The 286,792-nt window shown below is 42.5% G+C and overlaps 13 protein-coding genes across 17 annotated transcripts; 7 read left to right on the forward strand and 6 right to left on the reverse strand.

Moving 5' to 3' along the window:
* Window positions 1–4,879: 4,879 nt before the first annotated feature.
* On the reverse strand, window positions 4,880–12,254 carry LOC135933272 (zinc finger protein 391-like). The gene is made up of 2 exons (XM_065471341.1): window positions 10,771–12,254; window positions 4,880–8,213 (listed from the first exon to the last, which is right to left on the reverse strand). Exons 1-2 carry the CDS (start codon window positions 11,054–11,056, stop codon window positions 7,015–7,017), a joined length of 1,485 nt encoding a protein of 494 aa, XP_065327413.1. The 5' UTR covers window positions 11,057–12,254; the 3' UTR covers window positions 4,880–7,014.
* A 674-nt stretch (window positions 12,255–12,928) lies between these two features.
* LOC135933271 (gastrula zinc finger protein XlCGF57.1-like) lies at window positions 12,929–20,236 on the reverse strand. Its single transcript, XM_065471339.1, has 2 exons — window positions 19,650–20,236; window positions 12,929–17,119 (listed from the first exon to the last, which is right to left on the reverse strand). Exons 1-2 carry the CDS (start codon window positions 19,882–19,884, stop codon window positions 15,483–15,485), a joined length of 1,872 nt encoding a protein of 623 aa, XP_065327411.1. The 5' UTR covers window positions 19,885–20,236; the 3' UTR covers window positions 12,929–15,482.
* A 19,384-nt stretch (window positions 20,237–39,620) lies between these two features.
* On the reverse strand, window positions 39,621–56,763 carry ints3 (integrator complex subunit 3). The gene is made up of 28 exons (XM_065471336.1): window positions 56,424–56,763; window positions 55,781–55,864; window positions 52,802–52,885; window positions 52,612–52,725; window positions 52,270–52,354; window positions 52,115–52,181; window positions 50,077–50,218; window positions 49,763–49,990; window positions 47,363–47,554; window positions 47,190–47,277; window positions 47,005–47,084; window positions 46,814–46,905; window positions 46,623–46,729; window positions 46,342–46,461; window positions 44,956–45,085; window positions 44,813–44,867; window positions 44,595–44,698; window positions 44,343–44,507; window positions 44,105–44,258; window positions 43,508–43,576; window positions 43,351–43,426; window positions 43,150–43,263; window positions 43,027–43,075; window positions 42,758–42,925; window positions 40,577–40,677; window positions 40,422–40,494; window positions 40,190–40,346; window positions 39,621–40,114 (listed from the first exon to the last, which is right to left on the reverse strand). Exons 1-28 carry the CDS (start codon window positions 56,505–56,507, stop codon window positions 40,037–40,039), a joined length of 3,060 nt encoding a protein of 1,019 aa, XP_065327408.1. The 5' UTR covers window positions 56,508–56,763; the 3' UTR covers window positions 39,621–40,036.
* A 2,681-nt stretch (window positions 56,764–59,444) lies between these two features.
* Window positions 59,445–96,573, reverse strand: npr1a (natriuretic peptide receptor 1a). The gene is made up of 22 exons (XM_065471335.1): window positions 96,302–96,573; window positions 92,339–93,079; window positions 84,203–84,393; window positions 83,993–84,106; window positions 83,717–83,882; window positions 73,203–73,297; window positions 69,868–70,003; window positions 68,316–68,400; window positions 66,943–67,063; window positions 66,288–66,362; window positions 66,125–66,202; window positions 65,367–65,471; window positions 64,494–64,565; window positions 64,166–64,325; window positions 63,925–64,080; window positions 61,852–62,020; window positions 61,338–61,484; window positions 61,130–61,253; window positions 60,710–60,778; window positions 60,461–60,635; window positions 60,248–60,346; window positions 59,445–59,771 (listed from the first exon to the last, which is right to left on the reverse strand). The coding sequence occupies exons 2-22, from the start codon at window positions 93,045–93,047 to the stop codon at window positions 59,626–59,628; spliced, it is 3,192 nt and encodes a 1,063-aa protein (XP_065327407.1). The 5' UTR covers window positions 93,048–93,079; window positions 96,302–96,573; the 3' UTR covers window positions 59,445–59,625.
* Window positions 96,574–102,430: 5,857 nt separating this feature from the next.
* On the reverse strand, window positions 102,431–108,279 carry LOC135933270 (zinc finger protein ZFP2-like). Of its 2 annotated transcripts, none has more exons than XM_065471337.1 (2): window positions 107,970–108,279; window positions 102,431–104,862 (listed from the first exon to the last, which is right to left on the reverse strand). In XM_065471337.1, exons 1-2 carry the CDS (start codon window positions 108,253–108,255, stop codon window positions 102,755–102,757), a joined length of 2,394 nt encoding a protein of 797 aa, XP_065327409.1. In that variant the 5' UTR covers window positions 108,256–108,279; the 3' UTR covers window positions 102,431–102,754. The 2 variants fall into 2 exon arrangements, with proteins under 2 accessions (XP_065327409.1, XP_065327410.1); XM_065471338.1 differs by having other exon boundaries at window positions 102,431–104,812; window positions 107,970–108,069.
* A 4,407-nt stretch (window positions 108,280–112,686) lies between these two features.
* On the forward strand, window positions 112,687–135,118 carry dnai2b (dynein, axonemal, intermediate chain 2b). Its single transcript, XM_065471374.1, has 13 exons — window positions 112,687–112,833; window positions 124,759–125,014; window positions 126,070–126,231; window positions 129,295–129,416; window positions 131,170–131,312; window positions 131,391–131,504; window positions 131,588–131,727; window positions 131,795–131,917; window positions 133,761–133,984; window positions 134,269–134,404; window positions 134,484–134,630; window positions 134,710–134,931; window positions 135,010–135,118. Exons 2-13 carry the CDS (start codon window positions 124,832–124,834, stop codon window positions 135,070–135,072), a joined length of 1,779 nt encoding a protein of 592 aa, XP_065327446.1. The 5' UTR covers window positions 112,687–112,833; window positions 124,759–124,831; the 3' UTR covers window positions 135,073–135,118.
* Window positions 114,250–122,320, reverse strand: LOC135933278 (gastrula zinc finger protein XlCGF57.1-like). Its single transcript, XM_065471367.1, has 3 exons — window positions 121,863–122,320; window positions 120,857–120,925; window positions 114,250–118,197 (listed from the first exon to the last, which is right to left on the reverse strand). Exons 1-3 carry the CDS (start codon window positions 122,146–122,148, stop codon window positions 116,729–116,731), a joined length of 1,824 nt encoding a protein of 607 aa, XP_065327439.1. The 5' UTR covers window positions 122,149–122,320; the 3' UTR covers window positions 114,250–116,728.
* Window positions 135,119–140,668: 5,550 nt separating the features above from the next.
* gon4la (gon-4 like a) lies at window positions 140,669–157,325 on the forward strand. Of its 3 annotated transcripts, none has more exons than XM_065471362.1 (26): window positions 140,669–140,919; window positions 141,284–141,479; window positions 141,555–141,769; window positions 142,106–142,180; window positions 142,267–142,317; window positions 142,397–142,450; window positions 144,615–144,710; window positions 144,793–144,885; window positions 145,504–145,665; window positions 145,763–145,973; window positions 146,047–146,148; window positions 146,569–146,609; window positions 146,696–146,811; window positions 147,132–147,312; window positions 147,407–147,493; window positions 147,569–147,746; window positions 147,824–147,974; window positions 148,122–148,269; window positions 150,279–150,395; window positions 153,898–154,581; window positions 154,666–154,743; window positions 154,826–155,011; window positions 155,089–155,232; window positions 155,423–155,634; window positions 156,229–156,331; window positions 156,420–157,325. In XM_065471362.1, the coding sequence occupies exons 2-26, from the start codon at window positions 141,302–141,304 to the stop codon at window positions 156,522–156,524; spliced, it is 3,768 nt and encodes a 1,255-aa protein (XP_065327434.1). In that variant the 5' UTR covers window positions 140,669–140,919; window positions 141,284–141,301; the 3' UTR covers window positions 156,525–157,325. The 3 variants fall into 3 exon arrangements, with proteins under 3 accessions (XP_065327434.1, XP_065327435.1, XP_065327433.1); XM_065471363.1 differs by having other exon boundaries at window positions 140,670–140,919; window positions 141,348–141,479; XM_065471361.1 differs by lacking the exon at window positions 140,669–140,919 and having other exon boundaries at window positions 140,940–141,479.
* Window positions 157,326–177,966: 20,641 nt separating this feature from the next.
* pdia8 (protein disulfide isomerase family A, member 8) lies at window positions 177,967–189,498 on the forward strand. The gene is made up of 13 exons (XM_065471373.1): window positions 177,967–178,317; window positions 178,713–178,791; window positions 178,875–178,992; window positions 179,082–179,189; window positions 181,115–181,244; window positions 181,353–181,466; window positions 181,545–181,670; window positions 181,768–181,950; window positions 182,139–182,247; window positions 182,335–182,463; window positions 185,275–185,354; window positions 185,430–185,487; window positions 189,158–189,498. Exons 1-13 carry the CDS (start codon window positions 178,154–178,156, stop codon window positions 189,245–189,247), a joined length of 1,488 nt encoding a protein of 495 aa, XP_065327445.1. The 5' UTR covers window positions 177,967–178,153; the 3' UTR covers window positions 189,248–189,498.
* Window positions 189,499–201,311: 11,813 nt separating this feature from the next.
* Window positions 201,312–206,696, forward strand: cct3 (chaperonin containing TCP1, subunit 3 (gamma)). The gene is made up of 14 exons (XM_065471368.1): window positions 201,312–201,401; window positions 201,925–201,986; window positions 203,882–203,932; window positions 204,029–204,091; window positions 204,173–204,269; window positions 204,384–204,501; window positions 204,575–204,761; window positions 204,877–205,026; window positions 205,145–205,277; window positions 205,458–205,539; window positions 205,617–205,797; window positions 205,883–206,128; window positions 206,218–206,349; window positions 206,451–206,696. Exons 1-14 carry the CDS (start codon window positions 201,374–201,376, stop codon window positions 206,541–206,543), a joined length of 1,623 nt encoding a protein of 540 aa, XP_065327440.1. The 5' UTR covers window positions 201,312–201,373; the 3' UTR covers window positions 206,544–206,696.
* A 2,179-nt stretch (window positions 206,697–208,875) lies between these two features.
* glmp (glycosylated lysosomal membrane protein) lies at window positions 208,876–216,708 on the forward strand. Its single transcript, XM_065471376.1, has 7 exons — window positions 208,876–209,006; window positions 212,948–213,112; window positions 214,192–214,290; window positions 214,371–214,535; window positions 214,609–214,827; window positions 215,572–215,840; window positions 215,920–216,708. The coding sequence occupies exons 1-7, from the start codon at window positions 208,911–208,913 to the stop codon at window positions 216,092–216,094; spliced, it is 1,188 nt and encodes a 395-aa protein (XP_065327448.1). The 5' UTR covers window positions 208,876–208,910; the 3' UTR covers window positions 216,095–216,708.
* A 6,491-nt stretch (window positions 216,709–223,199) lies between these two features.
* rnmt (RNA (guanine-7-) methyltransferase) lies at window positions 223,200–232,925 on the forward strand. 2 transcript variants are annotated; one of them, XM_065471377.1, is made up of 11 exons: window positions 223,200–223,264; window positions 224,766–224,903; window positions 225,920–226,049; window positions 228,368–228,493; window positions 230,180–230,295; window positions 230,441–230,622; window positions 231,159–231,323; window positions 231,415–231,532; window positions 232,103–232,201; window positions 232,549–232,582; window positions 232,758–232,925. In XM_065471377.1, exons 2-11 carry the CDS (start codon window positions 224,766–224,768, stop codon window positions 232,793–232,795), a joined length of 1,146 nt encoding a protein of 381 aa, XP_065327449.1. In that variant the 5' UTR covers window positions 223,200–223,264; the 3' UTR covers window positions 232,796–232,925. The 2 variants fall into 2 exon arrangements, with proteins under 2 accessions (XP_065327449.1, XP_065327450.1); XM_065471378.1 differs by lacking the exon at window positions 223,200–223,264 and adding an exon at window positions 223,287–223,474.
* Window positions 232,926–268,903: 35,978 nt separating this feature from the next.
* On the forward strand, window positions 268,904–279,214 carry LOC135933283 (cilia- and flagella-associated protein 251-like). Its single transcript, XM_065471375.1, has 16 exons — window positions 268,904–268,967; window positions 269,745–269,803; window positions 270,027–270,044; window positions 270,221–270,253; window positions 270,337–270,372; window positions 270,482–270,511; window positions 270,606–270,635; window positions 270,775–270,816; window positions 272,274–272,303; window positions 272,410–272,460; window positions 272,552–272,584; window positions 272,768–272,788; window positions 275,126–275,881; window positions 277,403–277,459; window positions 277,599–277,648; window positions 278,842–279,214. The coding sequence occupies exons 1-15, from the start codon at window positions 268,957–268,959 to the stop codon at window positions 277,607–277,609; spliced, it is 1,218 nt and encodes a 405-aa protein (XP_065327447.1). The 5' UTR covers window positions 268,904–268,956; the 3' UTR covers window positions 277,610–277,648; window positions 278,842–279,214.
* The last annotated feature ends 7,578 nt before the right edge of the window (window positions 279,215–286,792 follow it).

The following is a 286,792-nucleotide window of genomic DNA, read 5'->3' on the forward strand; positions in this document are numbered from 1 at the left end:
TGTCGTGTGAATTCCTGAGGTCAGATGGCCCAGGATGTGAGTGGGCATTAAGGCGTCTGGGGAGGGAACTCAAAACTGGATTATAGATGGCAGACAGTTGGTGTCGTAACCACTTCACAAGCGCATGGCACAACATAGAAGAGCCACCTCCACAGGACAAGACTCAGCAGTCCATCTGCATCTTAAGGATAAAGGTCACTCTTTCGAGGATGCCAATGTTCACATTTTGGACAGAGAGGACAGATGGTTTGAAAGAGGAGTGAAAGAGGCCATCTATGTCCACTGTGAGCGACCATCTTTGAACAGAGGCGGTGGTTTACGACACCAACTGTCTGCCATCTATAATCCAGTTTTGAGTTCCCTCCCCAGACGCCTTAATGCCCACTCACATCCTGGGCCATCTGACCTCAGGAATTCACACGACAAGGTGGGGCCAGGTTTCACAATGAGCACACCCGAAACCCTGGCTGATTAGGTCCCACACCCGCTTTCACACCTTGGCTCATGTGATTAGAGGATCACCAGGGGGTCCTTTGTCCCTCTTTGGGGGGATACTCCCACTGGGTTTAAATCTGGGACTCTCGGCCATTTGACCTTAGAACTGAAGAAGCTTCTTGGATGAGAGGTGAAACGTCTTCAAGCAACTTTAAGAAGTCCAGATGCTTTTCTTTGCTAACTCCTTTGAATAATCCATACACAACAGCAAAAAAAAAAAGAAAAGTCTGATGGCAGAGCAATATTTGGGTATTTCAGTTGGATCCAGAAGTATATGGACAATGTAAAATTTTTGTTATTTTGCCAATGAACATCATCACAGTAAATTTAAAATTAATTTAAAATAAAATAATCAAGATGTGATTAACGTGCAGATTTCATCTCTAATTCAAGGGACAAAAATACCACAAAAAAATATATAACAGTCTAGAAATTACACCATTTATTATATATAGTTCCTCATTTTCAGAGGCTAAAATGTTATTGGACAAACTAATAAAGCAGAGACCAGGTATGCTTGGAACATGGCAAGAGTTTTAACGCCCCAAATCCCACCAATCTGACTTTGTCTGGGGTATTAGGCTCCTGGGAAGCTCTAACAAGCCTATCTCTAATATTTTTTCATCTCCTACAGGTTATCATTGGTGGTTCTTTAAAGGTCCCCAATAAGTTTGAGTCATTTTGAAGGATATATCAATGTTTTAAAATTATTTCTTTAATGTTCCTGGTTTTTGCCACCATGCTGCCCTCTATGAAAAATGCCATCAAGATGAAGAGTTGTGGTGAATTGACTGACTGTATTCCCAAGACTTATTACTCCACAGTAATATCACATTAATCTGCAATAATGTTTTTTTATACAAACATTGGGTTGAATTGAAACCATCCTAAATACTACAGAGTCAAATATTAAGGTTAAAAGTATTAGAGTCAAAATAGTAATGTGTTTGTACTTACAGTATGTAAATGGACAAGGAAGATTATGATTATATGTGCCTGATTAATTATGGTGTCACCACCACTGTATCCACTCAGTCATAAAAGAACTTTTGCATATTTCAGACATCAGGAAGAAGAAGCACCAGACAGGTTTGATGTTCACAGAAACCTACAATTATTTCTGTGTTTGAGTCATGACTGCACCTAAACAGGTACTGATTATTATGTTGTGTGTGTTCTCATAGGGAGAACATGCAAACTCCACACAGAAAGACCCCAGCCTGATGGTAGAATTGAACTCAGGACCTTCTTGCTGTGCGGCAACAGTGCTAACTACTGTGCCACCGTGCTGCCTTTGTTGACTATGGCACCTCCTTTGTCGGCAGGTTTGATGACAATGGATTTATTCTGTTCGAGTTCTGTCAGTTCTTGTTGTTAGTCATCTGTTAGGTTGTGTGAAGTAAAGGTTTTCTGTTTAATATATTTTTCGAGTTCAAGTTCTGTGAGTCTACAGTGTGTATCTATCAAGTGGTTTATGTTGATAGGACAAAAGCTGCTTTTAATGTAAAAGGTACTTTTGTGTACATTATTGTGGGAAGGTTCATTGTTCATTAAAAAAAACACTTTTGCATCTAACATCTCTAAAAACTTTATGTAAATCTCAAAAGAGTTCAAATTGACCTACAGAAGGAGTTAGTACAAAAGAACGACCAAGTTCAAGCACTGATAGCTGAGCAGGGGTCAAAGCAGTGTTACTCAGGTTAACAACAGCTGACTTCTTCCCAGGAATTGGGATCGGGTCCGTGGACGGCTCAGTGAGTCTTTTCATTTTTCCCCGCCGTGTGCGTTTGGATTTGGGCCTCTTCTGGGCGGTGGTTCCGGGGGGGAACTCCGTTTGGTCCAAAAAAGGATATGTGGAGTGGTTGGGTAATTTGTGCTGTGACTTTTTCTTATTTGTGGTAGTTAAAGGAAGCCTTGGATGTGTTTTCTTAAACCAAACTTTCTGTTGCGTTTGGTGTGGTTCAATGATCGTGGCAGCATTCGTAGTTGAATTGAGTATCTTTGGACCACAGGTATGTGAATCCCTTTTTGCAGTCTCTCTCATCTCTTAGGAATTTGGCTCTTTTGAGGTCCTTTGTTTCATTTTCATATTCCATTAGTCTTAAATCAATTTAAGAAAGTAGGTGAAGTTGTGCCAGAAATTTTTGTTGCTATCTGGAGTTATGGAAAGACTGCACTTACCTCAAACAGTTCCTGATCACAGGATAGCGCACTTTGAATTGCCGATTTATTTATTTTTTATTACATTTAACATCCATGGTTTTGAAAGGGGAAAAACTATTTCAAACAACCTGGAACTTCAAAGTGAAGGAATGAAACATATCTTTGTTAAGCATTCCATATTTGTTAAAGTGCTTGTGGTTTTGTACTCTTTCATGAAAACTGCAATGCAAGGATTTACAGAACTCACAAGGTGATGTCATAATTTTGATTAAAATTGCTTTAACAAGTGGAGAAAAGCTTGTTTAATAGCCTCTAGCTTCTATGGTAGGGCTGGGCAATATGAGGAAAATCTAATATTGCAATATTTTTTGGCTATATCGCAATACACAATACATGTTTTCACAATATGTCTTGACCCCAGCTCCCCCGGTACCAGGAGCTGCAGTTTAACGCTCCATGAAATCAGGTTTTATATGTAAATACCAGCATATACTGGAAACACTCTCCAAAGTGTAGCTAAACCCATTTTCGGTTAGTATGTTATCTTATTTTAAAATATATATTAAAACCATTGTTGGTTTTAATATCTAGTTTAAACCAAACCACTCCACTGGATTTAGCTACACTTTGGACAGTGTTTCTGGAATGCAGAAGCTAGCAAGCTGATTGGAGACCAAAACAGTGAATCAGAATTTTTGCATCCAAGTCTGTGATTGGTTGGTTTTGTGGCACATTTATAACAGTGTACAGAAAGAGCTGAGTGCAGGGTGCAGAGATGTTGAGAACAGGAGCGACACACTGAGAGCAGGTCCGCAGATGTCTGTGAGCACACAGAGCAGAGATCTGAGCAAGAGCAAATGCCAACAACTGAGCAAGAGGGGCTGTTATTGTGTGTGTATATGGATAATAGCAAACACTGAAATACATTTCTTGCATGCAGTAATGAATTTTGTTCACTTAAATTAAACTTTTCTTCGCTCAAAATAATTTTCTCCTCAAATGCAACATTTGCACTAGCAAAATTTTTTTTACGTGCGCTCAGAATAGAGGCACAAAAATAACGCCATAAGAACCCTACCAATCAAGCAACCCTTGTCAGCAAGCACCATTTTAACAGGAGGAAAACTCAAAGTTTGAGGTGAATGAACATATGCAACAGTTATAACTGTTAAAAAGGCAAAGGCAAAGTTAAAGGCAAAGGTATATAATTCAAGATCATTTGAGTGGACTAGTTTGGACTCAATGGTGCATGCTTCATTGCCAATGTAAGCTCTAAAGTGGAACCATTAACAGTTCCTGATATCCTGTTCACCAAGAACCTGAGGGTCAAACAGAGAACACTGACTCTTGACCAGTCTGGTTGTGGACATGTGACATCTGTGACTGTAGACTCCTGATTTAAGCCAGAGTGTCTCAGAATCCAGGTGGAAAACTTACAACCACAGAACCCTTTAAAGGACTTGACATGGCAGAAATTTAAGACACTCCTCCTTTTCTTCCTCTTTTTTTATCTTTAAATGGTTTGGAATATTATGCTTTTTTCTTTTTCTGTGAATTGGAATAGCACTTTGAGAATACATGATTTGAGAAGCTTGAAAAATCAGTTGTTTGTAAGCTAAGTGTGTCTGATACAGCATAAGATACAGAGTGTGAGATGATAATAAGGGGGTGTTAGGATACTAAAATGAACATAAGGAGGCTTGATAAATCATAAAGTCAAGACTGATCAAAACAATAATCAATCAAAGCTATAAAGAGGAGCAGTGCATATACAGTGGTGAAGAGAGCATATATTTTATTCTGCTACCCTCATAAAAGTCAGCCTGTGTGTATCTGTCTAAATGTATTTATTGTGTACTTTCACACTAAGAAACTCTCATTATGACATCATTGCAAATTATGATGCATTGCAATGCTGAAACTGTATTTCCTGCTTGTCTCCAAGTGTTCAGTCAATACTGGCTAGACAAACCAGATCAGATGTAATAAATAACTCCATTTGAAATGACGTAAGACTGAGCTCGATATATAATTAGATTATAAACAACTTTGTGTAACTAATACATTTGCTCTTAATAATAAAGTACTATAGAGTAAAATAGTGTTTTATTTAAAATTAAATTATTCAATAATAAATTACTTTAGTAATGTCTGAATAAATAAAATGATTTTTTTTTTTTAAATGCAGAATTTATTCTACAACATTATTTAAGCACAGAATTCTTTATTTCGATGTGTGTGGCTCTTGTGGTCCTCCATTGACCTTTGACTGAGCTCTGACCAGAAATCTCCCACTGATTTGATTCTCAGCTCAGTGACACCAGACAGAACAAATTCCATGGAAAAAGTCCACAGCTGAGTCAGTGATACAATAAAGGAAAACACAGCAGGAATTATCATTTAACTATTTTTAATTTTCTGTTAAAGGTTTTCACATAAAAGATTTTTTACATTTACTCTAGTGTTACATCGTATTAAATTAATATATATATATATATATATATATGAATTTAACTGTAAAAAAAACAAATGAAAACTGCTGCAAATATTTTTCTGGCAAAGTAATTTAAGAAAACCAGGTTAGTGTTTCTTAGAGACACACGGGTGTTTTATCATTTTTACAGTGTGCAGCTCCTCGCAGGTTCATTGAAAAAAGTTGTTCTGTAAGAGATCACTGATGGGATAATAAAGCTGAATCCATTTGTTTCTCAGTGAAATCAGCTCTAAACGTTGATTTATACAGCTGTGGATATAAAATGAGCTGGAGACCTGATTCTTCCAGAATCCTTTTCAAACTCAAACTTATGTTTCCATAAATCTGACAGAAAGTCAGTCTGAGCCTCAGAGACAGTAAATACGATTATCGTTAGATCTTCATCTTATAATATAAAGCACCTTGATGCGACTGCTGTTGTGATTTGTTGTTGTGGGTCCACAGAGGTTGAAACACATATTTAATTTTTACGATTTTGATGGATAAAAAAAGTTGGGTATCATCTGCATAGCAGTGAAAATATGTGCTATCCCAGGGGCAGTATCATAATTAATGAGGAACTCCATAATTAGCCTTAGTGTGTGAAGAGAACTCCCATTTACAGTCTATTAGATAGATATGATTCAAACCGCTGCAGCGCCGCATACAGCATGCTCTAATCGCTCTAATAGAATATTATAGTCAACAGTATCAAACGCTGCACTGAGGTCTAGCAGGACAAGCACAGAGATAAGTCCACTGTCAGAGGGCATGAGAAGATAATGTATAACCTTCACTAAAGCGGTTTCTGTAGCAGGACAGCAGAGTGAAGACTTTTTCAAAGTACATGATATGTCATTTATATCACTTGAGTCATGAATCTACTGATGATTCCTACCAAACTCTTCATTAAGTGGTTTGCGGGACGTTCTTCAGTACAAACTCAACTGATAATTTTGCGACTAAACGTTAAAACCACAAATTTTCTCTTTGGACTTCAGTGCCCTTTCATTTGAGTCAGATGTTGTGCCTCTCCAACACAAACCAAACAACTAGGTTCTCATTTATAAACAGGATTTATGGCACTTTCCACTCCCATTTCTAAAATCTTGATGTGATTGTGATGTGACCTTTCTACAAAACCTGACTTTTCTTCTCCACATCTGGATGCCTACAATTTAGCACATCCTTGTTCTGATCATAAAGGGCCATGTTCACGATATTAAAAAAAAAAAAAAAAAAAAAAAAATTAAACCAGATTCATCAAAGCTTCAATTTCAAACAATATCGCAACATTCATTTGGAAAGCTGCAGATTTGCTGAGTTTAATTTTAATTAAATAATAGCAAGTTCACAACAACAGTCAACCAAAGGTGCTTTGACCCTACAATAATAAATCTGATTGTTGCAAACGTACAAATACTGCAGTAACACTTGTGCATGCAGACCTTTTTCTTGAACATTTAAAGTTGAATGTGAGAGTTTGCCGGTGAATACCAGGGTGATCCATATAAATGCCCTTCCTGGTGGTTTATTAAAAGGAACACTGCATCTGGAAAAAAGTGCATATGAGGATGTACTTTTTTTTCAAACTTGTCAGATTCCTGTGAAACATATTTTCCCCTGCACTTTTTAATAAATAGGACATCAAGCTTTGTAGGAGATGCATTCACAGCTCCTGGTAAAAAGACAAACTATTACGCTCCTATCAAAACTCGCCACTTTTTATAAGCCTGTTTTGATTTGGTTGTAGAACAAAGAAACATTCTCGTTCATTGTATCCTCTTCATTGTAAATGATTGTATGTTTTATCAGTTCCATCTCCAGCAACAGCTGATCAGTCTGAGAAGGCCGTTTTGCAATACAATGTGTTTGCTGACTCATCATTTTCTACTTTTGCCTGAATGTGACTCTGCAGACCCAGGCGGATGACTCTCTGCTGTGTGCAGCTTCATGTGTCTCTTTAGATGTCCCGTAACAGTGAAACGTTTCTCACAAACAGAGCAGCTGAACGGTTTTTCTCCTGTGTGAACCCTCATGTGGATCTTCAGGCTCCCCTTTTGGGCACAGCTTTTCCCACAGATATTACAGCTGAATGGTTTCTCTCCTGTGTGGACTCTCATGTGTTTGGTTAGGTCTCCTTTTTCTGCGCAGCACTTTCCACAGAAAGGACAGCTGAAGGGTTTCTCTCCTGTGTGAACTCTCATGTGCTTCTTTAGGTCTGTTTTCTGAGCACAGCCTTTCCCACAGACGGAGCAGCTGAAAGGTTTCTCCCCTGTGTGGTACTTCATGTGTCTATTGAGATGTTCTTTAACATGAAAACTTTTATTGCACACTGAGCAGGTGAACGGTTTCTCTCCCGTGTGGATCCTCATGTGTCTGGTCATGTTTCCCCTCCCACTGAAATTTTTCCCACAGAACAAGCAGCTGTATGGTTGCTCCCCAGTGTGACATCGCATGTGTGCTGTTAAGGAGCCACTGTCTTTAAATGACTTATCACAGTCTGTGCAGGGAAATGGTCTCTCTCCTGTGTGGTCTCTTATGTGTCTGTTCAAATTTCCCTTAAGGCTAAATCTTTTCCCACAATATGAGCAGGGAAATGGTCTCTCCTTGACTGCAGTGCCAACATCACTGTCAGGATTTTTAACATCTCTACCTGACTGGGCTTCCTTTGTTTGTGTCCAGTCACAGTCACTGTCATCAGTTTCAGTCGAGTCCAGAGAGTTGTCTTCGCTAACAGGCTGTAACAGTGGATCTGGATCTGAGTTCCTGTCTGCTTCTGGTCCTCCCTCAGAGCCTCTGCTCTCCTCAGTCCAGCAGTGATGAAGTTGTGAGGACTCAGGCTTCTCCTCATCATCTTCACTCTTCACGTGCACAGGGCTGAATGTGAACGTGGTGATTTCAGCCACCTGCAGGTCCTGAAGCTGTTCTCCTGTCTGACTGGCCCAGGCTTCTTCCTCTTCCTCTTTAATCTGTGGGGGCACTGGGTCTTCCCCCGGGTCCAGACTGGAGCTCTTCTCCTGGTGTTCACGGGAAACTTCATCTTTGCTCCCCAACGGCTGCTGAACATCTGAAGGAAACACTGAAACAGACACAAAATGTGATCTCAGTTCTCTTTCAATCCTAGCAGAAATATGTTGTACCATCATATATGTTATGATGTCCACTACAGATTACAGATTGTTATGCAGAAGAAGCAGCTCGGGGTCAATTTGTGACACCATCATAGGCACTTGACTAATTTGGATGCCAAGAGCCAGAAGCACACTTTCTTAACCCTGTGACACTTAAGCCTATCTCTGTTTTGGAGAAAGTAAGAGAGCAGAGGGAACAGAATGAGAATATTTTTGATCTGTGTGATTATTTAACTTTACAATGTGGTGCCAAATCACAAAAGGTTGACTCAAAGTGCTTTATTTTACAAAAGGTAAAGATCCTACAATGTTAAAGAGGAAATCAGGGGCTCAGGGAGGGGCGGACATCTGCCATGACCAGCTGGGTGTGAGGAGAAATCAGAATCAGAAAGACTTTATTTATCCCCAAGGGGCAATTAAGATACAACAGAGCAGCATGACATTGAAGATAAAACAAGAAAGAGAAAAGATGTGAGCACAGCCAGTGAGGACTTCGACCTTTCTGGGGCAAATAACTAAATATGTAATTTGTGGCATATGTGAAATTGGATTAATAATCAGCTGCCTTTCTCAGAGGCTTTCCTTCATGTTGTTCTGGTCCTGCTCAGTGCAGCAGCTTATGAACCAGGTCCTCGCCTGCTGCAGATTCTGGTCTAATGGAACTATCACCAGATGTGGTCCATCACAGAGAAGAACATCTAACTAGCCGATAGCAGGACCACAGACACTCTGGAGGCGCCTAGTTTATGCTCATGACCAGAGGTGTGCACCAAAAGTCAGCACTGATTCTGAAGAAAGTTTTTTTTAAATATATTTTTTTGGCTTTATTAGATGCACAGTGAAAACTGACATAAAAGCAGAGGGAAAGACATGCGGCAAAGGGCTGCAGGTCGGACTCAAACCCGGGCCAGCCACACTCAGCCATGCGGCATATGGTTGCCTGCTCATCCAACCGAGCTAAACTGGCATCACCTTCTGAAGGAAGTTGAAGAAAAAAATTGCAAAGAGCCAGTATAAACATAGGGCTTTGATGATGTCACAGTTGGAGTGTGACAAAATAAGTGTTGACGGTACACACGACTGGACCAGAATTATAGATAATTAAATGTTGCTGGGTTTAACATTTGGTGCATCTATTTATCCCTGTTCTGTCTACTCTCCTGCCGTGATGTGAATTTCCCAACTCTGGGACTAATAAAGGCTCTGTGATCTTATCTCATTTTATCTTGCCTCCTTTTTTTTCCTCCTGAAATGAAAACATTATGAAGTGTCTTGATGCATTCTCAACATTATGAACTAAAAACTTTCCATGCTCGATCAGTTTATTGCTGATAACAGCTCAGAAAGACAAGAGACGCCTGTTAATCTGTATAAGCATTTAAACATGTTGCAGTTTGAGTGATGTACAGTCAGGTCTGTGATTTGTGGCACTCTGACACAGTTTCACCTCTGTGTACGACCAAAGCGGATGTTAAATTAGTGAAGATGTGAATAAAGTGTAAACCTTCTGCTTGAGTTCAGGATTTTATCTGACCTGGTGCATTATCTGTGGACTAACTGAATTACAGCCATTGTCAGAAGCTCAAAATTAAATGGCAAAGTTAGGTATGTTCTTGGGCCAGTAACAATAAGAAGTCTCACAATTTATCATTATCAGTCATGTGGTTGGATGTAGAGTTGGAGTCACATTAGGTGGCTCTAGAGGATTTACAACAAGGTGCAAACCAGTGGTTACACTCGAGAACAGGAAGGTCAGATTAGACTTTACCAGAAAACATCAATCAAAGACGGCAGTTCTGGAAAACAAATATAAGACAGGAGTGAATTTTATATTTCATATCTTGTCAGAGTCGGATTCACAGTGACTTTCCTGTTGCTGCACTACAGCGTTTACTCTCTGAAAACTGGAAAATCTCACTTTTGCTGATTATCATTAGAGCACAACACTAAAGTGTGACAAAATACTGAAGTCATAGAGACAAATTTGGATTCATTTTTCTTAAATTTACCATAGTTTTGCAGAACATGAGAAAAACTGATAATTTCTTTCTCTCATCAATAATTTTACTTTGAATCTGCTGGGATGCACGCAATCAGTGAGATGATAACCGCCCGCCTGCATGTTCGATCATTTACCGGCAGCTGGGTTCCTGTCATGTGACCTTGTGGGGAAGTTAGCTGCAGCGTGAGTGGACACCAGTGTGTGTCATGTCACAGTGAGCCGGACAGAAACAACAGCGGCGCAGAGAGAGCAATTCACAGGTGCGGTTTCCTCAACCGCTTCTCTTGCAGGCTCTACACTACACCTCCCGTCAGGCTGTGCTGCGCTGCCTCCCGGGAGTTGTGGTTACAGCCTGCTAATAGCCTCCTGTTGCTTTTCTCTCAGTGTGTTTCTTCTTCGTTTTTCCTCTTAAAATACCGCTTCACCTCTCAACTCTTGCGTGCGGATATCAGCCGACAACGCGAGCTCGGTTCGGCTGCGCTCGGCTGTTTCCGGACACTGACCTGCCGCGTGCAGCCGGACTTCGGGCTTGAGCACGGCATCGAGCAGCCTCCTCTGGCGGCAGATCTCCCGCTCTGAGCGTTCCACTCTGTCCTGGTACCTCGCCACGGTCTCCTCCAACAGAGCGACGATCTCCTCCGCTGCCGCTGTCAGCCGCTCGGTCAGCAGCGCTCTCAGCGCCGGGAGCTCGGCTGCATCTTCTCCCTTCTCCAGCCGCAGCAGGAAATCTTCGGCGGCGGCGCTAATCCGCTCGTGGACCGACACCCGCAGCAGCTGCACGGCGCACATTCTGCGGCTTCTCCCCACCGGGAGCCTCCGGGACAAAGAGAGCCAGTGGGAAAGTAAACACGCTGCGAGTTCCGCGTCGAGGAGCGCGGAGCGGGGAGAGCGAACAGCGCCCCTGCTGAAGCGGAGGCTGTCGGAGTCAGAGGAGAGTTGTGAGCGTGCGCCGTCGTCTCCTTGCTACTTTCTGGTTGTGAGGGACATTTTTAGCCAGAAGTAAACCGCCTGTGAGCCAGCAGATCAACTGATCAGAAAGCCATGAGAAAAAGGTTGCGCATTCAATGATGAGCAGGTGAGGCTGAGGAGCATCACATGTGGTGGAGTTTATTTATTTTTAAACTACTTAATAATTTTAGTCACACGTTTAGGTATTGTAGAATAGAGCATTGAAAGTAGACTGGTACATACTGATACTAACAGACACAAACAAATAGAAGACACCGCCCCAAGGAATGTGTGGGGGTTGTGATAGGATGCTGTTCTGTATGGCACAGCAAAGCACAGAAACTATAAGATATAAAGTCTGGCGGAGCTCTCCCGCTCCTCTTCTTTCTTGCTCTCTACAGGGCTGACCAGAGAACAAGAGGCAGTTGCCATGGTGAAGTGGGGAGAGTTTTCTTCCTATCACAGGGAGAAGCTCGCTGCATAAAGTGTAAGATGACCTAAGGGCCATCCCTTAGGTCCCCACACCAGGGGGACCAAGTTTAAACTGCAGTCTTCCCCCAAACTCCCCCAAACTCTCAACCAGTGATATGAATATTCTCTTTCTGTGTCTCATAATAAAAGTGTGTTCTGCTTGGGTTCGGAGCGCTTTGTCTGTTTTGGCACACGGACCAGAAGAAGAGACATGGCACAGTTAGTAACTTGAAATTTCAACTGCTTAATAATAAATTTTGAATTATACTTGGATTATATACTTTGACTTTATCCTTATTGTCCTTTTGTTTGTTGAATAATTGCAACTTTATTAATAAAGTTTAAAGAAATAGGGATGGGGTTCAGATTGAGTCCACAGTAATCCATAGTCCTCATGTGGTCCAGCAGCTGCCTTGTTGGCTCTGTCATGAGCAGCAGCCAGATGGAGCAAGAGTCTGTCCTCCTGGTTTACTGTCAGAGGACTAGGTCATCACTGAGCTGCTGTTTGTCACTCAGCTTGGACTTACCTGACACAGGTGCCGCTGTTAGCTAGAGCTCATTGGATGCAGCCAGGTTGTTAATAAAGTTTGTCAGTAATATCAATTCTTGATATTTTTAGTTTTCTTTTCTCTTTTTTCTGGTCCTGCAGCAAGTCTTTTGGCCTTTGTTGAATCACCTGTTTCCTCCTCTGGTGAGACATGACAATCCCTATAAATAAGACAAGTACCCCATTAAAAAAAAACAAAAAAAAAAACAGGATCTTAATCAAATGAAAGGATAATTATTCATAAAGACACTGGTGACACACACAGTAGCTCCAAATTTCCTGAACATCTCTACACGACAAGCAGCAGGTGAAGTGAGGACCTGGTCATGGACTAGCAGTTTCTAATAACATACTGTGCCTTTATGGTGACTGAGCATGGGAACATATCTTTATCCTATATAAAACTGCTGATCTTGTCAGTTGCTTGCTGTATAAGCTTCCATTTGGCCTTAAAGTGACCAAGCTATTTAAATTATAGACAGAAATTTAATTTTATTTAATTCCTGCTGCTGCTGGTATCCTCAACCCATGTAGTCATATCTGAGGATAAAACTCACTTCTGTCTACACCACATCCCTGCAGACCTTTCTCCAATCCACCTGTCAGTTTCCCACTCCACTCTCCCCAAGGTGGGGCTTCAGGGGGTACATCCATAGACTGATATGACTCTTTCAAGCTCATTATGATGCTAATGCATCCTTGTATGAAACTGCAAAATAGCACAAAAAATCACAAGACTCAGTGCCTCCCACTGGCTTCATCCTAGGGAGAAGCAGTTTGTCAGCTTCTGTTGTTGGTTCAGTTTCTTTTCTTTTGGGTAGTTTCCATCATATTCATACCAATTCTTTGTAGCGACTTACAACAAGACATTCTAGCCTCTAAGTTAGCATGACGAAAGCATTGCCATGTCTGAACCTGTGAGATACAAAAAAAAAAAATGCAGGACAATCAAAATGTGGAACACTGTCTGAATGTGTGGGATGTAGAAAGGGACACCTGGTCAGGTATGAATCCAGTCACTGGGCTACAAACATTTTATAAATAGCAGTGAGTTTGCCCAATGCCTGCCTGCCTGTTCAAACCTCTGGACTTCACAACACACTCTGAAGCTGCTCAGCTCAGCTAGCTACAGTTCACTGCAAAATAACACAATCTGCTCATTATGTTCACGAACATGCACATATTTCCCACAACCTTCCATTGTATTCACTCCACCAATGGAATAATTCCTGTAAAAATCTAAAAATAATACGACCAGTTACAGAAGCAGATTCAAATTAATGGTAGGAAATATTTGTATGAATAAAAAGGTCACAACAGTACATGAATACATACTTGTATGTATTCATGTTAGGGCTGCCACAACGATTATTTTGATAGTCGACTAGTCACCGATTATTTTTGCGATTAGTCGACTAATCAGATCATGCATCCATTGAACGTAAAACTTACAGCTTATTGCACCAGCATGCATCTGCTCTTATATAACTATCATTAGCTTACAGCTTAAAGTGTTTAAGTGCTAACTAAAAATAAAGACAAGATGATAGTTTTTTAAATTTTAATGAAATTTGCAATAGTTTCGGTGGAGTTTAATAAACTCAGCCGTCTGCTCCTTGCTATCTAAATTATAACAGGACACCGGAGTATATTCTCGAGCATCTCACACTTGTGATAATCAGTTGTCTGATTGACGTTTATTCTGCTGTGTAAAAACTAGAACTTTAATCTCAGCCAAACCGATTTACTCAGGAACAAATAAAATACTGAAAAAAGCGAAACAATAACATTTTTAAGTTATCTAAGTGACTTATATATCATGTTTAACCTGAGTAGCGAAAGACAGCGGTGGGGTTTGAAAACGATTTGCCGGGAGTCCGGTGTTCTCACCGGCTCTAGTGAGCCTTGAACCCCGCTAGCTATCGAGCTGGTGGGTAACAGACGTCTCCGAAAACCTCGGAGCGCTTTTGAAAATATGTGGTGTCTTGATAAACTGAGCAGATATTTGAAGTATACACAGCTACATTCTCGCCTGAAAATATGTTAAAAGTTTATTTTGTGACCCAAAAAGAATAATAAGAGTAATATTAAAACTAACTAGCTGCCGCCATTGTTGGAAACTGAGCAGAGCCGCGCTATGAATTCTGGGATAGGTTGGGCCACAAAGTATACACCCGACCCATCCTTCAAATCTGGGGAAATGAAGGGCGCATTTGTCGGCCACATTTGTCGGAGTCTTTGAATTTGGACAGTCTTCGTCGTGTCGCTGTAACGTAATCAGCCTACAAATGCGGGCACAGGAGGATGCGGTTCCTGAATTTGGACACAGCTACGATACCGGACACTGCTTCTTCTTCGGGGTTTAACGGCAGCTGGCATCCTTGTACATGCAGTGCTGCCATCTTCTGTTTCAGTCCATTATTACACTCTTAAATCCTACTACTTGTTCCCGCATCTTTTGGGATCTTACAAAGCTTCAAACGACGCGTCGACTATTAAATTAGTCGTCGACAATTTTGATAGTCGACGTAATCGTGACTAGTCGACTAATCGTGGCAGCCCTAATTCATGTACTGTATTCACTTGAAACTTAAACACAACCTAAAATTCAAAATAGACTTTTTTATTTCATTTTTAAGATTTGTAGCTGTGGACAATCAACCTGTCTACCAGCATCCTTATATGTTTATTATGTTGCTCCATAAACACCAAGAAATAATATGAGAAAAACTCAGTTGTTAAAAACACTGAAAACTAGAAACTATTTCTATCTGTGGAGCTCCCAGAATATTTCATTTGTAAAAATTACAGATTGTTAACTAATTTCTTAATGCATGAACTCTGTTTCAAAGTTTTAGCTCGAAGGTTTTGAGCCTCCACCCTTGCTGTTCCTAGACTATCAGAAAGTGCCGCCCCCTGAGGAATACTTCTTTTAGGCCGCCTGTCTCTTGTTAAGCTTCCTTGTCCTGAGTTTTACACATTTCATTCAGCTGATTTAAAAGTGATAGACTGGAATCTAAAAACTTGACTGTTGTAGTTTTAATTTTTAAAAAAAACCTCAAATATTTCTGCATAGAAGCAGCCACACTGTCTGACAGGAAGCTCAGATCTTTATGGTAATTTCAATTCTGTCCAGCTGACACTCTGTCTATATTATCTCTGAAGATATGGGAACATAAATATATTTCAACATGTTCATGAAGCAACAGCTTCTCAAACTGAGGTCTTAACAGGAGCTGTGTCTGCAGCTCACAGCTGGATGAAGTCAGGCTGAACTTCCTGTCTTTGACAGTCTTTGACAGGCTGCTCTCCCCTGTGGACCTTCATGTGTGACTCCACTGAGCGTTTCTCCTGGTACCTCTTCCCACACTCCTGGCAGCTGTAGGGTTTTTCCCCTGTGTGCGTTAGCATGTGTCTCTTCAGGTCGATCTTCTGTACGAAGCCCTTATTGCAGAGCTGGCAGCTGTAGGGTTTCTCCTTCTTGTGGAACCTCTCGTGTGTCTCCAGTGAGATTTTCTGGCGAAACCTCTTCCCACAGAGGCTACAGATAAATGGCTTCTCACCCGTGTGGATCCTCATGTGAGAGTCCAGGTTTCCAATCTGCCTGAAGTTCTTCCCGCACACCCTACAGGTGTATGGCTTCTCCCCAGTGTGGATCCTCTTGTGAACATCCAGGTGTTGGCTCATGGTGAACTTCTTGCCACAGACCTCACAGGAGTATATTCGTGGTTTCCCTCCCATGTGGCTCTTGATGTGCCTCTTTAGGACTGTGTTTTCTATGAAAGTCTTCCCACAGAACTCGCAGATGAATGGCCGCTCACCAGCATGCAACTTCATGTGTCTCTCCAGCGATCCCTTTCTGGGGAAGTCCTTCCCGCAGTCTTTGCACCTGAATGGTTTCTGGCCCGTGTGTGTCCTCATGTGGATCTCCATGTCTCTGAAGCTTATGCCACAAATGTCGCAGATCCGGCTTGTTTCTCTGTGACTCTGGATGTGCAGCTGCAAACTCTCAGAGGACTCTGCATGCTCTCCACAGATGCCACAGAGACAATCAGGGTGGTTTAGATGCGTCTCTGCATGCCTCACAAAGTTTCCTTTGTTGTGAAACGCATTGCTGCAGACCTTGCAGCAGTGAGAAGGGGTCAGGCTGGGTTTTCTGTGCCGACTACTGATGGCCGTTTGCTCATCTGATCCATGGCACCGGATATGTCGTCTCAGCTCAGCACTCTTTGCAAATTCTTTTCCGCAAAAGCTGCAGCTGAACGGTGTCTGTCCGTCGTGAGCTTTCATGTGTCGTTCAAGCGAGCTGCCTTGACTGAACTCTTTGTGGCAGATGTTGCAGGTGAATGGCTTCTCTGCCGTGTGGATTCTCATGTGGGTTACCATGTTGCCCTTCTGATTGAAGCCTTTCCCACAGACAACGCAGCTAAAAGGTTTCTCTCCAGTGTGCATCCTCATGTGCATCTCCTGAGCTCGGATTGAGGGAAACTTCTTGCCGCAGACATCGCATGTCTTGGTGCTGTCACGGTGCATCTGGAGATGCAGCATTAGACCATCACTGGACTCAAAACGCTCACCACACAGACCACACAGACAGTCGGCCTCTTTCGAGTGCTTCTCCACATGCTTCATCAGAAAGCCTTTCCTGTCGAAGGACTTCCCACACACTCTGCAAAGGTGAGACACCAACTGCTTGTCGTTCTCACATTGTTCTTCGTCTCCCGTTAGATCACCTGGAGAGCCCAGCTGGCGATCCAGTTCAGAGATGGTCTGTGGTCTGGAGGATGTGCCAGGCAGAGTCTCCTTCAGCTGGTTGTCTATTGAGTTGCTTGGCTTCAGACGTTTCTCGTCAGAGAGACTCGTGACGCCAACTGACAAACACAACTCTGGAGAGAAAATACATGACATGTGATTATTTAAATCATGTGACTCTATCACTTTTAGTAATAGATTTTTTTTTTTTAAGGTTGATGTTTTACCTAAACACTAGTCCCACCCATACTCTCCCTCTGATGCCCTTCCTGCTCGGTCCACACCAGAAGCCTGATTTGTTTTGCACACACTTTTGCTTCTTCTGTTTCCTGTCATTGCTGTAGTTTAAAATGAATCATTTTCTTGCTGTCGTGGGATTAAATTTACTGAACTACTGATACCTGAAGTTTGTATATTACATTAACGTTTATATCAGTGTTTGCTTCAGTAATGTTGAGGCGCAGGATTTGGGGAGACCAGTTCATGACTGATAGTGTTCCAGTACATGTTTTTCCATCCAAGTATGTTTTTACTGCATTGGTGGTGTTTTTGAGATCATTGTCATACTGAAAATAAAACTCCTGTTTTTATTTGAATCTGCAGTAATGCTTAAACTTCCATCTGTTAATGCATTCAGTTGCTTTTTTACCAAAGGAACAATAGTGCAGGAACCACAAGTAAAGCCTCACATTAATTTGATAATTTTTATCCTGCAAACAAAGCTTTTACCACCACTCACATTTAATTATTAGTTATTATTAATCTGTGGCTCTCTTCCAGTGGGTCTTTGTCCTGTCTTCCTCACCTCACCCCCCCACCAGTCGTAGCAGATGGCTACCCCTCCCTGAGCCTGATCCTGCCACAGGTTTCTTCCTGTTAAAAGAGTGTTTTTCCTTTTCACTGTGGCCAAGTGCTTACTCATAGGGGGTCATCTGATTGAGTCAAAGTCAGCTTTATTGTCAAATGCCATATGTACAGTCATACACAGGAATTTAAAATTGAAATGCTCCCATGGCCTTCATTGTAAACTAAAACAATATAGAGATAAAACTAAAATAGCAATCTTATATACGACACAATACAATACAATACAATCTTTTATAAACAACAGTGTCCAACACAATCCAAGTGTTCGTGGGCAAGAGTTTGTGTGCAAGTGGGGTGGAGGAATCAGTGAAAAGGTGGCGATGCTACGTTACAGGTTTGCCCTTGCTGTTCTTAGGCTCACCTCATCCCCCACTCTGAAGGCCGCATTACATGTTTCCCCGTATAGGAATTTTCACGTGTTTCTGCAGTTTGGGCAGTCTTTTGGTCTGCATGATTCAAATCACCCACCAGGATGAGAAAAGCATCTGGGTGGGCCTTCTGCTGCTCACTGACATGCTGATGCATTTCATTCAGTGTCTCACTCCAATTGTTGTTAATGGAGCAGGGAGGGATATAAACAGCAACAAACAGTATGGCTGAAAATTCTCTCAGTAAGTAGAACGGTCTGCAATTGATGATCATAGCAGCAGAGGTGAACAGTGTTTCCAAGCCACAACAGGGTCACAGCACCAGGCATCGTTAATGTAAACACAGAGTTCCCCTCCACGAGCCTTACCCCCTACCCCATTCCAAAAGCACTTGAATGGCGCTTTTGGGAATGTTATTGTTAAGCCATGTTTCCACAAACACGAAGACACAACACTCCCTCACTGACTTCAAAGTGGCCCAAAGTAAGCGTGCCTGATCCAGCTTGCTGTCCAGGGGAGTCCACGTTGGACAGTTCAATGGTGGGAATAGCGGGTTTGTGTGGATTAGCTGCTAACCTACTCCGGATGCCTCCGCGCTTACCCCTCTTCTGTTTCCTCTCGCACCGCCTGAGACATTTCCACTGTGGGCGAGATCTAGTAGCAAGGGTCGGTGATAAATGCCTCCGAAGCAGTCCGCAGTGCTCTAGTGTAATTCGTAGCTCTTCCATGTATGAAAAGTTCGTGAATTTGCTTCTGTTGATTTTGAGCATGCGCTCACGACTGTACCTTATAACAATATAAAGCACCCTGAGGTGACTGCTGTTGTGATTCCGTTCTTTATAAATACAACTGAATTGAATTGAACTGAATTAAACATTTTTTAAAGCCCTTACGAATAAGAACTATTTTGCTCTAGAAGTACAGAAAGGACCACATAGCATCTCTTTGTCTCGGACCATCTCCAGCATCTCTTTCATCTTCATGCATCTGGTCTCCTTCTGTCATTGCACAGTTTCTCATGTCTGCTCCTTTATTCCAGTATCATCACATCAACACTGTTTCAGCTCGGTCTGTATTTTAATCCTAAATTTGAAACGAAGTCTCAAGCATTCTTGAGCCTCGTGTTAGTTTAGTACTTATTTATGTGAAACTAATAAATGTGATGTGTTTACTGGGTAAACTCCCACACTGATAGGTAATGTTTCCTGATAGCACTTTGTGCAAATACTTCATTAAATCCATGTAGTATTCGGAGTATTTAAATGCAGAAAGGAGATAAAGTTATCATTAAAAATCTGTTTATACATGCAGATCTGTCGTATATAAACAGAAGAATGAGCACTAAAAGATCTGGGGGAGGACCGTGAGCGCGCCAGTAGTAAATGGGACTAGTTGAGGCTGCAGTGTGGTGCTGAATGTGGACAATGACCTTTGCGCTCCCCACCGGGATCCTCCGCGCCTCTCTCGGCCGCTCTGCTCGCTTCGAACGCGTTGAGGATGAGCTCGATGGCCGCCGACAGCCGCTCCGCCAGCAGCTCCCGTAGCTCCGGCAGCTCGGCTCGGCTGCGTTCATGCAGCAGCCGGAAGATCTCCTGAGCGGCCGCCGCCATCCGCTGCTCGATGGTGGCCTTCAGCCTGCGGCTCTCGGACCGCTTTTTCGACATTTTGCAGCGAACAAAGAGCAGAATGTAAACAGGACGAGACACTTCCGGGATCGCCGGGCAAGCGTCACTGGAGGCGGACGCTCATTTCCTGCGTGAACCGGAATGTGACTCTACAGTTGCTATTATGCTACCAGCTAAAATCCGACGGAAACGTCCGGCAGAGAAATAAGGTTTAAAAGTATTCAGGTTTCAGTTTAAAGTGTCCAGCTTTCACTTCTCTTCCAGTGTCGTGTAAACGCTTCAAATGTCAACGCATCACGTGATACGAACTGTTCACGAAATTTGTCAAAAACACCTCAATTTTAAATGTCTTCAGTAATTCACAGAGATCTACAGCTTCAATAATAAAGCTTTAGTTATATTGTCAATTAACGTCTCCTGTTCATTTCTGCATGTACCAGAACCATTAACAAACAGATACTGAGTTTAAATATAGAGATTAGCGAAGACACCATCCAACCTGTCGCATAGTGTTAACGTCTGTCGAACTGACCGTTACTCTTTAATAAATTAAAATAAAATAAAAAATCTTTAATAAAGATTATTAAAGAATCTTTAATAAAATAATTCAGACATTTCACACGCACATCACGACCAGATTCTGGAGCTGGATTTATAATAATAAAAACTGTAATATCGTATTAGTATTAGTAGGAATTATATGGGAACAGAAACCTCTGGACTCGTTTTTTATGTTTGGAGAGCTGACCATTATTTGCGAAGGACATTATGGGCTGGTGGAGTGGATATTATGCTACTGTCCTTAGCATTGCTTTTTCGGGTTTACCTCTGACATGAGACAGAAAGCAGGTGATCTGATCTTATAATGTTCCCAATGATGCTGCATGATGCTCACACTATATGAATGTTAAAACTGCACTTTCATTCAAAGCAGTGTTGGGGTTTTTTTTTTTATTTAATTTTATTTAGGGGAGCTAATGAGACAGATTTCAGGTCTAAAAGCTTCAGATGGGAGTATAAACCTCATAGCTACGCAGATGTCCCATTTGAAAAAGAAGAAGGATATGCCAGACAAGTGGCTGGTCAGAGGATCCCTGGGACTTGATTCAGAATCAGAATCAGAATCAGAATCGTGTTTATTGGCCAAGTATATGTGCAGACAAATACAAGGAATTTGGTTCCGGTAGATGGTGGCTCTCAAGCACAGCAATGTAAAAACACACACACACACACACACGCACGCACGCACACACACACACACACACACACACACACACACACACACACACACACACACACACACACCTATATGTACATTACGCATGCATACACATACATACACAAAGCTGTGTAAACCAACTATAAATAACTAAACTTATGTACATAAAATACAGAAATGAAATGAGGTGGAATGAATACTACAGAATGTACATAAGGTGCAGTTGCAGTCTGGCAGTGGGAAGCAGTGTGACAGGTCAACTGTTTAGGAGGGAGATGGCGAGGGGAAAGAAAGTGTTCCTGTGTCGGGTGGTCTTGGTTTGCAGGCTTCTGTACCGTCTGCCAGAGGGCAGCAGGTCAAAAAGTCTGTGTCCAGGGTGTGAGGGGTCTGTGACGATTTTCCCTGCCCGTTTCCTGGTTCTTGAGAGGTACAGATCCTGGATGGAGGGCAGGGGGGCACCGATGATCCTTTCTGCTGCCCGTACAGTCCGCTGCAGTCTGCTCCTGTCCTGTTTAGTGGCTGCACCATACCAGACTGTGATGGAGGAGCACAGGACAGACTCAATGACTGCAGTGTAGAACTGGATCAGCAGCTCCTGTGGAAGACTGTACTTTCCCAGTTGTCTCAGGAAGTACATCCTCTGCTGGGTCTTTTTGAGGATGGAGTTGATGTTGGTCTCCCACTTCAGGTCCTGGGAGATGGTGGTACCCAGGAACTTGAAGATCTCCACAGTCGACACAGGGCTGTCTGATATGATGAGGGGGGGCAGAGTTGGGGGGTGTCTCCTGAAGTCCACTGTCATCTCTACAGTTTTAAGAGTGTTCAGCTCCAGATTGTGCTGACTGCACCAGAGTACCAGCCGCTCAACTTCCTGCCGGTATGCAGACTCATCACCATCCTGAATGAGGCCAATGACGGTGGTGTCATCTGCAAACTTTAGGAGTTTAACAGCCGAGTTCTTGGAGGTGCAGTCATTAGTGTAGAGGGAGAACAGTAGTGGTGAGAGGACACATCCTTGAGGGGCACCAGTACTGAGGGACCGAGTTTCAGAGGTGATCTCCCCCAGCCTCACTTGTTGCTTTCTGTCTGTCAGGAAGCTGGTGATCCACTGACAGGTAGCTGGAGACACGCTGAGCTGGGAGAGTTTGGAAGAGAGAAGTTCAGGCACGATGGTGTTAAAAGCCGAACTAAAGTCCACAAACAGGATCCTGGCATAGGTTCCCGGGCGGTCGAGGTGTTGCAGGATGTAATGCAGCCCCATATTCACTGCATCATCCACCGACCTGTTTGCCCGGTAGGCAAACTGCAGAGGGTCCAGCTGGTGGCCTGTAATGTCCTTCAGATGGGCTAACACCAGTCGTTCGAAGGATTTCATGACCACAGACGTCAAGGCGATAGGTCTGTAGTTGTTCAGTCCTGTGATGGTAGGTTTCTTGGGAACAGGGATGATGGTGGAGCGTTTGAAGCAGGATGGAACTTCACACAGCTCCAGGGATCTGTTGAAGATGTGAGTGAAGATGGGAGCCAGCTGTTCAGCACAGGTCTTGAGGCAGGAGGGTGAAACACCGTCTGGTCCGGGGGCTTTCCTGGGCTTCTGTTTCTGAAATAGTCGGCTCACATCCTCAGTGTGTATTCTGAGTTCCAGGGAGGAGGAAAGGGGGGTGGGAGGTGTGATGGAGGTCGTTGAGTCTGGATTGGAGAGGGTGGTGGCGGTCGTTGAGTCTGAAATGGGAAGGGTGGTGGTGGTCGTTGGGTCTGGATTGGGGAGGGTGGGGGTTGTCGTTGAGACTGGATTGGGGAGGGGGAGGGTGAAGGGGGGAGAAGTGGAAGGTGTGTTGGGGGTCATTGTCTGAAGCAGTGTCTCTGGGGAGGGGAGGATGAGGCGTGGGAGTCTGTCCGTCTCAAACCTGCAGTAGAATGTATTTAGCTCGTTGGCCAGGTCTTTGTTTGCTTCAACAGTGGGTGGGGGGCGTCTGTAGCTGGTGATTTCCTGCAGGCCCCTCCACACTGACGCAGGGTCATTGGCTGAGAGCCGTTCTTCCAGCTTCTGGGAGTAGATCCTTTTAGCTGCTTTGATCTCCTTGGTCAGTGTGTTCCTGGCTTGCTTGTACAGGGCCCTGTCACCACTTCTGTAGGCGTCCTCCTTAGCTTTACGAAGATGTTGGAGTTTAGGAGTGAACCATGGTTTATTGTTGTTGTATGTGCAAAAGGTCTTTGTTGGCACACACACGTCTTCACAAAAACTGATGTATGATGTCACAGTGTCCGTGAGCTCATCCAGGTTATCAGATGCAGCTTCAAAAACAGTCCAATCAGTGCATGCCTTTAAAGTGCCTTTTAAACAGTCTGTGACCTGGAGAGTCAGGACCTTCACTATAGGTACTACAAACTGATTGACATCCCGCAGTCCTGCTTTTACATCAAGATCTTCATCAAAGACCACCATGTTCCCTCTGATGCCTCCATCCTGAGCTTCAAATGGGAAGCAAGGCACTTCCTGAATGAGAGCCAGGACAATGACAAGCTGATTTAAGTCCACTGCACCTATGGCGTGAACCACATTGGGTACGTGGTCTGTAAGTACCTAATTGACGTGGATGGGCTGGATCCACCAGCAGAGCTGGAGCTCTTTAACTCCTCCTGCAGAGGTCATTGCTTCAAGAGGCAGAACTACCTGAATGACCTGCAGAGCTCCACCAAGAGGAGCAAATAAGGCATGGAGGACCCTAAAGAGTTCAAAAGCAGAGGGCTCCAACAGGTGTCTGCTCACCTTTCAGTTATTTATGATGATGAGTGAATGAACAGCGTTCCAAGGGTCCTCCAAGGTCCCGCTGAAAATCTCCAGTTGCGAATCTTATCCAATTCTTTCTCTTTTCCCAGATATCACATCGGGGTCACCACAATTTGTAGCGCATTCTTTTTATCTAAGGTGAAAGAGGGTTTCAGTCGCAATCCAAGTTTTCACTCATTTATTGCCTCAAGCAGCAAAATAATTCATGCTCTCCAGTTAGAAAGCCACAGTCTGCAGTAGTTTTCTGTAACCAACTTCTGGAAGAGAGATGCCCCTAACTTAGAGGTACACATATTTATAAAAGAGATGTGCTTCTACCCGATTGGTCAAAAACCATTGAGAAGGGCCGTGGTTTAGATTTTAGACCCCCTTATTAGCTCTCTTCTTCTCCTCCATCAAGTGCAGCTTCACCTAGGGATGGACACACACCCCCACACAGTCCTGCCTTCCCTAACCTGTTACACAGTTTGATGACCCTAAGCCAGAATCTGTGAGAGCTTGTTTCTTGACCTTGCTCTAGTTCACTCCCGCATTCCTGCACACAGCTTTTTTTTTTTTGTCAAAAGTATAATCATGATTTTTTTTTTTTTTTTTTTTTTTTTTTTTTTTTAATTAAAGTTGATTCATCCTGATCATTTTCAGCCTTGTCTTTTAATTTTTGGACTCTCTAGAGGAGCTTTAAAAGGAGGCTCATCTGAAACAAGAATTTTCTTCTTGGCTGCCCCTCTCAAAGGTTTGTGTTTATTATCCATTTGACATCTTCTGATCCAAGAGTAGGAGAAACTGTGGTAAACTAAACGGTTCAGGGCAGACTGAAAATTTGGCTCACACACTGACCTCATTGAGACTGTGCTCATGTTTGATATCAACATCCCTTATTTGCCCTCACCCAGAGGTGGGTAATGGCAAATACGGAGAACCAGAACTGGTCCAATTTAATACTTCTCTATCATCAAGGTCATGTGATGTGACCAAAAGCTCCAGAACAGCAGCAGTTTTCTGACTACTGAAAACAAACCCTTTCTCCTGTAGATGTCAGAAAGTCAGCAGCTAATGCACATTGATCAAAAGCAGCATGAATAGAATCGCGTTGAGCTTAACAAAATGGAAAACAAAAAAAAAAAAAAAAAAAAAAAAATCAAATCAATCTACCCCTTACTGGAGTTAAAGCCATCTTTAATCTATCTGGCGAAAATAATGATATAGTATTCCTCCAACAGTTTTTTCTTTTTTTTTCTTTTTTTTTTTTTTCTTTTTTTTTTTTTTAAACCTGTCCCGTTTGGTTCTTTTGCCATCAGAATTATTGTCTAAAGGCGAAGAAAGATGCCCAACGGATTTACTTTACCAAATGGACCATCCCAGCCTTGCCGTAATGGTCCATTTGATTCAACTTTTTATTGTTTATTTTATTTTCACTTGCTGAATACGGGACAGACTTGACTGGAGGAGAGAATGTGGAGAAAGAAAGAGGGAAAGAAAAAAACCTGAGAAGAGGGACGGGGAAAAAGGGCAAAAAACAAAAACCAACAGAATAAGCAGACAAAAAATACATATATCGATCACCTGGATCACCTGTTGAGAAAGAAAAAAGAAAGCAAGCAGAAGAAAACGAGAGTAATAAACAAGATCACAATGATATATGAGAATATGACAGTAAATACTAAATATTAAACATTATTGTGCAGCACGTGAGATCGACAGCGCACAGTGTGCTTTGAGGTAGGAGCCAAAAAGGGTGTAATTTGTGTGTGTGATCACCCGTGTGTACACCTGTGAGCATGAACGCGCTTGTTTTTAAAAGGTTCCTTCATGTAATGATCTGCTAGAGGGTGTGGGGGGCCACTGCCCCGACCTCCAGGGCATGAAGCAGGTATGGAGGAGATCAAGACTCCAGACATCCAAAGGCCCCCAGAACACAAGAGACCAAGGAAGACCAACAGAGGGGCAGCCGCGCCACTATCCCAGAAAGAGCTGAGGAGAGTCCCAGATGAGGGATCACTCAGCAGCCGCGGAGCAGAAGCCAGGGGGGGTTGCAGTGACGTGCCCGTGAGCTCCGCCGGCAGCCAGCTGTGCCTGAGTGGCCGAGCCCCGGGCCGTGAGGCCGAGGGCACCCCATCCCCAAAGTGGCCCGAGCGAGCCCCAGGCTCCAGGCCCCAATAAGCAGCCGCCAAGGAGTGAGCCGGTGGGTACCTGGGCGCCCACCCCCGGAGGCAGAGAACCACCAACGCACCGATGTCTGAGGGCGTCCGCCACCGGCAGGGGAAGTGGTGGGGGGAGATGGGCCTCCAAACCTTGGAGGGCCTGAGATGTCCTCAGAGAGGTGGCGTCTGATACCCAACCTGACATATAGACACAGACAAACAGGCACACACAGATACAAACATCTATTCCCACCCTCATGCTCTCATATACAATTGCTCAACACTCACCCAACGTGGAGACAGACATAGAGAGACGCTGTACACACAATCACACTCCCCAAGCGTACTCTAAGCCCCGAGTCTAGGTACCCTTGCCCCTGGAGGGGGAAACTGCACCCAGACTCAGGTGGTGTAACCCTTTTCCCTGCGGTGGGGAGAAGCAGACCGCCCCGACTCCGCAGCAGCAGGGAGGCCCCATACACCAGACCCCAGTCGGACGGCCAACTCCTCCTCCTAGCCCCCCTGCTCCAGCAGGCCGCAGAGAACGGGGGTGTAGGAAGACTCCAAACCTCCCTCCACCCGCTCATATGTACTGTTGATGTATGTGTGTTCTAAGGTGCATTTAAAACCCAGGAGGGCATGGAGCCACCTGCCAGAGCAGCAGGTAAGCATATAGCCCCTCCTGCTAGCCCTCAATGTCTACATGTATTTAAAATTGAGAGGTGGGCAACGACGCCAGGGGTGAGGTGTACACCCTGATGGTAGTTTGGAATCCGTGTAGCGTGCCCACCTCCAAGATCCTATATGTATGTGTAATGAGAGTGTGAGTAATGTGAATGTCTAAGTTGTGGGATAAAATTGAGGCAGAGGCAGCCAGAAGGGGACAGAGGGGGGGGATGTCTCCTCTGCACCCTGGTGACACACCCCTACCCCAAGGCCCTGCATGTGTGGGTGATTGTGGTGGAGCGGGAAGAGGGAGGCCGCTGGAGATGGGGAGGGAAGGAAGGGAGGGGCAAGTGACCCCTCCCTGGGGCCAGCTCCCCCGCTGACCCCAGTAGGCACCCCCATGCTGTGCAACCCGCCAGGGAAAGGGGGCCCAGGCCCATCCGGACCGGGGCCCAGTGCAGCAGCGCCCCCCGGCCCCACAGAGCCCGGGACAATTCACCCGACCCCACCACAGAGAAAACTGCACCCACCCCATCATCCACTCATCTTCCAGACTACACAAGACAATAGACGCCCAGGCTGAGATCTTCCTCCACCACTCCTGTATCTCCCCCTCCTGCAGAGAGAGTTCCTGAAGAGAGGAAAGCTCCTGCAAGATGTGACAACCTCCCCCACCAGTTGAAGAGCCCCCCAGGTGGCTCGATGCACCGGCGGCACCCCGCGCCAGGGCCGGGCCCCCATACACCCACCCGCCCACAACCTCGGCAACACACCAACCAGGACCCAAGCCCCTGAGGCCCGGCCAGGGCCCCAGCCCAGAGACGGAGCGCCCCCAGAACCTCACGCCCATCCCGGACCCACCCAGGGGCAGCCAGGCTACCAGGTCAGTAACCCACGTCCGTCAGCACAGACCCTCCCCTAGCCCCGCTGCACGCAGCCACGAGGAAACCGTCACCTAAGAGCCAACAGAGCCCCTAATTGGCCATGACCGCTACCCCGGGTTGAGCCCCCCAAGGAAGATGCTCCTGGGGAACCCCCCGACGCCCTAAGCCTGTCCCTACCCCCACACCAATCACAACAGTGAAGGTGGGACCAAACTATGGCCCCCCACCCCCACTAGGTGATGGAGCTGATCAAAGGAGCCCAGAGCAATTGATCTGATGTGGTGGCAGAAGCTGTATCAAGACTAATGTAATCTAATAGATAATTTCTATATTGGTTAGAATTAAGATTATTTTTATTTTTCCAGTTCATGAGGACTGTTTTCTTGGCTATGCATAGGGCAGTGAAAACCATATGGGCTATATTCTTTTCCGTCGTGACATTATCTAAGCTGCCCAACAAACATACTAAAGGAGAAGTTGGAATGTTACATTTCAGACACTTTGATAAGTCTTCACATATCTCACGCCAAAACTTCTGAACTGGTGGACAGAACCAAAGAGCGTGGATATAATTGTCCGGTGAATTGGTTTGGCAGTGTGAGCAGTTGTTGGTAGACGTAAAGCCCATCTTGAACATCCGATGACCTGTATAGTGCACTCTATGTAGTATTTTGTATTGAATTAATTGAAGACTGGGATTTCTTTTTTTTTTTTTTTTTTTTTTTTTTAACCTGTCCCGTTTGGTTCTTTTGCCATCAGAATTATTGTCTAAAGGCGAAGAAAGATGCCCAACGGATTTACTTTACCAAATGGACCATCCCAGCCTTGCCGTAATGGTCCATTTGATTCAACTTTTTATTGTTTATTTTATTTTCACTTGCTGAATACGGGACAGACTTGACTGGAGGAGAGAATGTGGAGAAAGAAAGAGGGAAAGAAAAAAACCTGAGAAGAGGGACGGGGAAAAAGGGCAAAAAACAAAAACCAACAGAATAAGCAGACAAAAAATACATATATCGATCACCTGGATCACCTGTTGAGAAAGAAAAAAGAAAGCAAGCAGAAGAAAACGAGAGTAATAAACAAGATCACAATGATATATGAGAATATGACAGTAAATACTAAATATTAAACATTATTGTGCAGCACGTGAGATCGACAGCGCACAGTGTGCTTTGAGGTAGGAGCCAAAAAGGGTGTAATTTGTGTGTGTGATCACCCGTGTGTACACCTGTGAGCATGAACGCGCTTGTTTTTAAAAGGTTCCTTCATGTAATGATCTGCTAGAGGGTGTGGGGGGCCACTGCCCCGACCTCCAGGGCATGAAGCAGGTATGGAGGAGATCAAGACTCCAGACATCCAAAGGCCCCCAGAACACAAGAGACCAAGGAAGACCAACAGAGGGGCAGCCGCGCCACTATCCCAGAAAGAGCTGAGGAGAGTCCCAGATGAGGGGTCACTCAGCAGCCGCGGAGCAGAAGCCAGGGGGGGTTGCAGTGACGTGCCCGTGAGCTCCGCCGGCAGCCAGCTGTGCCTGAGTGGCCGAGCCCCGGGCCGTGAGGCCGAGGGCACCCCATCCCCAAAGTGGCCCGAGCGAGCCCCAGGCTCCAGGCCCCAATAAGCAGCCGCCAAGGAGTGAGCCGGTGGGTACCTGGGCGCCCACCCCCGGAGACAGAGAACCACCAACGCACCGATGTCTGAGGGCGTCCGCCACCGGCAGGGGAAGTGGTGGGGGGAGATGGGCCTCCAAACCTTGGAGGGCCTGAGATGTCCTCAGAGAGGTGGCGTCTGATACCCAACCTGACATATAGACACAGAAACAGGCACACACAGATACAAACATCTATTCCCACCCTCATGCTCTCATATACAATTGCTCAACACTCACCCAACGTGGAGACAGACATAGAGAGACGCTGTACACACAATCACACTCCCCAAGCGTACTCTAAGCCCCGAGTCTAGGTAGACTGGGATTTCTAATTAAATGAAAGGTTTTTAAGCAAATCTGAGACCAGAAGTTTTGGTCTAAGTTAACTGATAAATCCGCTTCCCATTTTGCAATAGGAAGTGATATTGATTCATCTGTTTTAGAAAGCATTCTGTATATTTTGGATAGTAATTTGGGGGTTTTAAGAGTAAGAAATTGAACCACACTTGGTGGTGTTTGTAGTTCAACTTGACCCGGTTTAAATCTCTTTTTTACTATGGATTTAATTTGTTGATATTCTAAAAATCTTTTCTTGTTGATCCCATATTGTGTAACTAGTCTGTCAAATGAAATAAATTCTGTTCCTTCTAGTATATGTTCTAAATATTTGATTCCTTTACTACTCCAATCTGAAAAGTTTATCATATTATTGTTTTGTAATATGTCAGGGTTGTTCCAGATAGGTGTACGTTTGCATGGGATTAATGGAGACTCTGTCAACTTCAGAAACTCCCACCACGCTGTCAGAGAGGAGCTGATGTTGACGCTTTTGAAGCATTCATGTCGTTGGATGTTTGAGCTGATAAACGGTAGATCTGAAATCTCTAGATTATTGCAAAGTGCTTGTTCTACATCTAGCCAAGGTTCATCTAAGAGGGTATGTTTTTGCCATCCTGAGATAAACTGAAGCCTGTTGGCCAAGAAGTAGTGCTGAAAGTTAGGTAGTTCTAATCCTCCTTTATCCTTGGTCTTTTGTAGTGTTTTTAAGCTTATACGTGGGGGCTTATTTTTCCAAAGGAATTTGGACATATATGAATCTAGAGATCTGAACCAATCTTGCGGCGGTTTAGTTGGGATCATTGAGAATAAATAATTTATTTTTGGTAATACCATCATTTTTATAGCGGCAACCCTTCCCATGAGTGATATGGGTAGACATTTCCACCTAGCCAGATCACCTTCTACTTTCTTTAAAAGTGGGATATGGTTTAATTTAGTTAGATCTGCAAGCTTGGGAGAAACATTAATACCTAAATATTTTATATTTCCCGATTGCAGTGGAGTAGAAGAGGAATTATGGAAGGAGCAATTAATCGGAAGGACTGTAGATTTTGACCAGTTAATTGAGTAATCTGATATTCTTGCAAAAGAGTTTATCAGTTCAATCACCCCAGAGATATTGGTTTGTGAATTTTGGAGAAAGAGTAACACATCATCCGCATAAAGGCTGATTTTATGTTCCACGTTCTTGCATTTTATGCCCTTAATTACTGAATTCTGTCTAATTGCTGCTGCTAGTGGTTCGATAAAAATTGCAAACAGTGAAGGGGAGAGTGGGCATCCCTGCCTGGTGCCCCTCAGGAGACAGAAGCTGGAGGATGTCTGGTCATTTGTTCTGACACAAGCTGTTGGGGAATTATATAATATTTTTAACCAGTTGATGAAAGAAGATCCAAAACCAAATTTGTGTAAAGTTGCAAATAGAAATTTCCAGTTAACTCTGTCAAACGCTTTTTCTGCATCTAGAGAAAATATTGTAGTTTCAAGGTTTTTACTGTATGAGTAGTCTATCAAATTAAGTAATCTACGAAGGAATCTACGAGGAATTAGAAAAAACCATCAAATCACTAGAAGAAGCCTACGCGTCCCACCAAGATCAGGAAACATTGAACAAAATACGCAAAACAAAACTAGAATTAAATGAGATAATTGATAAAAAAACAAAATTCTTAGTACAAAGACTACGCTTACAAAATTATGAACATAGTAATAAATCCGGTCAATTTCTAGCAAACCAGCTAAAAATAAATAAAGAAAAAACAACTATATGTGCTGTTCAAGATTCATCTGGGAACACAATATATGAACCGAAACAAATAAACAACATTTTCAGGGATTTCTATAAAACGTTGTATTCACCACAAATAAACCCATCTAAAAAGGAAATTGATCAGTTTTTAGACAACATAACTCTCCCAAAATTATTAGACTCTCAAGCAATGGCACTGGATTCGCCACTGACGCCAGGTGAACTCCAGGAAGCCCTGATAAATATGCCCAATAATAAGGCTCCAGGTCCAGACGGCTTTCCTGCAGAATTCTACAAAGAATTCTGGACGATTCTAGCACCAGTTTTTTACAGAACGTTGTTGGAAATCAAAGAAAATGGCAGACTTCCACCAAATATGAATTCTGCAAACATTAATCTCCTGCTAAAACCAGGCAAAGACCCTGTATATCCCTCAAGCTATCGTCCAATATCCCTTATAAATGTAGACCTTAAAATAATTTGCAAAGCTCTCTCAAAGAGACTAGAGAAAATAACCCCCCTCTTAATTCATCCTGACCAAACTGGTTTCATAAAAGGTAGGCACTCATCAACAAATACACGTAGATTACTTAATTTGATAGACCAACAGTTTTTTCTAGTCACAGAATTTAGGATTACCTTTGACAGTAAATGTTTTGTAACTGGTAGTCTGGGATTTTATTACTCTTCCTGTTAAAAGAAAAATCGTACTTGGAGAGAGAAAAGAGAAGGTGTGGAAGCTATCAAAGTTCAAACCAAATCTGTCCTTTCCTTTATTACCTCCAAATGAAGTTTAAATTTAAGGCAACAATATTCATCTGTGTGCTGATTTGACGTTGAAGCTGAACAGTAAAGTCTGCACTTTTAACGAAGGGCTTCTTTACATACTTCGGGGCTTGTTCGTTTTTTGTTTTAAAGGAATTAGTTAGAATATGATGATATGGATGTTTGGGTTTTCATACAGAAAAAAAAAAAATCAAGAGTTTCTGTAGAAATATTTTGATTATTGTTCAAGTCTGGTTGTTGAATTAGAAGAAAAGGAAATGTTTTCAATTTTTTTTTTCATAAGTACCAGCAGTCCATTTGGAATGAGCCCCAGTAATGTCATTCAGGTTCAATTTAGACACTTTTTGGTGGGTTTTTGTAATTTATCATTATCCTTTGCTGCTTGGATCATTTCATGTACACATTGAACAAATAAGGCTTGTGTACTCCAAGACAATTCAATTCCTCCACAGGAAGAGGAAATATTTCTCCCTGCTGAGAATTGTGGCAATAAAAGCAAAGAACAGTCTTTAGTAATCTTGTTCAGACACACAGGAAACTGTAAAGTGTAATTCAAACATTTTATTAAAACAGCTTAAAACCAGCAGCAGTTTCAGATCTGCTCCACCTGTTGGATGGGTGTGGTTGTATGTGACATCACTTGGGGGTAGTCCTTTGGATTGCAGGACTCACAGCTTTTAGAGTAGCTGCAGGTCTCTGGAGTGCCTTAATGACCTGCAGACCCAGAGTCCTCATGGGATGCAAGGATGCAGTCCTAGCACGTCTGCTAGGACTGGGACCAGGACCAAGGTCTGCTGGGTCAGATACAGTGAGGGGGTCTCCTTTGTTCCGATGAAACAGGGACTCCCGTCGTCGTGTGCAGGGGCTCACAGCCAACACATTGCGGAAACCGTAGGGCGTGGTCACCTTCGGCACGTGACACAGCGACATGGCTGCACGCGTGGTCAGGTCCATGTCTATGTCTGCAGATTCTGCAGCGGCGGCAGTGTGAGGGTGAATGACTGGTAGGGGTGTGTTGAATCTGGGAGAGGGCGCAGGGCTAGGTGGGTTCTCAGGGGGGCTCTCACCATCATGATGAGAAAGTAGTCTTGTCCGCTCCGGGGACACCGGATAAGGCCGCGGACTGCAGGGTAGGAGAAAGAAACTCGGGATCTGCTCCGGGGTCAGAACCAGAGTCTGCAAAGATCTAGGCTTAAAGGCCGACATGGTGCTTTCCTTCCAAAAATGTTGTTATCGGTGGTCTCTTTGGTATTTCTGCAAAGATATAATCATGTTCAGGTGTGTGTTCTGTCACATCTCCTTGAGGCTGTGGGACAGGAAACTAATGTATGCATGCATCCAGTTTAAAGTTTCACAGCTCTAATGTGCAGCCATCACATTAGAAACAAATGGCAGCACTGAGCATGCTTAGATAAAATCCATTTACTGCAATTCAGGTATTCTGTTTTACCACTCTGGGTCATTTCCACTATTGGTGCCATTTTACAAAAAAATAAATAAGATTACAGTCATTTCTGTAGTTTTATCATTCATCAGAATGAGTGCTTGTCAAATTACTAAAAAAAAAAAAAAAACAATTCTGGTCAAGCAGAGGACTTTATGCTATAGTAATCCTGTCCAAATTCTCCACGTGGGATGTGTGCCAAATATCATCTAAGCCTTTTGAACGTACACATTTGGAAAATATTTTTATTTTCCAAGAACTAAACTGTATTTTAAGCAAGTGTTAGCAAGCGTCATCTTAAAAAGGAATGCTTTATTTTGAAGTACAATGTAATCTCTATGTCTCATAACAGTGGTAACATCACATTAAAATCACTGGCTTTTAACATTTCATGTTTGGGAAAATAACCCTTTCATAATTTTGTCCCTTCAATCTCATCCCATCATCCATTCACCCCATTTGAGAAAATTATAATCCTGTAAAAGGTTTAAAAGTTTCAACCTATTAAATAAAATCACTATCAATTTTAGAAATATGTATACTCAGAGCTCCAAACATTAATTTCTTGCAGCAATTTTTAAGTGTTCAGTTACATGGACGGTTTTGCTGACCTTACATGTTTGGTGTACAATATATTGATTTATGAATGCAGTAAAAAAAGATTCACGCTTCATGCAATTCACATGAAGAACAGAAAATAATTTAACACGTTTATCAGCCATATGATCAATTTTATGATAGAAAGAAGAAGAGTAGAGCCCAGCTTAACAGAGTTGATAACTGCTTTCACAATACTGTTATTGTCACCTGTAGTTTGGGTTTGTTTAAGCTGCCAACACAAGGCAAAGCTGCCTGTGTTAAACTTTGTAGTCACAACCTTCTGATGAACATGTTACTGGGAAAAATCTTAACCAATTCTTGGTCAGAACCATTTCATCTACAGCACTTGTGTCCAACTCCAGTCCTCGAGAGCTACTGTTCTGCAGCTTTTAGATGCATCCCTACTCCAACACAGCTGAATCAAATGGTTGGATTACCTCCTCAGCATGCCATCAAGTTTGGCTTGTTACCGGGCCTTTGCCAAACTTGATGGCATGCTGAGGAGGTAATCCAACCATTTGATTCAGCTGTGTTGGAGTAGGGATGCATCTAAAAGCTGCAGAACAGTAGCTCTCAAGGACTCGAGTTGGACACCCCAATCTACAGCAATTCTGAAGCTGCAGGGATGCTGAAAAAAAGCAGATGTCTTAGCAAGCCTCTCCCAATCTTTGGAACCACTGAACTGGACCTGACTGGGTTCACTCACCAAGGATTAAGCACACAAAGTTGATGAAAGCAATTAAACTTTGATTACAAATCATGTGCGTTTTCTAGAGTGACTGAGAAGGTTTTAGAGGCACTCAAGGACTAGAATTTAGTTAGCTGTGTGCACCAAGTGTCTCAAACAGTTTATTGAAAGTATTTTACTGAGGAACTATTTAGAGGCTGTACGTCACAAAACGTGGGTGTAGAAGTCCTGCAGTCAAACATTTAACAGCCTTGTAAATACTAAAGAGGTTTGAAGACTCTATATACACATAAAGTAGCTGAAGTCAAAGTTCTCACTAAGCAGAAACAGTCACATCAGAAGATCTCTGTATTACTCTACCTGTTGCTGCTCACCTCATGGACAATATAACATTCAGGTGGGGACAGCACGTCCTCACATCCACACCTTCAGGCTTCCAGAACAACCTGATAGTTTGTCTGCACACGCTCAACTTATCACACAGGCTTCACCCTCAGGTGTATTTGAGCAGCAGCCAATGACACCACACACCTGTTAAAGGTGTAGTCCACCTTAATTACAGTGGAATCATCTGATTTACGGGCCTCTCAGTTTATTTATTTTTTCTACTTTGTTTTCTTTTGGATGTCTGATGCTTTTAAAAAATACATTTTATTTTGTATCTTTTCTTTCTCACATTTTAGGAACATTTACATGTTTATAATCTGTTTTCTCCTTCACTGATCTAAGAATTTGATTTAAGGAACAATCTTTTTCACTTTTTTGTATCAATGAATCTTTTAATATATCACAGACCATTATAACCCTGTGACTTTTTGTTGTTTTAAGGAGCTTTTTCCAACATTGATCCCATGCTTATGTTTCATTTTTTAAATTTCTTTCTGATAACACAGGATTTATGTTACATGGTAAACAACCGCTCAGATATCACAAAAGGGGTGGGGCCATGCTGACTTAACCAGACTACATTCATATTCTTCAGGTTTCCAGATGAAGACCACCTCCATACTCCTCCTGCTTCATTTCATGTTTTTAAAGACATCTGGACATTTTCACTGACTTTTCCTTTATACAGGGTATATCAAAAGATTTACAATGTTCACAAGTGCTAAATGTGTCCCCTCCAGACACACAGCGTATGTCAATATCACAGTCAAACTCAGCCCATATGGTGAGCAGATCTGCAGGTTTTTTGGCAAATAAGAAATCACTTTTTAGCGCAACACCAGGAACCATGTGGAACTCAATAATATGTTCTTTCAAGCTGTATGTGTTTTAATGGTTACCGGTGAACAGTTGCAGAATTCAAGTACGTTGAAATCTGATGATTCTTTATGATACACCCTGTATTTTTTTTTTCAGAGGTCACATAACTTAAAAACCGCTTTAAAGTTTAAAGTAAAAACTTTGAACACTGGAGAATTCATGAAATGTAATGATCAGCTGACCACACCAGGCTTCATATTTAACCTACTCAGGGCAGTTTGTGATATGATGTTTAACCCTCATAATGTCCTCCTGATTTCCATACACCTGTGGTCCTCAGGGGACAAAAATGTCCCCATTTCATTTGAGTGTTTTTTAAAGTATAAAGTATAAATTGTCAATCAATTCAGTGTTACACCTTAGTTTTATTAAGACTAACACATTACCATAAAATGTACCTTTTATTTTACAATTTAGGGCCACCAGACCTTGTTTACATAAAGCAGGGGTAGGGAACGTTAGTCCTCGAGAGCCGGTGTCCTGCAGGTTTTAGATATCACCCAGGGTTACCAAACCAGAATCAAATGATTAGTTCATTACCAAGCCTCTGGAGAACTTCAAGACATGTTGAGGAGGTAATTTAGCCATTTAAATCAGCTGTGTTGGATCAAGGACACATCTAAAACCTGCAGGACACCGGCTCTCGAGGCCTGGAGATGGACACCCCTGACATAAAGTATACTCTGTTTTTGAGTAAAAATAAAACGAGACAATAAAATATTTAATTGTTTAGATAATTTTGACTATTTGACTAACTACAGAGTGCTGTATGTTGATTTTTAGTGAAAATGTTTTTTTTGAATCATTTACAAATTTTAAATGACAGCACATAATAACACCTGTGGTCCTCAGGGGTCAAAAATGTCCCCATCTGGTTTGATTGATACTTAATTAATATGAAGTGGATTTTTCCCCCACTTTTAGTTAAAATTTAATTCAAACATTTTGACACTATTTCTTTATTCCATTTCAAATTTATGTCTGATAAAACCTCATTTATACGAAATGTTTCTTTGTTTTCGGGTAAAAAAATAAAATAAAATCATGAGTTATTGTGATTATCGTTTCACAACCAGAGTTGGTTGCTTTAACAGATTATCACAGACGGGTATATGTCAAAGTTAATTTAGGAAGCTGTTTTTAAACTACTTCAAGTTTTTTACTGGCAGCAAATAATCACATCTGTTGTCCTTTGGACTCAAAAATGACCTCGTCTGGTTTGACTATTTATAAAGCAATAAGTATAAAATATCATTCATCTCTGTGTTTCAAGGTTTTATTCAACTTTATTTCAACTCATTACATGGCATTTTTCTATATTTTGGCATGGTAGGAACACCAGGGCATGGGTCTTAGTGAAGGCAAACTTTCATGAGAACAAAGGCGTGTCCATATTTGACACAAGTGCAGGAGGAAGCTCAGGTTTATCCCTCTGTACTGGTCCCATCATGGACAGCTTTCTTTTTCTGCAGTTGCAGGCCAAGGGCATATGAAGTAAACAAGTTGTTACTGGTGATTGTTTTCTTTTGGAAACCTTCTGCAACGTTAGGGACAACTCGCATGCCTTGACTGCAGGCCAGACGGTTTGCCATCGTACACATGTTCCATGTACAGCGGTACCTGGCATCACATACTACCCATGCTTTTATCTCATAGTTCCCCGGTTTACTTGGGATGTTCTGTTGGAATGGACAGAGGGGGACTTGGTGCTCATGCACAGTCATATCAGTGCCTGGATCTTACAACAACAGCAGGAGAAACACCCACTTGTTACATACACCTCAATAATTGTGTCATGAACGACGATCATCTATAGTGTCTTCATCATGAAATGATATCCTTTATGCGATTCTATGATTAATCTTGTGTCAGTCACGGTAGCATGAAAACTTCCCTAGACTCAGGATGTCATAAACTGGCCGTAGCAACTTTACTGGATAGATGCACGGCAGTAAGAATCAACATACCCACATATGCCTACAGCTTCATTCGATCCATTTTTCTTCCTCTCTTGTTGTCCCTCCTTGTTTGTCATCGAGTTGGCTGTAGAGCAGGTCATGTACTAATTGGATGGTTGTTGGTTCAATCTCTGTGTGCTCTAGTCTGGAGTTCTTACCAAGGTGTCCTTGGGCAAGTTACTGAACCCCAACTTGGTCTCTGATGCATCAATTGGCATTTGAAAGTTAAAAAACAGAATACAAGCAGAATACATTGTGTATAATGCTTTCAGTACTCGAGTAGAAAAGCCACTGAAGGAGTATGGGACCTGGCATATGTGCTTGGACTGTGGTAGATTGTCTTTCTCTGTGATGCACAAGAGAGTCATGCATCGTCTGTCACTGGGAAGGATAGAAGACCAGATCAATGTTTCCTCACATTACTGCAAATATTCCTCTGTCTCAGCTGACTCCTCTTTCTTGCTTGATCTTCATCATAATTGAAATGGAAGATGTGTAGTCCTCTGACACATCTATTTCAGCTTCACATTCTGAAACTTCAAGAAGCCCAGTCACTTTCTTTCCAAGCTCCTTAGACTACCATGTCCTGGATTCCTGAGAACCTACTTGAACATAGTTCAGATTCCTCATCACTTTCCTTCACTTCATAGCCTTCTTCCACTTCTGCAGGTGGGTGATGTGCTTTTTCTGAGAAAGGGTAGCATGTGATCTAAATGTTGGCAATATTTTCTTTATCTTCTAACCCTGGATCTTCCTGAACGTTGATTCTTCCTCCTCATTATACTAGAGGACAATATTTGCATTGTTCTACTGGTCATTCCTTTGCACAACATGGTAAAAAAAAAAAGTATGCTCACAAGCCTCCGGTGCAATGGAGGCTTGTGAGCATACTTTGTTTATGTATTATTGTAGGGTCTACCTTATAGTATGAAGCACCTTGATGCATCTGTTGTTGTGATTTGGCGCTGTAAAAATACAATTGAATTGAATGTAGAGCACCTGCCTCCTCATTGTGCTGCCTGTTGTTGTTGTTGTGGTTGTTATGACTATTGCTTGTCCCCACACATCAGTGATCCAAGATCAAAGATGTTTGAAAGCAGTATGGTGTGAAAATATGGCCCTTTGGGGACATTTTCAGGTGTTATAAAATCCAATAAAAACCCCATAAATAAATCAAATTACTTAAAACTTATTCCAATCATGCACAGTATAGTACTGAATAACTTCTGTTATTTTCAGACCATTTCATGAATAAAAAACACATTTTTGATAGCAAAAGACTTCTTCAGAGGACAAAAATGTCCCAAGGACAACACAAGGGTTAATTCTGAAACTGTCCTGCTATTGGTTGAGTCCAGCTAGAACAGAGATGCAATGACATCACTGCTCCTCACTGGCTGCTCGGTGCTCTCACCGTTTTATTATTCAGCTTTAAGTCAGTTCACTTCTGAGCTGCTTCATCTGTTCTGTTTTTTTACCCTCCTGCATCTGATGAACGCCACGGAAAGATGTTAAAAGGACCTTTGCTGCACACCCCATTCCCCTCCACCCTCTCCACCCCCATCGAACTCCCAATAACAGACAGCTGAGTCTGAAACCAACCATCAGTTTTTATACAAAGAACTCATTGACATGACGGAGCTTTTACTGCAGGGAGTCAAACAGGAAGGAGTCGCTAAAAACAGCAAAAAGTGAGGATTTTCCAAAAAAAGTACAACCCATCCCCACAAAAAAGGAAAAAAAATCATCATCATCATGTCTGCTGTTAAAATCAGTCTGAGTTCCTCCTTCCCCCAGTGCATTGTGGGAGATCAGCCACACACAGTGACCTTCGACTGCTGGTCTCCATGGAAACAGCACATTAAAAGTCAGTTCATCACATGGAGTTAAAGTTGGCAGCATCTCAGAGCTCCACCTCCCAGCAGCAGTCAGTGCATGTCATCAGGAAGAGACATGGTCTCTCCCAGTACGTGGAGCAGCTGGCATGTGATTTTGTTTGGAGGTTCCTTCAGTCACTGTCAGAGCCAACAGCTGATGAGCCTTTCCGTTTCCTCTTTGGAGCTTTGGGCTTTGAGTCCTCCTCCTCCTGCAACAACATAACAAGATCAGAAACAGACCTGAACCAAAACAAGACTTGAACCTGTATAGAGGGGGTACATACAGAGCCGCTGCTGGATGCACTTTCTTCCTCGTTGTTGGTGGGTGGAGCAACTCCCTTCCTGGAACGAGGTGACGAGGCTGGAGCTTTACGGCGCGACTTTGGCGGCTTCGACTGAGAGTCCTCGTATTCCTCCGCCAGGGCGAACAGATCGCTGAACCTGGCAGGGAAGATGTGACGTAAACAGCAGTGTTGTGATGTAATCGTTTGTGTGTGTCTGTGGGAGTAAATGTACCTCATCTTATGGGCCTCATCACAGCTTGCTTGGACGTGCTGCAGAGCCTGAAGTATCGGAGTCTGAGTGAAGACTGACAGAGACATACAGACATTAGCACATTCAGGTCATCAGTAATTGGTTGACAACCGAGAACTGTGTGTGAGGGTACTGACAGTTGTTCTTGGTGTTGCTCAGACTCAGTCTGAGGTTGTCCATGTGCTCCAAGATCTGTTCCAGGGTCAGCTGAGCCAGTTTACTGCTCGAACTGCGAAGACTGAAGACAGAATAAAGTTAACAAAACTGACACTACAGACATAGAAATGAGCCTGAGAAGTACAGATGCACAGAGGAGGGGCGTGTCCCAATTCAGGAGCTACATCCTTTAAAGCAGGGGTGGGCAATTCCAGGCCCCGAGGGCTGGTGTCCTGCAGGTTTTATATCTCACTTTGGGTCAACACACCTGAATCACATGATTAGTTCGTTACCAGGCCTCTGGAGAACTTCAGGACATGTTGAGTAGCTAATTTAGCCATTTAAATCAGCTGTGTTGGTTCAAGGACACATCTAAAACCTGCAGGGACACCGGCCCTCGAGGCCTGGAGTTGCCCACCCCTGCTTTAAAGGCTGCATCTGAAGGCGTACAAGGCTGTCCCAATTCAAAGGTTTCAACAAATGTGTTCTCCTTTTACCTGAATTTGAAAACAAGTTGGGTGTATCCTTCGAGGACATATATATATATAAAACATTAAATTTCACCACATGTTGCAAAGTTATGCAACATTAGTAATCTGAGTCAGTACTTAATGCAGCTCAGGTTCCAGTTGCTTACAGATACAAAGTATGTACATGTATTTATTTTAATTTGTGTTTTAATCCTGCAACTTACCACACATTTGATTTCCTTTGTCTGAAAACGTTTTATATATTTTGAAGTAAGTTCATCAACAGTGGGGGTGTCCAACTCCAGGGCTCAAGGGCCGGTGTCCTGCAGGTTTTAGATCTCACTTTGGGTCAACACACCTGAATCACATGATTAGTTCATTACCAGGGCTCTGGAGAACTTCAAGACATGTTGAGGAGGTAATTTAGCCATTTAAATCAGCTGTGTTGGATCAAGGACACATCTGAAACCTGCAGCACACCGGCCCTCGAGGCCTGGAGATGGACACCACTGATCTACAGCATTATATCATATTTTATAAGGATGCTATGTTTTTGTATCATCACTGCCCTGTTAGACCCATTTATCAAATATCAGCCTGGTCAAGGCTCTGATATCTTTTCCATCTGACTTAAAACAGTTATGATATGGTCTGATTTTCTCACACTACAGAGAAAGTTTGAATATGTCAGCCTACAGAAACATGCAATTAATCACAGCTTGTTAATGTTCTTTTTACCTATTTCAGAATCAGCATACTTCTATTAATCCCTAAGTAAATTATGTAAGTAAGAAATTATGTATGTAATTATATAACTATTTAAATAAGCTTTCAGATAAATATAGTGGTGCCAATATATTAAAGAAATGATATTTGTCTCTTTTACATGCAATACATATAATGAAAATAAATACAACTTGAATTTTTACTGAAGCCGACTGTTTGAAACTGAGTTCAGATGTCTGTTCTTAATGAATGTATTTTATATGTCATTACATTTTAAATTGCATTATATTACCAAAGTGTAATGACTCTAGTCATCAGCTAACTGTTGTTTACTAGTCATATTAAAGTTTCTGTTAGACAACGCAGTCTAAGAATGGTTTTGTTTTTTACAGTTGTGTGGTCTGTCAGCCTCAGATACATCATATACCAATCTCAGTAAAAGTAAGGCAGATTAGAGAAAATGAAGATTTCCACCTTATTTCTGTCAAACAATGTTCCACAAAACATTTCAACCATGGCAATGCTGTGTCATGGTTGCTAGGCAACCTGAGCAGTTGCTGTAAGCTTAAGAGCCGCTTACTTGTGGCCTTGTGGTCTTGTGGTCTTTGAAGAACCCACTCTGCATGGGCCGAGTCCTGCAAGTGTGAAGTCCCTGATATGGGACACAGCTGAGGAGAGCCCCAAGAAGTACAGATGCACAGAGGGGAGAGCCCCAGGCAGAACTCACAGTCCTCACCTGTTTTTTTTTTTTTTAATGTCCTTATGTTGTCGCCTTCAAATTGTCTTTTTTATCGTAATTTCTGTCTTTACGTTATCCTAACCTCTTCTCTTTCTTTTTTTCTCTTTTATCTATTTGCGCCCTCATCTGTTTTTCTTTTCTTACCTGTCTTTTTAGAGTTTTTCCCTCAACTCAGTCTCTTTCTACGTTCGTCACTTATCTTTTGGTGGTCAACTCTCTGTGCTTACCTCTGTCTCTTGCGGGGTTGGTTGTTGTTCTTGATCAGCTGGGCCTTTATGTTTTCTGCCAGAGTGTCGTCGTATTTGGTAGCCCAGTGTCTCAGGATGCTAGTGGTGAACTGGTCCTCTGGGTGACAGGGACGACTCAGGACCATCTTCACCATCTCTTCGCTGGGCCTGTCACAAAAACATGAAGGGATGTTAACAGGGACACAGAAACGCAGCTCAAATGTGGAACAGCAACACATGTGAAATGGGGTGTCTGCTATGTGTCATACTTTTCTCTGCGAAGCTGCAGCAGCAGGCAGGACAAGGCCTCAGGGTGCTCTGAACCATAAACAGAAAGGAGGGTTACAATCTTTCCTTTGCTTTGTGTCCCTGTCTATTGAGGATTTATTCACCTTTGTATTTGAGGTGCTGCAAGATGGGAATGATAGTTTCCAGGGGAATGCTGTGGGCCAGAAACAGCTGCCAGGTGCTATATTGCTCGAAGGTCTCCCAGTCGAGTGACTGAACTGTGGAGATCGAGGATAAACAAGCAAATGAAGATGGACCATGGCCCGAAAAACTGAAGAGTCAAACTTTTAATCCGAGTTTCTCACTGAGGATGTTGAGCACAGAATCTTTCCGGAACATCACCAGGTTCCCCATCATCACATGACACATCAGCTCCTGTAACTGCGCACACACACAAACACGCGCAGATGAGACATGGTTTCCCAGCCAGAGCAGCGGGGACACACCGATCAGGTTTATTACCTGTGTGGAGTCGATAACGGCAACGATCATGTTGAGAAGCTCGCCACTCCGCAGCGTCTCATCTGGAAACTGAACAAGAGCAGGGACTTTCATCAGAGTACTACATTTTCACGTCACATAAAAATGTCATATTGTGATAACATTTCTATAGCGATGCCATACTTTTATGTTCCCTTGTCCCGAGACAAGCCCGGGCATGTCTGAGAACGAGTGACCCAAGACATGATGTTCCAGTTTGATGATGTTTAAGAGTTAAGTTAGTTTAATTATTGTTAAGCTTTTATGTTGTACTTTTACTTACTAGGCTACTTTTGTACTTATGTTTGTCTTATGCTGAGTCACTACTATTGCACTCCTCTGTATCAGTACAGTCAAACGTTAAATCATACAGTGTGTGTCCCCAGTGACAGCAGTTCATTGGAAAAGAAGGATGGAAGTTAGTTGTGTAGATTCAGGAGCATTGTAAAGGACAAGAAGGGAAAAAATAAGTCCCTGGAAGGATGCTCTTAAATCAGCACTTCTACTGTGTGAAGATTTTCTGGCTGGTCTCTTTTTTAGAGACTTTTTGTGGTGCAGGTAAGACTCGGGTGAGCCTACCTCAGAGTAAATCGAGGGTGTGAGGTAGCAGAGTAGCCGGACGTCGTCCTCCTGACAAGCTTTCATGTCCATCATCAGACAAGTGTGGAGGTCACCAAGTGCCGTCGCCTGAGCAAATGACTCGTACAACATCATCTTCCCATTTGCTGCTTTACTGTTGACAGACACAAACATGGAGTTTAACCACATTTCTCCTATCAACATCTGTGACAGCACCTTTTTTGTCACACCTGCTCACCTAGCCTTCAGGTAGTACAGCAGGTGATATCCGATCTTTGGCTGCTTCTGGTAAAGTTCAGCAAGCATGTCGAGCAGAACTGAGAAACCGCTGTTGTCCTCTTGCATGGTGACGAGGTTCCTGAAGATCAGACAAACGGGTTTACACACCGACTCCTCCAGGGACCTACAGAGAGATATAGACGGGTCATCAGAGAGAGCCAGACATGAGTCAATAAAGAGAGAGAGGGGGACATAGTCAGTCTGATCTTACTCCTCCGTGATCTCCTCCGGCAGGACTTCTCCTCTGAAATGATCTTTGAACAATTCGGCCAAACAGGAAGCCAGAGCTGACATCTGCTCTGTGTCAAAGTCCTCCTGTAGGACAGAACAGCATTGTACCAACATGGCTTAACACTGAAGCCCTGCAGCTGGCCTCACTCTTTTCTGATAAGCCACGAATGACTCATATAACTCAACAAGATAGCTCACCTCCAGGATGAGATCCACAATCTCCTGCATCACCTCACACTGAGTCTCTGTGTCACTGCAGAGGAAGTGTTGCTGTCAGTTAACAGGAAATGACCTTGATGTAACATCTAACCTGAGGATCTGAAAAAAGACTGGACTTTCACCTGGTCTTCTGAATCTGCTGCACCTTCTCCTTCATGGTGTCATCTAGTTGGTCAAGCCAGGGTGTGATATCAGCAGGCTCCTCCATCACAGCCTCTTTGATTGGATGAAATCTGAACTCCCTCTTTTTTCCTGAATAGCAATGGGAGGACAGGTAGTCAAATACTCTACTTCCTGTTTTGTGGTGAATTGTTAGAAATTTATAGTAAAACTTCCAAATTATAAATTGGAAATTGAATTTATATTTATGAACCCCAGGAATTTAACAGCTCAGATTTCGTCCTCAAACTGGAATACCACACCAGTTAAATCCAAGATAAAACAGGTTATTCTGGTTTAAAGTAGTTTCTAAACCATTCTTAACTGTTTTATTCCAGGATACAATTTATTTCATTTAAACTTGTTTCATTGGTCCAACTTGTATTATTTTGTGTTTACTCCACTTTAAAATGATTTCATTCAGTTTTGTTTAGTCATTTTGACTTATTTGCATAGAAAAATATAACTGTTAAATTTAAACCCCATCATCTCTATTTCATGACTTAGTGTAGCTAGGTGGGGCTGCCATGGCAGTCCCAATCACCCCTTCACTGCAAACCGCCTCTCAATTTTACATACATCTTAGACACTGAGGGTTTTGCATGGTGCAAGCATTGATGGAAACTGCTGACAGTCTCTTGCTTGTGTTGCATTTCTCTTATTGCTTCACTTTAATAGTGAGAAACATCTTAAAAACTGTAGAATTCTAGGGCACATTTCAAAACACTCCCATCCAGTCATGTATGTGCAGTTACACGTTCGCTGCAGACTGAGCAACTTCTTGTTGGCAGTTTTCAATGTCTGTATTTTGGACAAAGCTATAATTACCAGATTCAGATCCACATTTACTTTCCTGATTCTCGTTATGAGTTTTTTGTTTTTTGAATTACTTAAATCATAGAAAGTATGCAATACTGTACAACAAATTAATGGGACAGCAGTGGAGACGCTTCAGAACTTGCCTTAGAATCCTCTGGTTTAAAATATGTCTTCAACATTAAAGTAATCTAGTGACAGTTGTCAGTATTTCTGCTGCACAACAAACAATAACTGTTAATAATTAATTCAGCAAACGTTATTTTTCAAATTGTAAACAAACACAGTTTAAAACAGCATTTCTGTCGTTGCCACAGTGTAACTCAGTTTAACGCAATAACCTGAAGTGTCCATCAAAGTGACCAATCCCATTAGGACCCCGTCCTCATTTGAGCTCTGCCTACAAACTGTCAAAAGTAAATTTACTCGCGTGAGCAGGATTTCTCTCTGAACGCAGAGAGCTACCAGCGAGAGGGTGAAACTGTAACAGCGCGTGCAATCAAGTCATCTAAAGTTGTTTCTCCAGGTGTTACCTTTGTTGTTGACTTCCTCCTCATCGTCACTGAAAGTTGCTTCTGTGTTGTCGTAGCAACTCTCCTCCTTGTCCAACACATGATTGTCCATCTCCATGGAAACAGACTCCTCCATCTTCACTGCATAATTGAAAAAAATAAAGTGAAAGAGAGGGAAGAGGTTAATGTTTCTGTCTACTTACCTGTCTGTGTGTGTGTGTGTGTGTGTGTGTGTGTGTGTGTGTGTGTGTGTGTGTGTGTGTGTGTGTGTGTGTGTGTGTGTGTGTGTGTTTATTTGTTACCTTCAGTAGGAGGTGATGGCGGGCTGCAGAACTCGGGGAATCTTTCTCTGAGCATTGACCGGAGTTCTCGGTCCAGCTTTGGGTTATCAAACAGTGGAGCGAGGTGACTGAAAGAGAGATCAATAACCAATAATCAAAAATGATCCCTGTGATAGAGTGGTCAATGATCAATAAATATTGATGCCTCTTACGCCAGGACCCTCTTTTCCATAATGAAGTTTAGCGAGTTGAAGACACCCTGACGGACCTGAGACTCCAAAGGAGGGAAGAAATGAGGGATGATCTGAAGAGGGGAGGAAGCAGACCAGCAATAAGAGGAGAGACATTAAAACCTGGTAAAGTCTGTCATGTGTGTGTGTGTGTGTGTGTCTGTGTGTGTTACCCTGCACATGAAGTCCAACAGCGTTGCAGTGATGGCAGGATGAGGTTTCATGGAGTGATGCATCACCAGAATGGCTGGCTCTGAAACACATCATCACAGGTGAGTGCTGTTTTACCTTTCTGCCTAATGACATGATGACATCATCTCTGACCAACACCGCTCTGGTGTAGCCTAAATTGTGTTACCTATGTTCATGATGCTGTCCTTCTCAGGGTTGAAGAACAGCCAATCATAAAAGAGAGCCAGCTTAGCATTGGAGGCCGCCACGTTTGACTGCAGTCACACAAATCAATTGATTATTTGTTATTGACCTTTAATAATTCCTGCAGATTGACAGCCTGAAACCAGATCCCCTTACCGTGCACGTGGTAAGCAGCCAGCCAATAATAGCCCAGCGTGGCAGGATATCAGAACTCAGGACCTCATTGGATGGATGTACTACCCCGCAGATGTAGCGAATCAGATCACAGCGTAGTGACTGGCTCTCTGCTGTGGACAGGTACTGTCTCTGAAACCAGTCCTGGTACCGTTTCTGCTGCCCAAAACGCACCTGAGCAGAGGTGGAAAAAGAGTCAAAATCAACTGAGTCACAGGTGGAGAAACACCCAAATCACAGCATTAATTAACGCGGTTGAGGTGAGAGTGCGGATGGCACCTTTGCCTGACCCGTTTACCTGCTGTATTTGTTTTGTTGGAGGCTTTTGCGCTGGTGAGTATGACTGTCAGGCTCTACTACACATCTGAGCTTTTAAGAAAAATCACAGCTCTTCTTTTGTGTAACCTGGTGAGCCACTCTCTCAGGGCCCTACATATGCCCTTTAGCTGACCTCCTGAGAACGCAGATGTAGGAGGGGGAAAAAAGCTGGAGTCCAGGTGATATTGGTGATGATGATTTGTTGCAATTGCCAGTAGGGCTGTTCGATATAACGATATATATCGGATGACAATATAAAAACGTCTATCGTTTCATTTTACGCTATCGTTTGTTTCGTGATGTCGCAAAATAAACTGTTTACGGCAATATTTTTTCATCGTTTTGACGGTCACTGTAGTGGCTATATTAATTTCTTAAAGTTCTCTCTTTCTCTTATATTTTATATAACCACACTATGGACGGACAAGCGTTGTGGTTAGCAACAACGACGGTAACAGCATCGCGTGTCCACTTGTTTATGTTCCACATAAACCTTTCACAATAAAGCTCAAGATCCTTTTGAGACTTTTCAAAATAAACTGAATCACGTGAAAGAGCAGATTATTTACGGATGAGAAGTAAAAAAGAGCCGCCAGGTGTTAAAAAATAAACCTTAGACTAAAATGTTAGAACAGGCTTTTCCCCGCAGCACGCCGTGTAATAAATACAAAGAAAACGGCGGCCGTTACAACTTATGTCTAAAAATTTATAGTTTCATGCATCGGTTAAAACACTCGACTCCAGCTACATGACGCGCAGCTGGAAACACTTCCGGCAAGACGAGCTGCCCGAGATTCACAGAATTTACAGAAAATGTTACATTTTTGGATATGAGATTTTGGTCATATCGCACAGCCCTAATTGCCACTGCTATTTGATCAGCATGGTGTTCCCTGATTCATCAGGATACGACATGTTTTCCTCCCTGGATGCTTTTGCAGGACCTGCTGTCTCTGTCAGGTGCTGACAGCCACAAGCCAGGAGGTGAAACTCATATAAGCAGTGGATACACTCTGTGTGCCTTGCACACCATCCCCTGGCTCCTCGTAGGACAGCTCTGATAAATGCATGGTCCATCTCATCTTGAATGATCTAAATCAGACCAGAGACTTGGTTTTCTTGTCTCTCACAGAAACAGATGCTACAGATAAACCTGCAGCTAAATTCATCACTGTAATGGACTCTTAACTTAACTCAGCATGTGTTCAGGTCCCACTCACAGCAAGGGGCTAGTACTGTTGGATCTTGCAGCTGCCTTTGACACAGTAGATTGTGGTATCCTGAGTAACAGCCTGCAATGGGGCGACCGTGGCTCAGGGGGTTGGGAAGGGCACCTGTAACCGGAAGGTCGCCGGTTCGATCCCCGGCCTCTCTGTCCTGGTCGTTGTGTCCTTGGGCAAGACACTTTACCCTACCGCCTACTGGTGTTAGCCAGAGGGGCCGATGGCGCGATATGGCAGCCTCGCTTCTGTCAGTCTGCCCCAGGGCAGAGCTTGCCTCCACCAGTGTATGAATGTGAGCGTGAATGAATAATGGCATTGTAAAGCGCTTTGGGTGCCTTGAAAAGCGCTATATAAATCCAATGCATTATTATTATTAATTGTGGGTGGACATCTCTGAGCCAGCTCTGGGCTTCTTCTCTTTCTGTCTCTCTCACAGGAGTTTATTTTCCTAATTTTCCCACTTTACCTTGTGATGTGTCCCAAGGTTTGATCCTCATTACATAACTACTACACCTCTGAGGTCACCTGATCAGTGCTTGTCCAGTTTAAAGCCAAAATGAGACTGAGTTTTTCAGATTTTGAAATCCAAGTTGTGGTACTAAAAGATCTGGTGGTGATAATTTCAGTCATTGTGTACTACTTATAAGGTTGGGGAATCCTCGGTCAGCTGAGACTTGAGGATGAGTGAAGAAACATTTCTCCCACTGAAAACGTTATGCCCAGATGAACAGAATCGACTTCTGGAAATTAGTTATGTGGAGAACCACTCTAACATAATTAAATACAGAGCGGTACCCTCTTCTTAAAGATCATTACATTTATGAGCTAAAAGAGGCTTTACCCTGGAGGTCATGAACAGTAGCTTGGTCTCCATGTCTGGTGTGAGTCGACAGGCCAGAAACTTCCTGGAGGTCCGAGCCGTCAGTAGTTGGAGGACACCCGTAAACTGAGGGCTCAGGACTTGAGGATTGTGCAGCAGGTCTCTCCACAGCAGCTCCATCTCTGGGATCCGAGCAACATTTTGCAGCAGACGAACCAGATCTCTGCCGATGATTAGACAATCCATGAACTACAGACAGAGAGAGGTCATCAGTGTAAAGAGAAGGGGTTAAATACATAACAGACCACACCATACTTCCTTCCTCTCCTTATTACCTTCTCCCTCAGCATGCTGATGCAGAAGTCCACTTCTTTCTGGCGCAGAGGCAGCAAGTTCGGAGCTCCGTGGTCCACAATCAGGCGGAGGTAAGTGTAGACTGACATCGCTATGAGCATCCCACTCTTCAATACCCACTCTCTGCAGAGACACAAATATTCAGCTGCTGCACTATAAAGGCCCACTCTGGGCTCTAACAGAGACAGAAAAAAAGAGCTGATACTACAGTCTAGGGCTGCACGATTTTGCATAAAATGAGAATCACGATTTTTTTGCTTAGAAATGAGATCACGATTCTCTCACGATTTTCTTTTCCAATATAAATATTTATTGCACTTATTAACTGCACATCAACTTCGTAACAGTTGAAACTGAATATAAAAACAATAAATAAACATAAAAACAATAAATGCCTCACATTTTGTTGTTGCCGCAAAATGTTGTACTGCTTGAAATTCCGTCTCCACCGTTGCTCGACAGTGCGTGCATAGAGCAGGTAGTGCAACAATAGAAAAATAGTTGCGGGAGGGCACTGTGTAGCGTTTGTCTAGGGCAGGGGTCAGCAACCTTTAACACCCAAAGAGCCATTTGGACGCGATTTCCACGCAAAAGAAAACTCTGGGAGCCGCAAATACTTTTTGACATCTAAAATGAACATAACACTGTATATATTGTTTTTTTTTACCTTTATGCTTTGTGTGAACAACTAAGGTGTGTTGCCTAAATGCATGAAGTGCTACAGAGAAAATTACATTTTATTTATGTAATTAACACATTTTGAACTTTGCAAAATTCCGCCTAAGTATGTATTTTACCTGGTTAATGTGTGTGGCGGGGCGTGGACTGCAGCGCCGCTGCAGGGGAGGCGGACGCACCTTAGCGGTACCCGCAATCACGCCTCGCCGCCTTAACATCTGTGCCACCTATGCTGTTGTGTTGGTGTGTGTCGGGCTGCGAGCTTTAACACCGGCTGTATGCGTAAAGCAACCGTGTGTGAAAAGTGGTCAATAAAAAAATGCTGAAAAGCGTGTTCATGGAAACATAGTCGGGTCTCCCGTGATATGTTTACAATGGGACTTCCGCTCCTGAACCTCTGCGCACAGCGTCTGCTGTACGATCGGGGTCACTTTCATCTTTACGCACGACTGTAAGCTGTCGTCTGTGAGGCGTGAACGTGTTTGTTTTTGGAGAACAGCTGCTGACATAATGTGGATCCGAAGATCCATAATTGGCCTTCCTGGGGTTGAAAGTCTCGCACGGCGTTTCGGCAGGTATATCGGCTTCCGCAAGTGTGACGCTTATTTTGATCGATCAAAAACTAATACAATATAATTTTATATTTATATTTCAATATCACAATAATCTTCCAATTTAGAACTACGAGTTAAAAAAGAACTAACATAAATAAAGTAGACTTTAGCTAATTACTTACAAAAAATTATTTATTTCCCCAAACCACGCGGAGCCGTAGAAGGACTAAAGATCCGCATGCGGCTCCGGAGCCGCAGGTTGCCGACCCCTGGTCTAGGGTGTTGATCATTTTCCTAAATCCCTCGTTTTGCACAGTGTTGATGGGAGCCATATCTTTGGTCAGGTGATAAGTAAGTAATTTCTTTGTGCCTGCGGGAGTTCGACGTGTATAGGGAAGCGCTGTATAAGGTTCCCGTTATTGATGTTTGGGTGGTTGACCGGGACAAATTTTCTCCTGTCACTTTCTCGTCACCCCTGACGTGTTCTCTGTTGTTTCTTTCCTGCCAATTTGAGCATCACGGCACAGCTTCTGTATCACGTGGTATAAGGCTCCGCCCTTGTCATTTGTTGAGCAGGAAGAGTGAGCGCTTGTTTTCATGCAGATTATGTCCCGGATCAAAATGCGGTACAATCGTCGTCGTCTTTCTTTCTTTTTTTTTTTTAGATCATTGTCATTTGGAAATGAGATCGCACATAAGTATGAATCGAGATCGCGATTTTCTAACGATTAATCGTGCAGCCCTACTACAGTCTGGAAAAAAAAACCAAAAAACCAGTGAATCATACTTCTGCTCAAGCAGGATGTCCAGGACACTCTCAGCCAGCCACAGGTTTTTGGTGGAGATGTCTCCGCCTGTGCAGAGAGAACAGTGACATTACAGTCAGAGCGAGTGCTGACGGGATTCGTGGTTTCAGCTCAGGTAAAAATCCGAGTGTCTCACCTGCAATCTGTTTCAGCAGTGTCATGATGACGCCATCAGCTCCCATCACACCACTCTTCACCAGCTCTCTGACCAGCCACACTAGCTGCACACACACCAGCACGTCATTAGTAACCACCATAGTCATGTTGAGGTGAGATCCCACATATAAGAGGAGGACCTGAGGAGGGACGCTGCTGTCCTGTCCTCTCAGGACCTAACCTGGTCTGCCTCTGTTTCTTCACAAAGGTAAACACAGGTCCCTGCTACCCAGAAAGCTTGTATATAACTGTGTGCAGCTATCTTTGTGTGTGTGCAGCTATCTTTGTGTGTGTGTGTGTGTGTGCACCTGTGTTGGTTTACCTGTGTTCGGGGGACGTCCTGCAGTTTCAGGAACTTCTCCATCAAGATCTGGTTGATTTTAACCAGCACAACGTTCATCCCATCTCTGTTGACCAGCGTCAGGTCCCTGTAACACTATCACCACACATAGTGATGTTATAGTAATGTCAGAGTCACATCAGACATTACCCACAATGCTGCAGAAACTCACCCTCTGGGCCTGAGCCGGCTCTGTGAGGACCAGTGTGAACAGACCCAAACACACCTCCTCATGCTGTTGCTGACCTTTACATGCCTACAGAACAGGTAAACAGGAAGTTAGACACAAATTACAAAAATAAAGTCTTTTCAGGTCTCAGAAAATCAGGAAGGTGTCTGGTTCCAGCTGTTAAACACAGAGTAGACTGGATGAAGTGATTTAAAATTGGAGCACATCAGAGAGACTAGAGATTAGATGTTTCCAGCTCTGACCACCTACCTCCAGAAGTATTTGGACAGGGACACATTTTTGTAGTTTAGTCTCTGCACACTACCACACTGAATTTCAAATTAAACTCTCTGCTTTAATTAAAGGAGTATAATAAAAAATACTGCAATAAGGAATTCCAGAAATTTTTATTCACAGTGCCCTATTTTCAGTTTCATGGAGAGACCTGTTCTTTTGTTATTCCATTAAGTTAATATAGATCTGGAGTTGATTACAAGGATTGTATTTGTATTTTATGGTCACTGAAATTTTCCATATAAGGGTCAAAGAGATGTCAGTGTAAGTGAAGGAGGTCATTTTTAGGCTGAAATACCCAAATGAACCAATCAGAGAGAGCTAAATCTTTAAATTTATCCAACAATCTGGTTCATTCTTAAAAAGACTGAATGCACCAAGCAGAAACAACAAACCAAGACCACAGATACACTAAAGAGCATGATGACAGAATTATTTCCACAGTTCAGAAAAACCACCATCTAACTAAGTCAGGAATAGTTTTAAGAAGGCAGAAGCATCATCAAGCATCAAGAGACAATCAAGAAACCATTCCATGAAAAGAAACAAGGTTTGCACCTTGCTGTAAATCAAGAAGGTGCAAACCACTGGTCATCTGACTAGACTTTACCAAATAGCATCAAACACAGCCAGCACAGTTCTGGAAAAAAAAAATCTTTGAACAGATGAAACCAAGATGAACCTGTACCAAAACAATGGAAGAGAGAAGTTTGAAGAAGGAAAGGAACAGTTGATCTAAAGCATCCACACAATCTTTGTGGACCGCTGATAGAAGCAGTAGGATAACGTGTGGAGTGTGCAGTGCTGTACTCCCTCACATTCTCACTGATGCTGCAGAACTGATCACACTTAGCTTCACAGAGGAGCTACAACTTACAATACAATTTTATTTATATAGCACATTTAAAAAACCAGCGGTACACCAAAGTGCTTTACAATAGAAATAGGGAAATTAACACATGATTAAATAAAAAACCATTAACAAAGTACCACATATGTCAGCAGGTTGAAGGCACCTAATTATACAGGAATAAAAGCGAATATAAGAACAAACTTACTAAGAACAGATATAACTAAAAGATAAAGTACATAGATAAAAATGGAGCCAAATGTAAAATAGGGACACTAACTAGATGGAAAAGCTAGGTTAAATTAGTGAGTTTTTAAATGAGATTTAAAAGATAGAATGGAGTCTGACGCACGGATAGCGATGGGAAGGTTGTTCCACAGGTTAGGTGCAATCAGGGCAAAAGCATGGTCACCCCTAGATTTAAGTCTAGATCTAGGTACAGCCTAGATTATAGTAGATCTAGATCTAGACCAAGAGTAATTGGGCTGAAGACCTGAGGGCTCGCCCAGGGGCATATAGACTAAGGAGATCGACAAGATAGCTAGGGGCTAAATTATTTATAATTTTAAAGGTGAGCAACAATATTTTAAATTCGGTACGATATGATGATGAGCCAAAGAAAACTCCAAAACAAGCCAAGAATCGTGACATTCTTCAAGTCAGGCCATCACAAAGCAGCAGCTTTTCTGTGATTAAATACAAACTTCAAGGCAGAGAGCTGAACCAGCAGCAGCAGCTGAAGGAGTTGCATGTTACAGCAGCAGGGAAACAGCACATTACTTCTGAACACCACTGAGTACCGTCAGTCAGACTCTTTTCCACTAGTACCTTCTCTGCTCAACTCAATTCTACTTTAGTCACTACAACTGATTACCACCCCAATGTGCATGGGGTCATTATAGCAACAGAGTCGTGTCATCAATTGTATGTGACACAAATGCAACACCACAATGGAGGACATCGAGTTGATGGTGTAACTGCTGCTCTGTCTGTAGCTTTGTGTCAGACTTAAAGACCATGGTGTTGGTTTTTATATGCAGCCATTTCCCTCTTTGCCGGGTTTAAAAAAAATGACACTTTTGATTTTTGAGAAATCTCCCTCATGACTCACTGAGTGACACCACTGACTGGCCAGTTGTTAGCATGCAATCTGTAGACATCATAGTTTCGGATCAGCGGCACATCATAACATAACTAATCCACAGATTACATATCCTGCACATAACCCTAATGAGAGTCTTCAGTTGTTCTTTAGTACAAACTCTGGGTTTTCAGATACTGCAGTATTGTTAGGTTTCGCCTACAAACACAACATGCCTAAATACAAGCATAGTCGTTTGATTCGGTGATTGCAGTGAGTATTAAATGTAATAGTACTGAGAGGTGTGCTACGAATTGTAAAGATAAAGGCATTAGTGAGCTGTGAGCCTAAAGTCAGAGTTTTCTGTGTCATGAAGGACCTACTCTTTTTACTTGCTAAATCACCATGGTAACTGATGCTCAACACATCACCTGCTGGAGATCAGGTTATGTTCAGAGTCTGAGCTAAAAATGAGGTGGATGTGCCATATTTTCACTAATTCTTTTATTTACAGTTGGCTTTAAAGCGTGATTTAGATTCTTTCCTGGGAAGTAAGTTTATAAATGACACCTGCTGAGTTGTACCTTACAAACTTGCCAAATGCAGCCTGTCTGTAAAAGTTCCTGCAGCTCAGACTGTGCCCCAGGAAGGCTGAATGCACAAAATGTGTTTATGTTTGCTCCAAATGCTACTCCATTTCTTCACATGGGTGGAAGTCATTAGTAGTATCAGCAGTAGTAGTACTGATGTTTCTTACGTTGGCCGTGAGCGCGTCATTGGCCTCCCTCTCTGACAGTCCATTGGTCAGTGCCTGGACGATTCCAACACAGCGCTCCAATCTCTGCACGCAAACACAAAAATCAGTGTAAACAAGACAAACACTAAACATACCGACAACACAAGCACAACAAGAATCAATGCAAATATGAGAAACACAAACAGAAAATAGTAAAAACCATAAACAGAAATATAGCATCAACTAGTCGATCAGCTGACGGCGCCCCACAGAAAAACTGAACTTTATCAAACAGCACTCACAGTTAGCTTCTGACATGTGAGACACTGCGCATGTCACTTTTCATATGTTCGTATGTTTACGTAGAGTTAGCATGCTAAGCTAACTGCTTTGGTTTTAATGAGCCCCGCGGTTCGGTCCGCAGCCCCCCACACCGTAAACGAACACAACAGCAGAGACACAAATTCCACACCTCCGGTAGCAGTTCCGAGTCCCGCAACGTACCCTTCTGCTGAGCTAACGCTATTAGCCTGCTGCTAGCCGTGCTAACCGTCTAATAAAATGGTTCCGCGGAGTCTTTATACCAAGGCTGCGCTGTCTGCCCATAAGTCCGCTCTGTCCTGGTTTAGTCTGCCTTGAGACCAGCTAAACAGCGTCAACCTACCTCCTCCAGCTCGTCTTTGGCGTCCAGTGGGGTGGACACCAGGAGCCGGCCCTGCGGCTTCGCTTTCGCCGGTGCAGGCTCCATCTGCTCCCACTGCGCCTCGCCGGGCCCCGCGGAGTTGAGACGGACTGGGACTACCTGTGCTGGGGGGCGTGATGGGTGTCTGTGTCAGTATAACGGAGGATGTAGGGTCGGTGCCTTGCGGTGAGCCGCTTCGGACCTTTAATGTGTGTTTTCAGAACTTTTTCGGGGTCAGTTCGGACCGTGAGTCCCACTCTGTCCGACACTGTAACATAACGGACGTCCGCACTGAGCCAGCAGGGGGAAGAGGCGGGACCGCACACCCCGCCGACCAATCACTTCACTTACACCACAGACTGAAGTGAGCGTGGACCAATAACAGGAGCGAGAACCTGGAGCCAATCCTCGATCGCCTGTACTGAAGGCCAGCAGCATGGAAAGGGCTTCAGCGTGTTTATAAAGTGTTGTAGAGCAAATATTGAAGAAGTGTAAAGTACGCAGTACTTGTCTGCTTACTGCACTTATACTGCTGCTATACATAAAAAATATTGACTCATTCCATCTTTTGATTATTTTGTACAAAATAATAAAATAAAGAAAAACTGGTTTTATTCATCCATCCCAAATGTCAACAGCTAACAAGTAACAACCAGTAACAACATAAACTCAAAAAGAGGAATGTGAAATGGAATGTTTAAAAGATGGTAGTGAGACCTGCTGTGATGGAAGGTTTGGAGACGTTGGCACTGACAAAAAGACAGTCAAACTGAAGATGATCTAACTTCTGTTCACAAACAAATGAGCTGCATGGATGACATTAATTCATCAATGTCTCAAAACTTTTTAGAATCAAGCAGAGAAAAGATAGAAATAGTTGTTGTTGGTCCAAAAAGTCAGAGATAGAAAATTAGTTCATATTTATCATCCATTGTTGTCTGTTGGTACAACTGAGGAGGATAGTGGGATAGGAGGAAATGGAGATGATGATCCACTGTGGAGGCCAGCAATGAGAACAGTGGGAAGAAGAATAATCCAGATTTTTAACCACATGTGACTACTCTGCAATGGGCTATTTGGAACTATATGTGCTTTAAAATAAGGAAAACTCTTTGGTTCCTATTAGTTTTATTATGGACAAAACAGGGCAATATAAAGTAAAAAAAAAATCTGCACACTCTAGGAGAAAGAACTGGACCACCTGCACATTCCACTTCCAGGGTCTACTTGGCCATGAAGCTCCTGGTGCAGTTTTTGAGCAGATGTTAATAACAGAGGAGATTTGGAGCACTGCAGTTACTGAGTCGGCAGAGTGTTGGTGATCTTTACACACTTAAACCTCACCACTCAGTGACCCACTATGTAACTATGTCTGACACTTCATGGCTGAGTTGCTGTGGTTCCTAAATGCTTCCATTTTGTAATAACAGCACTTACAGCTGATCCCAGAACATCTAGGAAGGAAGAAAGTGTATAAAATAATTTGTTACAACAGTGGTCAATTTCAAAATACTTTAGGTTTAGAAAAACTGCTGCATTGTCTAAAGTGGACTGTATTGTTTTCATAGACAAATTCAGGTTAATTGATGTGGACTTGAATACATGTTACTGACATAAAAAAAAATGATAGAACTATCTGAGTAGCTGCTTTCCTTTAAAAATCATGTTTAGGAATTAATGAAGACATTGAAACCTGGGGCTCTCTTTTAGAGGCTCTCTCTTATATGTTTAGATCATTAAACACATTTTTGTACACCCACATTAGACAAAGATAACCTAAGTAAATACAAAATAAAGTTACTAACTGATGATTTCATTTATAAAGGGAAAAAATCTTTCACTATCTGACAAAGAGAAAAGCTAAAAGATCTCAAAAAACAAGACATCATGCCACAAACAGCTGAGAAACAAAGTCACTGACATCTATCAATCTGGAAAGGTTTAGACAGCTGTATCTAAGGCTTTATAACTCGAGTGAACCACAGTGAGAGCCATTATCCAGCTTGGAACAGTGGAAACCTTCACAGGAGTGCCTGGCTTACCAAATTTACTCCAAGAGTGGATTGACAACTCATCCAGGAGGTCACAGAAGAACCCCTAACAACACCTAAAGAACTGCAGTCTTCAGTTGTCTTGTTAAGGTCAGAGTTCATGATTCAACAATCTGTTACATCTGACATCAAACTAGCATCATAGTAACTTTAAAATATGGTGGTGTGATGGTCTGGGCTGCTTTGCTGCTTCAGGATGTGGATTACATGCTGTAATTGATGGAACCATGAATTCTGTAAATACAGAAAGAAAAAAGTCCTTGCATGTATGTGTGTGAGATGTAGTATAAAGCACTTTGAGTGCTCAATTTGAGTAGAAAAGGGCTATATTAAAAACCAGTCCTTCTACCATGTATCTAGCAAAACACCATCTTTCACAACAGCAGCTTAAATTTACAAATAACCCTTTATAGCTTATTATATATTCACATGAGTGACCATTCATAGCCACTGGTAATGGCATCAACGCTAGAAACTGTAGTACTGAGAATCATTTTTGTGCTGAAATCACAGTGAACATAAAGTTTTGACATGGTACAATTAAATCCTGAAAAACTGAAATAAATCGCACATTTTTAGGGCCTTTTGCGGCCTCAGTAACCCTCATCTTTCAGGCCACTCACACATGGACTCTATTCTCAGACCAAGTCCTTTGCACTCTGTCCAAGCACTTGATCCTCTAATGTGTGCCTTTGTCTTGTTTTGTATATATCCCTCTTGATAATATATATTTCTCCTGTTTGTTATTTATTCCTGCTATCTACTATTTATATTTAATTTATATTTAATCTGGCACAGTTGGTGTGGAGAACCCATAATTTCATTGTGCAATGACAATAAAAGACTATTCTATAAACTTAAAACATCCAAAAAAAAATCACCTGATGTGGCAAATATGACAATGGATTTATTCACAATAAAGACACACAGGTAGCAAACACAGTTTATTGTTGTATTTACACATTTTCTTCCTCGTGATTAATTTATCTTACAGTAAAACATTTGCCTATCTTTGTTTTTCTCTACAGTTTTTGGTGAAAGTTCACTCAGTCTTTTATCTGTCATCCTAAACAATGTCCTGTCCAATTAGATAGGAAGATGAGGAGGCGGGTTCTTGATGTCGTCCTGATCTTTTAGTTAGTGGCGTTCTCTCCCAGCAGCCAGTATGTCCTCATGCGTCCTTTCCCTTTCACTTCAATCTCTCCTCTGAGCTGCAGCTGGAAACAGCTGAACTCCTGCAGAACCTGACGAGTCGCCTCCGACACGTGAATCTTCAGAGCTGCAAAGACACAACAACGCATGACGTCACACCTGGCCGAGCAGGGGATAAAGTGCTCAAGTACAACCACAGCATGACAAATATGTAAGGTCCCAAAACCTGCAGTTCCTCTAATGTCCACCAAAGGCTCCAACAGCAAATCAGTCAGCATAGACTCCCATGTTAAAACTTTAGCAGAAATAAACATGTTTACAGCCTGACACACAAACTGGTTTGGCCTGTGTAAATAATTTCTCCCTTCATAACAACTGTAAGAGGGGTGGCTGAAAGTCACCTCTGGCTTTATAAAAATCAAATAGGCAGCAGGTGCAACAAACCAGTATGTGGATCTTTTAGATTCACTTTATTCCTAGAACATACATTAAATGATGTTTTTGTCTTTCGCCATCAGAGTTGATTAGACTAAAGAACCAATCAAGTTAGACCTGTCCTGGTGGACACAGACATGTGATTACTTAGCAGGAAGCAGGTCTTACCCTCCCCGGTTGACTCCATGCGTGACGCTGTATTGACCGTGTCTCCAAACAGACAGTACCTCGGCATCTTCAACCCAACCACACCAGCACATACCGGACCTGGTGACACACACACCAACACTAAGTCTGCACTGTTCTCTTACTGTAGTGTAATGATACTAGTGATAGTAATGCCGTGTATTGTAGTATTTCTGGCTGCGGTGTATGTAGTACCGCTGTGGATGCCGATGCGGAGCCGTAGCTGCTGATTGGGTCGGTGTCGGATCCGGAAGCTCTTGACGGCTTCCAGCAGGGCGAGGGACATGCGGGCGACCTCTCGACCGTGAAGTTTACCATTCCTGGCAGGTAGACCGGAGACCACCATGTAGGCATCACCGATTGTTTCTACCTGAAAGGTGAAGGTGTACACGGTAAACTGATCTGACTCACAGGTGGAATGTAGCTTAGTTTAGCAAATTTTACCTTGTATACATCAAAGTTGTCTATAATGGCATCAAAACAGGTGTACAAGTCGTTTAATAACGTCACAACCTGCAGGAGGAAAACACAGACACAGAAGGTGAGTGAGATTTCACACCAAAACAATCAGAAATGTACTGCAATAATAGCTCAAACCATCAGATGGCAGCCTTATGTTTGCACGTTGTGATCTGAATGTATAGATCAGGCGTCTCCAACTCCAGTCATCGCGAGCTACTGTCCTGCAGCTTCTTCAACATGCCATCAAGTTTGGCAAAGGCCTGGTCACAAGCCACTCATTTGATTCAGGTGTGTTGGAACAAGGATGCATCTAAAAGCTGCAGGACAGTAGCTCTCTCCAGGACCTGAGTTGGAGAACCCTCATGTGGATGGTTTCCCTTTAGCTTCTCCCGGGTTAACAACCTGCAGTGGCGTGCTCTCTGCAGACAGAGTGGTGAAGCCAACGATGTCGCTGAAGTAGATGGTGACAGAGTCAAACGCTTCAGCCTGAACTGTCTCTCCTCGTTTTAACTGCTCTGCTACAGAACTGACACATAAATAGGATGTTATAGTACTGCAGTACCCAGTATTTAGTGCAGTATTCAGGGCAGTAGTACTGAAGTATAGTTACTGTGGGAGTATCTGGTACAGCAGGGCCTCCGCCTTTCTCTTTTCCTCATGATAGGCCTGCGTTCGTTCCTCCACCAGCTCCTCCAGGTTATTAGCATACTGCTCCATCCGGGACAGCAGATTGTCCAGGATGTTAGAGCCATATCCTCTGAAGAGACACATGATTGGACAGAGACATGCAGACAGGGAGACAGACAGGGTGACAGGTGTTTAGCTTTCTGTTTTGTGAGTGACAATTTTTCTACATATTTCTCTCATTTCTCAGCCTCTATTTTAGTGAAAGAACAACATGAATATTTATATTTCAATATTTCTTTCTTTACTGGCTGATTTTACAGAGTTTGTCCACAGGGGGCGCTCTCTGCCAGCTCTGTTTAGTGTCCAAACAGGGAGCTGAATTAAAGTTTTGGACAGGTAAGAGCATACTCAGAGATTTTTTGCTCAGAGATCAGAGATCAGAGCATCATAAAAAACTGTCTCAGAGTAAATGTGGGTCCGTTGCCTCTCTCCCTCACCTGTGCTGCTTCCTGAGCAGGATCTTGATGGTGTTGAAGTCGGGACGCTCGCTTGGCTCTTCACTCCAGCAGCGCTGCATCAGGACACCAAGCTCCTCACTGTGACTGTGGAAGCAGAGGGAGGGGCGGAGGGGTGGGGTGCCACCATGAATCACTGCCTGCACGATCTCTGTTGGAGGGAGGGCATAGGTTGCAAAAGCAAACACATTCAGCAGTAAGAGGTAAGTAGAAATACAAACACTTAAAAAAGTTGATGCTCTAATTCTAGAAGAGTCAATCCTGTGAATCCTCTTTTGTCTGATCATTTCTTAACACATACATTTACAATAATGGATTACACAGCATTAATACATTATTGGATGTATTATTGGGAATACATTTAATTACAGCAGATGTCTTTCTGAAAGGGTTGTAACTAAGTTTAAGGATATAATTCCTCCACTGTTATCTTCTTCAATACCATGTGCCAATAGAGTGCAGAGTAGCTATGTGAACTCTACCCCCACAATGGTCGATTATCTTTGAACTTGAAGATGTAAAATTATTAAATTTGACAACATCCATCCATCACCATTCACAAACCTCATGTCATTGAAGTAAGTCTGAAAGAAATCAGCTGATAAACAAATCTACAGAAGCTCCAAACACAGGCTCAGATCTCTTTCATCCTCACGAGGCTGGTTCAGGGTGCTCAGAAAGTCCTAGATGGATTTCCATGAAACGGGATGAACTTTTGGAGTCAATCCTAATGTGGATCCAGGAAATTTTGGAGTGATAATTTAACATTGTGAGATAGGTAGACCTGAGTGTACACAGCAGTGTTCACCTGGAAGTGCTGAAGCATCAAAACAAAGAAACTGTCTTTCTGCTAATTAGACTGGTTCTTATACTTGAGTATGCAAAGCACTTTATACAATATAACTTATTCCCATCTGCTTTTTTGTACACCCAAGTGCTTTCCAACATTCACACTCCGATTAAAACATCATAGAGCAACTCGGGGGGTTGTATCTTGCTCAAGGGCAAGTTGTCATGCAGATCAAGCAGTTAGGGATCAAATCACCAATGTTCCAATTAGCAGATGACCTGCTCTACAGCCAGTCTGAAAGTGAGCACAAGTAAGAAACTGATGTTTTTAGAACTTCAGCTGTCAGAACAGAGCTTAGGTGAAGCTAAAAACTGGGGTGAAAAAAATCAAAAGTGTATTTTATTAGCAGAAACAGGAGGGAATATAGCAGTTAAAACGATTATTTCAAACTGTCTCCATTCAAAAACTTTAATTTTTGTTTCCACATGGTGAAGTGAAATAAAAGAACTCTTCTGTCCTTCAGTTGTTCTTACAGTGAAAAAACACTAGCATTGTTAATGCATGCTAATTGGTTTGGGACTTGGGAGAGGTCATTGCCGATGGCACCAATTTAGAGATGATAACTCCATTAGGATTGTAGTTGAACGCGAGCAGAAATATCCATGTGAGTAAAGAAACTGGTTGTGGTGCCTGAAGCTGATGCTATTATGAGGTTGCTGCTCGATTCATGCCTCAAATTAAAGTGGAAGATGCTGTAAAACGGTTTTTGGTGCTGCGACATCGCTACAAAAGAAAGCTACCAAGCATCTAAAAATGGAGCTGCATCTATCAACTCCTCCCTTATATATTAGAAGCTCAGCATGCGGACAATTGGTGTGAATGTCAAGTCTCGTTTATTTGTCCTACAGCAGTGACTCAGGTCAGAAGAGCATCTCCAGCCCACTGACAGACTTGGGTCTGTTCCAGGCTTCATGTAAATGTGACACGTGATGACCGAGGCAGGACAGGTCCTGTGTGAACCATTCACCTGTTAATGTGTGTGCGCCCTGAGCAGCATCTCAGGAATGTAAATAAAACTGTCTTCACACACACACACACACACACACACACACACACACACACACACACACACACACACACACACACATTAATCTATTGACCTATTATCGTAGGGTCTTTACCTTACAATATAAAGCACCTTGAGGTGACTGCTGTATAAATAAGGTTGAACTGAATTAATTTAACCCTGAGAAACACACATTCACCTTTAGGGGAGAGAGAGTGTGAGTCGAGGTAGAAGACTCCTCTGAGCAGAGCCACCTCCTGCAGGATCACCCCAAAACTGTACACATCCCCCTTTTGTGTCCCACAGTTCGGAGGACAATCTATCCTCAGCAGCTCTGGAGCTGTCCACAGCTTCCCTGCCAAGTGATCAATAACTGATATCAGTGATAACAACATCCTCATAGACAGTCTTTAATGTAGAGCGTCAGCTTCAATACATACGTGCATAGTAAGCATGTGTGTCCTCGGGGCAGTTTCTGGGCCTAAGACTCTGCAGGCCATAGTCAGTGATTTTCAGGACAAAGCGGCTGTCCACCACACAGTTGGATGATTTAAGGTTACCATGGGAGATGATGACGCTGTTGTGGAGAAATGCCATCCCCTGGAGGCAAACAGACAGACAGACAGACAGCTGATTCAGGTGAAAAGTCTGAAGCTCTTTAGAATCGAAACATGAGTCCAACATTGATGTCAGAGACCTCGTTCATACTTTTTCATTTACATGTGTTTTCTGTAACCCCACCCCCAAGCCACAGAGACAAGTTTTTACCTTGACAATGTCATTAATGAGAGAGTATCTGAACATCCAGTCCAGAGTGATGCTGTCACTCTCCATCAGGTCCTGAGGGACAGACACACACACACGCATGTTGGCCATTCAGTCCAAGTGAGGTCCTCAGTGACAGACACTGAAGACACTTCTGCTCTGCGAGGACATTTCTGTGCATGGTTAAAATTGTGTACTGAATACTGAATCACTCAGCAGAGTAATGGTGTCTTTGTTTGTGACTATCTGCATGCAGCAGCTTCAGCTGATATTTGATATTCATTCTTCCTCCCCACACTAAAAGCATCATCCTCATCTCAGAGCACAAACTCAAAATAACTCAAACCGCCTGAGTTGCTCTGTGTTAGGATGACAGCCGTGACATCCAGCGGTCATCTGACAACAACCTAAACCCCCACACGGCCCACATCAACCTTTGCATGTTGCTAGGTTACTGTGCTGGGAGGTTGCTATGCTACAGTGCTGACAGATAACTGTAGCTGAGAGGAGAGAGAACATCTGAACACAAAAAACATCTCATGTGAAAAAATGTAAGGAATGAACGAGCAGAGGATGGCTGCAGTGCAACCTCCTGACTGTAGAAACCACTGCATCATTTAGGTATCTTAAAGCCTAACCAGCTTTCAGCTGCTCCCATATTAACACAAGCTCCACACAGCAGGCATCTCCATGTTTGATGGCAGAGTTTGCATCCAAAGAGCTGTCACGATCTAACCAAAGTAAACTGAGGATGTGGACAAGGTGTGCAGTTATATTATTTGGAAATATTGTTCTGACTCTTTGCAATATTTCTAATCTGTACAAAGTAAAAGTGGACCAGGCTTTTGACATCAACATTAGCTGGGTGTGACGTACCTGAAGGCTGCCTCTTGGACAGTACTCTGTGATGATGCACATGTTCGGCGGGTCGATACAGGCGCCAATGAAGCGGGTCAGGTGTTCATTTTGGACATCTCGCATCTACAAAAACACAGAGGCTGCTACTTTAAATCCTATCATGCTCTACAAACAAAATGGGTAGACGTCTGCACTGTGTGGGATTCAGGGAGAATCGCCACGGGACCACAGTGCCGGGATTTTGTATATAGTTGTGTGTTTTCCACCCCCTGTCAATAAATCCACTGTCCTTCACTAAAAGTCTCGCGTTTGGGCCATACTTTCACTGCAACTCCACGGTCTGCCATCGCAGCCCGTGACACTCCCAAGCTAGGCGAGTGGCTCCAGCAGATCCCGGGAACAACATCGGAGATCTCTGTCCAGAAGAGCGCAGTCCTAGGAACAGCTAAGATACTGCGCAGGACCCTCAAGCTCCCAGGCCTCTGGTAGAGGACCCGAGCTTGAAGGATTAACCGCCCACAGGGGCGAGTGGGGAATTTTTTTTTTTTTATGCAGGTAGGTAAGTAGGTAGGTAGGTAAGGTAGTTAAGGTTTTCAGTCTATAGCAAGAAGGATGGTCCATTGTTAAGTGGGTTAGTAAGTTTGTCAGTCTCTAGGCTATTATTTCATTTGCTACAAATACAAAAGCTCAACATCCTGCAAGAAGACCTATAAGCTAGGTCAGTCAGTTACAGTGTTGGCTGGTAGGTTAGTGGGCAGATAGCCTGAAGTTCTTACATGCTTCAGTTCAAACAGAACCTTCCGGGTCAGTTCGATGCGTTTCTTGTTGATGTATTTGATAGCTGCCAAGTTTCCCTGCAGGAGACACAGTGAACCACATTACCACTTGACACCATCTTGTTAGAGGAACATGTGATGGGACTGTCAGCGTCTGTCAGACCTTGTAGTATCCGGTTTTAGTGTAGATCTGAAAGTTTCCCTCCATGGTCATCAGAGAACCATAGTTGGATCCTTTCTGCAGACAAGCACAAACAATCGAGACACTCAGCTTTTTTTCAATGAAGAGTGTAGGTCCTGGATAACATGCAGCACTACCATACGGAGGAAACTTTTTTCCTCATGTTTTGCATGAGTGGTCCAGCCCAGTAGTTTCTAATTAATAGAGTAATCAGCATCACAGTTGGTGCACTTATGAATAATTATATAATATATAACATAATATATATTATATAAAGAAAAGAAAACCAGGTTTATGGTTTAAAGGAGACTTCAATTATCTTTTTTTTTGCACAACTCTACTATACGATGAAGAATTTAGGAAAATGATTTAATTCAATCTGAATGAATCAGTCAGTCAGCTGATCCAGGCCCAGAGAGCTTCCGGTGTAGCCGGGAATTCCAGAAAGGGAAAAATAGAAATCCAGTTGAAGGCTTCCTGTTCCATCTGTTAGTCATTGTTTACAAATGCAAACATATTTCAGACTACAAACAGAAACTGGAAAATTTCAGGAAGTAAAGGCAGGCACTGTATTAGGTATAATATGTTTCCAGTGAGTACGGATGATTTATTTATAGTATAATAACAGCTGTGTTACCAGAGACATGGTGAGCCTGCTGCACGCTCTCCTCAGGACTTTATCCAGGTTGCTCATCTGGACGTCATCCCAGGAAACTCTCCACAGCTGAGCTGCAAGCTCGCTCTCCAGCTTCAGCTTCCTGTTCAGCAGACAGGAAGAGAGTGTGTATGTGTGCATATGTGCGAGTGTGTGTGTTGAAATTTGAGGGGAAGGAAAATGGAGAGAAAGCTGATGGAAAGGATAAACAGGCTGAATGAGTTACACAGAGATCTGGTGGGGCAGCTGTGGCTCTGGTGTTAGAACCACTGGAGCACTGGCGTGTGAGTGAGTGTGAAAGTATTAGGTATGGATAAAAGCATTGGATGAATGTCTGCGATTGGGCGGATGAAATTTGTAGTAGAAAGTGCTTTGAGGATCTCAGTCAGAGATGCTTGGCTTTACACTAGCGTTTGTTCCAGTTAGGATTATGCTCTATAAGTGGGAAAGCAGCCAGACAACAAGGGAATGACTTCAGCTTATGAACTGATGATAACAAACCTCCGTAACAGTAGAGTCTCACCTGCCTGTATGGAGTCAGTTTTTGAATTTGAGTGCATGAGTGAGCTTCTTGTCAGTTTTATGCTTTGTTCATTTTCACTTTCAATGACTCAAAACGTAAAGAAATCAGGGTTTTCTTTGTTGAAGTCAGATGAGGATTTCTCCTTCGAGCCTTTCTTTCTGGGCCTGATGTGCAGCATGAGTGTAATGATTTAAACTGAGATCTGCCGGGGTGGCAATGGAAAGAGGGGCCATATGTACTTGCTGTAACCTTGGTCCGTCTGTGTATTTGGACTCGTGTTTTGGTAACAGCTCTATTCTGTCTGGTGTCCTGTTTGGTTTGTTTTTTCGTGTATTTAAAAAAAAAGTTAATTTTTTTTTGAGAACTCAATAAAAACATTTGATGAAAAGCAAAAAAGAATTTAAGAATCAGCATTCAGAAACAGAAGAGAGATTGAAGGATACTCCGAGATAATGCAAAGACCATAAGGGTTTCAAATAAGGTGTATTTACTTTTTATTTTTATTTCAGATAAATGAAGATTTCCTTACATTTACTGTTTATTTTAGTTTGGCTGTAGTTGACTAGAATAACCTACTCGTTAGTGTTTTGTGCATGCGCACACAGTCACTGTTTTTTATTAGAAGGAAAAAACAACAACAGTCAGAGCTGTATATATGGTTTTTAATCTAAATTCAATCTTCATCATTCACTCTAGGCCTGGCTGTGACCTCTCTATGAAAGGAAAGAGGAGGGAAGAGGAATAAAACAGAAAGAGAGCTCAGACTGCCAAGAGTCTCCTCATACGTCCAGTTTTCATACTCAGTACAGAGATACAAACATGTTTGGCTCACCTGTAGATGAAGATGGTGACAGTAACGATGATGACAAAGACAAAGCAGATCACCATTGCAACCATCTGATGCATAGCAACTGTACCTAAAAGATGAGACAGGAAGAAAATCCATTACTGTTTGCACGAGTGAGGACCAGTTTGAGCTCTTTTGCTCTAGGTGAAGCAGTTTTCAGTCCATGGGGCTTAACATGTGTTATAAGCAAAGATGGGCAGTAAGGCATACTTTTTTAAAGTAACAAGTAAAGTAAGGAATTACTATTGCAAAAAAGTAATTAGATTACTCTTACTTCTTTCCCATAAGCATGCTGCATTACTGCATTACTAAACAGTGATTTTGTTTGTGAGAGTGTCTCATGACAATGACGTACAAGGTGTAGATCAACAATGGATAATATGGAATGTGGGAGAGAGTATGTGCAGCGTTTAAAGCTTGGAAGTACTGACATTACTTTGAGTTTGATTCCATAAAAAGTGACCAAAACATTAGCGTCTGCTGTACACTCTGCATGGGAATAAAACTTCTTTCTACAGTGAAAAATTAAACTTCAAAATTTCAGCAAGCACCTAGCATGCTGCCACAGAGAAACCCCCAGATCCCCCCACTGACATGACCGCTGTGGCACCAGGCAAACCTCCACCGGCCCATGCTCCTGCTAATCAGGTGAAAATAGATTTAGTGCTGCTGAATCTTAGATTTCATTTATTTTTTGCTGTGTTTTACTTGCATCTATTTGAAAGAGCAAGTGTAATATGCTGGAATACGCAGAAAACACGTTTAAATGTTAAACAAATTTCTTCAAGTCAAAGACTGTTGCATATAATTTCATTTTTAACTTTATGCACATTGCATCAAGCAAAAGATAAATACTAACAAAACAAGTTTTTAAAAGAGACTTTTTCATTTGATTCAATCGTATATGATGGATTATGCAGAAAAAAATAGAACTGGGCTGAAAGTTCTATTGATTTATTACGTATTCAGGTTTTGTATGTATAACTAAGCGACCTTTGCAGCTGATAACTCCAACCTCACTTCAAAATATGGTCACTAATGGTTTCAAAAACCCAATACGGCCATAATGCTGATAATGTTTAGGCTTCAAAATGTGACGTTTTTGTGACGTAGCCCGTGATCTGTAGTTTAGCAATGTCACAATACCAGAAATGTCAGTACGAATCATCAAAATTATATGATTATCAATAGGAAAAAATATTATCATCCCATGTACTTAAAGATAAACTACTTTAATAAATCAATGGCATCCTGGCAGCAAGCTGTTTCTTTAAAATGTTAACTTTATATTTTTTGACAGCACAGAGGCTGAAATGACTGAGTATCCTGTTAGTGTTACTTTAAAGTTTGTTAGTTCCATTAAGTTACCTTAAGGATGTATAACGTTAGCCATTGCAAAGACTTTACACTTTGGAACATATCAAACTTCACTATAAGCACTATATACAAATGCACTATATAAGAACCAGTCCATGCATTGGTTCTCGTGACATCCTTTGTGCAGTTTGCTCTGTAGTCTGTAGTTGTGCGTTCGTACTTGTGAGACATGCTGGGTTGTTGTTCTTGAAGCCACACTTGGGGATGTCTGGTGGCGGAGATCCTTTGGGCCACTGGAAGTTTAGACCATTTTGCAGGATGAGCTGCTTTATGCTGCTGTTATACACACACACCACCTGAGAACATACACACACCACAACTCTTTGGTTTCTTCAATTTGTTCAAAACCTGCAATCTCACTTACTCCCTAACAGTATCGAATAGGGCAGGGGTGGCCAACTCCAGGCCTCGAGGGCCGGTGTCCTGCAGGTTTCAGATGTGTCCTTGATGCATCACAGCTGATTTAAATGGCTAAATTACCTCCTCAACATTTCTTGAAGTTCTGGTAATGAACTAATCATTTGATTCAGTTGTGTTGACCCAGAGTGATATCTAAAACCTGCAGGACACTGGCTCTCAAGGCCTGGAGTTGGCCACCCCTGGAATAGGGTTTATGGGTGTGTCAGGGTCCTGGGTTGGGGACGCAGGGTTTAGAATTTGAACTCTGGTTTGGGGTTAAAGGATGTTCTAAGTTTAATTCTCTGGTGCTGCTACACCAGGCCTGGAGAGTTTTCCTGCCTTGGAGCCAGTGACACCTGGAGTAATTACACTCACCTGCTGCTGATCAGCCTCGTCAAGTGAGTACTACTAACTGGGCGACAGTCAGCACAGGATCGTTGTACGATCAGTTCTCCTGCTAGTGAGGTGAAAGTGTTTCTGTCGGCCAGTTGTTTGGAATGTACTTACAGCAGTGTCTCTTGTTTCCAGGTGGATTGAGGAAATGGGTGGAGGGTGCTGGGCACAAGTGTACATAGACACCGAAGAGGGCGGAACATTCACCACGGACCACGGAGACAAGTCCAGCGTATTCCAGCATGGGAGCTGGGAACTGACACACGAAGAGAACACCCACTGGGGATTATTGGCACTTTTGTTTTTATTTTGCTGTAAATAAATGCACCGTCTTCATACAGAATGTCCTGCATTTGGGTCCTCCTTGTGCCAAACTCTGACAGAAAGATCCCGCCAGAAATGGGCCCAGTGGCCAAGTAGTTTTGCCTCGGAGGAGGAGATGCTCGCTCAGCTCCATGATTATGGTAGATCAACCATGCCACGGATCAGTCCCTGAGACATTTACAAGTTGTTGTTTTTTTTTTTTTTTTTTTGGGGGGGGGGATGACTTCCTGTCAACCAAAATCTTTCCCCTTGGTTGTCCTGACACTAGCAAACCGGCACGCATTATAACCCATCTTAGAGCGACTCTTCAATTCGAGCTCTTGGGCATGGGCAGCTCAGTGGGAGAGAGTTCTGCCTCTCTTCTGGAGACCCTTGCCACTTAGTTTGCTCAGCAGTGGAGGGGTTCCCCTTCGTCAGTTGTCATAGCGCCTTCTGTCCCTCCTTTGCTGGGGAGACAGAGCCATCGCTGTCATCGCACCACATCCCAGCTTGTTGCTGTGGCTGCATCAGGGTCAGCTGACATCGGGTTGGCAACCCTGGACTCAGCAGTGAGTAAAATGGACTCAGTCATTTTGGTGAATTCTGTCACAAAGGACTCGAGGTTAGTTACTGTTTCTTCCAAGTCAGCTGTGGTGTTTGTTTCCGGGGCCAGTGTTCAAAGCCGGGTCATTGTGGTGTCACAGAAACAGTGCTTTGTTGTGAGGCCGCTACACACGAGTCTGCCCATATTCAAACTGTTTTGCCAGTTAATAAATCCAAATCCAAATCTGTGTTTTCGTTCAAGGGGGAGAGGTTTGTGTCTGAGCCCGGAAATAAGGGCAAATTCTCAGGAGGGAATGGTAAAGAAACATGTTTAGTTCCTGAGTCTGAGCTGAGGTCGGTGCATAAGAACAAGAGTGTTTCTCAGGAGGTAAACAGTGGTATGGCTGCCCCTAAGGCAACTACTCTCAACCCTCAATATGTCACTGCATTCTCTGTTCATGAACCATCAAAAATTAGCCCAACTCTTCGTGTTAAGAGTCCGTTGTCTCTAAGGACTGTTTTGCTACCTCTTAGGACTGTTTTGCTACCCGTTCGTCAGGTTTTGAGACCGCAGCATCACCCATGGAAACTCCTGAGTCGTCTCCTCTGCTTATTTCTGTTCCTGCTCTCAGGGCAGCAGTGCTCCGCCCTTTCCTTGCACCTGTACCAGTCCCTCAGGTGGGAGCGGCTTGGGTTTAGCGGGTGCCAGCACCCATTCCTCCATCATCTGCTGGAAGCTCAGGTGAGCTTACCTAGTCGGCTATGGACACCACATTGCCACATCATGAGCCGGCTGTGTGCCACGTGCACCGCCAGTTAGCTGTCTCAGCCAGAGGTTTCTCCCTTGCACTTAGAAACAGCGTAGAAAAACAGTGCTTGGGTGAATGTACAAGTTGTGTAAAGTGCTTCGAGTGCTCAGATTGAGTAGAAAAGCGCTATATAAGAACCAGTTTATTTACCATTTACTACGAGAACCCACTTCACCCGAGCCCAAGTTGCACCAAGCTGTGAGCCCCGCACAGCTCCAGCCAGAGTAACCAGAGCTTGGTGTAAGCCCTGCACAGCCCCAGCCGCTTCTCAGACAGAGGTCGTCACGCTATCTGGTCCAGCCACATCTCAGCCCAAGCCAGAAGTCAGCGCGCCGGTGAGACCTTCTCAGTCTGAGCCGCAGTTCAGCACAATGTTGCAGCCTGCATGTCCACATCTGGCCAAGCCGCGTCCTGCACTGCGTACAAATAATGCGTCTACTGAGCCACGTCTCGCAGGGCCAGCACCTCGTTGGTCACTTGCTATGCCACACTGTCGCTGCTCCCCTGGTTGGCCACCAGAACTGTTTCGTCACTGCCGCTGGATTCGTGGTCGGCCACCTCACATGTTCCGTCGCCACCACTGGAATTGTGGTCTGCCTCCTGAACTGCTACGTCACCGCTGCTGGACCTGTGGCGGGCTCCCCGAATGACTGTTTTGGGACTTGGCCATCTTGTATTGCTACATTATGTATAACTGCAGTAATTACAATAAAAGTTTGCTATATTTTCTTGAGGAGGACCCTTAGATTTACAATCACCATCACTCTCCAATCAAACTCTAAGCAGCAGGTAGAAAGGTGTCATTTCTAAGCTGTTGATAAAACTGGGAGCTGCACCTGTATGATAGACAGTTAGTTTGGGAATTAACAGTTTGCACATTAGGGGGTGCTGCAGCACAGATGGGTCATAGACTCCTTCTTGTACAGGGTGTAACGTTACGTTCTCCCCTGACACACTGAACTTTACTCCAGTCGGTTTTACGGTAGCTCTGCAGCCTTTATCGTACCTCTAAGGTGTTACATGACAATGATGACATCAATAGTCTTACCTGAAATTCTCCAGACTCAACATCGGTCATGTCCCACACAGCGAAGTCCATCTCTCTGTCCCCGAACTCGTCCATCTCCACAGGGCCCATCACGCCTGCAGAGACGCCACAGAGCAGATGTTATCTGTTTGTGATCTTGGAGAACACTGGCTCTTTTCTCTGTTATTTCTGAGTGTTTGCTTTGCAGCGATGGGGAAATATTTTCAATCAGCTCGGGCACAGTTTGAACTGACGTGAGGTCATGTTAATCTTTTTTACCATGTTCTGAGAAATGTTTTCTTTCACATTCAAATTTATTTATTTGACATATTTTATTGGCACCCTGAATGATGGAAGTCTTTAACTCGCATACCCAAAAGGTCAAAGGTCAAGCTTAGACAAACACAAATGTGAACTGCAGCCTGACGGGTTGGTGATGTAATTCTCACATTTCTGCTCCAACATGGAAAAATACTGCGACCACTCTGCAGTCTTCTCAGATCCCTTGACAAACACCAACAACAATTAAAAAAAAAAAAAAAGGTGGAATGATCACTGACAGAGTGGCTTATTTACAGGAATAATTCTCCACACTGATTTTGGCTGCTTAAATCACAACTCCTCAGTCAGTCAAACATCTGTCACTTTCTATTATGCCTGTAGTAATATGTATAAATGCACACAATTGTGTGGAAATCAATCTGCACATTGAAGCATGGCCTCCTCGGGCTCATGGCTAGTGACGCAGCTCGTGGCTAGTGAAGTCTCTGAGCCAATTAAACTGCATACAGCTCAACAGCCTGCAGGATTTAAACTCGGGTTCACCTTCAATTTAAGGAATCAGTGAAACAGGAGCTTGTTTTCTTCCTGACCATTATCAGGAATGGAGACACTGTGTCACAGCAAACAACAGCAATATACAAGCTCGAGGGGGGAGGGACCTCAAAGAATCAGCCGACCGACCAACCTTTATCAAATAAAAGCTGTCAGATTTTCTGGTTTTACAGTGGTATCGTCATGGTTACTGCAGCCTGCCCCACCCCACTGTTCTGTATGGACATGGAGGGACAAATGAGGGTTTTCAGCTGAAATGGTTCCTCATTTAAAGCCCTGTGGTTCTCCACCCTGTTTGTAATACCACCAAGCAGAGAGAAGAGAGTATTGTAAATAAATGTCATTGTCAACTTTTTTTTCTTTTAGTCAACAGTTTTGTAATAACTGAATATTTTCTGATTAGCTAGAAACAACAATGCTTCTAGTGAAGCACAACAAAGTTAAACACAGTGAAGCTAGACTCCAGCACAGCCTCATTTAATGAGTAACTGAGACACAACAAATTTCCATCAGAATTCCCTCATACTCGCTGCATTTTGGCAAAGCTCAGTTACCTGAGACTGTCCTTTAGTGGGCGCGTTATGGTGAAATGCTCTGAAATTTAAAGAAATGTGAATAAACTCACTGAGATGTAATCGTGAGCACCTTTGAGTGCTTTTATGTCTTTCCGTCTGCAAACATGAGGAAGGTTAATTTAATGTTTTCTTGGTTCACAATTGACAAAAAGCCTTAGAACTTATAAACTGCACAATGGAAACTCCAAACAGAAAATCCAACTAAATACAACACATGAGACAAGAGACAAACAAAATAAAACAGGAAGTAACTAAAAGGGGCTATTTCATGCAGCAAAGAGGACTTAACAAGATACAAGGAACACAGGAGGCAGGATAGAATAGCCCTTTATTGTCATTGAAAATGTACAATGAAATTGTGGGTGCTCCACATCAACCGTGCTGGAGTAAAATATGAATAGTATACAGCAGGAATAAATAGCAAACAGCTTAAATACATACAATCATGAGGGCTATACACAAAAGGCACACATTACAGAAGAAATTGCAAAAGGCAGTGCAATGATGCAAATTACTTGGTCTGAAAAGAGTCCATGTGCGAGTGGTCTGAGTGGTGATGGTTACTCAGATGAAGGCTCCGATTGGTGAGGTGGGTGGGCAGGGGTGTAATGTGGGGGATAGTGTTTGTTGACAGTCTGAACAGCCCAGGGGAATACGCTGTTTTTAAGTCTGGAGGTGTGGGACCTGAATGACCTGAAGCACCAACCAGAGGGCAGCAGGTCAAACATGTGGTGGGTGGGATGCAAGGCAAGCCATCGTGGCCCTGGTTTTTCTGAGACAGGAGGATCTGGCGATGACCTCCAGGGGTGGCAGAAGGTAGCCAATGATTTTTTTGAGCGGTGTTCATTACCTTCTGCGCAGCCTTACTGTTCTCAGTAGTGGCCCAAGCATACCAAACACCCAGGCATCAGGCGAGCACGCTCTCCAGTGAGGCGTGCTAGGCTAGCAGCAGTTTCTGGTCCAGCTTTTTCTTCCTCAGGACACAGATGAAGTGCAGTTGCTGTTGGGCCTTCTTTACCAGGGTGTTGGTGTTGTGGGTCCAGGTGAAATCGGCGGAGATGTGGGTGCCCAGAAACCTGAAGGTGAGAAAGATTCCACCCGTTCTTCATTTATAATGAGAGGGGAGTAGACCTGTCTGATCCTCCTTGAGCCCATTATGACTTCTTTGGGATATTCAGCTTCAAGGTATTTTGTGAGCACCAGCGCAAAAAAAGGACAGGGGGATATAGAGGTGGTCCAGTTTGTTGGTAAGGATGTCTGGAATTATGGTGAGCTGTAGTCCATGAAAAGTCCTCATGTAGTCCTCGGGTAGTTCTTACTATTCCTAGATGTTTCAGTGCTCTTTGAAAAGTGATGGTTAACGATAACTGATAACTATTAGGGTTATGCGCAACTAGTCAACTAATAGTTGCTACTGTTACTAGTCGGTACCAGACATACTAGTCGTTTAATCTAATTGTTTACATTTTCTTTGATGCTGAATGCCAGTAAACTGTTGTATCTTAATGTTATGCAGCCATCTGCAACCAGATGAAAATTTGTTGGTGAGAAACACCAAAACTCCGTTAATCTCGGCTTGATGTTTTTCTTAACATTATTATTAGAATGAGATCACGGATCAAAACGGCGGAAACTAGCTTTCTGTGGGGTGGAAGGGTTCTCCCTCGGTACAGAGTGAAGAATTCAGTCATTCAGGAGGGACTACGGGTGCTGCTCCTCCACATTGAAAGGAGCCAGCTGAGACAGGCATCTCCAGGACAAGGTGTTGTAGGCAGAAATGTCCTGCCATAAGGAGGCGCCAGCATAGACCTGGGACATGCTGGAGAGATTACATCTAGGCTGGCCTGAGAAAGGCTCAATGTTTCCCAGGAGGAAGGGGTGGCGACGAAGAGGTCTGGGCTTCCCTGCTGCCCTAACGTAAAGGCTAAACTCAAGGTACAATGTACAGAAGTATCAGTTTCTGGAAAACAAATTTGAGATCAAAAACCTCTTTTCAACTTGATATTTTTTACTAAACGTTTGGAAGAATTTTATTAAACAATGAAATGAATGTTACATGTACTATATGCGCATAAATAAAAAATAATAATATTATATCTGTAGTCAAAATGAAGTCAGTTAAATTAAAATGAATTCCAGCCAGCAAGTATCAAAAGACTGCACTTACTGCACTACAAACCTCTTGAAGTGTCTTTCAAGAGAAAAAAAATTAATCGAATATATAGAAAATACAATATTATTCTTTTAACAGCAAACACTACATAGGCTTGGTGAAGGTTTGCTTTTTGTTAAAGGTTTACATTCATTTCTACTGTTGTCCTCCTTTCATCTATTAGGATTGTTTACTACCACCCCCTCATTTCCCCTCCCCTTCTCCTGTACCCCCATCCACCATCTCACACACCTCTGACGCAAATGCCCACTGATTGATGGCCGCTGACGGTGTTTCAGTGTATGTTGTGGATAAAAGCTGTTCAATCTAATAAAGAGCACACAGAGCAGCCTGTTTATCAGCACCATCAACACACTCGCATACACACTGAAGAAACACACAACGAAATCACAGTGGGACCTGGGCGTCCCGGTCCTGAGTCTGACTCTGGTTTTGATTATATTAGTGCTGGTTGACATATACGTGATAAATATAAGGACATATCTGTTTCTAATGTACAGCCCTGTTTCCAAAAATGCTCATTCCAAACATTAATAAAGCAGATGGTGATCCTTACACATTATTTATAGTCCACACAAAGCACGAGATTAACAGGCCCAGAAAAATAAAACACCACCCAGATTTGGCCGTTTAGTTCCTTAAAAAATGTTTATCCTGTGGTTACAGATGTATGTGTTGGATTCCACTGGGGTTTTTTTTTGTGTTTTGTTTTGTTTTTTTTTTTTGGGGGGGGGGATAAGTGTTTTTATTTTGATTTATTTATTTACTTACTCTGAACAATCTTTTTAATGTTTTTATTATTCTATGTATATATGTATCATTTTTGTGATTGTGTGGAGGAGTGCAAAGGGTCTGTGTGGTGTAACTGAAAAAAATATCTCCCAAGGGAGACAAATAGAGAGACTTTGACTTGTAACTGAAAACAGCACATGGCCGAAGTTTAGCTCGTTTCTCTCTGAGCTGTATCAGCTCATCTTTACCTCTCTGAAGAGACAGACTGTTGCAGAGTAAAGCGAGGGATTTTTATTGTCTTGAAGTCAGATTAAAACTTTTCTTTTTGATAAAGCATATTGTTATGGTTGGATCACGTGACCCATTAGTTATGCTGCTGGTGCCTTCCCCTGTGTGTCTACGTCAGTCACCTTTTTCCACTCACTGTGTTTTTATACACCTCTCTGCATTTAATCATTAGTTATTAATCAGTCTCTGGCTGTCTTCCACAGCATGTCTTGTCCTGTCTTCTGGTTTCTGCCTGTTAAAAGGGAGTTTTTCCTTCCCACTGTTTCGTGTTCTTTGCATGAAAGAGTCTGGGCTTCCTGTGTGGATGTACTGACTTCGACCAAAGAATCAGGTCTAAGGGTGCTCTCTGTGTGCTCACATTTCTCCCAATCTTTGTCATGTTATGCCAGTCAAGGTTCTGCTTAACCTCCTAAAACCCAAACTCTTTCATGGCATACATTTTTTAATTTCTTTTTGCTATTTGGGCTGATTGTTTTTACATTCATCAGGTCCTAAAGAATTACATGATTTTTTTTTTTTACCTGATTTTTGTTTCTGAGAAAAGGAGATTCACATATGAGGACATTCGCTTAAAATTTTGACAGAACAGTGGCAGTATAATGTCCTCGTAAGTGGATATCGGGCCCTTGTAGAGCAAAGTTTAGCATTTTGGTCTCGACAACCGAAAACGTGATGTCCACATATGTGGACGCCAGGTCCTAGGAGGTTAAACCATTAAACTGTTTTATATGCTCACACAACCTTTTAGAGTGTAGAACCTCTCAACATCTTCTGAAACTCTCTGCATCTCTGGGGGCATCTTTTTACACCGAGTCATGTCGTTGATTAAGTTTGTTAGATCTTCCTTCAGATTTTTTTATTTTGCTTTTGGCATTAAAACTTTCCGTCTTTTATTAAAATTCAACATAATAAGTATTTGGACTTGTTTCAATTAAATTTGAGACCTGACAGAGTGTAAATGATTACATTGTTTTTAGCAGTTGGCCAAGTCTTTTGGAAACAGGGTTACAAAAATACTACAACAGAAATAGCACTGTGAGGAAACCAGGCTCGAGCTGGTCCATTTTGAGAATGCAGCTGTAATTTATCCCAGTTTAGACTAATTTTCAGGACTGACCCAACTGGTTCTTCGTGGCAATTAGGAAATGCATAGAAAAATATTTAATTCTACTCCCTCCAACAGTAAAACTCTCCATTTCACATGCAGTCCACTGCTATACAATCCATGCAAAACACTGTTTACTGTTTCTGCAGACGTTAGTGCTGAAGAGGTGCTGCAGCAACAAAAAACTTAGTGTCAAGACCAAGTTCAAGCAGACCAAACTACGGAGTAAAACAGATATGGAAACTTTATGAAAAAACTGATAAATTCAGCAGATGAAACAACAGGTGAACACATCAAAAGGCAACAAAAATCACAGAAGAGGAACAGGAAAACAAGTAGAACGACAGACAGAGGAAGAGGAAGACAGGACCATATATTCTGAGAACAGAGGGTTTTTGAAACGAGCTAAATGGACCAGTTCTTATAAAACACATTTCTACTCTAACTGAGCACTGAGAGCTCTTTAAACAGCACGCCTCATTCACGTAAGCACAAGTGTTTTCTATCTGACATTCACACTCCATAAATGCATCAGAGAACAACTTGAGGTTCAGTATCTTACCTGGAGGATGAAAGCACAAACACAGGAATGAGACAAAAGGAAACATCACAACGACACAAAAACAACAATGAACTCGAAATCAGAATCTGAGCTCACGGGAAAACCCCAGATCACAAAACCCAGGACCAGAACACTTAATCTGCAGAGATGGACCAATAAGCAAGCCGCTGGCTCGTTCAGATGACCAGTGACACTGCTCTAGGTTTGGTTTAGTTCAAGTATCATTTTTTTTGGCACTATCCAACCATCTGTAACATTATTGATGCAGTCTGTGTGAGAGGGGCTAGCTGCGGCTGGTGGTGTCAGGCAGTTCAATAAAACTTGTTCATTTAACATGACTTTCAGTCATATGATCACAGTTTCCTGAGAGTTCAGAGGTCACCGAGGTCATGGGAGTGAGCATATCAAACTAATATCAGATTACTGTAAGTGGTGGACGCTCTGACAGCCGAGTCATTATGGGACATGAAAGCTTGATCCTAAACTGGCTGGACCATCAATGGATGTCCTTCCCTGATCCACACCAATTGGCACCACAGGATGGTAACCCAGTCCCCTCTGGAGAGTTTACGCTGCACATGGACCAACGTGTGTGTGTGTGTGTGTGGTTTTGGGTCAGAGTGCACCAGTGACATGGAAAGAGAACACTGGAGATCAGTGTGTTCACACTGTATATTAAAATAGGATCTAACCATGTTAGCTGATGAAGTGCTAATCTGCTGTGTTCCTTTAAGTAGTTTTATTGTTTTTATGTAATTTTTTTAAAATCAATGTCATGTTCGGTGTGTGCTGTAAATGAATGATAAACCAGGTGGAAATTTTTCCTGCTACCATGTTTGCTTGCTTAAAAAAGTCACCCTGAGAGATTCACGTGTAGCGTTGTCTGTACCAGTCAGCAGGTTCACACTGTGCTCCACATCTGACTCACAGCTGCAGACAGTGTTGGGGAGTAACGGAATACATGTACCGCCATTACGTATTTAAAATACAAAATAGGAGTAACTGCATTCCGTTACAGTTACCGTTTAATAAGGTGGTATTCAGAATACAGTTACTTTGCTGAAATAAATGGATTACACGGCGGTCTTTTCCTGTTTCATATGTTAGGCTGTCCCCTCTCTATTTTTGGTAATTCCACGCTGGGGGAAACCCAAACAAAACACACATTAAGAGGCTCTAATGTCTGTGTCTCAATCTTGCGTCTCATAATGACGTGAGGAAATATTTTTTAAAATGATTTAATATGTAGGCAATAAGAGAGTGTTACAGGCCCTAAAGAATGTTGCCTCATGGGCAGTGTAGTCCGTGCTGCAGGGAGAATGGACTGCCATACCAGTTGTGTTTCTGTGAGCGCGAGGGAGGGAGAAAAAGGAGAGTGGAAAAGTACGAGCTGTCACCGAGCAGAAACGGGAGATGGAAGCATGTAAATATAATAATAACCACTGCAGCCAAAAAGAGTGCCTGACGAGCCCAGTTGTAAGTAAGCTATTAAGACTCGGCTGTACACTATGTTCGTGTTTTTCTCCGAAACAATAAGTTCCGTTGGAGCAGTCTTTCAACGCCTCTCTTTATCTCTCACTAGCAGTCGACCCAGACAACAAAGTAAAGCTAGTTTTCGGCTACGAGCCCGACACGGAACCCGACGTATTAGCCAGAGGCCCCTTTACTACGGTTCGGAGCCGTGGTTCTGTTTTATATACGCGCAGAACAGTTTTCTATACAAGATTGCTGCAAAAAGTGCAGCCTTACCTAATGTCCACCTACTGTTACTCATTTTATATTAAGACTTAAAATCTAGTTGCTATTGGTATGGCGGGTAACCTTCAGTAATAGTAATAAAATCACACAGCAATAGTACATTCATGTAGTTGTGAAAAAGCATGGCAATATATGAAGTAATCCAAAGTATTCAGAATACGTTACTCTCGTTGAGTAACGTAACAGAATATGTTACAAAAATTCATTTTGGGGCATGTATTCTGTAATCTGTAGTGCAATACATTTTAAAAGTAACCTTTCCAACACTGACTGCAGATGAACAGGTTGGCCAGGTCTGTGAAGCCTTTCATCCTCACTTCTTATGCATTATGAAACTTTATTATACATGACCAACTACACTCTCTCTCATACACACAAATATACACACACAGATCAGATTAGCGCTCATCTCCAGCTGAGTCCTGCTGTTATATCCTGTGGTGGACATTCGTTTACTACACCTGGACACCACCCCCCCAATCATGTTTGTAGTCTTCTCCTCTCCTTCCTGTCTGCCCTGCTATCTTTTGTCCAGTCTGTCCTTCTGTTTGAATAGAATAGAATAGAATAGAATAGAATAGAATAGAATAGGCCTTTATTGTCACTGTACATGGTACAACGAAATTGTAAGTGCTTCAAATCAACTATGCCAGAATAAAATATAAATAGAAGACAGCAGGAATAAACAGCAAATAGGAGAAATATATACAATCAAAAGCAATATATACAAAAATAAGAAAGACACATTGCAGACTGTTAAAAATACTGGTGGCTTCCTCCCAGTAGGTGCATCTGTGGTATCAGTTTAAAAATCCTAAATTTTTCAGGAAAGTTGACCTTTGGCCTTCAGGTGACCAGAATTTGACCTCCTCTGAGATTTTTAATAGATGCACCTATGATACCAATTTCAAAATTATTTTGTCACCTTGTTCTGAAGTCATTACATTCACAAAATCTTTGGTGTCCACGCCACCTGTCCTGATTGATGTCAATAATACCCCAATCAAAATGCTCCATTTCTTAAAATGAGCTCTCAACTAAGATCTTTCAGATGTTAGAGAATAATATGAAAATCTTTTTTTTTTAAATTGTTTTTGTTAACAAGCTTAGAAGAAGAAGCGCACAAAAGAACAGCAGGACATTAACGTGCTTTACCCTCTGCAAATTCTTAGATAAGTGTTCATTTTCCAGCTTATGATTAATGTCATATTATGGTTCAGCATGACACTGAAGAGACCCTGTCCCTGATCTGTGCACTCAAAGGCCCCGCTTTCTCTATACCTAAATCTGCGAGCACCAAGTTACATCTGGAGCATGATAACTGTGTTATCTGTGTGATTTATGAACTGCCAGTGAACACTTTTTAACTAAAAACTTTTACAAACTTTAGATCAATGTATACCATACGGCTTGCCCCCCTCAATAAGTCTGAAGCTTCTGCCATGCAGGACATTCACGGCATTTTTACCATGGGTTCCACACTCAGCATCATGCTGTGTAATTAGTGGGCGTTCTCTAACATCATTTATACACAAGCAAATAACAGTGCTGTGCAGGGTGGGAGAGTGGTGCAGCTTCACAGCACTGCAGACTATGTTCAAACCCAGCTGATCACCGTGTTCCTCTGCATGGAGTTTTGTCTCCTGTGTGCGGGGTTCTCTCTGGGTACTCCGGGTGTTCCCCCCACGGTCCAATCGCATGCATGTTAGAAGAAGAGGTGATTCTAGATCAACTGCAGGTGTGAATGTCTCTGTGTGTCAGCCCTGTGACGGACCGGTCATCTGTCCAGGTGCAACCTGTCTCTCGCATTGTGACAGCAGTGTTTTAACTTGAACTACCACTGGAGCCTCAGGCTGGACTTCAGTGACCTGAATCAACTTCTGTTGTCATTGTCGACATTAGCAACATGCATCCACCAACCACAGCTCATAAGGCATTGACAGGGTGATGAGGTGTGTGAAAGTTGTGTAGTTGTGTTTAGCCAGTTTAGTGCAGTGGGTGAGCAGGTGACCATATGGCAAGGAGAGCAGCGGACCAGGTTTGAATCCAATCCTCTCTGTGTCTCCCCACTTTCCTGCCCATCTCCACTGCCACTATCCAATAAAGGCAAATATAAAACCCAAAGCTTTAGTGTCTGTGTTTCTTTTCACTTGCATTTGATCTGATGTGTTCCTATGTTTCTGTCTTCGGCTTTTTCCTACAGGATTGATTGGATTCCTATTCATGTCCAATCTTCAGTCTAAATGAATCCTAATTAAAACTCCAAAATGAGATTTTACTGGGACCCAGTACTGGGTGTCCATGACCTCTACTCTGAGTCCAACAATGACTCCGCCATAAAAACAGCATCACACACAGGCAGCCAATCAGAGAGCCACGCATGGTTTTCCAGTTAGTTAGAGAAGTCTACACCTGTGCTACTTTACTCAGTTACTTGTAGTGCACATGTGATTTTCAGCCCAGTGCTGTGCTCTGATTAGTCACCCGCTGACAAATATCTGTCCTCACCTTTGATCGTCCTGTTCCACATCCTCCGGGTCACCTCATCTCCTCTGGGCCTCTGGACTGGTCCCAGTATTGGTCCCAGTCCCGGTCCCTGCAAATTCAGGGTCTCGTTCAGAGCCTGAGCGTACAGTATCACCCCGTCGTAGAACCCTCCGGCAATCAGGTTGTACTGAGGGGACAAAGCATGTGATTGTTATAAATGAATATCAGTCTCTCACATATTTGAATAAAAATTTGAAATATCAGATTCAGTTAATCAATAAGGATTGTTATTTGTACCATAGAGTCTCTGATGGTGAAGTTGAACATCGCCTTTGCGTCTTTTTTCAGAGTTTTAACAAACTGAAGATATTCGGGATTCTGGGGCTGCAGATACGTCAGCACTTTCACACTCTGATGAAATCAATAACAAGCTAATCAATTGACCGGATCACTTTACATCAGTGAGCATCCTTTAAAACTTAACAATGAAAGAGTATCTTGTCTCACCCTGAAAGCGTTGCGAGCCGCATAGTCCTCCTGGTCTCCTCTGAACCAGGGCCTGATGGGAGCGCTGCCGTCCAGACCCTCAGCAAAAAGATCAATGAAGAAGAAGACATAGTCCTCCAGCTCCACCCCTTCCTTCCAGAATTGGACCATCAAGGTCCTGAAGATGTCCCAGGAGCAGCACATGTACACAACTGAAGACGAAGAAGCAGCAATGTTATTCCATAAAGGAAAGGAACAGTGACAGCTGCCAACGCTTGAAGGTAAATCTTTATTACTGGATTTGTGCTTCATAGTGTGACCTGTGTGGAAGCCTGGATAACAAAAGCCCCATTCCAGCCCATCAACAAGACTTCTCAATTTCCATGACCAATACTTTTCATCAATGACCATTTTTCTAATGAAAAAAAAATAAATGTAATGGCAACCACCAGTGCTACCCCTCAGTCTCATAGTACACACACCTGTGCTGTAAGTTTGATGCTCCAGAAATGTCCTTCTCGAGGGTTGAGAATCAAGAACTGGTTCTTGTAGGAAACTGGTTCCCAGTAGTCCAATTCTTTGGAACTGTTAGTTTGCCTGCCTATCGATCCTGCGTATCTGTTCTTGCACTCACACTACAATCAGCTGATTTCAGTTCAGGTGTCAGAAAGGGAAAATAGTGACGTAGTCACATTTATTTTTTTTGCACAAAAGGATGGAATAAATGGTAAAGTGGATCTCTGCATGCATGACAGAAACAACCGCATTATGCTGCTAACATAACGTTGGTTCTTTGTAAGCATCTGCTCAGACAGCATGCTATTGCTAAGCCCACCAACAACCCAGAGTGAATGCCGACCCCAGCAGCCAGACCCTTAACTTCAACATGTAAAAAAAAAAAAAAAAGATGAGCTGCAGCCTCCCTTTCTACCTGTTCACATTTCATGTTTTTGTGCTGGTTCGGTGTGAGATTGTAGCCTCTCAAGTTTATATTGTTAAATTGTGATTATGAGTGTTTCAGCTATTTTACAGAGTAACATGAAAGTAATGTAACGAGTAGTATAACAAATTACTTTCTCCTGGGAGTAATTAAGTAACATACTGCATTACTTTTAAGAAAGGTGTTCTGTGTAATATGAGTAATAATGGCCTTTTTAAGTAACAACACTGCTCATATCAAAGAGGGGAAAAACCTCAACAAACATGCACAAACATTTGATCCACAGCATGCTATTAATTTGCATGAGCCTAATTTCTTTATTGCTGGTGGTGACTCTCAAAATGGAGCCAATGAGATAAGATGAGATAAGATGATTGATAAAAGAATCGATAATGGAATCTGAATCAATAAATTCTTATCAATTCCCATCCCAATTCTCGAGTTATCACATTCACAAGAGTTTTTCAGAAAACTTGACCTCTGACCCTTGACCTTTAGGGTGAGGTCACTGAGATGTGAACTCATCCAAGATTTAATTCTCAAGGTATCGCATTCACAAACTTAGTCCACACCTCCTGCGCACCCTGTGGGGTGATTCTACAGGGTGGGCCATTTATATGGATACACCGTAATAACATGGGAATGGTTGGTGATATTAAAGTCCTGTTTGTGGCACATTAGCAGAGATGGGCAGTAACGTGTTACTTGTAACGCGTTACTGTAATCAGATTACTTTTTTCAAGTAACGAGTAAAGTAAGGGATTACTATTGCAAAAACGGTAATTAGATTACCGTTACTTTCCCGAAGGAACGCTGCGTTACTGCGTTACTAAAACCGTGATTTTTTTGCGAGAATGTCTCATGACAGTGATGTAAGCAAGTGCGACGTTGGTGACAACAGCTGTGTGCAGATCAACAATGGATACTATGTCGAGTGCGGGAGAGAGTATGAGCGTGCAGCGTTTAAAGCTGGAAGTACTGACCTTACTTTGAGTTTGATTCCATAAAAAGTGACAAAAACATTAGCGTCCGTTGTGCATGGGAAGAAAACTTCTTTTTACAGCTAAAAAAACCCCTAAACTTCCAAGCAAGCACCGAGTGCGCTACGACTGTAATGGGAAATTCACAGAGAAACTCGCGGAGTCTTCAACTGACCACTGCGGCACACCTGCACCAGGGCAAACCTCCGCCTAACCCAGTCCTGCTTTACAGGTGAAAATAGAGCAACTAGTCTTTGATTTTATTTATTTTCTGCTGTGTTTTACTTGCATCTATTTGAAAGAGTGAGTGTAAACACAAAAAAATAAATGTTAAACAAATGTCTTCCAGTCAGAGAATGTTGCATTTAATTAAATCTTTGCTTGATGCATAAAGTTAAAAGATTAAAACTAATAAAACAAGTTTTAAAAAGAGACTTTTCCATTTGATTACATTTTGTATGATGGATTATGCAGAAAAAGTCGAATTGGGCTGAAAGATCTATTGCTTTATCACCTATTCAGGTTGGAAATCGTGTTTTAAAAAAGTAACTAAGTAACTAATTACTTTTGAAAATAAGTAATCAGTAAAGTAATGGGATTACTTTTTTGGGGAAGTAATCATTAATTAGTATCTGATTACTTTTTTCAAGTAACTTGACATTAGTACACATTAGTATATGTGAGGGGGCAAACTCCTCAAGATGGGTGGTGACCATGGTGGCCATTTAGAAGTCGGCCATCTTGGATGCAACTTTTGTTTTTTCAATAGGAAGAGGGTCATGTGACACATCAAACTTATTGGTAATGTCACAAGAAAAATAATGGTGTGCTTGGTTTTAACGTAACTTTATTCTTTCATGAGTTATTTACAGTTATTTCTCTTTGTTCACAGCCATTGACATGTCGAAGAGGTTAACACGTGAGGAGCGGATCGAAATTGTGTTGATATCTGGTGAACGCAGTAACCGGGTCATTGCAGTAGATTTCAATGCAAGACACCCTACGAGACCACCCATCTCCCATGCTACAGTTAGCAAACTGCTTGCTAAGTTTCGTGAAACTGGTTCAGTGTTGGATTTGCCAAAATATGGATGCAAGAAAACTGTCACTAATGAAGAAACATCAGTGGCTGTCCTAGCTTCATTCAGCAAGAGCCCACAGCGTAGCACTCGCCGCATGTCACTGGAGAGTGGCATTAATCGAACATCCCTTCGGCGGATATTAGCTACTCACAAATGGCACCCTTACAAACTCCAGATACTGCAGCATCTCAACGAGGATGACCCAGATCGGCGCACAGAATTTGCAGAATGGGCAAAACAAAAATTGGAACAGGACCCTCAGTTCAGACAGAAGATTTTGTTCAGTGATGAGCCAAACTTTTATGTGAATGGTGAAGTTAACAAACAAAACCACCTCTATTGGTCTGACACTAACCCACATTGGATGGATCCCTCCAAGACTGTTGGAACAACAAAAGTGATGGTTTGGTGTGGTATATGGGGTACAACGATAGTGGGTCCATTCTTCATCAATGGAAACCTCAAGGCCACTGGATATTTGAAATTGCTACATGATGATGTGTTTCCCTCTTTATGCACTGAAGCTGGCACGTTCCCTGAGTTTTTCCAGCAAGATGGTGCACCACCACATTATGGGTGCCAGGTCTGAGCATTCCTAGATGAACAGTTTCCTGGAAAGTGGATTGGTCGTCGTGGGCCAGTTGAATGGCCCCCATGGTCTCCCGATCTGACCCCCTTAGACTTTTATCTTTGGGTTCATCTGAAGGCAATTGTCTATGGTGTGAAGATACGAGATGTGCAGCACCTGAAACTATGGATACTGGATGCCTGTGCTGGCATTTCTCCTGCGGTGTTGCTATCAGTGTGTGAAGAGTGGGAGAAGAGGGTTGCATTGACAATCCAACACAATGGGCAGCACATTGAACACATTTTATAAGTGGTCAGAAACTTGTAAATAACTCATGAAAGAATAAAGTTACGTTGAAACCAAGCACACCATTGTTTTTCTTGTGACATTACCAATAAGTTTGATGTGTCACATGACCCTCTTCCTATTGAAAAAACAAAAGTTGCATCCAAGATGGCCGACTTCTAAATGGCCACCATGGTCACCACCCATCTTGAGGAGTTTGCCCCCTCACATATACTAATGTGCCACAAACAGGACTTTAATATCACCAACCATTCCCATGTTATTATGGTGTATCAATATAAATGGCCCACCCTGTAGAGATGGGAGATCCAACCAGAGCTAATTAAGTTGCATAGAAAGGCGGGACGAGTTTGAACGCGATCCAATCAGAAAAAGAATCTCCTTGTACAGTAAGCTTAGGCGCAGTCATTTGATCAAAACCTCAATTCTTGAGAGGAAGAGAAGAGCAGACATATGGACAAATTTCACATATGATATCAATTTGTAAACCATGTGGAGCAACTCTCACTGCTAAAAACAACCCCTCAAACTTTTACACTTTAGACTTTAGTCACTGAATCAACTTTAGATATAGTCTGCTATAATCTTATGATATTTAGTCAACCAGAATTACATTAAATCTAAGAAAAAACTAAGATGCCTAAATTAAGACTAAAATTAAATTGAAGTTTGGAGCCAAAGTCCAAGACTACAGCACCTGTCATGTCTCAAATCCTGCTGCTCATGTGCGAAATCTGACCTGTGGTGACTGATTTAAGCATGCAGATGTTAGGAACAGCCCAGAGCTGGTAACGTTCTCCTCTTCTTAGCAGACCCACATGTGTCCTTTCATGGGACAGATTTGGGCAGGAATAGAAATAAAGACAGATTCAATAAACTCTTCAAAGTTCATTTTCCTCAGAAAGGCTTTGCACAACGTTTTTGTTGCCAATGTCTCAAAAAACCTAATTTGTTATAAAAAAAATAAAAAATAAAAAAAAATAACACCCACACAACTTTCTGTAGCTCTTTCACCTTTCATAACCAGTCTTGGCTTCATCTTCTAAAATCTGAAATCACATCTCATCATACCAAAGCAGCAGTCCAAGACCCAGGCACCACCTTTGAGAAGCAGAAAGGACAGAGCAAGCGCCTCTCTGAAGTCAAAAAAACAGATGTGTAAACATTACCCCATTATTTGGGGACTATTGGGTGCGTGGCCTCTTTGACTGACAGGTGGATAGTGACACAGGCAGCTGTAGCTGCTAGCTGTCTGTTACAATTCACCAGAACTGGACCTCTGGACCATTTTTGTCCTTAAGAGACATTTTGATTTTAAACTTACTTTAACTTTAACTTACTTACTAACTTACTTAATTTTGTATTTGCTGTTTGGTCAAGTGTGTAAGACAGATAAACACTGGAACAGCCTGTAAAAGCCAGTTTCTTTTTGTTTCCCTCTCCACCATTGTTGGGTTTTTTTCATTTCATTGAGTAAATGAATCGCTACATTTGGGCGCACACTGAGGAGGGTTCATTTGCTCGCAGCTGGAAGACGCTGCCGTTAAAACAGCCCTATTATTTTTTCCGTTGGCTGCTTCTGTTAGCTTCAACCAACATTATTAGCTAACTTACTCATGGGCAAATAAATAAATAAATAGCTCTTGTAAAAACGATCAGTGAAAAACTCAGCCTATTGTTGATGGTCGATATTCGTCCAATCGCCCAACCTTACCATCCATCCATACATTTTCTTCCGCAATTCCGCAGTTACAGGGCTAACACACAGACAGCCAATCATTCACACTCACATTCACACCTATGTGCAATTTAGAATCACCAATTAACCTGACCTCACTGAATCCCACTGAACTGAAACTTTTTTTAATGAAAAAATATTGTGATGTCAATGCTTTATAGCCCATACCACATTTAAACAACAGAAGCTGACCCAAAGTCCTTTAAAGACAGGCATCTTTACATTCCAGGTCTCTAAAAAAAAATCCCAAATCAATATATAAAAAACTGTGTTAACTAATTATTGTGGATAGCTAAAATCATGGTGTTCATTAAAACGTGTTCAGAATTTGGCAAATGTACAATGATTCAGTTCATAAATGATTATCAGCTAGCACTGGCTGATAACTTAGCACGCCACTCTCTCCTGGTCATTTCCTGAAATAAAAAACCAACATGGATGGCGCTTAGTGAAATCTTGGTTGGCTGTCCGTCGTTTATATACTTCTTTCTCACCACTCCCACACTGTTGTGGGGTATTGTTGGGGTTCCTGATAAAAAACTGATGAGAACTTCATGGTCTGAATTTATTTTTTTCTCCAGAGAAATCAAGAATAAATGTGGGATGAGAAAAACAAAAACACCCTCCATCCCCCACCTTGCTATAACAGAGCCTGAAAATAATCAACTCTCAGAGAAAAAAGACAAATACCACCACCACCCAACCCCCTTCTGTCCATACAGTCCCCAAGGTGGACGAAAAAATGTGAATGCTGAGAATTTCACATGCGAAAGGCAGAAAGTCAAATGTTGGTTTGTCTGCAGCCAAAAGTGCTTTTAATGGAAGCAGAAAAGAAAACAGGACTGACTGATTAATGCTGACACACACACACACACACACACACACACACTGAGGACTTACTTTATCCAGTGTTCATCTTAAAGAGTGATTTGTCCTGTGAGCATTATGTCCATGTGACCATGGAAATAGATTCATGCCCCAACTAAATGATACCTGATGATACCCTAGTAACAGTGTTACTAACAGTTCTAATAACACAAGATATTTTTAGAGGCAGCAGCAGCACAAGATGGTGTGTTTCTGTGTGTACACACCTGTGTGTATGAGCACGCTTGTGTTCATAAGGTTTCTCCATGTAGTGTCCAATGGTGGGTGTGGGTTTAGAGGTAATTACTAGGATGTCCATGTTGCTGGGTGCAGCAGCTGGTGTTGGTTAAAGGACGATAGTGTGTCTGTGATGATGTCATCATGTCACACGGCTCTGATCTCATGATCTAATTCACACTGTGACATCAGCGGGCGATGCAGGACACTGCAAACGTTTTCACACCATCAGAGCAGCGTTTCAGTGATGGTTACAATAAAAATGTGCTGACGGCGAGGAGCAGAAACACAGCAAACAGGCTCACTTCTGCTTCTTCTTCTGTACTAAATTACAGACTGATTGTTTACATGTGTGTTCAGCAAACACACACACAGACACACATTTTCTGTACTTGTATACCCTCACTCACATCATTACCCACAAACTGAACCTGATATCATGCAAAGCATTTCCAGCTCCAGATACCCAGAAGGCATTTCCTGCTCGCACTGCCCTTCGTGTGCTCATGCACATGTGTTTCAGTCACCTTCAGCAGTCAGTGTTGCCCAAACACCATGAACACGCTTGTCATTGATTGAAGACTAAACTAAATGAGTGACACTTCCAGTCTGACGCTGTCCACCGCTGACTGCAAATCAAAGTCCAAAACAGCGATCTGCATGTATCGCTCATGAACTCATTTCCATTAATAAGACTGAAAATATAATTTTCCTCTAAAATGACGTTTGAACTGTCACACAGAAGTCCAACTAAGTGTCCCCATAATACAGGACTGTCCCCACTCCTAGGTCTTAAAATGAAATTATTCCTCACAAACATGTAGGAGCACCCAAACACACAGAGGTGAAGTCAGTCATTAACCAGTGAGGATAAAAATCTCATAATAATTAACTATCATTTAACAAGGAGAACAACAATAAGGCAGGGAGGAAAGGAAAGAAGGAAGGAGGAGAGTCATGAAGGAAAAACAATCAGTGACATGAGAGCAAATGAAGCATCTGACCACAGCTTTTCATCTGATGAAAGAATGAAAGAACAAAGAATGAAAAGAAAAAACCTCAGCTAAGGAAGAAAGCAAAAAGGAAAACTGGAAAATAAAAGAACAAAATGAATGAAGAAAATAATGCTAAATCAGTTGAAGTGTCTGAAGAAGAAATGAAAAAGAAGCAAGGCTGGAGGAGTTGAAACTAGGCAACAAAAGCAGCTGAAAAGCCATCTTCCCCAAGATCATGGATCACCTCGGCTAAAAGGAATGGCATGAAGAAGAGAACATAAAAGAATAAGTTACCTTGAGATGTCTGCTTCTAAAGAGTGAGCAGCAACAGCGTAGCTTTTAAGCAGTTAATTTTAGAGAAAAGGAGGAACAGAAAGCAGTGGGATGAGGACAACAACAACTGTTAAAACATGAGGAATGAAAGCAGCAGAAGAAGAATATGACCTCGGCCATTGTCACGGATATCCTGGACCATCGACTTGTAGTTGACGTCGCCCTGGATGACGTGGTCGTGGACAGTGATGTTACGTTTGCCCAGCAGCTCATACAGCCCCTCCACAGCAAAGTAGCACAGCCGATCATCATTGGCGTCCTTGTTGTCACTGAAGATGACCGTGGCGTGCCGCTGCCAGCCAAACATCTCCTGGATCCTGACACCAAACTCACCCAGCTTTTTGTGAGTGGGGCCCGTATTGGTGACCGCAGCGTACAGATTGAAGCCGATTGCTCGGGCACCAGCTGTCACCATGGGAACATCCCAGTGGGTGGTAAAGCGGGCAACAGGTGAGGATGAGTAGTCGCAGCCGGGTCCAATGAAGGCCCAGGGGTCGTGGGACAGCTTGAGGTCGACGGCTACAAGCGGCGCTATGGAGTCTGAGCAAAAGCCGTCGCGGCTCTCTGAGCTGCCATAAACTAGCCGCAGCTTTAGACCTGGTAGCAACCAGGGGTCAGAGTTCACCTGCTGTAATGCCTGGTAGATGGCGGGCGCAACCCGAGGCCATGCCCATGCATAGTCAGTGTTAGTCAGAGGCAAGATGGCTGCCAGGGTGACCTCCTGAAGATCCTCCGTTCTGTTGTCAGCAGTTAGAGAGGTTGCAGCTGATTGGGCAGGAAGAAGGACCAGGAAGAGCAAGGGACAGGGCCAGGACAGCATGATGAAGAGGCGTTAATAACCTGTCAGACGAGCTGTGGGGAAAATATAACACAGTGTTAATCAGCTTGTCCTGTAGAGAAAATTCAAAACAAACCTTTATTCATCAGAACAGCTACTGAAACTTGAAGCTGCTGGGAATTCTGGAATGTCTGTGCGAGTTTCCGTGTGGGATCATTGAGTGGGATCTATCCATCCTTCACGTGGCCATGTGTTTGCAGACATGAAGCTGAAGTCCTCCACTGGGCCGGTCCAAGATAATTGCTTGTTAAACAGCGGCCTGACCATGTTTACCGTTTGATTAATGAGTAATGTGAGTGACAATTAGATCTAATCTGCTGCTGTGAGAGTCAGTGAAGCAGTCACACTCTTACAGTCCATCTGTTCCTAGTAACACAGAGCCGTAAAACTGAACAGAGGTGAATGATAAGAGTAAGGTGTGAGGGAAAGGCCAACTAAAGAGTGAAGAGAGAACACATCAGAGTTCAGGGTCCTGTGAATAAAATGAGTTGTTGTCTTTAAAAGCTAAACGAACGCATGGGAGAAGTCTGACTGCATGTTAGGGTTAGGGTTTCATCAAACTCTAAATCCTCCCCGGCTTCCTAGTCCCTTTTGATCAGAGCTGCAGAGCTATGTGACTCCTTTCAACAGACCACGAGTTAATCTGAACATCTTCATCAGCTTCTTCCTCACATTTTTCTGCTCTACCTGGGTTTCCTTTGTCATCTTTCTCTGTACCTCATTTATACAGTCCTGTGATAGGGTAACACCTGCGTGAGGAAGCACATGTGCACAGTTTATCCACTTATGTCCCGAAGTTCTTCAAATAAAAGCAGTCTGAGTTTCCATAATAAAAGCCTCACTGACATATGGACATACAGTTTCTGTACTGCAAAGCTAAAAGGGCTTTTAATTTGAAACAAATGCAGAAAATGTTGAGTTGAGTCACTTTAACAAGGTAGGAGAGAATTAAAATGACTAAAACAGGACTAATTCATCCCATAAAATACAAGGAATGAGGTAAGCAGAGGTCAAAGACAACACGTTAATGGTGTCAGCGTTAGTTCGTCAGTTGTTCCAAACAACGAGAGGATCCTTTTCTCGTCTTCTCATCTTTAACAGTTAGCGAACAAAGAAGAGAGAAACAAAACTGAGGTCACGGTGAAGTCTGAAGGCAGGTGGTGCGGCTCCATGACTTGAATCAGTCCAATCGCATTATAGCAACTTGACAGCTCGGATCATTTCATTTGATTTAATTGGCTCTCTTTCATCAAATGCACTCCAGGGATGACTGAATTTCAAGGAGAATGAATAAATAAGCTCCAAAATATGTACCTGATGTTTTATTCAGTAAGAATTGAAACCAGATCTGCCAGTCCAGGGTGAAAGAAAATGGATGGATGGATGGATGGATGGATTTAAAACTAGGGACTGAGATCATGAACTCGTCAGGAAAGTGTGTACTGAGCTCGGAGATCAGGTGAGGAGTGGGCTCATTTTCCCCTAGACTTCTGTATAATCAGACCAAAGCAGTTGCACCCTGCTGGACATTAGAGTGCTTCTGCATTGGCGTCATGCTTCAGATGCAGTACCAGTATCTGCACCAGGGATGTCAAACCCTTCATTCCTGAGCCACTTACCATTCAAATTCATCAGCTGTGCTGGTTGAGTAAAACCACTCCCTAATAACTCTTGATGCATGCTCAATCATCTGGACGTAGTTTTTTTAGTGGGAGAAACGTTTCATCACTCATCCAACTGACTTCTTCAGTCTCAGCTGTAGGTTTCCCCAATCTTTTAAACAGTACATTTGCATAATGACTCAAACTAACTACACTGGTGAACGATGGGCTGTGAGGTCAGTTTCATGACGAGCTGATCAAGAGTGACAAAATGTTTCTCACACTGAAAATGCTACGCCCAGATCAACAGAATTGGGCTCTCCCTAATAACTTTGAAATCTCCTTTATTTCATTTTCTTTAAGTAAAGGGTTATGGTTGTTATGGTCATGTTAATTTGTCTATGATTCCACACATTTAGAGTACAGATGATCTGGTCTCTTCGGCTTTCAGCCTACATGACTCACACCTGTTGTTGAGCTGTTGACCAAAATGTAGGTCCCACTTTAAACTCAAGAATCCATTAAAACCCCCTCATATCCCAGCTTTCAAATGCAGCGTGTGTTTCTGGGTCTGTCCAAATGGTGGGAGGTAACGCAAAGAAATATGATGTGTGGTGTTGAAATGCGTACATAGCTTCTCTGTATATGGAAACACAAAATCAGACTTTAATCACCACATTTCTCCACACACATGAGCACATGAATAAATCTGTGACAGCAGGCTGCTGTGAAAAAAAGGCAGCAGGAAATCTGACAGGAAGAAGTATAGGCCAGCTTCAGTCAGGCTGAAGTGTCTTTAACACATCAGGATTTTTGATGCTGATTAAAACTTTACTGTCCAGAGATGGAGGTAAAACACACTGTGTGTGTGTGCCATCGTTGTGAACCGTCTTCAGTCTTATATAAGTGTTGTTGCAACATCAGTGAGACTCAAACACATCACTCACGGAACAAAGAGCAGTCAGCATTCAGGTCTGTTTCTAAACTTTCAGCTTCTTTAGGTTCAGGATCTGTGCACACATCAAACCTCATACAAAAAAATACACTTTCTCACTTTCATTCTGAGGTGACTGTCCATCTGACCATTGAGTGTCTGTGTGTCCGTCTGTGTGCTTCACATATCATTTTTATTATTAATAATAATACTATTGTTATGTAAAACAGCCAATGATCTCGTGGATGTCAAATGTATCATTCTCGCGATCGATTATGAATATTTTGTCCCCTCATGCCCATTCAGTCTCTCAGATGATCGCCCTTCCCTCAGCCTGGTTCTACCGGAGGTTTCTTTCTTTTCAAAGGGAGTTTTTCCTTTCCAGTGTCGCCAAGTGCTTAATGATTGCTGGCTTTCACTGTTTTATTGCAGGGTACTGCTGTTGTGATTTGGCGATGTATAAATCAAGTTGAACTGAATGTACTCTTAATGGTGGGCTGTTGTGTCTGAAGGCAGATAGACTTCGGTTAAGATGAAGAAGGAAAATCAGAGTCTTCGTTCATTTGAAAGCGTGACCAGGACAGAGACTAAGAGAAGAACTAAAAACAACTTTCTGCTCGATTAACTGCTTGATCGCTAAACGCGCGGTGCCTTTCTCCTGTGTAAGTTCATCAATAGAGGAGCGGCTGACGTTGTTTTACCTGTTCGGCGCTCAGCGCAGCTCCGTGTGTCCGCAGAACAACATCCAGCTGTTTTCAGCGGCAGCTCGTGCGGAGGAGGAAGCCTCGTGAACGCTCGGTGGGAACTCCGTCTCACCGGAGGCTCACCGGAGGCTCGCGCCCCGCTGCTGCCGGCGCGTTTCCGCTTCTCCGCGCTCACAAACCATCACGGTGATAATCCAGCCTCCCGCCGTGCGCGCACACTGAGGGGGTGTGGAGGGTAAGAGGGCCGTCCTGAAAACGCGAACTGAAGCGCGTGCTTGAACCTACGTGTATTCAGTTACCAAAGTGACACAGGCTATATATGTGTGCTCGCAGTGCCCCGCTCCCTCCTCGCCGTGCTCTGCGCACGCTGATAGGCTGAAATATTACTTTTAATCAAAAACTTTATATAAATAAGCTGCTCTGCTGACGTGAGCATGTGGATATGGAGCCCCCTGGTGGCTGCCTGCAGCTATGACAAAACGTCCATCAGTTGGTTTTATTGATTGGATACCGGCACTAGTCGGTTGATTAGTTAGATTGAACCCCGAGTAAAATGACTGAGGTTGAGGGTGATTATGGATTATAGACAGATGATCGTGATTCTGCCGTAAAAGTTCAACTTTCATAGAATTATCTAAGATCAGTTAACAAGTTAAATGATTGATCAGTTTCTCATCAAACTTCCAGCATCTCTGAACTCACTGCTGACCTTTGACCTCTTTGCAAGGAGAGATTTTAGATTAAAGTTCATTAACAGCCACGCAAGACGTCACACTGCAAGTCTGTTATTGTCCATAAAGTTCATGCACAACACATACATAGAGAACCAAAGAATGTGTGTGTGTGTGTGTGTGTGTGTTTTAACAGGATACACCCGGTATACCAGGAAGTCGCTTGGAAACACACAAACTCTCCCTCTCTGTACCTCTTCCTGGAAATGATCACCACCCACCCTCATACTCAGACTCTCTTGCTCTCTTTCTCACATGTATCCTGCCTTCCTCCCACTCTCTCCTGTTAATGAAAACACACATTAATGTTTCTCTTATTTGACTGTAAAGGTCACGCTTGAATACAGCAAGCCGACTCCAAAGGAAGTCAGTAAATACAGTTAGGGTGAGCTGTTTCCTCCTTTTATTCTTCTGATTCTGTTAGAGAAGCTTTGCATGATTCCGTATTCAGAATAATCCTTCTGTGTCTGATTCTGGGTTATAGTGCGGCCTCTTCCTCTCTTTTGATTGGTTGTTCTCTGCCAACAGAACCTTGTAAGTATTATCTTGTGCTGTGTCTACTGGAGAAAAAAGACAACGTGAAGCTACTGAAAACATGATTTGTGGTTGTTGGTTTGGACTGAACTGGTACAGCTGAAGCCACAGCTTCATAGTGGGATCTTGTGATTCCTGTATGAAGTGAACGCTGATCTGAAAATAGAAACTTTATCTTTTTTTTTCTTCCTTCATACAGGTAAACAAACTATGATGAGATGACTGTGAGGATATCCTCTCTGTGTGATATCATACAGCCAGGGTCGCCACAAGGAGGGGCCGGGGGGGGGGGGGGGGGGGGGGGCACTGGCCCACCTTAGCAAGGCTGTTGTATGTTGGTATTATTTTAATAAACATGAGGTCAAGAGAGAGGAAGACACCCTACAGTGAGTTGAAACATTAACCGTTATTTATTCCTGCATATACTATTTTGCCATTCGTATTGCGTCACTTTGTATGTCCCTCACGATTTCCTGCTACACCCCTGTGCTGTTTTGAATTGGTGTGCTACCCCAATATTTTTAGTGGTCGCCATATGGCCATCCATTGAAAAAACTCAGGAGGCGCCCCTGCACAGAGCTTGCTGAATGTAAGATGCTGGCAGTGGTTGGAGGAGCATGAGGTAGAAACAGGTTTAATATGAACATCCAACCTTGGAACAGGAGACAGCAGACAGCAAGTCGAGAGGAGCACTCAGTCACCGTTAATGGTTCTTTAGTGTCATAAACGAGTCAGATTGGCTGGTAAAACTTGAGGGTAAATTTGATGTGAGCAGCCAAGTCTTGTGAATCCATCCGCGGGAGGATCCAGTCGGCACACAAAGTTGTGCCAAGGCTCAGGTCTGACTCTGCTGTGAGGATGAACGAGGAGATCTGAAAACCAAACTGAGCATAAACAGATGAATGAATTCAAACTTTATGGAGGGCTTTTTTTTAAAAAAAAAATAGAACAACTAACTCTTTTTCCAGGCTAAATGAAGATATTCTAAATTAGTGACACGCCATTTCCTCTCCAGCTTATGGGCTATCTGATTTGTTCAGCAGGTGATGGTTTTGTACCTCTGCAGACTATTTTATCATTTATTTATTTTTAAGGGATTAGTGTTTTTTGTAAATAGTGACTGAAATAAAAGCCATTATTATTTATAGAAATTGCGGAAATTCTTTGTCTGCTGAGATATAATCACACAGAATTAATCTCACAGGGAACACTTGCCACAGGAAACTGATTACACCTCCACAACAACAAAGCCCACAAAGCGGGAACAGTGTGACGTCTGGACGTTCGCATACTGTGTGCAGTCTTTTCACTGCTTCTGTGCAAAATCAATCCTAAGCACATCAAGCACTCAAACGATAGCAGAAAATGCAAAAGGCACTAAAGCAAAAACTGCTTTAAAAGGTGAGACACTGCAAAGAAAAATATGAGTGGCATCTGAAGAGCTTCTGTGACAGCCAGAGGAGTCCACATCTTTTTCATACAGAGCTGCTACCAGCCCAATGTTGTTTGTTAATAAAGTTTTTCAGCTGAAAGGTTTTGTGGAATCTTTTGTTCGTGGAGTCCAGAAAAAATTAAGTCAGACTGAAACATGATGCTGACTGTGGCTTGGAGCCGAAGCAGGACACAGTTGAGTTATATAACGGCACAAAGCTTCTGGAATTATTGAAGAAGTTAAGAGTCAGTTTGTGACTGAAAGGTATGGACAAGAGGATTTTTGCAGCCTTATGTCATATGGATTTGTAAGTTTTACTTTCTGGAGGAAAATATTTGTAATTCACAATTGTGTGATCTAAAGTCTGTGGTACACAATTTACTGCAAACTGCATGAAATCTAACGCAGAAAAAAATCTTCTGCCTGTTGTGATTGTGATAGCTGCTACTAGGAAGGTTTATGAGGGGGACATGTCTTGAGAACAAGTGCGTAATTGGCTTAAAGCTGTGAGCTCGTTACCAAAACTCTGTCACAAACGTCTTCACTCAGTTCTCATGCTGTGTTAGAGGCAAATACACTTATTTCTGCTCCCCAGTAATACTGTATTTTACTGAAACAGTGCAGAAATGAACTGAACTCTGAGGGGCACTTTTCTCTACTGAATCTGTAACAGATAAATGCAGAAAATCCATCTTTTAATGAATTGTGTCAATGTGTTAGATTATTGTCTGAATGTTGCAGTGTGCTATAAAAAAAACTAAAAACGTGGTGTGGCAAAGTAACATTAACTGGGACAGCTCGTGATCTGACAGTAAATAATGTTTTCTTTTATACATTGTGGAGGCCAGCTGTTCACACAGATTTCAGGTTTATGGTGAAACAGTTTACAACATTTAATTTTTTTTAACAACTAATATAGAGACTAGTGTTCTGCTCTTGGTAGACTGCAGTTATTACTGAACAGTGTTGGGGAGTAACGGAATACATGTACCGCCATTACGTATTTAAAATGCAAATTATGAGTAACTGTATTCCGTTACAGTTACTGTTTAAAAAGGTGGTATTTAGAATACAGTTACTTTGTTGAAATAAATGGATTACACGAAAGTACTTTCCTGTTTCATATTGTTGCGGGTCAGGACTGTTTGGGTTTTGTTTGACAGCTGTGTTCTGTTGCAGGCGGCAGCGTTACGGTTGCCAAGGTTACAGGGTGACACGCTCTCTCTCTGCCACTGTGTGTTTCCTGGGTGAGAGAGCGCCTTTTTGTTGTTGTTGTTGTTGTTGTTGTGCTAAGCTAATAGGCAGAATGCTACAGGCATAGCAATAAAGAATGTAGCCTCATGGGCAGTGTAGTCCGTGTTGCAGGGAGAATGGACTGCCATACCCGTTATGTGTCTGTGAGCGCGAGGAGGGAGAAAAAGGAAAACTAGGAGCTGTCACCGAGCAGAAACGGGAGCTGGAAGCATGTAAATATAATAATAACCACTGCAGCCAAGAAGAGTGCCTGAGAGCCCAGTTGTAAGTAAGCTATTAAGACTCGACTGTACACTGTGTTAGTGTTTTCCTCCGAAACAATAAGTTCCGTTGGAGCAGTCTTTCAACGCCTCTCTCTGTCTCTCGCTAGCAAAGTTGACCCACACAACAAAGTAAAGCTAGTTTTCGGCTACGAGCCCGACATGAACCCGACGTATTAGCCAGAGGTCCCTTTACTACGGTTCGGAGCCGCGGACTTTCAGTAATAGTAATAAATCACATTCATGCAGTTGTAAACAGCATGATAATATATTAAGTAATCCAAAGTATTCAGAATACGTTACTCTCATTGAGTAACGTAACGGAATACGTTACAAAATACATTTTGGGGCATGTATTCTGTAATCTGTAATGGAATACATTTTAAAAGTAACCTTCCCAACACTGTTACTGAAGTGAAGTGGCTCTGTCTTTGTAAATAAATTACAGCACATTATTAGTACATCATGCTGTGACTGAACACATCACAGTAATTTGCCTCACTTAGTTATTCTATCTGATAGCCTATAAAATTTAATCCATCTTATTTTCTTATATTCACCTGCTGTGTTCTGCTCTGCTTAGAATTTCTATGACTGCAGTAAAATTCCATCACCTATCTCAGCTCCTCCCTCTTCACAAAGGATGCTCCAGTGTGGCCTTTGCTAAAGGAAACAATAAAGGAACTACTGAAGCTCCTTTCCTTAGTGTTTGGAAACTGGAACAGCTCTGATTATGGCTCCCACACAGATACACAGACAGGGTCATGTCTCTCAGTGAGGAAACTTCATCAGAAACATGGACTACTCAAACGCACCCTCACACAATGAACAGTAGCAGCCAGACTGGAGTCCGCAGCTATATGCATAAGAGCAGAGAGCTCTAAAGGTGAGCAGAAGCAAAGAAATGTAGGTAAGCACTGAGACAAGAGCAGACTCCTTCACTGGCTGCTGGCAGGGACGAGACAACTCATCAGCTCAGGTTAGAGCTGCAAAGCTGCAGATCTCCTCTCAGACTGAAATGAAGATCCTCATTCTGAAGGTCACCACCAGGTTTCTCATTGCTGATGTTCTACAGATACTATGATCAGACCAAAGGCAGGGTATCTGATATGGGTCCGTGTTTCTACAGTCATTGGTCCGTACCTGTGTTTCTCTGAGCTAAACTCAAATCACCAGCAGATTCTGGTCCAAGTCCCTGAGGAGCTCTGGAGACCCAGGATGAATCTGATATTTGGTGATGGTGGCGGTCATCCCCAAAAAACAGTAACTCCAGTGCAGTAAAAGTCGAGATCAGAGGTACTTTTACAGCAGTAAGTGTGTATTGTGAGTATTAACAGAAAAGCACTGATTGACGAGTTTTAATGATGTTGTTTTACTTCCTTTTGTTCGTCTTCAAATTTCCAATTTTAAAAAAAAAACAGACATGAGAAAGTGTTTCTGGTTGACTCGTGTTTGCAGTTTTTAACGGACAGTAAAGCCATTTGTCATGTACACACTCATTCTGTTGCTCTTCTCTGAGGTCACTACATTACATCAATCAAAGTAGTCAGACTGAGCCATGAAAACAACAAAACATGGCAGCAGTTTGAGCCATGAAAACAACAAAACATGGCAGCAGTTTGATATAAAAGTTTTAAATTCACCCCACTGCTACAATAATGAACAGCACTGGGTACTGTTAATGTAATAACTGAAGAACTTTGTACTCAGTAGCTTCATTAGCGTGGGAGGAAAACTGGAAAATGAAATTAAAAAATATAATTTTCTTTTATGAATTAAATTTTTATTTTTCATTTAAACGAAGTTGTGCACCTTTAAATTTCTGTAGTTTTTCATTTTCTTATGAGAACATTTTATCAAACCAAATTATTTATTTCTGAATGTTTAAATGTTTTGGGAAGAGTAAAATGCTGGAAAAATTCAGAAATGTGTCCTGTGGTCTCAAACATGTTTTGAGCTCATTAGCTAAAAACTTAATGAAAGTAGTTGACTCATTCACCCCAGGATTATTTTAGCACATTACCAGGAACTCAGGACTCAGCGGAACTCAGAATAAACAATCCTGGGTTAAAGAACTGGATCCTTTCAGGGCCCTCTGTTTTCGAAGCCCTGCAGGAGCTTTTTTTATTGCAAACACCAAAAAACATACATATTCAGGAAGATTTTATTTGGTCTTGTAAAAATATTTTCTGTCTCTGATCAGTTAGTAAAACCAGTACAAACTGGTCTGGACTGGTCTCTACAGCTGCAGCAGCTGTGGCTGCAAAGTGTCCTGCTCCCCGATTGGGTCGTCACTGGTGTCTGCGTGGACCTTCATGTGCACGTCCCGGGAGCGCTTTTCCTGGTAGCTCTTGCCGCAGAGCCGGCAGCTGTATGGCTTCTCCCCACTGTGCGTCAGCAGGTGCTTTTTCAGGTCATTCTTGGTGACGAAGGCCTTCCAGCACAGGTGGCAGCTAAATGCGCGCTCCTTCCTGTGGAAGCGGAGGTGTGTCTCCAGGTAACCTTTGGTGCTGAAGCTCTTAGTGCATAGGCTGCAGCTGAATGGCTTCTCGCCTGTGTGTGTCAGCTTGTGGGCATTCAGCCCTCCCACCTGCCTGAAGGCTTTCCCGCAGAGGCAGCACTGGAAGGGTTTCTCGCCTGTGTGGATCCTCCTGTGAACCTCGAGGACATGGATGGAGGCGAGGCTCTTCCCGCATGTCTCGCAGGAGATGCGGTTGGATGGTTTGTCTCTGGTGTGGTTCCTGATGTGCAAGGTGAGAGCGCCGTTATCAATGAACGTCTTGCCACAGAACTCGCAGATATATGGTCGCTCCCCACTGTGGATTCTCTTGTGGCGCCGCAGAGCACCAGACCGCGGAAAGGACTTCCCACAGACACTGCAGTGGTACGGTTTGATGCCGGTGTGACTCCTCATGTGAGTCTCAATGTTCTGGTAGGTTTTCCCGCATACGTGACAGATTTTGCCAGCGTCTCTGTGACTCTGCAGGTGCTCTGTGAGCGTTTTTGATGGCGGCATACTTTCACCGCAGACCCCGCAGACAGACTCTGCCGAGTGATTTTTGGCATGTTTTCTCAAACTTACTTTACTCTGAAAAGACTCACCGCAAACTTTACAGCGTGGCGGCATTCTGGCATTCTCTGTGTCAGATCTCCTGGTCTGAGAGTGTGCCGGTGACTCGCCATCTTGACCCTCTAATGAGTGACTCTTTCTGTGAGTTTTCAAAGCACTGCTTTCTATGAAGGTCTTGCCACAGCGGTGGCAAACATGTGGGCGCTCACCACTGTGGATCTTATTGTGGCGCCTAAGCGCACCTGGCCGGGGGAAGTGTTTGCCACAGACCAAACAGTGGTACGGTTTGAGGCCCGTGTGGCTCCTCATGTGCGTCTCCATGTTCTGGAAAGTCTTTCCGCAGACACCACAGGTCCCACCAGTCTCTCTGTGTGACTGCAAATGTGTTAGAAGAACATCTGGTGAGTTGAGCTGCTGTCCGCAGACGCCACACATGCTCTCTGACTCCCTGCAGTGCATTTGGGCATGTTTCCTAAGGAAGCCTTGACTGTGGAATGAATCACCACAGACTCTGCAGTAGAGCACTGCCGACTTCAGATCTGGCATTGGTCCCTCCCGCTTTGGCTTCAGTGAGTCCGGCTGACTGTCCTCACTCCCGCTGTCTTTCTCATTTTGGTCTCCACCGTCCTCGTGGATCTTCAGGTGCTCTTGGAGAAGTTCACTCTGAGCAAAGCTGAGTCCACAGACGGGGCAGGGGTCAGTGCTCCTTCTGCTGTGAATCTTTTTGTGGCGCCTCAATGCTCCGGATCGGGGAAAGCTCTTCTGGCAGAGGACGCAGCTGAAAGGTTTAACTCCAGTGTGGCTCCTCATGTGTGTCTCCATGTTCTGAAACATTTTCCCGCAGACCTCGCAGGTCCCGCCTCCACCACTCACGGTTTCCATGTGAGATCTCAGATGGTCTGACAAACTGTCTGATGACTCAAAGTGCTGCTTGCAGACCCCGCAGAGATGCTCGGGGGAGTCTGAGTGCAATTTCACATGTTTCAACAGATTCCCTCGATGGCGGAAAATCTTTCCACACAGGACACAAGGCTGATTTGTCAGGCGCGCCAACAATGCTGTCCGCTGTCTCTGCCCACTGGACTTCCTGTCTGTGGTTCTCCTATCTGTCCCTTTAATCCAGAGTGAGTTTTGGCTGCCTCTCCAGTGGTCATCACTTTTAGCTGCACAGGTGATGTCTGAGGAGGCAGGGCTGGGCAGAAGTGAAGGCATGTGGATGGAGTTTGCCTGTGGGCAGAGACTTTCATTAGCAGCGACCTTACAAAGAGCAGATGTGTCTGAAAGAAAAAAAAGAAAAAAACGTCAACAGTTCATGAAAGCAATTGCGGCATGAAAGACACAGAAAGTAACAGTGAAACAACATGAAATACAGATGTTCAGTGTTTCCACTAGCACCTGAATGCAGCACACATCTGTAGCTCCATTCATAATGTATTTATATAGCACTTTAAAAACAACACATGGCCGACCAAAGTGCTGCACAGCAGAAATATTTTTAGATTTTTATTTTTAGATGTATTTTTTGGAGCCATCCATGACTTCAAATCGCTAAGACAAACAAGCAGGAGTCCAATTGAGGAGATATCACAGTGATTGAAAGGTAGATAAAGCTGGCAAATGTCAGCATATAGATGAAATTAAATATCGTGTTTTCTGAAAAACCGTAACCCAGTGGCAGAAGAAACAATGAAAACAGTAGAGGCCCAAGATTAGAGCCCTGCGGTACCCCCCATTGTAAAGGGGCCACAGAGGATGAAGCCGAACCCAACTTAAAACAAAAGTTCCTGTTAGAAAGATATGATTTTATCCACAAAAGTGCCAAGCCGGAAATTCCCACACAGTGTTGTAGTCCAGAGATTAAGGTTGGGCGATATGTAAAAATTTTCCAACCGACAATCGTCAGTCCAATAACCGACGATAGACGATATATTCATGGATGCACAGACTTTTCAATGGGCAGAGTGATGTAATAATGCACGGACTGATTTGCCCATTTAGAACACAGAAGAAGTCCAAATATGGACGAACTAATTGCCAACTTGCACACTGCAGGAGAAGGCGCAGATAGAAATGGACTGTTACCTCACTGAGGAGGTTGTAGACAGAGAAGACAATCCACTGGTTTGGTGGAAAATTCATGAAAAACGTTTCCTATTGATGTCACACATGGCACGGAAATATCTGTGTACACCAGCCACAAGCACACCTTCAGAACGCATCCTCAACACTGCTGATAATATTGTTAACCACCTGCGCACACTACTAAAACCGGATAAAGTAAAAATGCTTGTTTTCCTGTCAAAGAATTTATAAGTTTTGTTTGGAGGGAATATTTTACCTTCTTTTCTTGTTTGTTTCAGCATTAATATAGCTACTTTTTGGATTATTCATTCATTTATTTATTTATTTGAGATGCGCCGAATCGCACAAAAGACTAAACTTTACATTGGGGATGTTTTTTTTAATGTTCGCTGGAAGAGACATTTTGATTTTTAACTTGTCTGTTGTTTGGTCGAGTGTGTAAGACAGATAAACACTGGAACGGCCTGTAAACAGAGTTATAGTGGAAAAAAGAGGCCAGTTTCTCTTTGTTTCCCTCCCCACCACTGTGTTTTTTAATTAAATAAAATGCTTTTCTTTCCTGAACACAGGCTACTGCGGTTCTTTCTTTCTGCTATGAGTTTGAGTAAATGAATCGCTGCTGCATTTGGGTGCACTCTGAGGAGGGTGCATTTGTTTGCAGTTAAAGGAGGGTGCTGTTAAAACAACGCTATTATTTATTTCTGTTGACTGCCTCTGTTAGCTTCAACCGACACTATTAGCAAATTTACTCATGGACAAATAAATAAATAAATGGCCCTTGTAAAAACTTTTGACAATAGGCTGCCCTGTTGTCAATAGTCGATATATTTGTCCAATCGCCCAACCTTACCAGAGACCAGCACAATCATGATCCATCGTGTCAAATGCAGCAGTCAGATTCAACTAAACAAGCAATACATATTTACCACAGTCGATCGCCAACAAAATGTCATCACAGGAAGCAGATATTAGTTTTTTTGTTTCACATTTGTTGAGACTGATTCTAAAAGACACATACATTAAACACATCTGTTTAAACTGCAGCATGTGTTAACAGGCCAATCACAGCTCTCACTGGCTCTCTCTAATTTTCATGTTGCTGTTGCTGAACAAAGCGAAATTCATACTAGTACTACAGTGTGCCAGGACCACAGAAGTTAAAGACAGTAACGAAAAAGGTGGATGAGGTGAAGTGAAAGCCTTAAAATCATGAGAAAAGAAAAAATTATTATTATTATTATTATTATTTAGCAGATAGACTTATATCTGTTTGAAAGTTCTAGGTGACCTTGTTCTCAGGTTATCACATTTACAAACTTGGGTGTTCATGCTGCCCGCCACTTGAATGATTTTCACATCATGTTATGCACATGTGCTAAAGACTTGTCCACCATATAGGACACATAGCAACCAACAGTTGCTGTGCAATTGACAGTGTTTACACGCAAATCCATCACTTCCATTCAAACTATGAAGCAGCAATGTTTTAGCAAACAAAGAAATCACAGGGAAGTAACGAGCAACCTTTCACATCCTGAGGTTGCTAGACGGTCTCAGACCAGTCTGTAGATCTGTGAGATTGAGACGTTTTTATCCTGAGCCTAACCACTTGTCAGCTTAACCTGACGTGGTTACTGACTACGTGTCTATAAGACCTCAGAAGAAGCCTATGTAAAACAACGTGGTTTTTGTACATTTACGCCATGGCATTTCTAAGACTTGGCAATCACAAGTTATTAGCCAATGAGAAAATCGTTTCAGTCAGACTTGTCTCTCCATCTCACATATGGTTTCTTGAGTACAGAGACCTGATCTGAAGGCTTGAGAGCAAGATGTGCCAAACCAGCAGCCGCCATCATGGTACCTACTGTCTCTGCTCTGCAGTGTGCCTGTATAAAGCTATGATGTTCCTCTGAGTATGTGCAGTAGGAGAATAGCCAGCAAGGAAAAAAAGCTTTCAAACTTTCTGTTTTGTTTTGTTTGTTTGTTTTTTTTAAATAAAGTTGGTGTTTTAAAGTAGCTGCCCAGTGGCATTACAAGGATTTGTTCCTGAGCAGTCAGACTTTGAGGTTTTCTACGAGATAATGATTCTTTTAAACAGTTCATGAAGAAACTGTCTTTGTTTGTCTCTCTGCCATGTGTGAGGCTGATAAGCAGCCCTTTTCCTTTTACTCGCCGGTGCTGTTCCTGAACTACAGTGATGCTCTTGTGATGTCACCTCTTCCCGATCAATATCGATTTCTGATTGAACAGCTCCGGTCCTGTTTGACCGCAGAGCCACGGCAGCAGACACGGAGCTCACCTGTCCGGTTCAGCAGGACCACCGGGCTCAGCAGCGCCTCCAGCCGCCGCAGCTGCCGTCGGGACTCCTCCACCTCCCGCTCCAGCAGCCCGACGATCTGCTGCGCCGCCGCCGCGAGCCGCTCGGCGAGCAGCGGCCGCAGCAGACCTCCGGAGGACCCAGAACCGCCGCTCTGCGTCTCCAAGGCGCCCAGAACCTCCTCCGCAACCCGTGCCAGCAGCTCTGACACAGACTGCGCCAAAGCCCGGAGTCCGCAGCAGTTCGGCGTGGATTCTGTCAGAGACATCCCGGCTCAGAGCTCTGCGGCCACAGGAAGGTAAACAGCCCGAAAACCCGCTATGCTCAGTATCGACGAGCCGGAGCACGACCCTGCTGGAGTGGAGGACGCATCGCTTCCCGAGAGAGACCGTAGTGCAGGAACTATTCTTTGTGGAAAAAGTGTGCTAGTGTTTTTATATTAAGGCGGATAAATGTACCAGCTGAGCTGCTTTAAGTGTGAACCCTGTGTTTAACTGTCTAGACCTCTGCTGTCAATCAAAAGTTGGGTAAAAGTACCAAAGCAAGAAACAAACGCACAGGAAATGAGAAGTTAGATCAGAAATATCAGCCTGTGTTTGGTTTCTTATACTTGTTTTTCTATTATATCTGTTGTATTTATTTTTCTGTTTTCTTTCTGATTTGTTTAAAAATAAAATTTTATACACACACACACACACACACACACACACACACACACACACACACACACACACACACACAGAACAGAAAGCATAATCAAGTCTTCCTTTCCTGTCACAATGATGGATTTAAAGCCAAACCAAAGAGGACAACTTTATCCCTGCGGGGGGATAACTTGGGTTATGAGGTCAGAGTAATAGTAACAGTAATGTGATTACGCTGAGACACTCACAGTTTTGTTCTCGCATTAATATGTTCCTCAAAACAGAAGATGAAGGTCGTCTGAGTGAAGGAAGCAACTGTACAGACAGGAAGTACTCTGAGCTAGTATTTTGGAAACTCCAATATTTAAACCACACTAAAGAACAGAGATCAGGATGTCACATGTTATCATCGTTGGAATAATTTCATCTTTAAATACTCTGAGGCCATCACCTTGGTTGAAACATTAACACACCACACATCAGCTCACTCTCAGTCTCTCTCTCACACACACACACACACACAACACAGAGCATGATGTGAAACAGCATCTGTGTTTAAACAGATGCACACAGACTCAGTGTGACACTTAGTTTCAGCTTTGAGCTGCATGGTTTTCAGTCTCTCTCTCCTTTTTATCAGACTGAAGAGTCAAGCGTCACCTGCTCACAGAGAGAAGCTGCACATGCTCAGGTGTGTGCACCTGTGGCATGGAGAGTGTCACAGCTGATCCACTCAGTGGCCTGTAAACAGTTTGCTGACCGAGGCCAGGCCTCCTCTTTGCGAACCTCAACCAGAACCAATCCACAGAAGAAAGGTCAGCACTGTACACTGACTCTTCACACACATTTATTTGACAATAAAAGTCTTGAAACTTATTAAATCCTTCTGATTACTCATCACTCCAATATAAAATTGTTGTTTGTTTTTTTTAAATCAGCTAAAAAAAACTTGAAGCCACAAAGACTGTGGATCAGTTTGAGCAAACTCAGGTCACCTGTGGTGTTCTTCCAACATCATGTTTTTCCTTCTTCAAATGACTTCAAAGCGAACCTCTTTGATAACAGCAAGTCTGACTCATTAGTTTGGGTAACAGGTTCCCAGGTGTGCAGAGAGATCAGTTCAGCCTTAAATGTGTTTAGAGTTTACGATCAGAGCTCGGTGACGACAGCACTGGGTTCCCTTCAGACTCTCCTGACCTGCTGGAGGCATGAACGTGCTCCAAAGATTTTACTGATGCAACAGAGACACAACAAATCAATGTTACCACCAGCACTCAGTGCTCCGCTCAACTCCACAGGTAACTGAAAGGAAACGGCACTCTGTTTACATACTCCCTGTTCTATTTTTTTAACACACAATGAGTCGACCTTTAAAAATAGAAACCTTTAATATCATACGCATAAATGGATCTTTTCAGCTTTCAGTGTTTCACATATCCCTAAATTTCATTTACAGGACTTTTTGGAAATAAGGTTGTATAAAAACATACAAAATTTAAAATGCTCAGTTCTCTCCAAATCCAATCCAATCCAGTTTTATTTATAAAGCACTTTAAAATACCCAGCACAGGAACAAAGTGCTGTACAGAAAATACATTAAAACAATAGAATAACAGAAAACAGCAAAGATAAATAAATAAAACACATAATACATAAAACTAAAACAGCCCTATATTAAAACAAAAACAAGATAAAACAGCATCGAATCACCTAAAAACAACTGAAATAAAAATAATAAAAATAAAAATAAAAACCCAACATCTCACGTGGTGTCAAAGGCCAGGGTAAAGAGGTGGGTTTTCAAGAGTGACTTAAAAACAGGTAAAGAACTGGCCTGTCTAATCTCTAAAGGAAGCTCGTTCCACAGTTTTGGAGCTGCTACAGCAAAAGCACGATCTCCTCTAAGTTTACGCCCAGGAGCAGCTGATCAGCTGACCTGAGAGAGCGGGTGGGCGTATAAGGCTGTAGCAGCTCAGAGAGATAAGATGGGGCGAGGCCATGGAAAGCTTTAAAAGCAAATAAAAGAATTTTAAAATGAATCCTAAAAGAAATAGGCAGCCAGTGAAGTGAAGCTAAAACAGGGGAAATGTGCTCAAACTTTCGAGTGCCAGTTAAAAGACGAGCTGCGGCATTTTGCACCCTCTGTAGATGACTAATATATGATGCACTGACCCCAATATAAAGTGCATTATAGTAATCCAGCCGAGTGCTAACAAAGGCGTGGATCACTGTCTCAAAGTGCTGCCGTGAAAGAATTGGCTTTATTTTTGCCAGCTGCCTGAGGTGAAAGAAGCTAGATTTTACCACTGCCTTAATCTGATTTTCAAACTTCAGATCACAGTCCACTTTGACCCCCAGGTTTGTGACAGTTGGCTTAACATACTGGGCCAAGGAATCTACATACACATTGGGGGTCTCAGTGGGGCTACCAAAAACCATCACCTCTGTCTTTTTATCATTGAATTTTAAAAAGTTAACAGACATCCAAGCCTTAATGTCGTCGAGACACTGAAGTAATGGCTGTGTAAGGTATCTGCCTTTTTTCTTTAGAGGGACATAGATCTGACAGTCATCAGCATAAAAGTGGAAAGCAATGCCGTGCTTTCTCAGTACAGAACCAAGAGGAAGCAGATATAAAGAGAAGAGGAGGGGGCCTAGAACTGAGCCCTGTGGGACACCACACAAGATGGGAGCGGAGGACGACACATAGTCACAGAGACTGACGCAAAAAGTTCGCCCCGCCAAGTAGGACCTGAACCACTCCAGTGCTGTGCCCCTAATGCCCACCCAGTGCTCCAAACGAGAGAATAAAATGGCATGATCCACAGTATCAAACGCAGCTGTCAAATCTAAAAGCACAAGAACAACACAGTCTCCAGCATCAGTTGCTAAAAATATGTCATTAAAAACTTTTAAAAGGGCTGATTCAGTGCTATGAAAGGGTTTAAAACCAGATTGGAAAACCTCTAACACATTTTGCTTTTCCAGGAAGGTCATTATTTGGCTGTAAACTATCTTTTCAAGAATTTTGGAAAGAAAAGGTAGTTTGGAGATAGGCCTGTAATTTGCAAGAACCGTAGGATCAGGTTTTTTAATTAGGGGTTTGACTACTGCATGCTTAAAATCTTTAGGGACAACACCTGACATCAGACTATGGTTTACCAGCTCAAGAACCAAAGGACCAACTGTAGGTAACACCTCTTTTAAAAGTCGAGGAGGGACAGCATCATTTGGAGACCCTGCAGGCTTAAGACGACCAACAGTCCAAAGTTAAAGCAGATTATCGTGAGTTTAGGACAATGGTTAAATTTTGAAGGTTAAACCAAAAATCATAACTAGAATTGATCCCACTCAGGGCTGTGGGGCTGGAGCCTATCCCAGCTGCCACAGGGTGAGAAGAAGGGCACACCTGAACAGGTAACCAGGCTGACGCAAGGCTAACGCAGAGAAACAGACAACCTTCACACTTATGTCAGCGGACTCTCCACCAGCTGCTGAAGCAAAAACCAATTGTGACACCTTGAGGGAAAATACACATCACCTAAAGGAGGAGGAGTGCTTGATTTATGACAAGAAAAAAAATCTTCATAGTTGAAATAAAGCAGTGTAATACATGTATCCTCATTAACTTCTTTTCCTGGTTCACACACCGATGCTCAGAGCTGAGAAGATTCAAATGGAAGATATCTGACATTTTATTTGAATCAACTAATCTTTAAACTGACTGTTACAGATTTCATGGAGGAAAAAAAGAAGGTGAAAACACAAATTGGGAAAAATTTAGCTACAACATTTGTGTATACAGAATTCCTGAAGACACTGTAAGGGACAAACTATGGGAGTTTTTTTAGAAACGTTTATTAAATTGGAGTTGTCCCTAAGTGATACGGAGCTGTGAATGCAAAGAAGTCTCGGTCAATAGTAACTTACTTTCTAGAACACAGAATTAAGAGAACTGGTGCTCCAGTCTGCTTGAAAAAATGAATGGAAAAGAAGAGCTTACACAGCCAACAGGAAAGTCCTTAAAGAAAAAAAAATTTGCTCCGTGTCTTCTTCAGCGATGGCACCGTAACTTATTACAGCGCACCGGAGGCCACAGAGAATCTGAAGAGGAGGAAGGTTCTGGGAGCTTCACAGGAGAAGAGACCCAATCCACAGAATCCAGAGAAAGTCAGTTTCTCTGTCGATTTGACTTTCCCTGGGTAAGGCTTGACCCTTTAGTTTAACAACACTAAATATAATTTAGTGTAACCATTTCAGTTTAATTTTACACTGGAAGTTACAAATGTCTGCCTTAGAGAACTTGGAGAATAAGCCACTGTTCTGGGAGCTTGTTTTCCTGTTTATTTTGACTACTACCTATTTTGTAATACTTTGATTATTCATAACCTTGAGATACTTCACTTTACCGAGGAGAGGCCCCTCGTAATGCAAGAGCTTTCCTCTCCAAAAGGTTTTTGGGAAATTCTGATTTTGAGTAGAAACCACCGTTCTCTCATTTATTCTGTTTCAGTTAAAGTTCCAAGTTTTGTCAGATGTGTGTTGTGTTTTTTTGTCACCCAAGGCTTACAATGTAAATGCTGTTTCTTATACAAGACATGTCCTTTCAGCAGTATAGTTTACTAACACTTAATGTCAATGCGTTACAAAACCCAGTTAAAAGATGTAAACTTATTGCTGGAATGAAAGAGGAAAATCATCATATAATTCTTTGGCACCCACTTTACCAAAAAAGGGCACAAAAACCTAAACACCCCAGATTTAAAAACATATTTTATTTATCAAATACAAAGGGACCCAATAGGGGAGTTGCAATTCTAATTTTAAAACAAATTCCTTCCAGCTGAGGAAGGACTATATATTTTGGTAAAAGGAATTCTAGACTCTAAAGTAGTGATGCTACTTAACATCTACAGACCTCCTGGACAACGCAAATCACTATTAAGGACCATGTTTGATTTAGTTGCTACAGAGACATCAGGTGTTCTGATATGTGGTGGAGACTGAAATGTACAATTACACCCTACCTTGGACTCCTCAAAAATCAAAATCCTGAATCTCTTAGTACTAAAACAATTTGAATTCAAAGAACAGATCATAGGTTGTTTGAAATTGCTGCACAGTCGTCCAACTGCCCGGATAAAAATGAATGGAAATCTGTCTAGGACTATTACGCTTGAGAGAGGATGTCTTCAGGGGTGTCCCCTAAGCTTTACTTTGTCTGTACTCTTTATAGAGCCCTGGTTCAATAGATTAGAGAAGACAAGGAAATCGAGGAGTGGAGTATAAAATATGCTTATATGCAGATGATGTACTTTTGACCTTGTCCAATCCGGACTCTAGCCTCCCTAAATTGATGACTCGTCTTCAACAATTTAGCCAATACTAAGGTTGCAAAATAAATATACAAAAAACCCAAACTCTAACTTACATCTATGTACCAAAAGAAAACATACGTAAAATCCATAATTTCAAATGGAATACTAACAAACTGACATATCTTGGAGTCACCATAACAAAGGATTTGACAGAAATTTATAACTTAAATTATAACGCTATCACACAAAATATAAAAGTGAACTCAGGAAGATGGGCACCTTTGACAGTTTGTCTGTATGGCAGAATAGAAATTGTGACCTTTTTTTTTTTTTTTTTTTTTTCACAATTTTACCCCGTGTGTTGTTTATTTTTCAGTCCCTGCCAATTGAAATTCCCCAAAAACAACTTAATGAGTGGAAAAGAATGATCTCACAACTTATTTGGCAAGATAAAAACCCAGGGTACAACTTGAGACTCTACAGTTACCAAAAAACCAAGGTAAATTGTCTTTACCTAACCTGGAGGACAATTACGATTACAGCTTCAGCACTTGGTTAGACTTTGTGATAGTAGATACGAAGCAAAATGAAAAGATTTGGAACTTAACCAATTAGACAGTCTTTACAGTCTTTATTGGGTGATATAAGCCTACAGGAAAAACACGTGTACACTAAAGTAGCTTTAAATATAGGGATTAAAGAAGGTAAAAAAATAATAATTTAGAAAGGAAAGTGTGAATACTAAGTTGGGTAGGATATGATACAGACTTTACACTAGCACATTTGGAATGTGGTGTTTAGAGAAAGGACTTGGAAGGGTATTACAGCATACTGTAAAATCTCAGCCAAAACAGATAGGGGCAGATTCTTACCACTCAGTGAAACTCGCAGGTTAAATAAAACTGCTTTTTATAGACAATTGAGACACCACTTTAATAAAAATAATAAAGTTGTAAGGGAGTAGGTGCCTTATTGACATATTTGTGAACACCTAGAAAGGTAAAGTACATAGAAGGTTGATCTCTAAACTGTATTCATATTTACAATCATTCAGGAAGCACTACACCCAATATGTTAAGACCAAATGGGAGAAAGAAGCAGATATCACACTTACAGATGAAGTCTGGTTAAATATTTGTAAGACAAACACCAGCACGTCAAGCTCCCCTCTTTGGAGGGAATATTCCTGGAAGAATAATATTAGATTTTTCATTAACCCTAAAAATAAACCACTTCAGAATAGCAAACTTGAATCTAGTAACTGCTGGAGACAATGTGGCAACACTATGGCTGATCACTATCACATATTCTGGACCCGTCCTGCTATTAAATCTTATTGGAGAGAGAAAACGACGATTAAAAAGGTAAAAGATATTTTTGAAATGGAAAACATTTACCTTTTCTCTAAGACTCTGTAAAGAAAAATTTCAAAGATATGGTCATACAAAATGATTTTCCCATCTCAATCTCTTTTCATTTAACTTTATTTCCTGGACCTTGTTTAGTGCTCAACTGGACTTTTCTCCATTTTGTGCTGAATGGGCACTTGTGTAGAAACATACAACAATATGCAAAGTTTGTATGTATGTAGGTATTTGAAGGTGTGTGTATATGTATGTAGGTGTGGGTGTATGTGTACAGTATGTGTGTATATATGCGCATATATAAAGTAGCAAGATGCACTGTGTATTTCTAAAGAAAAAAAATTAAATTAAATTAAAGTTTGAAAAAAAAAAAGCAGTGGAAGTGAGCAAAGGTAGAGGCAAAGATTAAATGGTGGAAGTTGTAGAAAAATAAATGTTGTACAGAGTTCACGGAGGAGGTGAAACAAGCTTTCGGTGGCAGGTAAAGTTAACAGAGGACTGAGTAGTGAGAGGAAAGAGGAGAAGGAGACTTAGTGGAGGAATGAGGAAGTACAGGAGAGTATTCAAAGAGGTTAGCAAAGAAAAAGTGGGATGATTGAAAAAAGTAGACATAAGTACACAGGCTCAGTGTACAGCAATGGTAGAAAAAGCTTATTGTGACCTGTATGTGAGACTGGACACCAAGGAAGGAGACTGGCTAGACATAGAGACCAAGCTGTTTCAAGGATTGAAATGTAATAACAAGTGAAGAGGGTGTGATGTGATGTAAGTAGTACATTGAGGAGATGATGAATGAAGAAAATGAGAAAGAATGACATGTGAGTGAATGTGATGTTTGCCTTGAGAGTGTTGATGGAGAAGTTTAAAGAAGGTCAAAAGGAGCTTCACTGTGTCTTTGTGGGTCAGAGGGATCAGATGATTAGCTGTTCAGAGAGGAACTGCGGTAAGTAAGGAGTGGCAGAGAAGTATGTGATGGTGGTGCAGGACATGTATGAGGACAGAGACAGTGGTGAATTGAGTGGTAGGAGTGACAGGGCGGTTCAAGGTGGACGTGGGATTACATCAGGTATGCTCTGAGCCCTTCTTGTTTACTGTGGTGAAGGACCGACTGAGAAATGAGGTCTGTGGACTGTGATGTTTACAGATGACGCCGTGATCTGTAGTGAGTAAGTGGAGGAGAGCATGGAGAGGTGGAGGAATGCTCTGGAGAAAAGAGGAGCCAGTAAGAGGAAAACAGAATGCATGTGTGTGAATGAGAGGGAGACAGATGGACACGAAAGGAGTACAGTCAGTGAAGGTGGTACAACTACCATTATGAAAACATGACCAACTTTATAGAGATTCCATTTTGTCAGACACTTCCTGTCACCTGTAGTGCTCTGTGCTATTAGGAATAATGGGGAGGTGCTGTGGTACTACAACTGCGTGAATCCTGAGTAGAAGCTGTCCTCTGCTGTCCTCTGCGGCTCTGGCCTCGAGTCCTCCTGGCCAGCTAAATGCACTTTAAGGTGCCCATTAAGCGAGCGTTTGGCCTGGAAACTTTTCCCACAGACCCTACAGGTGTATGGTTTCTCCCCGGTATGAATCAGCATGTGTCTCTTAAGGTCCACATCCTGCATGAAGCCCTTCCCGCATACCTGGCACAGGAAGCGGCGCTCCTTGTTGTGGAAGCGGACATGTGTGTCCAGGGTCTGTTTTTGGGTGAAGCCTTTCCCACACAGGCTGCAGGAGAACGCCCGCTCACCTGTGTGGATTTTCAGGTGTGTCTTCAGGTTGCCGCTCTGGTTGAAAGCCTTCCCACAGAAGCTGCAGCTGTAGGGTTTCTCCCCAGTGTGGATCCTCAGGTGCATCTGCAGCGCCGATTGGCCCGGGAAGCACTTCCCGCAGATGCTGCAGGTGCCGCCAGCCTCGCGGTGGGAGCGCAGGTGGGCAGCAAGGCTGTCAGAGGACTCATAATGGTGTCCGCAGAGTCCACAGCGGCAGTCCGTGTCTTGCAGGTGAGTCGCCACGTGTTTCACTAACAGGGTCTTCCTATCAAAGGTGTCACCGCAAACTTTGCAGCGGAAGGACGGTATTGAAGTGCGGCTCGTCTTAATTCTGAGGCCGTCGTTCTTCTGATGAGTTGCCATGTGTTGCCGCAGACTGTTCCGTTTACTGAACTCCTCACCACAGACACTGCAGGTGTGCACTGCTGAGCTGCTGTGCTCCTCCATGTGGCGCTCCAAAGAGCTCATGTGACAGAAGGCACGGCTGCACTCTTTACATTTGAAGGCTTTCTCTTCTGCGTGGACACGCAGGTGTGACGTCAGGTTGCCCTTCTGACTGAACCTCTTGCCGCAGAAGTTGCAGCTGTACGGTTTCTCTCCCGTGTGCAACCGCACATGCATTTCCTGTGCCAGGATGGAATGGAAGGTTTTCCCGCAGAAGGAGCATGTTTTGCTTTTGTCCTGGTGCATCTGCAGGTGAGCCTTCAGGCCATCGGCAGAGTCCAGGCACTCCCCACAGTAACCGCAGCGACAGTCTGGGTTGCTGGCACAGGTGTGCAGGACGTGTTTGAGTAGGAAGCCTTTCCCTTGCAGTGCCCGGCCACACACGTGGCAGCTGAAGCTCTGAGCCACACTCGAGCGCCTCCGGTTGCTTGTGACGCTGAGCGCCGGACGGCTACGCTTCTTTCTCCTCAGAGGCCTGAGAGTCCGCCTATGTTCAATCCAGTCACTGTCCGGGTCTCCATCGCTGCTCTCAGAGAGGGGTGGGTGGTAGGATGGCGAGGGCGAAGGAGGTGATGATGGACAGGAAACGTTGCTGCCATCGTGCTCCTCTGGATCGGAGGGATTCTGGTCTGTGGGGTCGTTTGGGTCGTACAGCGTCACTGACTGCAGAGGATCTGAGGAGGAAAACAACAGTTGTCAGCATCAATCAGATCAGAACACCTGAGATGCACCTAGTGATGGCTGAGTTATTGCAGCTAGGGCTGGGCAATATGAGGAAAATCTGATATCACGTTTTTTGGGGGGACTACATCACGATACACAATATATATCATGATATGTTAAATAACCTCCAAAAACAAATGTTATTTTCATATAGTGCCCAAAATTGCACTGGTATTCTCATTCAAATCGACAAACTCTTTTTTTTTTCTTTTTTTTTTACTTTAATACAAAAAATCTGAATAAATTGAAATATTTTATTTTAACCAGTTACGCACAAAGGTTTTTCACAAGTGACTATACATTACAGTATAGGTATGTCCCAATTCATAGGCCGCATACTTTAGAGGACCTGGCCTTCGCGGTCTATGTGGGCCAGGTCCTTTGAAAGCCAGAAGTGTGAGGCTGTGAAATGGGATGGTCTAGCTTTCAGATTTGCGTCACCAGCTGTCGCAGTGGAGTTTAATAAACTCAGCCGTCTGCTCCTTGCTCGCTAATACATAACATGACATTGGAGTAAATTCTCGACCATCTCACACTTCTGTTTAATCATTTCCTGTTTGACGTTTATTCAGCTGTGTGAAAACTATAACTTTAATCTCAGCTAAACCGATTTACTCAGAAACAAATAAAACACTGAAAAAAGGACCCGACCCATCCTTAAAATCTGGGGAAATGAAGGACACAGTTGTTGGCCGCATTTGGAGCAGCCTTCAAATTATGACAGCCTTCGTCGCCTGGCCGTGAGGTAATTGGCCTTCAAATGCGGCCTCTGAAGGATGTGGCCTATGAATTGGGGCATACCTTATGTCTCTTTCTGTGGTCAACAATAGACCTTTAACAAGCAAAAGATCATAGAAACAAAAAAAGTACATCAAGCAATAAATTCACGAGACAATAAAACAATTGAGATGAAAAAGGTGCTCTTTTGTGCTTATAACATATAAAAACTGTAAAATAAAAACGTGATGACCTCAAATTACAGAAATAAAAGTCTAGAGAGTGACCAAGAACCTTTATAGGTAATTGCAGCTGGTTTATTTAACATTTTCTTTAGGGTGTGGGGAGACGCTGACATGTGGAGTTTAAAACATTCTTAATTTTGCAGTGGATGACTTTTCAGCTGGTAGAATAAATTTGTGGTACTGCTACCTTTTGCGGCAATATTTTTACGGCATGTTTTGCAAATTACCGCATTTTATTCAGCATCGTCCTTGTGAAATCCAAATGACAGCGACTCATTCCCTCACTCATCTGAAACTCCCGCTGTCGCCATATTTTTTCCAACTGGTTTTCCAGTTAGGAGTGGGGATTAATGTTGCATTTGCAGCATGTAGGCAAAAAAAAACTTAGTGAGTTACATGCAGACACTCTAATATTTCCATGGCAATTTATACCCGATGATTACGATTAAGTCATTTTTAACCATCATACGTGGAAAAACTTGCGATACATTGAGTATATTCGATATATCACCAACCCCTCATTACAGCATTGTAATTGTGTGTTTCTGTCTGTGTTTTGAGATATGTTTTGATCCATTTCCTCAGAGGCCGCTTTCGAAAATCAAAACATGTACTGAATGAGTGAGCTTGTTAGATGAAAGTTAGACTGACTCAATGCTCCATCCTGTGGTGGAAACCGGTATTACAGTAACTACAGTAAGTCTGACCCCAAAGGTTATTTCTTCATATTCTGTTTTAGTTACATTTACAAGGTTTTCAACTCCTTTTAAAAATGGAATTTTAATTCCTTTACTCTGATTTTATTTAGGATAAATCCTGACATCAGCTGGATGAATGCTTTCAGATGTAATGCAGATCGAAGCACCTTTATTTCCAGGTGTTACTCAGTTTGTCCAATCCAACAGGGATGATAATGCCGAAATGCCAAGTGTTTGAAAAAAATAAACGGGATTTTCTGTGCTCTTCCCACCCTCCTCATCTGCTTGGTGCAGATCAATGCAATTTACATTAACATATGGACCATTTTCACCCCAGAGCCCCTAGAATCACCAGCTTTGGTCTGAGCATATGCGATCCGATTCCTTTATTTGGAAAATGTGAACACAGAATCAGGCTGTGTGGTTTGTGTTACCCTGACGCGGAAGCATCTTTAATTTCTGACTTAACCTGCTGAGATTTCCAGGCTGCTTGGAGCATCAATAGAATAGAATAGAATAGAATTCTTTATGTGTGTGAATGTGTGTGTGAATGGGTGGATGACTGGTTGTGTAAAGCGCTTTGGGGTCCTTAGGGACTAGTAAAGCGCCATTTACCATTTATTGTCATTGCACATGTCACAGGTACAAGGCAACCAAATACAGTTTGCATCCATCCAGAAGTGCTTTAGCCATGATATAGATATATTACAAATATATATTAGCAATAATATAGATATGTAAGTATATTACAGAAATGGGTCTATTATGGTATATTATAATGTACACGGTATGAAGGTATGTTATGAATATGCTATAACTATAAGTATGTACAGGCTGTAGTGAGTACAAGCAAACATACATCATACCCGCAGAGCAGTGAACAATTTAATGTATATTTTTAAGATTAATATTGTCATGGTGATGATTCTGAAATACTCTAATGCACATACCTGCACACTGCTCAGTCACTTTAATCTCAGCTGTCCTCTGACTGGCTGTTTGCACAATGGTGGTATTTCCTGTGTGTAGAAGAACCTCGGAGTTAAACCAGTGGAGAAACAACACACAACAACACATACACTGGATAATAATATAACAATATGTACATGCAAATCCTAAAATCTGTCCCACCAGCAAAACAAACACATTTTAAATCCCATCTATAAGGTGACTGACTCATGAGTGACCATTAAAACATAGAAAAGCTTAAAATAATCTATAGAATGTTCTTCCATGAAAAGCAAAGACATGAACACATGTTTTAACCTGATGGAGACCTCCTGTTCTTTAAGGTGGGCCCTTTTTAAAGAATTTCAAACTCCCCACGCAGCTCAAAGCTGCTCTGCTCACAGCAAAGCTGTTGGACCTTTTTAAAAGTGACGCAGCAGCATCGAAGCAGCATTGAAAAAATCCAAGTATGTAAATATCGCTCAATCGTCATTGTCACGCTCACGATTTCCACATAGATTTGTGCGTGTGCACTGTTGGTAAATGAGGACCACAGCCTGTGAACACAGCTCACCGTGCTATCAGCTCTGTTACACAAAGCGGAAGAAGCATGAACATGCTCCAGAAACAGCGCCGTCTCTTCGGAACCAAAAAAGCGTTTAAAGTGGACTGAAAAGTGGAGGGAACAGCTGATGACCCTCAAATGGAGAGTGTGTGTTACACGTGCTGGAAAGCAGCGTGAGTAAAAGCATCACCCCCAACAGACTGAAATAGTATTTCTGCGGTGGCGCTTACACTGAACCTTTATGACCGATGAGACTGCAAAAGCTTATTAATTCGAAGATCAAATATTTCAGATTTCTGCTGACTGGAAAAAGAGAACGATCAGCTGTGTCTCCGTGGAGCCAGTAACTCATTAATCGGTGACAATAACCAGCTGGTTAGCCCATACCGAGGGTCCTGTTTGTGTTCTGCTTGGGTCCTGCTTGCGTTTTGCGCGACACTGACCTGCCGCTTGGAGCCGGACTTCGGGCTTGAGCACGGCATCGAGCAGCCTCCTCTGACGGCAGATCTCCCGCTCCGAGCGCTCTACTCTGTCCTGGTACTCCGCCACGGTCTCCTCCAACAGAGCGACGATCTCCTCCGCGGCCGCCGTCAGCCGCTCGGTCAGCAGCGCTCTCATCGTCGGGAGCTCGGCTGCTTCTTCTCCCTTCTCCAGCCGTAGCAAGAAGTCTTCGGCGACGGCGCTGATCCGCTCGTGGACCGACACCCGCAGCAGCTGCACGGTGCACATTCTGCGGCTTCTCCCTGCCGGGAGCCTCCGGGACAAAGAGAGCCAGCGGGAATGTAAACACGCTGCGAGTTCCGCGTCGAGGAGCGCGGTGCGGAGAGAGCGAACAGCGCCCCTGCTGAAGCGGAGGCTGTCGGAGTCAGAGGAGAGTTCCGGAGGCTCCTTGCTACTTTCTGGTTGTGAGGGACATTTTTAGCCAGAAGTTAACGGCATGTGAGTCAGCAGCTGAAGCTGGAACAGATCAGAAAGCCCTGAGAAAAAGGTTTCACATTCAGTGATAACAAACCATGGTTTACTCCGAATCTCAGCAAGGTCATTCTGGTGATCCACTGACAGGTGCCCCTTCATCTGTCAGTGGATCACCAGCTTCCTGACTGACAGGCAGCAGCTGCTGAGGCTGAGGAGCATCACAATGCCACACACAGACCATCAGCACTGGCCTGCCCCAGGGGTGTGTTCTCTCCCCACTGCACTTCTTCCGCTACTCTGATGACCACACCTCAGGAGAACCATCTGTTAAACTCCTGATCCAGAACAATGACAAGTACACATGCAGACAGGAGGTGATGCAGTCAGAACCTGGAGCTGAACCCACTGAAGCCTGTGAAGATGACAGTAGACTTTTTGGAGAGAGTCTATAAACTACAAACTATTTTTAGTTTTCTTTGCTCTTTTTTTTTTTCATTTTCTGTGTTCTCCTGTAAGTCTTTTGGCCTTTGTTCAATCAGCCATTTCCTCCTCTCGTCAGACTCCAGCTCTGTCTCTGTGGGGCTGCCTCCTCCCTACAGCCTTGTGAAGAACAAGTTCAAAGTATTTGAACTTCGGACTGATGTACTGCAGTTGAGTAGAACTACTTACATTTCTCCGCTGTTAGAGACTCTCAGTAAACCCACCAGAACAATGGATTAAAATGTTCTTATACACAATAGAAAATTCAAGCAAAACACTAATGGAATACTGCAACATGATACCAGCTTTAGAGTTAAAAAACAAACAAAAAAAAACACACACACTGGGCTGAACATAAGACCCTCCACAGAATGTCATGTCACCCTCAACTCTTTGTTTCTAGTATATTTTTGTTTGTTTTTCAAAGAGAAACTTCATTTATAAACTTTAGCTAATGGATCATGGTTTTTAAGTTAATGAATAATAATGACTGAAGGCAGCTCAGGTCTGAAACCAGTACATCAGCTGCCCTTCTGTGGGTCCACCAGCTATAGGAGGAGTTTGGTGCTCTGTGGATAGATACCGGTTAGGATGGAGACTCAGCGAGGCTCAGGGAGGGGCAGCTATCTGCTGCAACCAGATGGGGTGAGGGGTTGTTACTGAATAGCGTGTTTATTTCTGTTGTAACTTACAATTGATTTTCAGCAATAAAGCTATGTTGTATCCTGGAACTCTGGCAGTTTTTACCTTCAGGTTTAGATTTGGCCAGGACACACATGCAAAGTAAGATATGTGTAGCTCCTTTGGGCCTGAAGAAGAACAGCCCAACTCCACACTCAGAAAGATAAATAAAATGTCAGTTTCCCCAGCATTCAATGAAATTTGTGTTATTTTCTGCTGAGCCACAAACAGGCAATTGTCATGTTTCTTACCATCACTGACTAGCTTTACTCTGTCTGCCTGTACTTTACAAAGCCATCTAACCACGACTATGACTCCCAGCAGTGGCATCATTCTCCGGGCTGTGCCAGGATCATCTGTTTGGTTGGAATTTGCCTTTTCCTTGGCTCGAACAAAGTAGTCTCTGAGTTGCTTCCACTTTTCATGGCATTTCTCTACATTTGTTTGCTAACCAGGATGCCCTTTATGCTCGCTACTCCTTTGTAGGACTAGCTAGATGCTGAAGTAGTGCAACTGCAACTTATGGTAACCCACAGTTCCCTTCCAGTGTTGTAGCAAAAACAAAACAAACGAACAACAACAAAAAACACTTTAACCCCTGACTTTGGCAGAAGTCGCCTCTCTTTATGCAGCACCCCCTGGTGATGAATAAACAAAGAGGATTGGCTTTCATGTGTTACTTTTTAGGCTCAAATCCGTTTGATGTTTGGAGGCTCACAGTGACATGAATTAATAACTCCTCCAAAATGCATTAGACCAGGGGTGTCCAACTCCAGGCCTCAAGGGCCGGTTTCGTGCAGGTTTTAGACATGTCCTGTATCCAACACAGCTGAATTACTGGCTAAATTACCTCCTCAACATGTCTTGAAGTTCTCCAGAGGCCTGGTAATGAACTAATCATTTGATTCAGGTGTGTTAACCCAGGGTGATATCTAAAACCTGCAGGATACTGGCCCTTGAGGCCTGGAGTTGGACACCCCTGCGTTAGACCAAACGAGGCTTTATTGAAAATGTAAAGAGCAGAAAGTACAGATATTTGCTTAAAAATATATGGAGTAAAAGTAAAAAGTATTCAGAAAAAAATACTCAATACTCAATTAAATTACAGATATTTTTTAAAATTCTACTTAAGTACAGTAACGAAATATTTGCACTTCTGTATACTGTATATTTCCCACCTCTGTCCTTGTTGCTAGGATGCTGTCTTTTTCACAGCGTTGCTAGGAAACAACAAACTGAACCGAGTTTGTTTCCGGTTTACAGACCCAAGTTGAGGTTACTGAAACGGACGATTGGAGCTGGCTCTTCGGTGAGTTCTCGGTGTTTTAGCGGCAGTATGGAGATCGTTCATGTTTACTCGAAGCTCCGCAGCGAGTTCGGCCGTCAGTGTCTGTTTTCGGATCGGCCTGCTGAGCTGCTGCTGGATCTCCCCCCGGACCCGAGCCTGACCCTCAGCTTCATCCAGAAGAGCCCCCGGGACCAGGCGGTGCAGGCATGTTGGGAGACGTCAGAGCACCAGGTGAGCCTCACCCTCATCCCAGCGACACATGACCTGCAGCCACACGCGTGGAAACCAGCTTTAGCTCATTTTTACCTACTGTCTCAAGTGTGCGTTTGATTTCGTGCGTGTGTGTGTGGGGGGGGGTTGGAGCTATTTGTTAAGATGTTGCTTAATCTTTTGTTTTGTTTTTGTTGTTTGTCTTTGTAAGACAGCCAGGACGAACTGTAGGGTTGTTTTCTATAAGCAACGAGCATGCACTGAGGTGGGCCTATGGTTTTTTTTACCAGAGCACAAGAAGCAGCAGGAAACAGAACTTTAAAAAAGTCACTTATTACTTCATTCCAAGAAGTTTGAATAGAGGTACAAGACCACAATAAGTGACCGTGATCTGCCAGAACTTCCCAGTCCCAGTTTGTTATGTGGTCCCTTGGGAGAATTAATTTCCTGCCACATCATAGACTGTGAGCACGATGCTGATGGTTTTCTCTCATTTTCTACTGCAGTGTTTCTTTGTAGCTTGTAAAAATGGAGATGATCTATTTTTCTGAAAACACCTCAGGCTGTTGATGAGTTTTAGAAATATTTATTAACTGTGGACACTGTCAGATTACCCTTCTTTACACAGAGAAATGTGAATAGTCTAGAGTTATCTTGTTAGTATTGGGCTATTATGGAACAGTTAGAGTGCTCCAACCAGTCTTGAGAATAACTAAAATGAGTGTTACGAGTGTGAGTCTGCAATAACTGATCACCTACACACATCTTGAACTGGATTGCCAGATGGGTTGAAATTATATACACAGTAAATGGACTGGTTCTTATATACACAATATGTCTCATTCACCGATTCATAAAAGCACCTTTTTTTATCTAACATCTAAAGATGTTCACATGCAATGAATGCATCAGAAAGCAATTCAGGGTTAAGTATCTTGCCCAAGAGATGCAGCCTGGAGTAGCCTGGGATTGAACAACCAATCTTCTGATTAGTGACCTGCTTTACCTACTGGGCAACAGTACACTATGTGAATTGCCTGTCTGTGTGAAGCTCAGGTGTTACTTGTTGTTTTCAGGTGAACACAGAGCGCTTTGAGACTGGAAGCTGTGGAATAAACCACATGGAGGGGGGGTGGCCCAAAGACATCAACCCTGCTGAGATGGAACAAACGATCCGTTTCAGAAAGAAGGTGGAAAAGGACGAGAGCTACATCAACAGTGTTCTGCAGCTGGGCAGCGTAAGTTTCAAATGAATCACAGCAGTCTACCGCAGTCTTACTATTATGCACGTTGGTTGGATGGATGTTTGGGTTGATGCATGTTGGTTGGGTAAATGAATGTTGGCGGGCCAGTTGCTGGCTTTATGGATGTTTAGGTTAATGCATGTTGGTTGGCTGGATCAATATTGAATGGATGCATGTTGTTTATGGATGTTGTGTAGCCCACAGTAACAAACAGATAAAAGTAGAAACCTTTTGTTGGAATTATTACTCAAGTGGTAAATGCATTTCGATGAAAAAACTTTAAACTCTAAAGCTAAACTCAAATTAAATAATTGTATAAAATTAAGTTATTGTTGTGTTTAAAACACTTTATTGTTTGTTGTTTATTAATTTTTGTTTAACAATTTTTATTTTTTAATAATGTAATAATGCCTAATAATGTAATTTAATTTTTAATCAATGAGACTTGTTGTCCTGCCTTTAACTTTTTCCTGTTCAGTTACACAGGTTGGGCGATATGTAGAAATTTTCCAACTGACAATTGTCAGTCCAGTAACTGATGATAGGCGATATATTCGCATAGGCACAGACTTTTTGTTAGGCAGAGCAAAGAAATCATGCACGGACTGATCTGCGCTTACCAACAAACTCCTCAACATACACTCGAATCAGTTATCGGTTGAAAAGCTTTTCCCACGGGATTGTTCAAATTTTCTTCTCCTTCTAAACATTGCTGGAAATTCCTATTTGGCTTGCTTATGAGCACCACTGGTGTTTGGACTTGCATTTACATCCACCTGTAATGTGATTGTCGTTTTTGTCCAAAGGACAGATTAGTGACAGGAAAGGGGCACTTCAGGGGGCCAATCAAATTTGAGCTTGGGCCAGTGCCTCTGTGGCCCTACCCCTAGAACTGTCCCTGGGTCTAGAACATATTGAATTTAATTTTTTCCTGGGCATGGACCTTCTTCCCAGTTTTCCTTAGTTAGGTCCAACACTTCCTGGGACTTCCTGCCAAACAGCAACTCAAAGGGAGAAAATCCTGTGGAGCCCTGGGGCAGTCTGTACAATCTGAACAACAGATGGTCTAACCTGGGATCCCAATTGCTTTCATCCTTGTGATTAAACTTTAAAATAAGTGTTTTTCGTTTACTAATTCGTACAGTTTTTTTTTATTGTGCGAGACATGGACAAAGTGCCCTTGTATGTCTTTCGGGATGGTGTCTCAGGAGATGAGAGTCTGAAACAGCGCTTGCGCCACACTCTTGCAGAAATGGTCAGTGCTTTGGGATATTGCATTGCATAATCCACCAGAACTAATACAAAGCAATACCCACATGAACTCTACTGAAATGGTCTGACGGGGTCCATGCCAATGTGCTCAAATGAAACCTTCATTCATAGTAAGGTGAAAAGATGCTCTCAGAATGGCTGGCTGGTTTACCAGCAGATATTCCGGGCAGGAAGTTTTTTTCATATCCCATGTAACCAGCCATTGGTTTGTAATGAGTAGAGTTGGATGTCTTGAGACCGGTCTTGGTCTCGAGACCACTTTTACGTGGTCTTGGTCTTGTCTTGGTCTCAATGGACTTTAGTCTTGGTCTTGTCTTGGTCTTGGATCCCTCGGTCTTGTCTTGGTCTCGCTGTCTCGGTCTTGCTATCTCAGATCGACATAGTGGTCGGGAGATTTGGAGTCAACAGTATCCATGACACACAACGTAACGTTCGATAATGTGTCATGTGCAAAAGCATCAGCTCTAAGAGCTGTGCTTAGAGAGTGCTTTGTAGTGAATCAGAAGAGTCTACTCCCATTGAGCAAGAGCCGGCTTCTCACTTAATTTCCTTTAGCTGCTCAGCTCTCACACAGTGACTCAGCTATGCTCCAATCCCTCCATATTGTGGCCAATCGCATGCGAGGATATAGGATAATATCATTATGTGAAAAACAGAGAGGGTGAGAGACGCGACAGTCAAGTGGAGCGTGCGTCTGTCCTCTCAGTAAGTGAGTGAGACAGTAGACAGTGGTGAGGAGGGCTGTGCGAGTGCATCGCAAAAACATAAATATGCCTGACACCCGTAAACGAAGCAGCATCTGGCTGCAGTTTAAAGACTTTTTTTGTCTCGGTCTTGGTCTCGTCTCGACTTTGTCTTGGTCTTGACTCGGTCTGTCTTGGTCTTGGTCTTGTCTTGGTCTCGATACCCTCTGGTCTTGGTATTGTCTTGGTCTTGGTTTAGGCGGTCTTGACTACAAGTCTAGTAATGAGCCACCTGGAAAATAATTTCCCACCAGCTTTTTGGCACCATCAACTGGGAGTGTGCTTGCTCTGTGCAAGCCTTACAATTCAGTTGGTATAATCTCTCCCTGATAATCACAAAATAAAATGTTAGTTCTTTGTCAGGACGGCACCATTAATTTTTATCACTTGGTCAAAATCTGAGCGTAGAGTATCGTCATGGGACTTCTCTGGTGAAAATTCTTCTATGGAGCAAATTACAGGAACCGGCAAAATCAGTAAAGGCCCAGTTGTTTCCTCCTTCCAATGGTCAGTGACCTCGTGTCACCACTGAGCGCAGCACAGACATCATGCACCAATCTGTTACCAAAATCAAGGTGTGCGTTACGCAGAAGCCATTCGCAGCCTTTAGTGTATATATTTTGCCCCTTTGTGTAATTTCCACTGGTCTTTGGCCAGTGTTATAGAAAGTTTGAGGCCCACGCACCGATATCAGTGGACCCACTCCGCTGTTCCTGCCGGGAGCCCCTTCACAAATTGTTGCAGTACAAGGAGGTTCGCAGCTCTCTTTTCCTGGTCCCAGCTTGCTACTGAAGTAGGTGAGGCATGATTAGAAAATGACTGCCAGCCATGCTGGCCAGTCTTCCCCAGAACTGCCCCCTGAACCCACAGCCTCACCCCTGGATTTTGCCTTGCACAGCAGAAGAGTACATAACAAACTATGACATTTGAGATTTGATTAGTTGAATGTCTGTGTATGATGATAGCGACAAACCAATAAACCGATCAGTGAGTGTTTCTGGCTCATTCTATGATCTCATTCTAATGGTATCATGTTGTCCAGGTCATGGAGCACTGCATCAGACAGAACAATGCTGTGGACATCTATCAGGAGTGTTTCGAGGATGAGGAGGTGGTGGAGGAAATTCAGGAGCCACCATCAGCCAAGACCGTCAATGTCTTCAGGTATGGCTGACACAAGGGTTACATTTTCACTCTAGTGACTGATTCCAATAAGAGAAGTAGTAAAAATTAATGACAGTCATATTTTATTTATGAAAATCATAAAATTATAATATTTCATAACTCAGTAACAATCAATAATCATATGCCCAAAACTCATGAAAATATGGTGATGGAATAGGCTGGTGAATAGGATGTTTGAAATAGAAATTAAAATGATGGAATAGTAATTCTTAAGTGTGTGTGTGTGTGTGTGTGTGTGTGTGTGTGTGTGTGTGTGTGTGTGTGTGTGTGTGTGTGTGTGTGTGTGTGTGTGTGTGTGTGTGTGTGTGTGTGTGTGTGTATTAAACCATAATAGAAAGGTGAATAAACTAGTGCTTTTGTAACAACAGCTGTCAGGATGGGGGTGGGCTGGAGGCTGCATTCCCTACTATTTTTGTTTTATTTTTAAAACTGTGTATATACTATATATTCTGTGTATTTATTATCTCATTCTTATTTCCTGTGTATGCCCTGTCCTTATCTTCAACGTCATGCTGCTCTGTTGTATGTTAATTGCGCCTTGGGGATAAATAAAGTCTCTCTGATTCTGATTTATTTGTGTTTGTTTAATTCAAAAAAGGAAAATCATAATCAAAGTCATTGGTAAAGGGTTGGGCCACCTCTATTTTAAATGGCTTTATTGGTGGAGCAGGGAAGAGCCCCAGCTCGGGGTTGGCACCGTGAATCAGAGAGAATTTAATCTTTGCCCACACTGGCTGATGTGTGAAGACACACCTGACTCTCTTGGGGGTCCTTGATCCGATACAATCACCTCGTGTTGTGGTGGAGCGTGTGTAAGTCTGACTTTGATTCTGATTTTCCAAACACAAATAAAACAATGCTTTCAGCGGAGCATGCAGCCTCCAGCTCCCCCCTTCCTCAGAGCTCTCTATTGTTCCAAAAATACCCTTTTTATTGTGATATAACACATTTATATACACACACACACACACACACACACACACACACACACACACACACACACAGCCCCCCAAAAAACTGTTGTCTACATAGGTGGCCCTGTTTTGTCAAAAGCTAAACCTTTTTGTTTAAAATGACAACAGCCCACCATTATGAAATATTATTCTGTAACTTTAATTTCTATCTCAAACATCCTATTCATCAGCCTTTTCCATCGCCATATTTTCATGATCAGATTTTTGGGCATATCATAATTGATTATTACTGAGTGATCAGATGTCATAATTTTATGATTTTCATAAAAATTATGACTGTCATTAACTTTGCTACTTCTCTTATTATGTCCTCAGTTATAAATCACTGGGTTGACATAAGGTACATAAAATCCCTCCTGATGTGCCATCTTGCAGTGTCCGGGGTATCTGGGGAAGTAGCTGAAAACAAAGTGAATCTTAACTAAAAGAGAAAAAAGACAAAACCTAGAAGATGATTGCTAAACAAATGTCAAAAATGTTAAATGAAAGCAAATACACTCCTCTCCACAGAGCATGAGTAAATCATCAAAACATATACAGCCACCACACTGCAAAGGGACGCTAACACTGGAGCTCTGCTGTCGCAGCCTAAATGCAGAGGACAAACAGCTGCACACAAAGGCAGGAGAGAGATCAAAAACATGCACTGGGTCAAAATCACAGCATGTCATGCTAGGCCTATAACCCACACACACCTTGTCCGATCCTTGGCCAATCAGCAGTCCGATTGGTAATTGTTGTACTTTCTGTGTCCTCAGAGATCCTAATGAGATCAAACGTACTGTCACCAGCCTGTCCTGGCAACCTGATGGGGGCAGGAAGCTGGCGGTCGCCTACTCATGCCTTGAGTTCCAGAAATCATCCAAAGACATAAGCCTAGACTCCTACATCTGGGACATTGGTGGGTCAGAGAGGCCACAGATTGACTTAACACCACATCAGGATCAATATGTTCACTGCACAATGTTTTCTGTTTCAGAAAACCCGAACAGACCAGAGATGATGCTGAAGCCAGCATCTCCACTTGTCTGTCTGGACTACAACCCCAAAGACTCCCACACTCTGGTGGGGGGAAGCTATAACGGACAGATTGGTGGGTTCAGGTCTACACATAGTCAGAGAGGTGAGCTTCTCTCTGTTACCAGGTTTATTTACCTATACGTGTGTTTTGTTTAGCGTTCTGGGATACCCGGAAAGGGAATCAGCCAGTGGAGTTTTCTTCTTTGGAGCACAGCCACAGAGACCCAGTGTACAAGATCATATGGCTGCAGTCCAAGACTGGAACCGATGCCTTCTCTGCCTCCACCGATGGACAGGTAGACTGATAGATGGTTTGGCAAACCCTTTGAAACCCTTTAAAATAACCCTTTATCTGTCTGTCAGGTTTTGTGGTGGGATGTCCGCAAGCTAGCTGAGCCCACAGAGCGTCTAGTCCTGGACCCAAGCCGGGAGGGGAACCTGGACCAAGCTTTAGGGGCTATATCTCTGGAGTTTGAGCCCACCATGGTGAGAGCTGTTTCCGTTTTAAGTATTTAACAGTTCTCTACTAATGTGGCTTCAACTTCATCATTCTTACTGAATGCGTTTGGTTCTGTTTGGTAAGCTCCAACAGTGGACTTGTGAGTATCCCCACTGCTGCCTGCTGCCTTTCACGCTGGATATCTTCATTCTGGTAGTCTGGTTTCAGTGATGGAGCTATATGTAGGGTGATCCTAGATACATCCAGTCCGGATCACTCCACTTCCTGCACCATGATAACATTTAAAATGATGTGAGGAATCCTATTATCATTTAAACAAAGAGAAAGATCTGTTCGCTGATTATAGAAAATGTTCTGATACATAGATAGTTGCATCCATTCAGGGTTGGACAGTGGGATGTGTTCACTCTGTAGATAGTTACTGATTCAAAGTTGAACTTCGAAGCAGACTAAAGTTGTGAGTAAAAACAGCTGAAGCCAGAATGGCTGTACAGCAGACAGTTTACAGCAGTGAGGTGGATCAAGTTTACCTGAACACTCACTCCTTTTGTATAGTCAGTTTCACTTTCTTATTCTGGACAAAATCCCAGAGTACAGAAGAACAGGCAGTAGAAACAGCTTGGGTTCAGCAGCATCACTCTGTAGAACAAACCACAGCTTTGATATCCTACATGATGCTGTGTGGAGCTTCAGTGTGGTGTGTTATGTTCATCTGCTGTCTCTGTTTGTTTGGAAACTAAGCATGTGAGGATTGGTACCTAATCTACTACAGACCAAATCTACAGGTCTGCAGTAGACGGGTTTCTTTCAGGATTTTCTTTGTTCAGTCATGAACTGCCAATATAGATAAACTTGCAATTCAGTTTCAATTATATAGAGCCAAATCACAACAACGGTTGCCTTAAGGCACTTTCCTTGAAGATTGTGGGCCAACATGGTTTAATTTTTCTTCAACTCAGACTCAGAGATATTCCAAATCATTCTTTTTAATTGCTCAGTTAAGAAATCTTTAGTAGAATCTGCTACTGTAGGAAAATGTTTTGTAGCACTGTGCTGTCATACTTTTATTAGCTCAGTTCAATTCAGCTTTATTTCTATGGAGCTAATTCACAACATTTTAAGAAACATTTAAGCAGAACAGATTTTAACCAACCTGCTGTATAGTGTTGGATACATTATGGCACAGAGACACTCCAGGAAATCTACGTGGCATTTCTGTTGCAGGAAACATGGTGGTGGAAGTGTAACTCCCAATACTAAAACCTCTTTAAATAATTATTTTGAGAAAGTAGATGATAAGCCCCTGAAAGAGGAACTGTGATGGACAGCTCAGCGTCAGATAGGCTGGTTTGAACATGTGCAGAGGAATGACAGTGAAAAATCTGGACAAAGGATGAAGAAGATGGAGCTGCCAGGCAGGAGGAAAATAGAAAGATCTCAGAGGAGGTTCATGGATGTAGTGATTGAGAACATGCACAGGGTTGGTGTGACAGACAAGGATGCTGGGATAGGAGGAGATGGAGGCAGGTGACCTGCCGTGGAGACCCCTAAAGGGTGCAGCTGGAAGAAGAATAGTAGGCAAACTTTTCAGAATTTTTAAAACCACATTTGCCTGGTGACTTCAAACATGCAGGTTTTATGTCCTGGTGACCATTTAAATAAAAGTTCATTTCAATAATGCCCAAATAGTTGCCCAGAGCAATAAAGAGTTGTCTGTGAAGTTGCGAGAGCTGCTTCTTTAAGACAGTGTATAGCATGTTCCTAGAGGCTCATTGTTGTCTCACAATGTTTTGCCCTAAAGTGAGCCTCCCAGGATCATGGCTTCACCAGTTTTAGGTGTTTCAGTCTCTGTCATTGGTGTCTCTGCAGCCAACTAAGTTCATGGTGGGGACGGAGCAGGGCCTGGTCATCTCCTGTAACAGGAAGGCGAAGACCCCAGCTGAGAAGATTGTCTGTACATACGACAGCCACCACGGACCCATCTACGCCCTGCAGAGAAACCCCTTCTTCCCCAAAAACTTCCTCACTGTCGGGGACTGGACTGCTCGCATTTGGTCTGAGGACATCAAAGAGTCATCCATCATGTGGACCAAGTAGGAATCAGTGATTGCAAACCTCTGATAATAATTCAAAACAAACTTCCCCAAAAGTTGATTCTGTTCATCTGGACGTAGAGTTTTCAGTGGGAGAAATGTTTCGTCACTTGGATGTCACAATGATGCCATAAAGTTTCACAAAATAATATGCAACAAAGCATTAATGCAACATGATGCATTGTTGCTCTTTGATCTTTTCTTATGACCTCCAGGTCTTCCTTCCAGATGGTCATTCTGCTCAGACTCAGCTATATCTTTCTCTTTGTCTCTTTGATACACAGGTATCAGATGTCGTACCTGACAGATGCCTGCTGGAGTCCAGTCAGACCCTCTGTCTTCTTCACAGTGAAGATGGATGGCGTGCTGGATGTGTGGGACATCCTGTTCAAGCAGAGCGACCCCACGCTGAGTCTGAAGGTGCTCCGACCTGTCCTACAGCTGGCTGATGTTGCCGTTTCTTGCTGTTTCTGATGTTAGTGTGTGTTTTGGGCTCCAGGTGTGTGACAAATCTCTGTACAGCCTCAGTGTTCAGGACAACGGGCGCTTGGTGGCCTGTGGCTCTCAGCTGGGTGAGGCCACGCTGCTGGAGATCTGCTCTGGGCTGTCGAACCTCCAGAAGAATGAAAAGAGTCTGCTGGCTGCTGTAAGGAGACACAATGACAAACTGACCTGAGGTCTTCTGACTGCGTGATGAGCAGCTGTGTTTCTCAACACTTCTGCAGATGTTTGAGCGGGAGTCTAAGCGCGAGAAGATCCTGGAGGCACGGCAGAGGGAGGTCCGTCTAAAGGAGAGGAGTCGCTCGGAGCAGAGCAGAGAAGAGGAGGCGGGCCGTGAGGAGGGAGAGGAGGACCCCAAGCAACTGATTGCCAGAGCTGAAAGTGATTTCTACAGCCTGGTGGAGGCAGAGGTGAAGAGGAGGGAGAAGAAGGACGAGGTGATGAAGGTTAGGAGGAAGAAGAGGAGTTTTTCATTTGGTTCCTTTAACTCTATTCTGACTGCTTTTTGGTCATTTGTTTTCCAGGAAAAAGATATCTGTGAAGAGAAAGATGTGAAAGATGAAGAACAAAGAGGAACATCAGAATGAAGGAAAACACGTTTCTTTTTTAAAGTTAGCAGCTGTTTTCAAGCAGATTCTGTCACTGTGCTGCACATTTTACATTTAGTTCAGTAAATGGTGATCTGTTTAATGAGCACTTTGTGTGTGTTGGACTGTTTTATACCAGTATTGATAATATTTTGCCTGTCTTCTGTGTTCATGGGGTGTCTAAATTTCCATGAAATGAAGTCTCAGATTTTAAATAATTAACTTAGTGGTGCTGTTGAAGCTTATCAGAGTGAGAATAGTCCACATGTAGTCATGAAAACCATCTCGTACCCAGTGCTGTGGACACCCTGAGACTTGGATATGTCTCAGCTTTGGCAGGTGGAGAATCATCTTGTTATGTTTACAAGTTCTGATCCTATACGCAACTTCCTGCAGATCATTATCACATTCAGTCTTTTTATATCTGACTGCACTTCATTTCTTATTCCAGAATTTACTTTGGGTTCCTATATAAACCAGCTGCTGGATGGGCAGTTTCATTGTAAAAGCCACATTAATTTAAACACAAGCTGCAGTTTCATAAAGGATCTTAGCTGCTGAGAACACTAAAGGGTTATCAACAATGAATGAATATCAAGGATCAGATTAAGCTGAATACTTTAACCAGATCAAATCTTCACAAGAATTTCTGTAACCTGTAAATGAGAGTTTAAAAGCTGCAGAACTTGTTGAATGATGTTTATGATATTTTGTCGTCCACTTTTTGTTACCCCTGGGCTGTAAAAGGCTGATGGGGTATTTTTATCATCCTGCAGGGCAGCCGGCTGGCCGGCAAGGTCACCATGTTTGTGAATACGATAACCTGAGACTGAAGTGGTTTCCATCCCTCCACCCATCCATCCATCAGTTCTCTTCTGCTTTTCCTGGACCAGCTATCACAGGGCAAGGCAGGGTTAACCCTGGGCAGATCGCCTATCTGACACAGAACCAAGTGGCGTAGGAGCTTCAAATTGATACCGTAGGTGTATGGTATCGTATGGTATGGTGTCCTCTTGGACAAGTTCAAATCTCAATGACCACGACCTCAAGGTCAAGTTTTCTGACAGTCTTGTGACTGTGATAACTTGGGAACGAGGTGACATGTGCTCTGATAAATAATAGGGCAGTAAGCCAGAAATGGATTTATAGATGAAGTGATACCAATGAACCATCATGCGTAAGGCCAGTGAGGACCAGCCAGAGAATATAAAGTACAGTGGTGATTAGAGCCAGTTATAAATCTTGATGCCCCTTGATAGACAGACTCCAACAGATGAAGAGAGTGAGCAGAGGCATTCATTTAATTATGTCACCGTAATCCAGGAGAGGCAAAAAAAAAAAAGTGGCAGCAACGGTAAAAGAGAAACATGATCTGTTTCTGAAAAAGAGCACGAACTTCAGCCTCAGTTTCTTTAATACATGGTCAATGTGTGACTTAAAGAAAAGATTGGAATCAAAAGTCAAAAGCTTTTTATAGATCAATAAAAAGAGCTGGCTTCATAGCTTGGGATCCTCATCTGTAACCTTCCGGTTACAGATGAGGATCCCAAGCTCCTGAACCACGGTCGCCCTAGCACCACACCTTTCAGCCACTGTTTTTCGGATATTAATTTGGCTTATTTTAATAATATGCCAACATCTTGTGTAGTAACATGTTTTCGTATTATATTGGTTTATTTTCAGTATTTTTCTTTGTTGTTGACTATTTGGAATATAACCTGTAATGTTGATAATGGATCATGTGAGGTACTGCACAGCATCATGATTCATTATTGAAGAATGTGATAAATAAATGCTTTGGTTTAGCGTTTGAGATTAAACAGTTCTCAGATTTAATTTATCTGAGTGTTTCTTAATTTTAGACTAGTCAGCTAGCATGTTTCCTGTTTATTTTTTATTTCTTTACTTTTAAACTAAAATTCTAATAAGCACGCTTATATAAGATAATATCAACACACCTATGCATTTCCATGAAGTGGAGTTAACAACCTTCTTTTCCTGTGAGGTCTTTAATCTGTCAGACCTATGATGAACTCACAGAAATGGACAACTCTCCAAATGGAGGATCTGGAACATGGAGAGTGGAATACGGAAACAAATCTAAACAGTTTACCTAGAACAACAGAATTTGAGATACCAGAGAAGGTGAAACTAGCATCACACCCAGCTGTTGCTTCTACTATAACAAAGTGTGGAGGGAGGACTTCCTGTGTTATGGCAAATGAGCTTCAGTGATTAAAACTGAAGGACAGAAGATTCATTTCAGTGCGTAAAAACTGCTCAGAAACACAAATAACTCATTTTTTAAAGTCTGTTAGTATTCCTGCTGTAGTGACGCAGCTTTGTCTCATATAAGAGACAAAGTCAAAAATATATTTACATCTTTTTAAAGATGTAAAATACCACCAGTGTTTGGGACATTTTAATACCAAAAAACCCCAAACAAATTTGATGTTAAAAAGCTGGGAGCAGCTCTACCTGCGGGTACGTTGAAGCCTGAATGAAGGCACATCAGCATGCAGTCATGAGAGCACACAATAAAATGGAATTGGAGGAGGATTTGCCATAGTCCTAAAACAAAACTTTAATTATTGACAACTCAATTCAACACAAGAGTTAGAAGCCATTGCTGTACAAGTATGGGTGAATGAGGGAAATAAATAAATAATAAATAAAATAATGCATTTGTATATCCCATGTAGGCAATTAGAAAAAAACCCTAGAATTGTACTGTATTATGTCTTTATTTTGAACATGTTAAAATAGTATAACAACAACAGAGAAAAAGAGACAAAACAAAAGGGAAAACAAAATAACAATTATAAACTACTTACATGTTCAAAAATCAGTAGGAAGAAGCATAAGCCTAATCAATCCTGTTGATTAGGAGGAAAGATAGTTTGGTGTGGGGAATTCACAAGGGAATCAGAATGACAGTAATGGGGGACTATTAGAAGAAATAACTGATGATATATACAGTGGCTTGCAAAAGTATTCGGCCCCCTTGAACTTTCCTACATTTTGTCACATTACAGCCACAAACATGAATCAATTTTATTGGAATTCCACGTGAAAGACCAATACAAAGTGGTGTACACATGAGAAGTGGAACGAAAATCATACATGATTCTAAACATTTTTTACAAATAAATAACTGAAAAGTGGGGTGTGCGTAATTATTCAGCCCCCTGAGTCAATACTTTGTAGAACCACCTTTTGCTGCAGTTACAGCTGCCAGTCTTTTAGGGTATGTCTCTACCAGCTTTGCATATCTAGAGACTGAAATCCTTGCCCATTCTTCTTTGCAAAACAGCTCCAGCTCAGTCAGATTAGATGGACAGCGTTTGTGAACAGCAGTTTTCAGATCTTGCCACAGATTCTCGATTGGATTTAGATCTGGACTTTGACTGGGCCATTCTAACACATGGATATGTTTTGTTTTAAACCATTCCATTGTTGCCCTGGCTTTATGTTTAGGGTCGTTGTCCTGCTGGAAGGTGAACCTCTGCCCCAGTCTCAAGTCTTTTGCAGACTCCAAGAGGTTTCCTTCCAAGATTGCCCTGTATTTGGCTCCATCCATCTTCCCATCAACTCTGACCAGCTTCCCTGTCCCTGCTGAAGAGAAGCACCCCCAGAGCATGATGCTGCCACCACCATATTTGACAGTGGGGATGGTGTGTTCAGGGTGATGTGCAGTGTTAGTTTTCCGCCACACATAGCGTTTTGTATTTTGGCCAAAAAGTTCCATTTTGGTCATCTGACCAGAGCACCTTCTTCCACATGTTTGCTGTGTCCCCCACATGGCTTGTGGCAAACTGCAAACAGGACTTCTTATGGTTTTCTGTTAACAATGGCTTTCTTCTTGCCACTCTTCCATAAAGGCCAACTTTGTGCAGTGCACGACTAATAGTTGTCCTATGGACAGATTCCCCCACCTGAGCTGTAGATCTCTGCAGCTCGTCCAGAGTCACCATGGGCCTCTTGGCTGCATTTCTGATCAGCAAAAATGTTTAGAATCATGTATGATTTTCGTTCCACTTCTCACGTGTACACCACTTTGTATTGGTCTTTCACGTGGAATTCCAATAAAATTGATTCATGTTTGTGGCTGTAATGTGACAAAATGTGGGAAAGTTAAAGTGGGCCGAATACTTTTGCAAGCCACTGTATAAGGAGTTGGTAGTTTTAAATACTGGATCCTTCTGAGCAAAACAGTTAGCAGATAACATAGTGAAACATAATTACTCCTAGCAGTTTTCCTTACGAGGTCACACACACACACACACACACACACACACACACACACACACACACACACACACACACACACACAGAGAGAGAACTAGAAATTTCCATAACAGATGTCATCAGATTGGGTACAGGAAATTGGACCAAACGTTTTAGTATGTTCAGACTCAAGTAATGCATTAACAAGTATGTATAATATGCATTCAGATTCAAGACCAGACATTGTATTAGAAATAACTCATTTAGTTTTCAGGATCGAAAAAAAAAAAGGCACAGAGGTCAAGTTAATGTGGGTTCCTGTACATAATGGCACAGAGTGAAATGAGGGGGCAGACAAATTTGCTAAAAGTGCAGGAAAGAAAAATGTGGTAGATTTTAATGTGAAAATGAGCAAAAATTAAGTTAAGAGTGTAGTTAAGTTACATGGTAAGAAGAAACTGCAAGACCAATGGGATAGAGAAGTCAAGACAAGATATTATTACAATATTTAAAAAAAAAAATTGAGGGAATTTAGAAAATGTAATACAATAAAGAAAGAAGAGGATGTTATGTCAAGGATGAGATTTGGTCACACGGGACTTAACAGATTAAAATAGTTAACAGGTTATTGTTATTATTGCAGACAAATGGAAGCAGTAGAGCACATATTCTTAGACTATAATAAATGCTCCCATGAGAGATTGGTGTTAGTCAGAAATCTTCATGCAGAACATGACCTCTGAAACAGTGACATCAGACTCAAACGACTTATACAGATAAGAATAAAAAGTGTTGAAGGGACACCCAAGCTGTGACCCCCCCCCCAGAAATTCTTGTGAAGATTTACAACAAATCCTGCTGATATCCCAGCTGCACATGAGCCCTACCAAACAAACGGTGCGAAAAATAACACGGCACTGCTACCGTCACACCCCGTTTACAGACACTGCAATCAATTTACCCGTGGGCACGCACTGCACATAATTCGGGTCTCAGCACAGCTGGGAATCAGCGCTATGCATGACCTGCAATCTGGGACATAAAGGGAAGTGGCACAAAGAAAAAAAAAACTAAAACAAAAGAAAGGTTAGTCCGCCCTTATACAACTCACTCTCAGTCATTAACCGCCTACATTACATTCATAAGAACAAGAATAATTTAAGGAGAAGGGAATTATTTCAAAGAGACTCGGGGAGCATAGTTTTTTGCTGATATTTTAAAATTTTTGAAAGAGACAGGAATTTTAATAAGAAAATAACGGTGGTACTATAGGTTCTGATAAAAGATTACAATCTAGTACGTGGCGCTAATGCACCTAGAATTTGTTTGCCAACCGCCATAAAACTAGAGAAGAAGGAGAATTACGCCGCTCCACACGTCACAGTGAGGGCGCCGGAAATGTAGTTTTTGGAGGCAGACTCATCTGACGTTGTGGCGGTAAGTTAGTCTGTGCTGCACCGGACCATGCCCGTTATCGTGTGGGTACCGAGAACGGACAAGAAGGCCTGCTGCCCCGTGCACTCTTGAGCTGGATCACCCTCGCGGCCCACGGACCTCTGGGGCTAACGTTAGCAGCTAGCCGGCGGGAGGCGGGACGAAGAGCCGAAGCGGCTAAAACAGGTAAACACAGGTGAATTCAGGTAGTTTAGCACGGTGGCTACTCGTTCCTTGTCTGCCCATTCCTCTGCTGGTTCAGGTCTCATGTCTCTCGGTCTTTAACAGCATGTTCACGCCGACAGGAGCTGCGAAAAGAAGCAGCTAACCTTTTAGATTTGCTAAAGGAGGTCCACCCTGCTTGCCTGCACCAGGGTCTCCTTCTGGGGCTCAGTTCAAAAAGAACTGTTATTGATCTTCTGATCTTGTTTGCTGTGATTGGTCAACTTTTGGAAGCCTGCTGAGGGGCGGGAGTCACAGCTTGGGTGTCCCTTCAATACTTTTTATTCTAATCTGTATAAGTCGTTTGAGTCTGATGTCACTGTTTCAGAGGTCATGTTTCTGCACGATGAACTCGGGCCGAAAGTGTCTTAAACTCAGCCTGTCCGGCCCAGCTCCTGCCGTCACTGCTACTACACTGCTGCAGTTCGCCTCCCATGATGCTTTGCTACAGGAGAAGGAGGAGGAGCAGCGTTACCAGCTGGTGGAGGAAGACACCACTGACTCCAGACTCATCATCACCATGGGTAATGCACACACATGCACATACGCTGGTGGCTTTGTGAGGACCCATGTCTCTGATGGACCGATCTCTCCATCAGAGGACAGCCAGGTGGAGATGAAGGCTGCCAAGAAGAAGGCCGCCAGAAGGAGGAAGAGGAAACTGGCTGAGGAGGAGGATCCAAGGGATGGGGCCTCAGAGAGCGAGGAGGAGGCAGGAGTGGAGGTGGAGATTGACAGACAGCTGGATCAGTCACTGGAGACAAAGTCCAAACAGCACAACCTGACCACAGTGAACGTGAAAAACATCATCCACGTGAGTGCCTCCACCCACACGCCTGGAGAGGGAGAGGGTGTGATCACGATTTTTGATTGCATTCAGGTTTTTAAGCCTACTGTCTTTGAAGCAGTTTAATTTGAAGTATTTGTCCATGAAGTGTCATGTGACTTACCCATCAATGACTTGGAGTAGGATGCCTGTTAGATGGTAACGGCTTATTAAAGACTACTGTCAGTCTTTGACAGTCTTTAGTACATTCAGTTGTCTGAGGTTACTCTGAGCTCTTTTAAAGATATGAAGTGTAACAAACTCAAAGGCTTTCAACAAGAACATGGGAAACTTACAGTTTAAACGTTGGCCTTTGACCCACAGGAAGTGATCACCAATGAGCATGTGGTGGCCATGATGAAAGCTGCCATTAATGAGACTGAGGCTGTCCCTCCATTTGTGAGTCTATCATCCAATCAAATCAATTATTCACTGCCATCACGTGAGTCCTGACCCTGCTTACAGACTTTCTTTCTTTTCTGCAGGAGCCCAAAATGACTCGATCTAAGCTGAAGGAGGTGGTGGAGAAAGGCGTAGTGAGTCCCCTTACAGCAGCCAACACACACACACACATACACACACACACAGCACTCTGAACTTTTTGTTTTCTGTCAGGTGATTCCAACCTGGACCATCTCGCCCATCAAGAAAACCAGTGACATCGTCAAGGTAAAGGTCAAAGGTCAAACCTGAAATCCTGACTGCACTCTTTATAAAGTCTTCAGTTAAGTGTAACTTTTTAAAATCATCTGAAAAACATTTTAATCCCTGCATTTTTTTTAATGTTTTAAAATGACGTAAAAGCTTTTAATGGCATTTTGTCAGCATTTGACTTGAATTCAATTTTTAACACCGTAAAGTGTTTTTTAATCATTTTAAATTTTTCATTGGCATTTTTCATTTATTTAATTTGGGAGAAATAGCCATCAAATTAATTCAATTACACATTAATTCAGTTTTTAAATGTTAAACAATTCAGATTTAAAATTCTTATTTTATTTTAGTTACATCTCTAGATATTAAAAACACTTGAAACTAACATAAAATTTAAAAAATGAGTTTGTAATTTTTTCTTTTTTTTTAAGTAGATTATGTAATTGTTTTAATTTTTAATGTTAGTATTTTTAAAAATATATATTTTTTACTGTGTTCTTGACGATTTGTAAAAATATACAAACTGCTTTTATAACTTACTTCATTTTCTCTTGGCATTCTCTTGATGAGCCTAATGAGGTAGTCATCTGAAATGGTTTTCCAACAGTATTGAAGGAGTTCCCAGAGATATTGAGCACTTATTGGCCGTTTTGCCTTCACTCTGTGATCCATCTTGTCCCAGACTATCTCGATTGGGCTTAAGTCAGGTGACTGCGGAGGTCAGGCCATGGCGCAGCACTCCATCACTCTCCATCTTGGTCAAATAGCCCTTACACAGCCTGGAGGTGTGTTTGGTGTCATTGTCCTGTTGAAAAATAAATGGTAGTCCAACTAAACATAAACCGGATCGGGTGGCATGTCGCTGCAGGATGCCGTGGTAGCCATGCTGGTTCAGTGTGCCTTCAATTTTGAATAAATCTCCAACAGTGTCACCAGCAAAGCACCCCCACCTCACACACATCACTCCTCTTCCTCCATGTTTTACGATTGGAACAATGCATGTAGAGACCATTCGTTCACCTTTTCTGTGTCGGATGAGAAAGACACGGCGGGTGGAACCAAAGATCTCAAATTTAGACTCATCAGACCAAAGCACAGATTTCCACTGGTCTGATGTCCATTCCTTGTATTTCTTGGCCCAAACAAATCTCTTCTGCTTGTTGCTTTTTCTTAGTAGTAGTTTCTTAGCAGCTATTTGACCATAAAGGCCTGATTCACGTAGTCTCTCCTCTGAACAGTTGATGTACAGATGTGTCTGCTACTGGAACTCTATGTGGCATTTATCCTGGACTCTAATCTGAGGTGCTGTTAACTTGCGATTTCTAAGGCTGGTGACTCGGATGAATTTATCCTCAGCAGCGGTCCTTGTGTGTGCCAGTTTCATCGTAGGGTTTGGTGGTTTTTGCCACTGCACTTGGGGACACATTCAAAATTTTAGCAATTTTCCGGAGTGACTGACCTTCAATTCTTAAAGTAATGATGGACTGTCGTTTCTCTTTACTTAGCTGATCGGTTCTTGCCCTTATATGAATTCTAATAGTTGTCAAATAGTTATGTCCGCTGAGTACCAACCTGACTTATGCACAATAACACAGTTGGGGACCATCAGTTGTAAGAAGACAATAAATGTCACAAATGAACCCTGAAAAGGCTCACCTGTGGTGAAAGCTATTTCAGGTGACTAATGAAGCTCATTGAGAGAATGCCAAGGGTTTGCAGCGCTGTCAACAAAGTTTGTGTCTAACTTTCTGGAATCTAAACTATAAGGCATATTTAGAGTTATTTATTTTGTTTTGCTACATTTCTATATATCTTGCTTTATATATTTGATATCTTCAGTTTGCAGTTATAATGTAGAAAGTAGTTCAAATAAGCAAAACCATTAAATGACAAAGTGTGTCCAAACTTTTAACTGGTAGTGTATATCTGACCTGACTTTTAGTCAGAGTATGAACAGTTTTAAAGCAGGTTAGCAATTTAAAAATAATTAGAAGTAAAAAGAGGCATTTTTAAAGTCCTTTTTTCTCCAACTCTAGTGTTTTTGTAGTAGTCATAAAATGTGATTCTTATTTCTCTGCTGAACGCTGAGACTAACGCTGTAGGATGTGTGTGATCTCCTTTGTTTTCTGTGTGGAATTACAGTGTCAATGAAGTTTCAGCTACATGTGTCTGTCTTCAGGCTCCGCAGTTTGTCGACATCCCTCTGGCTGAGGAAGACTCCTCTGATGACGAGTACCATCCCGAGGAGGAGGAGGAGGACGAGACGGCTGAAGACGTGAGGCTCCAAGCGTCTGCAGCGTGCTGTGATGTTGATGATGACCGGCTACTGATTTTTCACTGGTTGTGTGTCTGTGTAGACGTTCCAGGAGAGTGACATGGAGAGCACAGCTTCGTCTCCTCGAGGGACTCGGCTGCCCCGAGCTGAGGAGGACGGCTCCAGCCCATGGCAGGTCCTCAGAGTGTGATCATCGCTGTCAGTCTGCTGATCAGTCAGAGCTTTAGAAGTGAAAATGTGTGAAACAATCAGTGTTTGACTGGTCCCTCAAACATCAGTTTGTTAGAAATGAACAAATTCAAAAACTTTATTGATGACCAATTGGCAAAACTACTGATCAAATTATTTCTGTTGATCTAATGGAAAAACATGGAGATTTGAGTGAAAACAGGAATATTCAGCAGTTTTAAACACACCGGTTTATGAAACCTGAGTATAAAACATTGTTTTTATTTGCTGATTTTCCTAAAAGCTCTGATTTGACTTTTTTCTAAACCTGTGAATGGGACACTGTCTACCTCAGGGGTCTCCAACTCCAGTCCTTGAGAGCTTCTGTCCTGCAAATGTTAGATGCATTCTTGTTCCAACACACCTGAATCAAATTAAAGGCTTTGTTACCAGGCCTTTGCCAAACTTGATGGCATGCTGAAGAAGTAGCTCAACCATTTGATTCAACTGTGTTGGAGTAGGGATGCATCTAAAAGCTGCAGCACAGTAGCTCGCGAGGACTGGAGCTGGAGAGCCCTGGCCTACCTGAACTTTAAAGCCTGCTTCCTGTCTTCCGTCCTATCAGAAGTCGCGGAGTCGGTCCAGACTTGTGAGGGCAAGGTCTGTTTCCATGGGGCCGCCCCCTCCCCCCAAAGCTCCACTTCCTAAACCTGTGACTGACAGGACCTTCCTGGAGAAGCTTCATGCTGTGGAGGAGGAGCTGGCTGTTTGTATGGAGCCCTATCAGGTAACTATGGAGACAATCTGGTCATGTGATGCATCAATATACGATAACGATAAAGATAAAAGCGACAGATCATTATGGATCATCTCTGTGTCGTCAGCCTCTGTCTGAGTCGGAGGATGAGGCCGGTCTCATGGCATCTCGGACTCGGTCCAAACGTCCTCTCAGGGATGTCCCGCTGGGCCGGCTGGAGGCAGAACTCCAAGCTCCTGACATCACACCTGATATGTACGACTCTAGCTCCACCCACGAGGACAGGGAGTGGACCGATTGGCTGAGAGGGCTGATGAGCTCAGACATGGACAATGAAGGTGAGGGTTCATAACGGAGCAGGGATTCGAGTTCTGACTGGACTCAAACTGATCAGGAATCTTTTTCTGACAGAGGAGTGTGATGATGAGGATGATCCAGAGTACAACTTCCTGGCTGACATTGACGAGCCCGATGTAGAGGATTACCGTGATGACAAGGCTGTCCGCATCACCAGTAAGTACACAAACACACGTGTTCAGATTTTTCCTGAATTTACAAAGGAGCTGCTCAGTCATCTGTTTAAACACAGTGCACACCTTGCCCAGGGTGCCTCAGGTAATCAGCCGTAATATCTGAGAAATCAGTAATCAGTGGGCGGCTAACAATCAAAGGTCCATGGATTTTTAATTTTTTTTTTTTTATTGTAATTTTTTTCCTCTCCTCTCCTCCGGCCTACCCTCTCTCTCACACACACACACACACACACACACACACACACACTGATGGATGCATCAAGGGTGTGTGTGTGTGGTCTGTGTTTTTGACTGACTGAACAAGGGGAAAAAAAAAGTGCTGTATGTCATCTGACTCATAAGCGAGCAATAAATGTGATTAATACCTGCTGAAAATGATAATTTGTGTTTATGTCTTCAGAAAAGGAGGTGAACGAGCTGATGGAGGAGCTCTTTGAAACGGTATAAAACACCTTCAGGTCACCTATCTCTTCACCTGTCTCCTCAGTGTCTCCTCACCTGTCTCCTCACCTGTCTGTGTGTCTCAGCTGAAAGAGGACCTGGCTGGACAGGAAGTGGATGATGAAGGCCACGAGGAAGAGGAAGAGCCACAGGAGGAAGCACAAACATTTCAGACCCACACACCTGAGGAGCAGCAGGACAGGTGCGTAACTAACACACGCACACAGTCGGGTATTCATATATTGTGGGGACATCTAATTGACATGCTTTCACTAGCAACGAACCCTGACCATCAAAAATGAATGCCTAAACCTAACCTAAACATAACACAATTGTAACCCTGACATTAAAACCACATTTTGATTCTCTAAAAGGCCTTCAAACTTGTGGGTACTGGGATTTTGGTCCGCATGAGGGCTGTTGGTCCCAAGTATAGTAAACTTCCAATTTTTGGTCCCCACAAAGACATGAATACATGCTCACACACACAGATACATCACTGTCTGTGTGTTTTCACGTCAGAGAGTGTCCTGATGATGAGGCTGAGGATGGACCAATCACAGAGCTGCGCACGGTGAAGCAGCAGCTGGCATTGATAAGAAGGAAACCGCTGACTGGAGTGCCACATGACACGCACACAGAGCTGATCATGCTCAAGTTGAACGCTGAGCAGAGGAAATGCCTGCAGCAGCAACTCCAACAGGTAAACTCTACTCTTTTAGCATGGCGGCTGAGAGCTGTTACCATGCTTTTAACATGATAACAGCAACTGAACTCACCTGTCGTCTTTCTTTCAGCATGTCCAGCTACTTACTCAGGTTTACCTGCTGACCTCACTTGTGCCCAGACTGCACAGCGAAGCGGAGACCTGCCGGCAGTTCCTGGTAACTCACCTGGATGTGTTGTGATGTACTTCCTGTTGTTAATGCACCCATTGACGCTCACTTCCTGTCTTTCAGTGTGAGCTAGACCTGCTGGCGCAGCGGGCCGAGCTGATTGGTTTGTTGGCTCTTCCTGGTTTCTGTAGTGTCTTCAGAGCATCCAACCTGCAGGTGGCGCTGCAGCTGCTGGATGAGCTGCGTCAGGCTCCCATCAGCTACCAGCCACAGCTTCGCCCCCGCGATGCCCGGGGACGGAGTGAGTACAGGTGGGGGCGGGGCTCCTGATTGATCGACTTGAAACTTTGATTGAAACTTGTTTTTACATGCTAACAGTGCGCTGCTTCCCCGTCATGCCGGCTGAGCTTGCCTGGCTCTTTGCCACACGGCCCGTCTTCATGTACCCGGAGCTGCTGCCTTGTGCTAGCCTAGATCCCGCGCTGTACTGCCCCCGGAGGACGGCAGCCTTCACTCCGGCTGAGGACTGGTGAGCACACACTCAGAGCACACACAAAGAGGCCTGAGAAAAACCTTCACCATGCCCTTAGAGTGTGTGTGTGTGTGTGTGTGTGTGTGTGTGTGTGTGTGTGTGTGTGTGTGTGTGTGTGTGTGTGTGTGTGTGTGTGTGTTTCAGTCTGTTGGTGCTCGGCCTCAGGAATATGGAAGGGTCATGTGACCCGCCCAAACTGGTGTCCCAGTTCCTGCTGAGGAAATCTCTGGTTCAGGTTCGACGAAGGATCCTGCAGTGCTGCCGGCCAGGTTTTCCTGACAACGTTGTCAAGGTAACGCAGACATACATACACACACATGGTGTGTCCCAATTCATGGGTTGCATCCTTCCAAGCACCTGGCCTTTTGAAAGCGAAAATTATGTGGGTTTTTTAATGAGATTTTTTTGGTTTGTGAAGTATCTGAGGCTAAGACCACAGGACTGTAAATACAATATTGTTGGGCTTAATTTCTGTACCCAACAGTAATTTTAAGATTAACTAGTTAGCTAATGTTGTTCATGAGACTAGTGTCATTTCAGTTTGGTAATGTAAATATAACATGGCCAATATTAAATGTACTGCATTTAATTAAAAATGTACAGCAGTGAACTTTAACTCTGTTTCAAATAAGAGAGACAAATATTGTTCTTTTAATATATTGGCAATACCAAATTTGTCTGAAAGCTTACTTATATGGGTAAAAAGAGAATTTACGAGCTGTGATAACTGTGTGTTTGTTAGATAAAATGAAGAGTAGATTGATTTATTGATTTGTCAATTTTGTGAAAAATTTATTTTGATTTTGAGAAAATCATCCCATAACTGTTTTAAGCATATTGAATAGATATCAGAGCCTTAAACAGACTGACCTGGCAAAAATGATAAAAAAAAAACATAACATCCTTATAAATTATAGCACTATAGATCAACTTACCCCAAAATACATAAAGCATATAAACATCTACAGCAATATAATTCAACAAACAGCAGTACTACTAATCCAAAACACTCCATGTTTCATATAACTAAAAGAAACACTGACTTTTATTTTCAGGTGCATTCTGCTGCTGATACTTGCGTACTTTAAGTTTCTGAATATAGAACTTTTTACTGCCTTTCATAGTTTTTACTTGAGTGCCCTGAGTACTTTCTTCCACACTGAAAACACTTTGATAGATTTAATGATGACTTTACCTAATAAGATTGATTTAGGACAGATAATTAGTTATTTTAAACTTTTTTTTTAAGTAGTCCCTCTCATAGAGAGAACAGTCTGTCTGTTCTCTTCATCTCTCAGCTGGTGCTGGCTCTTCCTCACACACTGCTGAATTTGTCCTGTATCATCAAGGGTGGAAAGCCTCTGTTTCATCAGCTGTCCCTCAGAGATGATCGCAGATGATCTGAAAACTTGCAGTTCTCAAACATGGAAATCAAATATGTGATAAGCTACAGCAGCGGTCCCCAACCCCTGGGCCTCGGACCGGTACCGGTCCGTGAGTCGTTTGGCACCGGGCCGCGAGAGTTGAGGCTCAGGTGTGAAATGTATGGTTTTCAGGGTTTTTATCGGTTTTCAGCGTTATTTTGTTATCGTTTTTATCGTTAACTCGGTTTTCCTGGGTCTTTTCACATGTGTTATGAATAAATCTTCTTTTTTCTGGTACCGGTACTAGTTTTATTTTGTTGTATTTATCCGCGACACCTTAAAGGCCGGTCCGTGAAAATATTGTCGGGCATAAACCGGTCCGTGGCGCAAAAAAGGTTGGGGACCGCTGAGCTACAGGATTAAAACACAAATTTAACTTAGCAGCTCATTAAAAAAAACACACAAACGGAGCCAGCAAAATAACCGAGCTAACATTAACAGTGCTATGAATCCTGCTAGTACTGTGATATTCAGGTTTGAAAACCAGGCAGCATTCAAAGATTGTCTACATTTCAGCGTATTTTGTTTTTGGATATGTTACTGACTTTAATTATCCATAAAGTCATCACAATTTCTGTAAAATTAAAGTCAATTTTTTAACAATATGCCTTTTACAGTAAAGGCTTTAAAAGCAAGTGGAACCTCACTAGTACTAACATCACTAATGTCACATAACTTTGCCGACATGTAGCTAAAAGTAATGTTTTCATGTTCTTCAGTATTAAAACATTTGTATCGCTGCATAAATGAGTACTTATTTTAAATGTTTATTCTTCGACCGCTCCACTTGAGCTGTCCTTTATTTTTTCAAAAAATGATCTGCTTTATCACACCTCTGTACATAAAAACACACAGTCCATCTTTCTGTCTTCTGCAGACCTTCCGGTACCAGCGGCGGGTGCTCCCAATGCCAGTGGCATGTCGTCCCGTGAATTTAGCAGACTGGCGACCTCCTGTGGAGAGAGAGGAGAGCGTCATGCCTCTGTGGCTGCTGGTAGGAAGGCTGCTTGTGTATCCTTTGTTCCTCTCTGCATTTTTCCTGCCCGTCTTCTCTTTATGGAAAACTAGTTCCAGAATAGACACTGATGACATGGTGTCAAACAGTTGACCGAGGAGACCCAGGTGACACTGGAGAGATGAAGCAGGTGCCCAGGGAAAGGGAGGTCTGGGAGTCTCTGCTTAGACTGCTGCCTCCATGGAATGGATTATAAGAGAAGAGGGACATAGCGAACGTAGTTAACTGGTCAGTAATCAGCCTTGTGGTCCTCCCACTGTCTCCTCTGTGTTATCGTGCACCTCAGGAACCAGTTCCCCATCAGCTGCAGGTTCTGGTTAGAGTGTTAGAGTGACTCGTCATCAGCCAAAGTCCATCATGGAGGAGGAGGAGTCCATCTGCAAACTCATCAGCCTATGGAAGGCAAATGAGACATGTCACAAGAGGGGTTAGCCACATCAGAACTGTCAAAGAGCAGTGGTATTGTTTGCATTTAAATAAAGGTGGGAAGTTCCCCTGTATGTGAAACAGGAAATGTGAGCCAGTCCATTCAGTGAGGCAGAGATGTGATGGTTAGAAGTGACGTGCAGGATGGCGACCTCAGTGAAGAAGTGTGTATGTGTTGTGTGTCCAAGTATGAAAAGCAGCGAACACTCAGCTTTGACATCACATGAGGGAGAGTAGCTGAGTGGGGTCAGTCTTATTTTACAGTCACTTTGTTGTTATGTGCACCAAGTATGACGTCACCACTTCCCCAGTTGTTGTTTACTCTGCTTGGGGTGTGCCAGAATCACTGCGGTCTTCTTCTGAACCTGAGGTGTCAGCACTGAGAGCAACCCTCCCTTTCCGTGCTGGTAAAGGAGTAGAAAAGGAACAGGAAACAAAGCGATCAGTTTTCCCCAGAAAGTTTTCCTGCTGTTGCAGTGTCTCCCTCTGTGTAATCTGAGAAGCACTAGTTCTGATAGGTATGAGGTTCACCTAGAGGTCATAAAAACGAACAGTATTTTAGATTCTGAAGAAAGGATGTGATGAGGATTAGCTGATGCTGCTGACACAGACCGTTTGTGATGGAAACAAAACCAACTGTGACCTTTGAGCAAACCAAACAGAGAAGTTCCACACTTTATTTCACACTACAGGGCGGACCATTTATATGGATACGCCGTAATAACATGGGAATGGTTGGTGATATTAAAGTCCTGTTTGTGGCACATAAGTATATGTGATGGGGCAAACTCCTCCAGATGGGTGGTGACCATGGTGGCCAATAGGAAGAGGGCCATGTGACACATCAAACTTATTGGTAATGTCACAAGAAAAACAATGGTGTGCTTGGTTTCAATGTAACTTTATTCTGGAATGAAAAAAAAAAAAAAAAAAATATATATATATATATATATATATATATATATATATATACCACCTAAGACCAGACTGACCAACCTGTGCACAGCCTGGATTGATTACAAGAAGGCCTATGACTCAATGCCCCACAGCTGGATACTGGAATGCCTAGAATTGTACAAGATCAACAGGACCCTAAGAGCCTTCATCAGGAACTCAATGGGGATGTGGCGTACAACACTAGAGGCCAACTCCAAGCCCATAGCACAAGTCACCATCAAGTGCGGGATCTACCAAGGAGATGCTCTGTCCCCACTGCTGTTCTGCATAGGCCTGAACCCCCTCAGTGAGATCATTAACAAGACTGGCTACGGATACCGACTACGAAACGGAGCGGTTGTCAGCCACCTCCTGTACATGGATGACATCAAGCTGTATGCCAAGAGTGAACGAGACATCGATTCACTGATCCACACTACCAGGCTATACAGCAATGACATTGGGATGTCATTCGGGCTGGAGAAGTGTAGTCGGATGGTAACAAAGAGAGGGAAGGTAGTCAGAACTGAGGGGATTGAACTACCAGAAGGCAACATTGCAGACATAGAGGACAGTTACAAGTACCTGGGGATCCCGCAGGCGAATGGGAACCATGAAGAGGCCGCTAGGAAAGCTGCAACCACCAAGTACCTGCAGAGGGTCAGGCAAGTCCTGAGGAGTCAGCTGAACGGTAAGAACAAGATCCGGGCCATCAACACCTACGCCCTGCCCGTGATCAGGTACCCTGCTGGGGTAATAGGCTGGCCAAAGGAGGAGATAGAAGCCACTGACATAAAGACAAGAAAGCTCCTGACCATGCATGGAGGGTTTCACCCCAAGTCCAGCACCCTGAGGCTGTACGCTAAGCGGAAGGAAGGGGGCCGGGGACTGGTGAGTATCAGCACCACAGTCCAGGATGAGACAAGAAACATCCACGAATACATCACAAAGATGGCCCCAACTGACAGCGTGCTCAGTGAATACCTCAGGCAGCAGAAACCCAAGAAAGAGGAGGAAGGCGAGGAACCCTCATGGAAGGACAGGCCCCTGCACGGTATGTACCACCGGCAGATAGTGGAGGTGGCTGATATCCAGAAATCCTACCAGTGGCTGGACAAAGCTGGACTGAAAGACAGCACAGAGGCACTAATCATGGCAGCACAAGAACAAGCTCTGAGTACAAGATCCATAGAGGCTGGGGTCTATCACACCAGGCAAGACCCCAGGTGCAGGCTGTGTAAAGATGCCCCAGAGACAATCCAGCACATAACAGCAGGGTGCAAGATGCTAGCAGGCAAGGCATACATGGAACGCCATAACCAAGTGGCCGGCATAGTGTACAGGAACATCTGTGCCGAGTATAACCTGGAAGTCCCGAGGTCAAAATGGGAGATGCCCCCAAGGGTGATGGAGAATGACCGAGCTAAGATCCTGTGGGACTTCCAGATACAGACGGACAAAATGGTGGTGGCTAACCAACCGGACATAGTGGTGGTAGACAAACAGAAGAAGACGGCCGTAGTGATCGATGTAGCGGTTCCGAATGACAGCAATATCAGGAAGAAGGAACACGAGAAGCTGGAGAAATACCAAGGGCTCAGAGAAGAGCTCGAGAGGATGTGGAGGGTGAAGGTAACGGTGGTCCCCGTGGTAATCGGAGCACTAGGTGCGGTGACTCCCAAGCTAGGCGAGTGGCTCCAGCAGATCCCGGGAACAACATCGTAGATCTCTGTCCAGAAGAGCGCAGTCCTGGGAACAGCTAAGATACTGCGCAGGACCCTCAAGCTCCCAGGCCTCTGGTAGAGGACCCGAGCTTGAAGGATAAAGGTTTTTTATATATATATATATATATGATATAATATATACACGTGTGTGTGTGTGTATGTATGTATATATGTGTGTATATATATATATATATATATATATATATATATATATATATATATATATATATATATATATATATATATATATATATATATATATATATATATATATATATATATATATATATATATATATATATATATATATATATATATATATTTTTTTGATGGCTGAATATATTTGTGTTCTCCTCACTGATTGGACCTTTAAAACATCTCTTTTCTGTCTTCAGCGCTCTCTCCCCGTCATCTACCCAACCATTAGGCACTATAATAGCTCCGCCTCAAACATCCCAACCCCCTCCAGATGGACTGGAGCCCAGCAGAGTCAGCTGACTTCCCTGCACTCCGCCTCCAGCTCCTACAGCGTCCCCCCTGGGACCCGATACCCACCCCGCCTCCCTCAGAACCTGGACTTCAGACGGATCGGCTTTGTATTGCTGAATCAAAACCACAACCCCCCTCATCCCCCCGACTCTGCCCCCTCTGCTCCCACTCCTCCTCGAGTCCTCCTTCACCGCCTGCTCCTGACCAGGACCGATTCCCCCACTGACATTTCCACTGCCACTGTGTCCATGGCAACCAGATATCAAATTAGATGCTACAGTCAGAAACTTGCAGCCCTGAGGAGGGGTAGGGAACACAAATCCTTTACACCTCCTTCCTGCGATGACCCCACCTCCCATCAGGTGACAGGGGATGATGTCATCAGAACTGATGAAGAGGAGGAGGAAGAGGGCGACATCATCCTGGTTCTGTCTGAATCTTCACCCAGTGCTGCAGGAAGTGTTGCTGTCAGTGACGATGTGCAGGAGGTGGGGTCAGAGAGTAAAGAGGACGGAATCTTGACACCACCTAGAGGAGCAGAAGAAGACAGTGGTGCTCCTGATGAAGATGGAGACAGAAAAACTCAGCAGGTGAAACTTTTAGTGGCCAAAGTCAGCTCTCAGTCAATCAACCAATCGATATCTGCAGATATCTGACTTCCTGTTTGGTTTCAGCCACTGTCAGAAGAAAGTGAAGAAGATGATCAGAGAGAATCAGAAGACGTGCTGTTCGCTCATGATTATCTCTACAGGGTGAGGCTTTAATTCTGAAATTGAATTGTATTTAGAAAGATTGTGTAACCGCAGTTGTTTGTATTTCCTGTTACCTGGTCAGGTTTATGAGGCGGTGCAGATGTATCCGGGCTTGTGGGAGGAACTGTTGTGTGTGTTGGACGAGTTCTCAACTGCTGCAGTTGATGTCCTGTATGACAGAATAAGCAGTGTGCTGCGGCCGTGGCCTCAGCTGCTCAGAGACTTTGCCGCCTTCCTGAACCGCAGACAAGCTCGCCGCTGTGGCCTGGTGGGTGACATCACTGTGACCTCGCAGAGGTGTGCTGTGACTTAGGTGCAACTCATCAGCTCTCTTCATCTCCGCAGCTTCTGGAGCAGCAGCTATTTGAACGCAGTCGAGTGTTTCTATGGAAACTGAGATGGAGCCTGGGAGAAAGCTCCTCACTCTACCAACAGGTGGTGTCAGTACTGCAAGGAAGCTCTGCCCCTTTACCTGAGGACATAAACAAGGTAAGGTAGATGACATTTGACCCCTCAGCTGATCTGACCTGAGATCAGGAAATCTGTTAATTAAATCTGTCTTCTACTGATAAAATAATTAAACACTGATTATTTTCCTCCGGAATGATGGGTTTATCAAGTTATTGATAAAAAAATGGAACAGAGAGAGACTGAAGTCTGATCCTCTTTGTTTTGTCAGCTCTCTTCTTTGCTCTGCCATCATCCTGACCTGCAGCAGGAACTCCGCCAGTTCTACCAGGAGTTCCACACCACAAACTCTGCTGCCCAGAGTTCCCCTGACAGGAACCAAGGCACCGACAGAGAGGAACAGGATGAGGGGCAGCGGCAAGCGGTTTGTGCCAAAAACATCACTTTGACAGCCACTGGGGAGAAAGTCGTCATGTGGACACGGTCAGAGAAACATCCAGAAGCACTAACATAACCTCAGGAAAACACTAAAGAAACATTATAACGATGAAACATCATTTCAAGGTTCTGAAACTATTAGAGACAAAAAACTCCAGTGTCCTGAAAAAGTGTTGGGAGGCATTATTCAGATGTTGTAAAAAATATCAGAAAGTCATCAATAAGTGTTGCACCAGCCACAATCACACACTCAAAATCTGTGTTGCATAAAACATTACACATCCTGCAAATGTTCACGTGCTCTGGAAACGTGTTCTAAAAACAACATTCATTAAATGCTCCATAAAAAATCCTTAAGGAATAAAAATGAGACGGAACATATGTAAACCCAAAAAGTAAAACTTCTGAAGCATACATCTTCTAGTAGCAAAGACATTTGTATTGTATAAAATAATAAAACTGTAAATGATGTAGAAAGGTTTCATTTGAAATGTACTACAAACATAAACGCTGCTCTTGAAACATTATGAAAATAAAATGAATTTAAGCATCGAAGCTTTCAGAGCCAGATGTTTTAAGATGATGCTAAAAGTAGCACAAGAAAAGAGGAAAAACTGACTCTGATTGTTCCTGTTCCAGTGAGGTGGACCGAGCTATCCTGACTGCCTGTCAGGAGAGGGGAGCCACCTGGAAAACGTTTAGACAGGTGTCTACCCACCTGGGAAACAAGACTGCCCAACAGGTGAGATGAGGCGACGCCTCAGCATGCAAGTGTAGAGCTCTGAGTTCTGTGTTTTTCTTCTAAGTATTAAATCCGATGTTTTCTTCAGGTACGCCTTCGGTTCCTCGACCTGATGAAGCTTTTCCACTCTGCAAAGTCCACTTCATGTTCCTTTGAGGCACAGCCAATGAGCAGGCAGGATGCTCCAGACTGAGTCCTGGACCAGTTAGAGACCTGCAGATAGACTACAGAGTCCAAAATGATGCGAATCCGCCGCTGTCCAAGTTTGAGAATCCAGTGGAGTTTATTTAGATGAAAGAATGGAGTCTTGCAGGAGGCGCTCTGCTCACCTCTGCCAGACTGTTTAGAGAACGTGTCTAGAATGTGTTGAGACGAGAGGATCAAAGAGTTCCATTCTAGATCAGAGATAGAATGATTCAGGATACATGTGAACCTCCTTGGCCGGCCTTTGGTTCTGGACTTTAGGTTTAGAGACTTAGCTGTGGATTTAAAATCTAGAACCAGTTAAAAGTTCTACAGCCTCAGGATAACACTCTCTTCCTACAATCTGGGTGATGGTGGATTCTTCAGACCTTTTTTCTCTGGAGCGGATTTGAGGCTGATCAAAGAGTTCATTTGCAGGACTGTAGCTTACTGTGAAAGAGTTCAGAGACACTTCCTGTTTATACTTCAACTCCGATTTGTTGACCAATCAGAGCAGAGCTTTATTTAAAAATTATTTATCATTAATTTATCTCCTCTAGAGAGGGAGGGGCCTCTGTGGTCACATAATACAAAGAAGGAAAGTAGAAACCAGCTCCAGTCGGCTTAAACTGGGTCATGTGACCTTGGTGATGGGCCTGTCTTCTGGTTTCCCATAATGCTCTGCGTTGAGGGCACCTCATCACTCCCATGATTCCATGCTCTCATGTTGGTGAAGGAGACATTGTGTGAAGGTTTTGTACAAATGTTTATTCACATTGAATGAAAATAACTCATTAAAATTTTTTTACTCCTTAAAAGTGTTTGTAAACAAAGTGTTTGTTTGTGAAGGCTAAAGAAAGAAATCTTTAAGCTTTAGGGAGGAAAGAGAGTACTGATATAATGAATTGCCCCCTCTATTGGAGAAATGAAAAGAGCTCTGGGTAGAACCAGGATAGTGCTCCAGGGAAAGATGAGGTATGTTATATTATGTTGAAACATTTAAGTAATGTAGCGTTAAATAAATTGTTAATGTTATTTAATAAGATATGACAAGTAGAGCTCTTCCAATATATATGCAAAAAGGCAATAATTATGCCAATAAAGAAACCTGGAAAAGGCCATAGTAATCCTGGGAAATATAGAACCATTGCTTTGACTTTCAATATGTGTAAATTGATGCAAAGGATGGTGAATGAGTGGTCGGTGCAATTTTTAGTCAAGAAATATAACAGCGCCTTATCAGAGTAGTTTTCGTAGCAATGGATCCTCTTTTATGTCTGGAAGATGATATTAAGAAAGCTCAGAATAATAAAGAAATTGTAGTTGCTATGTTTTCGGATGTAGAAAAAGCATATGATATGCCTTGGAGAAAGGGTTTACTGATTAAATTACATCAGTTAGGAATAGGAGAAAATATGTTTAGTTGGTTAAGGTCATAATAAAAGTCATCGTGTTAAGAAACTGTTAGAAACTGTGGGAAAGAGGAAAAGATTTTAAAAATAGTTTTGGGTGGAATGGGGATAATAGAGCTAGAGCATTTAAAGTATATGACAAAGAATTTAATCAGACAGTATTGTGGCCTTCAAGGTCTACATGGAAATACATTAATGTAGATAGATCATTATCAGATATTAAGAAGACATGAATTACAACAGATATTTGTCAAGAATTGTATAATAGTGTGGAGAATAAGTACAGTTACTATTTGCAGATTTATAAAGATCCAAAAACTGAAACAACTAGTGTGACAGTTGTCATTCCTGAATAAAATATATAAATTTCAAGAAGAACATAATTTTTTTTAGTATAAATGCGGAGTAGAGTTATATGCCATATTATTTGGCTTATTTCTTATTTTTCTTGTATTTTAGCACACCATTGTTGCTTGTGAAGCTTGCACACAAGAATCTCAGTCACATGTGCTGTACCAATGTACCAGTAATGTGACGTGACAATAAAAGTGATTTCATTTGATTTGATTAAAAAGGTGCTCATGAGGAGATGGCTCAAGCCTGAGCCACCTACAACTGAAGACTGGATATCTTCTGTACAAGAGATCTATACAATGGAAAAACTGTCCTTCTCAGAACAGTTGCAGAGGGATACATACTACAGAATATGGTCTAAGTGGACGGAGTGAGGTGTGATTTTCTTTTTTCTTTTTTTTGCCTGTCCCGTTTGGCTCTTTTGCCACCAGAATTATTGTCTAAAGGCGAAGAAAGATGCCCAACAGGTTTACTTTACCAAATGGACCATCCCAGCCTTGCCGTAATGGTCTATTTGATTCACCTTTTATTGTTTATTTTATTTTATTTTCACTTGCTAAATACGGGACAGACTTGACTGGGGAAAGGAGGTGTGATTTTCTATGAACTTTGGCGCTTTTTATGCTGTTGCACTGATTTAAATACTCACACTGATAATGTGATGGTAACTCAGTTTTAAAAAATACCCGTGTAGGCCTACCTGCGGATGTAACCCTAGGCATTTTCTTAATAGCTTCTTATTAGCAGTTAACCAGGTGTAATAACTCCACGGCAGACCGGACCACATTTTAAATGCTTTTCAGCATACTCTTAATTTACCACTTTCAAACACACACTTTTATTCCGGTTGCTGTACACTCACAAGTGGCTGCAGGTCTGCAGCTGCCAGCCACACACACTAACAACAACAACGACAGTCAGGAACAACTTTTAATGCAGGCGAGGCGTGATTGCCAATGTTGTGCAGGTGTGTCCATCGTCCCTGCAGCGGCACCGCAGACCATGCCCCACCGCACCACCATTTCCTGATCTAAGTCTGGGTGTGTTCACATTGGAAGAATCTAACCAAACACAGTGTACTGTAATAGTGTACTGGCAGCTGTGCAGCTAATTTTTTACAAATGGCTCACTATCTTTTGCTTATCTTTAAGCAAAAGATACAAAGAATGTATTATCATATATAATAAAATATAAAGAGGTTACACACATAATAGAGAATGAAATTAACACAACTGCTACAGATAACTCTTTATTGTGAGAGAAAAAGCACTCTATAGTTTAGTGTTAAAAGTGCTGTAAAATGTGTGTAAACTCTTTGGTTAGTAAGACTGGAAAAGAGCTGCCAAATTAATCAGGTTTAGACTATTTGAAGGAAGAAGAAAAATTGTGAGACTGTTTGCAATATAAAGGTTAAAAAATAGAAATAAATGGATGGATGTTTTCCAGAAACTTGTCGGCTCTATCACTAGTTAACTAACAGCTAAGTCTATTAGCAGCAACCAACCCGGTGACGTCCTATTCTGTATTGGCACAAGATGGTAGTAGACATGTTCTAAAAATGACAACTTTTACTTCCACTATTCCAACATGTTATTAATTAATGACATAACACGTTATTAATTAATTTAATAATTAATTAATTAGACTAAATTAATTGAAAGATTTTCTTTCATTAAAAAAACTGTTATACTTAAAATTATGACTATTTCTTGCATTACTTTTGAGTATAAAAGTATAAAAATGGCTTTTAATCGTAAACAGTTAGTACTTTTGTTAAAACTTATGAATGAATGTTGAAAGTCTACATGTCTTGTTTGATTTACCAACACAAAATAGTCTGTTTAAATTAAGTTTGTGTGACTCACGTTTGTCTCTACTTTGTGATTGATTAGATTTACTACAAACCATTATACCTATTTAACTTTAACAACTCAAATGTTCTGACAAACACACATTTGTTTCATTTTCTGATATGAAAGTTTTATTTTCAAATTAAGAAGCAAATTATGTAAGCAATTTAGAGTGTCCAATCAAAGTGCACGTCTTTGCACTCTGAGAGGCCCCACAGAGCTGCCATACTGCTGTTACAATCCTCCTTACAAAAAGAGTCATTCAAAATCACTATATGGTGGACAGAGTCAGATTTTAAAACCTGTCCTGTGGTCTGATTGTCTAATCAATACTACAAGGCAAAGACCCTGCAGTTTGGGAAAAAAAGACCCCTGACAATCAGACCACTTGTGAAGATAATTATTCTGTTTCTGATTCACTGCGTATGCAGTGAAAGAACCTCCTCAAACTACTAAAAAAAGAAGAGAAGGCCCTAATGATACGGTTGCTTGGCCTGTCTTCCTGTGAATCTGTGGATCCGTTTTTTGCATCACTGCCAGATTCTTGTGTTTTGTTGTCACAGGCTGGAGCAACATTTCTGTTCCTTTTGAAAATGTTCTGAGCGTTATTGGAGCTGCCTGATTTTTTTAGCTCTGCTTTTAAAATCTCCACAACGGCTGCCAGAAAAGTCACATCGCCCTTTTCCATTACAAACTGAAGCACATATTTAGATCCAAACTTGCGACACAGGTCTTTGTACATTATGATGTACAAGTCTTTTACAGTTTTTAGAGGAGTCAAGTCTCCCCCAATTTTCTCTCTTATATCAGCCACTATCTGCAGAAAATTTAACTTTACAGCAGATGTATGTGTTTTCACAGAAATGTGAGCGACTAAATTTGCAAGACACAAAATGAGAAAAGTATCGTCACCTATTGGCTTAGGAAGCTGAAAAGGTGCATTCCCAAACGAACATTGCGGGGCATCACTACTTTCTGGTTTCAAGTTACATTTTTCATTACTCTCTGAACTCTGACTGTCAAGATTTTTAACATCAGTGAATTCAAATGTACGACTCTTGCCCTTGCTACCCAAATTTCCCTTACCTACAAAAGGTAGAGTTTGTCTATCTTCCCCAAAGTCTGTCAATTCAACACTGCTGTAGCTAGTCTTTGGACTATCTACAGAAGGGGGAGCTATGGTCTTTGCACAGACTTGTAAAATGTTCATTACATTATAAACCATCCCAACAAAATTTAGTAGGGATTTGGATTCATCTGATTGCAAGGATGCGGACCCTGTGATATGACTCAGGGCTGAGTTTACGTTCTTTGCAATCTCCACTGAAAATAAAGTCAGTAGTCGGTCTGAGTCACCAGATCGCTGTTGCGCAACACCCAAGGCCCAACCGAAACATTTATCAAAGATGTTTCTGAGGCTGGCCTGAATATCATCCTCTGTCACCCTGCAGTAACTGCACCCATCAAGCAGAGGTTCAGTATTCATCCTGAAAAGAGAGAAAAGAGAATTTAGTCAGGTATTCAGTCATTTTCCCACAGTATCACTATTTTGTCAAAATCTACAGGCTTCATGAAAATAAATCATATGGATGACTTCACACAGACGTAAAATATTCTAAGAGGCAATACAAAGCACTTCTGTTGTTCTTTAAACCCTGAACAAAAACCCTCTCTGTCACAAGGATTACCCGATGAATCATCTAATGTAGATTATATAAGAAGAAGAAATTAAGAATGAATGAAACTGTTTACCGGTAAGGGGGGCTTCCTTTGTCTCCAGGATCATGAATATGTGGGCAGCATGAAACCTGTGGTTCTATCCCTTGAAACACTAAGGTGCTAATGTGCCCTACGAGTGCTTGGCACATGTTGGTCAGCAGATCAACGACATCCGAGGTGATGTCATCAGTGGCTAATGCCGTCCACTGTCTGAAAGAAAAACATTGAAAATGGTTGAGCAAAACAAACCTTTAAACAGTGAATATGTCTGTATATGGTCATAACTGTCTTGATGATTTTAAACTTGTGACTTACTCATATGATAAATTGGCTAAATAGTTTTTGAGGCATGCTTCAATGTGTCTAAACCTGAACAGAGGCACTTCAAGATGACTGCACCTCGGTTCACTAGGTTCACCTAATGGAATCTAGAAAGAAAAGACAGTTAGATGTCAGTGAGCAGGCATGTTTTACACATAAAAAAAAGTTCTCATCAACAAATTAGATCACCAGTGTAAGGTTTTTGTCACAGCTGCACTAAATAAACATTACTAAAATCATTTTGTACTTTTCTGTAATAGCTAGTCCACATGTACCACTAAGCTTCTAACATTTAATCATTGCAATTATTGAATTTTCAAAATTTCAAAAATATTTGTGCTTTCTTGTTTGACGAGTGGTGGTCTGATAAATGTGGTGAAGTTTTTCTTTTCCTACCAGGTTCACTTTACCACAGCTGGTCATCTTGTCCGTGAATTCACTTTTTCGCGACAGCTTTGGACAATTTATCACTTTTTTAGTGACGTAAGGTTTTTAAATCTTTGACTCTCCGTCCTCACACTAGCTCTGGATAGTTGTGTGCTGTTTTGTACAGGTGTACTTATGACAAACGACTAAGAGACTGTGACGGCAGTTCGTTCGAACGCTCGAGGGCTTGACCGTAAGCGCATGCGCACCACGAAAAATGCTTCGGGTAGTCGGACTTAACGTCCAGTTTTTCTGTGTTGGATAATTTAGTTTTCAAGTAATGTCATAGCTACTGACCTTCTACCTAAGTCAAAGTCCTTAAGGTACCTCGGTGGGTTTCTGTCTCTTGTAGGAGATCTTCTTTCAGTAGTCTGGTTACTTGGTGGTATAAGAGACTGCTAAGCCTGGTTTGGAACAGGGCTGCTGCTATTCTCTGGCAGGACAGGGTTCAGGTTTGTTGTTCAGTCTTGGTCCCTTTAAGTGTGATGAGATGGCTCCTGTTTCGACGTAGAAGCCCCCGGGGGGTCTCAACAAGGTAAGACCGTGGTGTATCTGCTGTGCCTGATATAGTCCCATTTGTTTTCATGTCTGTGATCCAAACTTGATCTCCTGGGTATAGTCCAGTGAGGTCTTGTGCTCTGTGTCTGTTGTTGAACCATTTCCACTGTTTTCTCTCTCCTTCCTTTCTCTCTTTCTCAGTTTAGTGATGTTTGTCCAGTCTGGGTTGACGCAGGATGGAAGTATGGGGACTGGTACGAAGTTTCCTCCCCATCAGAAGCTCTGCAGGGCTATGTCCATTAGTAAGTGGTGTGGCACGATATGCCATAAGAGCAAGATATGGGTCTCCTTCTTTCTGTAGAAGGCTCTTTACTGTTTTCACTGCTCTTTCAGCCTCACCATTGCTCTGAGGGAATCTCGGGCTGGAAGTGGTGTGGGCAAAGCTCCACTCTGAAGCAAACATTTGGAAGTGTTCTGAGGAGAGTTGTGGGCCATTATCTGACCTTAACTCTGTTGGTATGGCGTGGCATGCGAATATGGACTTTAAGTGATCGATCACTGCTGCTGATGTGGTAGAGGACAGCTTAGCTATTTCTATGTATCTTCAGAAATAGTTCACTGCAACTGAATACTGGCTGTTACTCCAGTCAAAAAGATCAGCACCAACTAACTCCCACGGCCGTGTAGGAAACTCAGTTGGCATGAGTGTTTCTCTGGGTTGCTGTCTCACCTTTGCACATGTCTCACATTCTGCTACCAGCTGTTGTAGTTGAGAGCTCAGTCCTGGCCACCATACCAAGTGCTTGGCTCGTTCCCTGGACTTTACAACACCCTGGTGACCTGTGTGCAGTCGAGTCAAAACATCTTTTTGTATGTATTTGGAATAACTATGCGCATGCCTTTTAGGAGAAGTTCATTTTCAATAGCCAGGTCCCCTGAATGCTGGTGGTATGGGAAACATGGACCTGGTATTTTGAGTTTGTCCGGCCGGCCATTTTTGTAGTAGAGTTTGATTTGTTTTAGTGTTTCGTCTTTGTCTTGCTGCTCTCTTATTTGTTGTAGTCTCTCCTCTGTTGCAAGAAGGCCTGAAATCACCTGATGTGCATACAAGTCTATTTCGTCTCTTAATGTCTCGTCACAAACTGTCCTTTCTGGTGCTCTGGACAGCACGTCTGCAGTTGCTATGTGTTTGCCTGGGACATGTGAGATAGTGAAAGAGTAGCGAATTAATCTCATTCTCAGTCTTTGTACTCGTGGTGACAGTTCATCTAAGTTCTTGCAGCCTAAAAGTGGTACTAAAGGCTTGTGATCTGTCTCAACATGAAAATCAATGCCGATAAGAAAATCAGAGAATCACTCGCATGCCCAGGTTATGGCTAATGCTTCCTTCTCTATTTGAGCATACCTTTGTTCTGTGGGAGTTAAAGGTTTTGAAGCGAAGGCCACTGGCTTGGCTGTGTCATCCTCTTGTTTCTGAAGTAGCACTGCTCCCAGTCCATAGAAGGATGGAGGAGGAAGGAGGCGGCTAAGTAACCCTTGTGTCAGGTCTGCTACTACATACACAGGCTGTACTGTAGTTTTGCTTGGAGTGCTCAGGTTAGCTGTAAATATCCCTCTAACTGCTAGTGGAGACATTCCTGCACAATACAATTTCAGATCTGTGGGTTGCAGCTGTGGTTTTTGTGCTAGAGTGTTGTACTCTTTTTCAGGCAAGACGGTTACGTCTGCTCCTGTGTCAATTTTGAGCCAGCAGTCTACGTTGTTAACTTTTATTTTAGTCACCCACGCATCCTCAGTTCTCTCTGATGCTACTGTTCCCAAAAATGCTAACTCCCTTTCTTCACTGTCAACACCTGCTGTACGTATTTCTCCCACTGCCCCAGACCTGCAGACTCTTGCATAGTAACCTTTCTTTTACACTGATTGCAGAATACCTCTTTGGCTGGGCACAGGTTCTTGCTGTGAAAGGGTGTCTTTCACATCGGTTGCATTGGCTTTAAGATAAGATAAGATAAGATAAGATAACCTTTATTAGTCCCACATGTGGGAAATTTGTTTTGTCACAGCAGGAAGTGGACAGTGCAAAAGTTATATAGCAAAAATTAGAATACAATACGAATAATATACTGTACACAACTGTACAGAATAGAATAGAATAAAATAAAATACTATATACAGTAGAATAAAATAGAAAAAAATATACAATAGGATAAAAATAGAATACAAATTTTATATACAACTGAGTAAAAATACAACTTTGTCAGAAAAGAGTATTGCACTTAGTCTTATTGCACATGTGTGGGTTTGTGTGTGTTTGATCAGCTGCAAAAGTCTTTGTTGTACAGCCTAACAGCAGTGGGGAGGAAAGACCTGCGAAATCTCTCCGTCCCACATGCCTCTCTGTGTTGTGTGGCACAGTCTTTTTTGGTTTGAATCTCACTCTTATTTTATTTATTTAGTCTTATTTTTTGCTTTAATGAAGTCCATGTTACAAGGATTTTCCTGCTTCAAGTTGTTTTTAAGAAGATCCTGCTGCTTCTTAACAAGCTCACTTTGGCAAATCCGTATCACTGCTTTTTCTAGCGTGAGCTTTGCGTCCATTTGTAGTTGCTCTGAGAGTCTCTTGTCTCTTATTCCGATAACGAGTCTGTCTCTTATCATTTCACTGTGCAGCGCCCCGTAGGCACAATGCTCAACCAAGGCATATAGATAAACCCATCTACAGTCTTGTTACGCCCCAGTCTAGGGGTACAGGAACGTAGCATAAGGGTTAAAAAGGAAGTGACCCCACCCTGGTCCCCAAAACCATACACAGGAAAACCAATTTCTTAAGTGAACGGTGGTTTATTTGTCTACGCTGAAAACTTAACTCCGGGGTGAACAAAGGCCAAAATAACAAACAAAAACAAGCTAAGTCAGGAGAGGAGGTGCTATCTAAAACCCTCTGTGAAACAAAAACCAAACAAAAGACACATGCTACACCTAACTCCCTAACTGAAATAACCAGGAGAAAACAGTACAAGAAAATAATAAGGCAGCTCACCCCTTCTGTTTCAGTGTCTATTTACAATGTACTATTTACAAGTGAAGACTAATTTACACACTATATACAAAGCTCAGTAAATCTGAGGAACCACACACGAATAACACAAGGTTTGGAAGCCAGGGTGCTGTCAGTTGCTGCCGCTGACAACTGCTGGGCAGGGATCTTTTAAAAACAGCCACCTGATGAGGGGACCAATCAGCTGCCGCCAGCTCTCCAATCAGGAAGGACCTGTAGAGTCTTAAAGACACAGCACAACAAAAATATACAGCCGGCCCAGGGGTCCGTTCTTCGTACCTCGCTTACTACATCCAAGATCAAATGACACATCCAAGATCAAATCATCGCGCCAACTTTGAGCTCGCTAATCCGGTTCTCCGAACACACCTGTTGTTGACGATTAGTATAGCTGGATGAAGTAATGTGAGATCACTGGGTGGCTTAAAAGGGGCTACGCACCGATAGTAGAAACATTGATCGGCAACCCTGTGATTGGTCGGCGAAGATGTCGAAGGAGCGCACTCAGTATTTTACGGCAGCAGAACAAGAACTCTTGATTGAGGGATTTCAGGAGTTTCGGAGTTTAATTAAAACGCAGGGGAACACTGCAAAGGCTGCAAAAGCAAGGAGAGAGGGCTGGCAGAAAGTTGCTGACAAATTAAACTCGTAAGTAATTTATTATATTATATTACATCATATCCTCTTTCACATTAGAGCCACAACAGGACCCACTAGAACATGGGAACAAGTAAAAGTGAAATATAAGAATATTCTACAGAATGGTAATATTTATCACTTATATTGCTTTTAGTCTCTTGAAAAGAGACCCTGAAATAATCTGTTTGTTTGTAAATAATACCCTCACGGGAAAATCGATATGAGCACACTGTCGCGCTGAGCTAAAGGATCCTGTCTATCCCGCAATATACGCTGAATTCTGAAAACTCTCCTTATCAATCTTGCACCTTCCGCAATGGGTTGCTCGCGTACAAACGGACAGGACATGGCTGCGACAGACTTCCCAAATCCACCTTCGCTTTTATAGCCGTGGTCTCTCATCTTGATTACACGAAGTAATTTACTATTACTACTCTAACATATGAATTACATCTGAAATAATCAAATACATGAAATAGAATGATTAATAGTACATTTCCCTTTTTTTAGGAAATGACCTGTATGTATTTGTATGACATCAATAAAAGAATCAAATACTGCATTATCTTTAGTTACATTGATAATATTTATTTATGGAAAAACAGTGGAGAAATATCGCTGTTGCTTTCGTATAACTGAAGCGGACATACCTGAGTGGCCGCGATCTAATCCTGTTTACATAAAGTAAGCCTGCTCCCAAGCAGGTTTACGCTTACGGATCTGTTGCTATGACAGCAAGTCCCGGATGAGCTTCGGAGAACCGAACGATCCAAGATCACGCGAAATCGTCAACAATCAAATCCAGCTAACTTACTTAGCGAGGTACGAAGAACGGACCCCTGGGCCATAACAAATCTCTCCCGCTTCTACAACAAACACACACGGCGCCAACCACCAGAGGGTGCTGCATGAACCATTGAATTAGTCCTTACCATAACAGGCAGCACACAGTACAGTGGTGTTACATGAAATACATTCTAAAGAATCTCTGGCACTGTGATAAAGTAAAATACTGGTTTAACCTGATGATGGTGCTAAAGTCAGGTAAACAAAATTTGAATGTTTACAATTGTTACGGTTCTGGGTCATTTTGACCCAGCTTTTTCTGTTTCTGTTTTGGTGTTTTTCTAAATTATGATTTGTTTGGTTTTTTGAGTTGTGTTGGTTTGATTTTGTATTAAGGGTTATTCTTGGTTTTGTTCTCTTTACATTATTTGGTGTTCTGGCCTCTAGTTTAAATCACTGTCTTCTCTGTTTTATGTGTTATATTCTTTCTGGCTGTCTCTCAGTGTCAAGTTTGCGTTTTTGTGATTTGTTTCTTATTTCCTGTTTTATTTTGATAGTCCCAGTCCTATGTCAGTGTATCCAGTTTTACCTCCCCCTGTCTCGTTAGCCCTAATCTCTCCCAGCTGTGTCTCCCTCCTGTTTCCCGTTCCCTGATTACTCCCCTGTGTATATAAGCCCTATGTTTGCCTTTGCTCTCTGTCGTGTCGTACCCGCAACATGCTGTGTGTTTTGTTTCATTCTCCTGTTTAGTTTTTCTCTTCCAGCGTTTCAGTCCTTAGTTCCTCTGTCCAGAGTTTTGTTTAGTTTTTTGGTGAGTTTAATTTAATAAGAGGTTTTCCCAGCAATAAAGCTGCGCTATGAGTTTTACCTTCGTGTTTGAGTCCTGCTCTTGGGTCCACCTTTCCTGTCTGCCTGCCACACAGCCCTCCATGACAGAACGACGCGACCAGTACATGGACCCAGCAGAACTCGCCCCGTCTGATGAGCTTAAGGAGGATATAATTTATTCAGTGAATAAATTATGTGACCGGTGGCTGAATCATCCAGAGGAGTTTCAGCGTGCTGTAGCCAACCAGCTACAACGACTGGTTTCCGGTCTCCCCTGGCTTTTGGACTCGCTTCACCCACTCATACAGGAGTTTTTCCTTAATGAGCTTCATCTGCATCCCCCTGCCGCTACGGCTTACCCACCCAGCTCGGAGAAGGATGTGCTGCCCGGCCTGCCGGACTTGGAGTTGCCCGGCTGCGTCGCCGGCGTGTCACCCCTCAGCCGGACTTCGTGATATCACAGAAGCCGGCTGTGGTGAGTGAAAAAGACACTTTTTCTCCCGCTCAGTCGACCTCAGTTCAGTCTCCTTTGTTGCCACTACCTCAGCCATTTCTTTTGCTATCAGTTCAGTCTATCGCTCAGCAGCCACTAGCTCAGTCTCCAGTGTCCCCGCTACCCGTAGCTCAGTCTCCAGTGTCCCCGCTACCCGTAGCTCAGTCTCCAGTGTCCCCGCTACCCGTAGCTCAGTCTCCAGTGTCCCCGCTACCCGTAGCTCAGTCTCCAGTGTCCCCGCTACCCGTAGCTCAGTCTCCAGTGTCCCCGCTACCCGTAGCTCAGTCTTCAATTCTGTCAGCTACTCAGCCATCCTTCATCTCCACGCAGGGAGAAAATCTCATTCCCACCCTGGGTGTTTCTCATAACTTAGCTGCTTTAGGTACAGTTATTTACTCCAGGGCCTCCCCAGAGGCTAGGTCTCAGTCCCCAGCTGATTCTGAACCCCTGAAGATTAAGCAGCCCCCTGAGAACTGCACCGTGTCAGCGCTGCCGGAACAAAGCCACTGTCCTGCGCAGCTCCAACCGGCTTCGTTCCTGCCAGAAGTCTCCGCGCCTCCTGGTCCTGTCTCGTCCCTGCCAGAGGTCCCCGCGCCTGCTGGCCCTGTCTCGTCCCTGCCAGAGGTCCCCGCGCCTGCTGGCCCTGATCAGTCTCTGCCAGAGGTCCCCGCGCCTGCTGGCCCTGATCAGTCTCTGCCAGAGGTCCCCGCGCCTGCTGGCCCTGATCAGTCTCTGCCAGAGGTCCCCGCGCCTGCTGGCCCTGATCAGTCTCTGCCAGAGGTCCCCGCGCCTGCTGGCCCTGATCAGTCTCTGCCAGAGGTCCCCGCGCCTGCTGGCCCTGATCAGTCTCTGCCAGAGGTCCCCGCGCCTGCTGGCCCTGATCAGTCTCTGCCAGAGGTCCCCGCGCCTGCTGGCCCTGATCAGTCTCTGCCAGAGGTCCCCGCGCCTGCTGGCCCTGATCAGTCTCTGCCAGAGGTCCCCGCGCCTGCTGGCCCTGATCAGTCTCTGCCAGAGGTCCCCGCGCCTGCTGGCCCTGATCAGTCTCTGCCAGAGGTCCCCGCGCCTGCTGGCCCTGATCAGTCTCTGCCAGAGGTCCCCGCGCCTGCTGGCCCTGATCAGTCTCTGCCAGAGGTCCCTGTTCAGCTGCCTGTCTCTGCTGAGGGGCCAGAGGAGCCGCTTCAGCCATCCGTCATTGATGAAGGGTCGAAGGAATCGCTTCGGCACATTGTAGCCGCTGATGGCTCTGAATCCAATCAGACACCTCCTGCGTCGCCTGCAGTGCCTCCATCAGAGGCTTCCATGCCATCGCCTGCAGTGCCACCACCCGCAGTTGCCGTCTGGTCCCGCAGTTGCCGTCTGGTTCCTGCCTTGTCTGGTTCTTGCAGTTGCTACACCGCCGTCTGATCCAGCTCGGCCTGTACCACCTCGCCTGCGGTTGCTACTAGAGATGGCACGATACCACTTTTTTATGTCCAATACCGATATCATAAATTTGGATATCTGCCGATACCGATATGAATCCAATAGTGTTTTTTAATCAATAAAACTGTTTTTTAATATCTTGCTGCATTTTGTGTAAGTTCATACTCAAGTTTAAATAAACAACAACACTAAAGCTATTCTGGTATACCTGTATGTGGGGAGGGGGGGGGAAAAAAAAATACACTTCACCCAAAATATTTCACAGTTCAGCAATATTGATCAATCTAATAAACTTAAACCTACTCCATCCTTCCTATTCTGGTATTTTAAAAAGTACTTAGCAGAAATATTAAGCAACCTAACTAATAGGGTTGCAAACTCATAGCAAAAAAAAAAAAAAAAAATAGGGAACCACCCCCCCCACCCTCCACCTCATGATGCTTAATCGACGTAATCAACTTTAATTTGATGCAGTGTGTGGGGGGGGGAAATGCACAGAATTAAATTATTTTTCAAGAATAATTAAATAGATTCAACATCTTTCTTCAACAGAATTGCAAACTGCATAGATGGTATCTTCCCAAAGGAAAAAGTAGTATAGCTTACTAGGGTATATTAGACTTAACTATATACAGTAATGGACTTCTATACATTTTACATCAGATTAAAACTTTGGGTGTAAGATTCAGATAATTATTTATTAAAAGCTAGACATTTTAAATGAGAATAAGAAAGAAAAGTATGTCTTTGTGCCCCCTTTTCCCTGTTAATGCCCTATCGGCCCCCCTGGCTAAACTTTGCTATGTCTGCCCCTGCACAGTTACCAGCCGTCAGCTACGTAGAAAAGGATCCTGGTGTTGAAAGTAATATTAAATAAATTCTAACAACAGCTTATCAAGGTTAAAAGTACTGCTGTTGTTCAGCCGCTGGTTTCCTCTTTCTGGTGCAAAGTGGGCCAAAAACAAAGAAGAGAGACGGACTCGCGACAGAAAAGCCGATCAGCTGATCATTAAGCAGTTTCATGATTGAAGTAGCAGCAGGAGAGGGAGGGAGAGAGAAGAGGCAGTCGTTCCGTATATCGGTTGTTAAGCTTAACGTGGGAATGCTTTACAAACATTCAGAGATGAACTTACACACTTGCTTTACTTCTCTCTGGGATCACTTCCTCGGAGATGAAATGCCGGTTTGCTAGCGAGGCTCCAAATACACACAGCTGCTCTATCACGTGAGCACACTACTACGACGTGCTACGGTTATGAGCCGAGTTACGCCGTGTCGCAAGTTTTGTGAGGTGCTTTTTTGATATTTAATGGATCGGATTACATTTTTTATTTCTCTCCGATATCCGATCCAGTAATTTACGTCAGTATCGGACCGATACGTAATATCGGATCGGTCCATCTCTAGTTGCTACACCGCCGTCTGATCCAGCTCGGCCTGTACCACCTCGCCTTCGCCTGCGGTTGCTACACCGCCGTCTGATCCAGCTCGGCCTGTACCACCTTGCCTTCGCCAGCCACTTTCCAGGCCTCTAGTTGGACGTCATCGCCGTCGAGGGCGGCCCCCTGAACGAGGTCGCCGCCGCCGCTGCCTTCCCCCCGGTCGGCCTCCGGACCTGCCTCGTCGCCGCCGCTGCCTTCCGCGCGGTCGGCCTCCAGACCCATTTTGTCTCTGTCGCTGGCCTCCGGGTCGACCACCTGAACTGCTCGGACTCCTGTGCTGTCGGCTTGAACGGTCTCAGTGGACTCCTGTCTGCCTGCCACACAGCCCTCCATGACAACAACATAAATCTCATTCATCTTTTTATAAAGCTGTGGCTCAACTGGCCATCTGTCATCTCTACAGCATTGCACAAAGTCTGTTAACCACAGTTTCCTTCTTTGTTCTGACCTTCTTCATGACTTTCTCGACACTCTGCAGGGTGTAGCAGCGGTTTCTACCCTGCTCAACCTCCTCCAGGATCTCAGACCTCTGAAGCTGGGCTGTTTTCTCACTGGAGTTCAGCACCTCTAAAGCAGAGAGAGAAGAGATTATAACACACAAAATAATGCTGCTCCTCTGGGGGTGCTGGTGCCTGGATCTGGGGGTATAGAGTGTGTTTGGGGAGTGTGAGTGTGTGTACAGTGTTCATTTCGGTGTGTCTCTATGCTGGGCAACTGCTGAGTATTTTTATGCGTGCATGAAGGTGGAATTGCATGTTTGCATCTATGTGTGCCTTGTTTGTCTATGTTTATGTGTCAGGTTGAGTCTTAGACGCCACCTCTCTTGGGTCTACTCCCCCCACCACACTCCCTGCCTGGTTGATGGTGTCCCTATACTTTGGTGCGTTGGTGGTTCTCGGTGTCCTGGGCTGAGTGCACGGGTATGTACTCACTCGGTCAGGCCCTATCTGGGGTGTGGAAGGTCGTCCATCTCGGGTCTCTCAGCCCAGGGCTCGGTCCGCTGTGGTGTAGCCGGTTGCCGGCGGAGCCTGCGGGCTCATCACAGCACCCCCTGTTGCTTCTGCACCATGGCTGCTGGGTGTCCCCCTCTCCCCCCCCCTCCCCCTCCCCTGTCAGCGGCTCTCCTCAGCTCTTTTCTAGGTGGGTGGCATGACTGCTCCTCCAGTGGTACTCCTTGGGCTTCTGCTCTGGGGGCCTCTAGATATCTGTGGCTTGGATCCCTTGGGGGCAGGGCTATGTCTCTTCACACCTACAATTAGACAGTTATATAGAGAAACCTTGTGAATACAAGCACACTTTCACAAACTGTGACACACACAGACCCACACTATCCTGTTTGGCTGCTGCCTCTAAACATATCATGCATTATTTGTACTGTATGCCGCTTAGTAGCATTCAATATTTATTATTAACGGTTACTTTTGCTGGTTGTTGCGTGGCTTCCTTACTGTGTTGTTCTCTTTTTGCTTGTTTTGTTTTTTTTAGCAGGTGATCAAGCAGATTTTTGAATGCTGTCATGGTTCTGGGTCATGTTGACCCAGCATTTTCAGTTTTTTATGTTTCTGGTATTCTTCTGTATTATGATTTATGTCTGATTCTTTAGTTATCCTGTTTTGATTATTAATATAAATCTACGTTTCAGTTTATTCTGTTTTAGGGTTTAGTTCTTAGGTTTTGTTCTTATGCCCCATGTTTAGTTTAGGTTTAGTTCTGTGCTTAGTCTTCTCTGCCCGTGTGTTCCCTCTGTGTAAAGTCCGTGTTTATTAGTCTGCGTCTTTGTGAATTGTTTCCTGTTTTATTTTGAAGGAATATGTCTGATGTCAGTGTTTCCAGCTTCGCTCCCCCTGTCTCAAGGTTCAGGGTTCGAGGTTCTTTATTTGTCACATGCATAGTTATACAAGTATAACACACAGTGAAATGTATCCTGACACGCTCCTCAACATGTGCAAAAAAAAAAAGGGGGGGGGGGGGGGGGGGTAGAGGAATAACATTATAAATATATATATATATATATATAGTATATACATTGGGTGAATGTGCAGTAGTAGCAGCAACAGTCTCGTTAGGTCTCATTCCTCCCAGCTGTGTTCCCCTCCTGTCTCTAATTCCTTGATGACTTCTTCAGTGTATTTAAGCCCCGTGTTTCTTTGGCTGCGTCTCAATCCAGCGACTGCACGCTTCAGAGTACGCATTTTGAGACCTATTAAATCACAGCGACGTGACGATGGCTGTCCCAATCCGAAGTGTACTCCAAATGCGGTCTCCAAATGCGCTGTCGATGTCCCCAGATTTGAAGGTTTTTTTGTTTTTGTTTTTTTTCATGAACTTTATTTAGAACAATAACAATGACAATCTCAAACAGACAAGCGACAAATTGAATCATTCAGAACAGTATCACACCTCCTATCCTGCATCATATTGGCTAAGATGAACAGGCACATGGGTCAATACATGAGTGGGGCACAGAAAGGGATTGGCAAGAATACCAGAGGCGCAAAACACCAGCTACTGGTAGACAGAACAGTCAGCCGAGACTGCAAGACCAGACTGACCAACATGTTCACTGCCTGGATTGATTACAAGAAGGCCTGTGACTCAATGCACCACAGCTGGATACTGGAATGCCTAGAATTGTACAAGATCAACAGGACCCTAAGAGTGATCAAGAACTCAATGGGGATGTGGCGTACAACCATAGAGGCCAACTCCAAGCCCATAGCACAAGTCACCATCAAGTGTGGGATCATTCAAAACAGCTTTCAGTCTTTTGGCAAAGATCTGAGCTAGGATCTTATAATCATTATTAAGGAGGCAAATTGGCCTCCAATTGTCAATATAAGTGGGATCTTTCTTTGGGTTTAGGGTTAACAGACCTTGTGATAAAGTGGGGGGAAGAGACTGATTTATAAGACTTTCAATGTATACATTAAGAAGAAATGGAGCCAGTTGATCTGCAAAAGTAATGTAAAATTCAGAGGTTAAGCCATCGGTTCCTGGGGATTTATTAAGTTTAAGACATTGAATAGCAGGTAGCACTTCACTAATAGATATCGGCCTATCACAGAAACTCATCTGATCTTCTTTAATTGTTCGCACATCAGGGATTTGTTCCATAAAGTTCAGAGCAGCACTCTCATCAAACTCTGAATTGTATAAATCTTTATAAAAATTGGAGCAATAGGTGGAGACTTTTCGGGGGTCATCAGTTATAATACAGTCAATATTAAGTCTCCGAACAGAACTAAATTTAGAACGAGATTTCTCTAATTTAAAAAAATAGGATGAGTGTTGTTCACCTTCTTCTAACCATCTTCTCCTTGATCTCACAAAGGCGCCCTCTGCTTTCAGTTTATAGATATCATTTAACTTACTCTGTTGCAAAGCTAAGTCAGTTTTATCTTCTTCAGATAGGTTCTCTGGTGGGATCTGAGTGAGAGCAGATATCCTAGTAATTACATTAATTTCTTCATTTTTCCTTTGTTTTGCTGCAGATGAGCCATACTATCTTAAATATTTAGCGACTTCAAATTTAAAGAGTTCCCAATTTTGACAGTAGTGATGACTGGTTAGGGCTTTATCCCAGAAACGTTTGATTAATGACAAAATATCTTCAATCACTTTTTCATGTTTTAGAAGGGAGTTATTAAGTTTCCAGTAGCAGCTCCTACAAGTTTGGGCAGCATTAGTATTGAAAAAAACCTGAAGTGATACCGCTTTGTGGTCTGTGAGTGGAGTTGGCATTATATTGGCTATAACATTATTCCGATTTAAGCAATCAGAGATTAACCAGAAGTCAATACGGGATTTAGAAGAGTTGGATTTGTTACTCCATGTCAATAGTCTGGCTTTAGGGTTTTTAAATCTCCAAATGTCTATTAAATGAAATTTTTGCATAAATGTATTTAAACAACAGGACAGAGAGTTATTTGAGCTAGGTGGCCATCTGTCTAGTGAAGGATCTGGAGCAATGTTAAAATCGCCTCCAACTAATAACAGGAGATTAGGGTATTTGGATAACCAGAACAAAAAGCGTGTTTCAAGGGCATCCAATAAGAAGTCATTATCAGACTTAAAACCATATACGTTGGCAATAAGAAGAAGTGTACCATCAATGTTGACAATCATTAACACATAGTGTCCTTCTGAGTCCATTTCAGAGTGCATAACATTCCCATTAAATTTGTTCTTCAGAGTAATAACTCCTGCCGATCTTTCTGAACCATGTGAGAACCATAGCTCCTTGCCCCACTGTGTTTTCCAAAAAGCAGTATCCTTAATAACAGAGTGTGATTCTTGAAAAAAAACAAAGTCAGTATTCTGTTGATTTTTTTTCCCTGAATTTGAAGGGTTGGGTGTATCCTTCGTGGCCCACCATACCCCAGAATTCATAGCGCGGCTAAACCAATTCCGGTTTTCAACAATGGCGGCCGCTGTTTTATTTGGTCTACACAAAACCAAAGACAATTCAACATTGATAAAAGATATATGATTAACTTGTTAATTTTAATGGCTAAATTTCATATTCACAAGTCCAAATGTTTAGGAAGACATCCCTCTTTTTATGTATTCTCCTTTGAACTTGTACAGTATCTTAATTCAATTAAGAACTCCACTAACCAAAAAGCTATAAAAACTATGGGTGTTCGTGAAAAAATCAAGATCTTTCAATCACTTTATTCTTTGGTTTGATCAGTTACTTTTCCCCCTAGCATGTTTATATCGTAGGTTCTGAATATTGTTAATTTATTTGTTTGTCTATGTTATGCAATCTTTTTTTTTTTTTGTAAGTACAACACCATTAATGTGGTACTGTTTAATTCTATTTTGTATTGTACTGTTGTTTAAATAAAAGTTTGAATGGGAAAAAACCCCCCAAAAAACAATGGCGGCTGCTACTAAGTTTTTAATATTACTCTTATTAATCTTTCTCGGTCACAAAATAAACTTTTAACATATTTTCAGGCTTCATTTTTGTACAATGGGAGGAAGTGCTGTAGTGTCGTCCATGTTTGCTACAGTCATTGGCTGGGACCTGACAACAGCGCCACCTGAAGGAGGCTTCTCTCTCTCTGATAGCTTGTGTTCTGACAACTGAGACCTGACTTTTGAGACCTGACACCTGAGACCTGATGACTTTTTGTCTGAGACCTGACGGCTTTTTTCCTGAAACCTGACATTTTTTTGTCTGAGACCTGAGACCTGACAGCTTTTTTCCTGAGACCTGAGGATGTCCTAAAATGCTTTTTATGTATTACATGTGCTGAATTTATATTTATATAGTTTAAATTAGATGAAATAAAATGTATATAATAATTAAATCATTGTTTTAATATTGTGATATCACCTCGTTGCTACACTACTAAATGTTAAATGAAGAACTGATATTTGAATCAGAGACAGTTGGGTGCATTTAAGATTAGTTTATTAATCTCATCCCTCCTCCCACCTTCAAAGTGGGCATTATAGAATTCAAGTTTGAAAATGTGGTTGATCAGTTAAATTATGATGAAGGAAAAGGAAAGATATTTCGTTTTTTGAGAAATACCAGACTCATCAAGAGGATTTAACCCTGTAAGACCCAACCCATCAAAAAAATAGCCAGAAAATTCCGATTTTTTTGGAACTGAGATGGTTATTATGTATATATTGTGCTATTCTTACTTAGTGTATTGTCTGTCTTTGTTACTGTTTGTTTATACTGGAGCACTTTAACCAAAAATGATTTCCCCTAGGGATCAAAAAAGTATTCTGATTAACCATTCTAACAAAATCCACAAAAATGTTTTTTCTATATAATGTAGTGTATGATATATTTTTATCTTTTATTTTTGTATTGCATTTGATACATTGGGCATTTTTGGCACGTTTTGTTAACAATAATGTTAATTCTAGACAACAAAAAAAAAGAGGTTTGAAATTATGGCAAGTATTTATCATGTTAATGAGATAGCGGTCTCAGAAACTCATGCATCAAAAATAGGATACAAAGGGCATTGTAGGGTTAAGGAAATAGAAGCGATGTAGCAGTATAAGCCAAGAGAAGGCAGTAGTACAACTGTGTTGAATGCAAGCTGCCATTAAAAACGAAAGAAGAAGAAGACACCGGAAACTACCGAATCTGCAGTAACCAGACCTTCATGTGTTGCCAGGTTTTTCCTCTGGATTAAAATGGCGTGGATTGGTGTCTGTAAAGGCTCTCGTTTTACACATATTTAATTTCCCAATAAAGATGTTTGATTTTAGTTATTACACATTTTAAATACCATTTGTTACGGTGAAGCGTTTTAATTTGAAGGCGGTCACCGGAACACCGCCTCATCGTAATAAGTCTCCAGTAACGGTCACCGGTTTCATCCTTCGTTCTCTCAGCTCTTCTTCTACTTCCGTCATGGCGCCCACTTTGGGCTTTTTTCCTGCCGTCACGTTGGTGGTGCTGTCCGGTTTTCCCGCTGCTGTGTCCTCGCGAAGGGACGTGCTCGAGCTCGGGGACGCGGATTTCGACTACCTGGCAACAGAGCACGAGACCATGCTGGTGAAATTCTACGCTCCTTGGTAAAGAAGCGGCGTTAGTTTAGCGCGGCCGGCGGCGGGAGATTTTCCTGAGTTTTTTTTAATGAAATCATTCCATCTTTATTGGTTTTCTGCTGTTTTTAAATCGTGTCTCTACTGTTATGGAGGCACTAACAACCTGCTTGTCCTCTTCCATCTCTCGTTCCACTCCTCCACCTCTTTCCTTCGTCATTTCCCTTGATTTAATTATTTTTGTATTTATTATACTGTGGCTCTTATTTCCTTTCTTTCCTTCATTCCTTCCCTCCCCTCCCGTCTTTTCCGCATTCCTTCATTGCGTTCCAACTTCCTTCCTTCCTTCCCTGTTTCTTTACACACTTCCTTTGTTTATTTCTCCTTCCTTTCCTTCATCCCTTTCTTTTTTTCCCTTCCTTCAGGTGTGGGCATTGTAAGAAATTGGCCCCAGAGTTTGAGAAAGCAGCTAGTCGACTGAAAGGAAGTGTTCAATTAGCAAAGGTAATGTGTCCATCGTGTTCATTACTGTTGTGAACACCTGTTTCACAACAGTCTTATCTGTTTGTGTCTCACCTGTGCGGCAGGTGGACTGTACGACAAACTCTGAGACGTGCAGTCGTTTTGGGGTCTCAGGTTATCCCACCTTGAGAATTTTTAGGTACGGCAAAGATTCCGCCCCCTATGATGGTCCTCGCACTGCAGGTAGGAAACACTGATGAGCCATCCCAATCCTGCTCTGTTACTTGACTCTGTGATGTAACATCTGTCTATGTGTGCGTTTGTGTGTTCAGAGGGGATCTACGAGACCATGAGGAGGCAGACTGGTCCAGACTCGATGCACCTGAAGACCAAAGACAATCTGAAGGCCTTTGTCAATAACCATGACGCCAGCATCGTAGGTACGAGGTCACGTGTTGCTGTATGCTGCATCATGCTTTAGGCTGAGTGCTTCTTATTTGTCAAAGTCAAGTTATACAGACATTACAGAATAAAATCAGTATAAACAAAACAGCAAAAGACGAAACAAATGACGAGGAAATGTAGCTGTTGCTTGGTCACTGGTAAAAGTTCCAGGCTCTTGTTGCCTAGGTAACCCTCAGTTCAGCTTAATTCAGTTTTATTTATATATTGCTAAATCACAACAACAGTTGCTTCAAGGTATTCAAGTTGCTTTATATTGTAAAGTAAAGACCCTACAATAATACAAAGAAAACAGAAAACCCCAACAATCCGATGACCCCTATGAGCAAGCGCTTTAGCGACAGTAGGAAGGACAACCTCCCTTTTAACAGAAAGAAACCTCCAGCTGAACCAGGCTCCTGGAGGGGTGGCTAGAAAAAAGAGGGATGTAGTCTTAATCTAATCTTTAAGTATTTATTTACCTTAAACAGTTCAAACAAAACATGTACATGGATTCTCCTTCAGTCAGAAAACCATAGTCTGCAAGCAGTTAGTTGTAGCCAATTTCCTGAAAGAGAATAAGCCTAACTTAGCATTACACAGGATTATATATTGAGTTGTGCTTCTATCTGTTTGGTTAAAACTGTTGGGGAGAGGCCGTGGTTTAGACTTGGCATTCCCTCGTTGGTGGACAGGATGATCACAACCTCTTGGCACTCCTCTTCCCCTCCGGAGGCCACAGCACTCGTCTTTCCACTGTACAGATGAGGTCACATCTAGGTTAGCAACCTGCCTCTCCTATTTCTGTATAATGACTTTTACCCTGGTTACGTGTCTCTGTGCTGGCTTAAGCTCTGCTCTGCACAGACGACTTCTAAATGTACTCGGGCATAGTGCAGCCAAATATATTTATGCTAGCTTTTACACTCCTAACCTAGACAGAATCATAAGATGCATGATCCTCAGTTAGATTTCACACATAGATCTCTATGTGTACCTGCAGAATTGAACTGAGAGCAATGGTAACAATGGCGTGCACGCCCAATCCGGGCTTCATCACTGCTCACCAAGCTGCAGGCAAAATCTGAAAGATGTGCATAAAACAAAATGTATAAAAATGCTCGACCTCACATAACCAGGACATATCCTGGTTAAAGACTCCAAGATTCCTCACAGTGTTACTGGAGGCCAAGGTAATGCTATCCAGAGTAAGCATCTGGTTAGATGCAGTATTTCTAAGAATTTTAGGGCCAAGTACAATTACCTCAGTTTTATCTTTATGTGTCTTTAGGTCTTTATGTCTTTAAAACATTCCTGCAGTTCAAATAGTTGTTGTGTGTTATCTGGCTTGATGGATAGGGAAAGTTGGGTGTCATCTCCTATGCCTTTTAAGGGAAGCAAGTATAATGCAAACAGAATTGTTCCTTCCACAGAACCCTGTGGTACTCCATAATTAACCTTAGTATATGAAGAAGACTCCCCATTTCCATGACTCCAATTGGTTCATTTACATAAATAATTTGGAATCAAATTGGACTCAAGTCGCTGAAATAAAACTTTATTGTCAATACCATCGAAAGCTGCACTGAGGTCTAGGGACAAGGACAGAGATGATTTTACTGTCAGACACCATATGAAGATCATTTGTAACCTTCACTAAAGCCATTTCTGTACTGTGATGAGCTTGGAAACCTAATTGGAACTCTTCAAATAAACCATTTTTGTTGAATTTGTTCACACTGTTGCAGTCTGGATACCTGTACACCTTTGAGGTTTTATTGCTTGCTAACAACATGGCATGATCACCTTATAGTAACCTTAAAGTAAACATGGCCATGCTAACTTCAGGGTCAGACAAACACATGGTGTCTGTGGTCCTCTGACTCCCCTTTAGCTCCCTTACCAGTGCATGTGTCTGCATCAGGTGTGTTCTCAGGTACGGACAGCCCCCGTCTGGCTGAGTTCCTGAAGGCAGCCACTCTACTCAGAGAACAGTTCCGTTTCGCTCACAGCACCAACCTGCAGCTCGCCGAAGAGCATGGGGCCAACTCAGAGTGAGTTCACACCTAAGTGATATCACCGTAGTGATGTCACAGTTTAAAGGTGTTATTCTCACTTCAGTGTGTGTGTGTGTGTGTGTGTGTGTCTCTCTCTCTCTCTAGATGTGTGCTGCTGTTCAGACCTCCCAGACTCGCCAGTGCTTTTGAGGACAGCGTTGTCATCTTCAGAGACTACCTGACCATCGGCTCACTGCGGCGCTTCATCAGAGATCACATGTGAGTCTTTAGCCAATCACCTGCTGGTCATTAGAAGAACTGCAGCCTCATTCTATCTGTGTGTCCACCTATGTGCAGCTACGGTCTGTGTCCTCACATGACAATAGAGAATAGAGACCGTCTGAGAGTCCGGGACCTGCTGACGGCGTACTACGATCTTGACTATCATCACAACATCCCCGGCTCCAACTACTGGAGGAACAGGTAACGCAAGCACACAGAGGGGGTGTGTTCCAGATGTACAGCTTGATTGACTAAAGTGTTTGTGTGTAATCCTCTCCCCTGTGTGTTTTCTTCTCAGGGTAATGAAGGTGGCGTCTAAGTATGTTGGGCGGGGTCTAACCTTCTCTGTAGCCAATAAGAAGGACTTCCTGTTGGAGCTGGAGGAAGACTTTGGAATGGGGACGTCAGATGGAGGGGAGCTGCCCTTTATCACCATCCGGACCCGACTGGGTCACAAGTACACCATGAGGGAGGAGTTCACGTGCGTAGCCATGTCATACCAGTATGTCACCTGTTCTGCAGGTGAGGGGGTGGGGTCACAATAAACCAGAACTATCTGATCCAAGTCTGTTTCAAACTTTTGAGGGGGCTGACCCGCATTTCTCAGCTTTCTGACCTCATTCACAATGGAAGCACCAACAAGTAACTCTGTGTGTTTGTTTGTTTTAGGAGGGATGGTGCGTCTTTGCAGAGGTTCCTGGAAGATTACTTTGCAGGTCGACTCAAACGTTACATCAAATCAGAACTGATACCTGAAAAGAACTCTGGGGCTGTCAAAGTGAGTAAAACAAACACGCCAAAGCCTCTTGTGTGAGTATCAATGACGTTGTAGACCTCTTTGTAACCTCTGACCTGTGTGCCTCAGGTGGTGGTAGCAGAGTCCTTTGATCAGGTGGTGAACGACCCGGATAAAGATGCTCTGATCCAGTTTTTTTCTCCGTCGTGTCCTCACTGTAAGAAGTTGGAGCCGGTCTATGGAGAGCTCGCTGAAACGGTACGCTCACTCATATACTGAGGATATAATGTCCACTCTCACACTCTGTTGTTTTAGCAGTAACTGGGTGTTCGCTGTTTGGCTAGCTGCACTCAAACAGGAAAATCCAACTGTAGCCGTAATGTGCGGATTTGTAAAGCACTTTATAAATAAGCACTGTGTGGTGAAGACCCTGTTTTAGTCACCAGACCTTGAGTCCACACTTTAGCTTCTCTGCACCAGGTGTACCATCCTGTGCAATCAGCTGGCAAAGCAGATGTCTGCAAGGTGTGATCAATGCTGTTTTACACAATAAAATATTCTCTCTTTTGCCAAACACAACTGAACAGATTATTACAACACAGGTTACTTACTGCATTCGTATCACACCAAAAATATAACTGTTTCCTATCGAAGACAATTGCAAATCCCATCATCCATCAGCGTTTCTGCAGGAAAAAAATCTAATCTCCACGTTACAGTCTCCTTCACTCACATTTGGGCTCCTTCCTCACTTCTAATATGAAGTAATCCAGTCAGTGAGATGATGTAAGGAAAAAAGGAAACATCTCCAAAAAGTATGACATCTTTTTCTCAGAGCATCTGCTTTTTTTTTTTTCCTTTGTACACTTGAACCTACTTGCCCTGCAGACTTGCCGATGGCATTCCCGATTGTGCTTCGGTAAGAAACTGCATTCTGTTTGTGGTGTGGTGTGCATTAGGGCTGCCACGATTAGTCGAATAGTCACGATTATGTCGACTATCAAAATTGTCGACGACTAATTTAATAGTTGACGCGTCGTTTGAAGCTTTGTAAGATCCCAAAAGACGCAGGAATAAGTAGTAGGATTTAAGAGTGTAATAACAGACTGAAACAGAAGATGGCAGCACTGCATGTACAAGGATGCCAGCTGCCGTTAAACCCCGAAGAAGAAGAAGCAGTTTCCGGTATCATAGCTGTGTCCAAATTCAGGAACCGCATCCTCCTGTGCCCGCATTTGTAGGCCGATTACATTACAGCGACTCGACGAAGACTGTCCACATTCGAAGACTCCGACAAATGCGGCCGACAAATGCGCCCTTCATTTCCCCAGATTTGAAGGATGGGTCGGGTGTATACTTCGTGGCCCAACCTATCCCAGAATTCATAGCGCGGCTCTGCTCAGTTTCCAACAATGGCGGCAGCTAGTTAGTTTTAATATTACTCTTATTATTCTTTTTGGGTCACAAAATAAACTTTTAACATATTTTCAGGCGAGAATGTAGCTGTGTATACTTCAAATATCTGCTCAGTTTATCAAGACACCACATATTTTCAAAAGCGCTCCGACGTTTTCGGAGTCGTCTGTTATCCACCAGCTCGATAGCTAGCCGGGGTTCAAGGCTCACTAGAGCCAGTGAGAACACCGGACTCCCGGCAAATCGTTTTCAAACCCACCGCCGTGTTTCGCTATCATGTTTAACCTACTCAGGTTAAACATGATATATAAGTCAGTTAGATAACTTAAAAATGTTATTGTTTCGCTTTTTTCAGTATTTTATTTGTTCCTGAGTAAATCGGTTTGGCTGAGATTAAAGTTCTAGTTTTTACACAGCAGAATAAACGTCAATCAGACAACTGATTATCAGAAGTGTGAGATGCTCGAGAATATACTCCGGTGTCCTGTTATAATTTAGATAGCAAGGAGCAGACGGCTGAGTTTATTAAACTCCACCGAAACTATTGCAAATTTCATTAAAATTTAAAAAACTATCATCTTGTCTTTATTTTTAGTTAGCACATACCTTAAACACTTAAAGCTGTAAGCTAATGATAGTTATATAAGAGCAGATGCATGCTGGTGCAATAAGCTGTACATTTTACGTCCAATGGATGCATGATCTGATTAGTCGACTAATCGCAAAAATAATCGGTGACTAGTAAAATAATCGTTTGTGGCAGCCCTAGTGTGCATGTACTGGGCTGTTCTAAATTATATCAATTTGCTTGGGAAGATAAAGATTATTTTATTGGGTTACATAACTAGCTGATGATAAAATGCTAACTAATTGAAAAAGAAGTGTATATATTTAATTTGATTGTACCAAAATAATATGATATAATACATTATGTCAAATAGAGAATTTACAAAAATCTTTTTTTGTAAGTTTAAATGAAGAACGTCTGCTCTGGCTCAAACTCCCATCCTCAGCCCTGCAGTAATGATCTTTTATTTGACTACAGTCCCCTAGAGATTTATTTTTCAGTCACATTTTATCTCTGGCTCATGTTACAGCAGCTTTCATGTCAAAATGTGTGTAAACAATGATGTTGCTAGGCAACCCAGCATGCCACACTTGTGGTTTTACATTAATTTCTATGAGTTAAAATCACCTTCTTCGTGGTTCTAGGTAAAAGTGGTCATACTAAAATTCAATATTTGATGAAATACCAGTCAGAAAAAGTCATGAAATCTGAAATGTCTGTGAAGGTTCTCAGTCATCCAGGTCATCGTAGTCTAAGGAGCTTGAAAAGAAAAGCGGCTTGAAGACGTTTCGCCTCTCATCCGAGAAGCTTCTTCAGTTCTAGGGTAAAATGATGGAGAGTCCCACATTTAAACCCTCTGCCCCTTCCTGAGTGTGTAAAACATCTGCAAAAGGTCACGTGACATTTTAGAAACTCTGAAACATCTTCCGTCTTCCTTAAATGGGGACCTGGTGCTGGTTCCTGTTTGCCTATGAGGTCTTGTGTGCTGTAGCTCTACCCACTAAAATGACCTGTTGTACTGAAGGAGATATTACTGGTTTATTTCTGTGTGAAATCATTGTCAAACCTTTCTCTGTGTTCTTCAGCTGCGTTCTGACCCCAAAATCGTCATTGCCAAGATGAACGCCGTGGCCAATGACGTCCCTCTGGGTTACGACGTCCAAGGGTGAGATTCAGGTTTCCCGTGACATGCTTCAGTCATTGCCAGGTGTGAGTCTGATGTCGCTGTGTCTGCCTGCAGGTTTCCCACCATCTACTTTGCTCCAGCAGGCAGGAAGGACGAACCCGTCAGATACCAGGTAAGACACCTGAGTGCATACCCGAGACTTGAGGCTAGATGGACCTCAGCTACAGTTTTAGACAAAGTTGCTTCCTCTCAATTTATCTAAGGTCAATGTTATCTGCAGCAGCCCACTCCCCTGTGCTGTAGTTTTCCCTCACAGCTGTTTGAGCTGCCCTGTCACAGGGTTTTATGGGTAGTTAATTATGCTCTGTGCTCACCTATGTGCACCAGCTCAGGTCCACACCTGCAGAGCAGTCTGCGGCTTTTCTCAGCATATGTCAATGGGATTTAAAAATTACATTTTCTCATTTACATACATCCTGTTTGTCAACACAGAGTCTGCCCATTCAGACATTTAAATCATTTTCTAACCCCCTGGGTCAGTGTGAGCACTGCGAAGTACAGACACTCATATTTCTCCACAGCCACTCATGGTCAGCTCAGAAGAAACACAGGACATTAAACTGCACCTGCTTCCACTTGTACAGGCTCTTGACTGATATGGTACAGGTACAACCACATCTGTGCGCAGATCAGAAGAGGCGTTTTTGCAAAGTGCAGAAGTGAGTCATTCAACGATTCAGTGCAGAGAGTAGTGATGGGATTTCCGGCTCTTTTTAGAGAACCGGCTCTTTCGGCTCGGCTCACTAAAAAGAGCCGGCTCTTTCGGCTCCGAACCGGCTCTTTAGGTTGTTTTGTTGCTTTAATTAATTTATTATTAACAACTAGGGATGGGTATCGTTTAGGTTTTATCCGATACCGGTGCCAAACCGGTACTTTTGAAACGGTGCCGGTGCTTAAACGGTGCTCAAACCGGTGCTTAAAGAATGGAGAACACAAAATTGGTCCAAAAACCTCTCATGTTCAGCTGGCTTTTTTTTTTTTTTTTTGTAAAAAGATAACAATGTTAGCCTTTTCTGCAGCTATAGGGCATATATGGTATCACTCTTGGTTGGAAGCAGTGCTTAATCAATGGAAAAAAACACAAACTTTGTCCAAAAACCTCTCATGTTTAGCTGTTTCTCACTTTTTCTTTGGTCATTTTAGCCTTTTTGGCCAGGGTGAAGGGAGTATCTGCCATCAAACAAGAAGACAGCCGCATGTAACTACGACGGTGTTTGCTAGTTCACCTTACCTGCATTAATGTAATAACATGGTTAGCCTACTCAACGTAAATTACACACGAACAACATTAAGCTACTCACGCAGAGAAGAACGGCTGCTGCTGCCATCATCATCCGTCATCATTTCTGCTACACTGTCAGGGTTAGGGGCCAGGACTCTACTCTTCGGGTTTTTGGGGGATGTTGCTAACTCCGGGTCCGATAACAGGCACCACACCCGCAGTAGATGTGCCGGTGTGAGGTCTCAAAGCAAGCTATCAAACACGGCGCATTTCTCGGCTTTAAAAAAAAAAAACGCTATGCGTCGCCAGGTGTTTCATCGGATTTGAGGTGTTACCTCCTTTGACAGTATCACAGTACCAGCTTAAAGCACTTGTTGCAGGCTGCTGAGTTTGCATCTTTTGCTGTGAAGTACAGCCAGACTTTGACCGCTTCGCCTTGGGCATTTTTAATCTGTAGCTCTGCTCTAAAAGAACGTACGTACCTGGACCCGCCTACTATCCTCGGAAACGTAAAATGATTGGCTAGAATTGGCTCAGGAAAAAAAAGCACCGAAATGTGCGCTGCTTTTCGGTCTGGTTACTACCGTTTATGTCAGAACCGGTGCCATCATGGCACCGGACACCGGTACCCATCCCTATTAACAACAATATAAATTTATGCACAAAAGGAATTACTAATGTAAAAAAAAAGTGGTTTTATTTATATATGTTTATATATAAATATATGCGGTGGCCCCTAGAGACAAAGCACGTACAAACTCCAAAACACATTTCTAGCGTTAACTGAACTTCCAAAACAGAGCTACCTAGATCACTTAAATTACACAATTGAAAGCATATGTGTATTGTTTGTGTATTTATACACAAGCACTCATATATATTCAAATAATTCAAAAAAATGTTCATTTACCTGTTACTACCACACACCAAATCCGGTCATTGGTACTTGCTGGCTTGTGTAGCCACTAGGTAACAAAAGCTCAACACTGCGCCTAGCATCCTGGAGCACTTCTGTTGTCTTCTGTACGTGTTTTGGAGTTTTTACGTGTTTTGGAGTTTGTACGTGTTTTGGAGTTTGTACGTGCTTTGTCTCTAGGGGCCACCGTAAATATACTTTTATTTATTCACCCCACATAAAATGTAATAAATAAATCATATAATACAAAAACCAACTATTCACATTTCAACTTTTAACTATTTAAATTTTCAGCTTTTTCCTTTTAAACAAATTTAAAGTGAAACAACACAAAACACTGTAAACCACAACACAATTAAATATAAATTAAAATACGAAAACAAAAAGAACATACACATTCTCTGTCATATGGGCCTGCATGAATAAACTTTCTGTATCCTTTATCATCCGCAACTGAAAATAGTTGTGGATGATTACTATACCTTTCTAATGTGACGTTGTTGTCCCTGGCTCTCTTTCTCTCTCTCTCCCTCCCGCTGTGTTCCTGTGCTACTGAGTGTAACTACCGCCCCTCCCCCCTCTGCCCAGCGCAAAGCACAAGGCTCGCTTGCGGAGTGAAGCGGAAAAAAAGTGCAAGAGAGAGAGAGGGTGAGAGAAAGGGAAAAAAAAAACAAAAAAAAACCATGGCTCGCGATAAGGAGCCGGCTCTAAGAGCCATTTCGTTCGCGAACGACCCATCACTAGCAGAGAGGTCTGTTAACACATAGTGAGTGAGAAAGGTGAAGAAGACTCAGTGCATCATGGGAATCCCCCAGCAGCCTACACCTATTGCAGCATAACTAAGGGAGGATTCAGGGTCACCTGATCCAGCCTAATGATATGCTTTAGCAAAAAGGAAAGTTGTAAGCCTAATCTTAAAAGTTGAGCAGCCAATAACACCAGTGTGCTTTTTACTGCTCTCATTTATCATCCACAGGGCATACGGACACAGTACCCTCAGGGTCTGCCTACCACTGATGAACAGGCTGCTGCTAAAGTCCTGATTTTATACTAAAGAAGTCATGTAATTAAATCCTCGTCTTATTCCTCAGCTGGTCTATATAAATAAAAGTGTATATATAATAATAACTAATGTGAGCCTGTAAAGGGCTGGATTTTAAAAATCCTTCCTGGTGACAAATATTTGCTTTGATTACACTGTAACTTCAGGCTGTGGTCTTTCCTGGAAAAGCCAACGTGTTTATACTGTTTGACTCAACATTTTTTTGTTCAGAAACAGCACTACAGCTGTGGGGGCAGCATACACCACCAAAGAAGAGCCTACAGGGATTATAAATGAAGAATTTTACTTTGAAAGTCTGTTGTCATTTACGTACACACACAGCCACATTTCCTGCTCAGACCAGTCTGTTTTTAATACACCCTCCTTCATCCAGAGCTGCAAGTGGAGGTGTGGAGGAAGTGGAGCTAAAGTTCAGTGTTTAATAGTTGGTAGTTTGCTGAAGCTTACACAGACACTGTGCAGTTTGTGAAGGCAAGGCTTCACAGTAAGGGTGGGACTTCAGCCACTGACAGGTTTTACAAGATATAGTCTTTATGTTAACTTCCTTCTGGGGTCACATGACATCTCCCATGTGCTTTCAGGGCACCCGCGAGCTCAAAGACTTCCTCCGGTTCCTCAAGCGAGAGGCGAGTCACAGCTTGGTGTTGAGTGGCTTCAAAGATGAACTCTGACACCCCCAACAGCGAGGAGGAGAGCCTGAATCTGGACCTCCAATACCGGACATTACATCAGGACACTCGTTGCATCAAATCAAATCGCTCACTCATCCCTGAAACACACCGCTATTAATCATGCCATTGTCAGCCTCATTATTTATTTATTTATTTATTTGTTAACTTTATTTGACCTCCTTTCGTGCACAAACAGGTTGCAGGTGTTTTTCTTCTGTTTTTTGGGACAATAAAGTTTTGTATGAATTTCAGAGACTTGGACAGGTTTGTGCTCGTTCAGGCCCACAGCTGCTTTAAACCGGTACAGCTTATCGACCTGTCGTCCCAGTATGCTTTAGGAACATGTGATGTCACTGGTCACAGGTAAACACACTCATGGGAATATCCACGTGTTTTCAGAATGCAAATCAGTCAAAATTGATTCTCAGCTTGGTGTACAAATAAGTCACAAGAAAAGAAATGCAGAAAGTGCTACATGAGCACTCTCCTTCACTGAGTCTCCTCAATGAAGGAGACATTCACAATCAGCCTGTTAGATATCAGCATAAATAATTAATATCACATATAACTGCTCACATTATTTGCCACATTTTCATGACGGGACTCCCACTTTTTATTGTATTTATGGCTGGTTGGTTCTTGGAACCAACTCTCTGATGCATTCATGAGTCTAAATGTTACATAGTAGAGTAGAAAAGCACTGTAGTCCATTTACCTTTGGTTTCTGCTTTGAGAAGTACTTAATAAAAATGTTTTGGGAACCCCGGTCAAAAACACCCCCTCCTCCCATGCAGTTTCAATAAATGGAACTATTTATTCACCTCATGCTTTCCATGGATCCTAAACTAAGGTATCACACAATATCAAAGGTGGTGGGGCATTCTGTCAGTCATTTTAAAGAAGAAAGGCTTCATTGGTGCATGAATCACCTGATCCAGTCTAGAAATTACCAGAACACTGGAGCTGTTACTGCATTAACCTGAGACAGCTGGGTTGGTTCCTGGTCATGAAACACACATGAAAGGGAGACGTGATGCTGCTACAACCCTGCTGGGAGTGAGGAAGACTTCTGATGTGACTGCCCACTGCTCAGTGGGAAAACGAGCTGGAAAAAAGTGTAACCTTTGCTCCTTAACATACAGGAAGGGAGAAAGTGGTAGCGCCTGATGTTTTTGGTTGTTTCCGGTCCTGTAGAAAGATTGGTTTGCATTACCAGGAGTAAGTCTGATTTAATAATAATACATTTTATTTATAAAGATCCTCAAAATTACATTAGTACAACAAAATAAATGATAAAAATAAGAAGACCAAGTGATATTATTTCTATGTGCCGTGAAGGAAAGAGTGCTGTCAGTGATGACACCAACACTGTTAACCTGAGGGGAATGTATGACAATAGAGTTATCAATGGATAATGAAAGATTTCTGGTCCCAACTTTAGTCAGTATAGATTTGGTGCATATTAGAATAAATTCTGTTCTATTACCATTAAGTTTAAGAAAGTTCTGAAACCTTGATTTCACTTAAACAATAAGAAATAGATGTGGGTATAGAGTAACTATAGGTTTGGAAGTAGATTTGGGTGTCATCTGCGTAGCGGTGAAATTGAATGTTATATTTCTTGAAAATATTACCTAGAGGTAGGAGATAATAAAAAGCAAAGATCCCAGGACAGAGCCTTGGGGTACACAGGACTTAACTGGAGTAGATGGTGATCTGTGAATAAGTAATTGAAAAAAACTGTACGGCCAGAGAGACATGAGGTAAACCAGGCGAGTGCTATATTTTTGATGCCAATAGATGTTAATCTATGAAGAAGGATGCCGTGGGAGATGGTATCAAAAGTTGCCATAAGGTCAAGGAGAATGAGGATAGTGATGAGTCCAGAATCAGCTGCAAACAAAAGATCATTTGTGATTTTTCCTAGAGCTGTTTCTGTACTATGGAATGAACGGAAGCCAGATTGAAACGGTTCAATTTTTTCAGTTTTATTTATACAGCACCAAATCACAACAACAGTCAATTTTAAGGTAGACCCTACAATAATACATACAGGAAAAACAATTAAATGACCCCCTATGGGCAAGTACTTTGGCAACAGTGGGAACACGTGAACACGTAAACATTCGACCCATTTCTCATGGGGCGCTGCTAGCTTGAGTGACACACATGTCTAAGATGGACTTTATACAGTTTATTCCTCTGCACGACAGACTGCTCTATACAGGTTACAGGCCACGCCTCTGAGCGCATCCATCATTAATGCTACTGTGCATAAAGCTCCGACAATGGTACAGACCAGTGGTTCATTACACTCCCACCAATCATGCTATGATTTACAAACTAGCTAAATCATACATGATTCTGAACAACAACAAAAATGAAACCACTTCAGCCAATATAAAGGTGTACAGACCATGATAGAGCAGTTGCCACTTGGAATGTTACATTGTTTATGTCACTATGTCAGTTCATCTCAGACAATAACATGTTTGTTATTATTCTCTTTCAACAAGAACCACCAATTTTTGGATAGGCTGCTCGATAATGGGGGGCCTGAAAGCACGGCCCTGTTTTTTGGTCCGACTTTGGTCTCCTACTTGAACCTTGACCCAACGGACTAAACCATCATCCCCTTCGATAGTTTCCACTATACGTCCCAGTTGCCACTGACACCTTGGTAACATACCTTCTTTGATGATAACAATGTCATTCACTTTTAGATTGCGGCGGGTTTTGTGCCACTTCTGTCTTGTGGAGGCATTCATGAGGTATTCTCTTTTCCACCTACCCCAGAACTGCTCAGTTAAGTATTCTACTCTATGCCACCTCTTCACTGCATACATGTCTTCTTTCACAAATTTCCCAGGTGGCAGTAGGGCAACCTTGGACTTCATCAGTATAAGATGGTTTGGAGTAAGAGGTTCAGGTGCTTTTGGGTCGCTAATACTGTCCACAGTCAATGGGTGGCTATTTACAATAGCCATGGCTTCATAAAAAAGTTCTAAGAGAGGCATCGTCTAGTCTTCCTGCACACTGAGCAGTAGTGGCATTTAGCACATTACGAATGGTCCTAATTTGGCATTCCCAGACGCCACCTGCATGACTTGCAGAAGGAGCACTGAAAACAAACTCACACTGTTTGTCTGCCAGGAAAGCTTCCAGTGCCTGCATGTCACACTGCTTGAGAGCCTCTCTGAACTCATTTCTGGCTCCTACAAAGTTTGTGCCCTGGTCACAGTGGAGTTGGCAAACAGCTCCTCTTAGGGTGATGAAGCATCTAAGGGCATTGATGAATGCATCTGTTGATAGGTCTTCTAGCATCTCGATATGGACAGCACGTGAAGACAGGCACGTAAAGATAAGCCCATACCTTTTGTATTCCTTGCGGCCCCGCTTGATGGAAAATGGACCAAAGCAATCCATACCAGAGTACGAGAAAGGAGCAGAGGCTTCAATCCTTTCCTTCGGGAGCTCTGCCATGCGTTGCTCCTCGGTGGGGCGCCGAATTTTTCGACATTGTACACATTTATGTATTAACTTGGCAACTGCTTTGCTTCTCCCAAGCACCCAAAATCCATTTGCTCTGAGTTCTGCTAGAGTTTGACTGCGACCTTGATGACAGATGGTGGCATGATAATGAGACACTATTAGTCTTGTAATGTGACTTTCCTTTGAAAGGATAACTGGGTGTTTTAGTTCTTAACTAAGCGTTGCCTTTGTCAGTCTTCCACCGACACGAAGTAGTCCTTGATCTAAGATGGGATCAAGGCAGTTTAGGGGGCTTGAGCTTGGAAGGGAGTTGCCCTTCTGAAGTGTCTTTGTGTCTTGCAAAAGGGCTTGTCGCTGAACCAGACTGATTACTAGCTCACGAGCCTTTCTCCTTTCCTCCACCGTCACAATGCTGCTGACACAATCTGACTTCATACCTAGTCTCTTGCAACTACTCTAATGAGTGTTGTCCAGCTGGAAAAGCGGCTTAGACGGTTCAGGATGTCATTTTGTTCATTGTCATGGGTGGCAATGGTTTTCACTGATTTAACTTCAGGGTCACAGACAAGCAGATCTGGTGAAAAATGTGGTGTTGGGACTATCTCAGTTTCCATAGAAATTTAGGACCCGATAACCAGTTTGTTGACAGAATGTCCCCTGGACAAAGACCTCTCGAAGCATGGTCAGTTGGGTTTTCTGCAGTATCCACATAGTGCCACTAAGCAGGGTCTATGGTTTCTCGGATTAGCTGAACATGATTTGCGACAAACACATGGCATCACCGTGCCTCATTGCTGATGTAGGCCAATACAACTTGGGAATCATTCCAGTAGAATTCCTCGTCAATCTGCATGTCAAGCTCTGTTTTTAACATGACACTTAGCCTTGTGGAGATTACTGCAGCCGAAAGCTCCAGCCTGCTCATGAGCTTTGTTGGTGCAACTCTTGCTTTGGCTAACACAAGGCTACAGTGTACTTCATCCTTATCATTCTTGTATCTGAGGTAGGAACATGCACCATACTGGCATCTGAAAAGTGATGCAGTTCCACCCTCACTATGTTGCCAAAGTCTGGAGGATGGTAGCATCTGGATATTGCTATTTCCTTAGTCCGTGTAGATCCCCTTTCCACTGCTCCCACCGTGAATGTAGGCTATCAGGAAGTTGATCATCCCAACCTATGCCCATGTGACAGAGCTCCTGGAGAATACATTTACCACTCAGGATAAAGGAAGCTACAAGACCAAGAGGGTCGTAGAGGGAGGAGACAACAGACAGGATACCACGGCGAGTTGAGGTTGATCCCTTTTGTCAGTGTTGAAGCTGAAGGTGTCACTTTCTATTGACCACTGAATGCCAAGTACGTGACCCTCCGCTGTTGAATCCAGGCTAAGGTTGAGAGGCCCAGTGGTTACTGCCCTTTCTGAAGGAGCAACACCCGATAGCACCTCCACCTTGTTCGAGTTAAATTTGTGCAAGTGTAAGCCTCCAGTCTTACACAGCTGTTGTGCATTGATAATCAGGTCTGTAGCTTCTGTGACTGATGGTCTGCTAGTTAGTCCATCATCAACATAAAAGTTCATTTCAATGAAAGCGGCCGCTGAAGGATAATCGGCTTCGCATTGTTGTGCAAGATATTTAAGGCCAAAATTGGCACACCCTGGAGAGGAACCAGCACCGAAAAGGTGCACCGCCATTCTATACTCTTGGGGTTCTGTTTCCAGCTGACCGCCCTTCCACCATAGGAACCTCAGGTAGTTACGCATGTTGGGTGGGACATAGAACTGATGGAACAATTTTTCAATGCCGCAGGTGATGGCGACTGCTTCCCTCCTAAAGCGGCAGAGAACTCCTACTAGAGAGTTTATCAGATGGCCAGTCAATAAGGTGTCATTTAGAGAGAGCAGTTCACCCTGCCTGGGATAGGTGTACGGGGGCCCCACCCTGGAGCCAGGCCTGGGGAGGGTGCCCGAGGGCGAGCGTCTGGTGGCCGGGCCTTAGTCCATGGGGCCCAGCCGGGCACAGCCCGAAAAAGGGACATGGGCCCATCTTCCTGCAGGCCCACCATCCGCAGGAGACACTGTAGGGGTCGGGTGCAATGTGAATCAGGCGGCAGCCAGGAGCGGAGGCCCAACTGAGCTAGTGCGTGAGGTTGAGAGGTACCGGCTAGATATAGTTGGGCTCACCTCAAAGCATAGCCTGGGCTCTGGAACCAGTCTCCTGGAGAGGGGCTGGACTTTGTCTCAGTCTGGAGTTGCCCCTGGTGAGAGGCGTCGGGCTGGGGTGGGTATCTTGGTATCCGATCGGCTTGCTGCTGGTATGTTGGAGTTTCTCCCAGTGGACGAGAGGGTTTGTTCCCTTCGCCTTCGGGTCAGGGAACGGGTCCTGACTGTCGTCTGAGCTTATGCGCCGAGCGGCAGTTCAGAGTACCCAGCCTTCTTGGAGTCCCTGAGAGGGGCACTGGAGGGTGCTCCTCCTGGGGACTCTGTTGTCCCACTGGGAGACTTCAATGCTCACGTGGGCAACCACAGTGAGACCTGGAAGGGCGTGATTGGGAGGAACGGACTCCCGGATCTGAACCCGAACTGTGTTTTGTTATTGGACTTCTGTGCAAACCACAGTTTGACCATAATGAATACCATGTTCGAACATAAGAGTGTCCATAAGTGCACGTGGCACCAGGACATTCTAGGCCACAGGTCGATGATTGATTTTGTAATCGTATCACCAGACCTGAGGCCATATGTTTTGGACACTCGGGTAAAGAGAGGGGCTGAGCTGTCAACTGATCACCATCTGGTGGTGAGTTGGATCAGGTGGCGAGGGAGGACGTTGGACAGACCTGGCGCACCCAAACGTACAGTGAGGGTGTGCTGGGAACGTCTAGCAGAGGCCCCGGTCCGCAAGATTTTCAATGCACACCTCCGGCAGAGCTTCAACATCATTTTGAGGGAGACTGGGGACTTTGAGTCCGAATGGACCATGTTCAGCACCTCCATTGCCAAAGTTGCTGCACGGAGCTGCGGCCGCAAGGTAGTTGGTGCCTGTTGTGGTGGCAACCCCCGAACCAAATGGTGGACACCTGAGGTGATGGGAGCCACCAAGCTGAAGAAGGAGTCCTACCAGGCTTGGTTAGCCTGTGGCACTCCCGAGGCAGCTGATAGGTACCGACAGGCCAAGCGGAATGCGGCGCAGGCGGTGGCGGAAGCAAAAACTCGGGTGTGGGAGGAGTTGGGAGAGGCCATGGAAAAAGACTTTCGGACTGCTTCAAAGAGATTCTTGGCAAACCGTCAGGCGACTCAGGAGGGGAAAGCGGCGTTCTACCTACACTGTGTATAGTGCGGGTGGAGTGCTGCTGACTTCGACTGAGAAAATCGTCAGGCAGTGGAAGGAATACTTCGAGGACCTCCTCAATCCCACTGGCACACCTTCCGTGGCGGAAGCAGAGTCTGGGGATGAAGGGGATGACCCGCCAATCTCTGGGGGCGAGGTCACTGAGGCAATTAAACAACTCCTTGGTGGCAGAGCCCCTGGGGTGGACAAGGTATGCCCTGAGTTCCTGAAGGCTCTGGATGTTGTAGGGCTGTCTTGGTTGACACATCTCTGCAACAGCATGGAGATCAGGGGCAGTACCCCTGGACTAGCAGACCGGGGTGGTGGTCCCCATCTTTAAGAAAGAGGACCGGAGGGTGTGCTCCAACTACAGGGGAATCACACTCCTCAGCCTCCCTGGAAAAGTCTATCCCAGGGTGCTGGAGAGGAGAGTTCGTCCATTAGTCAAACCTCGGATACAGGAGGAACAATGCGGTTTTCGTCCTGGTCGTGGAACACTGGACCAGCTCTTTATCCTCTCAAGGATAGTCAAGGGCGCATGGGAGTTTGCCCAACCAGTCTACATGTGTTTTGTGGACTTGGAGAAGGCATTCGACCGTGTCCCTCGGGGGGTCCTGTGGGGGGTGCTCCGGGAATATGGGGTGTCTGGCCCATTGCTACGGGCCATTCAGTCCTTATACGACCATTGCAAGAGCTTGGTCTACATAGCCAGCAATAACTCAGACTCGTTCCTGGTGGGTGATGGGCTCCGCCAGGGCTGCCCTTTGTCACCGGTTCTGTTCATAATTTTTATGGACAGAATTTCTAGGCGTAGCCAAGTGGCGGAAGGCTTTCACTTCGGTGGTCTCAGGATCTCATCTCTGCTTTTCGCAGATGATGTGGTCCTGTTGGCTTCATCAGGTGATGGCCTCTAGCTTGCCTTGGAACGGTTCGCAGCTGAGTGTGAAGCGGTGGGAATGAGAATCAGCACCTCCAAATCTGAGGCCATGGTCCTCAGCTGGAAAAGGGTGGAGTGCCCACTCCAGGTCAGGGACGAGACCCTGCCCCAAGTGGAGGAGTTTAAGTATCTTGGGGACTTGTTCACGAGTGATGGGAGAAGGGAGCGGGAGATCAACAGACGGATTGGTGCAGCGGTTGCAGTGATGCGGACGCTGTACCGGTCTGTTGTGGTGAAGAGAGAGCTGAGTGTAAAAGCGAAGCTCTCAATTTACCGGTCGATCTACGCCCCTACCCTCACCTCAGACGGTTTTCACAAATGAAAGCTCTCTTTTCATCAGGAAGCCTTGCGGCAAAGGTTGGGCACTTGGCGACACTATGTGTTTCGTCGTTGCAAACGAAGCATGATGGTCTTGGCTTTGAAATTAAGGTCCCTGGTTTACCTGCAGAGTGCTTAGCTTGAGCATTTGTGCTGAGTGCCTTGGTTCTCTTAGGAAGCCTTTCATCTGTTACTTTAGTGGTTAGTAAGAAGGGAGAAGCAATGGGGTTGCAGGCTATTCTAGCTTCCCTTTGTAGAAACCTGGTGAAATGAGCAAATGGTGGATACTCTTGACATCTGTCTAGTTCATCCACAACAATGCGACCCCATCTGCGTACCAGCCATTCGGGCAGTTTTTTGAGAAGTTTATGATTTTCTTCACAGTCATTTAGAATTGCTAGCCCTTTAATATGAGGGATGGCCTTGGCACAACTTTGAAGGAAATCTGAAAACTCTCTTAGGGCTACTGGGTCATTGGGAGCTATTTTTGGCCATTTCATCAGTTTGTCCCTGAAAGCCTTTTGGATGACAAATGAACTTCCACACCTCTCCTGAAGAATCTCCCAGGCACCCTGATATGCATCTTCTGAGTTTCGATAGAAGAACCCTTCGACTGCCTTGCGCGCCTCACCTGCAAGATAACTTTTCAAGTACAACATTTTTTCACCTGCGGGGAGGGGTTTGTGGCCAATCAATGCCATAAAGGACATCTTCCAGTCTATAAACTTTAAAGGGTCACCAGTGAACACTGTGGGTTCAGGTGCAGGCAGACGGTTAGAGATGAACAAGCTTGCTGTATGTTTTGGGTCACTGTCCATCTGTATTATGAAGCGAGGCCCAATCAATTTGACTGCATTTAGCTGGACAAACAGTATGTCTCTGAACACCTCAGAATTCATTCAGCTGCTTCTGTCTTTAGTCACATCATCAATATGTCCAGTCTATTCTTGAGGCTTATGAGTGGCTTGCACCTTGCAGTAAACCCTCTGTATTTACTTTCATGCAGTCTTCTCTTAATGCAGAGCTTCCCAAAGTGTGGGGCTCGCCCCCTAGGGGGGGCGCAGAACCATTGCAGGGGGGGCGCTGTATGAAAAGGGAAAAAAACCCAAAAAACGCTTGGACACTGCTAGCACGGGGCGCCCACACAAATGCAAAGCAGGAGATGAAGCATAGCTGAATATGTTTCCAAACCAACTTCATTCTAAGCCAAAGACTAGAAGATATGGTGAAGCATAGCTTCCCTTTGGTTTCACCTGCACAAGTGCCAAGGTAGGTCTCCCCTGCATAATTGCTTTTCTCTTCGTGGGGAGCATGCGTTGGACTCTTCAAATCACGGACAAACAGTATTCCACATTCTTGATTTTTAGTTCACAAACACTTGTTGTAATAACTAACTACTCCTGACATTTTGGAGATGTTAGCTCTTTATACAGTAAAGTTACAGCGGGATACAAATAATATCAGGCTGATCATGCCACGATTTATTCCCCCGGTTCAAATCCCGGACAAACAGTATCCCACAGTTGTTTATGTTTTTAAACCCATTTTGCACAGAGAGGCATTTTTTGAAAAATGTATTGATAGCAATGTTGAATATTATTACACAGGAAAAAAACAACTACACGTAAAATAATTACACCGTGACGCCTCTGCCTTTCTAAACGGAGGGACAGTAACTGCATGTGTATATGTAAGCGTTTAAAACCTGAAGATAGTCAGATTAACAGTAACAGTATTTTGTCTCTATCTGCCATTCTGCAATTCATCTCATGTAAACAATAACGTGCGCACAGCATGACGTGAAAAAAGGCACATACCTTTGACGTTGCGTGACGAACTCTGTATTCCTCGTCCACACGTAAACGCAAAAAAAGAGTTTTAAAAAATCTCAGTTTTTGGTGATTCGAAACGCCATTTATGTGTGGACGAAGCAGCTGCGTTTTCAAAAATACCCATTTAGGTGTGGACGTAGCGTAAAAGACTTAGTAGTTTACTTTCTTACTACCTGTAATTTATTGCAGATTACTTGTATTTGCTTAATTGCTTACTAAATGTTTGAGGTGCGAAATAAACCACAATGGAGCAAAATATGGGTGTGTGTGGTTGGAGGATGTGTTTGTGCGTGCGTGCGTGCGCGCCCGGGGGGGGGCACGAACATTTTTCTTGTAAAACAAAGGGGGGCCCAGCAAAAAAAGCTTGGGAACCGCTGTCTTAATGGTAGACTTGGACATCGATATGCCTACCTCCTGGAGGGTGTTGTTACACTTGGTTGACTGTTGTGATGGGTTCTCTCTTCTCTCTTCTTCTGAATGACTCTGCAATCATCCACCACTGTTGTCTTCCTTGGACACCCAGGTCTTTTTGGGTTGCTGAGTTCACCTGTCCTTTTTTTCCTTTCTCAGGATTTACCAAACTGTAGATTTTGCCACTTCTAATATTGTAGCAATTTCTCGGATGGGTTTTTCTGTTCTCTTTGACCGCGTGGTGTCTGTTCATAATAAAATTTTCCAAATGCAAGCACAACACCTCAAATCAAATCCAGGCTTTTTGTCTAATTAATTGATAATGACATAGCGAAGAAATTATCCATACCTGCCTATGAATAGCCGTTGAATCACTTGTCCATTAACGTTTGGTCCCTTCAAAAAGAGGGTGCCACATATTAAGAAGAAGAAACTCCTAAACCCTTCATCCACATTGAATATGGATACCCTAAATTAAAGCTGTGTCTACATGTCATTTCTATAATATGACTATAATTAGAATATATTTCAGTAAACAGGTAACAAAACAAAAGTTGTCAGTGTCCAAATATATATGGACCGAACTGTAGGCTACTCTGAGTGCTCAAAGCGCTTTATACAGCAGATCACATTAGGTCTGTTGCATTTTCTAAGTCTAGGATACCAAGCGATTCCAATTAATAAATAGATGCATAAATGCGGCTGCGGTTGTTGTTTAAGTCTCGGTTGAAAAGCTCAATCCTCTGGTTGTGCACAGAACTTCCCATTAAGCCAGAGCCTTCACCCCTGCTTGTTCACATGTCCTCCCAAATGTGAGACTTCTCACGTAACCCCAGATATGCAGGAGTCTGCCAAATTGTCCAACAGCTGCAGTAAAGAGCGCTTTCACAGTCTCAGCTCTGACGTCAAACATCAACACCCCGCTGTATTCATCTATTGCACCATGAAAAACAAACTTCCAACGAATCAGCTTGTGATTTGCATCTATATGTCATATGAAATTTGGATGAGACACGTCATATACTCGCCAAGCAATTGCAGCTCTTCAGGGTAGAACACCACCCGAGTCCACTCCCCATACTGACTCTCTTACACGCCATCTTTGAACCACTATATTTTTGGAATGCAGGTGTCCCATCAGCATCATTTCTCCAACAGTTGGATGTTCCGTTTTTATCTGAGACACTATCTGATGATTTAAATATAATATTTAGATGTAAAAGTTATATTTTATATAGTATTTAGATTAAATATAGTTTGGAATATAAAAAGTTTGAAATATAAAACGTTACAAATATTATCGTAAATGTTGTAAAAAGTGACTCGAAAAAAATGCTTTCATAAGGTTTGGAGCTAAATGTGGAAAACTGTTGCCGCTAATTTGAGCATTTTCAGTTTACAAACGGCGCACCATAGGTAGGTAGGATGAGGGTTAGAAAAAGCTCTGAGACGCCCATGCTCCTGAGCATAAATTATTTCTTTAAAAAAAGCAAAAATTGCCATTTTAGAAGTTCAGTCCAAAACTCTGAATTCTGATGGTGCTTATTGTAGAAGCTGATCTATTTTCAGCGGAAACAGTTTTTAATACACGGAAATAATATGAAACTAAAGGGCTGATTTTGTCTCCATGAAAGGGCGACCCTTTTGCCTCATTCAGTTTATTGGTGGATCTGCCTATCTGTCACGCAATGTTCTCTCTGATTAGTCGGACCCGGGCTGTTTGCCCGCCCCTTTGGGTGGAGCCTTCCTCTCTCCTCGTGCCACCCAGAAGCTTCCAGGCTGTTGTCCGGCACGCGCTGTGAAAATGATCGGCCAGCAGGTTTTAGTGCTCAGTGAGTATTCTTATTTTCCTCCAAAGCTTTTACAAAACCACCGACAACCGTACGCAGGCCGTTCGGGACTGCCTTCGATCCGCTAACAACCCGGAGACGCACAAAGCGGGGCGCGGCCGGCGTTAGCATGTTAGCCCGGTTAGCAGATGGATGCTAGGCTAACTTAAGCTAACCCGTTACTCAGCATGAACACGGAGCTAGTAGGCTAACGGTTCCTTTGAGGCTAAAATCAGGCGTTCATGTGATGGAGTGAAGGTGGAATCCTCCACCTGTGTTAGTGTGAACTCACTTATTGATTATGTCATTAGGAACATGTCGTTGTGTTTCTGATCATTGTGATTGATCCAGAGAGAAGAGTCATCATCAGTACTGATTAGTGTGAGAGTGAGGGTTTATCGTTTTCTTTTTCAGGCGGAACCTCTGCCTATTGAAAACGGATCATCTCTGTACGAATAAGAATAAAGAGTAAAAGCACTGCGTATATGCTGGCAGTAACTTCCTGTGTGTGTTTGTGTCTCTGCAGACCAGAACGTGAAGAGAGAGTCTGGACGTAAAGTCCAGACCGGGAACATCAATGCGGCAAAGGTGAGTTTGTTCTACAAGGCTCCGCTCACTTCCTTCTGTGCCCTTTAGGTCACAAATTGAATAACCTGCTTTGTGATCCAGACGATGTGTTGGTGCTGTGCACAGCGGTCCCCCACCACTGCTGACATATATCTTGCCTATCAAATTTGTTACCGTGGTAACTGACATGTCCAATCTGGCAGGTGCTCCAGCTGTTGGTTGTAGTCAGTCTTGGCCTGCTCCTCTTCTTGTAGGAGCTGGGCTGGGTAAAAAAAAATAGAATCATGACCGGATTGGTCTCATAGCACAATGAGCTTCCTGATGAGCTTCACACTGTCCTTAAACTTATTGATTAGTTACTTAATAAGCAGCTGTGTCCAAGTGCACTCACAGAAGGCAAACAAACATTATGTTCTGTGTCTGAGCAAAAAACCTCAGGTCTGGCTAATCGAGGAAATCCACCAGTGACAGTAGCCTGGGTTAGCCAGGGCCTCCTCTGCTCCTCTACTCTACTCATGCTTTTAGCTTGGTTCTATGTAGAACCCATAGTACCTGTGCAGTGTGTCCCCATCCGCTCACCCTGTCATAGCTTGGATAGAGTTTTTTGTGTTGTTTTTTTTAACTAAAATAAAAGCATTGTGTTTGGACAGCTATTTAAACTATTTGATTGTATACATTTCTAAGATTTAATCTCCTGAATATTTAATATTACTAATTAATAGGATGAACGTGTTTATTTGCCACTGAGCAATTAATAGAATACTCAGTTACTAAAATAATGAATAGCTTTACCCAAGTGTTTATGATTATTTAGTCAAAGAATTTATACATATATTTCCTCATAAATGAAGAAGAGTAAAATTCGCAGAAGATAAAAAAGGTGTTTAAATTTGTGTGCTTTGTTAGCTTTCTGTTTAGAAGCTGCAGAAAACATCTGCCAAAGGATGTGTAGCGGATTCACATGCGGTATTAAATGTTTTTATATAAAACATTTTCCTAAATGCAAAAACAAATTGGTTAAAAATGCACTTATCAGTAAGGTAAATGTTACTGTCTGAAGAAGATTTCTGACAGTCCTACACTATATGAATGTGTTGGTTGTGTGCGTGTGTGCATATATAACAACCCTACAGACCAGCAGAGTTTGTGCAGAACGGGTCAAACTCAGATTTAGATTTTAGTATGTTACACACAGCCTGTGCACACTGATGGCTTACCTAAGAAACACCTGCAGAGTGCAGTTTACAGTGCTAACAGTGACATAATCGTGTTCACTGATTGGCTGATAGTTCAGTCTGAAACAATGTGTCCACGGGTTTCATTCTGCTAACAGCGTCAGACACTAACGGGGAGCTGGGTGTTTCCTCTGAATGCCGGACTGGCTGTGGTACAGAAAGCAAAAAGGTGATGCTCAGAGACTGAGTCGGCACATAACTACACCGGTTCAGGCTGGTCCAGGTGCTGCTCAAGGACCAGGAGTACCATCACAAACATCTCAGCAAAGAGCCAGCTCCTGTCTGCTCCATTATTGACCATTGTCACACACACACAACCTGCTGAAGCGCCAGCTTTTATTGACTTTTAGTTATCGTGGCAGAATATTGGCATTCTGGTCTCTCAGTGCTCTACATAGATTCACTGCAGGAGGATAAATGAACTCAAATTGTGTGTGTGACAGATAAAATCTGATCGTATTAACACAGACCAGTGTGATCAGCATGACTAAATAATAATCAATAAGCAGTTGTACACCTGGCTCTTTGAAACATGTTACAGATGTGATGCTAACTCTGAGATCCCCAGTGGGTCGTGAGCACAGACTCGCCAGAACCTTACAGGTGATAGGAACTATTGATCTGACCCGCTGGGATTGATTGAGTGATCGATTGACCCCTTGATCTCTTTGTGCGTTTCAGACCATCGCTGATGTCATCAGGACCTGCCTTGGCCCAAGGGCCATGATGAAGGTCAGACCCTCTGCACATGCACAGCACAGCAAGAGAAGTGTTGTCGGGATGCTAATATGCTAACATGTGCCCCTGTGTGTGTTTGTGTATATGTAGATGCTGCTCGATCCCACTGGAGGAATCGTGATGACCAATGATGGAAATGCCATCCTCAGAGAGGTCAGTCACTCACACGCTCACACTCATTCAACATCTAATCAGGCGTGTGATTCCTCACCTGCTGCATTTCCTTGGCAACAGATCCAGGTACAGCACCCAGCAGCGAAGTCGATGATTGAGATCAGCCGTACACAGGATGAGGAGGTGGGAGATGGGACCACCTCGGTCATCATACTGGGTGAGGAAGAGGACGAGAAACGTGGCACATGATAACACGATCTCTCAGTTGATCTAAAACCTGTCTTTGTCTCTCTCTCTCTCTCTCTCTCCCTGTCACCTGTGTGACCTTCAGCCGGTGAGATGCTGGCAGTGGCTGAGCAGTTTCTGGAGCAGCAGATGCATCCGACTGTGATCATCAGTGCTTACCGCCGGGCGCTGGAGGACATGTTGGACACGCTGAAGGAGATCAGGTAACAGCTGTTCCAGCTGCGATGATGTTGCCATGTCCTATGCTATGTGTAACTCTGCCCCCTCCCCTCCTAGCACCCCTGTGGACACGTCAGACCGCTCCATGATGCTGAAGATTGTCCACTCAGCCATTAACACCAAAGCTCTGAGCCGCTGGTCTGAGCTGGCCTGTAACATTGCGCTGGACGCCGTGCGCACTGTGGAACTGGAGGAGAGTGGTCGCAAAGAGATTGACATCAAGAAGTACGCCAAGGTGGAGAAGGTACGAGTCACTGTGGGCCAGTCGCTTTAAACTAGGGTTGGCTCACCTGCCTTCAGGCTGTTTGTTAATAAAGTTTTATCTGTCCCGTTTCCAATGATGGGCGTGCTGCATGCAGGTTCCTGGTGGAATCATCGAGGACTCATGCGTGCTGAGAGGAGTCATGATCAACAAAGATGTGACGCACCCAAGGATGAGGAGGATGATCAAGAACCCACGAATTGTCTTGCTCGACTGCTCGCTTGAGTACAAGAAAGGAGAGAGTCAGGTGATCCACCCACCACACACACACACAAACACACACACAGACAGACAGAGGTAGTTACACTTGTTTGCATGTATGTGTTACTTGTGTTAATGTTTGTCTGTGGCCCCGCCCCCTGCAGACAGATATCGAGATCAGTAAGGAGGAAGACTTTGCCCGGATCCTGCAGATGGAGGAAGAGTACATCCAGCAGATCTGTGAGGACATCATCCGCCTCAAACCAGACTTGCTCTTCACCGAGAAGGGGATCTCAGGTACATGTCAGCTGCAGCTCAGCAGAGAGAGTGGAGTGTGGAGCTGGTGCAGAGCACCAAGATGGTGAACAAACATGAAGGGAAAGTCCTCTGAGGTCACGTTTAAGCAGAGATGCCTGAAACAAACTTAATGCCTGAAACAAAATAACAGCATAGCATTTACTTCCCGTTTCCTGTCAGATCTCGCTCAACATTACCTGGTGAAAGCTAACATCACCGCCATCCGTCGCGTCAGGAAGACTGACAATAACCGCATTGCAAGGTACACAGCAGCCAATCAGCGTTCTGCTCCTCAGACAGGAAGTTTTAGCGAGCTGTAAATAACTGTTTCTCTCTCAGGGCGTGCGGCGCCCGGATTGTGAGTCGGACGGACGAGCTGCGTGAGGAGGACGTGGGCGTTGGAGCTGGGCTGTTTGAGGTGAAGAAGATCGGAGATGAGTACTTTACCTTCATCACTGAGTGCAAAGACCCCAAAGCCTGCACCATCTTGCTGAGGGGGGCAAGCAAGGAGATCTTGGCGGTGAGCGGTGGTCGATCAATCAATCAATCAGTCAGTGAAGTGATTGGTAAATCCAAGGATTGGTTAACACTGTCTCTGTCCACAGGAAGTGGAGAGGAACCTGCAGGACGCCATGCAGGTATGCCGTAATGTGTTGCTCGACCCCTTCCTGTTGCCAGGCGGTGGCGCAGTGGAGATGGCGGTGTCGAAGCACCTGACGGAGCGTTCCCGTGCTCTCACCGGTGTCGAACAGTGGCCATACCGTGCCGTAGCTCAGGCACTCGAGGTTATCCCCCGAACATTGATCCAGAACTGTGGTGCCTCCACCATCCGCGTTCTGACATCACTGAGGGTAAGCAAATGAGGTAACAGCAATAAAATTTTATTTAACGTGTGTGTTGTTGAGAAGTCAGTTGTTTGTATTTGTGTGTGTGTGTTCAGGCCAAACACACTCAGGATAACAGTGTGTGTTGGGGTGTGGACGGTGAGAGTGGCTGTCTGTCCGACATGTCAGCTCTTGGGATCTGGGAGCCACTCGCTGTCAAAGCTCAGACCTACAAGACCGCCGTCGAGGTCAGAACTTCCCACACAGCAGTACATCCTGATGTGTGATTGATATCAATGATTACTGATCAGTAGTGTGATTGATACTGATGATACTGCTGTGTTTGTAGACGGCCATCTTGTTGCTGCGTATTGATGACATCGTCTCTGGTCACAAGAAGAAGAACAAAGAGGAGCAGATGGGAGGACAGGGAGCTGAGTAGACCCACATCTGTCCGCATCATTCTAGATCCACGTCAGTCTCTCTTCCTCTGTGTGTGTGTGTGTGTGTATTTGCGTGTGTTTGTGTGTATGGATGGGGACTAGTTGACTCAGTGAAATGTAACAACAGTTAATAAAGTTACCTTTGAAACCTGCGTGATGTACTTTTATGTTTTTTATGAGACTGTAAACCTGGTTTAGGTTTATTTTTCATTCTGCCAACAAAGAAGCTTACAATTATCTCTGCCTTTACATGCCTAGCTGTAAAAAAAAACAAACAAAAAAAAACTCATACTCAGGGGCTTGGGTTTTCACACGTGAACACCATCCCTACCTGATGTTTCGATAAACAGTTGAACCTAGGTGCAACATCTTTAGCTTGCTAGTGAAAAGCTGAAAATAATATATTTATTTGAATCCGCTTTTAAAGAAGTGTCCATTTAAAAAGAAAAAATGAAAAGTTGAATGCACACTGTCGAATCGGTATTTATTATACAAGAGAACTTTTAACATAAACTAGCCTGCCATACATCCAGGGACTGAAAAACACAAAAAGGCACCGTGGCTGAGATTTGACGAGGCTAGGAAGGAAAGCTTAATTGCATGGAAGGCAAGCGAATAAAGTTAATTCAGATATGGGTTGATAGTTGAAGTTGAAACAAACACACAGAAGACTTCTGCATCAAAGTTTTTTACTCCATCTCCATTAACTTTTTTAAAGACTGTGTTTTGTAATGCGTTCTGTCTTTCAGTTAAGAACGTATATTTCATTTATTTCTTTTAAAACAAGAGGACGTAAGGACTCCATTAAGTGAAAGGCTGTTTTTCTGTTTGTTAAGGAGCAACAAAAAAACTTGTGTGCGACAAGGCAGGTTCCCTGTGTTTTGAATATTTTTAACATCCATTCTAATTAACATTTATTTATGGGTACAACAATGAACAAAAATAATAATTTTTTGCATCAGACATCAATTGTAATAAGGGAACTGTAGACACAATTCACCACTGATTATGCGATGATACGAGGTGATTTTTAATTAGCTTGTGATGAGATTTTATTAACAACAAACATATCTAAAAAGTGCGGAATGGGCTTTAAATTGTTTGCCTGGCATAAATCTAAACCCTAGTTGGGTGAATCTTCTACACTCTCAATGTTCTCAAATCTATAATTCTTGGATAGGTGACTCTAAGTTGCTGCCAAGTCCATTTCTAAATTGACTGAAGTTGTCGCCACACTCTGAGTGAAATGCCTCCATCCAACATCAATCTCGTGGTCACATCAACTCCTTCAATGCATGAGAACATTGCACGGATGTCTCCTAAGGCACGCATTTCTCCAGCTGTGTTGTCTTTCAGAGCTGAAATCCAAGCTGAAGCTCCTCCTGTCAAAGGTAGGAGTTTGGCAATTAATCCTTTCATGTCGCAGTGGCTAAAAGGATTATACACAAGCTAATGATAGAGATTCAGAATAACAGTACTCTCTTTCAGAGTCCTCTCTCTCTGAATCAGCAGTTTTGTCCTCGTTTAGAGGTTTTTTTTTCCAAAGTTCCAGGAAATCTCCCATTCACTTACATTCCCACAGACCTAAGGTGGTTCTTCTTGCTTCTTCTATCTTTTCTGGTTTGTTTTGAAATCTCATGTTGCTTTAGCCAGTTGTACATTTTTTTCTTTTTCTGGGATTCTTTGTTGCCTCAATGTAGTTGCTATGTGGTTGCTCACAAGTTGTACCTTGATATGGTGGAAGTGAGCTTGCCGACAAAGATGGATATAAAGTGGAGCCATAGGTGCAGCCTCTGCAGCTGCTGGTCTAGTCTCAGTTGCTTTGAGATTCTGGCTTTGTGTTGCATAATTCTGCCTCTTCCCTTTAATTTTTCCATTGTTTGTACACAGTTTAATTCTTAAACAAAATAAAGAATAAAGAAAGCACTCTGCACCCAGATTGTACTTTCTTATGTATGATTGTGCTCTATGTTCAAATAAAGAAAGTTTGAAGGGGGGGTTAGCAAACATGTTCATTCAATTATGAAACAGCAAAATGGCATCTGATCTGATGCAGAAGTATAATTCATATATAAAAAGTGAACCACGGTCGTAGTGCAGAAAACCTGGGGTTAACTCTGCAGTATAAGCCTTTGGTCAGTTTCACAGAGCTGAAACTCTGACTGGAACAGAAAAGCCGGAGTTTCAACTCAGGATCGACAAACTTAAAGCTGTGAGATAAACCTGCTGCCAGCGCAGTTCAGCCCATGACTGGGTGAGTCTGAGCTCAGCTCTGATTGGCTGATCTCATTCTGACACTACGAGCAGCCAGGTCAGCTGACTTCAGGGAACCAGCGGATCATGTGATCAAAGACCGAGCAGAGACGATGGCAGCGGGGAGCGCGTGGAGTGGCGGACTGTACGTGGTTCTCGTGCTGTGGATCGTCACTGTAACGTGCTCCGCGGAGCCCGGACGCAGACAGGTGAGTTCGCAGGTGAAGCCGGAACCGGCTCCGAACCGGCTGAGACCCCTATAGGAGCGTGAGGGCCAGAAGGGGAAGCCGGAAGTGACGGAGGCTTGTTTGGTAGCTCAGCTGAGAGCTATAGATCCGGGATTAAGGTTGTATCGTGTGATCGATTTGCTGTTTCCCGATTGTTTTGAATAGACTCGTAAAGAGGCGCAGCGGGTAGAACCGCCTGTGGTCCCTCAATCAGAGAGCAGTTGGAATCCTTTCAGTTACTGAGACATCTATCAGTCTTGATGCATGCTCAATCATCCAGGTAAATAAATCTCAGAAAGTTTGATTTTGTTCATCTGGACGTTTTCAGTGGGAGAAACGTTTCGTCACTCATCCAAGTGACTTCTTCAGACTCAGCTGACTGCAGGTTTCCCCAACCTTAAACAGTACATTTGCATAATGACTGAAACTAGCACCATTGGCAAGTCATGGGCTGTGAGGTCAGTTCCTTGGTTTTTAATCTCATGACCACTGATCAACAACCACTGCTCAAAGCCCACTGATCAAAAGCCATTGATCAATGGGATCAAGCTAGGAAGGCACCTAAAGAAAGCTACAGCCGATCCAGGAGAGAAGGACAACCGCTGCCTAAGTGAAAACCCATAGTGATCCTGTGTGTGTCAGGAGTATTAAACAGTTGAGACACACTTTTTTCTAAATTCTGTGTCTTTGTGTAATTTATGTGAAAAGGGAAAGACCATCTCTAAATCCAAGAGGGGGGCTAAGGGTAGATCTTTTGCCATCTTACAGTGCAGTGATTGCAGCCATTCCCCAACTCTTTGTGAGTGGTACTCATGGTCCCTTTGATAAGTGGCCACTGATCAAGGCTCTTTGATCAGTGGGCCTTGATCAGTGGCCACTGTGGTTGCTGATCAATGGTCATGAGAATTTACATATTAATGATCAAGGAACTGACCTCCCAGCCCATTGTTCCTTCAGTGGGCTGGTTTCAGTCATTATGCAAATGTACTGTTTGTACGATTGGAGAAACCTGCAGTCAGCTGAGACTGAAGAAGTCACTTGGATGAGTGAGGAAACGTTTCTCCCACTGAAATGCCACGTCCAGATAAACAGAATCAACTTTTGGGGAGACACCTATCAGGTTTTTCTTTTCTTAGTGAAACTTCCTTAACTGCTTGTCCTGCAGTTAAAATAATAAAAATAATAAAATAATAAAAAATGTACTCATAATCATCTCACGGACGTAACATGTACAGCTACTTTCAGTGCCACTGATATTTATTCTTTTTCTCCTTTTCTGAGTTAACTTCAGTAATTACTTCCTCCAAACCACCAACATGTCTTTTAGACTCCATTCCTACATGATTGCTCCTATCATTAATTAATGTTTCAATTTTAAATATAATCAGCAAACCACAGGCCTTCAAGCTGGCAGTAGGTACACCATTACTTAAAAAGCCATCTTTCGACCCAGCTGTGTTACAGGCCATTTTCCAACCTTCCTTTTATCTCCAAAATGTTTTAAACAGTAGTTGTAGTTTCAGTCAGATTTCAGAGCTTATCACAGTACAGAAACCACTTCGGTGAAGGTTACAATCTTTGTGTCTTATGGCCTGACAGTGGACTCATTCTGTGCCTTTCCTGCTAGGCCTCAGTCCTTTATTCAATATTGTTGACAATAATATTTTATTACAGCGATTAGAGCATGCTGTAGGTGTTAACATACATTTTTAACATTATGCAGATGACACCCAACTTTATCTATCCATGAAGCCAGATAACAAACACCAATTAATTATACTGCAGGAATATCTAAAAGATATAGAGACCTGGATGATCTCTAATTTTCTGCTTGTAAGTTCAGATAAAACTGAGGTTATTGCACTTGGCCCTGAAAATCTTAGAAATATGGTATCTAACCAGATGACTACTCTGGATGCCATTACCTTGGCCTCCAGTAACACTGTGAGGAACCTTGGAGTCCTTTTTGGCCAGGATATGTTCTTCAGTGCACATATTAAATAAATATGTAGAAATACTTTCTGATTTGTGCAATATCTCTAAAATCAGAAATACCATGCCTCAGAGAAAACTTGCTCATGCATTTATTACTTCTAGGCTAGACTACTGTAATTCGTTATTCTCAAGATGTCCTAAAAACTCCCTGAAAAACCTTCAGTTGATCCAAAATGCTGCAGTAAGAGTACTGACCGAGACTAGAAAGAGAGCATATTTCTCCTATATTGACTTCCCTTCACTGGCTCCCTGTTAAATCCAGAATTGAATTCAAAATCCTGCTCCTCACATGCTACACGGTCTTGAATAATAAGGACCCTTCTTAATGACCTTATAGTACCATGTCATCCTACAGACTGTGGCTTACTTGTGGTTCCTAGATTATTTAAGTATATATAAGTATAATGGGAAGCGGAGCTTTCAGCTTGTTTATTAAATAAGCTAGCATTAATGCGTGGATCTACCAACTATTAACATTGAATATAAATTCTAAAACTGAATATATTGCATAGTGTAACCCCCCTCCACCATTAAAAAATGGTTCAGTCCATAGTGCGGACTGGCTTTATTTCTTATTTTCAGTAGCAACCGATAATTGTGCTAGATCACATTTTGAATCAACACCATGGGCATTTTTAGATTTTAACACAGGTGGTTGACTGTTACACTCTGGAAATGGAACGAAGGTGAGTGTTATTAACCCTCTGGGGTCAACGGACACGCAAATCCAAATCACATGACCGATTTCAGATGACATAGCAGCAAAGAATGATGAGTATCCATTTCAACTTGTGTTGAAAGTTCGGACTTCAAACTATATACCAGTAATAAACCAGAGTTATGATAAAAGAATATACACAATGCTCTTTACTGAATACTATCATCATGTTCAGTGTGTGATAAAACGGTAAAACATTTCTAAGCACAGTGCAAAAAAAGAAAAAAAAATCCCTCTTCTATTGGTCGAAAAATGTACCATGTCGACCATAAAAAAAATTATATGGCACCACGTGGGGTTTAGTTGTTTAGGCAGAGCGGAGTTACGGAGGTGAGAGAGCGATATTGATACTGAATTTGAGATGTGAGAGATTTGTAAGATTTGACGTATTTGGAGTGTGTAGTTAGTGTGTTGTGTTGACTAGTGTAGTTGGTTGTTTTGTTTTGTGTGTTAAAACAATTAAGGCACTAACAAACAATTTTTTGGAGTGGCACAAATAAAACAGTGATGCGGACGCTGAGGATCCTGCACAGTATCTTAGCTGTTCCTAGGACTGCGCTCTTCTGGACAGATATCTCGGATGTTGTTCCTGGGATCTGCTGGATCCCCTAGTCTAGCTTGGGAGTCAATGCACCTAGTTCTCCGATTACCACCGGGATGACTGTTAACTTCACCGTCCACATCTTCTCGAGCTCTTCTCTGAGCCCTTGGTACTCCTGCAGCTTCTCGTGTTCCTTCTTCCTTATGTTGCTTTCATTCGGTATCGCTACATCTATCACTATGGCCGTTTTCTTCAGTTTGTCTACCACCACTATGTCTGGTTGGGGAGCCACCACCATTTTGTCTGTCTGTATCTGGAAGTGCCACAGGATCTCCAGCACCCTAGGGGGTGTCTCCCATTTTGAGCTCGGAACTTCCAGGCCATAATCGGCACAGATGTTTATCTCATTAAAAGTACAATTTGTTTTTTACACTTAAATTAAATAATCAAAAACAAAATAAATTGGGCCTTCCATGGTTTTATCCCATAGTGATTATTTTTTCATTATCTTTTGCTGTTTGCATAATTTAATGAACATTTTTGCTAAAAAATCCCCTTTTTTGTACTCAGTACTATTCAATAAAGGGAAAAAAATATTCAGTAAGATGAGACCAATGGCTGTAGAAAAGATGAAATGCTCTGAGTAGGTTTGCTTCTTCTGTCTTGCAGATTTCAATGCAGTTATACCCCAGTTCACATTCAACCCCTCAAGCTGGTGACCTGCTGCATGTGAGAGCTGTGGGAGACAATGACACGCTGCATTTCCTGTTCTGTAGCCAGGGGGCGCCAACGCTGCTGCTCATCCACACCAACTCTACTTCTTCTGAAGTGCAGGTATGGACAGGAAGGCGGTAAACTCAGTGTGATGTCATCGGACAGAGAAAAGTTTCAGAAAGAGCGTAAACAATCAAGTGAAACCGAGTGTGAACGGCCAGCTTTGTGAGAATAAAAAATATACTTCTGATAAAATGAAAAAATGGATGAAAAGCCTCAGCCTACTGAGAGGGTGATTTTTATTTTTTTATCTTAAGAGCTGCATTAATTTTAATAAATCTGTCCCTGACAAACACTGTTCACTTAATAATAATGATTAAAAGATGATGGAAGATGGAAGATCTGCTCTACCTCCTGAGGTAGAGTATCTACTGATTGGAGGGTTGGTTGTTCGATCCCTGGCTGCTCCAGTCTAATTGCTAAATATCCTTGAGAAAGACACCAAGTTGGTTCTGATGTGTTCATTGGAGTGTGAATAATAGATAGAAAGCACTTACGCATGTATGAATAGGTATTTACCAAATAATAATTAGGCCCGACTTCCAAATTATAGACGAACTGAGATCCACATCGTGGGTGGGGCTCGAAGTCAGAGCATACAAACTGTACAGGTAATCAGTTCTGAACCTGAGAACACGAGTCTGTTCTGCATTATCCGGTGTGCTTCAGACTCAGTGTCCTTTTTGGTCCTGCTGCCCACACACTAAGCCACAGTTAACAAGCCGATAACATCAGTGTGCCTTTTATTTCTCTCACTTATCAGGCATTTGTATGGTTCATTAGCAGACCCTAGGATTTCCTTTTTACTGATTAATGTGAAAGTATATGAGGAGAACTCAGCTGAGAGGGCACAGAGACTTCTTGGGAACCCCAGGGTCTGTCCATGAGCCTGTCATTGGCGGGGCTGTGGGGCTATGGGCTCACAGCTGGAGGTTAAATGTTGCCGAAAGAAGGGGTTAAACACTTGAGCCCAACCTTTTAAAATAAAATAAAAGTAATTAAATTAAAAATTAAAATAAATAAATTGTTTAAGTAATTTCTGTTGTTTGTAACATTCTTGACACCCTAATGTTGATATATGTGTGACAGTCACATGACTTTTCATAATATTCTGACCATGGGTGTGCTTTGTGTCCCAGGTGAACTGGCCCGAGTTTGTGGCTCGTAACACCAGCGGCAGCCTGAAAGTGGAGCCAGAGAGCAGCTTGATGTACAGCAGTGCTGTCGTCTTCAGCCGGGTCAGAACAATCTCAGTCCACCTTAAATCTTTAGGGTATGTCTGGATACATCTGACCTTAAACTTTTTTTTTTCTCTCAGCTGTTGGAGTATGACGATGTGAACGACACGGCTGAGCCGACCTCTGACCTCTTCCCTCCATACGACCTGCAGAACTTCACCTGGAACCCCATCAACCTGTCCGAACCCATGGCGCTTCTCTGTGGCACCGATGCCTCCTTCACCAATGGCTCGCTCTGCCTTCAGGTCTGTTGCCAAGCACAGTGAGATCAGTATTCAAAAATGATCGATACGCTGACAGTCATTATTTTTATTTCAGCTGTCGTTTTTTGACTCTGAGGGGCGGGGAGAGACATGGCCGCACCTCCTGCACTCTGTTAATTCCTCCCAGTTGGAGGTGTGGTTGGATGGCATACCGGCCCGAGCCACTCAGTCCAGGTTCCTGTTGGAGATGCATGCAGTAGGGGAAGCTTATCCTTTAAGCACAATTGACGTTTACCAATCAATCGACGATGAGTATACGCCATCGATATTCAAGGTAGCTTTGTGCTGTGCATTATGTTCTTCTTCTTGTTCTGACATCATTTTATTTTCTTCTTGGAGGAAATCATCCTCATCAAAAGACTTATCCCTAAACCAATGAATGATAAGGACCCTTTAAATATCATGTTAAATTCAATAAATGTACCACCCAAAATGAGAAATCTGGCCCATCATTAACTACATTTATTTTTTATTATGAATTAATGTGGTCTGAAGTGAGTACGGTGTGCTGTTTGACGACAGACCCAGTCAGTGATTAGACATAAACTCAGCGGGACATCCAGTGTGACGACCTACTCAACCAATAATCTGCCACATCCAGGGTTGTGTGCGCGTGTGTCCATCTGCACATCAGAGTGCAGATGGACTCCTTTAGTCTGGGGGGCTGGTTTTAAGGTTTGCTCCACCTTATTTTAAGCTTCCCTGCAGAAGAAAAGAGTGCTCTATCCTGCTGAAATGCTGCTGAAAATGGGTTTTCTGTTGTTGGACTAACACAGATTGGATCTTTGAATATTTTCTCACATCAAATGAGGTTTTAATGTTGGTCACGTGAGTCACAGAAATATAGTTCGATAGATTTTTTTTTTTTTACTGTAGACAATGGCCCTGTTGGTGTGGGCGGGAGTATGACTTTGGTTTTCCTTCCATATGTTTCTGCTACAGGTCCTGCTCATTCTGTCTACAATGTAGTTTGAGTAAAGTTTGACTGAATGTCTTGTGTTGACCTCTGACCCCTCAGGTTTCTCAATGGGTGTCATCAGTGAATGGCAGTTCTGATGTTCTGGGTTATGCGCTGTGGAAGCCAGTGGCGTACCGTCAGGCACGGCCGGCTCTGGAAGATGCCACGCCATGCCGTCACTCGGTGCCGCGGGCTCAGAGTGGGTCGATGGTGACGGCTTCGTCCGGTCTGATCCGAGGCTTCTTCTCAGATCCAAAGAGCATGGCACTGAACGTGAGCTTTGGCCTGGCGGGGGAACCATTCTACAACGTCACACGCTTCCTCAGCTGGTAGGCTTGTTGTTATTTCTTTGTTGTTTTATCTCTTACTCTCAGCCAATCAGCTCTCATCTCCTCCTTACTCCTCCAGGACACTGCTGGTGGGTGTTGGGTCGCCACCTGTTGACTCCTTCTCTCCTCTGGTTGTTGCCATCATGGCAGTTGGTCTGGGAATTCCCATGATCATCCTGCTGGTTGGTGGAATCTGGCTCTGCATCCGTAAAAGCAAGGGAGCATCCTCAACCTCCTACGAGCCAATCAACTAATCATTTCACTGAGTTGCCAGAGACAGTTTTAATGTTTTAGAAACAGATGATGTCACAGTGACATTCCAGCCAGTCAGGACACAGCAGAATCCGCGTACCCATTTGTGTTTTTAAAGACAGTCAATATGTTTGATTGGTGATTGGATAAGATCTTACTCTGTCTGTTACTCTCATCGATTTCTTGCTGAATCAAACCTCCAGGCTCACCACTTGCCAGCCATCTTGAAAAACCTGTGGGCTCTTATGCTCATGGTTATTCTGAAGCTTTCTTTTACTTTTTCAGTAGGTCATATAAACTATAATGTTTATAAATAAAACTTAAAAATCCTTTTTCTGAACCCTCAGTCATTGTTACTGAACCCTGACAGGTTCATGTCCCTTTCTGATGATGTCATATTCTTACTCTAAAGGTCTAAAGGGTTCATTTAAAGCAGCTGGTCACAGATGAAGAGTCTGCCACCTTCTTCTGAAACACTGCTTGAGTGGGTGGGGCCAGTCTTTGACTTTCAGATTAAAGGATGTACGATTTAAATTTTTACTTTGAAACTAAGAAGCAAAGTTAAGTTGATTGTTAATAAAATATATCAGAGTTGCCTGATTCAGTTTCTTCATCAGATGTCAGCTGACATGTCACTGGTGTTTTTTAATAATTAAAAAAAAATCAACTTTCATATTACAGGATGTCTCACCTGTGAGCACACCTGGATTTGTTTGTTTGTTTGTAGTTGTAATAAGAAGTAAGTTTTTTTTTCAGATGGTTTCTCTAATCTTACATCATCAGTCAGGACAGGAGGTCACATGAAATTGGTTATCAGCTTAATAAATCAACCCAGGATTTATTTGTCTGGCTACAGCACATTCATATGAATGGGCTGGTGTTGGCAGCATGTTGTAGAGACATGCACAGGTGTGCTGAGAACAGAGCAGCTGATTTTACTCAGAAACATAATTATAACAGTCCCCTCAAGGTGCTTCATATTGTAAGGTAAAGACCCTTCGATAAAATAGAGAAAACCTAAACAATTAGATGATCCTTGAGCAAGCACTTGGTGTGGCGGTGGAAAGGAAAAACTCCCTTTTAACAGGAAGAAATTTTCAGCAGAAACAGGCTCAGGGAGGAGCGGTCATCTGCTGCGACTGGTTGGGGTTGAGGGGAGGAAGATGGGACAAAGACATGCTGTGGAAGAGAGCTTAATAATAACTAATGATTAAATGCAGAGAGGTGTATGAATATACAGTGAGTGAACAGGAAACACTCAGTGCATCATTGGTATCCACCAGCAGCCTAGACCTATTGCAGCGTAACTGAGGAAGGATTCTTCCACAGAAGAAGCTGAAAGCTCTGTTTCCCATTCTACTTTTTAAATGGCCATTTGCGGTGGCTGTAGCTCAGGTGGTGGAAGAGCAGGTCACCTACTAACTGGAAGGTTGGTGGTTTGATACAATCTGAATGCCAAATATATTGTTGCTCCCTGAAGCATCCATCTGAGGATGAATGAGTGAACATTAGAAAGCACTTAAAAACCGCACTAAAAAGTGCTTGGGTGAATGAGGCAAGTTGGGTAAAGCGCTTGGTGTGCTCAGGTACAGTAGACAAGTGTCATATAAGAACCCGTACATTAACCATTATGATAAGGTGGAGCCTGATTATTTTAGACCTTTGTATGTAAGGAACAAGATTTTAAATTTGATTCTGGATTTAACATGGAGCCAACGAAGAGAAGCTGGTATATGAGACATATGGCTCTCTTTCTCAGTGCAAATATTATTTATTTAATGTGCACACTGAAGGACATAGCCTGGTCAAAAACAACTCCAAAATTCCTCACAGTGTTACTGGAGGCCAATTTAATGCCATCCAGTGTAGAACAAATGGTCAAATAATGCTTATGGAACAATAAAAATGGTTTACAGTGCAAAGAAACACAGAGCTATGTTTAAGTGCCGTCAAATCAACACAAAGACTTCAGATGGTTTGGAAAAATTTCAGACTTTCCTACTGCTCATAAATAGCCTGGATCTTCCTGGAATGGATGCTGTTTTTGGGAGCAGTGATTTGAACACTATCAGGGCTGCATCATCTTGATGCATGCTCAATCATCCAGGTAAGTAAATCTCCAAAAGTTGATTCTGTTCATCTGGACGTAACATTTTGTGGGAGAAACGTTTCGTCAATCATCCAAGTGACTTCTTCAGTCTCAGCTGACTGCAGGTTTCCCCAATCTTATAAACATAAGTGCCAGGAGGATTGCCAGGATTTATACATCGGGGAAACCAAACAACCTATGGTGAAGCGGATGGCACAGCGCAGAAGAGCTACCTCGTCAGATCAGGACTCTGCAGTCTATTTACACCTACAGGCCAGTGGACACTCTTTCAAGGATGAGGATGTACACATCTTGGACAGGGAGGAACGCTGGTTTGAGCGCGGAGTCAAGGAGGCCATTTACGTGAAAAGGGAAAGACCATCTCTGAATTGAGGAGGGGGCCTAAGGGTACATCTTTCGCCATCTTACAATGCTGTGATTGCAGCCATTCCCCAACTCTCTGTGAATGGTACTCATGGCCATTGATCAGTGGGTTTTGATCAGTGGGTTTTGGTCAGTGGTTGTTGATCAATGGTCATGAGAATTTGCATAATTAAGATTAAGGAACTGACCTTCCAGCCCATTGTTCCTTCAGTGTGCTGGTTTCAGTCATTATGCAAATGTACTCTTTATAAGATTGGGGAAACGTGCAGTCAGCTGAGACTGAAGAAGTCACTTGGATGAGTGAGGAAACGTTTCTCCCACAAAACGCTACGTCCAGATGAAAAGAATCAACTTTTGGAGATATCAGGGCTGCAACTTAAAGAGTAAAGCATGTCACAAACCATATACATTTTTTTCTTATTAATTTAACGGAGCTTAACTACAGTCAGAGACTTCCGTGTCCTAATGATGGTGGCTTAACAGATGACTGGGTAAGTACAGATAAAGTGCTGAGGGAAACTGCTATGAAGGTGTTTGTAGTATCCTTTGGACAGAAGAAAGAGGGCAAGGAGAACTGGTGGAGGAATAAGGAAGTACAGGGAACTATTCAAAGGAAAAAAGTGGCATCATTAGGGAGATGAAAAAAGGAAGAAGTACACAGGCTCAGTGTACAGCAAAGGGAGAAAATACTAAGAAAATGGACTGTCTAGACAGAGAAAAAGGATTTGCAGCAGGTTGATTGATTAAGGATTGAAATGTATAATTTTGGCCAAAAGTTTTGAGAATGACAAATATTAGTTTTCACAAAGTTTTCTCCTTCATTGTTTTTAGATCTTTGTGTCAGTTGTTTCTGTCATGTATTGAAGTATAATTACAAGCACTTCATAAGATTCAAAGGCTTTTATTGACAGTTACATCACGTTTATGCATAGTCAATATTTGCAGTGTTGGCCCTTCTTTTTCAAGACCTCTGCAATTTGCCCTGGTATGCTGTCAGCCAGCTTCTGGGCCAAATCCTGACTGATGGCAACCCATTCTTTCATAATCAACACTTGGAGTTTGTCAGAATTCGTGGGCTTTTGTTTGTCCACCAGCTTCTTGAGGATTGACCACAAGTTCTCAATTGGATTAAGGTCAGGGGAGTTTCCTGGCCATGGACCCAAAATTTCAATGTTTTGTTCCCTGAGCCACTTGCTTTTCATGCTGGAAAAGGTATTGTTCTTCACCAAACTGTTCTTGGATGGTTGGAAAAAGTTGCTGTCTGGGGATGTTTTGGTACTATTATTTATTCATGGCTGTGTTTTTTGGCAAAATTGTGTGTGAGCCTAATCCCTTGGATTAGAAGCATCACCCCACATGAATGGTCTCAGGATGCTTTACTGTTGGCGTAAGACAGGACTGATGGTAGCACTCACCTTTTCTTCTCCGGACAATCCTTTTCCAGATGGCCTAAACAATTGGAAAGGGGCTTCATCAGAGAGAACGACTTTACCCCAGTCCTCAGCAGTCCACTCGCATTAACTTTCTTGTGCACCCCGAAGCCTTCTTCCTTGAAGTTGTTGATGATCTGATAAATGGTTGATTTAGGTGCAGTCCTAGTAGAAACAACATCCTTGCCTGTGAAGCCCTTTTTATGCAAATCAATGATGGCTGCATGTGTTTCTTTGCAGGTAACCATGGTTAACAGGAAGAACAATGATTTCAAGGATCACCCTCCTTTTAACACATCCAGTGTGCTTTTCTAACTCAATCAGCATGACAAAAGGAGCCTTGTGCTTGTCAACATTCTCACCTGAGTTAACAAGAAGATTACTGAAATGATCTCAGCAGGTCCTTTTATGGCAGTGCTGAAATGCAGTGGAAATTGATTTTAGGGGTTTATTAAGTTCATTTTCACGGCAAAGAAGGAATTTGGAATTTATCTGATCACTCTTCATAACATTCTGGAGTATATTCAAATTGCTATCATAAAAACTGAAGCAGCAAACTTTGTGATATTTGTGTATTCTCAAAACTTTTGGCCACGACTGTACTAACAAGTGAAGCGACTGTGCTGAGGAGTTATAAGCAGTACACGAAGAGATGATGAATGAAGAAAATGAGAGAGGATCACAGTTAGTGAATGTGATGTGATGTTTGCTTTGTGTTGATGGAGAAGGTCAGATGGAGCTGTGTCACTGTGTCTTTGTGGATTATAGAAAGCAGATGACTGGCTGAGAGAGAAACTGCAGTAAGTCCAGAGTGGCAGAGAAGTATGATGGTAGTGGACATGTATGAGGACAGAGACGGTGGTGAGGTGTGTGGTAGGAGTGACAGGTGGGGCTGGGATTACATCAGGTCTGCTCTGAGCCCTTCTTGTTTGCTGTAGTGATGGACAGATGAGGTCATCCAGGAGTCTCTGTCGACTATGATGTTTGCAGACGACGTTATGATCTGCAGTGAGAGTAGGGAGCAGATGGAGGAGAGCATGAAGAGGTAGAGGTTTGTCAGTACGATGTATGGTCTGGAGACGGTGGCACTGACAGAAGGCCGAGCTGAAGATGCTCAGATGTACACTGGGAATAAGCAGGATGGACAGGATTGGAAATGAGTCCTTCAGAGGAACAGCTCAGAGGCTGCTGATGGTTTGGACATCTGCAGAGGAGGGAGAGTAGCTATGCTGGACAATGGATCATATCTTGTGTAGTGTGTTGTGTGTTATTTTTTTTTTTTTAGAGCTTAGATGTTTAAAGAGACTGATGAAGCGATCATTTTATATATTATTGTAGATTCATCAATAACAACAATAACAAAATAAAAAAAAAACTTTAGTTTGAATTAGGATTTCCACATTGTTGCTCAGATTCTGACATTTCTGAAATGCTGTGTAGAAAATGTAGCATTGGATTCAGTGTGGAAAACCACACAGATTTTACACATTTTTATGGAGGACCTCCATATGCTTGTAGCTAGGTGTCCTAAGTTGTAATATTTTGTGGTTAACTCTGTTCAGCTAAGCAGTGGAATAACTTTAGTTATGTCTGTTATAGCTCCATCTTTCTGGTCTCCAGCCCTGGACCTGCAGATGACAGGGAAACATCAAACATCTATCTGTTGTCTGTTATCACTGCTGAAATATATTTCAGCATATATTTTGTACAATTTTTGTACAATTTTCTTGAAACCTTTTCATTTTTGTTTGATAAGTTGCTTATTTAAAACGTTCATATACAGACTAGCAAGAACAATATTAAAGAGCTATTTCTGCTCTGTACTTAGATTTGTGGTTATTAGTAAAATTATTGTTCACTGTTTTGATTACCAAAGCGGAGGGAATTTCACGAAATATGCACATATGCATCTGTGTCTCTCCATGTGGAGAAAAAACTCTTAAATTACACTGACAAGATGCTATTTAACTTAAGAAATAATATTCATCATTTAAAGAAACCTGTTCTCATGAATGCATATGATAAAGGTGGTCTAAACGTTTTTGGTTTTAGCATTTTAAACAATACATTTAATATTAATTGGCTAAAGTATTTACAAAAAAATCCCAACTCCATTTGGAATGTTATGTGATATCTAAACTAGATGGTTAAACTTCTTCTTAATATGCAACTATGACATTGATAAAATTCCAATTAAGATATCTTCTTTTCATCGCCAGACCTTTTTTTTTTATTATTATTTTTTATCATGGACTGTCATCCATAAATATAATTTCTCTCCCTATTCTTTCAAAATTTAACCTTCCTACCCCCCCTGGGGATTATGCTAAAAAAAATTCGGCATTGCCTCATTAGTCAGTCCTTTTGGTGTTAATTTAATCTTTAAACAAATTGCTGAAGATTTTTCTTTGATTTTGAAATAATTTTCTGTTTGGCCTTACAGAAAACTGTACAGATCTACAAAAGAAGCCTGATAAGGCCTATATAATTGACCTGATTATTATTATGGCTAAGTTCTATATACATAAGTGTAAATTCAGAGGCACAAAACCATGCATTATTTCTTTAAAAACGAACTCAAACAGTCCATTCAATCTGTTCAATCATCAGAAAGCATTAAAACTGTAGAAACCTGCACTAGGTTCAACTTTTCTGTAGTCTGTTATCACCCGCTGGCGCTTAAACAATCCAGCCCTTTAAACTGCTCTTTGCATAGATTTCTAAGAAGTTACAAAGTTTATTTTATTTATTTATGTTTGACTTGTTTTTACTAAGCATCTTTGTTCTGTAATGTGCTTTGTTTGAAATCAAGTACGTTTGGAAAAAAAAAACTACATGCAAGAGTGTTGTACCAGCACATGCAAAGCAGACACTTTCCATGCGCGATGGCTTCTTTGTGCGCTCGTTGGATTTACGCGCGAGGAAATTAATCGCACCGCGAAATGAAATTATTTTCGGATTAATTTTTTCTTGCGCATTTATTAAGGCATAACTATAACTCCATACATTAGTTTGTCCTAAAACAACAACAGCGATCTCCACGTTTTGAGTTTAATCTCGAAATTTCGATTTTATTCTCAAAATGATCAATAATATTTTTGTCTTAATGTGACCCAAATACTCATTCACACATCAGGTATATGTATTCATGTAATGTTTAACAAACACTTTCAATTTAAAAAAACCACCGACTCTCTGGTGTGACGCAAATATGACGTGCGCAAACCCGGAAGCGGCTCAAAGCGCACGCGTCTTTCTCGCGGAGCACAGTGAGTTATTTTTCTCTAAAACTTTGGTCGTTGATTCAAGTTAGTGTCGGTGTTATCCATTAGATTAGTGTCGACTGGAATATCACATTCAGCCACTGTGCTAGCTGTTTCCAGTTCATCTCTGAACACACACCGACATCTGTTAGCTCTTAGCAGCCGCGGCTAACGGTCAGTTTACAGTCAGTAGCAGCTTCCGGTCACTGATGGAAGGTGAGAGTGAGCAGCTTTGGGTCTTATCCGATTTTAACCTGGTCACATCCAGATTTAACCCGTTTTATCCACGGAGTAAGAAGAGTCAAATAGCGCCTTAAAGTTTCAGAAGGAAACGCATCCTCGACCCCTTTAGTCTCATTGCTTCAGTAAACACTCGAGTCCTGTTTGTGACTCTACAATAATAAATCCTGTGACGGCACACTGCACAAATACTCGTCTTCCTTGCACAGAGGCCGGGGGGTGGAAGGAAGGAAAACCTCAAAGCAGGTTTATAGATGTAGTGAAGGAGGACATGCAGAGGGTTGGTGTGACAGAGATGGATGCTGAGATATAAGGAGATTAAGGCAGATGAACCGCTGTATTGTCCCCTGGGGGAGCAGCGAAAAGAAGAAGGCGGCAGGCTTACTGCATCCTGCAGTTTTCCAAACCAAATTAGTACAAAGGTGGAAGTAAGCACACATCACCAAAGAACATCCTCAGATTCCACCACCATTTTAACTGTTGCAAATTACACCCACCAATTTAACTTAGGTCAGGCCCAGGGTAGCATCAATCTGTGACCCAGTGGCCATACAACAGTCTGCCCTGCAACAGTCCTGCATCCATCACTGTAAACTGCACTACAACATGGTGACAACCCAGTTTAACCTGCACTTACAGTTCTATGTAACCTTTGAAATTTTTGTTTTTAATTAGTTTGATTGACCTAACATGTAGGCTTTAAATTTTCAACTTCTGAAAGGTCACTGAGCAGTTTTTACATTAAAAAATATTAAATCAAGTTCCAAATGATATCAGATTGTTAAGACAGATACCTCTATTTGGTGATCTGAAAATGCAATATTTTAGTCAATTGATGTTTTCTTTTTTTAACAAAACTTAAAACATTCTTTAACATATCTCTAATATTTATTATGTGTAGTTATTTATGAGAAATTTCATTATAGAAAAATAGAAAACTCCGATACCAATAGCAGAGTATGCCCACTTGCAAACTCTTTAGCAGAGTATGCAAATGGGATGATGGGGTAACTTTATGGAATTAACTAAAAGGACCATCAGACTGTAGCGCATAAGCAGTGATTAATACATTGTAGTTTTTGACATCATAATGTATTACTCTCCCTTTCGGATATAATGGGTTATTAAAAAAAGTAAATGGATCACGTTCAGCATTGTTCAGTCAAGCTGACATCACTAATTCTCAATAAACTCAACATAAAGCTTCATCAGATCAAACTGATATTGTTTTTCTCTCTCCTCCTCTTCCTCCTCTTTTTTTTCTTAGATGGAGCTTCAGTCTCGTCAGACAGAAACAATGGAGGAGGCAACACAGACCAGAGGAGCTCAGCAAGAAGAGAACTCGGGGTTAAAGAGGAAGCATGTTGAAGATGAAGAAGAGAAGATGTCACCTAGCAAGAAGCAGGTTGTCAAGTTCATTTTTTTTGTATTTCTTTAAAGCAGTTGTCTGAAGGCTCTTCATGTTGTGAAATGAAGTCTCGGTTTGATGTGAGAGGATCAGACAGCACTTTTAAAACTATTTACTAAAAATATATATATATTTCTTTTTTAAATTGTAAAGAGAAGTTTAGGATAATGTGGAAAACATTTGTAAACCCAGTGAACAGCCTAACATATTTAAAAACTCAAATGTCTTCAGTGTTTTACGGTCTGTACTTTACAATATATAGCACCTTGAAGCAATTTTTGTTGTGATTTGGTGCTATGAAAATAAAATTGGACTGAACTTTCTGTGCTATTCTATGATACTGCCTGAGGGAAAACATGCATAATTTTAAGAGAATCAGTCCTAGCACAGAACTCTGTGGAACTCCAAAGTTAACCTTAGTGTGTGAAGAGGACTCTGTTAGATTGAATTGATTCAAACCACTACAGCGCAGTACCTTTAACACCTACAGCATGCTCTAATTGCTGTAATAAAATATTATTGTCATCAATATTGAATAAAGGACTGAGGCCTAGCAGGAAAGGCACAGAATGAGTCCACCCTCAGAGGCCATAAGACACAAAGTTTGTAACTTTCACTAAAGCTGTTTCTGTACTGTGATGATCTCTGAAACCTGACTGAAACTTTTAGTTAAACCATCCCTCTGCAGATGATCAGTTAGCTGTTTTACAATTACTCTTTCAAGAATGTTTGAGATAAAAGGACGGTCAAGTGGTGGCTTTAAGTAACAGTTTAACTACTGCCAGCTTGAAGAGATGGGTTGATCATATTTAAGATTTATAATTTTTGGACTTCTTTGAGCAGTCTTGTAGGAATGAGGTTTGATTGACACGTTGTTGATTTGGAGGAAATTATTATTGAAGTTAATTCGGAAAGATCAGGCAGACAAAAACAATCTAAATATTTATCAGCAGGTATTAAAGCTGCTGTGAGGCTGTCATCCTTATTAGTCATCCCTATAATTGATCTCTCAGGTGCTTGATCACAGTGTGAAGGTGGCAAGTCACTACAACCAGCTGCAGGAAGTCGGCCTGGCAGCTCGTAGCAGAAGCCGAATCTTCTTCATGAGGAACTTCAACAACTGGCTGAAGAGTGTTCTAATTGGTAACTGGCTTCTGATCAACACACCACACTTCCTAAGTTTTAACATATCAATAGTGATCTGTAAGCAATTAATACCCATCCGGCAATCGCATGCATAATAACATGAGAGCGTAGTTTTGTTTTTGTTTATTTTTTGCTATAAATTGTCTCTGGGGCCAAACATCAGATTCAACATTTAGAAAGCTGATTATCAGAACAAAATGACAATGCAGTGATATTTATCCAGCGAGTATAATACCAGTCACTAATACAGATTATTGGCCTTTTATGTTTCATTTGGCAGCCTGTTGTCTTCATGCTGATTAATGACCTTCATCCTTTAAAAAAGTGTTTTATAAATCATCAGAAACCTTTAAAAACAGATTTATTAGATTTAACTAAAATAAATGGTTAAACCTTACAAAGGGGCTGGTGTAAACTTTTTACAGGAAGCCAGTTTATTGTTTTTATTTTCACATGGACCAGAGAACTCGTCCATTTTCTACAGTTTTATCGAACAGAGAAAGGGACTGATTGTTTTATTTAAAAAGGTTTGCCTTTATGTTTCACCTGTGCCTTGTATGAACATAGAGGTGACTGTAGTTTAGGAGGTAGAGCAGGTCATCTACTACTCATAAGGCTGTTGATTCCAAAACTGGCTGCTCCAGTTTGTGTGCCAAGGTGTCCTTGGGCAAGATGCTGAACCATGACTTTCATGGGAGTGTGACGCTGTGTGTGAATGTTAGATTAAATGCACTTACAAGCACTTTTTTCTATGTCTATGATTGGTGTGAATGGATAAGACATGTTATATGAAACACTTTGAGTGCTTGAGTAGAAAATGACTATAAAAGAACACTTTTCTATTTGCCATCCTGTAACACAAAGGACCTACGCAGACAGCATTGTAAGTTGAGTGATTGTTTTATTTTTCTCTTCTATTCTCTTCTATTACTCCCATTTTCAGCATTTCAGCCAATATCTTCTGAGCAATTTGTCTTGTGTGTTCAAGTATCTGGTAGTGAAAGCACCATCACACTAGAGTGTGCTACAAAACGGTGCTCTGTGAGACTGGTACAACCAGACAAAACGATGTTGCACTGCAGCACCATCCACTCTCTGGGCCTGTGCAAGATGGTCATCACAATGGAAGGAGGTGGAAATGATAGAATTTGATACCGCTGGTCCCAACTCATCTCTTTCCTTCACCAGGCTCACCAGAGAAGTAATTTCAGCCTCTCTTTGAGCAGGTTGAGGTGATAAATCTTAGATTTAGGCACTGCTGACGTGCCTGGAGCAAATTCTCTCATGATAACCTCCTCCTTATCCTCATGAGTTAACTCACGAATCATGGATTCTGTCTTACTTAGCAGTTCCACCAGCCTGTCAGTCTGAAGGTCGTAGACACTGGCCAAATAAAACTTAATACCCAGTAATTAGTACAGTTCTTTTAGTGTGTGAGTCATGAACAAGGTGGTTAGTCAGGAAATTGCATTGTATAATCCTCCAGAATCCAAAGGTTTACCAGTTGACACTCAGAGCACGGCATGCACTATTTGGACCCCCCCCCCCCCGGCCAATACAATTTGGCCATTATTTGAGTTTTATCATATCCCATTTTCCCTGCCATGAGGTTGTAATGAGCAGCCTGTAAAAACATTTCCCAGTGGCCTTTTTGCATCAGCGACTTAGTGTGTTTTTCTTTGCTGTAGTTTTTCAGCTGCCTTTTTCTCATTTGCACACCACAGACTGCTCTCTCCTCCAGAACCCAGAAGCTAGTGAAATAGGGAAGGCGTGGTTAGTGTGATAGATATAAGTTGTGCTGGCTAGCTGTCCCTGGCCCTTCACCTTGAACCTGCTGCTCCACCCCTCCATTGCAACTGAGCCTGAAACCACCCTCTCAGTAAAGGAGGTGTATCCTAGTTTTTTTTGTTTTTTTTTTAAGGTAAATAATAAAAGTCATCCTTTGTGATGATAATACGTAATTATTACCTTCACCTCCTCTGAGTCTCTCCTCCATGGTGTGCTGGAGCTGGTAATTTTGGTTCTGCTCATGAACCAGATCTCTGGTCTGAGTGATCCTCTTGAACTGAACTAGGACTACCATCACCAGCTACAGTCCAACACTGGGGGAAGAATAATTTTTATTCCGAGTCTACTGGACTGTATTTTAACCATTTTTATAAACTTTTTACTTTTTATTTTTTCACCATTTAATAATTATTTATATTTGTTTTCTGATTTTACCTATTTTCTTTCTGCAGCACCTTGTGTGGAAGCAACTTTAAAAATAAAATATTTACCTCCTCTTACAGTTTAGTGTCTTTTTCTATTGACAGGTGAGATCTTGGAGCAGGTAAGAGGGGCGGGATCTCAGCAGGTGTCTGTGTTGGACCTTGGTTGTGGAAAAGGAGGAGACCTACTGAAGTGGAGAAGAGGAGGAATCGATCACCTGGTCTGTGCAGGTATTGACTCATTGATTTTTATGGTTTATGAAACTTAACATCACATTTCTACAGACTCTTTTCATGCCTATACAGCTTTAAGGACTGTAAAGGACCAGCAGTGAAATCTTCCTCTAAAGATGCGCCTCATCCTGCTGTTTAACCTGAAACAGTCAATGTTAACTTTGTGTAAAATCAAACCTGCCTGCCAACCCTCCATCCATCCATCCATCCATCCATCCATCCATCCATCCATCCATCCATCCATCCTCCCTCTTCTGTTTGACTGGGTTGTTCTTCGCATGAGCACAGACGACAGTCAGGACCCTTTCCCCAATCTGAAGGTGTAGGGAAATAACCCTCTCGCTCACAAAACCCCCCGGGGGACAGGAGCAAACTGAGGGCATAAAAAAATACTGAGGGCATACAAAAATACCCACCAGGCGCCGTCCCTCGCTGACTGGGACAGAGTCCAGATTCTCTCCAGGACAGTGGTTCCAGTTCCCAAACTGTGCAATGAGGTGACCCCAACTATATCTAGTCAGTGTTCCTAAACCTCACACTCTAGCTCAGGCTCCTTCCAAACTAGAGAGGACAGGTTCCACATCCCTGTAGCCAGCTTTGATAGCTGGGTATCGGGCTATCAGGGCCCTCGCCCTTGACTGCCACCTGACACACAATATACCTGACCCCGACAGTATCTGCTACAGGTAGTGGGCCCAAGGCTTGGCCACCAGTTGCTCTTTGTCAAGCTCCCTACCAAGCCTGGCTTCAGGGTGGAGAGAAATAACCCTGGAGTAACCCAATCTTGCGCAGGTTACTCGGGTGTCTTGCTCTTTTATTTCTCATGGGGGTCCAATGAATTGCTTTCATCCAGGACCAATTTGCCTTGGGAGAGACCTACCAGGGGACCAAGAAAAGGATAGCTGCTGCGACTACTGGGGCACACAAACCTCTCCATAGCAGTAAAGTGGTGGCATTGAATTGAAATGAATTATGTCAAACATCACAAAGATCAAATGAGAGCACCTACCACAAAATCTCACCTATGTATGAGCTAATACTTGTGCTTCACTTTTGACTTAAGTAACTGGCTCTTGGTCCTCTATAACTGGTCATCACGTCAATTCAGTTCATTGGATTGGATTTAAAAAAAAAAGGAGTATTGAACACGTCACCAATTTTTTCTAAGTAAATATATTTCTACAGATGCCATTGACATGAAATGTCACATGAAATGGAGCAATCCACTCAATGATTCCAAGAAGGCTGTATACCAGGTTTTAGATGTGTCCTTGATAAACACAGCTAGGCCTGGTAATGAACTAATCATTTGATTCAGATGTGTTGACCCAGGTTGAGATCTTAAACCTGAAGGACACCAACCCTTGAGGCCTGGAGATGGACACCCCTGCTGTATACTCTAAGCTTATGTACTGTCATTCAGTTCATAAGCACAAACGACAGTCAGAACCTTCTCATCCACCACCGAAAACATACTGGCAACAAACTGAGGGGATACAAAAATACCCACCCCTGCACCCAGCTGCAACCGTACCTCCTGGGGGCGGTGGATCGACTGGAGGGTGGCCCATATTATCTCTTGCCTCTATAACTGCTCCTCAGCTCAAAAGGCATTACAATTGAGATTAATTGTTGCATGTTGCTGGAGAATTTTGATGATTAAACATAGATGTTTATTTTCAGATATTGCAGGGGTTTCTGTGGAACAATGTCAGATTCGTTATGACGAGATGAAAAAAAAGAGTCACCGTAACGAGAAAATCTTCACTGCTGAATTCATCACAGCAGACTGTTCAAAGGTAGACCTGCAGCACACAAAAAATAAGTCGAGTATTCCGTGATAAAAGTGAATATATAAAATCAGAATTAAGTAGAAAATAAAAGTGAGGTTTTTCTCAGTCTGGATTGTTTGATTTGTTACTGACCTTTTATCTCTACCTACAGGAGTTATTGTCAGAGAAACTGGATGATGCTGAGCTTATGTTCGACATCTGCAGCTGTCAGTTTGTGTATCATTACTCATTTGAGAGTGAGCACAAGGCTAATGTGATGCTGAGAAATGCCTGTGAGCGTCTTAAACCTGGAGGGTACTTCATCGGTACAACGCCAGATGCCTTTGAACTTGTGTAAGATAAACAATTAAGTGTAATGAAAGGCGCTTTTTTATGGTAAATTGTTTATAGTCACATCTGTCCACACGTCAGGTAGACAACCTTCACCTAAGCCACATGATCCCATTAGGTGAAGCAGGTTGTCCACCTGGCATTGGAGCTATGAAAACTCCAAGTATTAAGATAAGCTTAATACTTGGAGTTTTTATAGCCTTTTTCCATTAGTACCTTCTCTGTGTAGCTTGGCTCAACTGGACTTATATTCTGTCACTTTTCATTATAAACGAGTACCATGTAATGTGCGTGGGGTCATTACAGCAAGGATCTGAGGCTGGATCGCCTCAGATCGCCCTGAACCTCAGCCAAATAGGTACTAAAAAAGTACCTGGTGCCAGGTACGACCACCTAATGAAAAACCTTAAAACTGAGTCAAGCTGTGCTGAGCCGACCCTATTAGAGACATTTTGAAATGAAATGTTCAGATGTAAAGACTGAGTCAGTATCTGCTTCGTCTTCACTATGCTCCTTGCCCCCCCCTCCCCCCCTAACAGTAAACGTTTGGAGGCATCTGATTCGCTGTCATTTGGTAATGAGGTTTTCAAAGTGACCTTTCAGTCCAAAGGTTCCTACCCTCTGTTCGGATGTCAGTATCACTTTAACCTCGAGGAAGTCGTCAACGTTCCAGAGTTCCTCGTCTACTTTCCTCTCTTTGAACAGTAAGAGTACTCACAGTAACATCTGCTTGTGTACTCTGAATTTACTATAAAAATATTTCATGATACTCTGTTTCCACTTCTTATGTCCCAGCATGGCAAAGCAGTACAATATGCAGCTGGTGCTGAAACAAAGATTTGCAGATTTCTTTGAGGAGAAGGTGAAGAAGGAGAATCATCGCAGCCTCATGATGAAGATGATGGCTCTGGAGGTAGAATATTAATTAAAACTAAAATACTGACTATGATTTCTCAGTTCATTTTTCTTATTTTTACAATAATGATGTGACCAGAAGACAAACTAGATATGGAATTAACACAACATTTAAGCATGTTATTTTTGGACACAGATCCAAATGGTGACAAATTAAAGGAAAGGACCCAATTATCCTTTCAGTGAGGCATTTCACCTCCTCAAGCTTTAAGAATAGCTTCACTCCTCTGCACACAGTGGATGAACAGTTTTTTTCTTTTTTGTTTGCTTTGTTAAAAAAAAAAAGTTCACTGCTTTACTGTTTTGCTAGATGTGTGGCGATATTTTGCTCCAATAAATCCAAATAAACATTAGTGTGGTCCTGTGTCTTGTGGATAAATAGAACAATTCATCTCATAGTAGTGTTTGATCAGAGGATAAAGAAAACACATCAGAACCAGCAGAATCTGTCACTGTAGCTCAGAGGTCCAGGTTTTTCTTTTAACCTGTCACCACTCTGTGGATGGTCACGTGGTAAACACGTGTTTTCTGTTCTTATTGTCTTTTTAAGAGTTTGTTTTGCTTTCAGCCATTTCCCAGTGAGGATGGTCAGCAAGCCTCAGACAGTGCAGAGGAATACTGTCATGCTAAAGAGCACTGTGACCGAGCCGACGTCAGAACTCCCCTGGTAAGCGTGCTCAGATGGTAAATGTTAAATGGACCGGTTCTTATAGCACTATATACTCTACTTGAGCACTCAAGTGCTTTATGCCACATGTCTCATTCACACATTCACACACATGCATTCAAGCACTTTTTAACATTAACACATGGATGCATCAGGAGCAGCTTCGGTTTCAGTATCTTGCCCAAGTATATATAGCATGCGATTGAACAACCAACCTTTCCATTAGTAGATAAGCGACCACATCTACCCCCAAAGCTCAAAGCTCAGTTTAACCCCCCCCCCCCCCAAAACAGTTTCAGATGTTCGCCCCAGTTTTACAACATTTGTCTGTATTTCCATGTGTGCAGGGAACGCTGAGCAGATCTGAGTGGGAAGCTACCAGTAAGTCTTTCTGATCATCTCCATCAGCTGTTTACATGACACATTTAAACTGATGCTTGTAAAAACATTTCAGTATTGTTGTCTTTGATCTATTTTTAAAATATGTATTCATATGTGGGCCCATTGATCTACAAACTGTTGATCACTAAAACCCTCATCTGTCTTTGCTCTGCAGGTATCTACCTGGTGTTTGTGTTCCAGAAGATGTCCTGATGCTGCGCTCACCTGCTGCTGTTTGTCTCACTGTTCTTCAGCTCATATTTGTGTTTCTGTTGCTTTAAGTCATTTTTGATAAGAAATGATTGTTTTGTTTGCAAATGAAATAAAACTTCTGTCAAACGTTTTTGTGTTTTGTTCTTCTTATGGAAATGTTTAAAGCGTGTATTTCCCTGGATTACAGGATAGTTACAATAAACAGAGAATTTACAGCCATTTAATGCAAACAGATTATTATACTGTAGCTCTACTTATGTTGATCGGTAAATTGGTTATTTTTGATTTGTTGATCTTTTAGTTTAGTTAATAGGTTTAAAATATACTTCGGGGATGCAAAGTTTTTGTGCTGTTGTTAATAAAAGAGATTTGGCGTGTTTGTGACTTTACACACTTGAGCCTCAGCATGCAGTGACCCACTTACGTGGTCTGAGACATCATGGCTTAGCTCCTGTGTCCTAAATGGTTCCACTTTGCAATAACAGCACTTACAGCTGTTCCCAGAACATTTAGGACGGACGAAACTGAACTGACTTGTTGCAACAGCGGCATCTTGTTATAGTGCTACACTTGAATTCAGTTAGCTCTTTGGAACAAGCTATTCTTTCACAAATGTCTGTAAAGGCAGACTGGAGGTGTTGGATTTTATGCACCTGTGATAATGGGACCGAGGCTGTGTTAACCTTTGAACACTTCTCTGCACATATGTGTATCCTGTATACGGTTATCCAGCAGTTATTTATGATACTTACATGGACTCTTAATCAAAGCTTAACCAGCTGTACAATGATGTCATGAGGTGTTTACGCAAAAGAAAATGAAACTATATATACTTTTTAAAAATTTGAAATGTACAGTGAAGCATAGAAAGTGCTTAATCATAAATTATATGCTGAAAGGGACGGATTCTCCTCATTTTCACCTACATATTCTCTTCAGCAGCTTTTGATTATTCACAGATCAAAATAGTCCTAGTTTATCTCACATTGGGCCTAGCTGTGTCCACTCAGTTAAAAGCAATTTTAGCACCTCTGCTTTTAAGACAGTTGGTTGCTCCTTACATACAGGTTTAAAAAACAGGTGGATGGGGCTTCTGTGTCCTCTGTACGACATCATACAGGTCCAAGAGTAGAAAAAAAATGATGAAATTAGGGTTTAGAGCAGTCTGCAGCCTTATCATTTTGTGCTGGCCTCATTTTACTGCTGGAGTTGTTCCATATGGACATATTTACTCTGTAAAACTTAAAATTTAAACACTAAAGCTGGTGTGACAATTTTTTGGGTATTTTTCACACTCTGGTGTAGTGACTGCAAACCTCCAGTAGGTGGTGCAGTGAACCCTTCACAGCTGTTCAGAGTCAATTAGTTAAAGAGTTAAAACATCTTGTTATGTGATTAATTTAATTTGAATTTACTTAGAAAATGAAAGTATTAATTTAAATATCTGATAATGATCTGTTGGCTCTGAATGCTGCTCATGAAAGACCGATGAATAGAATAGAATGAAAACATTAAAGTTCCTTTAGAAGGAGAAAAAAAAATACAGTTTAAGAGGTGCCTACACAGGGAATGTTATGTAATAACATAGAATCTACACAGATATGTACAAGTTATATACAAATTATATATGCCATATAAGGGAGCAGGTGCAATGTAAGGAGCAAGTGATCAGTGGTAGTGCACATTGAGTAAGAGGTAGGACTAGAGGTAGGAAGGAAAATTTTTGGAGATATTTGCAAATTAGACACTGTGTGACGTCGAAGTTCAGAAGGCGACATGAAAATCTTGTTCTAAATTTTATAAATATGCCTCAGGAGCGCCACACATCATCATGTTTTTATAGGTTGGTAAATGATAATAGAAGTGGGGAATGTTTGAATATTAAAACTTTGTGGCAGAAAGATTTAAATGCACCAATTCCAAACGAAAAATGGATGGGGATTTTGGCGGAAAATGGGATTTATGCTAAGGAGCCGAGGAGCAAATGCATACAATATAAAATTCTGCATAGATATTATCCAACAAGATTACACCGTATGAAGCTTATGCCTGACAATCTCTGTTGGAAATGCAAAAATTGAGGCGGGGACTTTCCTACATTGTTTTTGGGAATGTTCCCTTATAGCTCCTTTTTGGAAGGAAGTCATCACACTTTTAAAAGGTTGGTCAGTCTTAGAAGTGCCCATAACTCCTGAATTGTGTTTGTTAGGAGACCGTTCTCATATTCCAAGAATTTATAATAATATTTTCACGGTTGTTATGGTTGGACTAGTAACTGCATCGAGGATTATCCTTAGGCACTGGAACACTACAGTACGTCCTGAGCTAAAAGACTGGATCAGAGCAATGGCAGAGACTGCTTCCTATGAGTCCATGCTGAATAAACTTAAAAATGATACAGAAGACAAAGATAAACATTGGGACTACTTTTGGAGCTATCTGAAGCAAACAGGAAATCCTGACCATAATATCATAATCTCAATGATTATTAACTGTGACCACCGGTCCAAATGTTACTTTACCGTCATTTTTATTTGCCCGTTTCTGTGTTTCTTCTCTTGGAACCCGCTGTTAGTTAGTTTCTCTTTCCTTTCTCTTAGATTTTTAAGGGAAGGGGGGGCGGGTGCACACCAGCAGTTTTCTTGTGTTTTTTGTTTGTTTGTTTTTTTGTTGTTGTTATTTTTTCTTTCTTTCCCTATTATACAGGTTTAAGTATACGTTTCCAAAAAAATTGCAAAATCAATAAAAACTTAAATGTCAAAAAAAAGAAGAAGTACTTCACTCCGTGGTATAATTCTCAAACACGTAGCCTAAAGCAGATAGCTCGTAAGCTGGAGAGGAAATGGCGTGTCACAAATTTAGAAGATCATCATTTAGCCTGGAGAAATAGTTTGTCGCTATATAAGAAAGCCCTCCACAAAGCCAGAACATCTTACTATTCATCACTGATTGAAGAAAATAAGAACAACCCTAGGTTTCTCTTCAGCACTGTAGCCAGGCTGACAAAAAGTCAGAGCACTGTTGAGCCAACCATCCCTTTAACATTAACTACTAATTACTTCATTAACTTCTTCACAAATAAAATTTTAATCATTAGAGAAAAAATTACCAATAATCATCCCACAGATGTAATATTATCTACAGCTACTTTTAGTACCATTGATATTCATTTAGACTCTTTTTCTTCAATTGATCTTTCTGAGTTCACTTCAATAATTACTTCCTCCAAACCATCAACATGTCTTTTAGACCCCATTCCTACAAAACTGCTCAAAGAAGTCTTGCCATTAATTAATTCTTCGATCTTAAATATGATCAACCTATCTCTAACAATCGGCTATGTACCACAGGCCTTCAAGCTGGCTGTAGTTAAACCTTTACTTAAAAAGCCATCCCTAGACCCAGCTGTCTTAGCTAATTATAGGCCAATCTCCAACCTTCCTTTCATTTCAAAAATCCTTGAAAGAGTAGTTGTCAAACAGCTAACAGATCATCTGCAGAGGAACGACTTATTTGAAGAGTTTCAGTCAGGTTTCAGAGCTCATCACAGCACAGAAACAGCTTTAGTGAAGGTTACAAATGATCTTCTTATGGCCTCTGACGATGGACTCAACTCTGTGCTTGTCCTGCTAGACCTCAGTGCAGCGTTCAATACTGTCGACCATAATATCCTATTAGAGCGATTAGAACATGCTGTAGGTATTACAGGTACTGTACTGCAGTGGTTTGTATCATATCTATCTAATAGACTCCAATTTGTGCATGTAAATGGAGAGTCCTCTTCACACTCTAAGGTCAATTATGGTGTTCCACAGGGTTCAGTGCTAGGACCAATTCTGTTTACATTATACATGCTTCCCTTAGGCAGTATCACCAGAAGACATAGTATACATTTTCACTGCTATGCAGATGACACCCAACTCTATCTGTCCATGAAGCCAGATAACACACACCAATTAGTTAAACTGCAGGAATGTATTAAAGACATAAAGACCTGGATGGCCGCTAACTTTCTGCTTCTTAATTCAGATAAAACTGAGGTTATTGTATTCGGCCCTGAAAATCTTAGAAATATGGTATCTAACCAGATTCTTACTCTGGATGGCATTACCTTGGCCTCCAGTAACACTGCGAGGAACCTTGGAGTCATTTTTGACCAAGACATGTCCTTCAATGCACATATTAAACAAATATGCAAGACTGCTTTCTTCCATTTGTGCAACATCTCTAAAGTTAGAAATATCCTGTCTCAGAGTGATGCTGAAAAACTAGTTGCATTTATTACTTCCAGGCTGGACTACTGTAATTCATTATTATCAGGATGTCCTAAAAACTCCCTGAAAAGCCTTCAATTAATCCAAAATGCTGCAGCAAGAGTCCAGACAGGGACTAGAAAAAATGAGCATATTTCTCCTGTATTGGCTTCCCTTCATTGGCTCCTTGTTAAATCCAGAATTGAATTCAAAATCCTGCTCCTCACATGCAAGGTCTTAAATAATCAGGCCCCATCTTATCTTAATGACCTTGTAGTACCATATCACCCTATTAGAGCACTTCGCTCTCGCACTGCGGGCTTACTTGTTGTTCCTAGAGTATTTAAAAGTAGAATGGGAGGGAGAGCCTTCAGTTTTCAGGCCCCTCTTCTGTGGAACCAGATTCCAGTTTGGATTCAGGAGACAGACACTATCTCTACTTTTAAGATTAGGCTTAAAACTTTCCTTTTTGCTAAAGCATATAGTTAGGGCTGGACCAGGTGACCCTGAATCCTCCCTTAGTTATGCCTCAATAGACGTAGGCTGCCGGGGGATTCCCATGATGCATTGAGTTTTTCCTTTCCAGTCACCTTTCTTACTCACTATGTGTTAATAGACCTCTCTGCATTGAATCAGACTTGTTATTAATCTCTGTCTCTCTTCCACAGCATGTCTTTATCCTGTTTTCCTTCTCTCACACCAACCGATTGCAGCAGATGGCCGTCCTCCCTGCGCCTGGTTCTGCCGGAGGTTTCTTCCTGTTAAAAGGGAGTTTTTCCTTCCCACTGTTGCCAAAGTGCTTGCTCATAGGGGGTCATATGATTGTCGGGTTTTTCTCTGTATCTATTATTGTTGGATCTACTGTACAATATAAAGCGCCTTGAGGCGACTGTTGTTGTGATTTGACGCCATATAAATAAAATTGAATTGAATTGAATTGAATTGAATTGAATTGAATTGAATTGAACTGAATTGAATTGAATTGCATTGCATTGAACTGAATTGAATTGAATTGAATGTGTGAGGGTTGTATGAAGAGCTGTTAGCTGTTATTATGAAGAGTTGTTATCATGGCATCCTCCGTCAACGATGTGATGTGTCGGACATTTGTATTTGTTGCAGCGTGAAAACACAAACTGCGTTAAAAAACTGTCATTGTGACATTTGAATCTTTTGTCTGCCTGTTTACAGAGAAACGTGTGCACAAAGACTGAATCAGAAAGATCAGATGTGTTTTAGAACAGAGGTCAGTTCAAATGTCCACACAAGCCTTTTTGGATCAAACCTCACAAAATTACCCACAATCCAAAATTAATGGATTACCACACAGCAAATTATATGACAATAGCTTTCTTTCTTGAATAAACTACCTCAGGAACATCCTCAGGGAATTTATTCAGATGTGGTGAAAACGTCTTGGCCTCTCGGAGAATGCACTATTCAAAACTTATTTTCACACAAATGCTGCAGTGATGACAACGCATGTAAAAGGTCAGAGGTCACCTTCACTGAGTAGCTCATATCAACCTGTGTCTATGCTAATGTGTGTTACTGATGCAGCTTGTGTTTTGAACATGACTTTCAGGTTGGATGAATTGACGCAGACAGACACAGTGTGCTTCGGGTTTATATCAGCTGATCTGGGATCAGTTTCATGTAGTGATCCTGTCTGGTATGCCTGTAATTCATCCTGCTGATGGCGATCTGAGAGGTGAGACTTATTGCTGTGCTGGCTCTCTGTCATCCACCTGAACTTTAAAGATCAGTTAGCAGTAATCCAGGAGACTAATAACAGTCTGAATTCTTCACCTTAATGAAAAGAACACACATCCTTATAAGGTCAGTCTGCTTTTGTCCTGTGACACACGAGTTAGCCCCAACATCTAGCTCCAGGAGTTGACATGTAACCTCACAATGAGACAGAAGAGGGACAGTTTTCTGAGAGAGAATGTGGAGAAAGGTCTGATACACAGAAAACATCTAATGAGGACTATTGAAAATACAGATAGCAGTAGAGTTTACCAAAGCTGAAATTCAGTTTTATTTAAATAGTCTCAATTCATAACAGCATTCACTTCAATGTGTTTCATATTATAAGGTAAAGACCCTACGATATAAGAAAAATAACAAAATTACAAAAAACACCTTGTCATAGTGGCAGAGTTTGTGTGCTCCTGTGACTCCAGGAGCCTTCCGAATATTATGTTTTTGGTATTTTTGCCTTTAATGGATAGCAACAGTGGAGATAGACAGGAAAGTGGAGAAGATATGCAGCAAAGGACTTTAGGTCAGACTCAAACCCAGGCTGCTGAATTCTGACTATGTGGCATGTGGCTGCCTGCTCACCCACTAAGCTTTCTCCTTCGAGGGAATCAGAAACAGAATCAGAATACTTTATTAATCCCTAATGAAATTATGTGGGTTGCAGTTGCTCCAATACAGTAACAGTAACAGAAACAGACTAAACTATTTAAACATACAATATGTTACAGATTTACAAATTTAAGAAATAGCACAATATCAACAAATCACTCAATAATAAATATCAAGGATTGACAGATAAAAAATAGATATATATAAATATATACATAATAAATATCAATAATATTGACAGGAATATTACTGGTAGAAACAGCGTGTGCAAAAAGGGTGTAACTATTGCAGTGTTTACAGTGTATTAGATGGAGGAGTTGTACAGGGAGAAGGCCACGGGCAGGAATGATTTCCTGTGTCGTTCAGTGGTGCTTTTTGGTAATCTCAGTCTCTCACTGAACATGCTTCTGTGGCTAGCCAGCATGTCATGGAGTGGATGGCAGGTATTATCCTACATTGTCTTTATCTTGAATGACATCTGCCTCTCCGACATCAACCTAAGGCAATCCAGCTCCATCCCCACAACATTACTGGTCTTGCGGATCTGTTTATTTAGTCTGTTGGCATCTGTGACCCTGAACCTCCTGCCCCAGCATGCAACAGCATAGAGGACAGCACTGGCCACAACAGACTCATAGAAAATCCAGAACATTGTCTGACAGATGTTGAAGGACCTCAGCTGCCTCAGAAAATAGAGACGACTCTGGCCCTTCCTGTAAAATGCAGTGATCAATAAACCCAGTCCAGTTTATTATCTGTATACTCCAAAATATTTATAGTCCTTCACAATGTCCACATTGACCCCGTGGATTGAAACAGAGGTCAAGGTTTTCCTGGTCTTCCTAAAGTCCACAATCAATTCCTTGGTCTTTGCCACATTGAGCTACAGATGATTCTGCTCGCACCATGTGACAAAGGAGTCAACCACAGCCTGGTACTCTTACTTATTACCATTGCTGATGCATCCAACCACCACAGAGTCATCGGAAAACCTCTGAAGATGGAATTTCTCTGTGCAGTGGCTGAAGTCTGTGGTGTAGAGGGTGAAGAGGAAGGGGGAGAGGACGGTCCCTTGTGGTGCCCCTGTGTTACTGATTACCTTGTCAGACCGACAATGTGGAAGACACACATGTTGTGGTCTTCCTGTCAGGTAATCAACAATCCAGGACACCAGAGAAGCATCCACCTGCATTGCTGTCAGCTTATGAAACAGGAGGGTTGGCCTGATGGTGTTGAATGCACTGGAATAGTAAAAAAACATGACCCTCACAGTTCTCACCAACTGGTCCAGATGGGTGTAGACACTGTAGTACAGCACCCTGAGACTGTACGCCAAGCGGAAGGAAGGAGGCCAGGAATTAGTGAGTGTCAGAACATCAGGTGAATACTTGAACCTAAGGTGAATACCTCAGGCAGCAGAAACCCAACAGAGAGGTGCAACAGGAGAAGCCATCATGGAAGAACAGGCCCCAGCACGGTATGAATAGTGTTATGATCCAATGTTGTCAGTGTTTGTTTTATGTGCGACTCCTCTCACCAGACTATGGCTGTGGGTTTTTTCCCCTTTTCTCTTAGGAGGTGGACCTGGGCGTGCCTGCTGAGTAGTTGGGTGGAGTCCCTGTCCCTGGATTGGATAATTGGTTGATCACCTCCAGTATTTAACTACCAGATGACAGCCACCTGCCCCCCCCCCCCCCCCCCCCCCTCTCTACTAGCCTCCACCATCCGACAAAGAGCATGTGTTTTTGATTCGTTATTTTGATAGAGTGTCTGTGCCCAGTGATTTGCAAGTATAACCTTGTGTGTGTGTCTGGCATTAGTACCTCAATTTTGTAAATAGCTGTAAATAGATTTGTCAAGTAGCAATCGTGTATTTTGTTCACCTTGTATTTATTCTTCACTGCAGCAGCCTAGTAGGCGTGAGAAGCCATTTTTGTTGATTGAGTTTTCTCCTGTTTTTCATTTAGAAAGTTAGGTAAGTGAATTGTCTTTTGTTTGGTTTTCATTTGTGTAGGAAAGCATAGGGACCATTAGGGAGTTTTGTTTGTTATTTTTGGCACTGCTCACTGCTGAAGCAAATAAATGGCTGCTTAGCACTTTAAAAGATACTACTGTTTGTGTTCTTGCTTTGGTGGTGCGGGAGCTGGCCAATTTCTTGTTGCGTTCAATACACGCCTAGACAAAGAACGTAACAATAGCATAACCAAGTGGCCAGCATAGTATAGAGAAACATCTGTGCCAAATATGGCATGGAAGTCCCAAGGTTAAAATGGGAGATGCCCCCTAGGGTGGTCGAGAATGACCAAGCTAAGATCTTGTGGTAATTCCTGATACAGAAGAACAAACTGATGATGGCTAATCAACCGGACATAGCAGTGGTGGACAAGGAGATGAAGACAGCTGCAGTGAAGGACGTAGCAATACCCAATGATAGCGACATAAAGAATAAGGAATATTAGAAGCTGGAGAAGTGCAAAATGCTCAGAAGAGCTCAAGAAGATGTGGAGGGTTCAAGAAGATGTGGAGGGTTAAAGTAAGTCGTCCCAGTGGTAGTCAGTGCACCTGGTGCAGTGACTCCCAAGCTAGGCGAGTGGCTCCAACAGATCCCAGGAACAACATCTGAGTTTTCTATTATTAAATTATTAAATTATTTTGTGTAGTCTGGAAGATGAGTGGATGATGGGGTGGGTGCAGTTTTCTCTGTAGTGGGGTCGGGTGGGCTGTCCCGGGCTCTGTGGGGCCGGGCGGCGCTGCTGCACTGGGCCCTGGTCCGGATGGGCCTGGGCCCCCTTTCCCTGGCGGGTTGCAGAGCATGGGGGTGCCTACTGGGGTCAGCGGGGGAGCTGGCCCCAGGGAGGGGTCACTTGCCCCTCCCTTTCTTCCCTCCCCATCTCCAGCTGCCTCCCTCTTCCCGCTCCACCACAATCACCCACACATGCAGGGCCTTGGGGTAGGGGTGTGTCACCAGGGTGCAGAGGAGGCATCCCCCCCCTCTGTCCCCTTCTGGCTGCCTCTGCCTCAATTTTATCTCACAACTTAGACATTCACATTACTCACACTCTCATAACACATACATATAGGATCTTGGGGGTGGGCTCACAACATGGACTCCAAATTACCATCAGGGTGTACACCTCACCCCTGGCGTCGTTGCCCACCTCTCAATTTTAAATACACGTAGACATTGAGGGCTATCAGGAGGGGCTATGCGCTTACCTGCTGCTCTCTGGCAGGTAGCTCCATGCCCTCCTGGGTTTTAATTGCACCTTAGAACACATATACATCAACACTACATATGAGCGGGTAGAGGGAGGTTTGGAGTCTTCTCACACCCCCGGTCTCTGCGGCCTGCTGGAGCGGGGGGGCTAGGAGGAGGAGTTGGCCGTCCGACTGGGGTCTGGTGTGTGGGGCCTCCCTGCTGCTGCGGAGTCGGGGCAGTCTGCTTCTCCCCACTGCAGGGAAAAGGGTAACACCACCTGGGTCTGGGTGCAGTTTCCCCCTCCAGGGGCAAGGGTACCTAGACCCGGTTCTTAGAGTACGCTTGGGGAGTGTGATTGTGTGTACAGCGTCTCTTTATGTCTGTCTCCACGTTGGTTGAGTGTGGAGTAATTGCCTATGAGAGCATGAGGGTGGGAATGGATGTTTGTATTTGAGTGTGCCTGTATGTCTGTGTCTATATGTCAGGTTGGGTATCAGACGCCACCTCTCTGGGGACATCTCAGGCCCTCCAAGGTTTGGAGGCCTATCTCCCCCCACCACTTCCCCTGCCGGTGGCAGACGCCCTCAGACATCGATGCGTTGGTGGTTCTTTGTGTCCGGGGGTGGGCGTCCGGGTACACACCGGCTCACTCCTTGGTGGCTGCTTATCGGGGCCTGGAACCTGGGGCTCGCTCGGGCCACTTCGGGGGTGGGGTGCCCTCGGCCTCTCGGCCTGGGGCTCGGTCACTCAGGCTCAGCTGGCTGCCGGCGGAGCTCACGGGCACGTCACTGCAACCCCCCCTGGCTTCTGCTCCGCGGCTGCTGAGTGATCCCTCATCTGGGACTCTCCTCAGCTCTTTCTGGGACAGTGGCGCGGCTGCCCCTCTGTTGGTCTTCCTTGGTCTCTTGTGTTCTGGGGGCCTCTGGATGTCTGGAGTTTTGATCTCCTCCATACCTGCTTCATGCGGAGGATGGGACTGGAGGATGGGACTGTGGCCCCCCACACCCTCTAGCAGATCATTACATTAAGGAACCTTTTAAATACAAGCGCGCTCATGCTCACAGGTGTACACACAGGTGATCACACACACAAACTACACCCTTTTTGGCTCCTACCTCAAAGCACACTGTGCGCTGTCGATCTTACGTGCTGCACAATAATGTTTAATATTAAGTATGTAGTGTTATATTCCCATATATCATTGTGATGTTGTTTATTCTATTACTCTCGTTTTCTTCTGCTTGTTTTCTTTTTTCTTTCTCAACAGGTGATCCAGGTGATCGATATATGTATTTTTTGTCTGCTTATTTTGTTGGTTTTTGTTTTTTGCCCTTTATCCCCGTCCCTCTTCTCCGCTGTTTTTTTTTTTGTTTTGTTTTGTTTTTTTCCCCCCTCTTTCTTTCTCCCTTTTCTTTTCCCCTGTCCCGTATCTAGCAAGTAAAAAAAATAAAATAAAATAAAATAAACAATAAAAGGTAAATCAAATGGACCATTACGGCAAGGCTGGGATGGTCCATTTGGTAAAGTAAATCCGTTGGGCATCTTTCTTCGCCTTTACACAATAATTCTGATGGCAAAAGAACCAAACGGGACAGGTTTAAAAAAAAAAAAAGAAAAAAAAAATTAAATTATCTATTATTAAATAGATAATAATAGATATCGAAACAGGTTTTAATCTGGTTGGTACAGTTGTTGTTGGAGTAGTTCTTAGTTGCGCTGCAGCATGTGACAATAATTAAAATCTTGCATGGAGCTCCAGACGGAGGGTGATTGATGGTCCTTTTATAATTTTTGCATTTCTGAATAGTTCCATTAACAGTAGTCACCTTCTCACCAAGCTTCTTGCTGATGATCTTGTAGCATTGTGCAGGTCTGCAGTCTTGTCCCCGAAGTCCTTTGACAGGTCTTTGGTGTTGCCCATAGTGCTGGAGAAGTTTGAATGGATGAAATAGATTTTGAGGAGTGCTGTGCTTTATACACATAATGAGTTGAGATCAGTCATCTGTTTTTAATTGATTAATTGGTTGATTGCAATCTGTGTGCCACATGAACACAGTGCGAATCTGTGGGAAGCAGAATTCTTGCTGTGTTATAAGGGATCAAATACTAATTTCACACATTGACATGCAAATCAATTTATAACTTTTATGTAATGTGGTTTTATGTTGTTGTTGTGGTTTTTTTTTTTTTTGTGTTTTTTTTTTTTTTTGTGTTTTTTTTTTTTTTTTTTTTTTTGAATTTGTGGCTGATATTCTGCCTCTCCATTAAAATGTAATTACCAAAAAATAAGAGACTATGTATTACTTTGTAAGTGAATAAAGTTTCAGCAGGAGATAAAATAATTATGTCCCCCGCTACAATATCCGAACCAGGTGGTGGATGCCAGAGGTAACTTCAAGGGAATCACAGTCTTTAAACCACATGTGTCATCAGTCCTCCAATCCTCCTGTGGTGTCTCCCCCTTCTATGTCTCCCCCTTTTGTTTGAAACTTATTACTTTTGGCCAAGCAACCAGACCCTCCTGATCTGTCCTCTTTATATCTGTCCTTGTGCTCTCCTCATTAAAATTAAATTAAAAAGTTAAACCCAACCAAGCTTTAATGTCATCTAGATGTCAAGAGAGGTTTTATGGCGATGCTAAACTTTTGCTTTAGTGGAAAATAAATTTAGCAGTCATCAGCATAACAATGAAAAGAGATCCCATGCCTTCTAAGGATGGAACCCAGAGGCAATAAATACAGTAAAAACAGCAGTGGCCCTAAAACTGAGCCATGTGGGACGCCGCATGACAGAGAAGCAGAAGATGATTCGGAACTGAGAAGGCTGACAGAGAAAGCTCTATTTACCAAATAAGACCTAACCCAATACCCACTACATGTCAAGTAATTGCTATGTGCAGACAGGAAAAGACCCAAGTGCAGACTCACAGAAACAGAACTAAACTCAAAAATAACTGCTTTATTGCAGACCTAACGGCAATACAAAATATTACACTAAACTGAGGAATTATAAACTGAGACATGAGGAAAAACAGCAAAAATCACAGAGTTCCAGGGATGAGACACCGACAACCCGAAACTAAGCACAGAACACAGGGCTTAAATGCAAAAGGCAGTAACAAGGAAATGAGACACACAAGGGGAGCAATCAAACCTGACGAGACTGAGGGAAACAAAACAGAATACATTAACCTGAGACACAGACTTTCAAAGTAAAACATTGAAATGCACAGAATGGACTTACAGACACAGACTAAGGGGGAAACACAGAGACATGGGACCAGGGCAGGCACAGAGACACAGAACAGAAGGAGCTCAAAATATAACCAAAACCCAACCCCAAAGAACATGAAAACAAGAATTAACCTTAAGCGCAAGATAATAATAACCAAAACCAAAACCACTGAGTCACAGACTCCGGACCATGACACTACATCATTTAATCGAGATATTACAATATTGTGGTCTACTGTGTCAAAGACAGCAGCTTTGACTTCGCAGCAAAGAAAGCAAGACCAGAACAATGTGGTTACCAGAATCACATGCCTGAAGAATGATTCGGCACTCATTAGTTTTTGTTTTCCATTTTTAGACAAAGCACACTCCACAGAGGCCCGGAGTTACTGTTAATATCAAAAATGTAATGTGGTCCTTTTAGATTTTAACATAAGAGTGAGGATGATTTAAAACTGAAGATTTAAACAGTTTTAGATCTATTACACTCACAGAGCAGTCTATAGTCTGGTAACTTTAAATTAAAACTTTAAATTAAAACAACAGCAGCAGGTTTCATAGAAGTGTAATTTGTTCTTTTCATTTAATAATAGAGTGCACATTATTATCAATAGCTACATCCACCCTGGGGGAAAACTAGTGAGGGGGACCATGAAGACCAAGCTGGGTTTTGTGGGTCCAGGGGTTTGGAGAAACTTCTTCCCTTTCTTTCATCACACCTGTCCTGTGCCAGATGTTCTGTTGACCCACTGAGAAAGGCATCATTCCAGAAACATCAGGAAGACTGAAGCTCATCGCAGGGATCAAGCAGGACTCTTCATCTTCACCACCATGACTCTGAATTACTTTATGGTAAATAACACAATATTGGCAAAAAACAGTGATATAATTCCAGATCACAAGTTTTGAGTGCACCATACAAGTGACAACCTTTGACCTTCATCAGGTTTTATTTAATTGTGTCAGAGAAAATCTCATGTGCTCTTCATGCGACTACATTCAGTGTTTAAAACAGAAACTCTGCAGGTCTGAGATCAGGAGCTTTCTGAAACACTAAACTGAGGTACTGTTAATGCTGACATATAGTGACATACAGTGGCTTGCAAAAGTATTCGGCCCCCTTGAACTTTTCCACATTTTGTCACATTACAGCCACAAACATGAATCAGTTTTATTGGAATTCCACGTGAAAGACCAATACAAAGTGGTGTACACGTGAGAAGTGGAACGAAAATCATACATGATTCCAAACATTTTTTACAAATAAATAACTGCAAAGTGGGGTGTGCATAATTATTCAGCCCCCTGAGTCAATACTTTGTAGAACCACCTTTTGCTGCAATTACAGCTGCCAGTCTTTTAGGGTATGTCTCTACCAGCGTTGCACATCCAGAGACTGAAATCCTTTCCCATTCTTCTTTGCAAAACAGCTCCAGCTCAGTCAGATTAGATGGACAGCGTTCGTGAACAGCAGTTTTCAGATCTTGCCACAGATTCTCGATTGGATTTAGATCTGGACTTTGACTGGGCCATTCTAACACATGGATATGTTTTGTTTTAAACCATTCCATTGTTGTCCTGGCTTTATGTTTAGGGTCGTTGTCCTGCTGGAAGGTGAACCTCCGCCCCAGTCTCAAGTCTTTTGCAGACTCCAAGAGGTTTTCTTCCAAGATTGCCCTGTATTTGGCTCCATCCATCTTCCCATCAACTCTGACCAGCTTCCCTGTCCCTGCTGAAGAGAAGCACCCCCAGAGCATGAATCTGCCACCACCATATTTGACAGTGGGGATGGTGTGTTCAGAGTGATGTGCAGTGTTAGTTTTCCGCCACACATAGCATTTTGCATTTTGGCCAAAAAGTTCCATTTTGGTCTCATCTGACCAGAGCACCTTCTTCCACATGTTTGCTGTGTCCCCCACATGGCTTGTGGCAAACTGCAAACGGGACTTCTTATGGTTTTCTGTTAACAATGGCTTTCTTCTTGCCACTCTTCCATAAAGGCCAACTTTGTGCAGTGCACGACTAATAGTTGTCCTATGGACAGATTCCCCCACCTGAGCTGTAGATCTCTGCAGCTCGTCCAGAGTCACCATGGGCCTCTTGGCTGCATTTCTGATCAGTGCTCTCCTTGTTCGGCCTGTGAGTTTAGGTGGACGGCCTTGTCTTGGTAGGTTTACAGTTGTGCCATACTCCTTCCATTTCTGAATGATCGCTTGAACAGTGCTCCGTGGGATGTTCAAGGCTTGGGAAATCTTTTTGTAGCCTAAGCCCGCTTTAAATTTCTCAATAACTTTATCCCTGACCTGTCTGGTGTGTTCTTTGGACTTCATGGTGTTGTTGCTCCCAATATTCTCTTAGACAACCTCAGAGGCCGTCACAGGGCAGTTGTGGAGCTGTTTTGCAAAGAAGAATGGGCAAGGATTTCAGTCTCTAGATGTGCAAAGCTGGTAGAGACATATCCTAAAAGACTGGCAGCTGTAATTGCAGCAAAAGGTGGTTCTACAAAGTATTGACTCAGGGGGCTGAATAATTATGCACACCCCACTTTTCAGTTATTTATTTGTAAAAAATGTTTGGAATCATGTATGATTTTCGTTCCACTTCTCACGTGTACACCACTTTGTATTAGTCTTTCACGTGGAATTCCAATAAAATTGATTCATGTTTGTGGCTGTAATGTGACAAAATGTGGAAAAGCTCAAGGGGGCCGAATACTTTTGCAAGCCACTGTAGTTACATGGATGATTAATCCCTTTGACTTTTTGTCTTTAACTTTATCAATGAAACAGCTGCAGCTTTCACTGACAGCACATCATGTGGTACTTTTGTGGTACTCAGTACATTTGTACTGTTTTCATCAGTTCGTTTTGGAGTTACTACAATAAGTGAAGATATTGCTAGCTAGGTCTCATGACCTAGCTAAGGACCTTAGTTATGGATTAGCTTACAAACACATTTAACTTACTGAAAAAGTGCACACTTTTTGAAAAACACTTCAGGCTGTCAGTTTGAAACAGTTGGTCGTTGTTTTGTAACGTAAACCCTGGACCTCTCAGCGTCCCCGCTCAATCTGCCATTCCCGAACAGAGATACACAAGTTTCTCCGTGACTGCAGCTGCCAGTCTGTCAAGTTATGATGATTTTGCACCCCAATTTAACAGCATTATGGTAGTAAATAGAATTAAACTTATGAGAAAGGAGACCCCTTGAACATAAATCAGCGCAATGAGAACTACTGATAATGAAAGAAAGCATCTTTGCAAAAGCATGAAAAGCTTGGAAGTACTGACATTACTTTTAGTTTGATTCCGAAAAAGTGACAAAACATTAGCGTCTGCTGTACACTCTGCGTGGAAAGAAAACAGCAAAAAAGCAAAAAATGATCACATACATAAAGGGCCTGGCATTCAGAGGATGGTCCGTTTATCCAGCCTCACCTCTGGTGCTGGTGTCCACCTCTTAATTTGAAATACATCTAGACATTGAGGGTTCTCGGGAGGGGCCATTATGACACCTGCTGCTGTCTGGCAGAGGATCATTGGTACCATGCTCCTCCCATGTTTTAAATTGGGGGGGGGGGGGGGGGGGGGGGGGTCTGGATTTCATCTGTATGAGAGTCAAAAGGGATAGAGCAGGAGAGAATTTTCAGCATCCTGACAGCCTGATGGATGAAGTTGTCTCTCTGTCTGCTGGTTATAGCCCAGAGGCTCTTTAGTCTGCGAAGGGACTAGAGTTGTTGTTGGGCTTTACTGACCAGTGATGCCGTGTTCTTTGACCAGGAGAGATCTTCTGAGATGTGCACACCCAGGAGGTTGGTGCTGCTTATCCTCTCCAGAGCAGCACCATTAATGGTTAGTGGGGTGTGCAGAGTGTAAACTCTCCTGAAGTCTATGATGATCTCCTTAGTCTTCTCCACATCCAGGGAAAGGTTGTTGTCCCTGCACCACTCAGCCAGATGGTTAACTTCACTCCTGTAGTAGGTCTCATCATTGTCAAGTCAAGTCAAGTCAACTTTATTTATATAGCACATTTAAAAGACATCAAGTGTCAAAAGAATTAAAATAGATAAGATAAAAAAAACATTGTAAAAATGTATGTGAGACATCCATATACACACACACACGCAGAGGCAGACTCTTATATTAACTTGTTGTAGAAATATATATGTACACGCACATACATATACAAAAGTGTACACATTCACACACAAGCACACATACGTGAACTTAAAGTATATGTATACGTATACACATGCAAATATCATCCAATGAGATAAAACACTGGAATAGCTAAAACTGAATAAAAGTGGTACAGAGATACAAAAGCCTTTGAAAATACGTAGGTCTTCAAATTTGTTTTGCAGATTTCCAAAGAGGAAGAGGACTTTATAAAAGAGGGAAGACTGTTCCAGAGTCTCGGAGCGGCATTGAAGAAAGCCCTGTCACCTCTAGATTTTAACTGGGAGTGTGGAACCAATAAAAGCATCTGACTGCAGGAACACAGAGTTATAGTGGGTAGGTGCAGGCTAAGGAGATCTGAAATGTAACCAGGAGCCAAGCCATGGAGCCATGGAGAGTATCGGAGTAATATTCTCTCTCTTTCTGGTCCCCGTCAGGATCCTTGCGGCTGCATTTTGAATGAGTTGCAAGCGGGACAGGCTTCAGTGACAGATGCCTAAATAGAGAGAGTTACAGTAGTCAAGACGTGATGATATGAAGGCATGGATAATGGTTTCCAGGTCTTTAGATGACATTTTTGAGTTTAGCAATGCTCCTGAGTTGGAAAAAAAACTGCAATGAACAACTGTTGTTGCTGATGTGACCTACCACAGTTGTGTCATTGGCAAATTTGCTGAAAAAGTTGGAGCTGTGTGATTAGCATACAGTTGTAGGTCAGCGGAGTGAAGAAAAGGGGGCTCAACACACATCCTAGGGGAGCCCCCGTATTCAGTGTTCTTATGCTGGAGGTGTTGCTGGCCACCCGTACTGCCTGCGGTCTTCCTGTCAGGAAATCCAGCAGCCAGCTATAAAGTGAGGTGCTGATCCCCACCAGATCCAGTTTGTGAATGAGTTGGTGCGGAATGATCGTGTTGAATACTGAACTGAAGTCTTTGAACAGCATTCTAACATATGAGTCTCTTGTGTCCAGATGTGTTAGGGCTGAGTGAAGGGCAGTTGAAAATTGCAATCACTGGAAATTAAAATGGTCCTGTAGTACTGCCTTTTCATCTCTCTGATGCCACGTGACAGGTTTACCCTTGCTATTTTTAGGCTCACCTCATCCCTGACTCTGTAGGTCACATTTCTCACCCTCAGAAGCCTGTAGACCTCACCTGTGAGCCATGGTTTCTGGTTGGCCCAGACAGTGATAGTCTTGGTCGCTGTGACATCATCAGTACACTTTGAGATATAGGCAATGACAGTTTCTGTATATTCCTGCAGGTCGAAGGAATATAAGGAGCTAAGCTAATAGCTATGTTAAGCTAGCAAATCCTTAAAGACAAAATGAATGAATACCGTGAATATAATAGGCAGGTACTTCTGATTAAGCACATCTGGGTTACACATGATAAGTCGCTATGTGAAACTTGTATAGATAAATAACTGAGTGTGAATTGACATCTGTGAGGGTTTAGTTGGGCTTTTAGTGACAGTTTCAATCAGTTTCTGTCTCTGCTGGTTTCTAGTGGTTCTGATGCCCACACTTTGGGTTAAAGTGGCTCAAACTAATTCTCAGATATATGCCTGTGTTTAGAGTACAATGTGCTTCCTACAGCTCCTTTCTATTTCAGATCGTCCTCTCTCCTGTGGGATGGTGTTAGAAAGACAGAGGATGGAGAGATGAATAAAAGAAAGGATAGGTGAACTGATTAATGGATGGAGGCTCTATAAACATGTAAATCTGACCTTACAGTGTTTCAAAGCTGCAGCAGAGGCTGAAAGAAGCAGTGCTGCTTTAAAAAGCTTCTTCAGCCCTTCAGCCAAGTCTCCATTTACAAAGAAAGACATTTTCAGACAGAAGAACCTTTGATAGCCAAATACCACACACACACACACACACACACCTGCAACTCCCCTCCACTTTTATCTGTGTGTCAGTTTGCTGGCGGGACAAGGGGGTGGGGGATCTCCAAGGAGAGAAGTAATTTTGCACACACACACACACACACACACACACACACACACACACACACACACACACACACACACACACACACACACACACACACACACACACACACGTTTCTGTAGCTGTCCTTGTGAGGACACTTGAGGGGGTGGTGGATACATTAGAGGGTTATCCAGATGATTAAACTGCCACATCCATGTAACCCTAATGGCTCACATGACCATCATGACAACCCAACTTGAGGTGAAATAGTGAAGTGAGGTGAAATGGGACTTTACATCAACTGTTAGAACTGAAGAAGCTTCTCGGATAACTGAATTGAATTGAGGAGGTCTTGGACTGTAATGGGTTAAGTCTGAGGGGGTTCCTTGTCTATAGTTGGTTAGGTTTAAGATGGTCCTGGTCTGTAATGGGTTACATTTAAGGGGGTTCTCATATGTAGTGGGTCAAGACTGAGGGGGTCTTGGTCTGTAGTGGGCCAGGTTTCAAGTGAAGCATTGTTGTTCTGCTCTCACTATTGTTCAGGTTCTACTGGAGGATCTCAGTGTCTGAGTGAAATGTGACCAGTGTGTGTGTCCCCCTCTCTCTCACTCTCTCTCTCTCTACACACACACAAACACACTGTCTCTTTGAAATAATGTGAATTAATAAAGGTTGTCAAATTTCAGTCAAATCAACATTTCCAGAGTTTTGGTCACCAGTGTCAGACTCATGGTCCTCATACATTCAGAAAAACTCACCTGGTTGGGAGTCTTCCTCTTCCTGTCTTTAACGCAGTAACCTGAAACTCTCGCACACACACTCTGACATTTAGGTCGATATATAAACTGCTGCAGAATCTCAGAACCTGACGATTCCTGCAGGGAAACACTGAAGTACTGTAAACAGTCAACCGTCTGCCTACCTGTACTGATCCCCTGTCTGACATCACATCACTATGCTCAACAGGTACGTCCATCCTCTCGTCTCAGTGTGTTTTTATTGTTTATTCTACAGAGTGAAACATTAATCAGTAAAATCAGGATATGTTCTTGAAGCTTCCTGCTTGTTTCAGCTCTTCATTACTCTGTGTTAATGTTCGTCTTTGAGTTTGAAATTGCATTCCTACAAATTACATAAAACAATTTTAATATAAATTAACATGTAATTATTATATGGAGTGTATAACAGGGTTAGCAACTTTTATTGCTTTTTAAAATTTCAGAATGCAAGAAGAAAACATTTTTCTGCACCTGTACATCCAAAATAAAATAAAAGAATGTGTTATAAAATTTATATTAAAAAATATTTTAAATTTTAATTAAAATTTTTTTTTTGTTTCTTGTTTTCATTTTAATTGTAAAAGCTGAGCTTATAAACATCTAAAGGAATTTTTACTGCACTAAAGAAACGTGAATTACAGTTAGCTTAATTTAAAACAAGCATTTAAAGAATTTATTCAAATCATTCGTGTTACATCACAGATAATCATGGTCTGACAGCTGATCAGCTGAAAGCTTAAAATAGATGCATTTCTTAGTTTGACCTGTAAGAAAAATATCCCTGATTTGTGTTTTTGTTCTTCAAATGTTAAATCAATACATGTATATTTTTCCTGAAGCTAATCTGATCCCAGTAAAAACAATGAAAACAGCAGAATCAGACTCGTTTATCCCCAGTGCCAGGGCAGTTTTTAGGCCAGTTATTTTGAAGCATTAAATTTCAGAGGTCACATTGATGTGAAACTTAAACAGATTCATCCCAGATTGAAAGGTTTCTGACCAAAATGAGGCTTAAATGCCTTTTTTGCCTCAGGAAGTCAAACTGAATGTTGTGTTTTTGTTGCAGGAACGTTGTTCTTCTGTTCTCTCTTTTCATCGTGCTGATTGAAGGAGACATCGACTCCAGCGGTGGGGTTAAAAGTCATCTGTCTCTTCTGAATGACAATCTGAGTAAAATGTCACTGATGAACCTGCCTGTCCTCATGAAAGTGTTTCTTCACTTTGCAGATGCTGGAATACATGCCACATCGACAGGTAAATACCTCTGTGCTATCTCACCTGTCTCTATTTCATCTCTGTACTATCTCACCTGTTTGCCTTCTCACCTATTTTTGTCTCACATGTATAATATTTTACCTCTCTCTGTCAGACAAAGATTCTACATCTGATGAAGCTCCTACAGGTTAGTATGTGTGGGGTTCGGGTGTGAATAATTTCTCGAATAAAATGGCTCAGTTCTTTGGTTTTATATGAAGAATATTTATTATTTAAAATATTGTAATGCCAGGAGGTGGTGGTTAGCACTCTTGCCTCACAGCAAGAGGGTCCTGAGTTTGACTCCTGAGTTTCTGTGTGGAGTTTGCATGTTTTCCCCGTGTTTGTCTCTCTGTGAAACTTAAACAGCTTCCTCCTACAGTCCAAAGACAGTCCAAAGAATGCAGTTAGTGGAGTTTATTGATGATTGTGGGAATGTGAGTGCGAATGGTTGTCTGCCTCTATGTGTTAGTCCTGAAACAGATTGGCGACCTGTCCAGGGTTTATATCGCCTCTCACACTATGACAGCTGGAATAGGCTCCCTCATGACCCTGATAAGGATAAGTGGAAGAGAATGCATGTAGAGACAGGTGATGAATCAGGGAACAGGTGTGCAAACACAAAGTCTAACCCTGACTGCTTAAAAACTGTCAAGTGAAACCTTGAATTACTTTTCTGCTCACGTGGAGCACATCCATGAAACTGAGACATACCTGATACAAACATGGCAGAATTAGTGCCCCCCAGCAGGTCTGATCATCGGCATCATTTCTGTTGAAGATTTTCTGAATGAAGTGTTGTTGTTGTTTCAGAGAGCATAAACGCCATCTCTCCTGATCACCCTGGTAAGAATCTCTGTTATTTTGAACTCAGACACAGCTGGAAAACACCTTTAAGCTCATGATATCAGTGTACGGAGTGTTAAAGTCTCGGTGAGAACACAAATGGTCAGACTCCACCAACTTTGTGTATCCTGATCAACAATGTTAGGGTGAGTGAATCTAGACAACAGAAAGTATACTGAGTATACTGAACTGCCTTCATAGTACACCTGAGTTCATAGTTCTCCACAGAACTATGAGCTCAGGCACAGGCCTGAGCTCATTGTCCTGTGCTTCTCTGACATTTAACAACTGATGTGAGCAATAGTTTAAAATTGCTTCAGCAGGTCAATCTCAGGTGTATCTAAAAGTTACTGGAACAGTAACATGTCACAGTAAATCATGTTTCATCACTTTATCGTATGTCTAAAATAAGCTTATGTAACCCCTCTCCCTTTGAGACGACTTCCTTTTGATTGGCTCTTCCTCACAAAGAGAAGGACCGAACAACATGCTGGCAGAACCTCTGTCTGATATAGACATGTAAGATTAGAACAAAGCAGTCTGCAGCATGAGCTTCTGTCTCAAAAACATAAACTGACCTCATTGTTTGAAACATATTTGATCTGAAGGTTAAGCACTGGAACTGGAGATTTCTGACTAGAAATAACAAGTTGAATTTAAATCAAGACCAAAACACATCTAACACAAAAATTCTGTTCTGATTCCAGATGAATCACAATATTACGGAGGAGGACCTTCAGGTAGGTACACAATGATCACGATAGTGATGATGAAGATTTTAGGCGACAATCATCACGTGAACTCCTCACAGATGTTTTGCTTCTGACATTCATGATTACATGACAATAGTACTGTAAGGTGGTTGGTCAGACCTGATGCTGTATCTCACCTATTTACCTGTTTAATGTTTTTTTCTGTGTGTCAATGTGTTTCAGACGTCAGCAGCTCAAGTTCACAGGCAGCAGACAGTGAGAACGATTTTTACCTTAACTTGCTTTAGATCAGAGGTCGAGTTAGTGTTCGAAGAAACACATACCTTCTGACTAGTCAGAGCCGAAAAGTGATGTACAATAACATTAATTATTCATAGGTAACACACCCCAGGGAATACAGCTCCACCCAGTGGCAGGAGGAGATTAGGAGGAGAGACAACAGGATTTACTGCAAGCAGAATCAGAATCAGATTTGGCAGTTTATGTGGTGATTTGGTGCCCGGCTATTTATGTAAGAAACATAATAATCTGCCTCATGTAGTGATACAAAAAGGGACAGTAACCCATAGCTCTCTGGTCTCATTGCACATACACTACTGGTCAAAGGTTTGGGCAAACCTTCTAATTTAATGGTTTTTCTTTATTTTCATGACTATTTACAATGTAGATTCTCACCGAAGGCATCAAAACTATGAATGAACATATATGGAATTAAGCTGTAAACAAAAAAGTGTGAAATAGCTGAAAACATGTTTTATATTTTAGATTCTTCAAAATAGCCGCTCTTTGCTTTGATTACTTCTTTGCACACTCTTAGCATTCTCTTGTTGAGCTTCATGAGGTAGTCACCTGAAATGGTTTTTCAAAAGTCTTGAAGGAGTTCCCAGAGATACTGAGCACTTCTTGGCCCTTTTGCCTTTGCTCTGCGATATATCTCATTCCAAACCCTCTTGATTGGGTTTAGGTCAGGTGACTGTGGAGGCCAGGCCATCTGGCGCAGCACTCCATCATTCTCCATCTTGGTCAAATAGCCCCTACACAGCCTGGAGTTTGGGGTAAAAAATAAATGATGGGGTGGCATGTTGCTGCAGTAGCAACACTGGTTCAGTGTGCCTTCAGTTTTAATAAATGCCCGATAGCATCACCACTACACTGCACAACACAACTGATGGTCCCTAACAGTGTTAAGAAGGCAAGAAATTCCACAAATGAACCCTGAAAAGGCTCACCTGTGTGGTGAAAACTATTTCAGGTGACTGCACCATAAAGCTCATTGAGAGAAGGCCAAGAGTGTGCAAAGAAGTAATCAAAGCAAAGGGTGGCTACTTTGTGGATTCTTCAGTTATTCATCAATTTTTTCTTTGCTACATTATTCCATATGTCTTCAGTTTGTAGCTACAATGTAAAAACTTTTAAAAATAAGTACTGTACATGTAAATGTATGCTTTTTATTTTCAGTTCCAGTAATCAATCGTATAACAGCACCTGGTATGTCCCTATATATATATTATATGGACAAAGTACTGGTCAACCTTCTGTGCTATACTTAAATTCAGTGACATCTTTGGAACCAGCCATTCTTTTACAAACGTCTGGATATGCAGACTGCATGGATAGCTGCTGGATTTTGAATTCATCAGCTGAAATTAAAAGATGATTGATTGCTTGATTGATTGGTTGATTGATTGATTAATTGATTAATTGATTAATTGATTGATTGATTGATTGCAGAACCTGCTGTAGCTGCTCCAAACAGTGTGGAAGAGGAAGATGGTGAGACAATAATACTCTGATTCTCTAGACCAAAAAACAGTTTTTATATTGTGAACCACTAATACGTTAGCAAATAAATTAATATCTAACTTGTTTACCCAGCAGCCAGAGTCCATTGGAGGTGAAAACTTTTGAAACTTCTTTCTGATTGTTTTTTTAGTATCAGTTGAGCAGAATTTTTTTTTCTGTGAAGTTGAAACTGTTTTTTCTTTAAACAGTTTCAAACTTTGTTGTTGTTGTTTTTTTTGTTTTTTTCTTTTTACAGATGACTCTGAAGAATCAGGGAAGAAAAAGTCCAACTCTCGTTTGGCTAAACTGCAGAACTCCGCCCTCAACCACCAGAGTCCCGACCATGCCATTGAAAGTCCCGCCCTCCCACCACAGCCGGTAATCCCTCAGCCGGTAATCCCTCAGCCCATCATCCCTCAGCCCAAAACCCTGGTGAAGAGCCGAACGTCTAAGAGACGATCCAGGAACAACCGCCGCCAGATATAGAACATCAGCAGTCACAGTTAGAACATAATGTTAAACCAAATAAAACCCAAACGCACACAGATCTGTCACATGATTAACGCAGACTCATACCACACATGAACTCACCTGAACACTCACAGCAGGTTGACATTTACATTCAATTCGGTAGAATCACCAAGCCATTGATTTATTCCAGGGTTGAGTGAAACTGCTGTCCAGAATCCAGGGGTCATATTCATTATATACTACAGGTAAACCCCACGGAAAAAAGGTATTGGTCCACTTAGTCTCTTAAGGTGTTTTAACATATTTAACATTATTATTCTGCTCTGAATCAGAAGTTGTAAAAATTTGGCTTACAAAAAAGAAATACACGAAAGACACGATGTCTTTTCTTTTCACACAGAAAAAATTCAGAGCAAACCAAAATTTGTCACTACAAACCACGTGACAACCTTGGCAGTCTGCTTGTCTGCCAGATGTTTGGGGCAGGAGCAAGAAATGTAAGAACAGGAAGAAGGTTTTGGGTTCTTGCCCAGTGATTAACATGGGGAACTTGGATTAATTTTACGGCTAGGTGCTAGATTGACTGTATGTTTACTCTGTGTAAGGAGGAAAACGAAACAGAGCTCAATTTAACTGGAATGAACACAGCAGGTGTGAAAATCTTCATCTTTTTAATTCAGGTGTTTTCAATTCCGTTATCACAGGTGTATGTAATCTAACATCTAGCCATGCAGTCTGCCTTTACAAACATTTGTGAAAGAATGGCTCATTCCAAAGAACTAACTGAATTTAAGTATACCACTACATCAGTATACCACATTTGCAACAGGTCAGTTCGTAGAATTTCTTCCCTTTAGATGTTCTGTGTCAGCTATAATGTACTACTGTTATTGCAAAGTGGAAGCATTTAAGAACCACAGCAGGTCAACCATGAAGTGTCAGACCAAGTTTTATCTTTGGCCCTAATGTATTTCATTAGCTTTGACCCCTGGATCAAGCAGACCTCGGAGTATTAAACCTGCTCTTTGCTGTTTTTATTCTTTCTTTTATATGTGTGTTCCTGAAACATTTAAACATTTGTGATGGTAATTTCTTCTGATTGTTTCATTTATCAGATTTAAATAAAGTTAAACTGAACATGAACTGTGGACCTTGTGATGCTGTAGCTATTAAAGGTACTGTGCTACAGTGGTTTGAATAAGATTTATCTAACAGACTCCAATTTGTTCATGTAAATGGAGAGTCCTCTTCACACACTAAGGTTAATAATGGTGTTCCACAGGATTCTGTGCTAGGATCAATTCTGTTTACATTATACATGCTTCCCTTAGGCAGTATCATTAGAAGGCATGGCATAAATTTTCACTGCTATGCCGATGATACCCAACTTTATTTATCCATGAAGCCAGATAACACATACCGATTAGTTTAACTATAGAAATATTTTAAAGATATAAAGACCTGGGTGACCTCATATTTTTTGCTTCTAAATGCAATTAAAACTGAGGATATTGTACCTAGCCTTCTCAGAAATATAGTACCTAACCAAATACTTACTCTGGATAGCATTACCTTGGCCTCTAGTAACACGGTGAGGAATCTTGGAGTCATTTGTGACCAGAATATGGCCTTCGTTTATTAAATAAACAGGTAAGTCTGCTTTATTGTGTTTATATTTCTAAAATTAGAAACATTCTGTCTCAGAGTGATGCTGAAAAACTAGTTCATGCATTTATTACTTCTAGGCTACTGGGCTATTATAGCACGTTATTATCAGTATGTCATAAAAATCTCCCTGAAAAGCCTTCAGTTGATCCAAAATCTGCAGCTACAGCTGCAGCAAGAGTACTGACAGGGACTAGAAAGAGAGAGCATATTTCTCCTATAATGTATTTTGTTCATTAGCTCCCTGTTAAATCCACAATCAAATTTAAAATCCTTCTCATTACATACAAGGTCTTCAATAATCAGGCCCCATTTTATCTTAATGACCTCATTGTACGGTATCACCCCATTAGAGTTGAAAGCAAAGATGATTATTTAACAAGTAATTTTAGTTTTATATATTTATATTTTATATATTTAGTTTTATATATTTATATATATGTATTGAGTTACCAGACATAAAAAAAATCCTGAAGAGGTGTTCCTCACAGTGTTACTGGTGGCATGTTCAGGAGGTAGAGCAGGTCATCTGCTAATTGGAAGGTGGTTCGATCCTTGGCTGCTCTACATGCCACATCTCCTTTGGCAAGATACTTACCCCAAGTTGATCCCCGATGCATCTATAGGAGTAACACTTACATTGAAAAAGCATAGCAAAAAGTGTTTGTGTGAATGAGGCAAGTTGTGTAGTGTGCTCAGTCGCAGAAAAGCACTGTATTATAACCAGTCAACCACTTATCAGAGCTAAAAAGGGAACTTATTGGAGGAGGGACATTCCCCATGAGACACAAGGAAATAGAAAATAATTAATGTGTGGTATGTTCTGCAGTTATATGTATATAGATATATCAGAGGTTCATGGTTTATACTCATGGGTTGTTTAACAAGATATTACCTCTTTCATAGAGTCTCTGAGGTGACCTGCAGCACCTCCCAGGGGAGGAAAAATGAAAATGGAAGGATTCAGGGAGTCTCAAGTGGCAAATGGGGGTTTATACTGTGTGTCTGTGTGCTGGTTTTTAAACATGTTTGTTTGCTTGATGGTTGTTGCTGCAGAAACGAATCAATAGCCTCTCCACATGCTTGCAGTGTGTTATCAGTGAAGGTAGCAACAGACAGGGAGAGTCTGGCTGTGATCCGGGTTTCTAACATCATTTCAGATCTACAGGGTGTTCAAAACATGCTCAGGCTTCTCAGTTACAAGACTCAGTTTTTTGTTTGTTTGTTTTTTTAATCTCCGGAGATTAAAAATCTCTTCATAAGTGGGTCTTGGCTAAGACACACAGCAGTACAATCAGCAGTGTTTATACAGACTAATAATACACACAAGTACCCACAGCAAACAGCACAAAATAAGTTTACACAGATATCTGACATCAAAACTAAAATCAAAATTCCAAAACTTAAAGGTGAAAGAAATTTAATGCACCAGAATAATTCACAGTTATACTGCCTGCAGCCTCGAGATCACTAGAATAAATCTAATAAATAATTTTTCTGAGAACACCTCAGGAGGACAGAGCTGCAAATTTTCCAGATTCACTATGAACTACTGAGGACAGACAGAAGGAGTCTTTGGAAAGTGACGAAAGTTATTTTTTGTTTCCTTTCTGTCTTCCTGTCTCTCTTCATCGCTTTGGTTCCTGTTGGTCTCTCCGCCTTTGGATTCCTTGACTGAAGGCTTTGTTTCTGTAGGTCCTCTCTGAGCTATACATGCTTCTCTCCTATGTGTTCTGTTTTTGGTTCTCTCATTGGGCAGCCTCTGACCACTCTACCTGATACATCTGTTTCCTGTGTTGGTTCTAACATGTTTTCTTTTCACTTGCTACAGGTAAGATATTTTTCTTAGCTCTTCAGTTGAATTAAATTTTATATATACAGTGCCAAATCACAACAACAGTTGCCTTGTGGAGGTAAGCACAGACGACATGGAGCTTTTAGTTCTCACTCCTGCTTTATTACTCTCCTCACATCAACTGAACATATCGCGCCACAAAACACAGCAACACACTTCCTCAACACTGGGTGTGAGTGGAGCCCTCTAGTGGTCCACCACACATGTTGTGGGGTTCTCCTAAAGCAGGGGTGGGCAATTCCAGGCCTCGAGGGCCGGTGTCCTGCAGGTTTTATATCTCACCTTGGGTCAACACACCTGAATCACATGATTAGTTCGTTACCAGGCATCTGGAGAACTTCAGGACATGTTGAGGAGCTAATTTAGTCTTGGACCAACACAGCTGGCATCTAAAACCTGCAGGGACACCGGCCCTTGAGGCCTGGAGTTGCCCACCCCTGTCCTAAAGGAAAAAGCAGAATCCATCAGCCTGGTGGTAGGTGGGCAGCCGCGGCGGGGGGCCTGGGCCGGAACCGATGATCATCCTGCAGAACATGCGCAGGGTTAAGTCTGTCAACAGAGACAACCTCCTGCCGACCTCCAAAGTCCAAAAGGAAATGTTTTTGGCCCAGTTTAATAACCCTGTACGGCCCGTCATACAGTGAACGCAATGGAGTCCTATGGGCATCGGAGTACAGAGAGAAGCTGGATGGCTTCTACTCTTCTGCTGACCCCAGGCGGATGTGGCAAGGCCTGCAGCACATCACAGAGGATAGGGTCACCACCAGCACCAGCACCATCAGCTCTACAGGCAGTCTTCTGGATGATCTCAATGCATTCTACACCCGCTTCGAGACCTCCCAGACCCTCCAGACCCCCCAGACCTCCCCGACCCCCCAGGTCTCCCAGACCTGCCAGAACCCCCAGACCACCCACCCCCCACCCCCGCCAGCGGTCACAATAGACCAGGTGCACAAAGCCCTGAGGAGGATTAACCCTCGCAAGCCAGCAGGACCAGACAACATCCCGGGATGGGCTCTTAAAGCATGTGCCAATGAGATGGCGGAGGTTCTTACCTCCATCTTCAACCTCTCTCTCAGCCAGAACACTGTCCCCACATGCTTCAAGACTACAATCATCATCCCTCTCCCCAAGAAAAGCCCAGCCACCTGCCTGAACGACTATAGACCAGTTGCACTCACTCCAATTATTGCGAAGTGTTTTGAGAGAGTGGTGCTGGCCTACATCCAGAGCAACATCACAGACACTCTGGACCCCCTGCAGTATGCCTACCGGTCCAATAGGTCCACATCAGACACCATCGCTGCTGCCCTTCACTATTCAACTCTCCCACCTGGAAAACAAAGACTCAGGGTACTTTTTGTTGATTACAGTGCCGCTTTCAATACTGTTATCCCACACAAACTCACTCACAAGCTGGCAACACTCAGCCTGCACCCGAGTGACTGGCTACAGGACTTTTTGACTGGCAGGCCTCAGTCTGTCAGGATCGGCAACAGGACTTCAGTCAGCATTATTACAAACACTGGCATCCCACAAGGTTGCGTCCTCAGCCCCATCCTCTACACCCTGTACACCTATGACTGTGTCGCCTCCAACAAAGACAACATCATTTTGAAGTTCGCGAATGACACTGCAGTGATCGGTCGCATCACTGGAGGGGATGAAGCGGCTTATAGGAGGTACAGAGGTGGCCGGTCTGGTGTGAGGACAACAACCTCACCCTCAACACTGACAAGACAAAGGAGATGATAGTGGACACGAGGAAGAAGAGGAGGCCTCACCCACCGCTGTCTATCCGGGGCCTTGAAGTGGAGCGGGTGAGCAGCTTTAGGTACCTGGGTGTCTACATCTCTGAGGACCTCACCTGGACACTGAACACCACACAGCTGGTCAAGAAGGCTCAGCAGCAGCTATATTTCCTGAGGAGGCTGAGGAAATTTGGTATGTCGGCCAAGATCCTCAGCAGGTTCTACAGCTGCATTGTGGAGAGCACAGTGACCAGCTGCATCACTGCATGGTACGGCAGCACTACTGCTATGGACCGCAAACGCCTGCAGAGAGTGATAACAACCGCAGAGAAGATCATCAGAACTCCACTGCCCTCTCTGCAGAGCATCTACCATCGCAGAGTCCAGAGGAGAGCTGCCTCCATCCTCAAAGACCCCACACACCCCCAACACGGACTGTTCACCCTGCAATAATACAGAGAAAACCCCAACGATCATTTGACCCTCTACCAGCAAGCACTTTGACAACAGTGAGGAGGAAAAAACTCCCTTTCAACAGAGAGGAACCTGACAGTGTTAGTCATGTACAGTAATATACAGAGGTGAAAGGCTCTCACGGCAGTCGGCAGCTGTCCGAGGAAGAGGTGGGCGAAGAGGAATCCTCCATCATCCGGTCCGAGTAAGGACAACATGTTTTCCATGAGCTTCAGAGCTGTGCCACCACCCAAGGCCTGAGAAGGAGAGAAGCTTTTCGGCACACTCTGTGTCGGAGAGGGCATAGTGCCGAAGAAGCAGCCCCTTAAGGACGGCGTATTTCCCTTGGGCAGGTGGGTCCCGGAGGAGGGTCATGGCGTGATGGGTGGCTAGCGAGGCCACCACATGGTGATACTTCGTGTCGTCAGCCGAGATGCCGCGAAGGGCAAACTGAGCCTCCACATGCATGAACCACGACGGGGGATCGTGGAGCCAAAAGTCCGGCAGCTTCAGCGCCACAGCAAAAGCAGCTGCAGCAGGAGGTGGTGGACCGACGGCCGCTGATGCATCCAGAGCGGAGCCAGCGTCATCCTCGACCTGTAGCATGTTCGAGTCTGGGGTCACCAATGTGGAGGTAAGCACAGACGACACGGAGCTCTTAGTTCTCACTCCTGCTTTATTACTCTCCTCACATCAACTGAACACATTGCGCCACAAAACACAGTAACACACTTCCTCAACACTGGGTGTGAGTGGAGCTCTCTAGTGGCCACCACAGCCTATATTTTAAGGTAGACCCTAAAATACTACATGAAGAGAAAAACCCAACAATCATATGACCCCCTATGAGTAAGCACTTTGGCAACAGTGGGAAAGGAAACCTCCCTTTTAACAGGAAAGAACCTTTGGCAAAACCAGGCTTAGGGAGTGACCGGTTGGGGTGAGAGAAGGAAGACATGACAAACGACATGCTGTGGAAGAGAGCCAGAGATAATGCTTACAGGCTCCTGCTGAAATCTAAACACATGAAACAAACTGACCTTTACTGGCACAGAAACAACTCAGTTCTACCTGTCTGTCAGTGCTTACTTTACTTATATTGGATTTGGACACCTTACTTTAACATGTTACCATAAACAGGTCTTATTTGGTGTTCATTTAGTGTACTTTATTTGGTGCTTCCCAGCAGGAAGACTTCATGACACAGACAGTATGAAGCTTCATCTTCAAAGTAATACCTTCCATTTTGTAAAGCTGGCATTGTTTAACATATTTCTGAAACATGATCAGTCTTTGACTTGGAAAAGTTCAGAGGTCACTACCAAAACATTTGGTTTTTAGGTGAGATTTGTCACAATGGCCACAGGCCGATAGCTGAATTGGACTCAAACGCAGATAACCACAACAGAGACGGCTTGCACGTTTTACAGTGTTTGTTTATTAGATCAACAGGTGAATTTGTGGCAAAGTGTTGCTAATGGTGTGGCCGTGGGTCAGCGGGGTGAACGGGGAATTGGCAGGTAGCGACGGGGACGGAGCGGGTGCGTCTGGGAAGAAAAAAGAACGGGGTTAAGAAGGCGGCAAGCACAGGGTATTTAGCAGAGGTGGTTATGACTGATAATGCTTACGGATAGTTGGGGTAACCTTGGCTTTGAGGGAGAGGTAGTGAGGATCCAGGTGAGTAGTGGCAAAGGCTGGCTGACCTGAGTTCCGCTGTGTCCGAGGTGGTGAGTGGTGGCTGGAGGGCAGGCAGGTGAGGTCCTTTGTATTGCCCCAGAATGCGAGGATAATCCGAGGAGACCTGGGGTTGAAGGCAGTGGCAAAGAAGGTCCTGGAAAACAACGTGAGGTCATTGACAAACTGGTGGTGAAGGAGAGTCTCAGTGGAGCTTAAATCCTCAACCTGATTACCCAGAATCAGCCTAAGGTGTGCAGGACTGCAGGAGGGATGATGGCTCCACCCAGGGGTGGAGACCAAGGAACTCAGGTACCTGATGGAACTGTCCAGTCAAACCTCCAGATCCTGACAAGATTGAGGATGTGCAGCTCTGCCTGTAATGTGAGTAAACAGTTCACGTGCACATTTATCATTTATTGTAATATTTAATGTGTCAATCAGGATGTCAGTGATACTATGACCTGATACCAATAAAACATACATGGATTTATTTACAATTAATCTGGTAAATTACATTCTTGTTTCATTTTGGAACAAACATGTTGTGTTAATAAAGTTTATTTGAACTTCATTGTTTGGTTTAAAACAGTTTCTGGTGCTGTTCAGTTGATTATCAAAGTGAAGTGAACACAGAGCTCATTAGAGGCTGTTAGCATGCCCTTGCACATACACACACAAATATACACACACAGATACACACAGACACGCTCACACACAGACACACACATAAGCAGATACACATACACAGATACACAGTCTGCAGTAGCAGATTTATGGCTTTCTTTGTGTTTCGCTGTTTTTGTCCTCAGTTGAACTCGACTGAATCTGAAAAGCCAGATTTTTGGTTTTCTGTTTTAATTTTCAAAGCTCATCGTGGCCACTAAACAAAGGTTGAAGTTCAAAGAAACAACACAAATATATATATAAAAAAATCTTCTCTTTTTAACTTCAATAAATAAATCTGACTATGCTCAAATCAGACTTTCACCCCTGTATTTTACTGTACATGACTAACACTGTCAGGTTCCTCTCTGTTAAAAGGGAGTTTTTCCCTCCTCACTGTTGTCAAAGTGCTTGCTGGTAGAGGGTCAAATGATCGTTGGGGTTTTCTCTGTATTATTGCAGGGTCTTTACCAATTCAAAGCACCTTGACGCAACACAGAATGTTTTTTCTCTCCTTATTTTAGCAGCTGCTGGGGGCCTGGAGAAGGCGGGTCTGTCCAAGGCAGAGAAAGTGTCGGATGGGCAAGAGTTGAGCTGAGTGAAAACTCCGATTAAATGTAGAGTCACAAAAATAAGAATAAAAAGTGTGAAAGAGAAAACACATTCGTCTGCTGTGTGTCAAGGTGTTGCGCTGAAAAGGGTGGCCAAAGTGCTACAATAACTTTAGCTATTCTAACTACTGCTAGCTTGAAGGCCTGCGGTACTTAGCCGCTTAATAGAGGTAGGTTGATCATATTTAAGATTGAAGCATTAATTAATGGTAGGACTGATAAAGGTAGGGGGTCTAACAGACATGTTGATGGTTTGGAGGAAGGAATTACTGAAGTTAATTCAGAAGTGTCAGGGTTAGTGCTGTGGCAGGCAGGACGAGGACCCAATTGCTGGACTCAGAACACAAGAGGGGTAAACTAAGAGAGGAAACAAAAACCTAACACAGGAAACTAGAAACTAAGATCTAAGAGTGTAGGAAACTAGAACCTGGGAAACTAGAAATGAGGAGACAAATAAACATTAAGACAAAGGAGACTAGACGTGAAATGTAGAATACAGAGGAAGAACAGTAACAGAAGCCTAGGGATTAGAAACTATTAAAGCACAAGCAGAACCATGAACAACAATAAATCAAAGAATATTAATTAAACCTGAAACAGTGTGACCCAGTGCCGTGACAGAAAGATCAACTGGAGAAAAAAAATCAAAATAAATATCAATGGCGTTGAAAGCAGCTGTACATTATGTTGTGTCTGTGAGATTGTTTTGAGTTTTCTCTAATGCTTAAAATTTTATTTGTGAAGCCATTTCTAGTTAATGTTAAAAGAATGGTTCTCTCAATAGTGTTCTGACTTTTTGTCAGCCTGGCTAGAGTGCTATTGGCCATTTATTTTACATGAATTTCTTTCTTCCTAATTATGTCCCTTCATCTATTTTCTTACCATATTAATTATACCTTCCTCTGTCTTTTCCTCACTCTTTTATTGGGACTGCTGTTCCTCATCCAGCACTTCTTTATAGCTAATGTTAGCAACAGCTGCCTCTTGTGATGGCAAGGGCTTTATATTAGTTGTTGTTGGTGCTACTGTTGACTATGCAGCTGCTAAAGTTACATGTTTCTGCATCTGTTTCTAGTTTCTTTCTTTCTCTCAGCTTTTCAGCTTTTCAACCACTTCAACACTACAGTCTGTTGTACAAAGTACACAAGCACACAGGGAAGTTAGGTAAGGAGCCAGTTGTGGTAAGAGATTTGATTGGGCAAACCATTGTCAGTATTAAGAATGAAGCCTGTACCCTGTGTAATTATATATTTGGCCAGGTTTCTAGAAATAGGAGCTGCTCCATCAAAGTTGGAATGTTTCTGCTTAATTAGACCCAGTTTTCACTAGAAAGTTTCTGAATTAAAAAGCTCACATCATTTTTTTTTCAGTCCTGGTGTGCTGACTGTAAGCTGGTCTGGAATCTGGTGCAACTAGGTTCCAGAAGTGTGAATGGCTGGCTGCATGGATGAATTCATGACTCATGAGGATAATTTACAGTAAATAAATTTTTTTCACAGAGACCACACCTACCACACAGTTATCGCCAAATCTGTAGTCAGCTAATCTGACATCATGTTTGCATAATCAGCACTGCAGGGTAACTATACTTGTTCACCCACACTGTGAGCGCCTGCTCTTTGTTTTAACAGAGTCAGCACTCTTTCATGCTGCAACAGTGGTCAGAGGTCATGTTAAAGCTTACAAGGAGTGTCTCAAAGTCAAATAAGTTCATTCTTTCACTTCTTTTGAACACTGGAACTCAGAACTCATTGTAACCATTTAAAATTATAAAACAACTTTTGGATAGAGAGCAGGTCATCTAACAATTGAAAGGTTGGTAGTTTGATCTCCAGCTACTCCAATATGAATATTGAAGGGCAACTACTGAACTCTGAGTGTGAGTGTGCGTGAATGTAAGATACCTTGCTTAGACACTTACTATACAAGTACCAGTCCAGCCAAAAAAATAGTTTCTATACAGATTCATAAAAAATCTAAAAACAAAAGATCAACAATACAGACGTGAAGAGGAAAAGAAGACGCTCTTTGTTTTTATGGTCCAACCGGTTCATGTCTTCATTAACTGGAGTTCAGTTTAATGATGAACAAATTCGTGCTGGTGCGAGAGGCCAAGGGTCATTTAAAGGAAAACACACAGGAAGCAGCAGCTCTGAGACCGCCACTTTGGTTTCATTATGAACAATAAGTGAATGCTGTTCTGTTCTAACCCTGCATCTCTTTGCTTTTCATGCTGATTCACCACAGGGTCTAGAATAATTTGGATTTAATTCTGTGCCCTGAATGTAAACAGGACACTTTTAAAGAAGCTCAAAGTGAGTCTGTGCAGATGCCCAGGTGATCGGAGGAGGGAGCAGAGAAGGAGGAGGAGGAAGAGGAGGAGTATAAAAAGCTGCTGCTCTCTTTCAGTCGAGTTTAAATACACTTAAGTTTCACCTGATCAGAGCTTCCATCAACCTGCGGATTACCGACATGCTGCAGCGGTGAGTTCATTCTTTAGCTACAAATGAGCCTGCTGGGTCAAGACTGTCTTCAAACTTTGAACCGCTTTAAATGGTTTCACAAAGCTCAAGAGGCACTCCTGCTCTCTGCCTGGACAAAATCATGAAGCCGATGACTCTGAGTTTTTCAAGAGCTCCTTTTCAACCTTTGATCACGTTATACAGTAACACAGAGAGATGAAATAATTTCAAAGTAAACTACAGCGTGAAGTCTGGCTCTGTGTGGTGCTGCTGTCTGAGTTCAGGCCGTGTTCGGGTTGTTTGCTGGCTGAATAAATCCTGTTTCCTCTCACCGACAGTAACACACTGATCCTTAAAGGTTCTCCGCGCTGGCTCGCTATATGTTGGTAAAGAATAGATGCTTTGTGTGTTTCTGAGGAGGAGACACAAAGGAGCCCAGTCATTTAACCTGAGATTGATCACCTGGCATTCATCACTTCATGTTCTTTAGTTTCTTTCCTGCAGTTGTGTTGAGAGAGAAGTCCTAAAATCATGGCTTTCGATTAGATTTCCTGATAAATCTGTCCCTGTTCTGTGTTCAGATTTACGTTTAGCTTTAAATTTCCATTTAGACTATTAGCAAAAACATCGAAAACATGTCAAAACCACAGCAACCGATTCATCGAAAAGCTTTTGTTCTTCATGTTTTTACCAAGATAGTCAAATTATGCAAACAGGCTGCAGTCAAATCACACTTTGCAACACTTTGGATTGAAAATTGTGTGTGTGTGTGTGTGTGTGTGTGTGTGTGTGTTGCAGGTCAACTGTGTTGCTGCTCTTTGCGCTTGTTGCTGTTTCACTTGCAGCATCAGTCCAGAGTAAGCCATGACATCATTATCATTAATCAATCACGTTTATCAGTCTGTATTTTCATATGAAATTATAATTATTTAACAATTCAAGTGTTTTTACAGATTGTATTAACTGTAGTGACCTGATTAAAAGCCTGTAGTCATCAGTTATGATTTTACATGTGGCATGTTTGATATGAAACATGTGGTCAGTGTGTCTGATGTCATCTTTCATTTCTTTTCCTTCCAGAGAGAAACTCAGAAGATGGTAAATATAAGGTCGCTTGCATTAGTTAAAGATTTGACCTTTGATCCTGCCGTTTCAAAAACAATTAAATTTAAATCAGTGTTCAGTCTGGGTGCAGCACTGCTGTACTGAGCAGTGAGCACCCCCTACAGACCTCAGAGGTCGATATATGAAAGTGGGTTTTTTTTCTGTTCCAGAGAGAATTGTGCCTCTGTTGGAGCACCTGAATGGTAGTGCGCACACACACACACACACACACACACAGACGCACACACACGCACACTATTGTTTATTCTGTTGATTTTGTTTTTAGGTGGCAGGACAAGTGAACCTGTCACAACAGAGCCAGGTAACAATACAACACACACTTCACATTGTTTACACTTCACACTAGTCACACACACACACACACACACACACACACACACCAACACATAATTCTTATTTTGTTTCCTCAGACGTTCATGAAAGTGAAGAGCAAACTGAAGGTAACTTTTCTATTCATCTTTCTGCTTACCTGTCTGCTTACCTGTCCGTGTGCTCACCTGTCCTTCGCTTTCTCTCTCTCTCTCTGTGCTTCAGCTCCTTCAGTCGATGCCACTGGGTCACCAGGTCAGTGGAGCCTGGAGTGTAATTTTTTTTTTTCATTCTTAATTTAAAATAAATCTTATCCAGATTACAGCTGCGATTCAGTTCATCATTGCATCGCTTAATCCCAACTCTACCATGTTTTTTCTGTAAACTGATTCAGATGTCAGCGATGAAGGTGTTGCCATGACTGACAGCGATGAAGGTGAGATAAAGGTTTTAGGAGCAGGTCTACTGTTTTATGTCCAGACAGAGAAGGAGGAATGAGGATCTGCACATCTGGTCAGACACAAACGCAGCTGACTGATCCTCTGGCTCAGCGTAGAGCTGTGACAAAGTCTAGCTTTATATGCCTAATCCTGCACATCACAGCGGGGTATACAGTGGCTTGCACTGTATACTGAAAACTGCTGTTCACAAACGTTGTCCATCTAATCTGATTGAGCTGGAGCTGTTTTGCAAAGACGAATGGGCAAGGATTTCAGTCTCTAGATGTCCAAAGCTGGTAGAGACATACCCTAAAAGACTGGCAGCTGTAATTGCAGCAAAAGGTGGTTCTACAAAGTATTGACTCAGGGGGCTGAATAATTACGCACACCCCACTTTTCAGTTATTTATTTGTAAAAAATGTTTGGAATCATGTATGATTTTCGTTCCACTTCTCAAGTGTACACCACTTTGTATTGGTCTTCCAATAAAATTGATTAATGTTTGTGGCTGTAATGTGACAAAATGTGGAAAAGTTCAAGGGGGCCGAATACTTTTGCAAGCCACTGTAAGATGCCAGCAGGCAGTGCATAAATAGAGCGCCATAACGAAGTAGCTGGCATAGTATACAGAAACATCTGTGCTGAGTATGGCTTTGAAGCCCCGAGGTCAAAATGCGACACTGGGGTGGGTCTTCCAGGTACAGACAGACAAACTGGTGATAGTTAACCAACCGGACATAGAAATAGTGGAGAAGCAGAAGAAGCAGATGAAGATGGCAGTAATCAGATGTAGCTATACGAAATAAAAGCAACATCAGGAAGAAGGAACACAAAAAGTTGGGCTGAACTCTAGAAGATGTGAAGGGTGAAGGTAACTGTGGTCTCAGTGGTAATCAGCGCACTCTGTACAGTGACATCAAAGCTAGGCAAGTGGATCCAGGTGATCCCAGGAACAACATCTGAGATCTCTGTCCAGAAGAGTGCAAACCTAGGTACAGCAACGATACTGTGCAGGACCCTCAAGCTCCAAGGCCTCTGGTAGAGGACTCAAGCTTGAAAGGCTAGACCTCCTGCTGGGATGAAAGGGGTTTTTTTTTGTTTTTTTTTACCTGAGTTTTTTTTTAACTCATTAATTACTGTGTGTGTGTTCACCTATCTGTCTATGGGACTGCTGTAGCAGGAGGTAGAGCAGATCATCTACTAATGGGAAGGTCAGTGGCTTGATCCCTGGCTGCTCCAGTCTCTATGCCAAATATCCTTGGCCAAGATACTAACCCCAAGTTGGTCTCCATTCGCATTATGAATGTGTGTGAATTTTCAATACAAAGCACTTAAGGATGAGCATGTTTATGTGAATATGTGAATGTTTTAAGGGGTTCCAGGAGAGTATAAAGGCTCTATACAAGAAGACTCTATATAAGAATCAGTCCATTTAACATTCTGTGTGTTTCAGCTCCTTCAGTTGATGCCACTGAGCCACCAGGTCAGTGAGTGTAATAAAGTTGATTTTAACTTAAAATCCACTTTGAAGTCTGAATTAATCAAATAATTACCCAGATTTTGTTCTCACTCTGTTTCTTTCATGTAAGGTGGTTCAGACATCAGTGATGAAGCTGATGTTACAGCTGACAGCAATGAAGGTGAGAGGAGACAGTCTGTTGTTTCATGCTGAGACACAAATGATGAAACACACACAAAGCATCACTCAAGTTTTATTTACATCTTGCTCAGGTGACGTTAAAGATTCTCCTGAAGAAACTGAAGGTAATTTTTTCACCTCTCTGTCCAGCTGACTACAACCCAGTAAAGCATGGAAATCTCATCATATTTGTTGGTGGGTTTGGCTTAAGCATGCAGGAAGGAGCTAGTTTTGAAATGTTGCTTAAAATGTCACAAAGCACAAAGAATCTATTTTGTATATGTCTTTACATTTGTTTATCTCCATAGATGCTGCAGAACAGTCAAAAGGTAAATATAAGGTCTTTTCTTTTCTTGTCTTTAGTTTTCTTAAATGTTCTTAAACTTGATGGACTGAGACTGAGAGCAAGCAAGCAAGCTGAGAGATTAAGGAAGTTAAATTTTCTAAAAACATACAAGGAAAAACATTTTTGCCTTTGTTTCTGATCCTTCAGAGGAAACTGAAACACAAGGTTAGGGCGTGGTTTTGTTTTTAAAAATAGCACACTGGAGGAAAAATGAGGAACAAATAGAAAATCGATGTGATAGACACCAAAGCGTTAAAAGGATGATAACAGTCAGCAATAAAGACTGTTCCTCCTAAAAGCAGGACATGCTTCACACGTCTCTGTTTAACCTCCTTTGACTCTTTGTGTTGTTTAATTTCAAACTGTTCTGGAGTAACTACTGTATTGTAATTGTATATGCTACTATTTTTGACTTGTGTAAGATATTTTAACAGAAAAGTAGTCTATCATCATAAGAAAAGCTACTCCAAACTACTCCTGTATTCATTAATTTTGCTGTGAAAGCGCATAGACATAGAAACGAGAGTTTGTTAGAATGGATGTGAATGGGTGAATAAGTTGTGTTGAGTGTTGGGAAAGTTACTTTTCAAATGTATTCCACTACAGATTACAGAATACATGGCCCAAAATGTAGTTTGTGACGTATTCCATTCTCAACATTATGGATTACTTGTTGTTGTCATGCTTTTTACAACTACATGAATGTACTGTTGCTGTGTGATTTATTACTATTACTAAAGGCTACTTGCCACCCAGCTAACATTGTTAGCTGCCATTAGCTGAGGTTAATTCATAGACTGCAGACTGTTAGACTTGATGGATAGCATTAACAGCCTGCTAACTGCAAGTAATCATGTGCAGTTCTGAAAGCAATATCAACTAGATTTTTAAATCCTAATATAAGATGAGTAACAGTAGGGCGGACATTAGGTAAGGCTGCACTTTTTGCAGTGATCTCATATAGAAAAAAAATATTTCTGTATCAGTAATATGTTTTCTTTCTGTCTGCTTTCAGAGCTGCACATGATTATTTGCAGCTAGCAGGTTGTAATGCAGCCTTCAGTAATAGTAATAAATCACACAGCAATAGTACATCAAATATACTACAAGGTAGTTGCAGTATGCTAACATTAGTTTTTAAAAAAGAACTTACTTCCAGATGTTTCTTTAGGTTGAAGTCTTTTGACGCTGAGAGCAGTTTGGTTGTTGGCAAACAGAGTTTGCATTGAACTCTCAGATTTCGCCCATCCCTTTCTTCTTTAAATTTGAAGTGGTGTCGGAATTTCCAAGTAAGAAATGCATTCCTGCCCGTGCAATGCTGGTTCTGTTGTGTTGGCTCCAGGTCCACTGTGTAACTGACACCACCAACATTAACAGGACACGTATATTAGAGCTTCTTATTGCGTGTTTTGTTTGGGTTTAGGGCAATGTGTGGAATTACCAAAATTAGAGAGGGGATAGCCTAACATATGAAACAGGTAATGACTGCTGCGTAATCCATTTATTTCAACAAAGTAACTGTGTTCTAATTATCACCTATTTACGCAGTAACTGTAACGGAAAACAGTTACTCATGTTTTGTATTTAAAAACGTAAAGCTGGTACATGGATTCCGTTACTCCCCAACAATATGTGTTGACTAAAGCACTTTGAGTGTTCTAGTAGAGTAGAAAAGTGCTGTATAAGAACCACACTTTTTCCCATTTAACAAACTTGAGTAGTGTAGTGCATCTGTAGCTGCTGGAAAGTTGTTAACAAGTAAAATTCTGAAGGGGTCCTGGTCTGTGCCGACTATGTCATTGATATGACATAGTCATGTGCACACAGAAATGTGCATGTCAAGGTTCACTTTACTTCTAAGCCAAATGGCAGTCTCGTCAATTTTAGGAAGTCAGCAATAAAAAGCTCATTTATTAATTTATTAATATGATGATTATTAATATGAGTATATCTGAGCAATTAACAACTCAGAGCTGGCACACATTACCTGGTGGGATGATCATCTGTTGAGCTGAGTTGGTGTTGAAACACATTAAAGGGAGCGATTAACTGACCTCAGTAAAGAGAAAGGTCTGTCAATCATTAAGAAATGAGGAAGTGTAGCGTGAAGCAAAACCAGTTCAGCATGTGTCCTCCTTCCAACCTTTGGGTGACGTCCTCAGGAAGTGTGTTAAATGATGAGGAGTGTTACAGCTCTTATTGAAGCAGAATCCATGATTCATAACAAAGTTGTTTTTACTTTCTGTGTAAGCACAGTTGTAGGACAATGATCTGATTCCTCATGTTCATCACAGACATAATTATTATCTGCAATCCACAGAGACTGCAGAGTCTGTGCCCGAAACCAGCACGGAGTCTGAGCCAGCACCTAATGGTGACAAAGAAGATGAGGGGGAGGCATTGAGTGATGAAGAGCAGGAAGTGAAGGAGAAGGGAGCTGAAATGAGTGAAAAAGATACGAGTGAGGAGGAGGAGGGGGAGGTGGTGCCTATCATAGAAGAGGACAGCAAAGAGGAAAGTGTAACTCCAGCTGAAGAAGACAGCAAAATGAATGACAGTGAGATTGAAGACATGGTGGAGGTAGAGGAGAAGGAGAAAGAGGCTGAGGAGGAAGAAACAGAAGAGGAGAATGAGGAGGAGTTCAAAGAAGTGGAGGAAGAGAAGGAGGAAAAAGAGAACGATAATCAGGATGAGCTAGGGGAGGATAAGCAGGATGAGCTAGAGGAGGAGAAAGAGGAGGAGGATGAGCTAGAGGAGGATAAGGAGGAGGACGAGCCAGAGGAGGAGGAGCTAGAGAAGGAAAATGAAGAGAAAGAGGAGGAGCTAGATGGGGATAAAGAGGAGGATGAGGCAGAGGAGGAGAAGAAGGAAGAGTTAGATAATGAAAATGAAGAGAAAGAGGAAGATATGGATGAGAAGGAGGAGCAGCAGGAGGAACTGGATGAAGGAAATGAGGAGGAGCAAGAGATAAAGGAGGAGGAAGAGGAGGAGGAGGAGGAGGATTTCCATGATGATTCTGAAAATGCAGATACTGAAGAACCTGATGAAATTGATGATGGTCTGGACTCCACTGAAGGTAAAAAAAAATGGTGAACTGGTGAACTGGTGTCATTTATGTCACAAATTCATGTGGTCCCAAACAGCAATCAGAAAATCCAGAGTGAAAAATCAGAGGCTGACAATGAAAAAACTCTTGAAGAGTTCAAAGACCAACTTAAAGAATTTGAAATCATTAATAGACAAAGATTTAAGATGCTAATGAATGAAAACATTCACACAGATATCAGATGAGTTTCATTTGAAAATCTCAACTGGGATTAGAGCAGTGGTTCCCAAACTTTTTTTGCTGGGCCCCCCTTTGTTTTACAAGAAAAATGTTCGCGCCCTCCCCCCGCGCGCGCGCGCACGCACGCGCACAAACACATCCTCCAACCACACACACCCCTATTTTGCTCCATTGCGGTTTATTTCACACCTTAAACATTTAGTAAACAATTAAGCAAATACAGGTAATCTGCAATAAATTACAGGTAGTAATAAAATAAACTACTAACTCTTTTATGCTACGTCCACACCTACACGGGTATTTTTGAAAACGCAGCTGTTTCGTCCACACGTAAACGGCGTTTCGAATCACCGAAAACGGAGATTTTTTTTAAACTCCCTTTTTTGCATTTACGTGTGGACGAGGAATACAGAGTTCCTCACGCAACGTCAAAGGTGTGTGCCTTTTTTCACGTCACGCTGTGCGCACAGTATTGTTTACATGAGATGAATTGCAGAATGGCAGATAGAGACAAAATACTGTTACTGTTAATCTGACTATCTTCAGGTTTTACACGCTTACATATACACATGCAGTTACTGTCCCTCCATTTAGAAAGGCAGAGGCGTCACGGTGTAATTATTTTACGTGTAGTTGTTTTTTTCCTGTGTAATAATATTCAACATTGCTATCAATACATTTTTCAAAAAATGCCTCTCTGTGCAAAATGGGTTCAAAAATATAAACAACTGTGGGATACTGTTTGTCCGGGATTTAGACAGGGGGAACAAATCGTGGCAGGATCAGCCTGATATTATTTGTATTCCACTGTAACTTTACTGTATAAAGAGCTAACATCTCTAAAATGTCAGGAGTAGTTAGTCATTACAACAAGTGTTTGTGAACTAAAAATCAAGAATGTGGGATCCTGTTTGTCCGTGATTTGAAGAGCCCAGCGCTGCTCCCGACGAAGGGAAAACCAATTATGCAGGGGAGACCTACCTTGGCACTTGTGCAGGTGAAACCAAAGGGAAGATATGCTTCACCATATTTTCTAGTCTTTGGCTTAGAATGAAGTTGGTTTGGAAACATATTCAGCTATGCTTCATCTCCTGCTTTGAGTTTGTGTGGGCGCCCCATGCTATCAGTGTCCAAGCCTCTTCCCCCCTTCAATGGCTCGGCGCCCCCCCTAGGGGGCAGGCCCCACACTTTGGGAAGGTCTGGATTAGAGGAAGCAGACAATAAGACTAAAAGTTCAGATGAAGGGAGCCACAGCAGAACCAGACGTTGCATCACTGAGCTTCAGGTTCTTAATTCTTATTCTTGTTACAGCAACACCTGCTGGCGAACTGGACCAATCAGATGATGCCACCCCTGTCACCAAACAGGGTAAATTTCATATCACGTCCATAGCCAATCACATTTCAGACTGAGTCAAATCTACTTCTTCTCTGAGAAGCACAAAGTGGAAACATGAAGTGTTTTACAGGTTGTTGAAGTAAAAATGAACATCTGTGTTTTCTTGTAGCTACCAGTTAGATGCTTCGCCTCTGAGCTGTGGGAGCTCAGCAACTGCAGGTACCATACCATATTGTTTTCACTGATGGAGACAAACCTCTCCATAATCACAGATTATAGGAAAACACAGTCTTAGTTTTCATGGGACCTATTTAAGTTCCCCAAAGCCCAGAGTATCCTTTTCCTATAAAACATAGGAGTAGATCCTGAAAATGTTCATGCTAAAGGAACCATACATTAACAAACCAGATGGTGACATATCTTGAGAAAAATAAGTGCATTTTCAACAGTAATGTGCCATTTCTTTCATGTAGTCAATCTAAAGTTATTAAATGCTCATTAGAATCTAAGTGCTAGAGTACGTCTTATACTAGTTATACTAGTACTAAATTTAACTTCCTTTGACTCCAAAAATAATGTGTACAGATTAGAAAAAAACTTTGGAGACCTCTGACTTGTTTTTCACCAATTCAAGGAGCATTTTTAGATTTTGTTTTCACGAAAGTGTGACTGTTTGCAGCTTCTATAGATGTGATGTTTGCTTTGAGAGTGTTGATGGGAACTATCAACACTGAGAACTATAGAGAAGGTTGGTGTTCGCTGTGGCTTTGTGGATCACCAGCTGCTGAGAGTAGCTATGGTACTGCATGAGGAAGTATGTGTAGGGAAGGATGGTGGTGCAGGACATTTATGAGGACAGAGGGTGACAGGTGAGTTCAAGGTAGGGGTGGGATTACATCAGGTCTGCCCTGAGCCCTTCTTATTTACTGTGGTGATGGACAGGCTAAGGGATGAGGGAGCAGGTGGAGGAGAGCATGGACCTCCCAATGCAATCCTCCACCTGCTCCCTTGAGCCTCTTCTCTCCAGGTATGCCTCTGGAGAGAAGAGGAAAGTGAGTAAAAGCAAGGCAAGTTAAAGATATTAGGATGAGCAGGATGGACTAGAAATATATGAGAGAGTGGATATATCGGATAAAGGATGATGAAGATGAAGCTATAGGAAGAAAAGAGGAAGACCTCAGAGGAGGTTTGTGGGTGTAGTAAATTGGGGCATGCAGAGGGCTGATGTGACAGAGGAGGATACAGGGATAGGAGGAGAATGAGCACCTGATAAAGAAGGAAAAAGGGAGTGGAGTGGCTGCAGGCCATAAATAATAATTGTTACTGTGAAGAGTCCATCCCAGATAGACACAGTCACTGAGCAGTGAAGCAGTATGAAGTGAACTGAGATTTTCTGTGCTGTTTCCTGACAGAGCCAAGCCCACAGCCTCCACAGTGGAATCCAGCTGCCATGACTACAAGAACCTAAACTGCATGAATTTCAACGTTCAGCCAACTGTTGTTTCCTCTCCCCATTTTCTAGCAGTGTCTGTTTTAACCTCTGGCTTCTTTGGTTTTCTCAGATAAAAAAAAGAAATGTCTTTCACCTGCTGACTGTCTTCCTTTCTGCCATGTGTCCTTTAACCTGTCTCTCTTTCCGGCTTCTTGTCTGCAGAAATATTAAATCAGCTGCTGAGCTCAGATCTGTTTTGTGTGTCTGATTTCACACATTAACATGTACATAAGTCCCTCTTTAATTTACAGAGAATGTTTTTAAGGACGTGAAAAACCAGTCAGTGGTGTATACAGAGGAACTGCTAATAAAGTTTGAATTGTCGAAACCTCATCGACTCTTTCTTCCAACAGTCAGCATGCTTCTCTGAACCAGTAATGACTTGATTTCAGTCACACATTTTATCATAAAATGTGATGTTATTGTTCAGAAGCTGGAGCAGAACTGAGATCGGGAAGGACCAACAAGTGTATGCTTTATTCATTATTTAGAAAAATAACTGATGACTGGTGGCTCATGTGGTAGAGCAGGGTGGCCACCAGTGAGAAGGTTGGAGGATCGATCCCTGTCTCCTCTAGCCGTAAGCCACGGGAACCAGCAGTAAGGTCTTAGCTTAACTGTTGTTAAATCTTCTGCACGGAAACAGTTTGAAGTCACCTTTACTGACTTATAAGGAATTTCCCGTGGCTGGGAATGAGCAGTCAGACCGGATTCCTGATGCTCATTATTTCCAGTTAGCTGCATGGCCACATTCCTCAGGCTGCTCTCTGCAGCACCTCAACACTATTCACACCCTCTACTATACCTTTTATATGCTGCTGTTATAGCCCTAAAGTATAATGACTGGTGATTTGTGGCACAAAGTGGTATAAATAAATAAAGCAGACTAAACATGCTCAGTGCTGCTGAGGTGATTGCTGCACATTAGAGCTGTGAGACTTTAAAATTTATTCATAGAAACAATAAAGCTTCTTGTGCCACAGCCTAACCCATAGCTTGCTCCTGAAAGTCTCGGTTCTTTTTCTCTCAGCTGCAGACTCACTGCTGTTTATTGTTTGAGAATAAAGATTAAATCTTAAAATAGAATTCAAACTTAGTACAGATTTCATATGAGGTCAGCGGGTGCAGTGTAGATGTCCTATTTTAGTATCAGCTGTTAATGCTTATTTCTATAAGCATTAACAGCTGATACTAAAATAGGACATATAAAACTGTTGTAAAATTGTTTGCTGCCAGTAGAAAAAAAATCAAAGAACAAATTTGTATTGATCTCTAATTTGACAGCATAAGTTACCATGGTGTAAGGTAAGAATGGACCACCTTCACAGCACAGAGAATCCAGGGTTAAACCTGAAGTTAGCTGGATAAGATGAAGCCCTTCTTTGTAGTGCAAGCCTCTGACGGTGCCAGCCCCATCCCTTCTTGTAAACATAAAGGTTAAATCCTGGGTTAACTTGATGAGTTGATAACCAGCTTCATGTGACCGTTCATCCCAACCGCTGATGTTAGGCTAAATCTAGAAAACAGAAAGAGACTTTGGCTATGTGGGACCTCATAGTATGGGCGCTTGCTCACTTCCATCTGTTTCACCTTGTATCATGTTTTGGTTTCACCTGTTTCTGAAGCTGTATTTTGTCTGTCTTACCTGGTAGTCTCTGTTTATTTATTTCCTATTTGCAGCAGTGAGGCCTGTGGATACTGACATTTTAAGATAGCCTGGGGAGGTGTGTGGGAGACGGAAAAGTCAGGTTTCCTAGGGCCACGGTTACTGGTGTGGAACACTGATTCCTGAGATGAAGTTTCTTTGTGATGATGAATGAAAGGTGACCTGCAGGTCCTAAGAGGAGTCGCACATACCAAAGAAGAAGAGACGGGTAGGGGGGCACTTCCTGCCAGATAAAGGGTGCTTGTTTCAACCTGTGATTGGTTAATGGGGTCAGGACAGAGGCCAACAGCAGGGGGCAACTCAATAGATCCTGCCACACCTGTGTGTGTGTGTGTGTGTGTGTGTGTGTAGGTTTTCAGTGTTCACACTGATGATAAGTATGTGTGATGAAGATCAGTTTGACCCGCATGGTGGAGTGCGTAACAGTGCATCGTTGTTGGTCACAGATGGAAACTTTGGCTGTGGAGTTTCTGCGGTCTCACCGGCTTCCTGTTGCTCGATGGTCCCACAGCTCTTAGTTTCAGTCAGACATCAGGATCAAAGGTGCAGGTGAGCTCCAGTCATTCAGAACCAAGCTGGACCTAGACTATAGCTTAAAGTGCCCCTAATTCCTCTTCTGGACCTGATCCCAGAGTCCAGCCCAGCTCCAAGTTGGTTCTAGTTTCAGGATGTCCTACAGCAGATGGATTCAAAGTCTTGTTCTGCCCTGATTCCCACAGACAACAGGAAGCTCACTTCAAAATAAAAGCACAGAAGGTCATTGGGTTCTGTCACATTGAATCAGACTCAGGAGATAAACTACAGCTTCAGCTCTGTCATGTTGCAGTACCTATGCGATACCTGCTCCGATGTGACTTTTAACCCCTTCTTCTGCATCCAACAGACCAAGGAGTAAGCCACTTTGACAGGCTTCACAGTTCAGAATTAAAACAAAGGTGGAGGGAAAGTTTCGTTTCATCTCCGACTCTGTATAACAAGGTTCCTCTCACTTTAAATCAGTTCAGTCAGTTCAGTCCACAACCTTTAAACACCTGCCTCTACACACCAGCTTTTCTTTAACGTCCTCTCAGTGTTGTCCTATTTCCTTCTTCATTATTTTGCTTTAATTTGTTTTTTAACTGTATGCATATTTCTGTGGAACACATTGTCACTGTGATTTGGAAATAAACTTCGTGTGTGTAGGTGTGTGTGTGTGTGTGTGTGTGTGTGTGTATGAGAGAGAGAGAGACAACGAGAAAACACACAGTAACACAGCAATTGCATTTCCTGCTTGTTTTTGTTGTTGTTTTTTATCAGAAACTCTCTGGACCACACAATAATTCTGTGTTCCTTAATAACATATAATAAGTTATAATAAACTCTGTTATCTGTCCCCTAGTTAAAGTTGGGTTTGAAAAATTGATTTCCCTGATTCAAATTGATTTTAGTTTGAATAATGTGATATTGATTCATTAAAGGCTGAATCCATTTTTAAATATAGATATATTTTGCCACAAACACAGGTTAATCTCAGGTTAAAGCTCACAAAACTATTTCAACAACTGTCAAACAGATAATTCCCTCTTACTTTGGTATTCTTGCATCCAACACAATAAAATCACACTTCCTACACAGCTCTTTCTGTACTTCATTTTCCTTCTCTTGTACTAAAAATCTCAGTTTTCTGCATTATTAGCTTGCTTGTTACGCACCAGTCTACCGTTGTGTATAGTGCTGTCAGCCTCTGTTTTTTTGTTTGTTTGTTTTTTCATAAATGATCTGCTGTTCAATACTGAAGAAATTTAAACTTAAATCTTGCCAAATTGCAAAATGCTTACTATGTCTCTAATAAAACCTCTTTAACTTTGCCCTGCTTCATTTCAGCAGCATCAGGTAATGTTCGTATGCTGATTTGCAGTTTTCTTCCCTTTTTGTTCTACTTTTAAGATGGTTATAAAAAGCCAGGCCAGGAAAATCTCCTTCATGTTTTTCTGTGTTTTATCCTTAGTTACTTTGACACAAAGGCATCTGCTGTGATGCTCACACCTCCTATGAAGTCTCACAAGTGTCAGCTTTGTTTTTATGCATAGATACAAAAATGTGTAAAAATGAAATCATGGATCCAATAGAACCCTAGTCCTAATATGTTCTAATTTGTTCTAGTGTGTTCTAGTGAGTATTGCTTGTGCTGAGCTTGTATCAGTTCAAAGCTGCTTAATGTCACTGCAGACAGGAGAAAAAGCTTGTGAAGACTTATTAAAGTCTTCACAAGTTCACAAGTGAAGACTTATTAGTCTTCACAAGTTCTTAAAATTGTTTTAGGAAATTCCTAAAATTTCCTAAAACAATAACATGAATATGTATTAATAAACATGGATATGTATTAATCTGCTTGGAATGAGTTTGGATAAGGCTGCTTTTATTAGATTTAGCTGTACATGTTTGGGTGCACAGAGCAGAGGTCAGGGTTCATGTCCCAAATATTGGTGATTTAAATACCGATACATTTGATTTTCATGATAAATATTAATAGTAGTCACAATAATAATAATATTTTTTTCACAGAAACCCCTGTCATAGTCCAATGCCTATGCAGGTGTACCCCACCTTTCACCCTATCACAGCTGGGACAGGTACCACCCACCATTCAATTCAATTCAATTCAATTTTATTTATATAGCGCCAAATCACAACAAAAGTCGCCTCAAGGCGCTTTATATTGTACAGTAGATAGCACAATAATAATGACCATGACCCTAGAATCCAAAAAATGGATGAACCTTTAAAAACTTTGATACACTGAAGCAAAATATCCCAAAATTGAACGTTTAAATCCTCTGTGGATCAATTTAACATTTCCCACTGTTTTATCATTAATATATTTATCTTTATTCCCTGAATTTGGGCTGACAGAGTGTGAACCCAATAAGAGAAACTGAGGTAAGACATGATGTGAGAGGATTGCCGGTGATCTCTACCAAATATCTTCATTGTGCAGACTCCATGCAGTTGTTCCATGTTTCAGTGGGAAAGTGTTAGAAGAGCTGCAGATGTCCTGCTGCTTTTATTCAGAATTGTAGTTTTCAGGCTCGAGAAGTCATTTGTCCACAAGGTGGGAGCAGCTTACACTGTTACAGCTTTATGTCACTTCAGGATAAGGCGATGTGATGTCCGTTTCCTGCAACATTTTTGGAATGAGGCTTGTTTGTACTGTCTTGCTGTGTTCATGCACACAAAAAATAAATGAATGGAGTCAGTTTCACAGGAGGAGGAGGAGAAGGTCACAGATGTAGTTCGAAGGAATGTTGGCAGCTTTTCTCTGCAGCTCTGTATCGCTTCAATAAAGCCTCCTTTCTATACATCCTCTGAGCCTGAACACAGAAAGAGACTTCAAGCTGAGAAGATGAAAAAACAAACTGCTCTCTTTCTTAATGAAAGTCAATCTCCAGCATTTCAGACAGAAATCCATCCAGTTCTTATCTCTCAGCAGGTTGTTCACATTATGACTATCAGATTCCATCAGGACCAGTATCATCTTGTAAGTTAGTGACTCAGAGTCCAGTTTGGAAAACATGTTGTTTGAAGTTCATGAGCTCTAGAACTGAAAAATTGATCTTCAAAACCTTAAATGTATTTCTTTCTTCTTCTTCTTCTTCTTCTTCTTCTTCTTCTTCTTCTTCTTCTTCTTCTTCTTTTTTTTAAATTGAGACTCTTCTCAGTCAAAAAGTAGCAGGAATGGCAGACAGTTGAAGCTGTTCATGTATGGAAACAAGAGGAAGAAAATGAAGAGGGGGAAGAGAGAAGATGAAAAGATCAAGAACAGTAATGGGACATGTAGCAGGCATTTTAATTATATCTGTCTCCAATAATCCAAGGATTACAAAGGTTGTGTAAAGAGTTTCTGTGGCTGTCGTGCATGAGATTCATTAAGGAAGATGGGTAACTCCTACATCCTCCCTGCAGCGATAGGTTTTCAGTGTTCATATAGTTCACAGTTTCCACCATCCACTGTCTCCTCTGACATGCTCTGTGAACAGGTCTGCAGAGGTCCCTGTGAGGAAGGATCAAAGGTTAGGTCAAAGCTGTGCTCTGCCCCAAGAAGGGAGCCCCTGTAGCCTTATATTTCATATAGGCTTGTTTAGATGGGAGGAACAAGACCTTATAAGACTTACAGGAAGTTCCCCCCCTTTTTTTGTCTGCATGGTAGGAACTAGTAATTTCCAGAGACCCTGTTTGTGGAGTAGTTCCTACTTCAGGGTGGGTACTCTTCAACACAAGACTAACTGTTCAGTGGTTATAATGGACAGCAAGTCTTCTGGACATAGGCACACATCAGAAGAACAAATATTATAAAATCCATGTAAACATGGTGAACAGTTATGTCTAAAAATACACAGGGTATTAGAGAATTTTTAGTACGCCTATATGTGACTTAGGAAATGCAATGTGACTTTCAGATCTTGCATTCCTTCATCATCCAACAGTGTTCAACAACACAAAGCTAAATTCTATAGAGAAAAAAATGAAGAAACTGAAACGCCACCACTATGTGTGCTCACAACTTTTATGAACAGAATTTCTGGGGATAACTACATGGTGGAGAGTCTCCACAGGAGCTTGTCCTTGCTTTTTTCCTATAGTAATTGGTTGTAGAAAAACCTGATAATGCCCAACTCTAGGTCGGGCATTATTTGCTGCCCCAGTTGAAGGACTTTAAGGAACCTAGGGTCGGGAGACTGACAAGTAGATCATGTGGCGAGTGCAGTGATATGGACAAGGTACTGGTCTGTGATGGTGTAGCCATTGGCTCTGTTTGTCTGGGCTGAGGCTTGGTGGTGAAGACAGGGGCTCAGTCACTCAGATGAAGCTCAGGTCAACATTTCAACAGTTGCCTCAAGGTGCTTTATATTGTAAGGTAGACCCTACAATAATACATACAGAGAGAAAACCCAACAGTCATAAGATCCCCTAATATGAAGCACTTTGGCGCCAGTGGGAAGAAAAAAATGCCCTTTTAACAGAAAAAAAAACTTCCAGCAGGCTCTGGAGGGGCAGCCATCTCCCACAAGGAAGAAAAAACAAAAGACATGCTGTGGACAACAACATGCAGTGATATAAAATCAGTTTAAGAACTGTCTGTCCGTTTCTCACAGACTCTGTATGGCTTGAGCTGATGGCTTCTTTGTTTGAGGAGATTTTGTTTTTAATGTGCTTTCATAAATCTGATATTATTTGTATAAAGGTCTTGATGCATTCTCAATCATCCAGGAAAGTAAATCTCCAAAAGTTGAATCTTTTCATCTGGACGTAGCGTTTTGTGGGAGAAACGTTTCGTCACTCATCCAAGTGACTTCTTCAGTCTCAGCTGACTGCAGGTTTCCCCAATCTTATAAAGAGTACATTTGCATAATGACTGAAACCAGCCCACTGAAGGAACAATGGGCTGGGAGGTCAGTTCCTTAATCATAATTATGCAAATTCTCATGACCATTGATCAACAACCACTGACCAAAACCCACTGATCAAAGACCACTGATCAATGGCACTGATCAATTGGGGAAACCTGCAGTCAGCTGAGACTGAAGAAGTCACTTGGATGAGTGACGAAACGTTTCTCCCACAAAACGCTACGTCCAGATGAACAGATTCAACTTTTGGAGATATTTGTATAAAGGTTTCTAAAAATGTGTCTTATCATCGGTGAAAAACTAATACCACTTTTTTCCAGAAATCTGCATTAAAAGGGACTTCCTCTGCAAACTACAGCTGGGCTCACAGAGGAGACCAGATTGAACCTCGCTTTTTTAACTTTTTTTTGTCTGCTGCATTTCTGCCTTGAATCAAAGGGGGCTGTATGATCTTAAAAACAGATAAAACTATTGTGTTCAGAATACAAAAATCTGTATTTGTGTTCAGTTTTAAGAACAGAGTGGATGGTTTCTGAAAAGTGTCTTAGAGGTGGTGAAAATCTGTAAGACTGCAGGTCAGCCGGGGTCTCAGCTCAGCTTGGCAGCAGAGAGACGACTCTCATCTTTCAGTCCAACAATACAAGTCTGTTTTAACCAAGAAATTAATTAGAGTTGAAAGCTGAAACCCTGGGAGAAGGGGGGTTGGAGGTTATATGGCCTTTTAGGTTTTGTAAAGTGTCTATAGTTGTGGAAAGTTTTATCATTTCTTTATTTGTACATAGAAAACAAACAGAAAACACAGCTGCTTTAAAATGATT

The sequence above is a fragment of the Pelmatolapia mariae genome, linkage group LG22 (assembly GCF_036321145.2).
Source record: "Pelmatolapia mariae isolate MD_Pm_ZW linkage group LG22, Pm_UMD_F_2, whole genome shotgun sequence".
In the NCBI taxonomy this organism is placed as follows: Eukaryota; Metazoa; Chordata; class Actinopteri; order Cichliformes; family Cichlidae; genus Pelmatolapia; species Pelmatolapia mariae.

Excerpts from the sequence above, each read along its gene's own strand:
- cct3 (XM_065471368.1), top strand. The coding sequence starts at position 201,374 with ATGATCGGCCAGCAGGTTTTAGTGCTCA. Across the intron at positions 204,762-204,876 it reads AGTACGCCAAGGTGGAGAAG|GTTCCTGGTGGAATCATCGA; the intron begins GTACGAGTCACT and ends TGCTGCATGCAG. Across the intron at positions 205,278-205,457 it reads CACCGAGAAGGGGATCTCAG|ATCTCGCTCAACATTACCTG; the intron begins GTACATGTCAGC and ends GTTTCCTGTCAG.
- pdia8 (XM_065471373.1), top strand. The coding sequence starts at position 178,154 with ATGGCGCCCACTTTGGGCTTTTTTCCTGCCGTCACGTTGGTGGTGCTG. Across the intron at positions 178,318-178,712 it reads GTGAAATTCTACGCTCCTTG|GTGTGGGCATTGTAAGAAAT; the intron begins GTAAAGAAGCGG and ends CCCTTCCTTCAG. Across the intron at positions 185,355-185,429 it reads CTGGGTTACGACGTCCAAGG|GTTTCCCACCATCTACTTTG; the intron begins GTGAGATTCAGG and ends GTCTGCCTGCAG.
- LOC135933270 (XM_065471337.1), bottom strand. The coding sequence starts at position 108,255 with ATGTCTCTGACAGAATCCACGCCGAACTGCTGCGGACTCCGGGCTTTG. Across the intron at positions 104,863-107,969 it reads GGTCCTGCTGAACCGGACAG|ACACATCTGCTCTTTGTAAG; the intron begins GTGAGCTCCGTG and ends TTTTTCTTTCAG.
- gon4la (XM_065471361.1), top strand. The coding sequence starts at position 141,269 with ATGTCACTGTTTCAGAGGTCATGTTTCTGCACGATGAACTCGGGCCGA. Across the intron at positions 142,318-142,396 it reads AGGTGGTGGAGAAAGGCGTA|GTGATTCCAACCTGGACCAT; the intron begins GTGAGTCCCCTT and ends GTTTTCTGTCAG. Across the intron at positions 145,666-145,762 it reads TTTGTATGGAGCCCTATCAG|CCTCTGTCTGAGTCGGAGGA; the intron begins GTAACTATGGAG and ends CTGTGTCGTCAG.
- ints3 (XM_065471336.1), bottom strand. The coding sequence starts at position 56,507 with ATGGAGCCTGCACCGGCGAAAGCGAAGCCGCAGGGCCGGCTCCTGGTG. Across the intron at positions 52,182-52,269 it reads ACTGCTGAAACAGATTGCAG|GCGGAGACATCTCCACCAAA; the intron begins GTGAGACACTCG and ends CTCTCTGCACAG. Across the intron at positions 44,868-44,955 it reads CAGCAGATTCAGAAGACCAG|TGACACAGAGACTCAGTGTG; the intron begins GTGAAAGTCCAG and ends CTTCCTCTGCAG.
- npr1a (XM_065471335.1), bottom strand. The coding sequence starts at position 93,047 with ATGCTGTCCTGGCCCTGTCCCTTGCTCTTCCTGGTCCTTCTTCCTGCC. Across the intron at positions 73,298-83,716 it reads GTGGAACAGGACGATCAAAG|GCGTGATGGGCCCTGTGGAG; the intron begins GTGAGGACAGAT and ends GCGTCTCTGCAG. Across the intron at positions 66,203-66,287 it reads CTAAAACCGGATACTACAAG|GGAAACTTGGCAGCTATCAA; the intron begins GTCTGACAGACG and ends TGTCTCCTGCAG.
- LOC135933272 (XM_065471341.1), bottom strand. The coding sequence starts at position 11,056 with ATGTGCGCCGTGCAGCTGCTGCGGGTGTCGGTCCACGAGCGGATTAGC. Across the intron at positions 8,214-10,770 it reads AGTCCGGCTGCACGCGGCAG|TGTTTCCTTCAGATGTTCAG; the intron begins GTCAGTGTCCGG and ends TGTCTGTTTCAG.
- rnmt (XM_065471377.1), top strand. The coding sequence starts at position 224,766 with ATGGAGCTTCAGTCTCGTCAGACAGAAACAATGGAGGAGGCAACACAG. Across the intron at positions 228,494-230,179 it reads CGATCACCTGGTCTGTGCAG|ATATTGCAGGGGTTTCTGTG; the intron begins GTATTGACTCAT and ends GTTTATTTTCAG. Across the intron at positions 232,202-232,548 it reads CCGACGTCAGAACTCCCCTG|GGAACGCTGAGCAGATCTGA; the intron begins GTAAGCGTGCTC and ends CCATGTGTGCAG.
- dnai2b (XM_065471374.1), top strand. The coding sequence starts at position 124,832 with ATGGAGATCGTTCATGTTTACTCGAAGCTCCGCAGCGAGTTCGGCCGT. Across the intron at positions 126,232-129,294 it reads GTGTTCTGCAGCTGGGCAGC|GTCATGGAGCACTGCATCAG; the intron begins GTAAGTTTCAAA and ends CATGTTGTCCAG. Across the intron at positions 131,918-133,760 it reads TGGAGTTTGAGCCCACCATG|CCAACTAAGTTCATGGTGGG; the intron begins GTGAGAGCTGTT and ends GTGTCTCTGCAG.
- LOC135933271 (XM_065471339.1), bottom strand. The coding sequence starts at position 19,884 with ATGTCGAAAAAGCGGTCCGAGAGCCGCAGGCTGAAGGCCACCATCGAG. Across the intron at positions 17,120-19,649 it reads TCCCGGTGGGGAGCGCAAAG|AGTTGTGTTTGTCAGTTGGC; the intron begins GTCATTGTCCAC and ends TTTTCTCTCCAG.
- LOC135933278 (XM_065471367.1), bottom strand. The coding sequence starts at position 122,148 with ATGTGCACCGTGCAGCTGCTGCGGGTGTCGGTCCACGAGCGGATCAGC. Across the intron at positions 120,926-121,862 it reads AGTCCGGCTCCAAGCGGCAG|GAAATACCACCATTGTGCAA; the intron begins GTCAGTGTCGCG and ends TTCTACACACAG. Across the intron at positions 118,198-120,856 it reads AGTGACTGAGCAGTGTGCAG|ATCCTCTGCAGTCAGTGACG; the intron begins GTATGTGCATTA and ends TTTCCTCCTCAG.
- LOC135933283 (XM_065471375.1), top strand. Across the intron at positions 270,254-270,336 it reads TCTGTTGGAGCACCTGAATG|GTGGCAGGACAAGTGAACCT; the intron begins GTAGTGCGCACA and ends TTTTGTTTTTAG. Across the intron at positions 272,789-275,125 it reads TGCTGCAGAACAGTCAAAAG|AGACTGCAGAGTCTGTGCCC; the intron begins GTAAATATAAGG and ends TGCAATCCACAG.
- glmp (XM_065471376.1), top strand. The coding sequence starts at position 208,911 with ATGGCAGCGGGGAGCGCGTGGAGTGGCGGACTGTACGTGGTTCTCGTG. Across the intron at positions 214,291-214,370 it reads GTGCTGTCGTCTTCAGCCGG|CTGTTGGAGTATGACGATGT; the intron begins GTCAGAACAATC and ends TTTTTCTCTCAG. Across the intron at positions 215,841-215,919 it reads GTCACACGCTTCCTCAGCTG|GACACTGCTGGTGGGTGTTG; the intron begins GTAGGCTTGTTG and ends TTACTCCTCCAG.